The sequence below is a fragment of the Chroicocephalus ridibundus genome, chromosome 3 (assembly GCF_963924245.1).
Source record: "Chroicocephalus ridibundus chromosome 3, bChrRid1.1, whole genome shotgun sequence".
NCBI classification, from domain to species: Eukaryota; Metazoa; Chordata; class Aves; order Charadriiformes; family Laridae; genus Chroicocephalus; species Chroicocephalus ridibundus.
The window spans coordinates 63018222-63285839 of record NC_086286.1 but is presented as its reverse complement, the minus strand read 5'-3'; the positions used below and the strand labels follow the sequence as shown (position 1 = coordinate 63285839).

Genomic DNA, 267618 nt, shown 5'->3' with positions numbered 1-267618 from the left:
TATGAAATGCAGCATCTCCCATCACAGTTCTATGTTTAATGTTCTTTCTCACTAAACAAAACAGAAGACAGTCATCTATATATAGATATATAACTATATACCTAGATCTCTCTCCACGCATATTTTTATAATAATACACTCGGTAAATATGACAGAGGAAACCACAATGTGTACCACAGACAATCTAAGAACAATGAACGGTGCTAAAACTTAAGTTTAAGTACTTAAATACAAGATGAAAAAGGCTCTGAGGAGACCTTATAGCAGCCTTCCAGTACCTAAAGGGGGCCTACAGGAAGGATGGGGAGTGTAATGATAGGACACGGGGTAACGGCTTCAAACTGAAAGAGGGGAGATTTAGATTGGATATCAGGAAGAAATTCTTTACTGTGAACGTGGTGAGGCACTGGCACAGGTTGCCCAGGGAAGCTGTGGAGGCCCCATCCCTGGAGGTGTTCAAGGCCAGGCCTGATGGGGCTTTGAGCAACCTGGTCTAATGGGAGGTGTCCCTGCCCATGGCAGGGGGCTTGGAACTACATGATCTTTAAGGTCCCTTCCAACCCGAACCACTCTGTGATTCTCTGTAATTCTGTGTAAGCCCATGGGTTCATTTTTCAGTCTCTGTACTTCAGACATACTGTATGTATAGACACCTACATCAGATGGCATTGCAACATTAGAATAACCTGGAATGCATTTATCAGTAATAAATAACTAACACCTTTCCGGGCACATAATGGTATCAGTACCCCCCTCCTGCCCTGGGGTTGGTTGACTTGGTTGCGGTTGTCGGAGGCACAGAGTTTAAACAGCGTTCAGGCAACATCAGGGAATTTCGCATTGCTATTCTGTGTGCGCAATAACACTGAGTTGTGTCTGTGTGCAGACAAGAGACAAGCGCATAAAATGCCTACTTGTTTTAATCTTTATAAATGTATGACACTTTAGCATGCAGCCGTGACTGCCAAAAGTGCATCTCTCCTCATGAAGCACATCTCGCCCCATGACAGGTTTTGTAAAAGTTGTAACTGCACATGTCACTGAAAGCATGAGCCAAAACATCAAAGGTATTTTCAAATTTCAGAGGAGAATATCTCCTAATGGAAATTTTCCTTTTTAAAAAGGCTTTTCTTTTTTTTTCCCAAATATTTTTAGCCAAATATTTAATTAATTGTATTCAGAAGGTGACCACAAAGTTGTGCTGTGAGATTTTTCAGTTGTCAACCAGGTGGATGTTCAGTGATTAGGGAGGTGGATTTGTGCCTTTCTCTGCTCTTTGCATGCGCTTTTGTGTGCAGAGATCGTTTAATGCTGTGACCGCACAAATGGCGTATTTTCCCTGGCTGCAAACACCTGGCGGGAGGAGGATGTCCAGACGGTTTTCCTTCCAGAAACACTGCTGTCGCTGCATGGACCTTAACGAAACCTCAGTCTCGTAACTGCAGGTACTTACGTGGTGGTATGAATGAAAATCAACCCGATTCGCTTAAAATGTAATTATTAACAGGGATGAGTGTTGTCAGATATCGTTAATAAGGGAGGTAATTTAGGGAGAGATTATGTACAAGCATTTACCGAACTCATATTTTATCATCCCACTTGCTTAACTACTGTAGGTAATAGTGTTCACATAGCAGCTGACTGTGAGATTTCTACCTGATTAAGGTGTTCGGAAGTGAAGAGAAGGAAAACCAAACATTCCTGAAAAAATGAGGAATCAGTACAACATAACAGATTGGTAAAATATAAATGAAAAGCAAACACAGTATCCTGACTGAAGCCGAGCTGTAACCTAACTATCAGTTTAATGTACAGCTACCTATATTTTTGCTGATCTAAGATTTTTTCTCTTTTTTTACTACCATGTAGTAATCTTAAACTGTGTGTGTCAGTTAGATGCTCTTGAATGCTCTCAGTTCTACAATGTAAAGCTTCTACTTTGTAGTTGACATGCTGTAACCTCCCCTGTATATATTTATTTATTTGTGAGGTTAAATATGTCAAATATATTTAGCTCTATAATGACTGTTCCTGTTACTTTAAGCTTCTACTTCATCATAGAAAAAGAGGGAAAGAGTAATTTCTTATATATGTTTTTTCCAAACACCTTGTGAAATGATTTACTGTAGTTCTATCTTTGACAAGTATGAGGAAACATGTCAGTGTAATTTTTAATACTAGTCAGTGGAATGTAGTGTAAGAGGTTTGAAGATGGACTAAAGCGGAAAGAAACATTTTCAAGTAAACATTCGTGATGTTAGTGTTCCAAATAATTAAAGTCTTTTAATAGTGAATGTTTGATTTTTATTTTTTTTTCTTTTTTAGTGTTTAATGGCAAAAATTGCAGTGGAATTCTGGAAAATAATCTTGTGTTTATTAAGTATGTGAGACGGGTACATGCCTAGCCAAAATGTTGGAAATAATTGTGCCAGACTAAGTCCATCTCATCAGAGGAATGCATTTTGCAGAATTTGCTTTTTCCTTTTGTGATTTACTCAGTGCCACATCCAGCGAATGATCTGAAAGTTATGCAAGTTCGTTTATTTACGGTAGCAGTCCTGTCACAGAAATGAAAGGAAAATCAAGGCAACAGGCAATATGCTGGGATGATCTTTTAGAAGTAATGCAAATGAGTGATCTAAAACTCAGGAGTTATTTCTATTCGTGTGCTTCTTTTCAGCCGAATGTAGTCCCTCATTATCAATAACTTGATTTAACTTGTAATCATACTTTGACCAATCGTTGTTGAAATATTTTAGTCAGCCAATCACTTGATTACTACACACTAATGCATAAATGTCACATGTAACACACTAACGGCCTACCTTTACATGTTTACCTTGAAAGAACACGGAAACCTGCTGAAATGTGTCAGATCCGCTCCCCTGTATTCAAGTCTCATTACAGAAAATGCACAGAATATGACGATTTAGTGGTACTATTTTTTAGAAGGCAATCAAAAACCCCCATGTGACAAGTGGCATGTGTTAATGAGGATGCTGGGTGTGCCTGCGGACAGTGGACACTACCCTTGAGCTTTATGCCTTGAAAGGTATGGGAGGACCCTCCGAGGGAAGGAGCCCAGGTTTTTTTTCCAAGTAGGATCTTGGCAGATGTCAAACTTGTAAGGAGTGATTTGCAGCATTTGGGGGTGGATTTATTTTTCTCCTCGTTTCATCACTTTTTAAATATCAAGAACAATTTTATTTTAAACCTTTACTGTTAACAGCTTCCTACTGTAACCCATTGAGTTACATAAAATGCCACTTCATTTTATTACTTTTGAAAGGCTGATCTATAATCAGACACATCTCTGTAACCACAGGGCCGGCTACCGAGTTACAGGGCAGCAGTGTGTCATTAATGGAGCCATGATAAAAAGTTGTTATACATTTAGTGTATGTAAAGACAATAAAACCATATATAGGTCAGCAAATTAGGCAAAGGGCTTAGACGTTAAAGTCAGGGAAACCAATCATGCAAACCAGTTTGTGGAGCAGATGTTTAATGCCCGGTGCTGCAGCTGCTGCTATGCTAAGGAGACTTTCCCCTTCACCCTTCACTTAGCCAGTCTTTGGCTACTTGGTCCATTTAATTTTCAGATCTCCTGATCCCATCACGGCACTCCCATCCTCAGGACTATCATTTGCTGCAGTGACAGGGAAAGGGAAAAAGAAAGAAGAGAAAGGGAAACTGAAAGGGAAAGATGAGAAAGGGTAGTTGTCAAGGCCTGCTCTGCATCTTCTTAGACTTTGCACGTGGTTTCTTGCCCCTTCCCCAGGATATGTCACCCTGACCAGTGATGGAGGCAGGCCACTGGAGTAGGTGGAACACACCACCATGGCTATTTTTGCACCTGTCAATTAAAACTAATATTTTTCACCCTCCAGCTTTAAGCTGAAGATCTGCCATGGTTCTTCAAGGCAGCAGCTCCAGTATTTCCATGCATGGAGGCTAACCTAGCAATAATATCTCTGTAGTCCAGGAAGAACTTAATGCCTCCCGTGATGAGAAATTAGTCTGATAAGGTTCAAGCACCACACCAGAAATAGCTAAATAAATCTCATTGAAACCTTTTTTGGAAAGATAGCCCTTCCTCAGATACATCTGCTTGCTCAAAGCCAATGCCGCTCTTGGTCTTAGATTAAGCCCAGATTTGGCACTCAGGAGGAGTGCACATTGTGGTGATGTCTGTATGGATTGTATAACTATAGCCATCTGATAGCAGTTTGAATGAATACAGTTTTCTCAAGGAGTGTTGAATGACCTACCCTACAAAATAAATGCCAGCTTGAGTCTTTAGCATGTACCAGCTAGCTTAAACTAGGCACTTTCTCTCCAGACTATTCTAGTAAGGGTTCTCAAAAAGCGTGGCTTTAGATAGGCAAGACTTCTAAAAAATCTTGACCGTATTCCATAAGTGAAGTGTAGGAGAAAGAGCAAATGCTGATAACTCTGGTCTGATGTTTCCTTCCATTGCCAGGTTTTTCCCACCCTGGGAGCCCACAGAAGCAGGTAGCGGGAGGGGAGCGCATCCCGCTCTGCCCAAAGGGCAGAAGGCTCCCGCTGTCCCCGTCGTGCTGCGTTTCACAGCGCTCTAGTTCCAAGTGCAGTAAATGCAACAGTATTGCACATTTACAAAATTCCACCATGGTTTTCTTTTCCACTCGCCTGGCACAACTGCTAGTGCTTTTCCAGCAGAGGGCAGTGGCATATCGCTAGTTGTAAAGCTGCTAAAATCAAGTTAAAAATGCAACAAGATTCTTCCACGTGTAAGCACCAGCGCAGAGATAAGTAGGAGAGTTCATATCAGGTTTGTCTATTATTTAGCAATCTGTTACATCACCGGATAAAGCAAACACTCTGCACTCGGGGAAGTGAGGGGAGAGAGAGCTGTCTGCCTGGATTTGGGCATATTTAGTGGAAGGAGCAATACAGAGTCTCTCTGTATTTTCTCTTGCTGGTTGCTACGTTTTCTCCTTTTTTTGCTCTGAGGGGATGCAATGGAATTAGGAACGGCTACGCTGCTGCTGGCTGAGCAAACAGAGCCAGCTCACCATTTCAGGCTTGCACACTAGCTTATTCCAGCACTGGGCAAATGATTTCATCTGCTGGGCTGCCATCTTGTGACTCAGAAATTCACTGTGTGCATAACTGTCCAGGGAGGGGAAAAAAAAACCAGCAGCCCTCTGTTAACAGTGGCGCACAGGCCCACACCTCCCTAACGCTTCTTCCCTCAACAGCGTAGGGACAAATCTGCTGTCAGCTGGGTCCTCTGCTCCACATACTTTTTCTCCATGGCACATAGTAGCAGGTCAGCTCAACGAAGATGCAGAACCCGCTGGCTACATGCTCGACGGTACAGCTGCCCCCAAGGCCATTCTGTCGCGGGGCACGACTGATCAGAAAGCTTCTCCATTGGAAAATGGCACTGTGTTGAAATTAAAATGTCTCATCTGCAATTCTGGCAAGATCTCCAGGGAAAAAAAGTCTGAAACGGTTTGAATTCCCCCATCTCTGCTTTCCCAGGAGTCTCACTGGCACGTCCCTCTCACCCCACACCTGCCACCAGTACAGCTGGCACCAAGCTAAGGGGAGAGGTGTGGTCTGGGGCAGATGGGGTGGGGAAGGCAGGGAAGGGCATGACCTGCTTTAGCCTCCTACTTTTTTTGGGGAGAGCCCATAGGCATGGGTTCCCCGGCCATGGGAAGAAGGAGCAATGGGAAGGGAGGCTCAGGAACTGTCAGGATTTGGTGTACAGAGCAGGACACAACACTAGTATGACAGACATCGTGACACCATCACTGCTCCCAAACACTAGTGATGATGCTGTTGCACAAGTTCAGAGTCACGGCACAGCTGCTTTACTGGCACATTGCCTCTCGGTGAAGTGACACAAGCGCGGCTGTGCGCAAGGCAGGAGCCAGCGTGAGTTCCCCACCGTTTCTCTGTGCTCCCTACAACCAGCGCTCGCTTCCCAGGACAGGAGACGTGCCAGTGAGCCTCTCAGTCTGGCTGCAAATGTCTGCTTGCTCAGACCTGGCCATTTTCTAGAATTACACAAGGTACGGGGTGAGCTGGGCATTATGCAGATGCTGACAGCACTACGGAGCTGCAATCTAAAGCTGAGGACAGTGAGCCTGCTCAAGAAAGGAGGGCAAATGTGACAAACCAGCACCAGAAAAGCTTTGCAGGTGCACTGGAGGACAGGTACTGAAATACTGTGGTTTTCCATGCTGGGTGCAATTCTAAGAGCTCTCAGAGGATTTTTGTGCGTGTTTGCAACAACTTGGTGTGGGACAGGTCCAGGCTGAGCTTTCCAGAGAGGGCAGCTCGGGGGGATGCTCCAGCAGCCGTAGCTGAACCTTGACCCACAGGTGGCTTCTTCCTGGTTCTTTGGTGTAGCCTAGAGATAGTGGTAACAGTGGAGCAAGATCTGAAGGACTCGGGCTGGTGCCTCTTACGAGTTAGCAGGATGTATTTGGAGCCAGAGCTAAAAAAGGATTTAGGCAGCCTAGGCCTTAAAACGGTCATCCAAACCAGCCCCCATCTCCCTGCCTCCCTGCTCTGGTTAGGTGGTGGCTCTTACTGGAGACGGGGAACTCACATTTATTTTAGCTACATCAGATGGAAGAGAAGCTGGGGTCAAGACTGCCAGCTCCTAGTAGGTGGCTGTGAGGATTAGACTGTAGAGGTGCTTCGCTGGGTTTTCAAAGGAAAGATGAGCCCGTTCAAGCCCCACACTGCCTGTCTCAGGGTCTTTGTACCAGCTTCAGCTGGAGGCACGGTGAAGTGAGTCGGTTGAGGTGCTTCTGGGGTGGCTGAGCAGACCTAAGAGAAAAGCCGAATGCACATTTCATTGCAGGAAAAGATCAACCCAAAAAAGATGAGCACAGACAGAAGCAGCCTGTCCCCGAGAGTGTGACTGTCAGATACTGTTGCTGGGTAACAGCCAGATAACTTTAACACATCCCATTCTTTTATTCTCGTTTATTTTTAATGCCTCCCAAAGATGGGTCTTTTTCACTTTGCCTGTTGTTTTCACCCAAACTGGTATGTGCTCTGGTCCAGCAAATAAGCAATCCTCTGACCGTATTTTATCTTACTGTATACGATGTTTCCTAGATTCAAGCAAAGAGATTCTTTCATTGCAATCAGGCTGGACGTGAATTTGAGACCAGTGTAAGGTTAGTCTATAAATGCCTCCTGAACAAGGCAAAGGTGAAGGATATGTCCTAGTGAAGCACCGGAAGACTTTCAGGACAGAGGAGACCCTCCAACACTGGAGGTGTCTAAGAACAGGCTGAACCTGGGCTTCCTAAACCCACTCATCAGCATGAACAGCACTATCAGATGACACACAGAGACAACCTCCTGCCCTGTGATCCTCTTTAATTTCATGTAACTATTTTTACTAATACACTACACAGCTTGAGGAGGAAGGTGCTCCCACAATAAATTCATGCCAGTACCCTACGTCCACAGTTTATCTTCTTCTCCCCCTCTAATTTCTCAGCTGTAAACCCTTTGCCTATAACAGATGCCTGATCCACCAAACAGCTTCCCCCACCCCCTCCCCAAACAAGGACCCCACACCCAGCACACTTCCACTCTACCATTAATCACCCCAGTTACCAATCTCCCCCCCTGAGGCAACAGCCCCCACCCCTTCACTTACTGAAGCCTCTGCTGTAGATTTAAAGCAGAGATGGCCACAACAGAGACGGCTCCCAGCTCTTGAGCCCTGGCACAGTGCTGTGGTGCAGCCGGTCAGCAGTAACCTGCTGCGTGCAGGCAACATGTGCTGGAGGAGCAGGCACAGGTGCAGGCACGGTCTCCACCGCCACCACCTTTCAGCCTTGGTCTCTTTTAGAGGTGGGTTGGAAACCTCTGGGTTAGGCATATGTATCTCAGGGTTGCTTTTGACACAGATAAGATTGCCTTAAAGAGGGAGGAAAATTAGACACCCTCTTGAGAACTTTCCTGGTTCCATTTTCATTTTCTATTATTATTTTACTCAGATTAAAAGCCTTATAGGAGTGTTGCAATCTCCCATGGGCTTGTGTGGGACTGGTGCCTTTTATGGCCCAGGTCAAATCTTTGCCAGGGGTTCATGTATTTGTTTCACGCCTTAACCTTTATGCTAAATTCACGCGGTTGCCTGTGTGAGCTGCTACTATGAGCATGGTGACCTGCACCATCTTTGACTCTGCCAGCTAAAACTGACAGGCCCTTAATCTCCCAGTTAAAAGAAATCCGTCCAGTACTGAAGATGCTGCAAAGGACATGTCAGTGTTTTCTTTCAGCGAGGCTGAAAAAAGAACATGAGACAGAAGCTTCAGGGATAACAGCAACATGAAGAAGTTTGACTCAAATCGTTGACATCTGCCAGGGACGGCAAGCATTATCTTCTCAAATATTTGGGTGCGCAGCCGCAAGGGCTGCTGCGGTGCTCCCTGTTCAAGCAGCCATTTCGGCAGGTACGCAGCAGGCAGTGGGATGGGAAGGATGAAAGTAAGAATGCATATTGGTACCACATGTGGAGGGAGGAATATCCCGATGCACATACACACAGCCCAGCCGGGTCTGAAAAACAGGCCATGTGTTTCTCCTCTTCTTTTTTTCCTAAACTGCTGCATACACAATCCAGTGCAAAAGCAAAACACAAGCTGCGATTGTTCCAAAGTCCAGGATGCAGAAACTAACAGATAGTTTTCCAGGATATTTGCAAGTAAACTGATCAACCCAGTTCCACATTTAGGCATTTAATTAAATGGCTCAATTTTTGTTATTTTTCATACCACAGGAAAAAAAAATTCTCCCTTTGGCAGAGAGTCCTTCCTCCTTAGATCTCAATCTCTGCCTAACAGGGTTTCTATGTGCACAAACCTTGAATTGTCTTGGCACATACAAATCACGAGGTTTTGGCTGCTTGGTGATAGGAGCTGCGGTGGCTTATTCCCATAAACCAGACATTTCAATGTGTGTAGAGCAGCTCTATGGTTGTGATTGGCATGTGGCTACTTTCAACCAGCTTGTTTCCCCCATGGCTGGCACAATGCCAAGAGAAGCATTTTAATATTAAGGTGGTTGTGGAAAAGCAGCAGATGCAATAGCTGAGGAACAAAAAAAAAATATTGCTTTATGAAGTGTTTTGGCTCTTTTACCCGTTCTAAATAATTACCGATGACTAAGTCCCTGAGTTCAGAAAACACAGGTTGTTTGTCTAGCACAACTTCATTTGTCCGGTTTGGGATGGATAGGGTCCACTGAACCAACATCCACATGTAAGATAGGCAGCTCTTGCAGAAATCATTTCCTTTATATCAGATAAAATAGGACCAGTTTGCTTTAACTCTTTCGCCATATACTTGTGATTTATTTATTCAGCCACACTATTGAAGGAAGAGGAGGAGCATCAGCTTCACTCAGGCTGAACCAAGCCCTCCTTCTTTCTCTCCACACTTGGAGGGCTTAGCCTAAGCCTAGTATTCTGCATAGCCTCCCTATATATTTTGGGGGTTTCTGGGATGGATGTCCTTTCAGTGGACCATTACTGCAGTGGTTCTCTAGGCCTTGCTCATGTATTGTAATAAAAATGCACAAACAACCTCTATTGGTTATTCACTTTTCCATTTTGTCAGGATCTATTTAGCTGCATAGCAATACCTTTTAAATTCAGGTAGTTATGTGATGTATATTCTCACTGTAGAGGTAGCAGAAACTTAAAGCCACAGAGCTGGTGCTTGACCACATGTAATCTACTTGGCTGGCCTCCCACATCCAGAAAGTTTGGCATCATTTCTCAAGCACTCAGCTTTCCCTTTACATAAGTCTTGAGCCTCAGACATACAATCAAGTTATTGCCATTTTAGAAGTTTGCCCAATCCTTCTGAGTCATTGGGACTGCCAAGGTGAAGGTTCTTCATCCGCCTCTAGCTGCTGCCAGTCCTCACTCAGCTGATCCACGTAGAATTGCTGTAACAGAACTACGTGCCCAAGACCTGAATGCACTGATTTATTGAGTGTGATGTGCTACTGATGTCTTCTTGTTGTGCCTAAGAAGCAGGGTGTAACTAGTCATATAAAAAATGATAAATGATTGCTTGTCTTTGCAATGATTTTGATCATAAGAATAAATTATTTCAGAGTAGATGAATGAGGCAATTCTATTTGTAGCCTTTATAGCTATATGATTTCTATATGTAAGTGAAATTATCATTTTTAAAAGGCAGGAACATCAAGTTACAAGCCCGTTCGTTACCACATATGTAGTTTTTTAAAATATCCATACTTTTTTTTAGTAGCATGCATTATAACATTTGGGGAATAGAAAGTAAAATAAATTCTCTATCATACTGGATTAACCATACTTTTGCCAGTAGAAGGAATGCTGCTTACAAGTTTATGGCAGTGGAGCTTTAGATGAAAACAGATTTCAAAGTCCTGAGCAAGAGAAAGGGAATTGCCTCTGGTCAGTCACTGCATGAGAGTGAATGAACAGTGCATCTTGCACTTCTGTGCCTGAGAGGGCAAAAACCCTTTTGCACACACGCTTACCAAAATGTAAATTGACTGTCTTCGCTTGCCCTTGTAAATCTGTCAATTGCAAGAAGCCGGCAGATAGCTTAAACCAAAAGCAAATTTATAGTTAAGGCTCAGGAATGAGTCGAAGATAAAAATCAAGACAAAGGGCGGCCTTAAATTGTGTCATTTGTCTCCTGCAGACATGAGGCTCTGGGGTAGAAGCTGTCCTGAGTCTGGCCCACGAGACTGTCCCCAGGATGGGTGGTGGGTGACTCCTGTGACACTGTGCCCTCTGGGTTGCTCTGCTGGAAGAGCACCAGACTTACTACGAGGGGTCCAGGTTTGAGTGTAGTCATGGTGGGAGAATTTGTATTTACTGCTCAGTGAGGGGCTTCGCACCTGGTCTGAGCCCCAAGGAAGGGACTTGCCAGTGCACCCACCTGTGCCGCCCTTCCCCCGGAAAGCAGGTCAAGCATTCAGCCTGTAGCCTGACATGTGGACACCATGTGCATCCTTACTGGGGATCTGGGAGAGCTCCCGCACTCTGTACTGAGACCAAACAGAGCCCGACATGAGACAGACATCAAAGCATTATGAGGGCAATGGAGCAGTAATAAATCCTGAGTCCTGTGAGCCCAGTTCGCTGTGCTCAGTGGGAGTCTTTCTAGAGCACCAAAGGATAAGAAGCATTTCCCCCACCAGGAAACTGCATTACAGAGCAAGACACCGTCTCGCCTTTCCCTCTCATTCCTGGGCCTTTTCATCTTGTGGTCGCTATGCCACTGAAACAAGACCTTCCTCCTGACAGCAGTGTCAAGCGAAGCTCAGTTTCTGCAAGTTCATTAATCCAACTGTCATCTTGTCCTCAAACTCCCCGTGGATCTCCTGGTGAGCACTCCGACACTCGGAGCACACCGACGCTCGGAGGTAGACACATGGGCAGGAAGGAGATAGTGCTTTCAAGGCGCCCCGCTGGCACCCTGAGAGCCTCGTGCTCTTTATCTCCACCCCAGGCTCCCTCTGTGACCCTCAGCGGTGCTGAGGTTTTCACTATCTGTTTTCCTTTGGCAGCAGCTTGCAGATAACTAACTCTGGCTAATGGGGCGCTATTCTTAGCCGGTGGCCCGGTGGCAGGTGCAGCCGTGGGCACAGAGCCGCGCGTGGGAAGGTGGCAGAGCCACAGCGAAACCATCCCGTCGCACAGCCCCGGAGCTTCAGGCAAGTTGGGAGTGCTCAGGGATGGGCGGATGATTAAAAATAAAAGAAATCAGGCCGAGGGTACTGAACCGTTAGACAAAATCCCTTCTAGAAATGTAGAGGAGTAATCAGCGATAAGTGGCGTTGGAGTAAGTGGTGGTAGGCCCCATGGAAACCTTTTCCACCAGAAGCCATGCTGGTGGTTGTAGCTGCAGCCCTGCCTGTGCTTGTTGTGCTCCTGAAGCCACAGCAGCACCAGAAATGTGAAAGTTTCACCTTTCTTTGAGCTGTTTCGTCTCTGTGAGAAGTGCTGCCACACATGCTTGGCTCAGTAAACCCAGTCCAACTTCCGTCTGGAGCAGTTCAAGAAAAGACAGCAGAAAGGAAGCCGGAAAAGGCAACTGTCACTGAGATTCACCAGTGACACTGAAGAGCCACAGACTCATAAGCAAAGGTGTTCCTATGAAATCTGTCACATGCCAAATGTTAAACTCCTGTCTGGTATAATTAGCTTCAAATTCAGTAAAGACATGGATACACTGATGCATAAGCTGTAAGGCAACAAAGACATTCAAAAGAAGTAAGAGAAAAATGTTGTAAAAGTTTCAAATATTTTTGCTGGAATATGTTTACAGTTCATATATTTTTAATTCTTCGGCATATTCTTTCATTTTTAAAATAAACTCCACATATACAAAAAACCTGCAGACATTGACAGACGTTTTCTTTTTATTTATTTATGCTTTCAAAAAGAAAACTATTGTAGGAAATAGGTCAAAATGAAGGGGTTTTTTTGGTCAGAAACCACTTTTAATTCCACATTGGTTTCAGATCTGCACTTCAATGTGTTCAGAGGAGTCCCTCTATGCCTAAACAGTGACACCTGACTGCAAGCAGCGCTGAGGACAACACATTTTTCCCATTCTGCAAGAACTTCTAGGATTTTTTTAGCTTAATACAGGGAAAATCCACTGAAATGAGAATTCCCAGCAGAGGATCAAGTAACAAAAGGCACCAGTATAGGTTGTTTCTGAATTCATTCAATGCAGAGGTCCAACAACTAAGGACATTGCAAGCTACATTCTATGGCTGAACTAAAAATAATTTTACTGCCCTTTGAGTGGGCAAATGAGGCTGCAGCAGTCAAAGAGCTGCCTCTACCTCCTACCACCCCCTCGGGCAGCCTCCTGAATTATCTTATCTATTTTACAGGGTTTCATATGGCTCTGCATGCATGAACTTTGTCACGCCTAGTATCTACAGAATGACCGAGTTACATGTTGTACACGCAAAACTTAACTCCCAACATGCCTGCAAAACATCTGCCTGCGTCCAACTTGGCCTAGTGCTGAGGTCCCAGGAGGTGTCACCTGGCTCCTGTGGCGGCGTGACCTCTGAGCCACTCTTCGAGCTTGTCACCCCCAAAATACCCTTTGGCTTGTAGGCCATTCTTTGAGGCACTGCGCTTTGGTGTGGAGGGGGGCAAGCCAACCCCTGGCTTCTACCTGCTGTTGGATAACTGTTGGGCTCAGCAAAATTGCAATGTCCTCAAGAAAAAGAAGAAAAAAAGAAAAGGAATAAAGAATGAGAAACAGAGGCAGCAGAAATCACAGACTCACATAATGGTAGTGGTTGGAAGGGACCTTCAGAGAACACCTAGTCCAATTCCCCCTGCCAAAGCAGGTTCACCTCGAGCAGGTCGCACAGGAACACATCCAGGTTTTGAATATCTCCAGGGAAGGAGACTCCACAACTTCTCTGGGGAGCGTGTTCCAGTGCTCTGCCACCCTCAAAGAAAAGAAGTTTTTCCTCATGTTGAGACGGAGTTTCCTGTGTTCCAGCTTGTGCCTGTTGCCACTTGTCCTGTCACCAGGCACCGCTGAAAAGTGTCTGGCCCCATCCTCTTGACACCCACCCTTTAGATATTTGTAAGCATTGATGAGAAATGCCTGATCAGTTGTAGCTGAAAGGTCCCCCAGCTGTGGAGCACCTGGCTGTGAATAGAAGGGTCCCACAGCTACCTCAGTGTCAGTTTTGACTCTTTTTGGTATTCTTTAAGAATATGAGGCAAAGAAGATTTAGACATCTTTGTGATGATTATTGTTCACATGCAACAATCTTTGTCACTTCACTATTTTTCTACATTTACATGGTGTCTGTGTCTTTTTAGCATACCGAGTAGACTGGTCTGTGAAGAAGATGGGCATGTAGGTATCAGAAAGTGTTTAGTCTTTTCCCTCCCCTGGCCAGTGCCCGTGAGAACATCATGCAAACATGCAGCACGATCATGCAGAGGTGCAGCACAAAGCTGTTGTGCTCCTCACCTCCCACCTGAACTCTTTATTCCTCCAAGCCATTGAGTTCACCTTCTCCCAGGTTTGCAGTCTTTGAAAAGTATGAGAAAATAATTGCCCCTTCTCTTTCTAGAGCCCAAGAAAAAAATCCCTAGCAAACCGGCATTCGCTATAGGCTGACTCAACAGCAAAACCAATAACTCAGTGAACATTGGCACATTACACTAAAGGTAAGCCATAAGAGTAAGAAAAGGTTTGCTAGATTGTACGTGCTGCTTCTGGTTCTGTATCTGCCTGGTGGATGGAGAATCCAATCTCTAGTATAATGAAACCAGCACACTCTACAATGCTAAACTGATCAGAAAAAAATCCTCCTGAAAAGAATAAAAAGTTTGTAATCAATTTCGATGTGGTCCATGGATTTAATTTCTTTTCTTTCTGGTCATTCGGTCAAAGGAGGTTCTAACTATTTTGATGTGAGATCCTGAGAAAAGACATTTGCGAATTCCAGCATCAAAAATTTCTAGGAATATTTTTACAAGACGCAATCAATCAACTTCTCCAGATAAGCAGGGAGTAATTTAGTTACTACATCTGCTACCATCAAACTTGCCGAATTATTATGCTAAAGCTTTCTTACCTTAAATAATGTTTACTGTCTTTTGGCACTGTTTGAAAAATACACAAAAACACTTGAGAAACTACCATTATACCAAACTCCTATCAAATTCTCAAAATATTCGGAAAAAAATAGCAATAATTTTCTTTAAATACCACAAGATTAACTAAAAATACCATTAGGGTCTCTTATAATTGTGTTCTGCTTCTCTGAACAATTAGATACACTTCTGTTTTTAAGTACTTCTCTGCAAACATGAGGGTTAGAAATGAATACTTTACTTTTTAAATGCAATTAAGGCAAGCAAGCAAACAACCCCAGCTTCAGTTGGCATAAATCAGCAGAGTCTCGTTGGTGGAATTACAATCTGTGCCGAATTGTTTCAGTTAATCATTGCAGGTTCTTGCCATACATCTTTTTTGTCGCTCCATTTATCTCACATGCTGCTTCTTTCCCAGGCCTGTAATAAATTCTAAGAAATTAAGATATAAATGCTTCCAAAGCAACATGTTTACCCTAGGACAATCTGAATCCTTTGCTTTTAACCACAACTGATGCAGCTACAGGCTAGAAAATTTGTCAGTGCAAGAGGTCGTCTCTTAGTATCCGTAGGTACTTCTAGTAAGCTTTCTCAAAGCTTAAACAGTTAACTCGGGCTCACTCTGATATTGCAACACACCACAACCAATTGCAGCATCACAACAGTGCCGCATGACATCAGGTTAGGTCAGAATCAGCCCCACAGGCTCCAGTGACCTGATATGCACCTGCAAGGGGCAACGAACACAGTCGTAGGAGTGCCAACATCTCCATTTCTACCCCTCTGCTAGGCCTACCTTGGTTTTGGTTGTCTTACTCCTCTTCCTCCTTTGCTTCTCTGGGTCACTTGGGAGGGCTGTGGGGGGGTAGATACAGTGCTGGACCCCAGCCTGGGAGAGCTGCAGTCCCTTTGGTGTTTACCTGTACGGACCTGCTGGTCTTTAGCAGGCACTGTGGGCTCTGTGTGCTGTTGTATCACTGGAAACCAAAGCTATTCCTTCTTCTCTCAGAAAAAAATGGCCCTGGCATGGTGGGTAGCCAAAGACCCCAGACTGGAAGAAATGAAGGTAAACAAAATCTATGGATTTCTGTGGCTTTGGCACTCAGCTTTTGCCCTTTTGGGGGAGATGGTTCTGGTTTTCCTTTCTATATCACCATCAGTGAGACAGGATTGAGCCTAAGTGGTGTAAGAGGACTCCTCACAAAGCTCATATTCTCAGCTTATTTATTCTGTAACCTGAATTTTCTCATAGCATTTTATAGCCACAAATAATGCAAATGTTCAACTGTCTCGGTGCACAGTTGCCAAAGTAGCAGAGCAGTGTTAAGTGAAAGGCCTATTTTACATTAGCCATAATCCCTTTTAAACTGAGTGCTTCAATTTGTAATTTCCTACCCTATACTGCTGGTGTTTACTTTTGTTTAACTTTATGTTGAAAATATCTTATTTCAGATATTTCAGCACAGTAATGATTCTATATAGGTTTAAAAATTCCAATTACAATATAATTTTAAAGAGTCCAATACTTTTTATGGGCTGTCTCACTGAACCTTTTTTTTTTTCCTCCTTCTTTTATTCTTTCATAAAAAGCAAATTCCAGTTGTGAGTTCATGAGCTGTAATAGAAAGGAAATAGATATCAAATCTTTGTTCTGGGCTCAATAAACTACAAGTGCAATCTAGAGTTTATGAAGGGGAATTCTTTCCATAGATTTTTTTTTTCTACTTCATCAGACAGAAACAATTTTCTGATTTATTCTTCCTCCCTTTCCAGAGGTTCTGTTTCAGCAATAGACCAGGTTCCACTCCCTGCCACACAAGGATTGCAAAATGCTTGCAACTCCTGAGCTTATGATTTACTTAAGATAATGCTTTTCAAACATGTGCAGCACATTCCTGTATAGAACTTATGACAGCATCTAGGAGAAGAGCAAGGAGAAATAAAAATCAAGAAACAGGAGAAAATACAGCCCTTACTTCATAGTGTTGTCTGATCAAGAGGGCACAGCACAGTAAACAGTATCTGTTCCACTGCATCTCTTCAGATGCAGAGAGTGGTCTAGGGAAAACAGAACATTCTCTGTCTCGGAGGCTGAGTATCGCTCCTTCATGCCACCTTCCATCCCACGCTGTGCATGGACTGCAGCAGAGGGAAAGGGACAGCTAGGACGTGTCTAGAGGAGAGGATGTGGTCCTCAAGTGACCAGTCCCCCCCGTGCCCCTGCTTTTTCCACTGTCAGTGCTGGTGCACAAAGGCCACTGCCGGATGGTTTTTGGTGTATGACGATTGACAGCGTCAGACTGAAAGGCCTTGAACAAGGCACCGGTGACGCTGCTTTTTGCTTCTGTCCTCCAGAGAACCTTGATCCTTCTGAAAATGGCACAGAAGGGAACCTCTGAAAGCACCAGTGGAATATTAAAAACGCAAGTGCAATACTGCGTCAGTGCAGGAACACTTAGGAGTACTAGGAGAAAAAAAGAAAAAAAAAAAGAAAACATGTTAAAATTTTCTATGACATTTACATAAATAGAATATAATAGTCCATGCTTGATTTAGGCAGGGTAGTATTAAAATTCATTTCTTGTCCAAAACATAATATTTTATATGTGTCACACAGGATCAGAAATGAACTCTCAAGAGATTTAAAACGTAATTGTTTATGTCTTTCCTGAAACAGAAGCATTCAAGTATTTACATATGCTTATATTCCTGAATCCTATCACCTTTGCAATGTCATCCGAGTTTCCTCTGCTTTTTTGATTGCATGGTGAGAATGACACAATTTATATGTATTGTCCTGTAAGTCTGTCTTTTGTCAATATTACAGTACTAATTGTTCAAACATTTTAAGATAAAACTGATCGTCACAGAGAGGATAAGAAAGCAGAAAACATTTAAAGTGGGCTCATGAAGTCTGCATCTCTTCACAATTTTTCAATCAAAATTTCCAACCACAACGAAACGCCATATGGGTTTAGACTGAAAATTCATCCAGCTTAGTACTTTGTCTGGCCAACAGAGGCTACCTGCAGGTTCTTTGGGAAAAAAGTATAAAAAACAATTCATGTCTGAAGTGATTGCCGGTAGCTAATTTTTGAGCCCATTGACTGGATTTGTCATTTTTCCCCCCCTATGCAGTACTTTACATTACATTTCATCTCTCGCTTTATTCCCCTGTCACCCAATACTGTGATATCACACTCCAGCTTCTCACTGTCATCCTTCCAGTTGAGTATCCCAAATCCCCTTCAGACTTCATCACCTCTCTATTTTCCTCACAAATCAAATATGGGTATATTTAACAGTACAGCCTGCAGTAATGCATCTCTCATGGGGCTCCATTAGTAACCTCAGACCATTGCTGAAAGTTTTCATTCTTTATCTTTTAGCAGCGATCTACCCCAAAGGAGCGTCTTTTCTAGTTGTAGGGAATTTTAAGTATTTTTTAAGTTTTTTTAAGGCTTCTGGCTAATGATCTTACTGAAAGCTTGTAGAAAGTCCAGATGTACTACATGGATCTACCTATATTACTTACAATATATGTACTTACAATATATTAACAGCTCTGGGAGGCATAACTGCCTTCGATAACATCCATATTACCTGTTCCTTCCTGTAATGTATTATCCTGTACCTGTTTATTCTACTCTTTATTAGTTTTTTCACTAATAAAGAGTAGTATTCTGATTTCCCAGAATGAAAAATTAGACTTACAGGTCTACATTTTCCAAGACCAGTCTTTCAGTGACTGAAGTTACTTTTTTCAGCTTTCATATCTTCGGTATTAACAAAGGTTTAAACTATGTGTTATTGCCACAGGCAATAGTTTAGCAATTTTATGTCTGAGGTTCTTCAGAACTCATGGCACCAGCATCATCTAGTCCTGAGGATGTGTAAAGTTTGTCTTACTTCACCCAAAAGTCTAAAATGTAAATACCTGCAAGAAATTCTGTTATGGTTTACATGATAGCCCGACCTGAAAAATATGTGGTTTTTTTCTGTTATAACAAAGTCTTTCTTGTGTTTTATGTGCAAGGCAGTGTACTGTCTTGCCAGCAAAAAGGAAAATACATCGTGTCTTTTTCTGGGATCCTCCCTTTCTTCAGGCTGTGCCTCAATACACAGATGGCACAGCCCAGCCGGCAGCCGGCCACGAGTGGTGCACAGGGACAGTTCACCTCTGGGCCCCTCGCTCTGTCCCACCAGCCTTCTCTCAGTGGCTAGCACCTCATGGGATCAGGAGAGGAATAGTTTAATGTCTTTCTCTATTCATCTAATTGCTTTTTGTTTGGGGCTACAAAGTACACAGGACAATGCCAGTCATTACACACCTAAAAATCTGTATACAATCTATACATACTACCTCTCCATCCACCGCATTAACCAGAACTTCAGTAAAGTCTGTGTCCATCAAGGTCTGTAACTGGTGCTGCTCTGTAGGTATCCTGCAGCTAATTGCGTAATGAAGGAGTCTTGTTCCATAATAGCTAATCAGAAAAAAAAGCAATTTAAGCATGCTCAGTGGAGTACTTAAGGTAAAAGAATCATAGAATCATAGAATCATAGAATGGTCATCAAGAATGATGATGTTTGAAGAGCGGGTGAAAAAAACCCTCATTTTTAAATGAGAAAGGGTAAGGGAGGGTTCTACTGGAGCGGAGCCATGCATTCTGATGAAAAAAATTGCAACTTCTTGGCAGTTAGGCCTGGATTCCCACTTACCATGGTCATGACTCCTAAAAAGCAAGAGAAAGTAATAACCTCATAGATATGAATTTAAGTGAGGTTAGATGAGTCACTAGAAAATATCACGAGGGAGCACTCCTGGAGTGATAACTCTGAATTAGATGGATTAACAAGGTCTTTCCATCTCCAACTTCCATCTCTTAACTAAGATTTTCCATAGGTTAAGAGTGTTAATTCAGAATTTCCTCCCACATGCACACTCTTCTTTAGAAAATCTAATATTGGCTATGTCAGGACGATACATGTAGGTTTTCCTGAGCCTTTGTCCTCATTCATGTTTATCCCATCCCTCTTCCTTAAAGGTGTACAGACCAGTCTGTAGCTTGACTGTAGATGTGAACAATGCACAGTTTTGAACAACGCAAGGGAGCTCATTCTGGACTTTTCTCAGTTCTTTTCAGTATTTTCCCCAACTTCCTTAGCATTCCCAGCCCAAGTTTATCTGGCTTTATTTTTAATTGTCCTGCAAACCCCCTTACTTAGGGAGAAGAAATAGTTCACAGCTGGTATGTTCCTTACCGTCTTTGCCAATCAAAACATACAGCTTGCCATTTACTGGCAACATGATTATCATGATTCAAGCCACTTGGCTCTTCTGTTAGGTCCCTCTGGCGTGTCAAGGAAAATTCACACCAGTGAAGAAGAAAACCATCAAGTCATTAAATATTTATTTGACTATTTAAATCTTTGGCTGCAGAGAAGTGTCTAGGGAGAGTTCCATATTTAACAAGGGGGCTTGTTGAAACAACGCCTGCAGACAAAACTCTTGCGATTTGCTGACACATTTGCTGAACACCTCTCTGTAAAAGAAAGGTGGAACTCTATATTATGAGAGACACTAAAATATAAAAAAAATCCTTTTTCTTTTGGGATTGCAAGGTGATGCTGGTGGAACAGGAAATCAAATTGCCAATGATACCACATGTGGTGATGAGGAACTTACTCTCCCTTAGTCAGACAGACTCTGGGTAATAAGCTGGAAGTCAAATGCAATGATCCAGAGCCCGACTTGAAGTAGAGTCTGACTTGTCATGTCTCACACATTGAGCATTTTCAGACTTAGAGAATCCATGCTCTTTGGGATCTTCGGCCTTGAACTGAGCCTTGCCCATTTTCAGAGAAACTCTGTTTGGAGCATGGGCTCAGCAGCCAAAAGGCCACTTGGCCACAAAGTTGAAAGAGCTGTAGTACATACTAAGAGCTCAACCTGTCACAGGTCCTGCCGGGTCCTTCCTCATCCCTCCTCCTTCATGTAACTGCTATGAGCCAAGGCAGTGTGTGCCCTCTTATGGCACTGTCTCCTGCCATGAAACAGAAGAGACCTTACCAGTTTATAAATGAGTTAAAAATGAGAAAGATAAAATCAAGAGCATCTACTAGATGTGCAGAGCAAAGAAAACGGTTTTTTCCTTCTTTCAAATGAAAGCCATTGTATCATATGAATTATTACAACATTAAATAGAGAACTTGGAGAAAATGAAAACCCAGACAGGAAATACAGTGGAGGAATATTTTTTGATCCTTCCAAAAGATTTCATTTTGAATGAGGGCAGGCAAACACACAAGGGCAGGCAAAAACCATAAATTTTACAGTTGTATTTGTTTAGCAAACCAAATGGGCAAAACTCCCCAAAATAATATGTTCCTAAGGCAAGATCAAGTAAATCAGTCTAATGCTTGGAAAAGGAGGCAGTTTATTCAGAATTGGGAAGGTCTTCCTAGGAAGCCTTCACTGGCTTGTTTAGATGAGAAAGAATAATATTGTGATGACATAAAAGTCTCTCTTTTTTCCTATTTTACCCAAGTAAGTTCGAAGGGAAAGTTTGTTTCTTATATAACTGAATGTTACAAATTTGTCTATACAAATCTGAATTGACATGAATGACAAACAGAGTTCCCTTCCTGTGAAGTTCAAGATTCAAATCCCTTTTCCTAATGAGTGTCTTCTTATTAATGGCAAGAAAATAAGTCTAATAGGAGAGAGCCTTTTGCGGAAATAATCAATACCCATTGGTTATGGTGCTAAGTTATTCTTAGAAAATCAATCCTGATTTTCTAAGAAAATAGACCAGGTGTCAGTCGCTAGCACCACTGAATTCTTGGTCTCACAGCTGAAATTGCCCACAGGAATTGTCAGTTTTATGCTAAACTGACTGGTCAAATTAAAAAAATGCACAGTATTCAAGAGCTTGTTACCACACGCTTAATCATATTCATAATGCCAGGCTGGCACAGCTGTGTACCAATGCAAATAATGCCTTTCAAAAAGTAAGTTAAAATCTTTAAAAATTGAGAACTCAACAGCAGGAAAAAAATTATTTATTTTATTTCATTCTTGGCAAAAGTCTAGCCTTTAGGAGGCCAACAAATAAGTAAGTTTAAGTAAGTTAAATAAGCTTTCAGGATGTCCTTAGTTTCTTCATCGTTAAGGGCATAACAAATAAAAATTGGAAATATTCCCTGCTGCCCTAAAACATCCCATCGATCACAGACTTGTGTTTGTGTTGACATCTTTTTCTTTTCCCTCCAAAGAAAAGAAGTTGGCTAAACAGAGCATCTGCCCAAAGCCAGTCTTTTCCCCAAAGGAATCTGGTGCTTATTGAAGTGAAATGAAACTACCAGTTTCCAACAAATATTTGTGAAAGTGGAATAGGAATAAAAAAACCCTTTAGCATAAAAAGTAATTGCTTGATCAATTTAAACACTTGCCCTCTTCCTTCTCCAAAGTGGCAATAATTATAACTTTAAGTCTTTCTACTTACTACCTAACAATTCAGACTACAGATATAGATATACTTACTACATGTTCAATATATGTCATAAAAAAAACTCCATCTCTGAAACAACTTTTCAAAGACTGAGGGACCCAACTTGCAGAAAATGAGGAACATACACAGGAAGGAGACAGATTTGTTTCATTCTGGTTATCCATTGCCCATGAAAGAGAAGTAAACTCAATTGGGGAAGGGAAAGGAAGGCTTAGGATAGAATGTACAATAGCATCTAGCTGACTTGAAGAACTAAATCCTGCTACGGGACTTAGGATCCTAAACCTCACTCCATTCTTCCATAATGTGTTTTTAGGGTTAATAAAAAATATAATGTAAAAAAATTTAGAGGAAAAGGAATCAGGAATGCATCCCAAAGCCTCCATCTTTGTGCAGGAAAACACTAGAGAGTCAGCTAAAAACCTTTTCCAGCGGCTTCTTTTGAGAAAAGGGAGGATGTATTTGCAAGGCAGCACTGAACACAAGCGAGACATGCAGAGGGACAGAGGCTCTGCCTGTCATTTTGCATTTTCCTAGCTTTTGCCACTTACCACCAGAGCCTCTGAAGTGTCTGCCCCTGGGCAGTGCAAGGATCCCGAAGCGTTGATCATATTGGGCTTCCCAGCACCCGCCTCACCCCCAGGCCTCCAAGGGTCCACTGATGGGTGATCCTGGCCATGAGGCCCAGCGTGCCCCACTCAAGATATGCCGGCAGGGAAACACAGAGGGGTCCTCTCCGGCTTTATACACAGTCTGGGGTTAAAGCACACGGGGAGCGTGAGGCTGTGCTGCAAGGCCCTTTTGGCTTGGACAAAGTGAAGATCATTTCACTTCAGCTGAATTCAGGTCCCATTTGAGCCATCCTCACCGGGACTATGTTGCCCCAGATTTGAGGGTTCTGTATCTGATCCTGGGCCTTCCTCACCCAACTCATCAAAGTGTTTCACATGCCATTACTTCCCTTTTTTTTTTTTTTTCTCAAATCTGTTCCATTGTACACTCCACTCATAACCATTGGTTTAGATCCAGCACACAGAGCTGACGATGGAGGGGGATGAGGAGGGACAGAAATGTTTGCTACTGCTGCTGACAGCAGTCTGGTCTATGCTTTCTTTTCCTCTGCCCCACCAGTGCTGCCTCCCTTCCTGCCGGCCTTGCCCTGGAAATCCATCCCAATGGAGGGACTGTCAGGGAGCTGAGATAAGATGCAGGCTCTCACTTAAGAACTGAGTGAACATTTTATTTTTTAAACTTTTGCCTGCAGACCTGGTAAAGGCTGATGTACAGAGGATTCGGTGAAGTTTGTTTATTGTGTACAGTGAGAGCAACAAGCACTACCCAAGCTTCACTTTCTTTCTGGCCAAAATATTGAAAACAAAGGAATTTTCAGACACTGATAAGGTTACTGAGAAGTTCCCCCCACATTTCAGCACGTCTTGATAAAAATCTCATCATTGCTAGGGCCAAGTCTTTGGACAACATTGTGTTCCCTTTTTCATTTTCTGTCAAAGAAAGGGGCCACCCCACTGCTCTGGGACCTGAGGATGCACACTGTGGCGTTCACAGACAAAGGATGTTAGGCTTGCTGAAGAGAGGTCCACAGTAGTGGACAAAAATCGTTTCAGCCACAAACGAACTGTGTTATCCACAACTAGACATCTATAATTTTTGTCTTTTCAAGGCCGTATACATTCGTTATACAGGGAGTACTGTCACTTCTCCTGTGGTTTGACCAAGAGGAGATTGGCACAGTGATCACATAGCTGAAGGAAGTCTGCAGGTGCTGAGTTGTAGCCTGCACTTCAGAGCTGCTCTGGCATTTGAATACTCTGTGCCTGTCTCCCTGGGGCACGCACCATGACCATTATCCCTGTCAGGGAGCACATCCAGACAGCGCTCTCTGGCCAGCCAAGCCTCCAAGGCAAAAGTAGGAGTGCGTTAGTACCATTATAACTGTCCCATTACGTAGTTTCATACCCTGATCATTAATTCTGTTTGAGTAAAGGTTTGCTGAGCTATCTATGCAACATATGACCTTGCCAGAGTCAGCTGAGCTGAGATTTCTGACCTTATGATCAGGAACAGGTGAAAAGTGGCTGCCTTTATGGCTGTGCTTTAAACCAGGTTTGCTCTTCTATCTGGATGTCTCCCTCAGTTCAAAATTTAACACTGAGCATAGCTGCCTGTACATTAATTTCTTTAAGAGTAGAAGTAGTAGAAGAGGTGGTACCTCTTCTAAGCTCCTAGGATGCTCAGTGGCTTTGCTTGGTTCAGTCAGCAACTTGAAAGACCTCTTACAACTGCAAATAGTCTCATTATGTGACCGTTTTTGGGCAGAAGTTGAAATACAAGAAATTCTACCAAAACGTAAGAAAATTCTTTTTTTATTGTGTGGCTGACAGAACACTGGAAGATGTTGCCTAGAGAAGTTGTGGCAACTCCATCCTTGCAAATGCTCAAAACCCAACTGGACATGGCCCTGAAGTCCCTGCTCCAGCTGCCCCTGCTCTGCACAGGGAGGTTGAACTAGATGATCTCCAGAGCTGCCTTCCCACCTCAGCCATTACGGGATTCTTTTTTACGTAAGCCCTTTCATGCACATAGGACACAAGAAAATCTTGTGATAACCTTTTGCAATCTACAATGGTCATAAGAGTCCTAGTGAAGGCTTTACCTCATGCTTAGTGCTGGATCTGAAGCCTCAGTCACAGTTAGACACCAGAAGTAGCTTCTCAAGGAACAGGGAGGGAGGGCTGTGTTGCAGCGCTCTAACAAAACCATGAAAAACTCTGATGTAATGATTTTGAAGTCTCTACTACAACAGAATGCAAAGCATATGTTGAAGAAGTTTTAAATTAAAAAAAACAAACATATGGATATTTACCACTTCAAAAAAAGGTTGATTTGTTTTTTCCAAACTAAAAATGTTTTTCCTGCTGCCATCAGTGAAGAATGCATTAATGAAAACAAATTTCCCATGGACCTTTCACGCCATCTGAAAGTAAGAAGAGAAATTGCTGTTCCTATTCAGATTTTGGTTTCCGTGACGCAAGCTGTCACTGGCAATGATGTTATACTGCCACTTCCACAGCGTATATTTATCCAGCACTCACATATCCTGACTGAGTTGTAAAATATGATTAATTCCTTCTGCATCCCACACAAAATATCAGGGTCACTCGCATTACAAGAACACAATGACAATTCCTTGCACATTGTTTGTACTTCTATAGATGAAATGTAAATCCCCATCTCAACTCCCAAAACATCCACCAATGTATTGCATAGTAATTTCATACACTTAAAACAATATTTACACTATTCCAGAGCATGTTCTGTAATGCTTGTCTTTCAACGAACTGAAATTGCGTACAGTATATTTTTAACACTAAGCAAGGATGTTCACCATCACAATGAATAGCAGTAAATTAACCCCACATACTGCCTTAAGATGAGGAAAATATTTGGTAAACAATGTATTACTGAAGTCAAGTGAAACAGCTTTCAAAGAGACATTTGTAAGTCATTTGTATAACTTCTTGCTCATTATTAGCAGTAGCTTAAAAGCTGAGAAAATCTGTTGAAATATATTCTTTGATAAATAATCACCGTATACCACAGCTGTAATTTTCCTCCCTTGCCTACTGTTTTTAATGGCTCCGGGAAAATAATTCCCTTCTATTTATTTGCATCCTCATCTGTGAACAAGAATTGCTGATGTTATCAGGATAGGCTTTGGAATGAAGCTCATTAAATATTGTTCGCCTAACCCTGCAGTCCCTAAATGACTAAAGTTTCTTTTAAAATTAATATGAGGTTTCTCTGTGGGCAGACTTAGCATTATTATTGTACTGCACTATCCTTCATTGTTCCAGACACCATTAAGCACCGTGCAAAACACACGGTGAAAAAATGTAGAACATGAGAAGCAAGTCCCTAAAAGCTACAAAAGTATTTAAAACTGGTGATGCTTCACTCTACAACTCTAATAATCATGATAATGATAGGTACTTGATGAAAGTGTTGGTGTATAATGTTTATTGCTAGGTTTAGCACACATGTAATCAAGAGTCATTTTTTTCCTTCTTGAGGGAAATGAATGCAAAAACAAAAGTGAACAAAAAAAACCCAAAACACGCTAAAAATACTATTATCTTAGCTACAGACAGAAATAGTCCTTTGCCTCACCAGAGTACAAAAGGTGACATGAATGGGTCAGGCCCTGCACAATGCGCTTAGAAGTATAAAGTGTGGAAGGGTGAAGGACACATAAATATCTTTCCCAGGAGCGCTCAGCCTGCAGCATGTCTGCTCCAGCGGAGCGGGGACAAAACTTTCAGTAGGATTCCAATGATAAGATGCAGACGTTTATCAAATAGCCCATGCAATTCCTTAGGTAGGATAACCTATAAGACCTGATAGTCCGGATGTTTCAGGGTGTAATGTAGCCACCATCTGGGGGACAGCCCAAGGGAGCCCATGTACCCTGATCTATTCCTAGAGCTGGGAATCCCTGCCCCATCCAGTGCTGACCCTTGCAGCCACCTGGCCTCACAGGGAGGGGGGTCTGGTGGCCATAAAGGCACCACACACCCCTCCTGCCCTCTCGGCAACATGGGATACCGGAGCTGTGAATACCCCAAGAGGGAGAGCACAGAGCCCACACCTGAGATTTTCCCAGTAGTTTTAACACCTTCCTTGGACTATGCCACATGGCCTTCAGACACAGTCTAATAAGGAAATGCCAGTGTCCCCCTGCTGCCCTTCACCTTCTGCACCACTGCCAGCTGGGGAAGCCCAGCTCAGGTTGCAGCGTCACGGTCCCTGCAAGAAAAGGGGTTTTGTTCTGTGTCCTTTCCCCTGGGATTGAGGTTTAAACTGTTTGGATGCTATTTAGTCCTAGAGAATCTGGGACGTTTCAGAGAGCCTTAAGTCAAGTGCTAAGCACTGCATAATGAGAAACCAGAATTATTTATGAGAAGAACAACTTGAGTTTATTTTATTTGATGATGCTTTTATACAATGGCATGTTTTCATGTTTTAAATAATGATATATATCTTAAATAATGAAATTACAGGACCTTTTTGTTCAATACACAATCCTAGAACTTCTGTTCTAAAATGTGTACGGGTTGAAAATGTCCAGAATGGGCTCTTCAGTCCTGGGCATTTCATTAAAAAGTAGTTTTAAACTAAAGGAATTTATCCCTCCATTTATATATTATATTTCCATGTATGATTACTTTACACAACTCTGGAAATTTTGGATGCTGGACTTCGAGTTTCACAGGATTGCTGGACTTCTGAGTCACAGTCTTAACTGACTGAGGTATCACAATGTCACAAAATATCATATCATAATTTGGCTTGGTTTATATTAACATTTTCTCTCCAACATAAATGTCTAAAGAATCAATAAACATAGGACTCTGTGCCCTTTTTCATTGGAAAATCTTCCATTTTAAGAATATCACCTATTTAAATTACTAGTGGTCATATGAACCTCCAATATATATAAAAATCTTCCAGTGCTTTATGTATGAAATCTTATCTGGTAACCAATGTTGTTTTGTCTGCACTGCCCATGTCCTTTGTATTCTACTGATTCATTAGTATTAATTGGATAACAAAAACAAGGGCGTGGGGGGTTCTAGAAACTGCGTTTGCCACAGCATATGGCTGATTCAATTGGTCTAGTACTCAGCCAAAAATCTCAGAAATCTACACTGAATTAATCCTTAAACTAAAGTCAAGGAAGATACAGAAACTTTCTGATTAATCATCTGAGCTTCCACTTAGTTCAAAACTACCACAGATGCTGCTTTATAGTAGATGCCATGATGGATTTCAGACCATGTTGAAAAGTAATAAAAGTTTTATTCTGAAAATGTCCTACTGACAAAAACAGTCCAAGGTACAAGAGAAGAAATTCAGCATTCAATATTTTTCCAAGTAAAAGCTTTCAGGGATTGATCCAGAGTTGGTGAAAGCATTTGATGTCCTTCCACTGACTGCAGAGAAGTTTGGATCAGCTTTTCAGAGTGGTGCAGGGGTCATCGGAGCTAAAATTTCTTTCAACAGAAAAATAACAGACTAAGGAATTAGAAGCCTACGATAATTCAATGTTGCAGGGATTCAGGGATTTTCTAATTATTTGAAAAGGAAAATGCTATTAATAAATATTTATTTCTGCATCGTACTTTCACTTCATATTACTTTCCTGTAATTCTTTTCACTTGAAAATTTCCAACTGCTTGAAAAACATTAATCAAAGTTAATAGAATAAACAAAACAGAATCTCACTGTCTGAATCCAAGCCAAATATCTGATTTGCAAATTGATTGCAAAAATGGGGAGAAAGAGTTGTAACTAATTTTCTTCCAAGTTCTTGAACTGATGCCTAACACATTTTGGACGTCAACATTACAGTTTTGAACAGTTTCAGTTTTATGGTTACATAAGTATATTAAAAAAGAGGAAAATGCACTCTCTGCTGAAAACGCTGTACATAGATTGAAAAATGGCATAGAAAGCTGCCAAATAATAAAGTCTTGGACCTTTTCTGCTTGGCAAGCTCACACATAATGTAAATTGATTTTTATCTGTTTGGAACAATTCTAGCTATTGTCACTTTTAACAGTGACTTTAGTGCACGGATCAATTTGCCAATACCAAAAGCCACTTGTGTATTGTTTGTGCATAGGACACCTATTTGGCCTCACTTTTAAAAATCTCCTGCTAACAAGACATTAAAGAAAGTCACCTGTGTTATGCAGGTGCTCTACAACTGGACCTGATGGGAAACAGAAGTGAATTTCAGGGTCTATGACACCAGGACAGTCAGCAATGCCAGGGTCCCCCAGGCGCTCTGCCATGGAGACAGGTACCTGCAAGCCCATGAACTTTCGTCCTAGATGGAAAATCCACATTTGGAAAAAAAACAACCCTCTCTTTTTGGCCAGCTATTGAAAATAATGGCTGGCCACAAGATCAAGTTCTCTAAGTTTCTCTCTAGAGGAATGAAGGTTTAGCAGAAGCAGTGGAAAGGACGAGGCCTAAAGACCCAGGAAAACACATTTGATCAATTCCTTCAAGCTTACAAAATATTACAGTAGATCTTCACCTGTCCACACACTTAGTCTGGTACATCGTAATCTGGGATATGATTTCTAATGTGTGGTTTGAGGAAAATGGTTTTGATAAGTAATGGCACGTGATTCAGTGGGTTGGGTTTTTTTGCAGTGATTGCCGTTGGAAAGATACCACTTATTTGGAGGAACAGATTCAAATTTTTGTTAGGAAAATTCTAACACTTCCAAGATAATGAATCCCCATCTCTCTCTTTTCTTCCCAGAAATTACGAAACTGGTAAGGAGTGATATCAAAATTATTGATCAGCCAGCAACAACAGAATCAAATGACCCAGCTGCAGAAGCCATATGGGACATATAAAGGTGATATAATAATGTTTAATAACCAAGTGCCACTGCAGTTTCCCTCCAAAAAACTTTCTGATTCAGCTGGCTTATTGGAAAAGAAGGCAAAAAGAACGAAGCACAGGTTTCCCAAAAAACCCTCCCATTGCCAATGGAAACCTGGCTGCTGGGAGCTTCTCCTTGCTGAACCTCTCTGGATGTGCTTTATCAAAGAGTACTTCTGGCCACCAGGACTCATTGTGTAACTTCAGAGTGTAAATTCACAGGTAAGAAATTGCCAGCTTGCTTTTTTGAGGCAAGACCTGCTAACAGAGAGCCTTTGAAGGAGAGCAGAGGGGTCTCCTCAGTGTTTGATACAAAGCATATACTTCTGGAAAGGCTCTTCTCAATAAACAACAGCCCATACAATCTAAACCCTCCCTTCATTAGCAGTAGATTTTCAGATGTTCTTGCTGCAGGAAAAAAAAAAAGAACAAAAAGATAATCTATCTTATATTTGGATTGCAGTGATGGTCTAAACCTTGCATTCATCGAATTTGATTCTTTCTACACTCACTGCAAAGTATCTCTTCCAATGTCATCGGAGTTACTGCAGACTTTAAAAAATGTAAATGCTAAAAGAAGCCATCTCAGTCTACTGGCACGGTGCTTCAGAAAGATAATTATGTGTTTTAAGATGTTTATTGCAGGAGGGGAATATGTATGAAAAATTGTTCAGCAATGTAATCTCCTGAGTTATTTCCACGACATTATTGTTGGATGTCTCTCACTGAGCACTGTAAAAAACAAAAGGAAATGGAAATTGCCCTGAGAAAACATCCCAAAGATGCTTAGAAAATACCTCTGGATTATAGGTCTGTCAAAGGCAAGTGAAATGTAAGTAACGGGTGATTCTTCATTCTTGCTGGAGATGTAAATGTGCGGTACTGAATCAAAGGAAGGAAAGTAGAAATGTATTTTCTATTGCCTCATCTGTAATAAGTTAGACTGGCAGCCTAGATCGTCAAATAACTCAACATGACCAGAATTTATGCAATGGGCAGTTAAAGTGGATCTTGAACATTTACTGCAGTGAGTAATGAGTTTCAAGCTGGAACAAAACAAACTTCTCAAGCAATTTCTCTTATTCACCTGTCAGAATTCCCATTCCCTTTTCCCTACTCCAGGCAAGCTTTCCAAGAGATTCCTTGTATAAATGTAGATGCTAGTGGTAGAATTCTATCTGTCAAATGCAATGAAAGTTATGCCCTTTACTTCAAAGTAATTGGGGTTTTCCTCTGGCACTGGGGTTCGTACTGCTGGCGCTTGCATTCTTGTGTTGCTCTGAGGTTGCTCTTACTTCTTTCTTGTGTCAAGAGGAAATACTTACATAACAAAATTATTTCACTTTTATTGAAAATGCATCCTGCATTATTGTTTGCTAAAGTATCCAGTTGATGAAGTTAATGTGCACTGGTAAACAGAGCTGGAGAAAACCACAAACAATGCCAGAGTAGCATTTTGACCTGGTGCAGGACATACACAGGAGGTCACCACGAAGAAGTTCCGACTTACAGTGCTGAACTGAATGGGACAAGGTAATACCATGTGCGCACAGGGCAATTATTTGTGACTGGCTGATTCCAGCTGACTGCAAAGTGCCTCTCTCAAGCTCTCCATCAAGGCTGAGTACCTGACTACTATTGCTGAAAAATACAATGCAATAGGTGGATGGTGAAGAGCAGCACGGTTTAGAAGAATAAGCACAGAGATGGGAGATGAAAATTGCTAATTCCCATTTGGCCTTGGAGGAGGTTTTGGCAGATTTCTTCAGTCCAGGCCTTGATTTCTGCATTTGCAATTCGGAGGTAACAGTTTCCATCTATTCTATTCCCCCCGTTGTCACAAGGAATATTTGATGTTTGTATCACACTTTTGAAGGCATACTCGTTTTATTTATGCTTTTCTTTTTTTCATAAAGCTTATGCTCCATCACACTGAGCAGTCTAGAATTTTTGAGCACCTTCTTGCCATAGGACCAAATATGTAAAGAAGACATCAGACAGTCCTCTGGAATCTGCCCAAATTTGGTCATAATACCAGGTCTCACACACCAACTGCACTATGTGGGAGGCAGCCTGGAGGGGATGGAGCATGCTGCACTCCAAAGCCACACAGAGTGAATGGACCCCTTCTCCCAGGGTGTCCCCACTTCTATGGCTAGGAGAATGTCATGGGAACTGCATAAAGAGATTGGTACCTTGGTCTTGTACAGGCCTTATAAAGAGGTGACGATCACAACACACTTTATAGGAATCTTCTAAATACACTTACCTGTGTGCATGTGTGACTGTGCATATATGGCAAGAGAGAGGATGGATCAGTCTTTCTGAAGCACTCATTTTCTTAAGCCTAACAGAAGAAGATCTACCAGGAAATGTATAGTCATGCATTCAGATTGTGTCTTCATGAGCTACACACACACTCTACAACAGAGGCTGAACAAACGTAGCTACTCACTAATTCACCATTGCTAAGCTCATCTGTGGAAAATTATGTCTGCACATATTATTACATTCTAACGTAACTGTAACAGGGCAGATATTAGGGGAGTTGAACTGAAGCTGAATGGTCCATCTCAGTTGTACATTCCCTAAATTTTGAGTGCTTGAGTTTGCAGTCATAGTGTTTCTTTAATGAAGAGTTCTCATTTGAAATAAATTATTTGCTTAGATAACATTATCTAGATGATTCATAGCAACAGACCCATCATCCATATTTGTACTCGACATGTTGCCGCAAGTGCTAGTTACAGGCAGCACTCATTGCCTTACACTCTCACTTAAAGGTCAAAACAGAAGGAAGAGCATTATAATGGTCTTGCTGGCTGAAGTCAGATTTTATACTTTGCAGCTTCATTAGATGACATTACATCACAGGATACAGACAAGCAAAGCCTGAATCGATCTTACTTGACTGAATTCTAAATGAATGGAAAATGACTGCATGGTTTGCCAAGGAGCAGCAATAATGGCATGACAAATCTATGATTTTTAAGAAGATTTATGTCTTTATAGCACTTCTTTTCAGTTTATGTGTTTCAGCTGTGGTCATGGAATTTGAAAAACGAAGACCCTTTTGCAAGATGATTTTGCAAGAAAATTGAAAAAATATATTGATTTCTCAGTGTGTAATTTTAGAGTTTTTTCATTTCACTTAAAGACTCATGCCTTATCTCAAGCACAGAAACCTCATGGTATTTTGGAAGCTTATTTTATTGCATTGATAATTATCAGTTATCAAAATGCTTTCTCCATCACCCTCTTGACAGAGGAGCAGAAAAATATTGGGCATATACGTTGTACAAATGTACCTGGAAAAGATGAATCCCTTAATGAGTTAATGAGGAATCTGGTCTTGAGTATACCTTTACTTCAGTATAATTTTGAGTAGTTCATTTCACCTTTAATTCTGATTTTACCCTTCCCCAGAAAACCTCATAAGAAGGATATTCTCGCAAAAAATATCTCCAGAAAGCTTCAAAAGCCAGCTTATTCATAGAATCGTAGAATGGTTAGAGTCGGAAGGGACCTTAGAGATCATCTAGTTCCAACCCCCTGCCATGGGCAGGGACACCTCAAAGTCCCATCCAACCTGGCCGTGAACATCTCTAGGGATGGGGCATCCACAGCTTCTCTCGGCAACCTGTTCCCGTGTCTCACCAGCCTCAGAGTAAAGAATTTCTTCCTATATCTAATCTAAATCTGCCCTACTTTAATTTAAAACTGTTATCCTTTATCCTATGGCTACAGTACCTGATACAGAGTCCAACCCTATCTTTCCTGTAGTCCCCCTCTAGGTACTGGAAGGCTGCTATAAGGTCCCTGTGAAGACTTCCCCTCTCCAGGCTGAACAACCCCAACTCTCTCAGCCTGTCTTCATAGCCCTCTCATCCTCTTCAGAGGATATAGAGAAGATATGACATCTCAGTTTACAGTGATCACCATAACAATTTGAATTTCTGAAGAAGTTTGTCTAATAGTGAATACACTGTACTTTTTCACGAGTACTTCAATGTGTGATGAACAGACAATTTTATTCTCTTCCACTTCCTGCCATGTTATTTCAGGCAGACGTTGATAACACAAAGTAAGAACAGTGTCCTGAAAACAGTTTTATTAAACACACTAACTGTGAGGTTCACTTGCAAAGACTCGTAGAAACACACAGGTCTGGCTAGTAAAGGGCAGAATAACCCTCCCTTTTGACAAAACTCATTCTCAGATAAAATTCCATATTATTCTCTCAAGATAAAGGATAGCTTATTTTGGAATTCAGGAAGCAACATTTCTCAAACATTTGGCATGGCCAAGGATGATTTGGGAAAAATCAGGCATTAAGGAACTCTTCCATTGAGAAAATGAAAGTGCTTGCACGTGCTGTGATTTAAAGTTCTACATTTTCTTTGCTGATCTCTCTTAAAATAAAATATTTTGACCAGACTGGGTGAAAAGAATGAACAAGATATCCTCTTGTCGGGCCCTGTGGGTATGTTTTGAGTGGTGTAAGAGCTGTTAATAGAAGGTTAATGCTATCTCTTATATTAAACTTTCCTCCTTTTTCCATCTGAGATTACTCCATCTCCAAAACAGATTACACAACTATCCAGACAAGTCTAACCTTGTGACATGGTTGTATGATTAAAGCAGAATCTGAGCCCACAAATCTGGAGACGAATTACAAAATTTGTGTCCAAGGAAAAATGAAGGGGTACCACGACCAGAAAGAGCAATGCCTGCTCTGGAGCTGAAGAATGTAGAGCACGCCAGGAGGAAGGTGTCCAAGAATTACACTGCTCTGGGCATTTTCAGGAGAGAGCCTGAAGAGGAGAAAGGAATATTTATAGGGCAGTGAAAAAGAAATGAGAGTCCTACAGAAGTAAGAAGAAAGGGTTTGAAGTTATTAAGAAACAAAAGAAGAAGAGAAAGAGCTCAAAACCTTTGAACTGCTATAGAAAGTATCATTTTTTAAATATGGAACAGTAGAAGTTTAATATTAGTAGGGGTTAACACCAGAATGATGGAGTAAGCTCTGCTTACAGAGTAATTTTGATTACGAAACAGGTTATAAATTTCAGCCTGATTATAATAATGATTTTGGCCCTCCATTTCAGCACTCTTCTGGTAGCATAATTCAATAGCTTCAGTTACCAGAACCTATTTCTGTGGCATTTTGTGTCTGTTTGTCAATATGCATTTGCAGCAAAGAAACTTTGAAAGGTTTGGGAGTTGGATTTGATTCAAGCAACCATCCAAACATCTTAAAGCTTATCCAATCTTTCTGCCTCTTTCATTTCTTGAAATAGAGAAAAAGCCATTGGAAATTTCAGAAACACAACACTTCTCTGAGATTTCTGCGACGTCTGATTCTGCTCTTAAATGAAAAACTGGAGGAAAAAAAATCCATGTCAAATACTTTAGAAATTTATAAAAGTTTGTTTCTTTACTTTTTCTGTAATCAGTTCAAGTGAATGAACCCATTTTCAGTGTTGAAGACACAAGCAGATGTGGGCACAGTCACCTGAAAAGACCCTGAAAACTTGAAGAAAGAAAATGAGATAAAGAACATTTAGAAAGCAGGGGGGAAAAAAGAGCTTTTTCTATAGTAGCTGTACTTCGATCATAAAAGAGATCCTGGTTTCTGGTCTCTAATAGCAGGTCAAAACCACTATGGCCGCATTACATAAAATCGTATCTGTTATGAACTCACTCATCGAAACAGAGTGATTATTCAGCCTGGTACTTTGATATAGCGCTCACTTCAGCCTCAGTATCATTTGTCCTCTGGCAAGTAGCCTGAAACTGGCAAAAAAAAGTCCCGCAAGGCAACATGCAACCTGCATCATTTTATGCAACAGAAATTCGGTGGTGTACCAATGCCGGACCTGGATCCAAACCAGGTGCTATTAAGGAGAAAGACGATTTGGGTATAAAATACAGAGGAGATTGCAAAAATGGAAAAACAAAGAAGTGTTTTCAAACTCTCTAATCAATTCCTTCAGCAATTCCTTTTTCCTCCTATTTCTCCTCAAATCCTCCTATATCTCTCTCAAATAACATACTGTCTTTTTTAGGAGAAGTCAACAAGTCTGGAAAAGAAGTACAAAGCTGTGGCACTGCATAGTAACTTAGGCCATTTTCAAAGGTGATACAAATTGAAATCAAGAGAAAACCTGAAGATAGCAAAGAAAAGACTTTTTAAAAGAAATAAGAGAGATCTGATTTTTAACAACTCTTTCGCTTTCAAACAGAACTGCCTTTTCTTTGTAATAGAAGCAGAGGTATATAGGCTCCTGTATTGGGACTCTGCTAGAGCACTAGGATGCCATACATGCGGGATCATCCTAGTGTTCCCAGTAAATCAGCTGAACAGCTTACAGGAGGGGAAGGAGGGAAGGATAAAGTCCCAAGACCTAGCAGTTGGGGGATTCCATTTTCCCCACAGAGAATATTTTCCAACTTTCCTCATATAAAGAAGACAAAATACATACGAACAAAGCTTAGTCTCATATTAAGTCATGAATGTAATATTTTTCCCCTTGGCTTTGCAAATTGGAGCTTCATCAAGCCTTAAAAAACATTTGAATGCTAAGGTACCAATGCATGCCATCAGTAAATTAGCTTTATCACAGATTAAGTCCAAGTCATGACAGCCACTTTTTTACTTGGATTAAGGTTTAGTGGCTAACCAATTGCAGTTCAGTTTCATAAACAGGGAAGGTAATTTTTCATGAGAAATCCCTAACATTGTTTTCTTACTATATTTTGGAGATGTGTGCTTCTCTTGTTCAAACATTACGTGCAACAGGAGAGACTGGATGATGAATTAGAGAAGATGGTATTAAAATATACATTTAAAAGTTCTGGAAATAAATCCTGCGATACTTGGCTACAGGAGTCTGCCAGCAGTAGTGGTACAATGCATCAATCCACAGAGCACGTATCTGTGCTGAGTTGTGTCATGCCCTTCTGATGAGAAGGTGCTACCAGTGAAGTGAGATGCATTTCAGCATCACTAATGATTACGGGATCAGATCCATATTTATGAGATCAGACATTCCTCAGTCTTGCTGGTGATGAGACGCGGAGGAATAACCCCATGCACCAGTACAGGTTGGGGGCTGACCTGCTGGAGAGCAGCTCAGCTGAAAGAGACCTGGGAGTCCTGGTGGACAACAGGATGACCACTGTGCCCTTGTGGCCAAAAAGGCCAATGGCATCCTGGTGTGCATCAGGAAGAGTGTGGCCAGCAGGTAGAGGGAGGTCATCCTCCCCCTCTACTCTGCCCTGGTGAGGCCGCACCTGGAGTACTGTGTCCACTTCTGGGCTCCCTGGGTCAAGAAGGACAGGGAACTGCTGGAGAGGGTGCAGCAAAGGGCTACTAAGATGATGAGGGGATTGGAACACCTCCCTTATGAAGAAAGACTGAGGGATTTGGGTCTCTTCAGTCTGGAAAAAAGACGTCTGAGGGGGGATCTTATCAACACTTATAAATACTTAAAGGGTGGGTGTGAGGAGGATGGGGCCAGGCTCTTCAGTGATGCCCGGCCACAGGGCAAGAGGTAATGGGCACAAACTTGAGCATAGGAAGTTCCACCTAAACATGAGGAGGAACTTCTTTCCTTTGAGGGTGGCAGAGCACTGGAACAGGCTGCCCAGAGAGGTGGTGGAGTCTCCAACTCTGGAGACATTCAAAACCCGCCTGGACGCGTTCCTGTGCAACCTGCTCTACGTGACCCTGCTGTGGCAGGGGGGTTGGACTAGATGATCCGCAGAGGTGCCATCCAACCCTACGATTCTAAGTGCGGAGATCTTGCTAGTCTACCACCCAGCAACCACCCCTGGGGAAGACAAGACGGGTTTGGAAAAAACAGCAACAGAAGTGTAATGGCCCCTGTGTCTGAGAGTTGTGGTGTTACTCTGGGTGTATGGTCATGAGTTCACTGATTTATGTATTACATATCAAAATAAAAAAATAAAAAAAACAACAGCAGGAATGAAGCAGGGCTTTTTCCTGTTTTTTTCCTCCTCTTCTCTGGCAACAAAGAGACTCTGCATCATGAAGACTGTTCTGCTAAACTTTTTCCTGATAGACAAGACTCTGGCCAGCACTTTTTCCCATCCACAAGTGATTCTTCTGTGTTCTCTATCCTTACTCAGAACGTCCTTCCTTCTCTCTGAGTATACCTCAAAATCCTGATTACCAGGCATCCCCTTTCTCTCCTCTGTATAGACACCAGATGGGACTTTGGACGTCATCGTGCTGACATCCAAGTATCCCGCTGATCTCCTTTCTTCCTGTCCAGCCCCTCTATCACCTATCCCCAGGTCATTTTTTTTTTTTTAATGTTTTGTGTAATAAACTTTTTTAATGTCTGGGACTGGGAGAAAAAAAATCCTCAGCTGTCTCTCTGTAACAAATAGAGCTGCCCTCTAATGCCCTACAGGGGATTAACCATGTATCCCTCCAGCGAGTTCCTGCAAAATCATGGGAAACAAGGGATGGGGTGAAGAAAGAGCCTGCACCTCATCCTCTGTTGCTCTGTAGTCTGTATCTTCTCATAAAATTGTGTGTCCTTTCCTTGTGCAGGATACACCACTCTTGTCTCTGAACAAAAAGCTGCAGTACAAGCCAGCACGAGGCAAGAATCCTTGCGGAGTACTCAAATATCTGGTATTACTGTATGAGTATTTGTCATACCTGAGTTAGTTTTTTAATGACTTCATTTCTGAATCCATAGTGATGTCAAAACAGAGAGGCAGTCATTGGGAATTTTCATCTAAAACTTCACTTTTTTTTGAAGACAGTGTTTCCCTTGACAGCGACCAGGATTCCTGCCAGCATAAACACAGGCTTTTTTTTTTCATTGGACTGTCTGTGCATGATTCAGTGAAATGGATGCAGTAGTCCAGAGAGAGGTTTAAAACAACAGCTATTGTGCTTCTGGCATTTTCCTCATCTTTCAAAAGGACCAATCTCGGGCTTTGAATTTTTTCACTTTTTTTAAATGATTATATTCTAGGAAATGGCTTGATTGCAAATTCTATGTGGAGAATAGCACAGAAATGTCTTGCTGATTATTGAAAGAATTTTTGAAGTTACAATTCCTTCAATTCTACAGGAAAAAATAAATATTAAGGTCAAACAAATGTCAGCCTTAAAGCTGGAGGGCTTAAGGTACTTACTGTTCTGTATATCTCAAAATTTTCTGATGATTCTGCTACAACAGTAAGAGTCACAGAAGTCAATTTAGTAGGAGAATGTTCACACGACGCATAAGGAGAGCAAAGTCCACATAGCAATGGTCAATACTGATTCATTTGGTGATTATTGCATCTTTCCTGCTCAGGTAAAAAAAAAAAATACACTGCAAATTCAAAAAATCTGCAATGTAACAGAACTAACCACATTATCTGGTATGAATATGGTCAGGGACTTTGTTACTGAGCAAAATGCAGTAAATATAAACCAAAAGAATTGCTGAGGGAATGTAGCTGGAAAATAAAACCAACAGGGCTGCTGGAGAGAGCACTTAGGAATCTGTTGATTGAACCATAACCTGTTCCATATAGGGTGAAAATTGGTTTATTCTTCCCAAGCTTTGTAGAGTTTACAAAGATGATCAGAGGGCTGGTGCACCTCTCCTATGAGGACAGGCTGAGAGAGTTGGGGTTGTTCAGCCTCGAGAAGAGAAGGCTCCGAGGAGACCTTATTGAGGCCTTTCAGTACCTAAAAGGCATCTACAAGAAAGCTGAAGAGGGACTCCATTGCAGGGGTGTGTAATGATAGGATGAGGGATAATGGTTTTAAACTGAAAGAGGGGAGATTTAGACTCGATATTAGGAAGAAATTCTTTACTGTGAGGGTGGTGAGACACTGGAACAGGTTGCCCAGGGAGGCTGTGGATGCCCCATCCCTGGAAGTGTTCCAGGCCAGGCTGGATGGGGCTCTGAACAGCCTGGTCTAGTGGGAGGTGTCCCTGCCCATGGCAGGGGGCTTGGAACTAGGTGATCTTTAAGGTCCCTTCCAACTCTAACCATTCTATGATTCTATGATTCTTTAATTTGTATTGCAGTAAACAACAACATGTATGTATTTCTTTTAGCTAGCCTGTTTAGTTGATCAAAGGCTTTTCTGGATCTCATTAAATTATGAACAAGACACCCATGATGCTTGAGGACTTATGTTAACTAGCTTGACAGAACCTTTGCATGACCTTTGAGATTTTAAAGTATTTTTTAAAAATGTAGGAGTCTTTCTTTGGACTTGTCAGAAGTAATTAATGTATTTTGCACTTTTACATGTCTGCTTTTAAAAATTGCCAGACAAATATCAGTTATGAAATACCAGTTTGTGCATCTGGTACTTCAGTAGTTCTTCATATAAGTAGATAAGATTAGTTCCTTTTTATAGTGTGCTATAAACAAGTATGGATATAAACATACATATATACACACATATAAATGAAACTGAGCTTGCTCAGTTTCATTTACTGACAATCCATAAAAGTCCAGACCAAGACTTGCCAATATACACTTAACGGGTTGTGGACTTCAGAGACAATCAATAAGGTAGTTAAACTGCACAAGGTTAATTTGGGGGAGTTTTCTTCATACTGGAAACAACAGCCCATGTTACGATGATCATCTGACCCCAGCATATCCAGGTTGTAAAAGGTTTTCCCACTGCTGGACAGAGCTGTCCTCCTAAAATAATTTCCTCAACGTGAGGAAAAACTTCTTTACTTTGAGGGTAGCAGAGCACTGGAACAGGCTGCCCAGAGAGGTGGTGGAGTCTCCTTCTCTGGAGACCTGCCTAGATGCATTCCTGTGCAACCTGCTCCCAGTGAACCCACTTTCACAGAGGGGTTGGACTAGATGATCTCCAAAGATCCCTTCCAACCCCTACCATTCTGTGATTCTGTGATTCTGTAAAATAGAGAATATTTTAAAGATTATTATAATAGATAACAAATTTATCACATGCCTTCCTAAACCGTCCAAGGGTCTAATCATCTGCGTTGATGGAGCCCATATCTGATTTCAAGACTAAATGTTTCTGTCTTCAGAGCCCTCTCATGGATCTAAGCCACATTTACGCAATCTCGTATCACACTGCTTTGTATGTTTAACAATACACACTGAAAGCATCTTCCCTTTGACATATATAGTCTTCATGTAAGTAACTGTAATGTGTTATTAGGGTCATCTCTCAGTCGCCTTTTCAATATGTGGATGAGTCTGAAGAAATATTTACACCATGCAAAAGGGCACAGTGCAGAGACCCCGAACCAATGACCATTATGGGCACCTGCATGGCATGCGTGCTTGATGGAGGTAACAGCATAAGCTCACAGAAATCTAGCCACATCTTTGCACCTCAGCTCATTAGTCCAAATGAAAGCATGCAGTAAGTTATCTCTATGGGGTCTGCATTTGGAGATCTAGATGTAACAGCTAAGTAAGCAGTACAATCGCGCAAGTTCCTTTGCTTTACTACTGGAATCCAGCCTTGGTCTTCCAGCACCCTATCATTTTTCAGCTTTCTACAATACCTCTACAACATTTTTTTTAAATTGTGAATGTCTTGAACTGAATACAATAATCTCCATATAACCTACCATTTGACCAGAAACTGATTCTGGGAGAGAGACTCACATACTGATGCTTCTCTCAGGCTATTTGTAAGACTAGAGGAGAGTACTAGACCACGGCAGGACCCTGTACGTGACCACTGTCCGAGCATCTCAGAGGGACACAACGTGACAGAGCACCAAAGAGGAGCAGGACACAGTGGTATTTATAAATGTTTACAAGAAAAGATTGATAAGGGGAAAGATATAGAGCTTTACATATTAGTATAACCTTTTGCTCCACATACTTTGAACTCTTAATGTTTTGTTTGGAAGGTGATGTTTGTGTGTCACTGACAGTTAATGGTGACAGTGATTCCCAAAGGAAAATCATCCACCTCCCAAACTCGGATGAGTTTTCCATCAATAGGGTTCCAAAGCTGCTAAACACTTTGTCATAATAATTCTTCTTTTCCACTTTCCATGCAAAGAAATATGTTGTCACCCGTGGCCTCAACTCCGTGATGGAATGAAGTCAAGAACAGGCTGGATATTTACAAACACAGATCCAGAGCCTGGAACCCGGTCACCCTCTTCTGCATTTCATTTTTCTGCCCACAAAACAGAGAAAGAATTTTCCAACCGATCGTGATCTGTAAGGGTAAGATCCACTATGGAGTGTTAGTTATTCAGAACCACAATAAAAAAAGTGACGGAGCTATGACAGATTTGATACATGGGTCCACAGTGTTAGATGGTCCCAGGCAGATATAGCTCAGGTCTCATTTGAATAGCCATAATTTAATTGTGGCTTAATAAATCTAGAGGAGATAATAATTTTTTTTCATTTACTTGAGAAACTTTGTAAATTGAAACAAATCACTTCATCCTGTTAAACCATTTCACAGTGAATATGCGCAAAGGGGAGCAGAGCCTATTTCAAAGCATTCAGCAGTCAGCCAAAGTGACATCTCTCTGACAGGTGGCACATTCCTCCTTGCAAGTTTCAGAAATTTAACACAGTGCATAGACTCTTGTTCAATAGTTATGTAATGTTCACAGCTCCTAAGGGGAAGACTAGGATACCGCACAGAAGGAAATGTTCTTGTACACATACGATAAGCCAATATGCAGATTCTGTCAATATAAATGAGTTGGTGTCTGTTTCCTAGTCTATTGTAGGAAAGAAAAATTATGCACAAAGCCTCTTCTCTGTCCTTTCTAGCCTCCCCCTTTTCAGCCAGTCAGCAAGGCAATACCATACACAGGGACTTGGAGTCATTACTTATTTATGGCAATTGTTCGTGTATTAAGCAGTCGGAATGCTTAAACAGTAAGGTTGCTTCCTTCCACAACATGTTTACAGTCAGACTTAAATGGATCGTAAAAGCAAAGGATGAAAAAAAAGTAGTAAGCTTACATAATTTCCCAATAAATTCTCAAAGGCATTTAAGCATCTAACTCCCAGTGAAATAAGTGCTTTCCGCTACCGATAGAGACCGAAGCTTTGGCACAGGTGCCAGAATCCACACGTACCTTTTTGGTCCATCAGACTAGCTCTCTTTTTAGTGTTTTAGTCAATGGCAATAGACAGGAGGAATTCTGAAGAGTTTGAATGAATCAAAGAAGGATGCTGTTTAATATTAAGTTCAGCAATTCCTGCTGGAGAAAAGCAAGTTAAGAATGAATAGATGGAAACACTGTGCGCCCACCAAATGTTTTCTCCAGATGATAAAACGCTGTCCTTGAGCTCCAGTTTGTTTCCTGTTTCTGACTTCAGCATGGACACTGAGTGAGTCCCTTCAGTTCTGCACTAATTTCATCTTCCACCTTTCAGTTTTCTTAGTGTGAATTTCATGTTGGCTGAAGTATCAAGCTGCTAAATAAATATCAAAATAGTATTTACCAACAAATAGTGAGAAATAATTAAGAAAACCATTCTGTGTGTAAAAAGAGGAAATACTCTGATATCTGCAATGTGACAATGGCTCCTGAAAAGCTTTTTTCTTTTTTTTTTTCCCGAAATCAGAGAAAAACAGAAGGAGCTCAGCCTGTTGTTTGGGCTACTGAAGTCACATTCAGAATATAGGATAAAATTGATCATTAAAATATAGCATTTTAAAAGGAAGAAAAACAGCACTGGATAATCAGAAGTACTTAACATATTAGGTTCAAAATTAGAAGATCTTTGGTATGTTCTCATAGTCTTTATTCAGGCAAGCCAACTATTTGAACTGAATTTGTCTGCTTGGAATTATGTTTGATTTCACAAAGGTAAAATGCCTCCAAGACATAGAGGCATATGGGATTCAGAGGATTGCAGCTGGTGACTTCAGGGTCATTATTTTTAACCTTTGGGACAGTTTCTGCCTGGAGCAGACACGGATCCAGTGTTTCACAGAAAATGCTGGCACTTCATGCACAGTGGCACCGGCTTGAGGCTGGCAAACCTACTCAGAAGCCTGTGCGCCCTTCTTTGCCCAATAAATTAGCAGGTTTTATTTCCAGAAAAAATATAAATTTCACAAATAGCTGATGAATATTCTTAAGTCAGAAAAGCCTGCAATGTGGAAAGGACTTTAAGATGCATAGGAAAGTCCCCTGCTTCCCATGAGGCTGGCAGCAAGGAGTCCTCTCTGGGGCTGAGCTGTGGCTGCCCAGTTGCTATTTGACCAAGGCAGTCAGGGAGGGTCTGTTGGCTTCCTGCATCCATCAGCTGGTCATGTTTGTGCTGGATTCATCGTCACTCTGCTGGTGTTTGGCTCTGACTGCTCTGTGTTGCTTGGGCAGACACATTGGGTCAACGCATTGCTTCTTGCTGACAGTGCCTGATTTGGTGCAGTCAAGGAGGAATAGCTGGAGCACCGCCTGGGGTTATTGCAGCTACGGCTCCAAACCTACAGTCAACATGAAATGGGGCATAACTGCTCAGAACTTGCGGCTGACCTGCAGAATAAGTCACCAGGCATCACCTGGCCTCTGACAGCAGGCAAGTCAGAGGAACCACACTGGAAAGGACAGCAGCCTACTCCAGGCCCTTGTGCCTTTTCTCAGTCGTGTTACATGTTTTACATATATATGGGCACCACAGCGCTGTCTCTCAGTAAATGAAGATACACAGATAGCCCAATCCAGCCTGGAGATCACTGACCAGGCCAGCAGGCCAGCTGGTGTGTCTGGGATCATCCAGGGCTCCAACTGCACAGATTCCAGCTGCAACAAAAAAATAACTACATTGAATTCAGAAAGAATGATTCAAAATAACAAGTTCTTAGGCAGAAACAGGAAAGCCTGAGATTTCCAGTGATCAGATTAGGTGGATAAATAAGAGAATCACAGAAAATAGAGCTGGCTGGGTCACCTAGTTCATCCAACTTACAGCCCAGGACATCCAGCACAGAACTGTTGATGTTGGTCTCATAATGAGTTGGAATTAACTCTGTGCAGGGCAGGCAGATGAGCAGAGAGCCAGACTTGGAAGAGTTAAACCTCAGGAACAGCCAGGCACTCAGAAGATTTACTGTAGGTGGAATTTCATTAGAGAGAGAAACTCATGGCTAGAATAAGCTGCCAAAGGAAACAATAGAAGCTACTACCTTACTTTAAAGACTTAAGAAAATATTTAAAAGAAATAAATATTTGGTAGTACATCTGCCATCTCAAAGGATACCTAGCTTCCTTTCATCCCTACAGTGTTCTCCATTCCAGCTGCAGGATATTTTTCCTCATTGCACTTCTAATTCTTTTTTTTTTTTTTTTTTGGCTTAAAAGCAGCATCTGCTACATTTTAACTTGGTTCTTTATGCACACCCAAGCTACCATTAGTCCCAGTCCCAGAAAAATGGATATAGAAGGAGATTTACTCTGCCTTTTGGCCTCTCCTCAGCTAAAGGATGAAGACAATCGCTGTGTCACCCCCCAGGCTATACCCCAGCAGGCTCAGAGCTGCTCTACTCATTGCCTAGCAGCTATGGACTATGGGGCACCTCGACATCTGCTCCAGGCTGGAGAATATGCTGACAATTAGCCATCCCTCTCTGCTTACCGTTTGACCTGGGACACTGGATTTTGGCTAACTTGTTCTGCTGACAGGCAGTGCATAAAGCATTTTATGGGACCATGAAGGAAGACCCTCTAAATCGTTAACCTCAGCTGCGACAGCAAAAAAGAGTTAAAAAAATTTAAGTTCTGAATTTGGAAGCTATGATTAATTTCTGTGCGGGGAAGGAGAATTATACGTGTATTAGTTTCACCATGTGAGGAACATATTTTTGCCATTACCTAAGTAATGAAGCTCCAAGGACCAGAAAAAGGAACTTGGAAGCCCTATTTTTCCCATTTTGATCCAACAGCAGCGGGGGTCGGAGCCTCCTATGTCAGCTTGTTATAATGAAGAGTTACTAAGAGGTTTTTCTACTTGTCAGTTTTCTGACAACTCTTGAATGTGGTAAAGGTGGGCTAAGAGATGATTAGTCACCACCTGCCTCTAACAAACAAGTTCCCTTGAGTAACTCATGTGAAATGTTTAACTATGAATAAACTCATCTAAAGCACCAGCTCTCCCAAAGGCAGATGGTAATCAGGCTCTGTTTCTCTCCCCAGGAGGTGTCTTGAGCACTGTCCCACGGAGCAGCTCCACAACAACATGGAGCCTCTGGATTCCAGTGGGGAGAAAGCCAGGGGAAGAAGCACATAGAGCAGTTTATGCTCAGTGCATAACAAGCATTTTGCATTTTGCTCCATGTCCCATTAGGCGTATTTCAATACAAGGACACTGGGTGTAAGCACCTGGACAGCATTCCTTGGCCCTGAGCTGCTTCTCCCAGCAAGGGGAGCACGTGCATCCCGACTGCCGTAAGACAGCCACAGCTGGGACACTGCCCTCGGCTGTCCTTCAGTGCTATACCATGCTTCTTGAATGGTGCAAGGAGCTTCAAATGTCCTTCCTGCATGTTTTTGTGCTAGGTGTGTTTCATATATACATATTATGAATAGGAAAAGCAAAAATAATAATACGTATTATTTTATTACTCACTGATTCCCTTTAATTCCTCCTCTCTTCTACCATTTTAATTGAGTTCCCAGCCTTGTCCTTTCAGTCCAATACACTACTTACCTTCTTTCTCCCATACGCTTTGTTTAGACTCTCCGGTCCCACTGTATGTGTCATTTCGGCCAAATTCATAGACCACCTGCACATGTACTCATGCACACACACACAAGTATGGAAAGGCATAACAAAAAGAAACCTTATGTTCTGAAGAAGTCAATGCATGTCTTTAGACTTCACACTTTTCTGGCAGAAAACGGTTCCCTAATTTGTTATAATACTTGTCTAATAGTAGCAGGTAGTCCAAAAGCCAACCCACACAAAACACCGCAGTCTGGGCTGCTGGTACCTAAACTAATCCTTATGCATATTGTGCCTTGGGCTGTATTCAAAACTGAGTTTGGCAGCATCCCTTTATCATTTAATTTGGAGTGTCTCATTCCTTTTCTCTGCTGGACTTGTCTTCTAACCCATTTCATAAATGTACTGGGCACCAAGGGAAAGTTGGCAACGCTCATTCAAAAGATCAGCTTGAAGAGAGAGCTGAAGATGATAACTGATGTCTATGTAAGATGATGAAGAAAAGGCTTGAAGAGCAAAGATGGTGATAAATGAAGGAGTAAGTGAAATTAGCTGTAGAACTCAGAGTTTAGTTGCAGTGGTTGAGACATCGAAAGCTTGATCCCCCACCTTGCACAGTGATGGCGTGACAGCTTCCATCCTCATTCATCTAAAGGACTGAGGTAAACATTACTCTTCCCCCCTTCACTGGGAGGCAGGTTCCCTGCTCTCTTCTGTCAGGGGCCTACGTTCCCTTCCACATCACCCTGAAGTGTGATTGCAGGCAGTTGGTTACGTTTCTCCTTACCTGTTGAAAAATAGATTTTGTGTAGTGCTTTCCTCTCTAAGGAGCTGTGGGATGAGCTAGCAGGCTGCTAGACAAACACACCGATCTGTACTTGAGAGATCTAAATGGAGGGAGAGGCAATAATGTAATTCAACTGTTAAACCAATGACTGTACATGTAACATTAGCTGAGACATTTTCCCAGGTGAGAGAAACAACTACCCAAACATAGGTACCACTAAAAGAATTCAGATAGTCAGGTAAAAGCAACACAAGTCTCTGGAAAGCGGGCAGACCAGAAACAGCGTTGGAATTGTAATACAGACTCATATACAGGTGAGTCACAGAGCGTTTTAGACCTTTTGAGAGTAAGATACATTTTAGCAAGGCAGATCAACCCATTGAGTGTATATTTGTTCATCTGACACTGGGAATGGATGGATCTGCCCCCTGTCACTCTGAATTTTGGTTCTCTCCCATTCAGTTCTCCCATCTTTTCCTATATGATGATGAAGAGAAAACCACCTTCAAGGTGTTCACTTCACAGTTTTCAAGGATCATATGGATTCATTTAGACAAAAAAGCCAGGTGATTTACAGGGGACAAGCAAGTATCAAAGACACTCGTTGCACCAATGCCAATTCCTTTTGAAGCACAAAATCCCACATCTCTTGTTCTAACTTTCCACATCTGCTCCAGGCTGGAAGAGTGTTTTCAGATCATAAAGGAGAGTGAATCAGTTAAAGGAGAGCAACTTGCATCCTTTGGCAAAGACTACAGGTGCAGGGTGGGTGGAAGCAGGGGGAAGGGGCAGAAAGAGCCATACACATTTCTCCATCAAGCCTGCAGAGAAACCTTTTTTATGCTAGCCCAAGACTACCTGGAACACTTCCCCATGAAATACAGTTTGCCATCCATTTTCTAGGGAGCACACTTCTTTGATTCCCACAGAAGTGCATGCTAAAAACTTGATGGTATAATTTTGCCTTCACATAAGAGATCAACTCTCTACATAAAGAATATTTTCAGTATTTTCTGTATTCAGGTGTACTATGGAATGGGGTTCCTGTCTACTAAACTGGGCTTTGCTGTCTGTGTTTAAATTCTGCAGGATGATTTATTTGTGAACAATCCATGTTGCATCCATTTTATGACTCTTTGGGGCAATTATTCATCTAAAAGGCTTTGGTTCCAGTTTTGCCCCCAGATAAGCAGACACTGCTGCCATTGAACTCTAAGGGCACATGAAAATCACACAATCTTGACACCCACTTCCCTGTAATCCATTACCCGTCATCCGATACAGGACAGTCAAACAATTGTTGAGTCCACTCAGAGATTAATCTGCTCTTGTTTAACAGGCAAAATATCCTGGGTATCTTTTTCTGAGACTGGACTTTGTATTTTCTAATACAGAAAAAAGATAATACGTTCTGTTCATAGAAGGCTGATCAAAGAAGAAATCTTCCTTGAAGATTCCAAGAAATCTTCTTTCCACTGATTAAAACTTTTTAATTTGCTGATTTGCTGAAAGATTCACTGATATGTCAGATAACATTCAGGGTCACAGGAAGGGTCTACAGAACCATCTTTGAAAAGATGCGTTAAATAAAACAATTAGGTACTTTCTGTGCTGGTGGGTGGGAATAATTTGTGCTTCTGCAAGTAAGAATATCTTGCAGAGTGAATGAGGAGCCCAAATAGGGGAAGGAAGAAGTAAATAAAGAAAAATCTCAGCTACACTGAATCCACAAAAGCTGTGCAGTTTATGGAATCATGACGATTGTTACAGAGCTGACAATTATATTCACATTTCCAATGACGCTTTCAACTATAAAGCCCTAACCTCATTCCTGATGTCAGCGAACTCATTCTGACAGAAGGTAAAGAATTTGATCAACACAAATATAAGCTATCACTTTGTCCTTCTCTACCAATACTCCCAAGAAAAAGGAAAAAAACAACAAAACAAAACAACCCAACAACCTGCATAACATCTTTGCTCTCCTCCGTCGCTAAAAGTGAAAACTTTTTGGAAGATGTAACAAGTCTGCAGGAAACCTTGAAAAAGAAATAAAATTCAGAATTTCTCTAATTCTTTAATTAGGTAATTAATTGAACTAGCTGAAGAGGAAGAATAGGTTAAAAGAGTGGATTTTGTTGAAGGTAAAGGAAGCAAAAACCCTTGCTCTAAAGTAATTATAGTTTGCAGGTCTGAAGTCACCTTCATTTTGATGTTTCTGATCTGAATTGGTACAGCTCAGCTAGTTGACTAAAACCAAGACTACCACAAGCAGAGCTAAAAATCTATTATTATTGTTGTTGATTAATTACTGTTGGTTTTAAAAATAGTTAATGTTTTTTCTCTGTTTCTTTACAGTTAGAATATCCAAAGGGATTTCATGTTTCCATTAGAAATTTGATTTTCTTCAAATGCTTAAAAATACTTAAAAAGTATTGCAGAAACTTAAAAGTAGCCTCTAGATGAGTCCAGGTGTCACAGCTAATATTTGTGAGACTAATCCAAAGCCACAGACTTCAGGAATTTTTGCATCAGGCATTTTTGCATCTGTCCTTTTACAAAGGACAGATCAGGATACTAGAACTCTAACCTAATCTGAAAGCTAGAGCTCAATGAATATAACTGGCCCTACACAGCCTTATATCCACACTTGTATTTTGATACTCAAAATAAAATAATAGCAATAAATGTACTAGAATTCAAAGGCCTCTCTATTCTTCAGCACCCCAATGAGCTGTATGCAGTACATAAAGGTAATGAATCCCTTGATGCTAGACTGTTTAAATAACATACATAGCAATGCTATTCACCTCAATACTTCTAAAAATTACCAGAAAACTGCTCAAAGGTGACAAACATGTAAATGAGCTCATTTTCTTTCTTTTTGCCGAAATTGTCTGTGAAGCTGATTCAAAGCAGTGTTCTCCTCCACAGGGCCAGTTTGCACAACAAAGTGTTCCAAATTACATGTCGTGCAACTCCTAAAGTATCTGTGTTCCCAAAAAGAAAGCTCCTTTTTGCCTTTTCGGTTTGTTTGCAGGGATGTTCAGGATGATGAGGGAAAGATTTCTTGTTCCTGGACTAGGACTAACTGGACCCACGAAACAAGCTGATACATCTGTGCTATGATAAGACATTTCCATGGTATTTCTTTCACTAAAGAAACAGGAGGATGAAGAAAAAAATATTTTCATTAAAACATCAGAGTGTTCAAACCAAGCCAGGTAAGTAGTGATGGACCAATCGGCAAGTTCTTGGTGGGTTTTGGGAGAGCTTTAAAATCAGCACAATTTATTATTGTGGACATAGCCTATGCAATCATAGAAAGAGAGGCATTGTCAGCTGAAAAGCCAATTTAATGACCCAGAGGACAGACCCTTTATAGGTGAGTGGCTGGCTGGAGGGAACTGGGGAAAGGAGATTACTGGAGAGGTCTGCTCTTCCTTCCTTGCTATAGCAGTTTCATGGATCAATGGAAAACCTGTTTCCAGTTTTGCCAATTTGTCATTTGTCAACCTAAATAAACAGACCATTTAAAGAAACGTCATTGCATCGCGGGAGCCCAGGACTAATTCTGTTCTGCCAGCTCTTGCCAATGCCAAGATTAACACCTGCGGTAGGAAAAGTAACATAACTGCTAATGCTGCGTGTTGGCACTCTCACCATCCCAGAACAGGCTCTCACTTGGTATAGCCAAGTGCTCTCTCTTTCCCTCCATCTCCTTCTCCCCAGGAAGGAGAGATTTTTAAAGATTCGGAGGTAGATAAAGACCTTCAGCTAGTGGAAACCAGTGTGGCTTCTCTGTCTTTTTACACAAGCTAAGGAACTGGTGCCAAGAGCAAAGAGTTATTTTCTGTAGGGAAGCAGGAGAATATAAATTTAATTCTCACACTCTGTTCCACTGAAGCTGGCATGAGCAGCCACTGCTGAGTGACTGCTGTTTACGTGTCCCACTTCCAGCTGGTTTTATGAGCATATGTTATATCTACAGATCTGTGTAGGGAGCGGAAACAAAGACACTATGGAGCGATCTGTCTTCATCGACTGGAGAAATGCTTAAAAAAAGCTCTTTTTACACATGGAACCAGAACTGCACCAGTGCTGAGGAATGAGTTTTACAGGCAAATCTGGGGACCAAGGGGGCAAGACTAGCAGTGAAACCAGAGCAATTCTTCTCAGGGGGGTGGAGGAGAGAAGGGACGTCCTAACTCTGCTTTGTCAGGAGACCAGGTCCTTCCATGGAAATCTCCTCTCCATCACTTCACTACGGGCAGAAAGGACCAGAAGGCATGGAGGAGACCTTGAAACTGCAGGATCTGCCAAGGTGGAGACCTGCTAGACCCTGCGGCTTGCTGCGGGAGCTTGCTGCCCCCAAAGCCCACACAAGCATCAGAGCTCGGACAGTGCCTTTATGTGACCTCCCCAAGGAGATACAGATGGGCCAGGGAGAAAAAGCACTTTCACAGTCTCTGTGGTTGTGAGCAGCCATCAAAGAGGAAGGTATTCTGCCTCTTCCCGAGGTCAAAGCTTGTCTGCAGAAAAAGTCTCAGCCAGACCCTCATGAGTCATATTAACTGTTTTAATTTCCCAAGCATTTTGTTACACTTACCAGTAACAGGATCACTTAAAATTTCAAAATTATTCATGCAGAAAAGAAACCTTTTGTTTTCAGTGCTATTTGTCAGCAACCGGTTACCCTTTACTGTGAGCGTTTGATTTATATTACGACAGCATGAAGCACTCGATGGAAAATAGGTAACTTACTCAGGATTGTTCATTTCAGATACAAGAGATCCTGCATACCTTGATATTTCCAGATCAGAAGTTTACATATTTCTTTGGTTCCTGTTCCCCAAAATCAGCTTTACATGGACACAGACATAAATCTTAAAGCAGAAAATGGTATTTATGTTGAGTTCAAACAGCTGAAGACCACCACTGCGAAGCTTTACTAGAATAAGGACTTAGTCCTGCTATCTGATATCCAGCAGATTCTAGGAAGGAGCTTAGCTGAACTTATTACACCAATGACCGGCTTTAACATTTTTAAGCAGGCACATAAAGCACATTTTCACCCCTTCTTCTCCCCTGCCCCTACCAGTGCAAATACTTTCAAGATTTTCTCACCCAGAGATAATTCAGGATTTTGAGGAGAGATAGTGAAATGATTCGTTGGGCAAAAACTCAAATGTAAATGTCTTACTTTAGGACAGATTTACAAATACAGCCAGGGAACAGTATTCAAATTCCCAAACCAGTGCAGGAAAAGAGTGCAAGGGAAGGCAAAGAGGTAGTTGCCGTTTTCTGACCTTGCTTTCCACTTGGGGTTAAAAAACCTCAATGCTTCCAAAAGACACAGAACTCCCACACACTATTCAGACGATTAACGTAAGAACAGTTCTGACATATGCAGAGAAAACTTGCCAGATTTATCTTCTGTACCTTTTAGTAATTGCTTCCAGTTATGTAGCATGGCTGCAGTATCTGGAAAATTAAGTCAGAAGTAGCTATCAATTCAACAAAATTCTTCTCTAGTTAAAACAGTTTGTTACAGAATCTTCTTGCATCAACATTCGTATGTCCTTTAAAATCAACGCAGATTAATAAAAACCCTGATCTAGGGCTTGCTCCAAAGACCTTTGAAATCCCATAGTCAGGCCCTTACAGTCTGAAATGCTTTCCCATACTCAGCATCTTTTCTTTCTTCTTAGGAACAACTCCAACTTTTCTGTCTACACCTGCAATTATCTGAAATAAAAGTTCAACATGGAAAACTCATCTAGAGGAGAAGTATGTGTTTAAAATATCTAACTCAGGTCATTCAAACACCAAAATTTATATTCTTAAATATAATTATATAGTCACAGGGGGCGACACTTTTAAGCTACTTTTAGGCATTTACAGACCAAAAGATCTTTTAGAAAACCCACCTGGCGTCCAAATGCCTCTAAAAATGGACTCTGGCATCTACTTTACAGTGAGCATGGAGGTGATGCTTTTGCCAAGCAGGTGGAGTAACCAAGGGCTCGATTTTCTAGTGCCCATAACTGTCTCTTTCCAATGAAATGCACCTGAGCCAGAGGTTCACAGAGACAGAAACCAGCTATCAACCTCTGATACATCATTGTTAGGCTGTATCTCAGGAGAGCTTGACTCTGAAAGATGATACATCTGTTAAACATCTTGGCATATCTGAAAATCTAGCTGAGATTGTATTCCTTGTATCAGCTTCTAGGAACTCATCTTGAGCTTCTTTTAACCCAGTCTGAGCAGCCCTCTGAATATAGCTCATCTTCAATGAGATATGCTCAGATTTTCAGGAATCTGATGGCAAGATGTGGACCAAAGAAAAATAACACAGCCTGCATTTCTCAATAATTACTAAAAAGGAAAAAAAAATACTTTGGAACTCTTTAGCGTTCATGTACTTCTTATCTTTTCTTCCTTTTTCACATACAACTTGCATGTAAAAATGTCATCTGACATTCTCACACGCTTCAGGATATGAATCGTCTGTTGATAGACTTGGAAAGAAAGTTCCTCTAACAACGGTTATATGTAAATATCCTCTGCTGGGTTTCTTGTGCTGGTATTATTAAAAACAGATGAACGGGAAATTCAAATTGTAACTGCTCAGCAGTGGTAATTTGTGACCAAGGAATAATCTGGCATGGAGGGCTAGAAGGTCCAACTGCAGAATGGGTTAAGCTGGCTGGAAGCAGGAATGCCAGAGCCAGAATGACTTCATGTAGGGGAGTGAGGTTTCCCTTGGTGCTGAGATCAGAAACAGCCACAGCATTGTCTTGCAGCACTCCTGGAGTACCGAGGGACCACCTTTGGGCAGCAGAGCTGGGCTGGGCGATGGACCCAACACCGGCCTGAGGCACCTGATGCTGATGCTCTCAGGATTGGTGGTGGTGCAAGTGTGTATAAGGTACTGGCTGGTGACCCATCTTTTCAGACTCCTTGTAGATCTACTTATAGTGGTAGGACACTGTCCAATGCATTGTTCATCAAATCTTTATATCTAAGCACAAACTTGTGATTAATTTGCCTCAAGGGCAAAAATAAAACTTCCCTTGTAGTTGGACACAAGACTTACCCAGTTTAACAACTCACATCTTGCTAGTCACCTGATGGTCCTCTGACCCAGCAACGCCCTTCTCTGCACTGCCTTACATACTCTGATGAAAAACTAGTGTTACTTAATCTTTGCATACCTACCTATATTGAAACCATACTCCGTTCCAAGTATTTTTATGGTGCTTAGTTGAGGCATGCAACTGGGAAAAAACTTTCTTCATGAAAAATATGGGGAACTCATTAGGTTTTGACCATCAACCCATTCGATTTTCCACACATAAACCACTATATTGCTCATTTCTCCAGAACAGAACTTGATTTGAGAGCCCTTACCTTGACCACAAGCAACTTGTAGAGGACAGGTGAAATCCTGGTTCTGCAACCTAAGCAAAAACTTACACTGTATCAGGGAGGCCAAAATGTTACCTATTACTTCAGCTTCCATAGTGGCACCAGTCAACAAGTCTTTCTTTTTGCTCTCTAGTGGGGTTTTTTACCCCAGTTTTCAGGAATGTTTATGCCTTTAACGTTCAGGGCAGAAAATGATACCTAAATACAAGAGAGTGAACTAAGGGGAATTTACACTGAAGTGAAGACTCTGTACTCTTTCCCAATGTCACCGCTCTCAAACCCATTCCAGGATGAATTAAATGCAACCTAATTACACATTTCTAGTCTGTGGGAAAGGCCAGGAACCACAGAGGTACATATCAAAGAGACTGCACAAGCATCGTAAAGGGAGTTGTCTAGTATCAGTCAGTAGGAAGCACTGAGCAAGCCTGCTGGTAGGATTTAGGATATCTGAATGTGGCCCTTAGTAACATTAAGCTGGAAGTTGCCTACTTGGCTTTCAAAGGCCCTTAGTAACATTAAGCTGGAAGTTGCCTACTTGGCTTTCAAAGGCCCTTAGTAACATTAAGCTGGAAGTTGCCTACTTGGCTTTCAAAGGGAGTAAACACGGGAGACTTAGACTCTAGAAAATTCACAGATCAGCTTGCTCATCTGAATTTTGTGACACAAACAGGTCCTTAGTCTTTGAGAGCTGGGACTAGTGAAACCTCAGTTACTCCCATAGTCACTCCCATCATCTGTCTGTGCTAGAGTAAGAGGACTCAATCGTCATAATATATTACATTACTGCAAGATTTTCATCTTGCTATCAAACTTGCTACCAAAACTAGATGTACACAGATTGCTTTTGTTTGTCTGTCATTAAAGGGAGCTGGGAGAGACTAAAATGAGCAAAGTGTATGTATTTAGACAACATAAGCTAAAAACTCAGACCTGCAGTAACTCAGTTTCTTGCAGTTTTCTGCCCAGGTTCTTGGGTATGGTGACACATTTTATTAAGACAGGGAAACCCACTACAGTGTGCTGGTAATTTACATAAGTGTCCAGGATATACATTAATGTAATAAAAAAATTAATAACAGTTTATTTAATTTGTTGGACCTTAAAGAGTCATTTAAAGAAAGGACACGTCACATCTGCTCTCTAGCTGTGCAGAAGAGCCAGCAAGGAGGTGGATCTGTCCCCAGTGGGACTACTGTAGTGTAGTGCACACACATTTTGGTGACAACAAAAACACAGGTAGGTTGGTGTAGTGTTAAAGAGATTTTTTAAACACAGATGTATAAATCCACAAATTCATAATTCAGAAGTGATCCAAGCAAAGTGTCTCAAACATTTGAAGAAGACCATCCCCTGAGCATTTTCCGTATGTGAAAGGATAATTTTGTTTGAATTCTTTGTATGGAAGGAAACATCTTAAGTCTATCATCACTTGTAACTATCTGCTGGTGGTTCTGTTGCCTCTGTTGCCATGACCATATCTTTGTTGCAGAGTTGAACCATTTGCCATTGAACCATTTGCCTTGCAGTTAATGCCTTTTGGCTAGCCTGGCTGGAGTGAGAGCACACTGTGAAATAACACCTGTACTACACGCAGCGATTGGCTTGCCATGCAGAGAGACTGGATTAGCAGCTGGGGAGCTGAGCTAATAAACTGTAGCTAATGGTCCCTTGTGAACCCACTAATTTGAGTTCAAAATGCCACCCTGATGAATTAAGGGGCTTGTGTGTAGAAGGGATTTGTGATGGTAGCAACACACAGGTTATAACAGCAAATATCCCTCTTGCTGATATTATGACCTTTGAAGTTCTGATAAAACATGAAATTAATAAATAATATAAAGTTATAAAGTTATAAAATGATCTAAACTGGAGATGATGTGATACACTTCTCTGAGTGTCACTCAGAGCCCAGGAGAAGGAAGGAGGAAGTATCTTTACACCATTGTTAAACCTCTCCAGATGTGCAGCCAGCTTGGGAAAGAAAGGGGGCACAGCAGCCACTGTCAGTTGAGGCACAGCCCTATCTGCACCAACCTGTCTGTCCCAAACACCACAGACCCATGGTGACAGCCACCGCCTCCTTCTTATGTGCCTCAGACACGAGAAGCCTGAAGATGAGAGCCACAGGATTACCCTTCTGGCCTTTTCCCGCCCTAGAAACCCTACACTTACGCATAAGCACAAAGAGGCTTTTCCAAAAGCCTATTTCAACATCTAAGTCTCCTTGTACATAGCAAAGCCAATTTTTAATACTGTTCTCTGTAACTGGGGCCAGAAATATTTCTGTCTTCCAGGACCAGAAGTGAATGCCAGAAGACACTAAGAGTTGCACCTCTGGGATGCCTTGACAGTCCAAGTTTCGCTTTACGTTAAACCAGCAGACCAAGTCCCATAGGACTGTTCAAGCCTACGCAGCACAATAATATGCAGTATACAGAGCCCTGAACCGATGCCAACTGAGTCCACAACAGAAGCGGAGCAGGGTAGTTGTGGCAGCCAGCCCCGATCCCCCGTCGACAACGCAGAGCTGCGCTGGCACAGCAGCTTCCAGACCCAACCCCACTGCTTTGGGCCAGGATCGGGATGCGAAGGATGCAAAAGACGCAAAGGATTCCAGCTCAAGCCCGCTGTTTGGGCCACTTTTGGATCACTATGCCTGTAACGTTTCTGAAGATTCCTGAATAGATTGGTTTTTCTCCAGACACAATATCTTGCTGACCTGGTATTGCGACTGTGTTGCTTGCAATTAGACGATACGGTGCAAAACTACAGGTTTTATAGAATTAAGCCGTGTAGGGAATGCATTTATGATCTTGAGTGAGGCCTAAGTTTTTTTTCTAGATTGCGACTAAAGCACAAAACAGTTTAAGAGCAGGAAAAAGGCCAGCTATGTTGCTATGTCTACTCTTCTTTCACTTAAATGTCTATTTCACCATATCCCTCCCCTCATCTTTTGTCCAGAAATAAACACAGGTGACTCTTAAGGTTATTTATGCTCCTTGCTCCGATTTTCTTTCTTAGTAATTTATTCCAAAAGTCAACTGAAATTTTTTAATTATAACATTCTCAACATTTTGAAGCGTTTCATAAATTTTAAGTGTGGCCACAGTAGTGGAAGTTTCACCTGAAAAAGGAAAGCAAGATCTGATATCAAACCCTCAGAGTACATTTTTCAATTTGACTTGCTTGCTTTTGTTCTCCAACATATGAACCTTTTTGTAATGAATATTGGCTATGATAAGCCTATAGTTTTTTTTAAAACCACATGACTGTTCAGAGGGAAAAATACCAATTTGACAGTGAAAAACCTTATGTAGACACCAGCCTCACATTTGTCATTACAGGCACAGTCTTGGGTTAGTGCTCATGTTTCCAAGAGTAAAATGTAGCTGCCACTAACACTTTCTCATGGAACTGTATATTGTTAAATCAATGTAACTTAGAGGCAGCTTCCTCTAAAGGGAATGAAAGATTAGGATTTGCAGATCTCTTGACTTTCCATGCCTTCAGGTCTAATCTCTTAAGGTAAAGTTGGCTCTTGTGTTCTCAATAAAGCTAATGCAAATATTTTCAGTGATATTTTTTATTTCCAGAATTGCCATTCTGCCAAACCTAGAATGTTTTGTTAATCAAAAAAGGTTTCCTATAGCCTACCACAGAAGAATGCAGAATAGCTGAAAGTGTTATTTATAAGGTCTTCACCTTACCAGGAGCAGCTGTTGTTTTCCCATATGCCAGGTTAATGCCAGGTTCATCTGTTGACTTTTTTCTCTCTCCTGATTCTTCTCTGTTTGTTATTGCCAAAAGACTCTGAAATTCCCATTTTCATTCCACCACATATGGACCAAAACCAAATCTCAAAACCTCAGAAATACTCACCAAAAGAAACTGCTGTTTTCTGGCCAGGGCTAATCAACAATCCTAACTACAAATACTCTTAGCACAATAACCCAATACAAAAGAAGAGGAAACCTCACAATGAGTGTAAACATTCTGACGCTTGCAAACCAGTCCCAAATGCATTTTCAAATACATTCCTTCATCATTGCTCGGGATGCTGCCTAATGAGTTGACAGTAAGCCAGTGACAGTCTAGCACAGCAAAAGTTTAGTGCTTCCTTTTTTGGACATTCAAGTATTCCCTATTGTTTTGAAACTATTAGTAACGCTGCTTCTTTGCTTTTGCCATCCAACAAGCCCTTCTCCAGCAGTGACTCATTCAGGTTCTGGCACTGTGTAGGATAAGGGAGAAGCGTTAATAGAAAACGCTTGGTGACATAGATAGGAGGAGAAGGGGAGGAAAGATGCAAAACAGAGTTCTGGCTCTGTCACATTTTCTCTAATTTGTGGAGTCTTCTACTGACTTTGGAAGCTATAGATGCTGGGGGTCACCACACTGCATTCCCTGCATATGCGTAATGCTGAAATCCCAGAGAGCATAAGTTAGTGAACACCACCTTATTTCATGCGGTTCCTATTAAAAAGAGCGTTTATTTCAATGGTCTGTGTTACTTTTGTTCTCCATGATGCATGTTGGATTACTTCACTGTCTCCTATAACATGAAGCTTCATAGTTACGGAACGCTGGGGCTGCTGAGCAGCACTGCTTTTCCAGGGATGGACCAGCTAGTTACTTGCCTGGAGTGATTTCACCTGACTGGGATGGGCAAGAACGCTACTGTTCTGACAAGATATGACCTTTGCACCTCATAGCACCTACACTTTGCATAAAGTCCTCTCACATGAAAGGCAAGACGGAAACTCCCACTGCCTTTATCTCTGACAGTCTTTCACTCTCTAAATTTTATTTTTTTAGAGCTCCATAGGGTAACTGGAGTCTTTGTCCTCTGCAATTTCAGAGCCTTCGGCAACGTAGATGGGCATGACTAAGAACACAAACTGCCTTCAGGAGTTTAGCTTCTGATCTTTTCATATTTTCTCCATGTAATGAAACAATTCAGCCCATTGTCTTCGGTTCCCACTTCAGTTTCACGTAGGACTAACACTTCCTTGTTAAAGAGAGACATCTAATCTGTAAGTTGAAAGAGTCCCCAAAATACTGGTAGGACGGAATTTTTCAGATAATGTGGACATGATTTTCCTTCTTGATGTAGTGCCGACATTTTAATGGTGTCCTGTAGCTATTGGAGTAATACAACCCTGACATTAACAATCTAAAATTGATGCAAGAGGAGAGTCAGGTTCTGTATATTTTATTAGCTCTTAAAACTAAAACAGTAAAAGTAGTTTTGAAAAGAGACAGAGAGGTGAAGAGGTCTGAATAAAACAGAGAGAAGAACAAGCTCAGTTTATTTCTCGTGTATTTCTTGACTATATATCACCCTGAACTCCTATGAAAAGCATGCTTTTCTGTACTATTGTAGTTTTTCTTTTTTCTGCTCTGCAGTCTTTGGGACACTCGCTAAAAGCATGCCAAAGGCGGGGTGGGGGTGGTGGAAGAGTGGCGGTTTAGACATTTTAAATCTATTAAATAAAATAACACTTTTGAAATACTAAAAAACATATGGAAATGTGTTTTCCCCCATATGGGAATTCAGCTGTTCCCAGGAACAGCCTGGGTGTCAGGAGACCAGAGCAACATATGAGGAATGTATTAAACAAATGATGGAGGGAGGATCGAATAGCTTGGGGAGCTGGAAAAATATTACATAACTTTTCATCTTCAGTCTACCCCGGACTGACAGTACAAATGAAAATCATTAGACTCTGAAGATGGTTTGGTGGTCCATGTGGAATCACTTGGTGGTTTCTCTGGAGTTACTAATAGACGTCTTTCTACATCACAGAAACTTCCATACATTTATCACCCTTTTCAGCGATCTTAGTGGAAGCCAAGAATAAGGGTTTAAGAGAGAAAAACATTTAAGCATATGCTTAAAATTAAGCACCTGCTCAAGTACTTTACTAGATGAGAGGCTTAAAAACTGCACTGCTAATACACGTGGTAAAAATATGAAGAGCAGAAAGGAAAGCTGGATTGTTCATGTGGTACCTGTTCTGGAAAAGATTTTATTTTCATTAAATAGCTTTTAGCAACATCACGTTGTATTTAAAAAAAAAAAAAAAGAATCAAGGCTATATTCCAAAGACTATCAGTAATGGACTATCAGAAAGGACCAAGAGTATCAGTATCCCATGCTCTCTCACCAGATGCTGACCATGCTGAGTTTCCTCATGTGCTTGCATTTCAATGTAGATTGAATTAACAGATCCCACCATATTTTCCATTTCTCTGCGGTGGGCAATGTTACAAATACTGAAGCAACTTCCAGGTACGTCAGTAGAAGTACACAGCAGAGTACCAAAAGATCTCCCTGGAGTCCTACCAGCCAATATAGTTGTGTTAACACAGTGCAGGCACATCTACATTTCTTCTAGTTTTGAAGACAGATGCAATATCACAGATTGCTGTGCTAAGTGCCGCACTGCATGGGACAGATATTACCTTCCTTTACCCGCAGTGCAGGGAATGGAGCTGCTTAGGGAGTGGCTGTGCAGGGCCTCACCATAAGTGACAGAAGCAGAGTGCTCATCCACCCCATTCTATGACACAATTTTCATTTATTTATCACATATATTGGAATGCACCAATCCAACTTCAGCAGGGGAACGCTGAGCAACATCAGCCGAACTTGCTTCTAGTGCAGAATTTACACTAACGCCAAGCTGAAAGAAAAAAAAATCTAACAACAAATCAAACTAAGAAGAGCTATCCTTGTCTCACCCAAAGACTGCACTTTATTAGACGTCTAAAATAAAGCTGAAGGGAAATAATTCATTGGACCATGATTATTTTTTGACTGCATTGGAACTGCATCAGGAGTATTTGAAAAAGTGTAAAAAATGTTCTGTAGTAAAATGGGTTTAATTTTGTCAATAGATGTAAAATTCTTACTAGCAATGTTAATTGTGGCAGACCATTCTTTCACCTACACTCTCTTCTTTCTACAAATTAACTAGAAAATGAGAAGATGCATTTGCTTCTACCTGACTACTAAGTTCATGTACTACATTGCTAAATACACTAGCGATAAGAAAATATTTCATTATCTTTCCTTACTTTCACTGACAAAAGGATTTAAGAATCACAGGTGCTATCACATTTTGTCAGCCTGAAATGCATGGAAATATTTAAGCACGTCTTGATCGACTGTTTTCCTCTGTGCCAGCTGTCAGAAATTACATTAAGAGAAAAAAATCTCTGCTATAATTTTTAAATTCTTTAGGAATGGTAAAAATTGAGAAGATAAAACATGAGAACATATTTATATTTCATTCATAATGAAATTTATGACCTAATGGATTACAAACATTCCTTACATTACAAAGTAAGGAATTGACAGCAACTTCTTTAGCCATAAAATGGGATTCTTACTTAAAATTACATCATGATAAAACAGAAAAAAACCCACAAGGATTTGTTCAGGCATATATATCATGGCTCACCTTCCTGACTTTACCCTACCTAAAAAAGTTATCCTACTCCAATTCAGCCAAATTCTCAAACATGAAAGAAGGTGAAAGCATGGTCTTGCATCTTGTCTTGAAGAACAGGTTTGAAAGGTAGTTGCAGACAGGGTTAAGGTCAGCACACAGTCCTCGGGGGTCCCATTCCAGCTCTGGAAGCTGGAGCATGCTTGGGTGGGTGCATGCTCTTCTGTCTCTTTTCTATCCCAGCACAACGCCTTCAGCCCAACACCCTTCAACTTTTTCCTCTTGCACTTTGTTTCCTGACCACTTCCATGACCAGTACCATGGTCCACTCACCAGGTTTCTGGATGCAGTCCTCTTCCCAAACCTGAGACAAGCCCGGCCCCAGAATAAGACTTTCCCTCTGGTCCCCGTCTAATCTCCACCTTTCCACACCCTCCCTTCCTGGCTTTCCCTCCCAAGTTCTTTGCCAAGCTCGTGTGTCCCCACCCCAATGTCCCCAGTGACATTCCTCTCTCCTTAGGTGAGCTTCCCACTTCCCCTGCCTCCAACTACTCATTTCATTACTTTCCGTGTCCTTATCTGCTCCTTTCCTCTCTACTTAAATCACACGGCTCCCTCCTGTCCTATTGCCCGGGTTGATCACAGCAGGGGAATATGGGGGCAAAGGGCAAATGCTCGGGGTTTTGCATCCCACCCTCCTTGGCGCGGTGCAGTGGGAAGCCGCCTTCGCAAGGAAAGCCCGGCTCCTTTTCTCGACTACAGGCGAGACCTTTCCCAGCTGCTCTCTGCAGCCGCCGTGTGATCAGCCACAGGCTCTGAGAGGCTCAGACCTGCTCGCTGCCACTGCAGTTTTCAAAGCTCTTGCTTGAATTTTAGAAGCCTGTAATGAGCAGGTATATAGATTTTTTTTCTTCCCCCAAATCTTGTAACTTCACTGATTTTCATGGGGGTTTAACTTGGCATTGGGAAAGGGGATATCCCAGCCTTCTACCAAATTTCAGCTTGCTGTTTCAGAGAAGAAAAGCACCAAAGCAATCAAAAGGATACAATTATTTTTAACATAGGCAAAATGGGGTTTATTTCTTGTATTGCAGGAATACCTCAACTACTTTGAAAGAGATTTTCCTTCAAATTCATAGGACAGCACTTGGCATGGACAACTTAACCCCAGCTGTTACTGTGACAGGCTTGGAGCTACTGACAAGAGAGTTGTGTAGCAGTAGGTGATGCTACTGATAACCCATGGCTATTCCAGTCTGTCTGGTTATAATTTCTGCTTGAAAAATGTTGCCTGAGTCTAGGGGAGCTCCACCAACCTGTCTGCCGATACATGGTTTCATGTGTCCAAGTGTCCAAGCACGTACACAGCTCCAGTCCTGCTCACTTGCAGTTTATCAAGGAGATACCTAGAATGGAAATTGTAAGAGGATCACCCTCATCTTCCACAAACACTGCAACACAGGCTTTATAAATTTAATTACAAAGCCTGTGGAGGGACGAGGATGATCAGCTGAATATGGGATGTTGCGAGTTTAGAGTAGCATGAATAAAAGTGTAAGAATGTTAAAACCCACCTGGATTATCAACCTCAATTCTCTTGATTTACTGGAATTACTCCCAATTTACTCCTGTGTAGTGAGGTGGAAATGAGAGCTGTGCAGCAAGAGCCTTCCCTTGGCAGCATGAGCTTCTCTTGAGCCTGGCAAGAGACCCAGGAATTTGCAGCACCGCCCTCTCTACTATGGGTATTCTGCATGTATGATCGATAGGTCTTCCCTCTCCAAGGGTCAAAAGATGGCATGGACCACACTAGTAGCAGCCTCATTTTTGCTGGGATTGTTGAGTACAGGGAGGTATATATGCCAACTCCTGCCTTTTCCGCTCCCCCTCTATTTTATGTTAATCTTTGCTGAATTGAACCGGCAGAACTTCCTGAAACTGGACTAGAGTTTTCAGGACAAAGATGGTGAAAACAATAAGGAAAAGATTTTAATCTACCAACAGGAGTTAAGAGCACTTTAAGTGACATCATCAGATACCTACCCTCTCTTTCCTTGCTCCAGGTCTTTCCTAAGGGGACAAAGAGGCAGGGCAAGTCCCGAGTTAATCTTTTATGAAATGTCTTCCAGCAATCTGGCATTTGCTTCAGGGACAACAATCCTGAAGGAGTGAGGAAAAGGGAGCACAGACACAGAGACCCTGGACCCCACAGCCCCCTGGGCAAACCAAAGCCCTGGCAGACCCCAACAGCTCCAACAGGGAAAAGGTGCATTCCCAAAGAGGGAGAAATACTACCCTTTGGGCTCTTTTGTTCCAGTCATGTCTTTCTGGCCTTACAGAAATACAGGATGGACTTTGAGAAATTACAGACCATTCAGGAAGGAGTTAAACACCAAATACAAGAGTGCTCCTGCTTTCACCCAGGACACTGTGATTTTATTGCACTCTTCTATGAAAGTTGACAGACTGTATGCCAAGGACTTTTTAATTTTTTTATTTATTTTTTTTTTACTTTCTCACACGCAGAAATTCTCCTCAAAACCTCTTACTTTTAAGCTAAGTGCCAAAAAATGCTCCAGTGCCAGCCAGTGACTCATCTTTTAAAAGCCTGGCTTTTGGAAGGTGGTTTTCATTTCAGGAACTTGGGATTGCTTCCTGGATACTAAACATTGTGGGATCAATAATTAGACTAGAAAAATGTCAAAAAAGAAGGAGTTTAAATATTTAAACATCAGACATCTTTGGGGGTTCTGTTAACTAGAGATACGTGGGAGTTCCAAGAGAAGGAAAAAACAGGAAGGCCAAGAGTTTGGCTGATGACTCAAAATGGCCAACATCCACTTTAGTTTTTTTATATATATACTGAAACATAGTTTAAATCATTTTAATCTCTTTTGAATAATGGAACCAGACACATGCATCACATTGCCTTGGAAAGAGTAAAAACACTATTTTTTTTTTTTTTTACGTGGGTGCAAATGGAAAGCATATGATGACATTCCATCTCTTCCTCCCCTGTGCTATTCTTCACCCATTTCTCAACACACAACACAGACATACGGCCTTTATTAGTGCTGTAGTTACAAGTCATCATTTTGCCATCATGCAAGCCAAACTTTTGAAGTGCTCTTTTGCTTCTAGGGATTTCCTTGTTTACACACCACATAAAAAATTACTTGCACCATGATAAAGGCGTGTGGGAGCACAGAAGCCTGTATACAGGTGAGGGCATCTGTCAACAGGCAAGGAGGAGGAAAGGTGCAGATCTGCTTTGAAGCCAAGCATGGAGTGTTTCTGTTTGGATGCAACACTGTTTATCAGCCCCAGCAGGACAGCGCTGGGCAACTCAACAGCACATTTCTAGAGGGAATAAACAAAGTGGTAGAAGAAAATTTAGAAAGCAGAGGGAAAAAAATGAGATATTTATTAAGTCACATGAATTACCTCTTCCTATGTTTATGCAAGCTCTACAGCATAGTATTCAGGGTAACTGTCATTTTTTATTATTTTGCTGAGGTCATTTATTCTTTATATACCAAGGTTAGCAATTATGACTTGTGTGGTGCGACTCTCAAAAGCTGCTTATAAACACAATTCATATCTTATGCATAGGACAACCTGACAGGGTGCAGGTGCCCTTGTCCATGGGTGTTCTGGGTGAAATATATATAGCAATCTGGTTATTCGGGGACTGGTAATATCCTGGACTGACATTGCAATCTGTTAAGAAGCAGTTTTGAACAAGTCTGATGACATGGTATAGATTTTCCCGGAGTATGAAGGGCTATCAGAATTCTCTCTCACCTAACCTGCTCTTCTGTATCAAAGAGAAACTAGCACCAAATGTTCAAAGTAAGGCCAAGAGTCCTTGATTTAGCTAGTTTCAGCACTAACTGTCCCTGGAGACTATTATTCCTAACCACTCAGCTAACGCATATGTATGTTTAGCAATTAGACAAGCACACCACAACTTTGGGCCCTTTTATTCCATTGGTGTGTTTTGGAGAAACTGCTAATGGAACCATAGCTTATTTTTTCTCCTCACACAAATCAGCCACAAAACTGAAATTTCTCCTATCCTGTCAAAAAAACCAACCAATGAAACACTATATCCATTTAGCTATGATCCAGCTTTAATTCCCAGAAATGAAGATTTTCAAACCATGTTACTAAGTGTCATAATGCAAACATCCCATGCTAACTTTTTTTTTTTCCAGTGTGTTGACAGCTGCAGGTTAGGAAACTTTATTCTTGTTCAGTTAAAATGTGTAAAAACATAGACCAGACAGTTGTCTTTAAAAATCCCTGTGTGCCACACTGCAACCACAGCCAGCAATAAGTATCGCCTATTGCCATGGTGCTGGAGGCAGATTTTTATCTGCACTGGTGAGACAGTTCATCCGCTGTCAGGCTTCAGACCTCCACTTAATTTCCTGCTCAATCACCCTTGCTTGCAGAGTCCAGTCTCTCAGGATGCGCAGGTCCCAGTTTTGCTATCAGGAGCAGGAGAGCTGCTTAGATTCCTACACTAGGTGGCATGGAAGGACTAAGTTTCGCCACCCCCACCACCGTCTGATGGCAAGCGTTGCTGCTGTTCTGTGTCTTACAATCTCTTTTGCCTGCGTTCTGCAGAAATGCTTATTTTTTAATTTAATCACCTGACAGAATTTTTTCGGGATAAATGCCAAAGCTCTTCTTAGAGGGTTTCCCCTGTGACTTTTCCATTCCAACTGAGTGGCGAGCTCTTCAATGTCCTTGGTGACTTTCCCTCTTGACTTTCCGACTTTGACTTTCAAACATTGACTTTTAGCAGCCAGATATTATAAGCTCAAACTCTGTACCTTACCCAGTTAAGTCTCAGGATTCCCATTCGTCCTCCTCATTTCCCCATTACTCTACATTCACAAATGACAAGAAACAGCACAGACATCTTTGAACTGTTACAATTCACAGAGCAGGAACTTGGAAGCCTGTGTCTGAAAATGCTTCCAGCTCCTCAGTATCACAGCACTTTAGATGTCTGAAATAGTCAGACCTCTTGAAGAGGTCAATTTGCTTCTTACCTTGCTCAACTACTAAGCTGATTACTGCAAATTGTTGACCCTATAAATCAACTAGGCTGGATCCATTGGGAAGGGCAGCGTTGCTCAACACTGCGCTTGCCCTAACAGGGCAGCATGTGCACTGCTACAGCCCTGCTGCAGCCCTCCTAGTCCTTACTCCTACCCCACGGCAGATACAGATGTGTAACGAAGGCCATCTCAGTCAAGTGAGGATGTCCCTCTGGCCCTAAACCATTTGGATGAGAAAACTCAGAGCATAGTCATTACCTTGTACTATTGCATCTCCATTGTCACCACACAGCACCTGATTTCTACCTGGCAGTTTCCAATACTGTATGCATGCAACGCCATTCCCATTACCTCACTGTTCTCCTGACATGATACTTAACAGCTTTCCAGCAAATAAACCCTGCCCATGCACACCCCCCACAAGGCCATATATGTAATCTGCTTTCCTCTGCCTGGAGGAACAACAGGGGTTGGATTATCTTTTGAGGTGCTTTCCACCCCTGTTTTCTATGATTCCCTGGGGACAGGCTTATCTCTGAGGTAACATCTTGCAGGACTCCAGGGTTACGCTGGTTAACATGTTAAGGCCAGAAACAGGGAAGGGGATGTTTAGAATTAATGGCAGAGGTCTGACTTTTCAAAGTGAAAGATTTTCTCATCATGTGAGAGGGGCCGAGTCATTCAGGTTTTGTCAGATGGAGGTTCAGCAGAAGAGATGTCCCAAGACCTTTTACTGTATTTTTTAATCTAATCCTGCAGTCCCAGCTATTTAACTCTGTCTTGTCCTACTTCATGCTCCCTTGTTCTTACTGAGGTGATTTTCCTTCCCTCTTCCTCCCTGCTGTTACTGAGCTGCCACCTTCTCCCTTCCCTTCTGCCTGGCCCAACCCTCCAAGGCCCTTGCCAGGGTACAAGGAGAACGAGAGAGACCACTTGTACCAGGAGTAGAAAAAGAAAACGTAAAAACACCTGGAAGTGTGAAGGAAGGCTAGAGTCAGGCATAAAGCTCAAGAGTATGTTTTAACCTAGTTTTGGTTCAAGATGTCTAGCGAATATACTCTATGGCCGTTTTAAATGCCTGTATTTCATTGCTTGCTATACAGTGATAAGCACCACTAGTAAATTTCAGTTTCCATGGTATCTACAGAATTATACTTTCTGGAGGAAAAGAATTTCTATGAGATGCTATAGACTACGGCACTGTCACCACTTGGCACAGGGGAGCCCACTGTGCAACACGAAAGGGAGAAAGCAGTGCTACCGCACAGCTCCCTCCTGGCTGTGTACCACCCGGTTTCAAACCAGTGTGAAAGAATTCCGAGAAACTTCAAGGAAGACCTGGGAACAAACAAAATGAAATTGTGCCTCTTGGGCAAGACGTGCTGTCCTCAGTTCCACCAGTGCAGGTGTAAACAAGAGCTAAAAATTACACACAGGGCACAAGCAAACACATGACAATGTGAAACACTATAAAGTTTTAATTGCCACTTATTTGGTTAAGCCCTTCATAGCTCTCTGCTGGTGAGTCTTGAGCAATGTGGTCATTTCATCCTCGGGCTCATAAAGATTTACTGCACGCCTTCACGTGTTCTCCCTATATAGCTCCGTTTTATTTCACTGGCAAAATACGGCCAGCTGGAGTTGCAGTTCTGATTAACTGCATGCTCGAGATGCAGAATGCAGTCCCCAGAATACATCATATTCATGGTAATATTCTGACTGTAAAAAAGGCTTGACTTTTTAAGTTGCTCCAGAGATTCAGATAAATGTAATGTGTCAGAAATAGGGACCACCTACACATCAGATCACACTTACAAGGATAATGTATGCAGGCGTATAAAATTGCCAAGGAACACAAAGCCACCCAGAAAGGGGTACTTCCCCAGGCTACTGACTGGTTTATTCCACATTTCACTGACTTTATAAGGCAGCCGAGTGACATTTGGTTTCAGCAGAGCCACCTGAGGGGATGAAATTGCACTGTACTTGGACAGGCAGCACCAGGGACATTATGATTTTAAAATATCTTGCCAAAAGACAAAGCCATGAGCAAACAGCATTGCAAATCAGAATCTTCTCACTTCAAAATCATAAACAAAACGAATGAATATAAGCTTCCTAGGAGAGACACTGAAACATCTCCATTAACTTTTAAGATTCCAGTTCTTAAGATTGCCAAAGTATTTTTAGGGGAAGGGAACGAAATATTTTTCTGATATTCTAAAAAAAAACAACAAAACAGCACACAAACAAAGAAAAGGGGAAGAAAAGAGGGAAGAAAAGAAGGAAGAAAAGAGGGAAGAAAAGAAGGAAGAAAAGCAGTTCTGTGACTCAGAGATGCAACTCAAATAAAAATCTAAACACTGCCACAAGTGGGATCACTGAAGCTCAACGCAAGACTCCAGGTCTTGGAAATTGCCAGAGGATCTTGGAAAAATCCATTGCTTGTAGACAAAGAACTGCAAAATGAAAAGAATGTCGAAAAGAAAATTCGAGGATAAAACAAAATGAAGGACTTAAAGCTAAATCTTTACTATTTCTACAGTCAGAGCAGTAAATATTGATTGATATACAGCTTGGTATTGTAAAATTATATATTTCAAGCTTCCTGCTCTTGTCCACACATCTGAGGAGAAGGAGACAGGAAAAGTCTTCATCAATGTGCTAATGCCGGGTAATTTTTCATCTTTCTCAATAAATCTGAACGCTGTTCTTGTTTGGTTTCCCAGGGTTCATCTGAAGAGCCCTCAAACAAAAGCAGCCAGCTTTGCTTAATTCAGATATGATCCTGTAGCAAGTCTTTGGAAGAAACAGCAGGAATGAAAGAGGTGTAGTGGCACCCCCAGCTCCCACCTCAGACACATATGTCCGTCACCATGGACTGTTCTGTCCAGATGCTCTGTCTTGTCAGACAAGATATATATAAATTTATACCCCACGGTCAGAGTGGTGATTGAAACCTTGGGTAGTACAAGGATGTCATGCTTAAGCGCCGCACACACCACTGTGTGCCTGCACTTCCCAGGTGAGTGTCCCAGCTACCCGGGAACTGTTGGCACTCTTCCTCTCAACACCTGCGAGAGGAGGGCTTGCAAGGAGCTGCCCGAGGCACATGGGTGCCCAGAGCCTCAGACACAGTGCTGGGGAGCACAGGGTGCCCACTCAAAGCTCTGGTGCATCCTTTAGAGGCACATCTAAATCGAGCTCTTACATCTGGCAGATGAATGTCCCACAAATCCCTGTCCGGTAACTCTAAACTTTCCTGGATCTCCTTAGATGCTCCATTTGAAACCAGTCTCCTTGGAATAAAATACTTGTAGCAGGCGCTGAAGCAGAAGACAAATGTGAAAATGATTCACACGTCTGGGAAGTGGATGTTTGGCTTCTAGAGCATGTTGCAGTGAATGTAAAATGCTGCACACATGGAGTGGGTGTTGCATCAGAAGAGACCAAGGAGCAATGCAGGCGATCGCAACTTCCAGGCGATTAGTGAAAACATTGTGCTGTGTGGCACATGCTCCCAGATTTCTTCAGAGATGGAAACTGAACTAATTCTCCTAAGGCTTGATGCGTACTCCAGGCCACTGGGTAATATATCCTCCCACAGCAGCTTTTGTGAGTCTAGCGTTTATTTCTTTGGTCTGCAAGGGCCCAAATCAAATCTTTTGAACACATTACGTGTTCTGGGATTTTGCCTCACCAAGAAACCAAATTTTTTAAACTTTTTTTGAAGTTTTTTTTTGTCTCAGAATGAGGGCGTGAGTTGGCATCTGAGCCAAAAAAATCAGTTAAATGCACAGCTCCTCTGGTGGCAGATTGTTTCCTGTAGGAGGTCTCTGGTTGCTCTTCACATCTCATGGGTGTTACAGAAGTAGTTCTCAGGGAACTGTAAAAAAGGAGAAAGGAAGGTTGTTTGGCATATTCAGAATAGAGTGTTCATGTAATCAGAAGAAAATATTGCATTCAGTTCTGTGAATGGTACACAGATACTATGGGCAATTGGAGCCTTATACATTTATATAACTCGTAATTACTTAATTCAATTATTCAAAGAAAATTACTTCACACCCCCACAAAATACCCTATGTCTTACTAAGGAGACAGATATGCCTGGTTTTACACTCAAGTAATGTCACCTCCAGCAGAAGCTCATTTATTAAAATACCAGAATACTGCCGTATGATGCCTATCGTAACACCCACCTCCCACACACGCAGGGCAGTGTGCGTCTTGTAACAAAGGAGGCATTCATAGCTATTATCTTGAAAGGTAGTAGGGGCGATAAATGCATTAAAGGGACCAGAGAAATGTTCACTTCACCAAAGAAAAGCTAAAATAGCTTAGGGGTGCTTTTACTGGAAGTCGCGGCGCCTCCACACTTCTATCCCAGGACCAGCTTCCCCTCGTGTTGTCAAAAACTTTATTGTAGCTTTGAACTTCACCTGAGCTTTACAGCTACCAAGAACCCTGAAACCAAACACTTCACCCCGTGCTCCCAAAAGGTCCAAAACTAAATTTGGATCTCAGCTTTTGGCTAGGGCCCTTTGGCTAAGCTGCTTTGCAGCTATGTCTGGACTTGTTACCACCAGGGCATCTGCTGCCGCTTCAAGCTCTGTCACAGGCAGGAGCAGGAGCAGGGCTCCCGAGAGCCCCTTCCGTTTGGGTTCGACAAATCTGGTGACTGGATTCACTGCTCCCTTGCAGCAGGGTGCTAGCTGCAACTCATTTTGTTTTTATTATCACTACAACAGCTCTCAGTCTATTAATATGCCTTTTGTGCAAAAACCAGTCTGGCACTTTCAAGAAGGGAAAGGTGGTAATGAAGAGACTCTGAAGCTCCAAACTATTAGAAAAAAAATACTGAGAGCTATAAATTCTTGGGACAGAATTAAGGAAAAAATTGAAAAAGCAAAACCCAACCTCAGTGCTGCCAGGTCACTCAGTGCAAAGTGAGTTCTCTGATCTATTCCTTCGCCATTGCTTTTATTGAATATTTTAGAAAGATAACAAATTTCCAGGGAGGCAGCCTTGCAAATGACACTTTAAATTAGAGGTCGGCCCTCTGCGTTGGCCACGTGAAGCTGGCAACAACCTGTTTGTCCAGTCGGCAGCTCAAGGTGTTCAGCAGGTTTAACTGCAAAGGTGACAGCTTTGCTTTCTTAGCTCCGATTGTGTTACTCAGAGCAACCCGCCACATCTCTGGTGTCGAAACTCGCAAAGCCCCCTGAGACCCAGCCCAGGCAGAAGCTGCTTCCAAACCGGAACAGCCAGATTTGGGGGTTTTTATATTAGCCACAGGAAGGAGATCAGCAGTCATGAGGTTCACGTAGGTCAGACCTTCTCCTTTCCTCGGTTGCGTTTGACTCGTGAAGCACAGCAGATGCACGCGTCGCCTCAATGCTGTGTCCCAACCAGTGCACGCAGGAGGCAGGAAAACTTAGCGCATGCTATATAAAGCAGCAGAAACACATACATTGTGTAACGAATGTATGTTGAAAGGAGATAAAGACACAGCCCGATTTCTTTCCCTTTTTTGTTTGCCCGTGTCCTCATTCCCCTCCGCCTGCCCGCCTTACTGTCTGGGGGAGGTTTCACATTGCATTAGCGTTACCGCCCGTGCCTCGGCCGGCCATCGCAGAGGCTTCGCCACCGCGCCACCGCCACTGGCCGCCTGGCAGCTGGTGTGGGGACAGCCTCCGACAGGGACCTCTCTGCAGCGACAGACCCTGAGGCCGAGGGGTGGGGAAGGGTCTAGAGGGAGATGTGCTGGGGAGCAGAGCGGCGACACGGCATCGTCACAGCTTTGCCCATCACTAGCTGCCGCTTCCAGCTGCTGTAGGTAGGGTAGCTTCAGTAGCTCTCAAAGCCTACTGCTTTAACACTGATGATCCCCAGCTAGACCTCGACTCTCAGCAGCGAAAAGAAATCTTTTCTTTTCTTTTTTTTCTTCGCCTCCCCCCCCCCAGGGAACTCCACGATACTGTGCAATGCCTCTGGTATCTAACCTCATTAAAGGAGCTCATCTAACTCCACTGTACTGAGGAAACTCTCACCTCCCTCAAAGGCAATGACTCAAGATACTAATCAGTGCAACAAGGATGTCTGAGGGTTTTTCCATCCACTACTTCAGTCTGGGCTATGCTTTTCCTTCCCCCATTACTGCAGCCACAAACACTGTGCTCGTGTTGCAGAGGAAGGCATCCAGCTACTTCTTGTGCAGACTGCCTCGGGTATATTTAAATTTAAGCCACTGCCAAATAATTAAAATTGGCCCTGAGCACACCCAGAAGAGGCTGTTTTTTCTGCCTTTCCATGATCTTCCCTCTTTACTGCTTTCTGTTACTGTTGTCTTTGGTTTCTGTCATCATTTTGCCTTTGCAGCCTTTTGGGGTTAAAGGAAGGCACTCCTTCTGAAGAAGAGCCTTAAAAGAGACATGGCTCCTACATCTGGCCCTGAAACACAGTCACAGCTGCTGACCATCATGGCTTTGTCCCTGATTGTTGAAGAGATGAGATAGGATAGGATATGTCTTAATAAGGCCTGACCTAACAACATCACGTGGGTTAAAGTCACTCTGTTCTCATCTCTGGAGATAAAGTTGGGAAGTTCGGACCTTCTTGAAGTCATGAGCAATGAAGGGACTGACAGCAGCCACACACAGAGTATGGGGATTTTCTGAAAAACCGAGGACACCCCCACTCCCACTTACTTTCCCTCACAGTGCCTGTCCCGGTCCTTCAGGCCAGTACAGCAAATCTTCATCAGGACTTACTGATAATAACACTGAGCCACCTACAAAAGGTTATTATTAAAAGTCATTCATTACATTAATTTGCAACCCTCATTTAACGTCAGCAGACCTTTATCTTTCAGCCTGGGGGGTTATGCTAGCTCCTGCAAGCCAAAGCCCAATCATAACAAGTGTCTCAAGTTGTAATTACAGGGTGATTTCCAATGATAGCAACTGCCTATTTTGCCTCCATACATTTTCAAGGCCAAAGGTTGCCTCCCTATTTCAATTCCTGTGTGTCTACACAGGGGGGGAAAAAAATCATTTAATAAATAGATACATTATTGGAAAGAAAATATATTATGAATAAATAAACAAGACTGCCTATGTCTGTGCCTGACGCAGGAGGAGAGGAGACGGGGGTGGTTGAGGTGGGAGCAGAGCATGCTCTCGGCAGGCAGACGAGGCCAACGCTTGAGCAACTGGCTGCTCTCTCTTTCATTAGGAGGGGAAAGGAGCGGCGCAAGAAACAAGGAGATTTCATTCCTCGTTTCTTTGAGGCTGCTAAGTTGAAATCAGTTCAGATTCCTCCCACATTTCTCCTCCTCCACCACCACGGTGCGTTAAACCTACTTGACTCAAAAAATGACGCCTGCTACTCCCTCAGCTCCATCCTGCCCCTTTCAGCTGAGTGAGAAGCCAGCTCAGCAAGCCACTTAGGCAGGTGCTTAACGTTAAATACGGAGTTAAGTGCTTGGCTGGGTCAGGGCCCTCCTAGTTTGGAAAAACATGCTTTTACAAGGGGCGTTTTAAGAGATTTAGGATGCTGTCTTGACCAAGTTTCTTCATAATACCCTAACACAAATCTAGAATCTCTCAAAGTACTGTTGTTAGGTTCTTTTTTTTCACTCCCCAAAATATATCACGGTGAAATTATATTTCAAGAAGCAAGCAAAGGAACCAAGGTATATTTATTTTCTAATTCACACAATAATTAATGATAAGCAACAGAATGAAATCCTAGAGTAATGGAAGGAGGGAGAGTTATGAATATAAGCACTGCTAAAACTCTTTCGATGTATGTTTTCTGGTCAGGATAAACAGTTATGTTTAACTTAAGCCAAGTTTCAGGAATGCAGTAATTTCCATTGAAAATAACGTTGTGTTTCACATTATTTTTTTATGGTTATGCAAGTATTTGATAAATATGCTGTCAATGGACTACAAGAAAGACAATATTTTACCTAGAGAAGGTGTGCTGAGCCTAAGACACAACAAGGGATAATGAATTGTTATTTCAGAGAGTAATTAATTTTATTGGCTCTATGCTAAGAATTATTATTTTCTCTACAACCTGTCACATATAATCCTGTATTCATACCAATTACAAGATAACATTTTTTTAATCCAAGCTGTATGAAAAAAAATAAAGGAAGAGTAAAGCCTAGAAAGTGGAAATAATTGCAAGCAATTTTTGTTAAGTTAACTATAGGCATAAGGAATTTGGTCAGATGTTAGAAACACATCCGAGAAGATGATCCCAGCCTATTTAAAGGTTGTGGAATGTATCTCTCCCTTCAACAACGCAACTGTTGACAAGCTGCCAAAACTCTGAATTGCAAATCCTCCAACCATGAATAAATCAAAGGAAATTCCAAGATATAACTAAGGCAGCTTAAATGACTTATTTTGCTATAGTAACTGCAAATTCTCCATGAAGATATATGGGATCTGCCACAATGAGTCAAACGTATTTAAGCCACCCTCGGTGGGTATTATGACTCTGCTGGTAAAGACACGTTGTATATAATCCAAGCATGTCTGCGAGGATCTGATCTGGTTCCTGCCGAAGACCGAATTTTGCGGTAGACCCACTAAGCTATTAAGAATGAAATGGCCAGTAGGCTGCGCTGTTGATCTGGGAACACCATGTGCTTTAATTTCAGGGGGTATTTATGTGGCTGGGTAAAATCTTTTCCTCCTAGGCAAGGGACTTCAGGGGAGTGCACTCCAGGAAGTGCCTTACTTTGAGTAGCATACGTCTTAAGCAGGCTTCAGCAAGTCAACCTGCCTGCTACCATCCCAGGCCCTGCTTTGGCCTGAGCAGTCGGCAGTTTGGGCCACGTAGAGTGCTTCCATTAGGACAGCTGGCTGGCACAAGCCAAGTGTTTCTTGCACTCTGACTGTTCTATTTACAAAGAAGATGCAAAGCTGTTTCCCTTAATGGGGAAGAAACAATCAGGAGAGTCCTGTAGCCCAGAAGAACTGGGATTTGCCCAGTCCCAGAGGCACAATGCTTCGCTGTGAAGGAAGCCAAGCCCAAATAAACTCTTCCCCCATCCTGTGGGATGCTGGGGTGGGTGGACTGCCAATCCCTCGTAAACTCACTGAATAACGGTAGGTTCAAAACCACCTCTGTAGATGACTGTGTCAGATCTGGTCAAGAATTTTATTACTCTCAGAGTTTCTTGGCTCCTTCCTGGGGAAACTTCCAACCATTTTCTAAAGTAGTTGGCTGCTGACAGCAAATATTGATTGCCTACTTCTGCCTCAAGCAAAGGCTTACACACATCAAAACCAAAACAAAACAAAGCAAAACCATGATCCATGGATAATCCCATGAGATACGGCTGCACAAGGGCTGCTCTTGTCTTACATGGATCCTTTTCTGTAACACAAACATCACCTCTCCTGTGCCAATGCTCTTTAACCTACCTGCGTGTTATGCTGTTCTTTATGTGAAGGGAAATCCTTAAGTGACTGCATTGAGTTTGCTGTCGGTGGGGATATTTTAACCAGGATGCTGAGGGAAGCTGAAGGACAGGGTGATGTTTGGCCACTTCCTATTTCAAAGGGAGACATTTTCTGTTCTTTGAATTCCGTAGCTTTCTTATAAATGGTCATTTATGCAATCTAATCTACTGGATCAATTTTTCTTTTGCAGTTGTCATAGATCTCTTTTATAAAATAAGCAAAATGTTTGCATGGATTAGGTAAAAATCCATATAACCCATGATATCTCTGATAGCTAAAATTTAAAATTAATCTGTAAACCTGGACTTCAAAACCAGACTCAGTTGATGGCAGATTTTTTCTTTTTCCACTCTTCGCTAGAACTCTATTGCAATATAGAATTTATTATGTCGTCTGCTTTCTGAGACAGAGCCACTTTATCACAGCAAACCATTTGCCTACAAACTATTTGCTTGATCTGTTCACGTAGAAGTCTTCCTTTCTGGCATTTATGACATAATTCAACAGCAAAGAAATCCGCTGTCCCAGCTATCCAGAGATTATTGTTCAAACTTCAGAAGTCTATTTTCCAAATTTCCATTATTTCCTCAGATCTGAACAATTGCACAGCTCCACATCACATTCTGCACCTGAAACAAATACAAGGCTTATTTCGGGTCCCTTATTCTCTAGCATTGCTCTACACAACCCTTCTCACTACAGTCATGTCATATGTGAGCCAGCACCCATGTTCCCATGCAATTTCCGGGCGTTACTGCATTTCAATCCTCAAATTTTCACTCTCATTCTAGAGTGTCTCATGTCTTCCTTCTTTGTCCATTTTTTTGGGGTACAGTTCCATCACATGGCTGAATGGCCTCCACTAAGTTTTTGGGATATTCTGTTGCTAACAGCCTCAACCCTATGGAAGTCCTTTCATGACCTTTTTTTTTCTCTCACTGCACCCAACTGATCCACTTGCCTCAAGTTTCTGTATAGCTGCCAATTTCCACAGGTTTACCAAGCAAATATAGCACTTTTCAGAAGTCTTCAAAAATATCACAGCCCAGTTTTACATCCTCCTTTCCCTCATGTTTATTCAGCAGAAAGTTGCCCTTGCCAAACTTGTGATGACGGGCTGCCATCCGACCAAGGGCTCCTTCTGCTTCCACTGGGCTACTGCAGGGATTTATCAGTGCATTACACGTACCCCTGGCACCTCCTCTCACCCTCTTCTCACTGCCTTTGCTCTTTAGTTCAATTTGCTCTCTAGTTCAATACTTAACAGTTGTCCAGAGTCTGTTTATCCTGCAAATCCATGCTAAAATGGAAGTGTGCTCTCTCTCATGCACATGTGCATGCATTCCCTTGCGCTTTCTGAAGGCTGCAAAGGTTAGTCCCTTGGAAGAGGATTTCCTGGGACGACAAGGGTCTCACTCCCCAGAGGAGATCAGTAGTTCTCATAATTGTTTTAAGTCAAGTATATCTAGTGTGCACATCAGTCTCACCTTGTTTGGAGCTGCTGTAGCAAAGTCTGGCTGAGCCACCTTGTGAGCCACACAACAGAGTCAGCTGCAACACCAAATCCTTGCATGTCTTGAGCCCTTTGGGGTAAGCAAGAGTCCAGACACTCTACCTGCCTCGGGGGTCAGTAAACAAATTCTTGAGAAGTAGGTCCTCCACCTAGTACTGTTTCCTGAGGAGCGAGACCCACAGGAAAAACACCTGATCCTGCATTCCAGACAGAGCTCCCAGAATTTCACTTTCTCTGAATTTTAGGTGAGAGGCAAACCTTCCGGTTTATATATTAACTCTTCAAGAACACAAATGCAGTATGTAACCAAACATCCGAAATGAGTAGGTAGCCTTTTTTTTTAAAAAAAGCTTTAATTGAATTCCAAGGACAGACATCGTCACTGAACAGCTGTTGTCCCTAGCTCCTTGGCTCATCCACTCCCTTGGGCATCCTTGGTAATTCATGTGCATTCAACAGTGCTGGGATTTCCCTGTCTTAAGGATTTCCTGCTGAAGGCTGTTCCTCAGCTGTATAAGCTGATTGGGGTTTAAAATGATTCAAGAGGGTACCTTCTCCGTCCTCTGTCAGATCAGTTTCTGATTCACCCTGTCTGATGACGACAGCACTTTGCCAGGTGACTGCATTGCCAAACTAAGTTATGCGGTGATGAACCAGTTTGACTTGACAGGAGAGAGCTTATTGCTCAGAATGAGTGCATTGCAATGGTATCGCTAATTATCATTGCAAGCCCTGTGCCAGGTCCTCCTAGGAACGTTAGTCCGAGTCAGAGGGTGAAAGGTAGCAGCAACAAAAAGATCAGCCCTCTGATAAAACGGAGTTTTCCATATCACACAAATGTGCAAGATCCATAACCCATAAACTGTTCTTAGACAGATTCCCCAAATCATCACGTCCGCCATAGGCACCAGCTGCCTGCAGCGTAACAAAATATTACAGCACTTATTCTCTTGTATGTCCTGACTAATACACCTCACTTGGCTCACTCAAGTGCACTGGATATTAATGTGCCCCAAGCACAACGCAGAGAAGGATCCAGCAAAATAAAGGTTCAGTACCATGAAAGCAACCTATTCTCACATGATATCTAGAAGCACTTAATAAGAGAGCAAAGACTTATACCTGTTACCACAACACTGGTTCTAAATTAATGCATCTTCTCACTCAGAACACAGAAAAATAAGGACAGCATTTCCTGGTTTACTCATATTCCACTTATCTCACTTTATACTTGAAATCTGAATTCTTCCCCTAGTTGAGTTAAAATCTTAAATTAAACATTCTAAACAAAGGCTTGGATGTCTACTTTTTGACATCTCTATCAGGAATGTTCAATAAACCCAAAGCTTCCAAAAAGCAATTCACTCCAAATTCAAAGTTGATTTCAACTATTTTGCCTGACCCCATTCACAGTAGCCGCCAGCCCGTCACGTACAGCTCTTTGTTAGAATATATCTTTGAAAGTTTGTATTTTTTACTTTGGTCTCCACGTAGACCTGCTGTGATTTCATTGTTCTTGTGAGGGACTGATAGCTGAATGGGAAATCATAAGAAGATCATGTAATAAGAAATAGAACCTCGTGTAAGAAGAGATCCTTCCTAGATTTGGGGGTTTGCTTTTTGTTTGGGTTGGGGTTTTTTTTTTTTCTGATTTGTTTATTATCATCTCGCCCTGTTTTGGTTATCAGCTTGGACTTTAAAATGACCAGCGTCCCATCCCCGACTCTCGGGAAACCTGTTTTCAGAGCCTTCCTCTGGCTCGGGCATTTGCAGCCTGGAGCTCAGTCCCCCCCAGGCCTCCCTGAATGGCCGCCAAATTTCTGTGCTGATGGGAACCAACACCTCAAAGCTTGCAGTTTTTCCCTGTACCTTATTGTCAGCTGTCAGTAAACTGTCACTAGGCTGGTGATGAAGGACAACCATGAAAAATTGTACCACTGAGACAACAGGAAAATGTTTAAAAAACTTAAGCTTGCCACAACACTGTGAGTTCGCAGCGCTGAGGGTTATGATAGCAACTGTCATCACAATCTTATATTTGGTGAGGATGAAACAAATAGATTTTTAAATACAGCTGTATATGGTTTGTTGAAGCTATGTATAATCTAAGGACAGATATATTCGGTCCACAAAAGTACGGAGCTGGTTTTGGTTGCCATTAATACCTTTTGTACCCACCAGGAAACCTCAGAAAGTGAAAGCAAAATTCAGCTCCAGGCAGCTTTTTTTATCCATCAAAATCATGGAAAATTAAAACCCAAATTCTCTGTTGAATTAAATCACGTTAGCTTTGTTATAGGACCTGCACCAGCAGAGATGAGGCGCTCTGGAGGTCTGCTCCCAAGCCCTCCCCATGTGCTAGGGACAGGCTCACGTCTCCCCCAGGGGCCGGGAAGATTGCTCCGTGAGGAAATTTGGCCTCCAGCATACGGCAGAGAGTTATCTAACCCGGGAGCGTGGAAACAGCTGCTGGGTTTCCTGTGCTATAGAAATAGGGTTACCCATTACACTGCCACAAGTGTTGTGCTTGGAAGGATGCACTGTCTGAAACAAAATCTTGGCCAAAGAGGCAGACAAAAGCTGTGACTGAAAGAGCTTACAAGTCAAGGCACAGACCATACGATGATTTTAAATATGTTTAGTCAATGGGGCCTCTCTGGGTGTGTAAAGTTAAGCACATACCTCCAGCTTTGTAGGACCAACCCCCTCCCCTGAATTTTCTCTCTGTGGGAGTTTGGTACAGACACACAGTTTTTCCATCCTCTCGGTCTTTTCTTCTTATGGAGAATTTGCACACAAAACCTCCCACAGCTCTTCCTGAGGTAGGAAGCCTTTGGAGGGTATGCTGGAGAGCTCAGTTTTTCCTTCACAACGAGCAAGGCAAGTACAATTAATGCACAGAAAGTAAAGCCTTTCCCCCCAGGAGCTGGGAGCTCCTTTTCTGGCACTCCCAGCTCTTAGCGAGCACCAAGCATTAGTCATGAACATGAACTCCCCAACCCCCGGCCCAACTGGGGTGCATTTAATGCTACATAGCACAGCCCTTATTCATGTTAATAAACACCCGCTCACTTAAGTAATCCCATTGATGTCATCAGCATGAGCAAGAATTGCAAAATCTAGCTGCTTTTAAGTAGCTCTGTGTGTTATAGGGTTGTTTCTAGCGCAGGTATAGATTTTTATCCGTTCAGCTTACACGATCTGTCTCATCATCCAGCTGAGCTCCGGGTTCCCCACCAAGGTGACAGATTCTTGTTCATCCCAGAGCCCGTGCAGTCTCCTGAGCTTCCTTCTGCCTTCTCAGAGGATTTTTGTGGATACAAAGCAACAGCCTTAGCAGCAACCCTCTCCTTAGCATCAGTCCCTGGTATCACTTTCAAAATTACTGACAGCCAACCCTCCTCTATCATTAGGATCCCAGACGCCAGCAGAAACCAGGTGCAAAAGAAGGAAATAACATTTCCAACTCAGATATGCAATCTGAATTCCTAAAGTGCAAAGGATTGCACGTATGCTATAATGCAAACCCTGGGAGGTAATGTTTGCCTGTAGTTTGACTTTTCACTAAGATAACGAGGGAGTAAGCATACCTCTGAGTTATGAGCTGAGCCGGTTCCCCCTCTTCAGCTGGGCCAGCCTGCTCATGTGTCGGAGTAGCTCATATCTGGGCAATAGCTTAAGCTCCAGTGAGAAAGACTGGAGCTGATATGGTGGTTGATGGGCATTTTGTGCAGGCTATAGCCACGTACAATGATTCCAAACGCATTTCCACTGAGAGAAGCAGGTGACTTGACTAAGCTTGGCGGATCGAACAAGGTGAGATGGTGTGGGAACAGATAACCATGCAGTTGATACAATAGCCTTTTTCTAAGTACAAAAAAAAGCCTGCCAAGAAGAGGGCGGTGGTTCAAGCTGTGGTTTAGGCACATAGTTTTCCAGGTGGAGGACATGAACAAGGCCTTGGGCAGCTCTTGTACATCCTGCTGGAAGAGGGCACAGCATAAAGCAGATGTCTCACAAGTTCTCAAAGGAGCTTGACCCACCTCTGAGGAGCTATGGCAAGGCTGAGCCACATGACAGCCCTGGACTGTGCAAACAGCCCCACACTGGAGGACCCTTGGCAGCAGCATGAAGGGATAGCCAGGGCTGGAAGGATACGTGCAGCAGGGCACCATCTTCCAGTGGGGTGTTCACTGTTTGCTCATCGTCTGGTGTCCACCACTGGGTGAAGGAGATTGATTTGTAGCCTACCCTATCAACTGGTGTTTGCACCTGGACCGCTCGCACTGGGTGGATTGTGACACTGTTCAAGGATACGCGACCATTTTCCTCTACAGGACTTGAATGCATAAGGCCTATTATTTCCTTTGATACCAGGACTAACTAGGCTTTGCCCAGCAGAGACCCTCAGAGGATCTGTCTTACCTGTGGCAAGAGGAGATTTTTACGTGGGAAGGAAGAGGATCTTGCTGACTTAAACTCTGACAAAGTTCTTGACATCCTATGTGGTAAACAGAGAGTGAAGGGCTGGAGGAGTTAGGAGAGAGAAACAACAGGAAAAGGGTGAGACGGACACAAGGCTCTGGCAAAAAGAAAATGATACCCAGGGCTCAAGAGCCAAGCTTAAGAAACTTCTGGGACTCTGCTAAAAGCATGCCTATGCTGTGGGTGCACAAGACAGCGATGGGCGCACAGGTGTGGAGCTCTTTATGCAGTTGCAGAGAGTCCTTGACATGCAACAACACCAGCAGCATGCAGGCGAAGAGCTGGTGGCCCTGCTAATGGTGCCAAAATGCCCCAAGTCTGCCCACACCCCCTGAGGTTCACCAGCTCCGGTCCTCCCCTGTTTACCCGTTGCCTTGCTACAGGCAGTCGAAGATCTTGGCAGAAGTTGGCCCTTGATGGTTCCCCTCCCCATGTCGGTTGTCATCTTCTTGGCAGTTGGGTTGGCTTGTGTGTGTACAGGCATATGTATGCACGCCCTCCTCGTGGATATGCGCAGGGTGCGGTCATAAAGCATCCATAGGGTTTATTCCTAGGCAAGGACATACTTCTACCAGCCTGTATTTACGTAGCACTTGGAGAATAAACTAATGGCCAGCCCTCTGTGTGTTAAGAAACACCCTGAAACCAGGAGAGAAACAAGGCAGCACTAGGAATCGTGTTTTAATAAGCCACAAGAAGAAAATAGCTTGTGTAAGGTATGAACTAGCTGCATGAGCAGAGTGAGTCGACCCATGACATCGAAGGGCTTTGAAACAGACAGTTCTTGCTGGAAAAAATGGTTCGCTAATATGCACGCGTAAATTTTTCACAACGAGGTGGAAACATCAGAAATAACAATATTGGCATCTGCCTGAGGACAGTTGCTACCTTCTTATAACTTTTTTTTTTTTTTTTTTGCATCTGGTTCCATTTATGACTCATACTTCCCAAACAAGCCATATGTTGCTGCAGAAGGCCTTTAACTTTGCTTGATTCGTATTGAGCTGTATTCCTGGCTGTCAGCCAAGTAAATGTAATAAAACCACTTTTTCCATCAAAAAATAAAAATGAAATCCCATTTGCAGTGAGATTTAATTAGCAGCCAGTAAGTCATTCTGGTGTTGAAAGCATGCACACTCATGTTTTGTTATAGCCTGATTTGCACCTTCAAACTCCATTGTAGCATTTTATTCGTTATAATACAGAAAGGTTTCCTCTTCCACCCACCCCACCCCCCACCCCAGCCTTCATTTCACTGCAGATCCTGTAGCATTTGAATGATGGTAAATTTTTGAAAAATGTTACACCCCCAGAGTTCTTCTCTCTGGATGTCACATTTTGCATCACCTATTTAGAACATTGTGACATTGATGATTTTAACACCCCGAACACCGAGCTGACAACAGTAATTTCTGCTGAAATAGGCAGTCTATCAAGAAACTTGTGTATAAAATCAGGAGCTGGCATCTCATTAAAGCCCGCAGAATACAGATGACTAAATCATCGTCACTGCTGATGTTTCTGAAACTAACAGGCCAATGGGGAAAGGGGGGAGAGGGGGAGAATCTATCCTACCTATTTAAATCAGTCAGAGACTTTCTCCAACTTTCTTTTTCGATTCTGTTCTATTCTTCACTGCCCTTTTTAATTTAATGAAATTCTCAGGCAATGCACATTGTGACAACATATTTTTGGCTCCTGTCTCATATTCCCCCGGGGAGGGGTAATGTTTGACACTGTTGGCATTATCTTGAATACCTTAATTTTAAGAAAAACAGCAAACCGAACCGTTGGAGGGTTTAGCTTGTCCCCTTTCCTGGAAAATCAGACTGCAGGAGCCAGGAAACTTTGCGAGCTCCAGCATACAGAATTTCCAAGTACTTTCCGGGAGCTCGCGGGGCACCGACCGGCCAGAGCAGCCTCGAGCGACGCGTCTCCAAGGAATGGCCACCCTGGAGCCCCTCCGGCAGCCCCCCTGCCCTTCCGTGCCCTGCTGGGCTGAACCCCCCAGCCAGCACGGCCCCATCAGTGGCTTTCCTGGCACCGGCCGAGGCAGCGGACGGCTGCGCAGCGGCAGCTGGAGAGCAAGCCCAGCCAAAGTTTAGGCTGCTTAAAAGCGGCGTTAACTCTCCGTTGGATTTCTGCATGGAAATCCAGCGGGTTAGCGCAGGGCAGCGCTCTAGACGGTGGCTGATCCTTTGCTCTCACAGCCTGGCAGGGATCCAGCTCTGCGGAGAGCCAGCAAAAACGTTTCATGGGATCCCGCAGCGCAGGGGCAACACCGCAGGGGTGTTATTCCCCTCAGCTTCTTCCCGCTGCCTGTATTAATTGATGGAGCAGGCAGCAGGGCCGGGCTTATATCACCCAGCCCCCTTCACCCCCCACCCTGAGGGATGAGCTGGATCTGAATCCCTTCTGCTCGCAGTAGGACCAGAGGAAATACAGATGGAAAAAACTATTAGACTATTTAGCTCATCTTCTGCCAGAGAAAGACTGTTCCCTGCAGCACACCATGCCTTTGCCTTTTTTTTTTTCCCAAAGTTAAAGGCCCCCCTCTCTACTGAGTGCCCAAAGAAAACTTCTGAAAGATTTAAGATGAGTCCAAGATGCCCCTCTGTACCAGTCCCATGAGTTAAAATGTCATTTAGAAATATGAAATGGAGAGGAAAAACTTTGTCACAAAACTGGTCAAAGCCTCTGCTTTATCATTTTCATTTTTCCGGGCAGTAAAAAGGATCAGGCTATTTCAGCCATGAATGTTTGGTCTTTGTTTCATTCATTTGTTTTTTTCCTTCTTTCTTTCTGCCTAAATATGGTTGTTGTGGAGGGAAGAAAGATTGTGAGAAATAGCAAATGGAAGTGAAGTGCCAGACGTCATTAAGTTAGTCATTAAGAAGTTTTTAAGGGGCAGATTTTCACATGTGCCCAGAATCCAGCAGTTTCTGCCGAGAGCAAGTGTTCAGCACTTCTGAAAACTGACCACTTCATCTAAGTACTTCAGCCAAAGAGCCCAGCTCTTCAGAAAACCTGGCTTATGAAATAGTCACCCTTTTGCAATAGCTCTTTGGAGACCAGGAGTCTATATCTACTTAGGAAGAATAAGCACAATGCTCCTCCCCGCCCCCGAGCCTTCATTTGCCTTGCAGACTACGCAATGCCACTGTTTACAGAGGGCCAAGACTAATATGCCCAGAGGATTCAGGGCATTTACACCAGCACCGAGGACATTCAGGGACCAGCTCCTTCCACTGCCCAGAGCTGCCCGCCACGGCTCCCCCCTGTCCCGGCAGAGCACGGCCGAACCAGGCAAAGACCTTCACTTCTCTAGGAGCAGATGGGAAGGAAAGAAGTTGAAACGGCAAAATGCCAAGCACTCTGACATCCCTGCAACTTTAGGAGCAAGATTTCTCATCACCTCATGGAAACAAGCCTTCGGAGACTGCATCTCCTGCTGTTAAAATGAATGTGGAAACTCCATTAGTTTCTATGGCATGGTGTCAGCCTCTTCTTATATTCTGGCAGGGGAGAGGGAAAGGAAATGCTGTTCTCCAGTACGGAGCCGGATCTGCCTCCACTGGCTTTCTCCACCTTGCTGGGTGTTCACGGGGCCGTGGACGCCGCCATGCATATTCATCCTGGCTGCTTTGCTTAGCAATACTCCTGTCAGTTAAGAGATGTCACCCATCAGGAAAGAATGTGAAAAGGCAGTTTATGTGGTAATATTGTTTTTGTTTTTGATTAAGCCTGCTGCTGATCAAGCTCCCCTTGTCATGTCAGCTACAGAATGAATATTCATACAATGCAGAAAAGCAGGGAAACTCACTGGAGCAGAAATTTTTACTGGTTTTCAAAAAACCGCTGTTTTCTTCTGCCGCTGCTCCCACCAGCCTGCAGTCCAGCCTGCAAGCGGCCAAGACCTTGCAGGCTATCTGTATGCCTGAACAGACCTCAGAGGTGCCAGGCTCCCAGAGTCCCTTGGCTGCCCTACAGCAGAGGTGCGCTGGCACCACTGGAGCTAGCTTGATGTACGTTGGCTGAGGAGCTTGCCTGTAGGAGATGATTTTACAACATACAGCAATGCAAAGCGCGATAGGAGGCCATCCCCGCTTCACAAAGCTGCAAGAAAAATGCCACCGAGGCACCATGTGCAGCCGGAATGGAGAGCCAGCAGTGCCTGAATGCCAGTTCATCCTTTATGGGGATTCCAGTGCTTCATAGTCCTTGCAGGGGTCTGCTCCCAAGGATGAGTTTAATCCAGCTCTGCCTCCACAGTGGTCCTGCTCAAGATTATCTTGCATAAAATTATAGAGACGTTTATCTTTTGCTTAAATTCAACCACATGCCTAATAAACCCCTACGCATATGAACCACATGCACAGGGCACCTCCGTACTCACAAATTAAAGAAACTCTTAAAAAGAGTCTTCCTCACCAAGAACAACCATTTGGACAAGACTTAAGTACACAAAACAAATCAGCTTATTACAGCTCATGTAGGCATCACATAGGGGCAAAAGCCAAGTGTTTCACAGCGAAAGCTGTTTCCTGTGTTCCTGGTGCCGTCAGTGGTACCGAACCCAGTTGAAAGCAGGCATATTAGAGACAGCGCAAACACACGTGACGGATGCAGCTTGTGCAAAGCCCCCAAGAATAGTCAAACTATCCAGCACTTTCAGCTTAAATTGAGCCTACAGTAAGCATATGTTCAGGGTCTGTGTTTAGCGTATGTAATCTGTGTATGAGAAAAGGGCACAGGGACATCGTCACAGGCATAAACTCAATTAGTACACAGACTGCTGATTTTTTCATGCAGGCAATTTAACTGAAAAAAACCCTCCAAAATAGTGGCTAGACTAAAATATATGACGTGTTATGCAGGCTTTGCATTGAATATCCTGGATTTACTTTAAGGACATTCTTTAGAGGATATTGATTGTGATTTTCAGGGGTGGCTAAATGCCTTAAAAGGATAACTCCCATTGACTTGTTCCACTGTGGAATGGAATAAATCAATAAGGCTTGTTCTCCCTGAGCTATTTAGGGCAAAACCCAATAAAAGATTCAGGCATTGCAGCACCTAACTTTTGGGGCTTGGTCCTCATTCTGAAGCCCAGAACTGTACATCTGTCATCTGTCCCCCTCCTTTGGACATGGGTGGGACAATCACCTCAGAAAGGAGCAGGATATGAAGTAGGGAGCATGTTTGAAACCATGCTCTCCAAGCTGTCTAGAAAGCTGCAGGCAGGGAACTGCTTGTGCTCAGTCCCTCTCCTTCAAAATCTCTGTCACACCACTCTATTCACTGGCTTTCCAGTTAGCTCTCTCCCTGCCGAGCAGGGCACATCCAAACAGCTTTTCTTCTTGGGGGCAATAGGCTATAAGCCTGATGATCCAATGAATCTTGAAATTTTTGCTTAATAGTAGCAGAACTTCAGCAGGAAAGAAAAGGCTCTTCTGCTCCTCGTGGGGTACTTAGGGCACTCCCCTAGGAGACCAGAGATGTTGATCTAGCCAGTTTCAACACAGATTTGGGTTTTTTTTTAGATACCCAGGAAAGGGGACCAAGTCATTAGGCTAATCTGTAAGAGGTGTTGACAGCACTTGCCAGAAGTACAATTCAACAGGGAGCCCCATTTCATCATATGTCAGGTATTTTCAAAAACCCGCTCAGCAGGGCAGGTCCCTTGGAGGATCTAGGCCAAGAAATACGTAGTTTCTGGTGTCCAGGTCAGTTTGGGAGGGGAAGAGGTACAAAGCAGTTCTGAGCAGAGAAGTTCAGCTCCTGCCCAAAAGCAGGAAACAGCCTCAAACAAGGAGGCACCTTGTACACGTAGGTGCTGCTGGGGTTAAGCGGGAGCTGGCTGCAGCGTTCTTGGATTGAAATTCTTGCACTTGAGTCGCTTGACTCCATTTGGGCCTGTTATATCTAATGATGTCCTTTATTGGTGCTAATTCTTATCCACTGCTGGCAATGTGTCCTGCAGCAGGCAAGTCCGCATAAAGGTATTTAACATGCGACGGAGTAACTACCCTGAGTCAGAATCTAAAGCTTCATAAGAAGATTGTGCAGGCAGTTATATGAGACCAATATGATCTCTGTTTCGCTGACGCAAATAAATCCTGAAGTGACTCTGGTGACAGTATTCCATGAGAAGGGAATAAAGAGAGCTTGCCAGAGCATCTGTATTTCCCTTGTGCTTCACAGAAAAGACATATGGGTCTTCATAGAAAATTATAACCTCCTTGAACAATATAATAGGTAATTATATTCCTGACTTAGAAATTCTATAGCATACTGCATCTAAAAAATCCTCATTCGGTTCTGCACTTTAGAAGAGTGCCCTGTTAAATCTCTTCTTTTCATCCCTTTTAAAAACACACAACTTTTTCATTAGAGACCGCCAAGTTACTCTTCTTGGTCCCATCAGAACTACATGCCCCCACCGCACCAAGTCATTTTGGAGGAACCCCCTCCCCGTCACCCTCAGAGGGACTGTCAGCACACACGGGGGCCGCCAAGCCTTGCCCGGAGACCAACAGCCCCGGCTGGGAGCGGTGCAGCTGCCTTCCCCCAGCGCTGAGCCCGACCGGGGAGGGTGTTATCTCGGTACCGTGGGGCACAAAGGCAGCCCCGCACCTTCCTCACCACTGAGGGCTCGGAGCCAGCTGCAGCCGGGAGAGAGCAGGCAGAGGGCTCATGAAATTGTCTGTCCCCCAGTCCTGGTTTGCTCTACCAGCTCTGTTGGTTCCGAAAATTGCCCACGCCCGGGAAAACTTCTGTTGGCCGTGTTTGCTTTCCTCCTCCACACCCCTCACACAGCGTGCAAAGTGGTCATCATTGATGCCTAGGCTTTCTATGAGGCTATGATTTGTTCAAAGCACTTTATAAACATTAACTCATTAAGAAAATACAATTAAGATTATAAGTACCTGAAACCTCTTTAGGGTTGCTCCATTGTAACCCAAAAATATCACAAGTAATCTCAGTGATACTTGCTCAATGATTATTAAAAAAAAAAAATGCCCGAAGGCTGAAAAGGTAGATGGTAAATTGCAGCTGCAAATTAATTAAAATAATCAAACAAGCCAGAGGTAACTCCCACAGTAAGGTGGCTGCTTATACAGGCTATGTTAACAGAGCATTTACCACCGGGGCTTGCCTGGTTCCCTTTTAAAAAAATATCTGTGATTACCTGATTAGCTGATCATTGTGCAGAGCATTTTGTTCACAATCCAGCCATGCAGCCAAGGAGGAGAAGAGAGAGGCTTTTATCAGACAAGGCTTGTTTATTTAGAATGTAAAACTGACTTCTCCTTTTTTTAGGGAAGCATGATCCAACAAGCTGCTCACCTCCAGCTACACACACTGCTTCTCCTCTCTCCAGTCTGAGATGAGCAAGTTTTCTGGCATGCGCTTATCTTGGCAAGGTTACCCTCATGATCTGGAATAAAGGTAGGAACACTGCAATGGATGTGAGAAACCAACCTTTAATGGTTAGAAGGGGTCACCGTCCATTATGGTATTACATGGGTCATACGCCATCGTGCTAGAATGGCAACGACAACGTACTAGCTGTGGTTCTGTCCCCACATGGTATTATTGGAGAAATAAACTGGTTTAAGTTGATAGTATCTGAGGAGGCCAAAATACGATCCACATTTTTCACTGCCGCTCACAATCTTAAGGGCACTCCTTCTGTGGGAAACCAGCGCTTGGGAATAAAAGGTTCTAACAATATACTGGAACTCCAGTAAACCTGGAAAATTCAAAGAACACATGAAAACTAGACACCTGGTGCATGTAACTGTATATTTATTTCTTTTTAAAGAACACTCCTTAAATGTATTGTAAGTCAATATACAAACTTGGTTTCACAGATTTATAATCCACTAAATAGCACAAAATATAATCCAGGTCGTTGGTTTCTTTCGTGTGTGTGTGTGTGTGTGTGTGTGTGTGTGTTTGAGTGTGTCTGTGTGCACACGCGTGCACACACTCATGCTGCTGGTGGTAGTGGTAACCCACCACACGCGTTCAAACGCAAGCCCGGGCTCCTCCTGACTTTCCTCTGGAGCAAGCCTCATCCAGATGGAGACCCTGCTCTGGAAGACTGTGACTTTCTCGACCATGAATCCCGCTCCTTGAAGAGGCCGGGGTGGCGGTGCTCTCTGCCTCTCCGCACGGCCATGCTCCTCCCCCGAAGCTGACCCTGAAGCTCCTATGAAGCTCCTCCATCATCCTCCCCTGAAGCTGACCCGGGTACCGCAGCAGGCAGTGACCAGCCGTGGTGTTCAAGTACAAGGAGACACCTTTCATTTCCTGCTCCAAAGCCCTTTCTGACACTCCAGGGCACGTTCGCATGACACCTATGCCCCAAGGTCATCCCTCGCGAGCAGGGGACTGCCGGGGCTCAGCGGGGCGAGCCAGCGGGCCGGCTCCTCGCCCAGCCCCGTGTGGCCGTAGGGGCCTGGCCACCCTGCTGCTGGAGGCTGGACTCTGCCCGCTGGTGGCCAGCGGTGCCCCGGCTCCGCACCCGGCAGCACAGCAAACCTCTCCTGTCCCGCTGAGTGACACAGACGGCACCAGTGATGCACTTGCACATATTTACATGGGGTGGAATGTTTTCCCATCGCTTTTTAAAGGAGTATATAGATCAACATGTTCACATAAGACCAAATACTTTTAATATATTTATAACTGTTTTATAAAGCTTTGAAAAAACTCACAATAGCACATTGTTTTACTTTAATGCTTTACGGTACTATCAGTTTAAAATCACAATCAGCACTTAAGTTATAGTCAATCCGGCAAACAAGAGACAAAAAAAAATTACAAGAGTTAAGAACTGACTGATACATCCTTTATCTTTTCTTTTTAACTAATGCATAAGTGCAGAATAAGATAAGATACTCTAGTTTAAATATCTTGTTTTACAATATACATTTTGTTCTAATTACGCAACAGTAAATCCCATGCTTCACATAGAAAAGCAATCCACAACATTAAGAAAAAAATTTACAATTTATGAAACAAAGTAAATAAATATTAGTATTACAGAATCAGAGCTGTACATAAAAGCTGTTCAGTTTTAATCATATAAAAATATGTTTTAGTGCAACCTCACATATATTGATGCTGTTTTGCTTTACATCATTTAGATCCAAGTGTCCAAAAAAGGAAAGAAATTACATTTATTACAAAGCAGATACACAAATTCTAAAATATGTACAAATTACTGCTAAAAAAATGCTTATAAGAATATAAGCAAAGTAAAGAAAAGGCACAAACATCTGTACAATTTAAAAGTACCAGACCCAATAAGAATTTCAAATTTAGTTTTGGTCAGGCTCAAGATGACTTGTTATTTTATCTAATTCTTTTGATATAACAAAAGTATATATAATAGCAAACTACTGTAACTTAGAACAGGCATGCTGTAAAGTTGAATACTTCTATCTCTAGAAAAAAAAAAAAAAGTGGGGTAAATGTATGAGTGAAAGTCTCCATGCATCTCAGATCAATGTGGCTTGCTCTTCTCAGATGACGGATCTTTTCTTTCCTGTGTGCTTGATGGGGGCTCGCTCCTGCTGTGAAAGCCCAACTGCCGGACGTCCACAAAGCTCTTGCTGTAAAAGGTGGGATGGGCTAACGCAGTCTGTGATGTACCAAAACTGTCCTGTTCACCACCGTGCAAGTCAGGATGGGTGGCTGAGGCACAGGTCTGGCCCGGCTCAGATCCACTAAAGTGTTTAATGCTAAAATGTGCACTTTCTAAGGGTTTCTGGTGAGGCTCAGAAGGCCTCTGCAGCTGCTCCGCCCCGTGCAGAACGGCTTCTTCTGTGGCGATTCGCAGAGAGGCTATGGCTTTTGTACAAGTCTGTATGTTCTCCTCCTGCTCCCTCTCGGTAGCTACGACACTGTCCTCCGATGTGCTCTGCGTCAGCAGCAGCAAGGGAGAGGAGGGCGCGCTGGAGGGAGCGGTGGGGTGCAAGCTGTGCGGAGAGGTACGCTTCTCATGGTGCTTGGAAATACCATACGATTCTTTTGTAAGGATTTCCGCAGTTCCTCTTTGCTTCTCCTCAGAGCCCTCCCTCTGCAGGGCCAGAGCGGACGGAGGATGTAAACCTGAAAGGGCCACCGGTACTGAATGGACCATCTGGATACCCCCGATAGGCATCATGGGGATGGGCGCTCGGATCTGTTGCTGGGAGTGTAGTGGAAGATGACTGAAGACGTAGTCGCTCGGACCTTCAGGGAACGGGCTAGGCCCGCGGTGCTCCATACCTCCTTTTTCTCCATATACGTTGAAGTAAGGCCCCTGAGACAACCCCCTTCTCTGTAACCAGAAAAAAAAACAAAAGAAATGTCAGCGCTGCTACTAGCAAAATTCTTGTCCGGCTGCCAAACCACCTATCTGCTTTTCTGTCTAACCCAACCTCCCATTCGCACAGCACCTTTCATCCAGATGGATCCCAAAGCGTTTGGAAAACTCCACTAATTGCTTATCCAAACAACATAGGAGGTTTTGCTTAGCTCAGCCCTACAGGGCTCATGCCCCCGAGGTGAAAGGCAGCAGCTAGTTAAGAGCGTTCAGCAACACAATGCAGCAATTTAGGTCAGGAAGTGAAGAGTATTATATTCAACTGAAACTGCAGAGAGAATTTGGGGTAGAGTTTCATTCCCCAGGAGAAATTTGGCCAGGAGATCCATCTTACCCTCTCTTTTGGCAAACTGTGCGAACTGTGCTGGTATTGCCAGTCCACGCTGGGTATCAAGACTTTGTTGCGGAGAAATACACATCCGAAGGCTCCCTGCTTGCCACCACTGCTTGGCAGTATGGGAAAAATCTGACTGCATGTACGTATTTTCTGCCTGCCGTCCCAACTGCTCTGGAGCCCCAGAGAAGGCACTTGCTCCTCCTACCCTCCACCATGAGCTTTACCCAGTCCTTGATGAAAGGGGACGGGTATTTCCATGGAAGTTCAAGTGCCTCTGTGCAATGAAGACCCAAATTTTTATAGTCATTAAGACAATGGAGCACCACTCTGGCCTATCTGTAGTGTAAACAGTAAATAATAACAAAAGCACAGGCATTAGCTGTGAGTGAAAGTGATGATTCTGTCACAGGGAGACTCACCCACTCATAATGGGATTGAGAAGAATGAGGGATTTTGTAACGGCTAATAAAAACCAATCTCGCAATATTGACATTTTCAGTGCCTTCCCATTAGTTCCTGCCTTGGAAGAATGAATAGCTCCATCTCCACTCAGTATTAAATATGCCCCAGGCTTTTGGGTTTCTCTTTTTTTCATTCTTAACTTTTAAAATTTGTTTTCCATCTGATGATTAAGTATCATTTATTGCTGACCAGAGGAATAACGATGACAGAAGTGCAGGATGACATTTTCATAATTGTGTGTGGGATTTGGCCACACAACTCTCAGGGACTCCCGTAGGAAATTAAACGAACGAAAATGCTCATCTCTGCTCTGCAAATTGACCAAACACCTATCAATTGCCCCAGAGCTGTACTGCTACCACAGCCTTGGCGCGGCAGCCCGAGGACTGCGCTGTGAAATGCCAATGCATTAAAGCGGCAGCACTTCACTGCTGGGAAATCCTAGCTCTCAGGGCATTAAGCAACCTCTTGATCCCATCCCAGAGAACCAGTTTAGGGGGCAATTAAAGATTCAGTTTCTGTGCTACCCAGGGGCTCAATCTCACTGCGCTCAGATGCTTTGTCCTGTTCGATATAAATCAAAGTCGAGACAGGAAGGGTGACCCATAATCATCAGGCTCGAACTTAAGGGATGTTATTATTCAGAGCCTGATCTATGTTGGGAATTTTCCTATTCAGAAAGTGAGACACTTGAGTCTCATAAAAGAGAAACTGTCATAAGAAAGCACAGTGACAGCAAGTTATACCGCTGAATGGGGAAAAATTTACAGAATAAACTGCAGTTGCTAAGCCACAAGACATAGTTCACCTATCCTGTCAGTCCTTCCTATCGCTAACCTCACCTCTGCACAGCTGCTTGCCCCCTTGTTTTTTCCATCTTTGGTCTGTCAACCCGTTTCTCAGTCATACTGTCCTCTTGCTCTTGGATGTTTCCTAAGCTATGACATTTATCACTATTGCACCTGACGTGAACTTGGGCTATGGGAAATAGAGCAAAAGCAACCAAAAAAAAGGAGTAAAACTCATCAAAGAACAAACCTAGTCATACACAGATCTCTAATTGAGAAAGACATTGGCTTCATGTTGTACCTTGCCACAGTTTCAAAAGGGAATAGAGCAGCACTCTGTCCTTGTCGGATAGAGGTGGCTAACATGGTAGAAACTGCTACACGCTTCACGATCAGCAGTATCATCCAATATATGTCTCATATGCGTAATTTTTACATAGACAGTGACAATGTGTGCGTGTCCACTGGATGCCTTCCAAGCCTGGGTGAGCACATATTGGATTATCTTTCTCTAGCTCTGGCAGATGAGTTTGGAAACAGCCAACATAAATGGTTACAGGCATTAATAACTGTTCATGCCTCTCTCCCAGCTTTTATTTCCTTTACCAATATCTAGCATTTTCATACCTACAAGCAGACACACAGATACATCTTTTTACGGGGAAAGACTGAATATCAGAGGAGCTGTTAACAAACATCCCGAAAATGCAAAGACTTTGCTCTGTTGACAGGGTAAGTATTATATCCCATCACTGAGCACAGAGCAGAAAGTCACACTGACTGTGGTGCAGTCAGAATGGGTTGCAGCCAGTGCAGTGAGATGAGCTCCTCTCTTTTTCAGGTGATGGGAATCCAGTTCATTTCCTATTAATTCTCGTTTGTTGCAGTTGAGTGTATTTCCCTCCAGCTCCAGGTGACATATAGTTTCCCACCCAACAATACTCTGTAGGAACTTTTCATTAAACTCTCAGACCTGGTCATAAAGCTAGACTGCCACACCACATCCCTGAGCAAAGCCACATCCTGCTTCACAGGTCCCTCAGAATGCCTAAGGCATGAGATAGGGCTTACCCTATATCTCATACATCACCCAAAACAGGCTAGGGGGGATTAAGAGGAAGATTGTATTTCAAAGCCAAGCACCCTTCACAGACATCCTCCTGACAGCCTCAGACCACAGCTTGCAAAAAAGATGGCGGGTGGAAAACAATCTCTTTGATTACCATATCGTAATGTACTTGAGGCTTTTTAAAGTTAAAAATCAGAAAATGTTGAACTCTATTGCGAAATTCAATAACAGAGCTTATTACCGATGTGCTTTCTGAAAGACATGATGCTTATTAAAGTGACTATAAATCTGTGTGGACTTCAGTCAGGATCCGCTCGACTTGCAGTCCTGCTGAGAATGCACCAGGGCAGCCCACGTACACCAGTATTTACAGTTTACCTGGACTTCAGAAGTGTTACGCTGGCTTTCTGTTCAGGAACACATTTCACCCAAGATGATAAAGTATTGAGTGCTTGGGAAGGGATTGAATATCCATATGTCTGGGACGATCAAAGGATCTTAAGTCCTATTGACTTTCAAGTGGATATAGAAGTGCCTAACTCCCTTCAGCCCTTCTGGATATATCGACACAGGCTTCAGACCTCAAAATGAACGAGAGGCACAACAAAACAGCAACATGAGCAAAACCCACTACCTCCTACAAGCTAAAACAGTTGCTAGGGACAAGTTTGTAATGCTCACAGCAAGATATATTCACGGTCTCATTGTGTCTAGCCCTGGGACTGGAAGAAGAGGCAAAAGCTCTGGTCCACGCTAGGAAGTAGCAGGGTGCACTAGGAGTGGGGACAAGCAGGAACAGGGTGAAACTGCTGGTCCTTGATCCCACATTCACAATATAAGTGGGGTTGTGGGGTTGGAGGGGAAGGTTGCTTTGGACTATGTGGTCTCTTCTTGCTCACTTGAACGCCCAACTCACAGTTTAAATGCACTTGCTACACTCCTGGTGCACATTGTCTGGTTTAATTTAATCTGAAAACAATCCAGGTCACTTATTCCGTGACTGCTCTGCAATGTGAGTGGATCAGTTAGCCTGATCCAAACTAAAGCGCTAACAGAGATGCACTCAGGGTGCACAAAAGCAGCCTTCCCATCTCTCCTCTTTCTCTCAGGACTGGCATAAAATGACTGGGTAGAAGAATAAGAGCCCTTCAATAACAGCACCAGCCTCCTCAGAAAGGACAGAGACCTCTGGCATTGACTGAAGAGGAGATCCCGAATGTATTCAGAGAGCAATGGGGATCTGCCTTTAAATTTAAAGATGGGCACTTAACTTTCCAAAGCCAAATGTGCACCAGCACCAACCAGAGCCTTAGGCTACTTTGGAGAGAGTATCCTGCTGCAAGAGTGTATCCTGTTATTAACTGCCAAAGGAAAAAAAAAAGTGTATTTTTCTGTACGATTGCTTTCTATGTGGTGCTTCCAGTGCCAGAGCACTTTACAAGCTCTTTGCACAGGACCACAAAAGTGCATGACGTCCAAGGGGAAGTAACATGAAGGGGAACTAGACCACCACTGGCCAAAGAGACTAGAGCAAATACATCAATTTCAGTGGAGAAGAAAGAAAACTGGCCTCTTCTGGGAACTGCAGGCAGCAGACGCACAAAACCACTCTTATTCCTGCAAGGACTGTGAACCCAATGCAGCTCTGAAAGAGGAAGCGGGATTGTAAACTGGCATCTGCATCACTGATGCAGTTGCTAACCATGTTCTGATTTGCTGGATTTCACTTCTCTGAAAGTGAAAAACAGCCTTTATTCCTTTTTCTTCTCTGACAGCTTTCATTTATAGCAAGCTCAGGTGTTATTTGTCTTCCCACACACTGAGTATAATAACTTGTGTTTCACCTAAACTCAGCTACTGTTTGGCTGAAGTATGCCTTCCAGAAAGGCATCAAGAGGTGAGGAATCCATCTTTCCTTCCTTGCAGTCCTTGCAGTTGAGATGGGCAATCATCCTCACTTGTCATTTCCTCATTTAAATTTGCCTGGGCTCTGCTTCCAGTGATGCCTGTGTTCAGGTTCCAGCGACTGTACTGAGGTCTGGGCTTCTCTCTCAAAACACTCAACGTGCCACTGAGTTGCCAATGCTTTCTGTAGGACAAACGATCTTTTACATTGGGTTTTTCACTGCCACATGCCTGATCCTACCTCAAAAATAAGGTAAGTGTTAAGAGCCCATCTGGCACGGTGGACTTTCCAAAAGAAGGAGCTAAGGGTGCTAAAAGAGTCCTCATAATGTGCTAAACGCCTTGCTCGAAGGTGTGCATAACACACAAGGCAAACATTACAGCAAGAACTGTCAGATGGCCAAGGGTGACTGTTACACACCCTTTTGCCAGCATCCTCACACATCCAAAATCTCTACTACAGGATGCCAGTGGAAGTATCTCACGCAGGACATTAGGGACTGGGGCTCCCTGCACAATGTCAGCTGTGGCATCTCGTATAATCCCTTCCACTTGATACTAAGACATCGTGACTGTTAAACTGGTGGCTCTTTATCTTCTTGTTGTGCTTCCTTACTTTGTCAGTAGAACCCCTGGCGGGATTTGTATCCTCTCTCAGCTACACAGTGATGGGCCCTATGAAAGTGCAGCAGGGTTTCAGCATGCCCTTCCTCAGGGACCGCTTAGCCAGCCACCCCTCTCTGCTGCTCTCCCCGACAACTTACCAGGGCATAGTCTAAGCTGGAGAAGTACTGCATTGCTCTCTCCTACACACATTGCAGCTTTCCCTTATCCCCCTGACTTTTGGATCTGCCAAGCTGGCGGCATCTCGGCTCTGTTTGGTCCATCCCTGCTTCAGCCACCTTTGCCCAGCTGCATCCCTCACTCCATTCCCAGGCGCAAGGAGCACACCAGCTCGACAGAGCAATTCACCCCAGAGCTCTGGAAATGCTGATTTTATGAGCTCAGGGTTCAATTCTTCTCTGCAGAGAAGCACCACAAAGACTTCCCAAAGAGCCGAGAAGACTGGCGATGAGGAAGCGGGGAGGAGAGCCCTGCTGGGAGGAGGGCAGGGATTCAGGAACCGGGAGGCAGTGGGAGTCTGTCACAGCTTGCCCTGCTTGAACCCACACATATGGGCTGATAAAGCAGGCAATGAGAGGGCAGCAGCAACATCAAACATGGCAAGGGAAGCATACTAAATAAATAAATAAAAGCGATAAATAAAAAAAATTCCTTAACTCTAAAGACCAAATTTATTCATGGAGGGAGTGCTTTGTGAATGCTAGGGCCTGCCAAAAGTGCCAAGTCGGCAGTTTCTGAGAGCTGATTTACTGAAAGGGAACAGCAGAGACAGCAGCTGTGCAAGTTTTGCATATTTCCATTTCCACCCAGACGGTTGCATCCCTGCCGAAACAGCCAGTCGTGATGGCACTTTCTGCGGGGCAGACAGCTGCCTGCTCCTGTCACACGAACACATCCTTTAAACTCCAGCCACAAATCCTGATTTCGATGGGCACCCTGCTTTTCTGAGAGGTTCCATTTATTGTAGCGTTTTTATTCCATTAAACAATACTTTGGTGATGGGCACCGTACTGCAATATGAGGGCCTTAAGCCCTGATCTGGGCTCGATCCCATCTGACAGTCTGGGATGTAAAACGTTTTACAGTGCAGAAAGAAGCCCCACGTGCCATGTAAGCTTCCTGGGACATTTTAAAATAATATAATAAAATATATATATAAAATAAATATAATAAAGATGGAGGCAGTTAATGTAAGCTAGCCTAATTTCATTGAAGTTAATGGAGCTACTCAGGCTTGTACCAAGTGAAGATTTGACCCTTAGGCTGATTCTGTTGCATCTAACTGAATCAACATCCCGTCTTGGTCCCTGCCTATTCCAGATTTCTTGCATTTGTTCCAGGACTTCCCGCCATGGTTCAAAGCTTATGCCTTCTTCTTCTACAAAGCTGCAAAGTTTTTTAAAATCCTATGGACAGATTAGGTAAGAACACTGTTTTTGACAACAGGAGTGAAAATATTCTTTCATACTTACTGAATGCCCCACTGGAATAGATTCAGACTGTAAATATTGACCCATGGACAATGCTGGATTATGGTATAAGCCCCTCCGGGGAGATGCTGCTCTAACAGAGGCCATATATCTCCTCTCTCGCCTAGGAGACAAATCTCTTCGAACAGACACATCTTTCCCTGGTGACATTGGTCTCCTTGGCGATAGGTGACGTCTTGGTGACATGTCCCGTCTTGGTGATAACTCTCTCCTCAGCACAGCCTCCTTCCGTGGGGAAAGATGCCTCATGGGTGAAATATCTCTTCGAGGTGACAGGTGCCTTCTGGGTGACAAATCGCCTTTTGGCATTAAATACCTCTTTGGTGAGTTATCTCTATAGGGTGAAGAATCATAGCCGGGTGACGACTGTTGACTGGAAGGTGAGAGGTCCCTTGGAGACGAACTGGGGTCTAAGGAAAGCACATAATCCTCATCCATGCAACTAGGTATGTCCAACTTGTCTTTATCAGGCTCTGAATCGGTACTCTTACTCTGGAAAAACCTCTGATATTCTGTCATCTGTGAGTCTTCACAGGAGTCGCTTGGTGTTATAAGCTGAGTAACCTGAATGCTAGGTAAGGTGACCAAGTAACTGATGAGGGAGGAGTGTCCCACGGAAAGAGAGCCCTCAGGGGAAGCCCCCTGTGATGCCCCAGCCGAGTTCACCGACAGGGAGGAGAACCGAGGGGGCTGCGGGCTGGTACTTCTTGATCTGGTTTTTGGTGTCGAGTCTCCCTGAGTATCATCAAAATCATCCTCATCTTCATCGTCATCGTCGTTGTCATCGCCATCCTCGCCGTCTGACTCCTCCGCGTCAGAAAACTGGTGCTCTGCTGACAGGCCTGCCAGGTTGCTACTCTTCTCTGCCTCCTGCTGCATGTCCTCCATGTTTTCTGAAACAGCCACAGCAAGCCAAAATGGTGAGCACACACCCCACCTCTTACGCCTTCCGCCACATTCATTCCCCACCCAGCACACCCACCGCCATCGCTGGATGCTCTTCATCTGGGATGGCTGCATAAAGCCACTCTTCATAGACTCAAACCACAATTTTCCATAGCAATACCTTAAAGCTCTATCCTTGAAAGGAAGTATAAAAAGCAAATTCACCCTACCCCACCTTGCAACTTTGCTAAATGCTGCCATCTCTCACATCTAAATTGAAAACATGGGGAACTTTGTATGAGACAGATGACAACAGGTCATTCTTTTATTTCTAGCTCCTCCTCAAGTATCTTAATAAAAAGTGTAACGCAGACAAATGGATCGGATTTATTTTTCATACTTCCTGTTTATTAAAAAGATGCCTCTTAATTAAAAAATGCCCCAAATACTCTTAATATATTTTCCCATGCCAGCCACTGTGCTAAAGTGCAATGAGTCATTTGCATACTCCAGAGGCCATTCCAACTGAATTAAATCATTCTGGCATACCTGCTTCTTCAGTTTCAGCATCATCTACGGATGTCATTGATACTCCAAGCTCCAGGCATTTTTTCATGTGTGCTTTAGACTTCATATGTTTTGTCAGATTTCCTACGGATCAGAGATTAATCTAATTAACGGACAACAGCAAAGATCACTCTCCAAGTCAGGTTTTGGTGTATCTTAAATCCGTTATCCTGCAGATGGGGGTTTTAGTTTAAAAACAACCACAACAGACAGGGCTGACTCATCCAGCCCATTGCCCTCAGAGCCTATTTTAATAAGAGTAGGTTTTTATATCTTCCAAATAAAAAAAGAAAAATTTCAAATAAACTTAAACTCAGGGCCTGAGAGGTATATAGGCATCTCTCCAATTTTCCACATGACATTTAGGCACACCAGCAAGCTAAAAAACTCACTTTTGAATGTTATCTATCCCTGGATTCGGTGTTCGTGACATGTACAGACTGTTTGGACATCAAAGTAAGTCCAATGCACATCAGCCGTTCAGGGCTCACACTCCTAGTTTCACAGCGGCACTTCAAGCTGAGGGCTCTCCCAGGTACAACGTGGAGGTTCCAAATGTCAGTGTGTTTGAAACATATTGAAGCAAAAGTACCCCACAAAAAAGACATTTATGGGAGACTTCTCTATGCAAGTTCACTGTCTTGCTGCAGTCTCTGAACTGAGAAGAGCTGTACGTACAGTGTTCACCTGGGATGTGGGAAATCCAGGTTCAGCTCCCTGATTTGGAGTACGGATCTGTACCAGACACAGCAGGGATTTGAAATCAGATCTCCCATTCCCCTGAGGGAGCAATCTAACACTAGACTGACTTTCTGGAGTGCCTGTCTTGGTCTGTTTTTTCACAGATAAGAAAACTGGGTTGAGACTGGCCCCAAGAGACATTTCATGGCAAAGAATCTCGAGCACAAAGCACAAGCTAGAGAAATGAGAATATCGCTCTAATCCATTAACCACTTCAATCACATTTGTAACATGCAACGGGGAAAGCATGGCACAAGCAAACCCAACCCACTACCAAGACATGGTGCTTCTTAGCTCAAGGAAAGCACTCTGTGAATGTACCTATGCTGCTTCTGGGACTCCAACCGGCATCTCCAGATGGTGCATGTGGCACATGCAACCTCGGGGCAGGAACACCGTACCACTCTGTTGGATAGTGGAGGTGTGCTTAGAAGCTCACAAGCCAGGCTCTTCTCCTCTGACTATCAGTGCCAGCTAGTTCAAATAATTCCTTTCTCAGTAAGAGTTTCTCATTGTGCCTGTGCACTGCATGACAAGTGTAACCTGGCCACAGATGCCTCTGGATGGCTAAACGCTCAGGGTGTACACTGAAAACCTAAGTACCTCTGAAGGTCTGTCTTTTACTGTTCTCAGAAAAAAGCAACAATAGATATGAGGCTGACAACTGTTCATAAGCAGTAAAACACCAGTAAAACACTTCTTGTACTTCGAAGGCTCTTCCTACTCATGCCCTTCTTGTGCAATAGCATACCACCTCCTCCCTGTTTCTTCTCTGCCAGAAATGCCAGCCTCAGCAAGCAATTTCGCATTTCTTTCCAGGCCATCCCTTCTGCCTGGAATGTCCTCTCTGAACACAGCTGCAAAACCACAATCCTTCTTCAAGTCCCTCCTCAAGACCCGTTCCTCCAGCAATGTCAAATGTAAACAATGATCCACGAACAGCTCACCAGATTGTCTACTGGGACTACAAAGAGCAGCTCCTTGTCTTTGTCTCTACACCCCCATGAAAGTTCTCATCTTAAATTAGGCTGACGGGTCTAATACCATCCATCAGCTATTCCCATCTTTGGCAGAGGAAGAACTGCTGGAGTCATGGAAACTATTACAGTTCTCAATCCTCAAAACAGCCATGAAGCTGCACTGAGATCTTGGGAGAAATTTCCTTCAGCTTCCTCTCTCCCCCTTCAAGTAAGTTCAGCGCACTGGGACCAGAATCCATTTCCCTTGTCTGCCAAAGGGAAGCTAAGAAACTGAGAATGTAAGGCTCATTTGGACTGTGCTACAAAGAAATGCTACCAAAGAAAAAGATTTTTCTCTTTTAAGGAGATAGTTGCAATGCAAATCCGAATTCCAAAGAATATCATTATCTGTGGCCTCAGGGTGACAAATGGAAGCTTTTTTCTGTGCTGATAAATACATGTGAACACAAGCTATCAGATCTCTATTCATAATTAATGCCACAGTGGATGGAGTGGCCCATCTGGGAGACGTACATTATTTATAAACTTGAAACTGACCCACTGTAAAGCCTGTGAAGACATGTTTTCCTCAGCAGCTGATGCTCTGCTTCTACATTATGTCATAACAAGTGTACTCTCCTGGTAGCATTTAAGGGTTGCTGCAATTAAAATTTGCACCATGTAACAATTTTGGCAGAAAGTATTATTTGTAAGGGCAGTTCTTATGCTACTACATTTTCTCTGCAGACAGATGGACCAGCCGAGAGCCTATAGCTCTTAATGAAGCTACCCAAGGAGTCTCGGAGTCTCACAGAATCCCTGGATCAATTAAACAGAAGAGAAAAACCTCTCTCATGAGGTCCCATATACATAAATGCAATAGTTTTATTCTGATCAAAATTCTCTCCTTGATTGTAAAGGGTGCTTGGATCCCAGACAGAAAAATAGCTCACGATTTGTTTGGGAAGTGGCAAGAGATCAGCAAAAAGGGTCAAGTACCTTTAGTTTTGAAGGCAAAATTGCACAACTTGCATACATAAGGCCGGACATCAGTATGAGTGCGGATATGTTTTTTGAGCATGCTTGGCTTTTTGCAGCGAATTCCACATTCTTCACAAATGTACTTTCCTCGGCCACGACCTCTGACATAGACATAATCCTCATTTGATTTATACCTGTTGGAAGAGAGCAAGCATTTCAATCATACAGACTCTAGGTCACGTGCACAAACCTCTATGCATCTGATCCTGTATATATCTCATCACAACAAATCCACAGAAGTCCATAGGAACTACTGAATTTTCCGTCTGGAACTCACAAAGTATTTGCCTTTCAGGGAATGCACTGTTCTCTATGTGTTTTAACAATATGAGACCAAAGGGTTGCAATACAAGAACAGTATAAACATATAGATAGACACTATAGATACTATAGACACAGCGCAACTCCAAATACAAGTCTGCAGGTTGGATTTATTTCAGCTAACTGTGGTCTTGCACAACGCAGGCATCTACCACCACTGAAAACGGCATCATTTTGCGGCACAGTTCATTTAACCATTTTAGTGTATTTTTCCCTTGGGATCAGATAAATCACATCCTGGAAATGCTCGTTTCTCCCCATTAAGCATAAAGAGAATGTAGATGACTAGCAAGGATGTACGCATTTACACTACAGATGCCTGAAGTTCCCAAAGATGGATCCCTCCCTCAGGGACACCAAGTTGAGTTCACTCAGGTACGTGCTGCCTTAGAAATAAAATGGGAAACTTCCAACCTGCATACATAGCAGAAAGCTGTCAAAGGAATTTTTCTTAGCACAGGCATAAACTCCATGCTATTTTTGCTGATTACATTGTGTGCAGTTCGATAATAAATAAGATATGCAAATCTACGTAAAGCTGTACATTGCCTATGATATCATGATAAATTGTTAATACTGAAATCTAAAGGGGCCCAGGGGATCTGCTCAGGCTGTTCTGAGGTTTGAAGAGTACTGGGCATTCTCTAGAAGGAGAATTTCATCCTCATTCACCCAAAGTAAAATCCAGAATTGCAAGAACTGAGAAATAATATTTTTTTCTGCCCTCTGTCCTCCGTTGCCCTCTTCCTAGGCAGCACAAAGTACTTTCAGTCACCCTGCGGATGCACAGCCCACAAAATATACTGACAGTCAGCACTTTAAATAAATAAGGGGCTGTGTGAAAGATTCTGTTAATGTGATGATAACTCTACAAGAAGCAAGTGGCAATTTTTGGGTTACAGAGCTGAAACATGTTTCAAGTGTGCTTTTCTTAGATGCACACTTCTTCTATATGTCCAGCTATATCACTGGCAATACAAATACTGAAGCTAATATCTTAGAAACACACAACACACTGTCCTGTTCTCATGTCCATCTTGTTATCTATTAAACACATCAGCTCCTCTTTCAAACGTTGATGCCTAAATTCAGTTTTTTTCACCTTTCCAATGAAGTCGTCCCTCTCCCTTTTCCTTCATTGTCCCACGGGCAAAACTGGCATAGTCTAATGTCATTTAATATTTAGGAGTCTCTCTAGCAGGTTTTTTTGTATAACGTTTCTGGGATTCTGCTTTTCTGTCTGCCTCACTTCCCAGGTTCTCCTTCATACACACATGCCAATGACTCCTAGTCATCTCTCTAGCCACTATTTCATCAACTACCTCCAGGCTTTCTTCCACAGACAGAAAAAATGTCCAGTATTGTTTGAAAGATTGCCATTTTATCTTCTTTTCATCTCTCCTTACAGTCTGATTTTGCTGGGATGGAGTCTACCCTATCACCCCTGATTGATACTTGTAAGATGAATGCTGTGCTATAACATGTGTTTTTCTGTTGCTACCACGTCTACTGTTCCTCTGCCTGACCTCATTCCCCCGGCTTCTGTCACCTGTCAGACCCCATTGGGCACAAAGACAATTAGACAAGATCTGTCTCTTCATCATTCATATGGATTGTTCTTGGCCATAACTGACCTTGACTCTCTAAGTATACTTCACCATAAAAATGACTGGAAGAGAAATGACACAGGCAAATTTGACATTTAAAGAAGGCTTGGTCCAAAAACTGAAACACCAGAAGACTGAGCCTATGGTGATAGTCTTTCTAGCCCCCAGTAATATTAGGTCTTGTTATTAACTCATGTCTCCCTCAAAGCTTTCAGTAATTTTCCCCTTCCCACTACATAACTTTCATATAAGGGCTATGGTCACTGCTGCTCTGAGCTTGATTTGAATGGGACTCTAGAGTTAAAAAGCATTAACAAGCCTCAGAGTCCTGCTATTTCTATCCAAAATATTATTTTATTGGGGATTTTCAATTAGAGTCTATTACCCATAGATATAAAAGAGCAAACATAAGCAAACTGTGAACTCTTGCTGTCAGCTGATAATGTCATTAAGCCAGATGTCAGACGAGTGGGCATGTTTGCCCTGTCCCGCCTTTTCACTTCATGCCATTGCTAACTGACTGACTGTACTGCAGCGAGTACTGCACTTCAAATTGCTGCTTTTCTTCGAGGAACATTGCTTCATATCCTATCAGGGTTTTGCAGTCACAGATGATGGAAAGCAGATTTTGTGATTCGGATCATTTCACTCGAATCAAGCCACCTGCCAGAGGTAATAATGATGGCTGTTAGCGTCTTCCTTCAAAACCCCCTCTGCCGCGACGCTTACGAACTGCTCTTGACGGGCTTTGGTGCAGCAAGGTGGTGATGTGCTGTGACACCTGCTCTTTGCCTCAGCCCCGTTCATTCTGGTCCTTCAGCTTCTCACTCATCCCCGGCCCCGTCTATTTGCTTTTTGCCCACCCGCCATAGGAGCGCTCCTCCGCTCCCCTGGCACGAGGCAGCTGCACAACCGCGCTTCCCTGCCCAGCGGACAGGCGCTCCCACAAACCGAACTCTGACAGCCACAGATCTTTCTCAGCTATGGATTCTCGATTGCCTTCTTGGCACTTAACAGAAGAAAAGTAATCGAGAAGCCCAGGCAAATCCACCTCCCAGGACAACCAAAAACCAAAATGAAAATAGCCTGCTGAAACAAGGTATCACCACACACGCTTGCCTGGCCAGGGGAGAAAATGTGAAACAAAGATGACAGACATTTGCTGCATAGTTCAGTGCACCACTTGCACGTGCTGAGATGACACGGAGATGAGCTTGGTGAGAGCAGAGCAGAACAGAGTACGACAGAACAGCTCTACAAAGAGCAAGCAAGACGGAAACCCACCCTTGTTAAAAACCAGCTTTCAGAATCACAAACAAAAAACTGAAGAGGAGGACAAATTCAATAGTCAGGACAGAAAACAATGAAAGACACAGTTATAATATGTAAGTAATATTAAATTATTAAAATATTAAAAAATAAAAATAAAAGTCATTTTAAAAATAGCCAAACTAATGAACGAATGAATCTACCCTTCCAGAAATAATTCCTATGGAATAAATGATAAAATTATGATTTATAAGGAAAGAGAGGACTCATTAATACTACATCGTCTCATTCACTGTAGCTTTGCAGATTATATGCTCCTATTGGGGAATTCCCAGTCTATTGCACAGATTATTTGTCCCCCCCCCAACTCCAGAAATGAACATGCACATTAAGGTTTCTTACTTTTTGTTCTACTCAAAGGATAGCCAAGTACTAAAACATAGCCAAGTACTACTAGGAGACTTTTCTAGGTGACTTGTGAATTATATGCCTTTACACAAATAGTTTTATAGACCTTATTGGAGTACAGGGAAACTTACGATCGTGCAAGTAACATACAAAGTTTCTTAAACAAGGTGTTAGATGGTTGAGGCGTTTTATAGAGGTATCTGTTGCAGCTCACACTGATCTGAATCCCCCTGTAAGTTGCTTTTCTCAACACACTTTTATTCTTCTGACCTCCCATTCACATAGCTTACATCAGTGCAGACTGTCTTCAGCTGGGTGATCCAAATTCAGAAATGATACATAGTGGGAAGCAGGCAAATGTTATACTTCAAAGTGTGTGTGAGTTGAAGCAACGCCTTAAACTTCTTGTAAGCTTAGGCTCACCCCTGAATTTGGGTCGCTCTTGTGCAGCCAGCCTACCGGCTTGGGTATCAGGACAATGTACAACTACAGAGAACAGCCAGGATCAAAGTGTCTGGGCCAGCATACCAGTAACTATCTCCAAAATAATATTTTCGGTCTTTCAGGCAAGAGGTAGGATCTGCTCCTTCAGTGTTGCGGACTACAGAGAAATGCCAATGTTCATTTCATGGAGACTATCCAAGTGGAGCCAAAACTCATAATGTTAATGAAGGACAACTGAGATTTTAAAGGGTACAAACTGACAGCAGAAGGAAATGGACGTACCAATTTCTCACATCTCCATCCTGACCTATTTAGTTCCCTCAATAAAGCAGTTGCTGTGAGACCATCTGAGTTTGGTAAGACTGAAAAACACAGCTTATTCAGCCACCTGACTATTCACTACTAACAACTGTCAAATTGCTTGCATCATGTCAGAATTCTGTAAAAGAGATAAAACAATATCTTCCATTTTAGAGTGTACTGCAGAGGCAAACAAGTGTCCATTTCATTTGCTTTTTATAACAAGCCTTATTAGCCTCAAAACAATGCTAATGGGCTTTCAGGTCGCCTTTTTCTGCTCTCTTTGTTAGTTGTTTCTCTTATTACTTGAGTGATAGATGGCCATAGTAAAACTAAACATTATTTTTTCAACCATACATGACAGATCTATGGATTAGGCTTAGATACCATAGACTTTGTTGTCATCTTACATTTTACCTCCAAAAACCAACTCCAGTAAATAATAAAAAATTGCAAGAATAAGAGTACGCATGCCTAGCTAACACATTCAAGTGAGTGGAGGTACACAGTCTAAAAATGGAAAGATATCCTCATGGAAGCCCTTAAATACAAAGAAACGGTATCGAAAATATCAAAATAGTAACTGTTTACCCATTTCTTGGACCTAAGGAATGCAAGTAACAATTCCGAGCGAGTGCTCTCACACAGATAGAAAATATAATTGTCCTAATAGCAAAGTAGAGCCAACAGTAAGTACACAGGTACCCTACAGTTTGTTTTAAGACTGACATACACACAAAAAAGAAGAGGGTTGGGAGCTACAAGACATGGCAGGAATACAGGAGACTGTTCACATCCTAATTCATTCATATTCATTTTTAAATCTCTTTAAAATGACAAGCTGAGCTTGAAATTTCCAGTTGCATTTTCTTACCCTCCTTCAAAGATTTTAATTCGTATCGGCTCAGTTTGTTTGGATGCAATGTCTTTATCTCCATGAATGTCTCCTTTTACTCTTTCTTTTATAATATTCCCCACTACTTTCTTTTCAAGCTTGCTGCCAAACAAGAAGAATGGCTCGTGTTTCATCTGTAGAACAAAGTCAAGGAAGGGTGTTACTGCTGGAGCACACAATAAACGCACACTTCATTTCAAGTACTTTTAACATTCCAGGTCAAAGTCAAACTCTTGTTTTGGTGCACCTCTATATGATGAATTAATTTGCCCCATTTAACTTGAAAGAGAATAAGAGAGGGGGCAGCATGGACAAATTTTTACGAGAGTCTCCACAGAAAAGACAGCACCATATCTTTCCTCAGAAAACAAATCATGGAAAATAGAGATGGAAAAGCCTTAGAAGGTAATTTATTGCCATTACAGAATTTTCCCTGGCATCATTATCTAATGCTTAGTCCATGAGGAAGAGTCAGTATGTAAAAGACATTAAATGGATCTGAAGATCGTTACTCAATTTTAACTTAATCTTTACTTATGAGCTTGCATGGATGTTTGTGTCTGATACTGTTTGAATCAGGACATGGCAAAAACAAAGGACAAAATAAAAGGAGTTTATGTATCAGGCTCTGGTACATACGAAGGGAGGGCTTTAAAAGCCTAATTTTTTACACCTGATTTTGAAAATGGAGACAGAGACAGCAGAAGTAGCAGAGCTTGCAGAAGGGTAAATTGAGGCTCAAAAGTTGTCATGGGAAGATCTCGTGCCTGATTTCCCAATGGGAATGTTGTTTTTTTAAAAAAAATACTTAACTTACATTTCACAATTTACTAGTATTTTCACTAATAAAGATAAATTACTTTAATTTTATTAAAACGTCTCATTTACCTGAGCAAACTGCTTCCATGCATTTGATGATGTCAGTTTACCAGCTCCAGGTCTATGCATAGCAGCCAGAGTGTAGATTTCCGTGGTGTTTTTTTGCTTGGACCTTAAAAGTGCTAAAGTGGTCTTTGTACTAAGCCCAGATGGGTTTGGGTTACAGGAACTTATACACCATGAAGCATAAACAGAAGATTTGAGCGTTGGTTGCTGAATGTAATTGGGTTTTGTATAGTTTAAGAAACACCAGCTCACAGTAGTAGTAGTGCGCAGACTTGGGAACTGAAGGATCTGCTGAAAATCTGCCACGTCTGTCAGGAGAATGGTTGAGCCTGTGAATTTCCCACTGGCATTGGATGACATCTGGACCAACATCCCAAGAGGCAACTTTTGATGTTTCAGCTGGTCTTCTGGCTGAATTTCTCCTGGTGGCAATGAAGATCTCTGTGGACTCATGCTCATATCTGAGGCTGTTTCATCAACATCCAGTTCCTCTGGCGATTCTCTTCCTTCAGAAGGGCCACTGGACTTCTGCCCCGGTGACGTGGAATCAAAACTGGAAAGTTTCTCCCTGCTCAGCGGGAAAGCATCAGCTGTTGCCATGCTGACAGGTGGTAAATCTTGAGATGACGAGGACGACAGTGGTGAAGAGGATGACATGGATGGCAGACTTTCTTTTGGCTCAGTAGCACAGCTCTGCCTTACTAGTTGAGGCTTCTGCATTCTTGGAAAATCTTTCTTTATATCCGAGTTAGTTAACTCAACTGCACTTAGCTCCTCAACTATCTGCCCATACATTTTTTCTTCTTTGACTCGTTTCTGCTGCTTGGTCTCCATGAAGAGTTCCAAGCTGCTGGCAGGTGACAGCATTCGTTTGCTTCCTCCCAAGGTAGAAACCATGTCAGAACTGGAAGGCAAGCACAGGGGAATTGGTGGCTCCAGTCCAAGTGGTAGTGTCTGAGGCACCTTCCACAAAGGATATTTTTCTAGCCCTCCATGCTGACCCAACATCTGAGCTATGTTAAATCCAATTCCTTGCATGGCTGCATTAGTTGCCAATGTTCTTTGTGAAACAGTTTCATCAACTTTACAAATTACAATCGCAGGACTGTTACTCTGTCCGAGGATCTGGGAAATGCTTGTGTACATGACGCTACCATAAGATGGCACATGGGTTTGAATCCTGACAGGAACAACTGTTCCTGGCAAAGACTGTACAGATCCATCACCTGGGGAGTCAAAATCTGTCTGAAGATGCTGCTCAGAGGAGGTATCTGTTGGTTTAATGCTATGGTCTGACTGGTACTTAGCAAGAGTATTTTTTGAATACTGCCCAGATGTTCCTGAGTAATGCTGGTATGCTTGCTCTTTAGCGTGCACATAATCAGCTGGTTTCTTTCCAATAAGCTCTGGCGCATGTTCCAGGTGATAACTTGGAGGAACCTCTGTTTGGAAAGGCTGTTTGACGTAAGATTTCTGCAGCTGTTGCACAAAATGATGCTGGAAGTGTAGAGGCTCTGTGCATGACTGCCACAAGACAGGCTGCTGAGATGGTGGTAAGTGAACCATGCAGACAGCTGGATATGGGAACTGAAACAAGGTGCTATGAAGAGTGGGAAATGGGACTTTTTCCTGATGTGCAAATAGCTGCTGCTGCTCTGATGGATGTTTGTTAGGAATATAAGGTGCTTGTTGGATCAAGGGAGTCCGTAACATTTCCGGGCTGTCTGCAAGAAGAGCCTGTTGCTGGGCAATGTGGGATGAGCTATTACTAAGCTGAGCACAAGAGCCAATAGCCTGTTTTCCAGAGTCATCTACCTGAATGGGCTGAAGTACAGAGGAAGGGGAGTGATGCCAAGCAAGCTGGGAGGAGCGAAGACCAGCCTGTGCATGTTCCATCTGCTCTTGCTTTATACTTTGTTCTGTGCTCTGATCAGTCTGAGAAATCTCTGGAAAACCACTGAAGGAAGCCTGGCGAACCAAGAAGCATTTCTTCCTTTCTCGGGATGGAGACAGTGCCGTAGTAGGTGTCCCAGCCGAAGAGGCATGAGACAGGTTCCCATAATCAAAGGACTTACTTCGGATCTCTGGGATTTCAGCAGCATGAGGACAGGGCATCTGTTCAGATGAGCAGCGTCTCATTTCCCTCTGATGGTGATGCCCAGGGACGGAAAGTGAGTAAGCACCAGCTGGAACTGTTAAAAACTCAGACTGTTTTCCAAACTCATCTTGTTTGGGAGGCGTGATGAACTTCATATTCTCTTCTCTTTCGAAGGACATTGAAAAACTCGAGCTGTGGGACAAATTACTTTCCTGGCTAGGGCTGCGAGAGAGGCTTGTACCTGTGGACTCAAAGCTGGATTCTCCAGAGGAGTGCTCCATGTCAGCCAGTCGTAAACGCTTCTTTTTGGGTGGTAGCTTTTCAGCTGGAAGTTGAGAAAGGGTTTCACTTCTCTGGGGCCACTGGAATTCTTCAGTGGGTCTCTCCTGCTCTTTGTTCTGCACTTCTTTATCTTTCTCAGGCTTATCTGGCTCCTCTGTGACACGAATTTCAGGTACCTGTATGTTGTGCTGGCGAACCAACCTGGGCTGCACATGATACGGCTGAGGCTGCTGGGATGGAGACGGCTTACTGGTGTCAGCATTTTCCGTTTGCGGAGCTCGGTCTGGGCTCATTGGAGACTCACAAATCTCACTCTCACATGTTTCGGATGGTGAATAGATCTTTTCCTGCTGGCATGCAATATGTTCTGTAGATTCAGACCTTTCAAATGAGTTTGGCCTGCTCAACGAATTTGTGTGCTGAATGACAGAGATGACATTTCCAGGAGGCTTTCTAGCTAGTGGTTCTGCAGTCTTTTCTTGCTCTGCAGTTAAGGAGGAGTCTTCCAGAGAAGCTGCCGGGCTTCCAGACTGCAAGTAAGGCCTGCAGATTTCAAAACGCTCCGCATGGCAATGAGCAGCATTCTCCAGGCCTTGAAGGGCAAATCCACTCCTTGGCACTTCCTGAATTTGGGATTTCGGATCAAAGTCCAAAGGCTGAATTCCCCCAGTGGTGCCAGTCGTACTGCTGCAAAGCATGGGACTGTCTTCCTCATCTCCAACACTCTCCTCTTTCCTGCGTTTTCTGTTTTCAAAAGTTGTTCCAAGCATGGACGGCACCGGCTGAGACTGTCCGAGTGGATCAACAAAATACTCTCCCGCCTTGTTCATCCCACATAAGGATGGTGAGTCCCTGTAGTTCTGCTTCTGAGCTTCAAATTCTTCCCACTTCCTGTAGTGCTTTCCACTGGCATCATAGTCATAAAAGGTCTTGTCTCCTTTCTTCTCTTTTAAGGATGCTCCTTTGTCACCTGCTGTCTGTCTGCTGGAAGCAATAATGATATTTTTCCCTGGTCTTCCATGATAGTCCGAATCTGAGTGCCCCTCCTGCACAGAGGGCAGTTCAAAGGCAGCCTGTCTTCTCAACATTCTTTGGTGGGATATTCCCACTGTCCCAGGATAAAACACATCATCTGAGCCAGTCATCTTCTCATCAAATGAATGGCTTCCTCTCAGGGACGGGGGAATACTTAGGCTGTTTGCAGAAGAGGTTGGCATGGAGTTACTTCTGATAAGAGGAGAAGAATCTACTGGGGGCTCTAGAAGGACGGGCACGTCGCCCTGCTGACTGACTTGGTACAGGTTGGATTCACTTTTGATGGATGAAGTGGTGGTTTGGGATTGTCTGGATTCTGTATTGCTGCCTGGATAAACTTGTGTAGATTTAATAGTGCTCAAATTACTGGAGTCAATGAGTTCTTCTTTATTTGGAGTCAGCTGAGAAATATGTTCCTCAAGCATCTTGACATCTAATCTGTTATTTAAAAGAGGTAATGGTTCTGCTTTGCCCTTTCTACCCATTAAACTGTGTTCCTGATTTGTTGTGGCTACTGTTAGTGCTGTCCTTTGATTAATCCTATAGAACTTCCCAAAGATGATCTCTTCATAAGACTTTGCATTAGTATTTGGTGGGCTAATTTGCTGCTCGGCACTTTCTGAGCGGGAAAAATAACCAGAGTCAGTGCTTCCTTTACTGTGTGGGCTCAGGAGGTTTAACGACTGCTCAGAATCTTGCCCTTTTTTCTCTGACAGTCTTAGTGCAAGTCGCTGTTTAACTGTGTGAGAGTCATCAGACTTGGTACTTAAGGATGGGTTTTGCAATATGTCAGAGCCAATATATGGTGAACTCTCACTGGGTAACTGAATTCCACTTTTAGGGATTATCAAAATGGGCACTTTCATCGGCCCCACCAAGGACTCTTCCATGGAGGAGTGAAAACTGCTCCTGCTAGCGATGTCCAGTGGGAGCTGTGGGACAGGGCTCAGTTTGTCAGACCCTTCCACTAGGAGTGAGGTCTCCTCATCAGTGTCCGTGCTCTGCTCGCCATCTGAATGTATTTCAGCTTCCACGTCGATATAACTGGCATCTAGGTCCAATTTGGAGACTGCTGACTCTGTGAAAGGTACCAGTCCTGCTTTAATTGCATGGGCATGTGACTTCCTGTGCTTGTAAAGGTTGCTCTTCGTCTTGAAGGAGAAACCACAAGGAACACAAGGGTATGGTCGCTCCCCAGTATGAGACCTAATATGTTTTTTAAGTACACTAGGTTTGGCACAAGCCCGATTACAGTAAGGACAAATGTACTTGCCAGGCTTTTTGGGTTTGTGCTCCTTTTTGTGAGCATCTTCTGATTGTTCTAAAGACTTCTGTGAATATTGGCTGTATGCGGGGTTCAAACTTGAAATCTTCTTCCTGGAGAAACCTCCACTATGGCTATGCATATGAAAAGGAAACAAGTCCTCTGAGGCAACTGATTGCAAGTGGCTAGGAAACTGCCACGGAGGGCCTTCCAAGCTCTGATGTGGCTTTATGTTGTGCAAGAAGCCTTGTGGCAATGAATGCTGTGGGAAAGAAAGTGAATGTTGACATGAGTAAGGACTTGGACGATGCTGTGGATATTGCTTCTCCGTGACTTGCTGTGCAGCTTCATTCGATGATACCAGTTTCCCAGAACTAAAAAGTTGTGCTGATGCTGTGTTTCCAATTTGCTCGTGATCTATTTGTGGTTGCCTCTGTACTTCTTGATTGCCAAAAGTGCTCATCTTAATAACAGCTGAATGTTCTTGCCTCCATCTACTTGGTACTTTAGCAGTTTCTCCAGACCTTGAGGTAGCTTTTTGCCCTATAGCTGTGTCCCCAGAGTCCATTTTGTTACACAAGGTCTTAAGTGCTAGTTCACTTGAAAGCTGTGCAGACACATGGAGTGTGTCCAAAGCTGTGCTTTTTAAAGTTTTGTTGCTCCCATTTTTCCAGGGCTGTTGCAAGTTCACAGACTTTTCTTTCTCTTTGGAACTTTCCACACAGTAGTCTATAGGCATTAGATTTGTGTCTGTACACTAATGTGAGTATTATACACTTCTGCTCATGGCAGGAACTTTCCTAAACAGTTTATTATACATTTGCAAAGACTTGTTATAGCATTTGGACAATTTCCATTGTTATTAAATACTGAGATGCAGAATGACCCGGGGATATTTGTGATCTACTAGAGCAAAGTTCTCTTCATCTCTTCCATGGTGACACAGGTATCTGTAAGGAAAAAGCAAAAAACAAAGAAACCACATGCACCAATTAATATAGCCATGCAAAATAACATCGATGCAGTCAGCTGCACTTCCATTGAGCCTTTCATGAAAAATACCGAGGTACTCCAGTAAAGGTAACTACATTTCACAAATCCCCTTTTGTCAGGAGACACAGTAAAGACTGTCTCCAGAGACTGTACACAAGCACAATCACTACTCAATAAAAGCCCTAGGAAGAGAAAACAAGGATCTACACTTTCCAAATTGAATAGTAGCTTTGGAAGGATTTCCGGGGACAGTTTAAAGGCTTGATTCTCAGAAAGTCCAATACCTACTTTCAAAGCTCTTTCAGCAAATCACTGCTGAAAATAGAGTCCTAACACCGTGGGTGGCAACTACCTTATCCAGTATTACTCACCTACAGCTCAGACATGCACTTTTGTCACCTGGTCTTCCTCTAGAGTCAGAGGAGGTGATCAGTACTCCCAGAGGAGAAATCTTTCTGTATCGTGATGGGTGCTTCAGACACAGAGGACGTCTATGCACATGGCCCTCCACTCTGGAGATGCCTGTTTCTCACTGTTGGCTAGGCAGAAATCCTAAATGACTACTTGGAGCATATACCAAAATTTAAGATGGCTAACGTGACGTACTTCTGGTTTTACAAGAAGGTGTTGATCACCCTTTTAAACTACTTTTAAACAGTCAAAAGACGGACGTCAAATAAGCATTCTGAACACAACACTATCGGTTCCTTTCCACACCTTCCAATCACTATATTAAATTTTAGCGAGTGTCTTGCTAGAGGGAAAACACGTATTAGAGAAATGAGCTATAACTGTGTTTATGTGACTTTAGCATTTTAGATTTCTCTGTCGAGACATTTCCATCCAGCTATGCACACACTTTTTATGCTTAAACGCAATAGGTTTCCACAGTTCTATTATAAAGAAGAAAAGCTCAGAGGTATGATTTTCATAGACAAGTAGAGCATTTGAATTTGAAGAATAATGTAGGCTTCCTGCTTCCGTATTATCCAAACACAGGATATTTTCGGGATGAAACTGTGAGAACTATAAAGGCAGTCACAATTTTACAACAGCAAGGAAAAGGTTAAAAAATTAAGTATTAGAGATACTGGAATATTTTTCATTCTTACAATGGAAAAACTGAATTTGGCTTGAGGAAACATAAGCAAAGTGGAGGAAAACACGCAGGGAATGGGAATATAAAACAATTACCTGCATCTTCTAGGTAGCTAATAGGCATGACTATCTTCAAATTTCCTGTAGAAAAAAAAACACAGTCATAACAAATTCTTGATATTAAGTGTAGACACTGAAGACAGTTTTCTCTTCTTTACAGTAGAGGCCTGAAAATTTCATTTATCCATCCACTGGGAAAATGTCATGTTGTGACTTAGAGGTCCGAGCAACCACATTTGAAGAATAATGAGTGAGAGTCTTTTTAAAGTATTTATGTTTCTAGTTTGTAGATGAATAACTGCAAGTCTAAACTAATGCAATCTCACCTTTCTGAATCAGTAAAAAGAGAGCTGCCAATGTCCCTCTTCATTCCTACGCCTTTGCTAAGCCTGGATTATCCCTGAATCCCATTGGCAAATCCCTTTTCAATGCCTCTTTCCAGCTAATGCTTTTAGGCTCCCAGCCTCTCATTAAATGTTTCAGGGACCAGAAAGAAATCCCGGTCAGGGTGTCACCACTAAGGTACAAGAAAATGTAGTGAAACGCAAGTAGGTTTCCAAATCACTTAACATCGGTGGGATACTGCTCATGAATATATGGCTGCCTTCTCAAAGAAGAAACCTACAGACCAAATACCAAATGGCTAAAAGACTTCTGTGACTGCCCTGATTTGCCACCTGTCTGACCATCACCAGACGCAGGCTGCTCTTGGTATTGCAGAAACGACTGGCACAGAGAACACCCCTGACAAAGGGAGCCAGAACATCACCTCCCTGCCCTAAAGAGCATTTCTCCCATTAAAGGAGGACCCTCCCTTCCATTTTTCAGCCAATCTTATCTTGAAAACAGATTTTGGTTTTTGGTTCATTAAAAAGGCTGTTTGTTCAACTGTGATAACAAAAGCAACAATTATGGCTTTCCTTTATGGTTTTTATTCAGGACAACATTCAGAGCATCTCTAAAGAACAGATCTTTAGAAATAGCTGGGCTATTATCTTCAGAGTATGGGATATAGGCTACTATAATGATCCTCAATTAGAAACTGCCACGAAAACAGCTAGAGCACTCATGCTTTCTCCATTGAATAAAACCAACAGATGATAAAATCGTAAAGTCTATAAAAGAAAAGAATCATCAAAACTTGAAAAATAATTTTAAATTCTTTGTAATTAACAACACTTTCAAAGAACAAATGGACGTTAGTAAAGCCCCATGACTTGACGCAAATAGAATCTCTACTGTGCCACCTGTTATCAACTCTTTATTTACTAGTACAAATAACATCAGTAGTTAGGACAGCGATAGCTAACGGACTGTTGCTTTAGTCAAATATGGATAACGTATTTTTAAATTGTAACTATAGAGAAATCCCATCTAGAACAAAATAACAGCAAACCAGAATATTTTAGGTCATAATGTCATTCAGCTTTGATGTGCTAATGGTTTTTTAAATAACTCTCCTGTCTGATTCTCTAAAAGAAAAAAGAAAAAGTAATCCAAGTAAAACTTCTCTTTAATTTTCCTAATCCGCTTCCTCAAATAAAAAGTGTCCTTACAAATGGAAAAAGAAATCCTCGTGTGCGATTTACAATATATCAGAAGTGGTTACTACGGAGCAGTTCTGCAGTGCCTTATGAGGAAATACCAGGTAAGTGGCAAAACATTTTCAGCAGCTGAGCTAAACTGAACCTTGGGTCAGTAATGATGCCAGTGTATGAGCATGGATGTAAAGGAAAATGCGTGTCTTGAGAAGCAGAAACAGGGATGAGAGGGAATGTTCCTCACTGACAGAGCATAAAGTTATTCGCCTTTTTCAAAGAAAAATACTTTTCTCCTCATTAGGCAATTTTGCAAATGGTGAAGAAGAAACTTCTACAAGATGGGAGTATCCTTGCTGTTCCATACTCCCTCTACCGAGAGCACCTCTAGAGAAGTCTGCCAGACACAGAAATGTGACAGTAACGGTTTTACTTGAGCAAAAGATGATGCTAATATGCTTCCAACAGTTTTCTGTTCTGGACTGAGACCTCCATTACAGAGTTCAAGCCACTCTGCGGTCCTGCTATTTTTGGAATGTTCTATATAATTTTTCAACCTACACTATGAAACAGGTATAGGCTAATTACAGGGATTATTGATGGCTTAAGTTTGGTCAGAGTCACTCTCCTGGGGAAAATAAATCCCTTTCCAGAAGCAACATAATCATTTCTGGTTTGGTTTGAGCTGCCATCCATCCTGTGTCAAAGATGGCTTTAGTATTATTTCTTTCGGTTTCTGGGTTTTTTTTGGTTTTTTCCCCTCTCTAATGGGAGACTGGCCTAACTGGAGAAATCTAAGACACTGCAAAGCTAGTTTGCATTCTCTCTGTTTTTTTCCAGCCAAGCCTCTACCTCATCCGCCTGCATCCGCAGCCTTGCTTAAGCCAACAACAGACTTCCATTTTTCAACTGATTGTTTCTCCCTTAGAAAACACTGTAAATATACTTTTCAACATTGGTCTTCATCACAGATATACTACTCAATAAACAGAAACTCCCTATATTTCAAGTACTACATATTTCAAACTAAGGAACTAAGGATGATAAAAACGAGTGTTTTCTTTAATACCTTTGGCATGGTTCAGCTCCGCTGGGGTGACTAAGAGGAGCCCACCTACACGGATCAGAAGCCGCACGGGAGTTGCGCTGAGCACATCGTTTGACAGGAGCTGCAAAGTCCTGCCTGGCCGGGGGCCAAACCAGGTTTCCCAGTAGGAATGCGGCCCAGGAGCCAGCTCCCCCAGCCACACTAACTGCACTATCTACCCATTTCAAACCCGGACATTTTACTTCTGTGAAAACTTTGAATACGAGAAGATTACTGGGAAACTGGGAGCCGTATTTATGTCAGATGCACCTACTAAATCAAGACTTTTAAAACTTTCTAGAAAGGAGTATTATCCTGTCTCTCCTTTTCCTAAGGTGCCTTTGTGTGCTGCATGCAGGGGACATATATCTGGTTGACTGCAGAGCTCCAAGATTATTCCTTCCTTTCTTTTTTTTTTTTCCCCTCTTTTTTTTCAGACCATTAAAATGGTTACACTCAACAGCTTTAAAATAAAATTTGGCAAAATACAACTTCTACTACTTCTCAATTTGTAGCTCATATTACGGCTCTTGCAAGTGAACAAATTGGAAGCTTATGTCTTCCAGGCTAAATCCTGAGTGCACCATACAGAATAAATATTGACTCTAGCGTAAGGACTAAGGGTCAGATCCAGCCCTGTTTTAAATCTTTTCTGTCCAGCTCTGCCAGCACAAAGCCAGCCTAAAACCACAGTAACTGGCCCCTGAAGAATTCATATCTATAGGGCAAGCGTTAGCACAGACAAGCTGCAGTGGCTCCTATGAAATCCTTACACTCATGCACTGTGCTCTGCCAAGACCCTTATGAGGCAAGTCTAGTTTACGTCTGGGATAAGCCCAGCAGCCAAGCAGCTTTACAAGAAAGAGAGGCCACCTCTGAGCTCTTCCCCACCTGCAACCAAGAAAATTGCCTTGGCCTTTTGGGAAGAAAGCACACCTTTGGCTTGCTGTCCTACCCCACGTTTCCCTCTGCCCCACTAAGGATATTCCCCAAAGAGCTGTTTGGTGTTGACATCCCAGTGAAAAATAAAGACTGGGAACCCTAATAAAACATGGATTTACAGCTTCTTCTACCTAGGCAAAGTCATAGGTGGGCAAAGTCTGAAGAAGAGCTCTCAAGCAGCAGTCAGTGTGCACCTCTGAACTGAAGGATATAACTGGCGTGAAGACAGACAAGCGTTTGTTCATCCTTCTGCACAAGGTTACACATTCATTCATGGGCTGCGGATGTTATGTAGCAACATAACAAAAGGAATGCAGTCCTTGGGTTATATGGTTTTGAGATTTTACACAAATGAAAAAAAAGATAACCAACTGCAAGCTTTTTTATACTACTTGACACCACACTTGCGGTCTTTGAACTGTACTTCCTAAAAAGACAAGCAAGAAGAAACACTTCTTAAATTTCTAATTTCTGTAAAAAGGCTTCCCGTTCTTGATCAGAGAGATTCTCTTTGCATTTCCAACAGCCCCTGGTTAGGGGGTCCCATCTGACTGTGGTTTTGAAGCTGGCCTTCTACCTGTCTATTTGAACACCTCTAGGAATGACTGTAAATTCCTATGTCAACCACTGGCACTTGGCAAAGTCTTGAATTACTGGGGAATGCAAGGATGCCTGTGCTTTTGCTGCAGTTTGGCAGGAGTTTAAGATATCCTTTTACATACGCAATTCCAAGAAGGCAGCCCTTTTAAAACAGGCTAGGTGTATTTATTTTAATCTAACACTTTCTATATTGTAATTGCTATTGTTACCTCTTCACATTTGAAGATACTACTCTAATTTTTTTCATTTAATTCCACCACAGATGTTCTGCCTGGCCTCCGGATTTCAGTGCTTTACTAAATGTACTGCCATTCTCCAAAACCAGCCAGAGAATCAGTTTTGAAAATACCCTGAAACATTTAGAATAACACACATGTTTTTTAAATTTGGGCAGCTGAACCAATCATTACAATGTATTTTTTTAAATGTCATTTAAAAGTACTAACCAATACAAAAACAAATACTGCTCAAGAAGCACACATAGTACATAGTGCATTTACTATTAAATGATCAAAGGAACTGTACTAAGCTTACTTGAGGAGAAGCTACAGGGCAGGACCTGTTCTCCATTAACACTTGCGCTGACATGGATTCCCCAAGCAGCCAGGAACGGAGGGGACTGACTGAGAGGATCCAGTTACAGACGCATCAAGGGTAGACTCCAAGCTCGCCGTGACCAAACACCAACTTCAGGCTCTTACTCTCAGGTTTCTATGAACGCACGTATGCGTCCCTGGTAGTTGCTGTTTTCAAGGAACAAGGTCTGTGCACATAAAACTAGAAGCGGTATAAAGCCTGGCATCCTGATTTGTGCGATTATTATTTCAGTGCTCGCACTAAATCTGGCTCGTACTTTGAGAACTATTCTAGAATCGCAGCCGTTGAGAGATGGTATATAACAGCACATTTTAGTTAACTGTAGTAGTATTGGTTATTTCATTCATTTTAAGGCTTTACCAGACTCGCCTTAATCTTCTTAATTCAGATAATTCAAACTATTATCTGAGACCATTATCTGAGTATGTTGAAGAAGGTAACTGGAACCTCTTTGCTTAAAAGCACACTGAAGCCAACGAAGAAAACAAATAAATAAACAAATCTGTTGTACTCTAACACCATTAACCTTAACTGTAGGAACTTATACCTGTCTCAGACATTTCATAGAAATGTCAATGGGTATATGCCGTGAAGAAGAACAAGGCTGTCCTTCCCTCCTCTGAATGTGATCCTACCGAATCACAGGTCAGGCACACTCTATCACTTCTGCGGTGATTTTACAGAGAAATCAGGTACAAAATAAGAGTTTCTCATTTGATTTCAAGGAGCTTTGAACAGATACAAGGTTTGACACAAAGCAACTAAAAGGAGACAAATCATTCCAACAGCAAGTAAAAGTAAGAGCCAAATTTCGCTCTACATTATCCTGGTATAAATCTGAGGCAGTAAGTCACAAACCCAAGGACATAATTCCAGATTTATTCCTCATAAAAACAAACAGAATCAGACATCACTTAGGTTTAGGCTCTTGCATCCTACATACTAAGTATCTGAAGTTATTTTTTACAAGGTGAAAATAAATTAATCCAACACTTCCAAGACGTCTACAGAGAAATTTATAACATATATTGCAATAAATGTCCGATTACCCGGTAGTAAGAAAACATGGGCAATTCTTTAAGAGATGCTGGTTTGCATCAGAAAAGCTTAGAGCACAGATGCAGCAAAACACTCAGTTTTTGCTAGGTTAAGTATCTCAAATATAATTTTAAATTGCCACTCTCCATAGAAAAATAGCACCCCCAAAAACACTTAAATTCAAGTTGAGTGCATTTTAAGAAGCCATAGAAGGAGCATTGCTCACTTCAAGCACATCACTATTTCCTGTTTCAGCATCATACACAATGTACACATTACTACCGGATGGAAAAAATGTATAAAAAAAGCTTTCACGTTGCCAAAGTCCAACTGAACACAGACTTATTTCCACAGGATGGCTATAAAAAAAAAGGGGGGAGAAAAAGCTACAGAGGAGCCAAATTCATCTGAAACATTTCCTTTATAGGTAAAAGTTTGCAAACAAATCACACTTCTCCTTGAATTGAACAAAAACCTGCTATCAAAGAGATGCCAAAACAGCCAACAGGACAAACAATCTTGTCAGCCAATTAGCAGCTAATTGATTTCTCTGATCCCACTGCTTTTAACGGATCAGGTAAATATTTTGTTTCTGATCGCCTACCCTTGCTGTGCACATAAGAGTCTGTCAGAGGTGCTCAGGCATGTCAGATAATACAAAATCTACCTGTTCTAAATGACCGTCTTCCGACGCGGACATCCTCAATCTACCTCTATAGGGATTATTCAGATATGAAACTAAATAAGAGAATTATATAAACTGCTAATCTCATGCTGTTACTTATTTCCTAGGGGAACAGGTTAAAATACGAAAACGGATGAGTAAAATACCAATCATTTCCCATGTGGACTTTAAAATGTGATGGCAGAGCAACGGCAGATCAGACAGACAGCTCTTCCAGTGTTATCAAAATTTCAGAAGGCAACAAAAATATCACAGTCGTTTTGCTTCCTCCCCCCATTTTCTTTTGAATCATAGTACACAGTGATTTAGGAGAGTGAGAGCAGCTCCCATGCAGAGAACAGTCAGAAAGAGATGTCCACCACTAAGGCCCTCTTTAAACACTATTTTGATGGCTGAAGTTAGGTTTATATGATGCCTAATCCCATTGGTCCTAACCTGCAGAAGAATGAGTTTCTCTCAAGGGTGAGTTAAGCAGTAAGTAAACACTATTTACTAAATTCACATTAAAAATGTACAGTAGTACCCAAAGCAGTACTGAGATACAAATGAGCTCTTAATTCTTGGGCTGCTGTCTTTGTCAGCAGAAACTCAACTCTATCTCACTTTCTTCTGAGCCACAGCAATTGAACACAAGGATATGGACGTACTGGAACGTGTCCAGAGAAGGGCCACGAGGATGATCAGAGGGCTGGAACACCTCTCCTATGGGGACAGACTGAGAGAGTTGGAGTTGTTCAGTCTGGAGAACAGAAGGCTCCGAGGAGACCTTATAGTGGCCTACCAGTATCTTAAGGCGGCCTACACGAAAGCTGGTGAGGGACTTTTTAGGATGTCGGGTAATGGTAGGACCAGAGGCAATGGATTAAAACTAGAGATGGGTCGATTCAGACTGGACATTAGGAAGAAGTTCTTCACCATGAGGGTGGTGAGACACTGGAACAGGCTGCCCAGAGAGGTGGTGGAAGCCCCATCCCTGGAAGTGTTCAAGGCCAGGCTGGATGGGGCTTTGAGTAATCTGGTCTAGTGGGAGGTGTCCCTGCCCATGGCAGGGGGGTTGGAATTAGATTATCTTTAAGGTCCCTTCCAACCCTAACAATTCTATGATTCTATGATTCTATACTGTGCTAAACCGATAAAGTGTGAAATAGCTTCTGATCACCATTTGTAGGTGTGATTACCTTTTTTTTCATGCCTGCAGTGTAGAAACGAAATGCAGCTTTGGCCCTGCTCTTGGTGCCAAACTATGATCGTGTAAACTAATAGGCATTATGTAGCTCCCCAAATGCTAAATACCTACAATCTGTGAAAAGCAAAGGCTCAGATATTAACCAAGGATGCTATGTGATGCCATTGGGATTGCAAGGAAAGTTTTGCATTTGTCAGAACTGGTGAAAATTACTGAGACTAAAGAATTTTTTCTCAATTCAACACAAAGAAAAGTGTTAATCAGAAAGGGAGATTTCACACCTTAGAAAGGACAGATTAACTAAACTATGAATTTAGCAGCACTTGTGACAGATAAAGTGTATGCAAAGACCAAGATTCCCATGTGGATGCGGTTTGTAGTCATTTCTAGATTTATAAAACACCATCCACAGTAAGAAGGGTAAGAACAGTGTCACTGGAGAGTTCAAGCTGCTAAAGTTGTCAGATACAACAATTTTCCTAACTGAAACGACATGCAAAGTCTGAAATGCCTCTTCATTTTCACACAAGAACTGCAACCATGGGCAGCAGCTGGGGAGCGCAGACCTGTGTTGGTAAGTCCCTGCTAAAATACCATACAGCTTTTCCCCAAGTTTTCCTAGGTAAAAAAATAATCAAAATTTGTGTAAATACTGCATCATGTTGAAAGACTCCGTAATTACTATTCTGTTGCCAAATGGAAAAACAAGGCAAAGATCAGGCCTTTGCCTAGCATTTTCATCTTAGAGGGAAAATCTCACTGAATTTTCTGGGAAGTGAGGTGCTTTTAGTTTAAAAGTTACGCAATCCTAATTATGCAACCATGGCAGATTTTGTGAACAGATATGCCTCCTTTCACAGCGTGTCAGAAGAAGCCGCTTGCATTTCACATGAAAATATCAGTGTCTTTCAAACACTTTCTTGAATGAGCAAATGCACTGCCTCCGACAGACGCCCTCTCCCTGGGAAGGATTACATAGGAAGACATTTATAGTATCTGAGCTTGCGTTTGTTTTTCACTCACACCAATTATTATACAAGCTTATTTTAAAACCTGTCATTGTTTACTAAGCCCTGTGGTCACCACATGTCAAAACAAAAACAGACGCATGCTAAACATCAGTAGCATGTTCTTACCATTTTTTTTTCCATTTTTTTGCACCTAAAGTGGAATGGGCCTTTGCGGCAGTTTTATTTCAATCCATTCTGAATATTTTGTTCAAGTTCAGCTGAGATCAACTGTTAAGCCCCAAATCCTATATATCACATTGATGTCACTACAGTCACTCCTCTGCAGCCAAAATGTTTCATTTTGACTAGTGACTCAATACAGGTATTTTGCCATAGCAAACGTAGTCATTTAGCATTGCCTGAAGACTCTGACCACTACAACGCTAATATAAGATACATTAATTAGACTGCACGTTTAAGGATGCTGCTTTCTTTGCAACCCTCAGGATGCCTAGCAGGGGAAAAAAGAAAAAAAAAAAGCGCTCTTTAAAATTATTCTGGCCGTATTTTACGGTACTTTCCTTCTTTTTATTGCATGAAGCACCAGAAGTCAGTATGTATAATACCCAATTGCATTAGAACACCTCTTAAAAATTTCAGTAAAATAGTATGCACTTTCTGCTGTGTTTTTTAGGTATACATGAAATTCCACCCTTTGCTACAAAACACAAATCAACTGTGTTTATTAACATGAACTCCACTCTTTTGAACAAACACTTCTAAAAAGATGAAGGTCTACCAAGATGCCTGAATCCGCATATAAAACCTCTCTTCTTTCACAGGGCTGTGCTGATATTTGAGGGACAGGCCAAGCTGACGGCTCGGTTACAGATTCTCAACAAGCACAAAATAATAAAACCCAAAACATTTCTTGGAAAGGCACTGCTCAGGTTTCATGATGACTATCTATCAGACAAGGTTAGAGCAGGGTGCAGTACCACAGGGCACTCCTAGTACAAATAGCACCTTAAAGTTTCATACATGTATCCCACATCACACTGACTTTTGAAACTGCTCCAAGGAAACCTGCAATGTCAAGCCATTATCATGTACTTAATAAGTGACACAATGGGACACCAAATCGCTCCTACCCAGGAAAAGTCTAAGTAAGGACAGCAAAAATCTTAGTTTCAGCTGCCAGGCAGGAGCTCAGCAGGCTCTAAGAGAACATTTTCAGGGCTGATGGTCCATCAAAAGGGAAAGCAACCACTGCTCAGCTCTAAAAACCTCCAGGGTTCTCCTTCTTCTGCATCATGCTTGGCCCACTCCACCAAATTTAGCTTTTTTTTCATTGGCAAAAGTGGAAGTGAAATCAGCTAAAGACGTGGTCCAAAAGTCTCTTGGGTGCTCGTGATACACCAATGACTCTTGTACACCACAAATGAAAGAAGGTCTCAATCACCAACATACCATCACAGAAGGGTTTGGGTTGGAAAGGACCCTTAAAGATCATCTAGTTCAAGTCCCAAACACTCCCTAGTCCAACCCCCCGCACCCCCTTCGCAGACAGGAAAATAAACGCATGGAGTATACACACAAGCATGCGGGGCTCCATGTTTGCTCAGCTACGCTGAAACTAATTAATTACTAAACATTCCTTGGGATAGCTCCTAACAATCTGAAAAACTGCCTTGTAAACCAAAAGCAGATCGGCTATTTTCCTTAAGACTGAAGCGCCACGTTTTAGCACTCAGACCTAACCTAAGACAATTAATCAACTTGCTTATTCAATTGAACTCTTCCCCCTACTTCTCTCTTCCTACCCCCCTCCCCTTCCAGGATTTGAGGACACCCTGTTCGCCCGGAGACAGTGAATCACTGCAAGCCAGCAGGCCCACTCGGTTCCTCAAAAGACACAAAAGGTGTAAAAATAGCTCCTACTAATGAAGCAAGTACAGCGTCAGCAGCCAGATGAGCGTGGGTGATCAGATAAGGGTCTGTTGTTGCAAAGGGCAAATTATTAAGAGAACGCTTCTCCCTCTCTCTCCCTCTCTCTCTTTTTACTAAGCTTTGTTCTTCCTTCACTGAAACCAGCCCTCTGCAACGCGTGATAAATGACACCTGACAAGACTGACTCCTCCTGTAATTGCAAGTTTCATACCGGCGCAGGAAGCAGTGCCTCACTACCAGCTGAAGGTACAGTGGAGGTGTCACTAAAAAAAATAAAAATAAGGAGAGGCAAAAATAAAGCCTAAAAATAGCCAGGACTACCCACTGAGTATGACTGTGTGGGTATATTTAGCTGGTCTAACACCAACTTTTCTTGTTAAAAACACAATCTTACCTTTATGTAAAAGAGTTTCCTGTTTCTAAACATAACTTGAGAAACTTGAGAACATGAAGGGGGAAAATTCAGATTTTGAAATTGTCCCTTTTTCACCGAGATTACCGAAAGATTAAATGTGAAAAGACCGGGTAGATCGTCTACGTGGGTTGTGTATCCTGACATCCCGTCACGAATAGACAAGAGTTTGCTCTTAAGGCATCCTAATATGGATTGGACTAGGAAATAGATTCAGAAGCAAAAACAGAGCAAACTCCTCCGGGGACCAGAGATGAGACTCTGGGAGCTGACGGAAGGGGGACACGTCCTATGCCAGCTCCACTGCCTGAGCCAGCGCTGCCCCCGGGAGAAGGCCGTGCCCCACCAGAAGCAGATACATAGCCCGAAAGACTGACCAGACGCAGTTGCACTTTCACAGCCCTGTTCTGCAAGTCTCATCTACTCTGAGGCGAGTTTACGTCAGTTTACCAGCACAAAGGAGCTTTTCGGAAGGGTGTAACTATAACTTAGGCCCATTGAAAGCACTCAATGCTGCCTAATAAAGTGGCACGAGTATAAATGACCATCTGATATGTATGAGCAATATCAAGAAGCGCTTCCAACCGCACATTTGAATCTCTGATTCCCAAACACCTGTATTTACAGGAAGTAATGAATGTGCCTTTCAAGTGCTGGTGTTGTACCTGTGCCTGTCAGCTGGCACACATGCGCCGCTGAGCAGAGATCCCCGCTCCGACACCACGCACCATTTACCTGCTCCACTCGGCGGCAGCCAAAGCGTTGCCTCACGCCCAGGAACAGGAGGGCTCGCACCACCGGCACTTGCTAGCCATGCTCACGGTGCCAGGCCAACCACACGCTGAGCCCACTGCTCACCCCACCTTACTGTGCCAGGAGTCCTGAAACTTTTAGGGATTTAATTGCAATCGGATGAACCACAAAGATGCTCGGCAGAGATGTTCAGAGATGCTCAGCAACGTCTCTTTCCAGGGTGACTCTGTGCTTCTGCACAGCCTGAGTTTTGCTCCCCCTAACCCAAAGGGAAGGCAAGCCCGGTCCCAAGGAGCCTCTTAAGAGTGTCTGCAACTGTTTAAAGTACGTTACTGCAATACTACTACTGGAAGTAATGCACGTGCCAACTTTCTAGTGCTCTGCGTGAGCTGTGCAAGGAAATGGTCTTTTCTACAATTATGGTTTTTCTATTTAATATCATGACTCCTTTGGCGGATGCTTACATGAGGGTTTTGTTTCATTATTATGCAGCCTTCCTGTGTGGCTCCACATACCTCACAACAGTCGTTCTGGGGCCAGGCTTAAACAAAAATGCACAGGTTTATACCAGACCTTTTCTCTCATTTACAATAGGAAAAAAAGCCCACTGTAAGTCATTGACGACTTCATACGGAAGATTTAATGAAAATTATTATTCTGACATCACAATTTTTATTTTGTTCTGATTTTAAAATTAAAAAAAAAAAGTAATTGAAGTTAATAAGATTGTATTTTTAACATTATATCCAGTGGGAAATTGAGAGCCTGCTCTTCTCTCAATATGCTGTGATTAATTCCCATTGATACAACCATTCTTTGTTCAGCATCATAGTTTTGTCTTTTCATCCAATGCCTTCACAGTAAATTTAATAGTCACTGATTTTTTACTAGAATAGATAAACATTGTGATGTAAGACAAATCAGCTGATGATATTATTCTTCAGACAATTTAATTTTCATCTGAAATGAAGAGTAAATGTTATTATATTAGAGGAAATATGAATGTAAAAATAATTATTAGTAGGTTTAAATACTGAAGACCATACTCTGGCAGTACATTTACATAAACTTAATAGGAGATGGGACCACATACCCCAAACCACTCTTAAGTAATAAAGCCAAAAGCATAGTGATCAGAACCACAGCCTATATCCCCACTCAGATTTGGAGCAGAAATTTTAAGTAACAGCTATATATTACCTATCTTTTTAAGACTTTACCTATTTAAAGAAAAATGTACAAAGGAGAAGATGAAATTTAAAAAACAGCAGGAAAGCTTATTAGACAAATGAAAAATTACCTTCACTGTACACTTAAGAAAATACTTGTTATTACACGGTATTTTCCAAAGTTGTGTAGAATAGACTGGTGCTTTTTCCCCAAAGTTCTGCCCCTCCCGGGGCCGGCGGCAGAGCCCAGCAGTTGCCCCTGGCTCGATGGGGCTGCGGGAACCGGCAGCGCTGCTGCACCGGCCCCGGGGGGCTGCCATGGTGAGGTGCCACCACAGCCCCCCTGCACCCAGACAGGCCTCTGGCTTTCAGTGTCCCCACAAGAGTCAGCTTTAACCGTGCACAAATTCAGCTTGGAAACAGGGAAGGGGCTGAGTGGAAAATAATGTGAGGGAAAGAAATGTCAACTTCTGGGTCAGATCCACCCCTTGGTGGGGGTTTGCTGTGCAGTGGCACCAACGGCAGTCGGGGTGGGAAGAGGAAGCCACGGGTCATCCTGGCGCAGGGCATGGGTCTGTGTTGCCACATCCAACCCAGCCCTGTTCAATGCCACCTCCCTCCTTCCCCAGGGGCTCCAGGGCTGCCCACACGCCTTCTCCTTCCCTTCTCTGCTGCCCAAACCATGATGAGGATCTGCTGGACTGGTACAAACCCCACAGTGTGTTCAACGCTATGAAACCTTTCATTGTTCAGTGTCACACACCACACGCAGTCACGACATAGGTAAGATAATGAGCAGAAGTAAACCAAAATGGGGTGGTAGCTCTTCTTTTCGGCAAGTTCCCGCTATGGGCTTTCTCCATTGGCCAATATTTAAACTGTGAGCGTTGCAAAGTTGTTTTCCTGAGTGTAAGTCAGTCCCTAACTTGTGCCTCCACAAGCACGTGGCACGTGTGAGGTGAGAGCTGGGACTTGGGGGTGTCTGCACCTCAAGAAAATGGAGGACCTCAAGGAAATGGAGCACCTCTCTTACGAGGAAAGGCTGAGAGCCCTGGGTCTGTTTAGCCTGGAGAAGACACAGGGGACCTCATTGATGCTTGTAAATATCTAAAGGGTGGGTGTCAAGAGGATGGTGCCAGACTTTTTTCAGTGGTGCCCGGCGACAGGACAAGGGGCAACGGGCACAAGATGGAACACAGGAAATTCCCATTTCAACATGAGGAAAACCTTCTTTACTTTGAGGGTAACAGAACACTGGACCCCATCTGACCAAAGGGATGTTCCATGTCATACTATTATTAGAGCACTGGAACAGGCTGCCCAGAGAGGTGGTGGAGTCTCTGTCTCTGGAGACATTCAAAACCCGCCTGGACGCGTTCCTGTGCAACCTGCTGTAGGTGACCCTGCTCTGGCCAGGGGGGTTGGACTAGATGATCTCCAGAGGTCCCTTCCAACCCCTACCAGTCTGTGATTCTGTGATTCAGGCAGGACAGCGCTTCCACGACAGCGACTCCCACAAAACAACAGCCAACACACAGTGATGGTACCACCCATTTCGTGCCCTGGCTTGGGTCACCCCACGGCAGGGCCCACGGAGGCGGCGGGCGCTGGGACAGCAGAGGACAGCAGGGGAGAGAGGCTGCAACGGGAGCCACGGGAGGTGGTAAGAAGAGCTGGCGTTAAGTGACGAGGGGCTGCGCTATCTCACATCTTCCTACATCCTGCCGCAGGTGGCTTTTCCTGCCGCAGCCTTCCCCCTCCCGCCCCTGCGCGGTGTCACTTTCACCGGCGTGCACTCCCTTCCCTCCCACTCACCAACCCCTAGCGCACGCCATGATTTATGTCACCTCTCCAATCTGGCCCGGCATCGCTGCGGGTGCGAGCAATAGCGGCAGTCTACAGAAGGTTCGGATTAATGCTTTATTGGCAATTACAGCAGGCAAGCGTCTCAGCTCGGCACGTAGTTTTTCCCTCGTGAAGACCTGCAGGAGGTGGGAGCAGGTTGCCACGGGCCGGGGGGCGCCTGCTGCGCGCTGACATATGTCCTCGCTGCTGGGCGAAAGGGCAGGTCCAATTAGGTGTCTTGTATTATTAACGCTCTGCTCCTTCATCTGTTGATCACGTATCCCAGGTAGGCACTGCTCTACCCAGGAAAGCTCGAGCGGAAATCTGGTGGAGGAGATGGGACATCTTCCTTTCGCAGACCCGAGCAAGGGGCAGAACAGCCAAGAAGTTGAACGGATCACTGTAACCAGGATCCTCAAGCTAAAAGATGAGAAATACGAGATATCTGCCCTGCTGGCAGTAATAATTACAATGTATTATTAACAAAACTCAGGTTTCATCATTAACTTGACTTGGGTTTCAAGACCTGATCTCACCCTAATCATCCTCCAAATTACACCCAGTGTTTCCCTCAGAGCTGAACCGGTACCAGCAAGGAAGGCTGCTGGTAACTATTATGTTGAAGAGAAAGCACAGGTAAAAATGAGCTATAAATACCACAATCAAACAGGTGCAAAAAACTACAGACAGATCTTAAGTTGCCCGAACCAAGGGCCATCTCACCACTCGGATCTGATCCTGCCAGAAAGATGGAGCCTGTAACTTCAAAGCAGCGGAGAGGAAAGGGCTTGCTGTCAGCGCAGGCTGTGTACGGCACAGCTGACGTGACCCCGCTTCTGCAAAGGATTGACTCCTCTCCCCTCAAAGGTGTCGGTAAAGTCACAGCTCCTCTCTTGGATCTCAAAACATGAGGAAGGCCACCTACATGTTTGCTATAATGAAATAGCCAACTGTTTCAGTCACGACCCAACTGCTGCCACAAAAGACCCGTGTTTGATTTTGTTCCTCTACCAAGCTCATCATCAGAGACACTAAGATCTTCAAAAGCTTTTTCTCAGCCGCTACGTATGAGATGAAAATGTCATTTTAATTGTGGATCAGTGAGGTCTGCTTGAGTAAAATAACCCAATCACTTGGATGCAACTGCGTAACAAACACCGCTCTTCTAGCAGGGAGCCTAATTGCTCTGCCAGCACCAACAAAGAGCTGCCGGTTCATTAGAGCAAGCTGGAGGAGCTGCTGTTTGCATCTTCACAAGCTGGGAGTATTTGATTGCAGAACCGCTACGGATGTTTGATCCAAAACTCAGCCTCTGATTTCTGATGAGCAAAACTTAAAAGCAAGGAAGCTCTCAGTCTGATATTTTTCTTCATAGCTTTCTTCAGGGTAACAATTTATTTTTCTCCTTGATCTGTTCAAGGATGTCAAATCTAATCTTAAGATAGGATTTGGACTTTTATATGCTATATAAACCTGCTTAGCAAAAAAAAAAAGTAGCAAGAATAGATCTGGTATGAACCAAATAAGTTTCACATGACATCTGGAAGACGCTGGCAGTTACATTGCTGCCCTGCAGCCTGACTGCACCAGGACCTCACCAGAAAGTGCAAAGGGCAGAGGAAGGACAGAAAAAGGCCAGCGGAGGCCAAAGACAGCCACGCGTCCTGCTGGCTGCTCACAGCAGGTTTGGATGGCAGGGAGACCAGGCAGATGGCAGAGGAAGCATACTTCCATCTTGTCCAATGGGGAAACGATTTCCTGAATCACACTAAAGGGGAACGTGGCAGCTAGTCATAGAATCATAGAATCATAGAATGGTTCGGGTTGGAAGGGACCTTAAAGATCATCTAGTTCCAACCCCCCTGCCATGGGCAGGGACACCTCCCACTAGACCAGGCTGCTAAAAGTCTCATCCAGCCTGGCCTTGAACACTTCTAGGGATGGGGCATCCACAACCTCCCTGGCAGCCTGTTCCAGTGTCTCACCACCCTCACAGTCAAGAATTTCTTCCTAATATCTAATCCAAATCTCCCTTCTTTCAGTTTAAAGCTGTTACCCCACATCCTATGGCTTTACTCCCTGATAAAGAGTCCCTCCCCATCTTTCCTGTAGCCCCCTTCACGTACTGGAAGGCTGCTATAAGGTCTCCCCAGAGCCTTCTCTTCTCCAGGCTGAACAACCCCAACTCTCCCAGCCTGTCCTCATTGTAGAGGTGCTCCAGCCCCTTCATCGTCTTTGTGGCCCTGATCATCTTAGTCCCACCAAGATGTCCAGGAGCTCCTTTGCCTGTCGCAGCAGCCCCCAGGAGCAGTTCTGCGCCCCTCCTGGGAGCCCATGCCGCTGTGCTCAGGTTTGCCTGTCCACCCCCTCCTTCCCTCACCGTACGGGTTGGATAAACCCTTGTATTCCTTTACACTTTAAGAACGTGTATTTATGTTTCGTTTTCCTTCGCAACCATCTTTAGGCAGCACACATTCTCACTGGAAAACATAACTCAGACAGATACCTGCCTCAGCAAGTCTTATTTTCTCCAACTCAAACTCCACACGTGAATACATCCGCATACGGGCTCAGACATATCTGCATAAAGAGGTCCATTTGCCAGAGGTCCATTTGCTAATGACTGCTTGGCAGTCAGAAGGACACCACAAGTGCATCCAGTTGTTTTTCATTTTTTAAAGAAAGGGTTAATTACACCTCTAGGAACAAAGCGTTGCCGGGGTTGCTTATAAAATGCACCACCCATGGATTCAAATCCAAATCTTAACATTGACATGAAAATTAAAGGTGCAATGAAGAATAACTCCCCCCCCACACTTTTTATGCAGTTTGAGTCAGCTTTTGGGAAAGTTAATAGAAATATTCCATCAGTGAAATGGAAAGTGGATCAAACCAGTACATCACAAGCCTTCAAGACAGTGGAAAAATCCACATGGGATGCTCTCAGGAAAATCACTCAAATGCAGTGCTACCCAGTGTGCTGAGGGCTTGGGTAGGTCAGCTCTTTGCATAGCCAGGACCACGCTCTGCTTTTCACCCAAGGTGCTCGTCAGGATTGGAATCCAAAACCACCTTCTCTGACAGGTCATGAATTAAATAACTACAGCTGGTTTCCAGGATCTCTTTCCTTCTGCTAGCAATCTCACGTTAGAAACAACAAAAGTCCTGACACTGTAGATTAGTTCTAGAGGTATCTTTTTAATCACAAAGCTGCTGCAAGATATTTCTTCTCCGGTAGCAGTAACAATGAGCTCAAGAAGCTCAGAGCACCTGCCAGCATTAAAAGAAGAGCACATCTAAAACCACAGGTCCCAGCTGTTAAAATGCTGCTTGTAACAGGAATTTCATCTATGTTAACGCTTTGCTAGAGCAGTCCAGTTAATAACAGTAATATCAAACAACAAGGAAAAAGTAAAGTTTTGTTAACTGACACTTTTATGTCCCAGTAGCGTTAATGCACCCATGAACAGGTCTGGATTTATAGCAAAGGAAAGACTAAGTGCATGACTACCCCACAGAAAGTTTCTATTTCAAAAAGTGTCTGCATTGCCTGAAAATCAAGATCACACCACTGAAATTCCCACCCGTTCAATACTTTCTGTTTCCTCCTTGGTTTTCTTTTTCTCTCTACGGTGAACTGAGCTGCTCAAGGATTATTTTTCTGTGATTTTCAGCAAAAGTAGATACAGAAGAACTGTGGACAAGCACTGAGGGCATCGAGCCCACAAGAGACTTAGCCTTTGTCCCCCTTGAGAAATGGATACGATGCCAGCTTGAGTGGACTCTGAATCCTAGTTTTAATTAGAGAGAAGGTGAAATCAGGCAAACCTACCTCTTGCTCAAATACTATTCTTTCCTCAGTATCCCTCTGTTCTCCAGAAAAATGGTCTTCTCCCTGTTGGTGACCATTTATGCAGACACGAGATGCAAACTCTTTCCCCCTGTGTCCTCACAATCTGCATGTTGTCTACCTCTCTATTGACAGCTTCCAATAAAAGCTTCCTTTAATAGAGTTGTCCTGACTCACAGGTGGGGGGGGAGGGAAGCTGACCTCGCTGCAGCATCAAGAGTCTCTGACGCATTTTGGGAGGCTGTGGTTTCAGGTCTGAAAGAATTCAGCCTTGTTTTCAACTAAGTTTTACAAGTTTAACTTTCAAAATATCACCCTATAGCTCCATGTCTGCTTGCCACTCGATGTTGTTTAGTGGTTCAACTTGCATTATTCAGGGCTTCAGCCATACGCTTGGCAAATTAGCAGTACTCACCAGCAGAAGAGAGTTTCTCAGAAACGCAGCCACCCAGGCTCCGGCTGGCTCCACCTCTTGTCCGCCCACTCCTAGTTTCAGACATTTCACATTCCAAAACTGGAAGTGTCTATGCAACATAAGGTCACGTTATTGCACAACGCGCTCCACTCCTTCTAAGAGTCACTGCATCCTCAAAAGTACCTCAACTCTAACAGCAAGAGAGCTGTTTACAGTGAATTTCTATCTGAGTGGGAGTATTTTCTCCAAGAATCTTACAATAAGGACATGAGGTGTATGACTCTTCCCTACATTTGGTAAAATTGTTACCGAGATGGCATTTATTTAATACTTCCACATCAGCATTCCTTCCCCTTTAAGCTGCCTTTTGAAAAATTGAGAATTAATTTTTACACTTCCCCAAAGTATTTCTGTGCTGGATAATTTTAGGACACACTAAACAGAACAATTTCTCCCTATCTTAAATTTAGAACTGAGGCCATTTGTAGCTTTTGCAATGCAACTGTGAAATACAACTGATTGATTGTCACCAACGTAGACTTTGCCAATCCTTTTTTCTTGCCAAATGGTCTGAATAATTGCTATGATCCCTCCTTTACTTAGTCTTTAAATTCTAACAGGTGAATGAAAATTCCAGGTTCCATTATAACTGAAGAACACCTTCTCTTTTAGTATAGGGGATTGAAAGTGAGGTGGGCTTTATTTTTTGCCCCAAAGGACAGTAACACAGGTGGAAACGGTGGGGTCGCGTTATCTTTAAAACTGTGTTCAGCTTTTCAGGTACAATTAAGCATTTGCTGTTAGAATGGAAAGCCTGTTTGGTGTTCCCTTGAATGCCAGTGAGTTACAATGGTATCTCCTCAAGGCAATTTTTGACATATTTAAATAAAGAATAAAATACCAGACCTTATGTGCCACCTCTTCTTTCAATTCAGATCTGTCGCCTTTGTCCTCAGCACCACGGGGGCAGCTGAGCAGCGGGGAAGCGGAAGGGCCCGGGGCTGGGAGGGCTCCCAGCACCTTCTGGTGAGAATGGGGATGCTGGCCAGGCTAACGGCTAAGGTAGCTCTCAAAAAGCCCTCCTGATTTCACAGCCAAGTGAATTCTTTATAAGCTGTCACTCCTGTCCTCCCAGAAGCGAGAAGGTTCAGATCCAGCAGTCAGCATTCAGAAATCTGATTCAGGCTACCCAGTGAAAACTACGATGGCCAAAACAAACCAGTGACAGAGTAAGAGGGAGAGGGAAAGAGGGAGAATCCTATGAGAGGGGCAGAACGAGAAACAGAGGAGGGCTTTTGCACTTATCTGTTTCCTTAGATGCACTGGCACCGTGCTCTGCTGTAAGCAAGGCTAGCCCAGGATTTTCACTCTGAGTCATTCATTTGGAAGATATGACATGATTGAGAGTCAACTGCCCTTCGTCCCGTGGAAGAGATACTTAAAATGGAGCTAATGGTTTAAAGTTACTTAGCTCCTGGTCGGTCTCTGAGCAAGCAAAAGGTTAGACTGTAATATTTAACCACAACTCCCGTGCCTTTCTGAGAAGCGCAGAGGAGGCTGCCTAAGGAAAAGTCAGACATCTGCCATGCTGCTTCCTGTGTGCATGAGGTGAAGAAATCTGCGCCAGCCTTTGGCCTCGTGCAGATAAGTGAGCTTCCTCCAGTGCAGTGGCTGTCACGCAGAGTGCTTTCTGGTACGGCCCATTTCCTTCTGAGGGACATGTTTCCCTCAGGGACAGCATGGGATAGTGCTCTGGGCATGCCACCAGCCACGATCATCAGATCTGCCAGCTGGCCACCATGCAGTATAGTCAAAGGTTTGGTGCTTTAAGTAGAACTGGTTGCACGTCTAAATAAGAACAGGATGAAGAACTGATGAGGGACAGCAAGACAAAGAAAAAGATTCATAAAAGTCTGGAGACACAGTACTGTAAGGAGAACACAGCATCTGCTACAAATCTTGGTGAACTATTCAAACTGCTTTACTTTAAAAAGTAAAAGTGGTATGTGCATTCATTCTTTTTTAACGTTCATCCATAAGAGGTCACTGTGTGACACAACGAACACCTTGGTGTCAGCAGCGTTCCTCTCCCTTCCCATATGCTCAGCACCAGGTGTCCAGTCACCTACAGTAATGTCCCAGCCGTTACCCAGCTGCCTTTCGTAGGGACAGTTAGGGCAGGCAGTAAAGCAAGACACGTGTGGGAGTCCTTCACTTTCATCGCGTGACCTTAGCCAATTTTACAGTCACTTAAATGTACTTACTTTTTATTCCCCATTAATCTCAAATGGAATCCAAGAGTTTTATGAGCCCCATAGATGTTTTAAATAACCAGTAGAAAAATACACAAAAATTTGGGAAACTGCATTTGAATAGCGAAGATGTAAGCTCACAAACGGCCGGGGCTCCTCTGGTTTCCCAGGGTTTGGTGCCTCTATTTTAGAATCTGTTTCGCTATGACATTGTTTCTTCAGTAGTTTCTTCACACTTTCTCAAGGGTGACTACAATACAGTGTGGGACACGGAGGACTCTCGAGGTGACTTGCCCACAGGAACTTCTTAAGCATAAAGTTTTTGTACTGCCATTCGCATGAGACGAGAGGGAAAAATAGGCAGATGCAACTTAATGGCAACTGAAACCATTTTAGCTTATTTCAGCTAATTGAAGATCTTCATGGAGTAAGGTGACTTAAAGGGAAGTATTTCATTCAGAGATTTCCATGGGAAAACAAAAACAACAACAAAAAAAAAAATAGCAATAGGGAGATTTTCCAGTGGAAAACTTGTTCTTGGGGAAATTCCACTTTCAATTGACAAATTGTTTTTATGGGAAATTCCTAAGCAGCTGTAGGCACAGCCCTCATGCTGAGAAGTTTAAAAGCAGCTCATGTCAGACCCAGTGCCCTCAGATTTCCCACATCAGATAAACTGCAAGAGCAGAGCCCTCATCTTTCCCTTGCTCCCATGCATACCCTGCAGCACACAAGCGGTCCCACCGCCGGCACGACAATATATTGACTGCAGCGGCGGTACGCACGTGGTTACAGACGGGATGCTCGAAGGATTAATCTTTTAATGTCCCAAATCAAGATTAATTACAGGCTTTTATATATAAGCTGTCCCTAATGCTCTGATACTGGTAAAGCTGTCATTGACTTCAGCAACAGGTTTACCTGCACTGGGGACTGCAGGCTTGGGAGAGCCTTCAGTGAAGCTCCTCGCAGTAGTCTGCACCAGTCTGCTGGTACGGTAGACTGCACCAGAACTTGGGGCTGACTTTTGTGTGGTTATGAGAATGATCACAAATCATGGATGTAACTCCGTTGTTATTAATTGTTTTACACTGGCTTAAACCTGTCAGTAACTACACACTCCACAGCTAACACTACAGAGAGTAAGACAAACATTTATAGTGAGCTTGCTAAGGGTCTTCTAAATTTGCAGGAGAAGCACCAAGCGTCTCCTTTACAGAGTGATATTAGAAAAGGGTAAACCATTAATTATAACACATCTTCTTTCTATCAACGACTTTAGCATGAATCATCATACTGTGTAAGCAGGCTAAAAATCATGTTTATCACAGGGCTCAAAGTATCTCAGAAAGTCAGAGGAAGAAAAAAGCTATTAGAACAGGCAGGCTTGTACAACCCCTCACAGTCCAGCAAGGCACCGAGCACCTAAATCATTCACCTAAACATTTGCAGTGATTTACAGTATTTCTGTACCAGTATTTCTGTGTATTTCCACGTTAATGCATTTTTAACACAAAATAAAATGTAGATCCCTGTGAGTAAAAAAGTTAATTCTACTGACAGCACGGGACTGGTCTTCACAACTTACTGTCAAGAGTAGACCTTGCCTCTTTCCCAACCACCTCCTGTCCCACGTAGCCCACCCAGCAGTAGAGGGGACCCAGCATTCCCCACATTGAGCCAAGATGGAGCACAGCAGAGCCGTGGCAGGAGCAGGGAGCCCCAAGGTGCCATTGAGGAGGCTGTCGGCAGCTGGCCGCCTGCCAGGCGCTGCGGGCTACAAGGTGAAGGAGTGGACAAAGGCCACCGCTCAGCTGCTACAGTGACCTTCAGCTACGCTGACCTGCAGCGGGAACACAAGCCCTTGGCCACGCTCACGTTTCTAAACCGCATGCTCTCTCGGCTATCGGCAACACTGCGTAGGCACGTACACCGAGTTTGCACACAGGTATGGCCCGTGCCCCTGAGGCACAGGAGGGCGACGTGGTCGCCCCTACCCCTAAACCGCAAAGCGGCCAGGCAGTGAGAGCAGGGTTACTGCTGCTCTGCACCCGGGCAGCACAGCAACCACACGTGCTCACCAAGGCGCGCCGACTGGCTGTGAAAATCACACACGCTGAGATCAAATTGCAAGTGACATGAGTTTCACAGATCGGTAAAAGAAATCCTGCGTCCCTCCACCCAAAGGAGTTATTCTTTTGGGGCATCACAGTAATAAAATACAATCGTGATGAAAATCTTATTGATACAAGCTTTGCTATTGAAGTGACAAGAAAGGCATTTATTTTCAGAGTCAGACACTCGAAGGAATAACCCCGCGGGCTAGATAGTGTAAGTTGTCTATTCCAGTATATAACAGAGATAGCTCTACCACATGTGATAAGAGAAGAGGGCCCAGGCTCTTCTCCATATTCTCTGCATACCTGTTAGTATCACACAGCTGCTCTCAAGTCTACAGTTTCCTGTGCAGTACAAACTGCATACCACTTCCCCTACAGAAAAAAAAAAAGAAAAAAAGCCTTGCTTGTTCTTAATTGACGATGGAAATACTGTCATATTTTCCACTAGCCAAGCTTGAAACCATTACTGAACGAACCTTCATTAATTTTTCCACAACATTTTGCAGAAATGTCAGGAAACAGCTGCACCAGAAATGATTAACTGTCCTTATCACCAGGGCTTTATTGGCCAATTCAATTATATAGGCTTCAAATCATATAGGTTTTCTTCTTTCAAAACTCTACATTCAGTGATGTTTTTTGTTATTCTTTAGCTGACTGTCTCAATACACTGCTTTCTCTTCAAAAGTATCCACTTACACAGGTTCAGAGGCGCACAGACATTTTACGACCGGTGGAAGAATTTGTACAGTTTGGAGCTGCATACTTCTAGGAAAAGATTGCTTCCTGCAGATTGCTCAGCTGTGTCTTTCTTGGATCAAATTCAATGAAATTCACAACTTGCAGTCAAATTGTATTTGCCAGTCAGACTGAATTCATTACACTGACATAAACTCTTCTTGCTGCATTTTCTTACTCCTTTCCTCTCCCGTCCTACTCTTTTCTTTCCCCTTTTCTCTCCCCACACTCTCTCTCTCACCCTTTCTTTGAGCTATACCATGTGCCAAAGCTTATCATACAATGCCCTCTACGTTTTCTGGCAAAACCAAGTGGAACAGTATACATCATCATTCCAAACATGCAACCACGGAGATGCTAGAAGACTTGGTACAGGAGTGCAGCCATCTGGAGATAACTGCTAGCGTGGAGCTGAGATTCCCAGCTGGCTGAAACTTTGCAGTCTCGGAACTTTTTAGCGAAGCGTCAGCGAGCAAGAGACTCCACTCACACGGATTTGCACAGAGCACTGGATATTATGTAGTTTTTCAAAAACGTAAATTCTTCAAATTTCTGATAAGTACACGGCAACAAAAAGCAAGGTTCACAGGATTACTTTTAAAGACCGACAAAAGAGGTTGTAGCGAGGTGGGGGTCGGTCTCTTCTCCCAAGTAACAGGTGATAGAAGAAGAGGAAATGGCCTCAAGTTGCACCAGGGGAGGTTTAGACTGGGTATTAGGAAAATTTCTACACCAAAAGGGTTGTCAAGCATTGGAACAGGCTGCTCAGGGAAGTGGTGGAATCGCCATCCCTGGAGGTATTTAAAGGATGGGCAGACGTGGTGCCGAGGGACATGGTTTAGTGGTGGGTTTTTTCAGCATTGGATTGATGGTTGGACTTGAACTGAAAGGTCCCTTCCAACCTAGGCAATTCTATGATTCTATGATTCTAAATGCTACAGTTTCTTGTTTCTATTTTGAAATATTTAATTTAGCTCTACTACAGCATGGCATGTTACAATAATTCTGCATATATGTCACTGGCGGATTTAAAATTGCAATTGTTCACTCTATGTCTTCATTGAAGCTTTAAGTCTTGAATATGTAACCTTACGATATTTTGAGACAGAGGGAAATGTAGATGCAAATAGGTATATACATGTATTGGAAGTTACATAAAATGAATCCCATCAAGCGTGGTTCGGTGTTGATACCGTTACCACATCTTACCCTTAACAAAAGGTAGGTTACTCACAGGAATGATACACATAAACCTCCACATAAATAGAGGTTTATCCAGGTACTACAGAGAGAGAACCCTTCCTGCTGCCTGTAATTCAAAGCGATTTGCATTTCTTGCTTTTTAAACAGGTCCCTTCCACAGCAGCATGCGCTCCAGCACAGAATCCCTGTGCAGCACTGCTCAGTAGGAGCCGGCCACTGATGGCCTCACCCTGCGCTAGGTCAGGGTGCACTGAGCATCCTCGGTGCCTTCAGCAGCTGTACCTACAGAACCTGGCCCAGAATGCCTCACACAGGCCAGCATCGCTCTTTAATCGGTGCAGTGCTGGCTACAAAAAAGAAAGGTCTGTTTTTAAATTACTCTACCGAGATACTTGCTTAGATAGCAGAAATTGCAGTACACTATAGTCTACTTAAAATACGCATAAATATATATGGGTTCTAGTTACAAGATATGAAATACTGCCAAAAGTATCAAGTTTTTTTAAGGATTCAATTTTATAATACGCCATGCCGAATTTCTCCTTCACGATACCCTTATCTGTCTCTGTTCTAGTTTGAAAGCAGTAGCTTGCGGTGCCAGAGGATTTCAAGGACCGCGTCCTTCCAATATATGGCATGTAAATGCGCTGCCGGCTATCACATAGCTGTCTGCCGCTGCATGGGAGATGCCCCAAGCACATCTTGTGTATGGGGAAAACACGAAGTTAAACTGTTAGATTTCACTAAATATGTCCTGATTTTTATTTCTGGGGGCTGGTGGGGGGGAGATGCGAAATAAACAGAATCAGAAGATAAATGCTGCACGGCGAGTGCACCTCCTCGCCCGCAAAAGGCTGTCGCCGCTTCCCGAGGGGACAAGGGCTGGCAGGGGGCAGCTGCGGCAGGCGGAGGCTTTTTTCTTCCACATCCATCTCCACCGGCACCGGCCCCCGGCGACCGCTGCTGCCGCCGCCGCCCCGCAGGCGCGCCCCCGCGCAGCCGGCAGCCCCGCTGGTGCCCGGGCGCTGCGGGCAGCGCCGCTCGGGCACGGCGGCGTTTCGTGCCCCGGGAACTGGGAGACCTGGTAGTCGCAGCGCCCATTTCTGCCTCCTCTGGATGTTTTCGAGTCTCCTTCTTCCCCCCCCCCCCCCGCCCCCGCCCGCCATCCTCCTCCAGGCTGGCGGAGAATTAGCAAATGACTGTCATCCCGCCACCCTGCTCGGCCACCTCCTGGAGGTGGAAGAAGAAACATGTTTTCTCCCCCTCTCTGACTAATAGCGGGACAAGAAATGAGTGCTCTTGCTTCCCCCCCACTTCCGCCCCGAGTTTGCACATCTTGAGCTCAAACTGCCACGAAGACACAGCCGCCTCCTGTTCACACCGTCAGCAGGATCTAGGGGCAATGTCATAACAAAAAGAGAGACCTTGAACTTGCTTCACCCTTTGCATAGTCATTTCGATTTGGGCAAAGTGGATAACAGCTCCTTTAGCACTAGGGTAGTGGCATTTTATGCTCGCTCGGCATTCACTTCACCCAGGTATAAATAGCAAAAGGTTTCAGGCGGTAGAGAATCGGGACCAGTATCTTCAAAGGATTCTGGGCTCACGCAAAGCAGCTAGTCCTCCGCACCACAGCTTGTGCAACCTCGCTCTGCTGCAAGAATCATTCCCTGCAGGGCGCCTGGGACTGCTGGTTTGGCAGCATTGCATGCTCCCGTCTCCAGAGAAAATGTGCCTTCCTATCACCCCATATCTAGCAGTGGAATCAGACTGCAAGCTTTCACCTGTAAAGTAGACACTAGTAGGGTTCAGTTTCTTAATGGGAGCCTTTTATTAGCTCACACAGCATATTTACTACCCTACCAGTATTAAGTGCTTGCTTTAATATCCTTAGCACACAAGGTAGCGACACATATTATCATAGTTACAATAACACTGGTCTGAACTACGTTAATTGAGAGCATCAATTCTAAAATTCAGTTGTTCCAAACAAAAAAGTAAAGTGTACCATTACTTGGCTGACACATTATCACGGAGAGTTCTCAGCGTACGAAAAGAGCCACAGCAATAAGGGCCCAATGCACAGAAGTACCATTAAGTTGCACGCTAATGAAACCTGAAAAATTTATGCTAAAACCCCATTTCAGAGGATGGCCGCCACACTCTTGTGTACCAAAGTTCTCAGTTTTCCACTTAAATCCTGCCTGGTGAGTCAGAACGTGGCTAGGTTTCTGTACTGCAGAAGTATTCCATTACTCCTGCTTATAAATTTCACACACTGTTAATGCTTCCCAAACTGGCAACAGAGCTCAGGGGTGCATGAGGACGACAGTTTGTTTTCCTGTTGAACTTTCAACATAAATTCCACAGGACCTCTGGCAGGGATGATGCCTTCTTTTTCCCCGACATGTTTGTTGGTAACACCCCTGCCGACAGCCATCAGCTTGCACCCCTCTCACCCACCCAGCTCTGAGCCCGGGCTGCACGGAAAGATCTCGGTTAGCTCGCGGAGACTGCAGAGGGAAAAGAGTACAACGCAGACACACACAGCTTCCACTGCAGGGGCCTGGAGATGGATCCATAAGAAGAGACGTCCCATATAGCACCACCCTGGCCTGCAGAATATGTGGGATCAGTTCCAGGTTTGAGCAAAGGTTCAAGGGATAGCCCATCTCGATTTAACCCCCTCCATTCTTTCTGTCAATTCATATGTAGAATGAAACATCGGTCCAACACCATTTACATAGCTCTGAAAAACCTGGGGGTTTTATCTCAAAATATATTCTGCGTTTTCTTTGAATGCCTTCTCCTGCGGGAGGGAATCTCCAGTGTACTCTTTACATGTCTAGCACTTATGGTTGCAGATAAATATTGGATAATTAAGAAAAAAATAGAAGGCCAATAAGAAGGATCAAACTTTTTCTTAACTTTTCACTATTTCAAGCCAGTCTCATTAGATTCTGAGGGCTAACAATTCTCTGTGCATCAAGGATGTGCCCGTACAGAGAAGATTAGAGAAGAGGAGCTTCTCAGTGCCTCAGGTCTCCTACAGCAACAAAAGTAACTCTGTCTGTACTGCACCCAGGCACAGTTTTTGAGACAAAGTGAAACCTGTCCAACCAGGGACTCCCAACCCAAATAAACATGGAACTGCAATGAGTAGCTGAAAATGGACCTTTTCTTGACAAGATAAACTGGCTTCTGAACCATCTGATGCCATAGTAAGACTGCTGTTGGGGATCCACTAACTTTAAGGTAGTTTGGGTGTCATTATACTACAGTGTCAGCACTTTCATAACTGCAGTTTCTATGTGCCAGAAGTGTTCAAGTCCAGAGGAAAAAAATAAACCTTGACAGTATTGTCAATGGTGCACTTGAAATAGCAAGACAGTCAAGCAGAAATCACCAACTTATACTTTAGGACAATTTAAAAATGTAAAAAAGAACCACTTCAGATCTCAAAACCCCATTTCTTCTTGTATTTTTACAAGTACATTTTTTGGTTTATTTGGTTCAAAAAGTGTGCTTTCTGGATGCTTGGTGCAAGAACTGCATAGAGAAGGGAAAGCAGCAAACCAAATATGTGGAAAAGCAAAGGCAGCACTTCCAAATGAACAAAAACATGACCTGTCCCCAAAGAGAAATGCCTCTGATTTCAGCAAGAGCTGACTTCAGTTGTAACGAAAGGACATGCAATCAGCATTTAAAAGTGAGTGACTTCCACGTGAAGCCTTCTGAGAATGAAAAACGATTCACTAGGGCCCGCTCCCTCAGGTCACTCAAACCCATCCTTTCTTTGCTCTCCTACCTGGCTGCCGCCGTCAAAGGTGCAAGTGAGTAATGGTTCCAGTCAAGGCAATTTGGTTCACCACTCCAGTGAATATGGCTGTTGACTCTCTCCTCCACCTATTTGGAAAACCAATATGAAAGATTTTTAAGGATTGTGGCCGATTCAGCCTGCTGTTTGATTTTATAACCTAAATGACATTACGGTGTTGGCTACATCAATACGTGTAAGAACTTCAGAGATTCAGTCACAGTTCTTCTTGCTACTCAGGACTTTTTCCCTCAGAGCAATGGGGCACCAGCATTCAGTAGCTGTCCTGTGGTTTCCAACTTGCTGTGGGGCTAGAATACACACCAACTAATATATTCTGAGGTGAAAACAATAGACAAAGAAGACCAAAAGGTGCATACAATGATGTATTTTCAAACATGATGTATACAACTAGCAGTGTAAACACACAAAGCACAGAAGTGCTTTTATAGTCTATTTACCTTTAGGGCTTTCAGTTCCAGGTTTTCATCCTAATTTCTGCCTAATTTTGAAAAGATCATGCCCAAATCAGAATTTAAGAACACATATTTTCTAATTAAATGCAAATGCTTTCCTGTTATTAAATCAGAGCAGTGCAATTGTTTTTCATTCTGCTTCTTTCCTGTCTAGCGCTGTGCTTTAAAAGTGAGATCACCTCTAAAAATTCCCTTACCAAATGATGCTAGTCTGTTTTAGAAAATAAATTATTAGTACACTGTGAAAATCATTCATAAACTCTGTATGTCTCTTTACACGTGATGGTACTCTGGGAAAGACCACAAAAAGGCACTTTCTGTACACAAAAGACCTGCTGTAGGCATGTATGCAGGCTTGTATGTATGTCTGTGCGTCCGAGGCACAGAGCACCAGGAGATGCGTTCGTTAATGTGTTAGATGCGTTAGGCAGCTACAGGCTGCCCCATTTACACCTGCAGGGAGGGGGTTATTGAATACATAGAGGCTACCCTTAATCAGGGCATACAGGCAATGCACCGTGAACTGGAGACTCATATCTAATTTGCACATAATGGAGCTGACTGAAATGCCCACCTCATTAATACTGAGACAAGAAACCTTCAGTGATCTTCTAGTGACCACACACTCCAACGGGCCTGGCTATTCTGATTTTGTTGAGGACCGTTGTGAACACACAGACAACCACAGCATGAATTTTGCCCAGGGCACTTTCTTTCAGGCTTCCCTGTGTCCTTGAACGCCCACACGTGAGATGCCACCCCAGGTGACGTGACAGGGATGGGGGATGAGTGTGGGCATCCCAGGGTGGATATGCTCCTGGACAGGGCAGCACCCCAGGGGAGCACAGGGTCCCCACAAGAAGTGCAGCTCATCTCACCCCTTCTCCTGCTGTCTGTCCTGGCTGTGATGCTGAGCCCTGGCTGGCCACCATCTCAGGGCAGTCGGGTCACTGCAGCAGGAGAAGGTACCTGCTCCTCAAGGGTTTACAAATGTCATGGCAGAGGAGCATGCTAGAGGACCTGGACAGGAAAATCTCAAACGTAGCACACTGGACTTGCAGATCCTTGCCCATGGCCTGACCATAGTGGCACTGAAGCCAACAGCAAACCCCCCTCTGCTTCCAGCAAGTGGTACGGCTGCCCACGCTGCCCCCCACACAGGGCAAAGCCTCTCCAGCATGGGGTGGGCGACGTGTGGCACCTCCACCTCTAGCAGAGTGGGGATGTGAACTGGTGTAAACGGGGTGCCAAAAGGTGAAGGGCAAAGCAGGCCTGGAACCAGTTAGCAATAAAACGCATATGCTTATGCTTTTTTTTTCCCCTGTAATGTTTGCTATCAGCTACAAAAACAAATAGCAAATGGTAATGTGTTACTGACCGGCAATGTCAACAGTGGTCTATATAGGCATCTGAGTATATAAAATAACATATGCTCTGGCTCCAGACCCTGAAACTTTATCACATCAATATAAAACTTTCTAGGAAATGATCTGGATGTGGAGCCAGGAACCACTTTTGAACCTTTGAACAGACAGGGCCCAATACGGTTTTAATCTGTGGGTGAAACCTTGGCACAGCTGGACTCAAGGGCAAAACTCTGTTTTTAGCAGGGCCAGTATTTCACTCGCTATTTTTACAACTGGCCTGAGAAAAGTTCCAGTCAAAAAACAATGCAAAGCAATAAAGAAGTCATGAGTCCTTATTCCCCCATCCTTCAGCAGGACCTAGGGGTGCTCTGGATTGTAGCATCCTCTCCCTGGAGTGGCATGGATACCTTCCAGCCCCCACACAGGTCACCCTCTGCTCTTACAGGCCTAACTGGCTTCAGTGGCGCTGGCTACACATGCGCAGTTATTTTTAATTAATGTGCATTGTGAATCGGTTTATCTAATCCACAACCCAAAACCAAGGTTCTTTATTCCCATTTACACTAAATCCTCTGAACAGTGCCCTGGCAGGAGCAGAGGGGACTTTCATGAAAAGAGAATGAAGCTGTAAGTGAAAGATGTCATTTATGAAGCAAAATCACACTGCTGCTGCTCCGGCTTCATAAAGAGTATTTAAACTGAAATCCATGAGGAACACTACATGCCATTTTCCCTAATTTCTTTTTTAGCTCTTAACTAATGGGAGCCAGCGTCTTCCCTCACACTGTGGTAACCTCACTGTCTTCAGCAGCGTTCCTCAAAGGATACTTCAGCCTCTGATCCAAGTGTGAAAGGCTCCCCCTGATTCCATTGAAGGCTGGATCAGTTTGTAAGTCTTTAAGAAGCCTAATCGTTACTTACAGTTAGGCAAAATATTATCCAGAGCAAGATCTGGTTAAGGACAGCAAGATTTTGCCTAGGCAGCACTACTGCATCTCCTTACTAACCTGCCACCTTACAGCAGCGCTGGCGCTGGCGAACAGGACGTGGTCTGAGGGAACGGCCAACCTGCGGAGTCTCTTAACAACCCCAGATAATGTGTGTGCCATCAAACAGGATTTTACTGCCCAATTAAAGCTCCCAGAGGCATTGTTGAGATACTAAACCCAGGAACTTTTAATTTGCTTTTATCACCGCGTTAGTAGAATTTGTGCAATCCTTGGTTCTTTGGCAGCAAAAGTAAACGAGCGCGCCTTCGACGACTGCCCACCAAAGACAGAGCGCGGTGCGACCACCGCTGCTGAGCCTTTGCTGGTATTCGGTCGTATCTGGTCATGACTCTCCTCACCTCCTGCAGTTGTTTGCCAGCCATGGAGACTAAGATGAAAAAAGCACATGAGAAGGGAAACGGGAGGATGAGAAGCACGGCATGTCTTACTGCTTGGAAGAGGTTTTTTCTTCAATTTGAACTTTGTATCTTGGACACTTGGGGATTAACCTTTTACGGGGGACCTGGAAACACGCAGGCAGAAGTGCTCTGATAATGACTCTTACACCATCTGCTTTCGAAAGACTGCTGGCTTCTCCCTTGGCAACTCCCCTAATCATTTTGTAATTGTAAATCTACACCATCAGTGGTGAAATAAAAATGGAGCTGTAGGCATCGGCATCATCTGACCATAAAGATTAATTCATTTCATGGATCAACAAGAAGGAGGACTTTGTTTTGCCTTATATATCTGTTACACCAACACTGTAAGGTCAGTTGGGGGTAGGGGGGTAACAGGGAGGTTCCTGTGCACTTTACGAGGTAATAAAATATCAGAAATCTCATGTGTATTTTAATCAGAAACCGAAGTTTAAAGAAAGCAACTGGATAATACATATTTTTTTATTGCAGACTATTCAAAGGTTCTGAAATAGCACAATAAATGGACAAAATTGCCTCAAGAGTAAAAAAGGCAAATAAAGCCAGGCCCGTGTTAGTCCTTAACTGGCTTGTAGCAGATAGCGTTCCAGCATGGACCCTACCATGGTTTGGGAATTTACCTAAAGCCTCAGTTTGACCAGGTCTGTAAGAAAGCCAGGTGCCATTCAAATTGCAGCCAGGTTCCAGGATTGTACAGGATAGTGTCTATCAAAGAAGAGCCAGGCAACGCCGGTAGAAAAATGTGCACATTTCTGTAGCGTACCACCCAAGGGCTTGAATTCATGGCTGGTAACGCAAAGCAGTGAGGCTATATGCAAATCTCCCACTTCTCCATGGGTTCAAAACCCCCTTTATAGATGTTTTCTTACTAAATACAATGAATTGACCATGCAAGCTTCTGCACTGTAGTATGTAGAGACTGTGAACCTGTGTGGATTTTCTAATGCTCTCTTTGTCCCCTTTCTCCTTTTCAAACACAGAAAGTCTGGAGAACTCTGTGAATTACAGTCTGTAATGGGAGAAGTAAGAAGTCTAAAATTTGCTTGATTGCAGCTATGATGCATTAAGCTCCAGGCATCAATCTCAATCTCAGTACTTTTTCTCTCAATGGGCAATATTTTACAGTTATCGCTCTCTAAACAAAGCACAATTTATTATACACACAATTTGATAGCTACAGCAGCCAAGACTAGAAGCAAAAATGTCTTCCTACTTGAGGAGGGTAAAAGCAATGTCATACTTTAAATTGACTTCATGTGATCAATGGCAGAACACAATCATCTGAGAAATGACGTTCATGTCCTGATCAAATGCAATCATACCGTATGCAATTGAATTTGGAAAAAGTGGAAGAAAATTATTCCCATTACTTTACTGGTGTTCTTAATGCGTTCACACAAATCATCTGTGAATAGATGAATTAAAATACTTACAGTGTCTCTACCTTTGCCCTCTTAATTCCAGGTCATTCTGGCAGCTCTCGATACTGCAGAAATACACTTTCCTACAAGCAGTTTTGATGAAATTAATGGATCAAATCTTGATCTACCTCCAAAGTTAAAGGGATATAATTTATTTTTTGAATCAAATGTCTCTATGCTGTAAACATCTTCGTCTTTATTACTAAAGCAGAAAGACATTTGAAGCCTAATTTATTTTTCAATACTGCTTTTCCCAACCCCTCCACATTTTTCTCAATAGGAGTGTGATAGTCCATTTAAATTTTGTTTATTGACAGCTTTTCTTCATTTTGGTATCCTGCATGCTAGCACCATGTTGCAGATCCACACACAAAGAGCACCAAGAAATCTCTGTAAAATTTTAATTTGTTGAAATGTATACATGCATGAATTTATATGCATACATACACGTGTGTATGTACCTAAATATATGTCTGTATGTATGCATATGTGTGTATGTATTCATACAATATAAATAAAAATAGCCATATTTACTAACACGCGTGTATGTTAGCAGAGCTGGTTTTATTGTCTCTCAGGCTCTGCAGAAAGTTAGCAATCAGAACAAAATTTACCTAAATGATGTATCATGACAAATAAATGACTTTTGGAACATCACCTATGAACTTTTTTTGTTTACTTTACGCATAGTTGATTCACTTTATTAAAATCAAGCACATCATTTCTTCCTTAGATCCTCCCTACATTATCTCCTCTATCCCTAGAGCCCACTCTGCGCAGGATCTTATTTTGCTGCCACCGCTGGAACTATGATTTTGGGTTACTTTTTTTTCACTTCAGCCAGGAGCTAAATTAGCAAGAGCACATCCCCCTAAGTATAGGTCCATAACCTCACTGCAAATAACAGTTTAGACACTGCCAGCTGAGATCAGTGCCCTCGCTAACCAGGCTTGATGCTTTTAGACAATGGTCAGGCTGACAATTGACACAGTGGTCATATACCCACGTTGCTCAACTCTTTTGCCCAGCCTGCTGCTGCCAAGAGAAGAGGGCTGTTTGTGCAGGCGGCTGGCAGCAAGATGTGAGTGCATCTGGCGATCCTCCAAGAGTGGGCAGAGAAGGCGAAAACATCAGGCCTCAGCCGAGCCCAAGATAGGATTCCAGGTAAAGCTCACGCTCTACGCAATCCAAACAGGCTTCAGCAAAATCATCATGAGGAACCTCCTACACCGAAGGAGGCTCTCCTTCCTTCTTTGAATGACTACCCTGCTGTGACACCCTTCATTGGGAAAAACCAAACCAGCCAGGCACACAGTGAAGAAACTGAGGCAGAGCCACTCGTAGCCACCAAGCAGGCAGGCTGCAGTGTGGCAGGTGTCCTACAAGCCCATGACAATGACTTGAGCTGTCAAAATCATCTCCATCTCCATGGAAAGACCATCGCAAGTTCAAGCCCATGGCAGAGCGATGGCAGCAGCACTGGACAATCTGAGTGTGTTCATCTACCGATGAACACTAACTTGCCCCTGAGAAAATGGCAACAAGTCAGACGTGCAGGACACAAGGAGTGAAGTGTGATGCCTGGGAACAACAGAAATTTGTCAGCAGGGAAAATAATCTAAGGACTTGGGGTCTGTTTACATAGTTTTGGTTGTTGTTACCCGCAAAATCTAAGCCAACGTTCTCTATAAAATAAAGCTAAGACCTCAGTGAGGCTGGTGCTAAGTCAAAGCACAGACTTCATTCAAGGCGCTCTGGATTTACACCAGGCAAGCTGAGCTCGGTCCCTGACACTATGCTCCTGGTTGCAAAAACAACTTGTACAGCACAGGATACACTACTGTCGTTTCAGGTCGGCAGCCACAATGAAGCACAATCACTGGCAGCTGACTGTCTTAAAAATCCGAATGGGCCACCAAAACACCTCTGACCGCACACTTTGTTAGCACTTCTGCTGGACGCTGTGTGAGCTCTTTACAAGGAGATGAGTGGTCTACCTCACCGTCCCTTGTTACTGCCACATCTAGAAAGGGACTGTTCAAAGTGCCCTCCTTCCCAGTACCTCCACGCTGGTCCTCCAGGTCTAAAGACAGACAAGAGGAAGGCAGCCGTGGAGTCTTTGGTCCTCCTCGGTGAGGCACGATCCCTCTGCACTGATGTCACTCTGCTCTTGGTGTGTGCTCAGTAAGTCAGTAATTTGTCATGAGCGTGGGCCCTACCCATACATGGCAGGCTGGAGGAGGAATGACCTCAAACTCCGCTTCTAATCCAGGGGGCGTTGCCGAAGCACAGCGTTTGAGTTTGATGCATGAAGCGCAGAGATATTTTCAGCTCCTGAATCACACTTTTGGCTCCACAGCTAACTTGAACTTCTCCTTAGTTTTGTTTGCAATTTTTCACCTTCTGCAATCACCATTGACTCTCAGAAAATGAGCTGGTACGTTAAAGGAAAAAAACACCCAAATGGTCATCAATATGAAGATTTTTTTAAAATCACTTTTATTTTAACAACTTCTATTTTATTCTCTTGCATGTGTGGAGGAGTGGAGTTAAACAAATTACTAAGAGATAAGTGGTGCATCACCAATGTCTGGTTTCTTTATTTCATGTTCTAAATATATGCTATTAAACGCTGCCAGTGAATGTTTTCTAATGATTTTGGTGTCCAACACAAGAATGAAACAGTCTGAAAAATAAGGCAGTGCAACAGCAAGCAGTTAGCCTGGATACAGCTACAGGAGAGCTTTTAGCTATATATTGTATAGCTGAAGCAAAACCATTTTGCTATACTTGTCCCGTGAAATCATATTTATTTGACCACAATTCACAACCATAATTTGTAACTGGCAGTAATGAGAAAGCAAACCCTCATTTTACAATAGAAAGGCAATAAGTTTTAATTGGCATATCCTGCCGATTACAACTGCATCACCTCTCCGTCACTGCGGCCTGAGTCTAGTCTCACCGAATTCAACAGGAAAGCTCCAGCAGACAAATTATGCAAGCTCAGTCACAGCTAAGCAAGTCGTTTAAGCATATGCTTAATTCCATCTCTAATCAGTAAAGCCAATTCAGCAAAGCAAAGCATGTGCTCAAGCCAAAAGTGAATACGTAGCGTGCATCTTTCTGAATATGGGTTTTTCACAGGCTGAGGATGTTGCACAAAACTTCCCTTGATTTCCTTCAGAGCTCATCATGCTGGAAGACGGTAGAATTCAGCTGTTAATCAAACTGCAAATTAAGCATCTAAGGTACTAGCATTTTTGACTCATCCATAGATTGGTTAAGCAAAAACAAATTAAAAAAAAGCCATGGGACGTGTCCTTGGAGTGGACACAGCTATACAGACATGCTACCCATGGATTGCAGGGGACCAGAGAGGCGGAAGGAGATAACACAGAAAAGATGAGGTGAGAAGCTAGCATAGGAAATCCCATACGTCCAGAATTGCTGATGAGCGCCTCTGAGCCTTTTCAGAGAGTGAACTGGGAGCTTTCTTATCCACTGGAAGAAGAGCAGAAAATAATGGGCATTTTAACTCCTCGGTTTCAATTTCCCTCCCGTGGGAATGAGGGAAGAGTAGGGACAACATACACACCGCTTCAGTAAGGAATGCAGCTCTTTCCTTGATGCACTGACGTAGCTGGGCAGCCTCTAAAGTCATCTGAAACCTTTTCCTTTCCTTTAAATTTCCTTTAGTCTTAGCAAACAACATTAATCTAACAGAGACAACGTCCAGGCAAGCACGGATCCCCGGGAGCATTCCTCGACTGCAGACGAGTGGGAAAGGAAAAGCCTGTTGCGAACAGCGGGGTTGGAACCGGTCACGGGGAACTGACGCTCGGCAGCCGGCTGCACCGCGCGCCTGCCTCTGCCCCAGATGGAGGGGCCTTATCTACCTTCGCGTTTCGTCTCAGAGATCAGGAATCAATCAATCACAAACGCCGCGGGGCTGCCCTAAATTAGCTTCGGCTACCCCGGGCTGCTTCTTCCCAAGCGGGTTCCCCCCGGCTGACGGCTGGGGGGGACGTGGGGAGGGGAGCGCTGCAGGCCAGGCTCTACCTGTTCTCCAGCTCCTCCCGGCTGCGGGGGACAGGGGACAACCCTCTGATCCCTGCTCTGTCTGAGATTACAATCTGTCCCTGCCCCAGAGGCGCTGCGAGCTGTGGAGTAGAACTGTTAGCAGAAATCCAACAACTCCGGCAAAATAACGCATTATGCAAACATCTCCTCTCTTCCCAGATGACACAACAGGGAGCACCAAGCACAAACAAAAACCGACCAAACAAAGCGCAGAGGCATTGTGGAAAAAAAATAAAATCGTTTAGCAAAGAGCTTCTCTGCTCTCCTTACAGCCATTAGGCCAGCGATAATGCTGAAATGGCTGGCCAGCCCTGGAAATTGGATAAACTGAGACACAGAAGAGACAATTGAAAGCAAGGAGACAGACGGCAAAAATAAGCGAGACAACAGATGGAAAGCAGAAACGCAATGTCTAAACTGCAGCTGTAATTCTGCTAGTAACAAGCACGTTTAAGCGTAGATCGGCTGGCGTTCCAGTTTTGGGGAGGGCAGGAGTTTTCTTTTTTTTTTTTTTATAAAAAGAAAAACAACTTGTTAGCAAAACTGCCGTGGGTTCTCCCCAGATAGCTTGTGGGACAGGAAAATTATTTCTCTGCATACCTAGGAGGGAAATGGTGCTTCTAAGAAAGGCGAAAATTCTGACACCCTCTGGTGTCCTGGTTGCCCTACTACTGCTGGGGGTGGAGAGGGGGTCACATCATTAAAATCTATATCCAGAAGTGCCAGAGCTGCGTTTGAGATGCTGCTGGCCAGGGGTCAGCCACAGGAATTGTTCCGAGCTCTCCTGTGGCAGCGCCGCTTCCTTAGCCTTGCTCCTTTACTAGCACGGCTGTTACAATTAGGCAGGAGAAGGGTAGTTATTGTTCTAGCAACATTCTATAGACTAATTTATCAGGTTTTTTAGCAGGGTTTTAGTACAGTTTTGATAACACGCTAGTATAGGAAAGAAGGATTTCCACATTGGCCAAAGAAACGGTTGTGGCAAGACTACCTATTTTTAACACGGTTTATTCCTAGCACTATTTCAGACACAGCATTTTCTCTCCCATCTGTTGACACAGTTGTTTTGTTTCTTTAAAGACACAGTTGTCTGTCTCTTGGGGGAAAAAAAAAACCAAAACAAAACAAAAACCAAACCACAACCCACCTTCAATAGTTGCAGAGAAAAACATGAGACTGAAACCCAATCAAACAGTGATCTGGTCAAAAGGTAATGCTGGCAAAGCCTTACGACTGAAATATAGAGCAATTCTTCAGATGCCTCTTAAAATTTACATCAGGTTTGGGCCTCTGTGGTATTGTAAGTGCAATTGTGGATTTTTAAAATTCCAATCTTGTATCTCAACAACTAACTAAGATGGTTTATTGATCTAAGGAGTCTGACTGCGAACCTGCCACGGGAGCGACACACTGGTGTGCTCAGGAGGAATGCTGCCACAAAAGCACCGAGCAAGATGCAAATGCTTTCTTTAATAAAGGAAGGAAAATGTAATGAGAGCACCAAGTGGAAAAAAAACAAACCCCAAGGTCTGATAAAAATTAAACTGGTGTACCAGGACAAAACATTAAGCAATCTTTCTGACACTTGGGTTGCCAGGCTGTTTTCTCTGATTTTTGGTGATAATTTTTTTTCCTCATTGGACTGATGGAGTTCATGGTTATGATCTCCCAGGCAATCTGAAAACCTTGTCTCCTCTCAAAGAGCATTTCGGGCAGCCTGAGAGTTTGCAGGTGGAAGCAAATAAAACTGAAGCATGGCTGAGGTGGGACCTTTGCAGATCACTAAAGCAACCTCAGTTCTTGTAGGACAGCCTATGTGCTGGGAAAGTTGCAATATGAAAACCTGATATATTAAAGGTCAAGACTCCAATACAGAGCAGACTCATCTGTATTGTGTTTTAATTTCTTTTTACGCTGAGAGGTGCCTGGGGACCTGAAGAGGTGACAGAAAGATAAATCACGCGTGACAAACTGGAACAGAAGACAAGGCTGTATCCAGAATAGGCGAGCTCTGCCGGTGCAGCTGTCCCAGCAAACTGTACTGACAGCGTGTTCCCAGCACAGCCCTCATTCGTACCAGCAAAATCATGTTATTTGCTGGCACAGCTTTTTCCTGAGGTGCCTCTTCCCTCATCCAGCAAGCGAAAAGTGTTTCAGTAAAAGTAAAGGTTTGTCCTAAGTGTATCCACAGTGAGAGCTTTTGTGTCAGCCAGGGATCAAGTCAAGGACTAGGCCTCTTTACGCTTTTGGCCAAGACAGCTATTACAGCAAAGAGCTGTAGAAAAGGCATGTTCCTCCTTTGGCTGGAGTGAGAAGTCCTTTGTAAAAGGCTTCAATGCTGGCCTCTGACACTTAACGCGAATCTTACGTTCTCATTTGCTTTTGCAGAAATCCAGAGATAAAATATCTCACCACCCCTGCCCCGATTGGAATAATTACAGCATTTCCACAAGCAAAAGAGGTCTCCAGCATGCCTGCAATTGACCCCAGCTGTGGCTCCACCACTGTTCTGGAGGAGAGGGCTCACCCTCCCTGCTGAGTGCCCTTCCCTGGGGCCCTGGGAAGGAGGAAGCAGCCACGGGCTCCGTGCCACTGACTCCTGCAGGCACAGCCTTCTCCCTGGATGGAGAAGGGAGGACCACGATGTACAGCAACACAGGAAAAATTATGCCAAACCAAGTGCCTGGGATTAGGTGTGCAGCTTTAAGAAAGCAACCAAATTCACTAAGATGATGAAAAATACAGCTGATTTAAGATGCCTTTTAAAGGAATTTGTGGATCTGCTTTCAGGAGCTGTATGAAAAGATATTTTCCAGTTGTGCTATATGGTATGACCTAGTGGTCACAATCACCCAAGTGATTGACGATTTTAACACTGCCGTCTATGAATTTCATTGGAGAATGGACAGTGATTTTAACATGCCCTTGAGGAAATTAAGATCAGCGAGGCATCTGGCAGCATATTGATACACGGCTTTCAGCCCGTTAAAAGGGCTTACCTGCTTACCTGCCTTTGGTTTGGCAATGTCTAGAGCTGTGGTCCTTGGCCACCTAGTATTATCTCCTTTCTTTATAAGGCATGCAGTACGTATTTCTGGAAGGTTGGACCTAATCCAGGCTACTATGGTTTCCATGGACAGGAAGCTTGAAGGTTTGGAATTAAAACGGCAGGAGGCTGAAAAGAAAATTGAGGACCTGGAAATAACAACCGATGGTCCTGACGCAATCATCACCAAGAACACTGCAGCTCTGAAAAATTTAATCAACAGCCTGGAGAATAATCTCAAATAAAGGGCTAGGTTTTGGAGGACAGTGGAAAGCTCCTGCAAGTACAGTTACCAGACAGCTTCTGGTACTCTTTTGCATATGAATTTCAATCGGTTCTCCACAGCATCACGTAGGAAAACACACAATACAAAAGCTTGTAGCTATCTATCTGATCTACCCCAGGATGTCTCATTGAAAGGAAGATTGCTGCTGGCGAAGACCTATGACAGAAGCCTTCTTCCTCTAGCTGTGGAAGCTGAAGGTGGTCCTATCCCCACTTGTTTCTGTCTGGATGGACGTTTCCTACCTCAGTCAGTGTGAGCCCTCCACTGACCTTCAGCCAAAGGCAACCCAGATGGCTTTGCCTGGAGTAAGAAACAGAGCACTTCCACAGCTCTTTCAACAAGTACAGTGGTGGTGTGGTAATTTCAAGCTAGTAAGCAATCATGATCCATGGGCAGAGTGTCATCTTCAACCTCTGTGGCCCCTTGCAAAGGCAACACCTGTCCACCATCTGAGATTTGAAGCATAGGTAAAGAGTTATAGAAAAGGCAAGATGGAAAGTTTCAGTTTCTGTGTCACTACAGTACTAGCTAAAGAAATAAGTTTACCAGCAACCCTACTGAACTTAAAAGCCCTAAGTAACAATTATCCATGATGCGGTACTTGACAGAAGACTCATTACTTTAGGGCAGACACACAAGTTTTGTCCTGAATTTTCAGGACTCGTGCATGTTGTTGTAGGCAAAGTACCACCCTGATATCCTTTTGTGATGGCCAAGACAACAGAGTCAGAATAAAATAAAAAGACTCCAAAACAGTGTACTAAACCAATCCCTCTCTAAACTACCTTTATTTACTATCGCCAGAAAGGTCACTCAAAAGCACTGTATTTTAAAGAAGAGAATTATTGACCTTTGAAACATAAATGGCAATGCAGGTGAGCAGAGCCTCCACTGAATTTATTCATGTCTGTGTCCAAGAGTCAGGTGCCAGATCACATGGATACCCTACCACTGAATGACAGAAAGAGGCCTTACAGCTGATATTCATCAATGATCTGGATGAGGGGATAGAGTGCACCCTCAGCAAGTTTGCGGATGACACAAAGCTGGGAGGGGTGACTGACACACCAGAAGGCTGTGCCACCATACAGAGAGACCTGGACAGGTTGGAGATTTGGACAGAGAGGAACCTTATGAAATTCAACAAGGGCAAGTGTAGGGTGCTGCACCTGGGGAGGAATAACCCCATGCACCAGTACAGGTTGGGGGCTGACCTGCTGGAGAGCAGCTCAGCTGAAAGAGACCTAGGAGTCCTGGTGGACAACAGGATGACCATGAGCCAGCAATGTGCCCTTGTGGCCAAGAAGGCCAATGGCATCCTGGGGTGCATCAGGAAGAGTGTGGCCAGCAGGTCAAGGGAGGTCATCCTCCCCCTCTACTCTGCCCTGGTGAGGCCGCATCTGGAGTACTGTGTCCAGTTCTGGGCTCCACGGTTCAAGAAGGACAGGGAACTGCTGGAGAGGGTGCAGCAAAGGGCTACCAAGATGATTAGGGGATTGGAACACCTCCCTTATGAAGAAAGGCTGAGGGATTTGGGTCTCTTCAGTCTGGAAAAAAGACGTCTGAGGGGGGATCTTATCAACACTTATAAATGCTTAAAGGATGGGTGTCAGGAGGATGGGGCCAGGCTCTTTTCAGTAGTGCCCAGTGACAGGACAAGAGGTAATGGGCACAAACTTGAGCATAGGAAGTTCCACCTAAACATGAGGAGGAACTTCTTTTCTTTGAGGGTGGCAGAGCACTGGAACAGGCTGCCCAGAGAGGTGGTGGAGTCTCCCTCTCTGGAGACATTCAAAACCTGCCTGGACACGTTCCTGTACAACTTACTCTAAGGTGACCCTGCTGTGGCAGGGGGGTTGGACTAGATGATCTCCAGAGGTCCCTTCCAACCCTATGGTTCTATGATTCTACGATTCTATGATGTAGAGACTGACATGGATTAGCTAAACCTGGTTTCTGAGGGTGTTTCCTATTAATGTGGAGTATCTTCAAGGCCTGGTTGGTTGCCCCAGGAACCAGACAAATGGAAAAATTGGTTTTAAGCTGCCTTTGCTCTCTCTGTTGTGTTCAGCAGAGCTTTAGTGCAGCTGCAGGCAAAAAACTGAGGACGGCAAGGTGGCAATTTCACCGAGACTTGTCCCCTTAAAACCTCAAGGATTTGATTCTACTTTAGGGCTTCTGCTCAAAAATTAATAAAAAACAGGAAAATGGTGAGAGGCCACACTGACTGTAGAAAGTCCAACTGGGGAAAACCTGCCCTAGGAAAGGAGCCAAGAAAGTGCACGGGACCTAAAAACAATTGCAGATAACACAGTCAATATGCCAGACAGCAAAAATGTTTCTGTCAGGAAAACATAGTGCCACTGCTAAGAAACATAAGAAATCAAGTTAAAGGCTTTTCATGAGGAATAAAAAGCACAGCAAACAATAGTGATCATTCAGAAGCTCAGACACAATTAAAGACTAAGAAAGGCGGTAAGTTAGAAAAAAAAAAAAGGACAAAAAAGACCCCTACTGAATTCTACATCTCCAAAAAGTTATTCAAATTCGTACTTGAGTATTTCTAGAGATGAGTACCACCGATTCTGATTCAGGAAGTTACAACAGATATATTAAAATTCAGTCAATTATATCCCAAACTGTTATCGTGCTGTTCCAGAACCTCTGTGACCAGCAGAAACCACTTAAGTGATAAAAGAGCAAGCACTCAAAGAAAACAAGGTATTTTTCCATCAATCAGGACTACTTCACAGGAGACAAGCAGAATTAGGAGACCCCAGGAAAAGGCTCCAGGCGGGCTCACTATGCCAGATCTACCCAGCGTGCCTGCAGCACACAGTAAAGCACTTCTCACCGCTTCTCTAAGGATTGCTTACTAATATGCCAATCCTACAGTAGTTTCAAATGGGATTTAAAGGGGATAAGTAAATGGAGTCAAAATTACCTTTGCTGGGGCTACTCTTTTCCTTTCATTCTGACAAGTGAAAGAAATCCTTAACTTGAAGGGCAGATCTAGGTTTCGGCATCTACGTTCCAGTGTTTTTCATATCATTTCATTACGACTAGTCCTGGCAACAAGCAGTAAAGTCCCCAGTGGGTTTGCAGATCATCACAGCAACATGATTAGGAAGCTTGATCCAAGTATCGTAAAAGTCAACGGAACTTGGATTGAGCCCAAAGAGAAATGATTTTCCCTGCTATGGATGGTTACCTATACATTACGCTGCTTCTATCGATAAAAATGAATCTTTCTTCATGCACTGATTTTAATTACTTAACAACAGAGCCTGCTTTTGAACAATATAGTGTCATGAAAGAAATCATAACCTGGAATAGGGAAAACATGTCTTCTGTGCCGTGGGATCAATTAAAAATTCCACTGACTACAGTAACTATTGAGTAAGACTATCAGACTACTACTTAAAGGTATGCACATACATATGTACACTCTCATGCACTGGTTTACTGAGCTGTAGGTCCTCCAAACCCTTCCCTGGGAACTAGCACTACGGTGAACCTTTGTAGGAGGAGAGATGTAGTTCATATGGTCATGAGGACACAGAGTGTACCTCAGCTCCTGCATAATATTATTCTCTAAAATTTTATACATTTCCCATCTTTAAAATATGGAGACATTTCTGTGGAAAAAAAAGTTTCATTCTAAGGAAGAAAAAAATATGTTTTAAGAATAGTCTAAATATTTGTAAGATATTTTAATTTTAACACAGATTTCAAGAGATTATTCATAATGACAATCACACTATTGAATTGATGTAATAAGTATTTGTCATTTTACATCTGCTATAACATGCAGAAATATTGGTAATATTTCTAGGATACATGCTGTTCTTAGTGCAGAGGGCTTTTTTGTCAATAGGGCTGTAATAATTCCCATACCAACTGGAAAAACAAGTCAATCTTAAAAGAGTAGTACTTGAAGAGAACAAAAATCACAGAAACATTTGGGTTGGAAGCCACCTCTAAATGGGTCATCCTAGATCACCTGTAATAGACACTTATCTAGTCTAGCCATGACTGACTCGGCAACCTCCCATGGCAGTTTGCTCCACTGACCTAAATGTTGCGCAGTAGTAACCCCTTTCCAATATCGAACGGCCTAGCAAAGTATTCCCTGATGCAGCTTAACCACAGTATTTCCCCCCCTTTTCTCTTCAATAACATGTGAAAATACTTTGCCCTGTTCTTTCCAGCCCTTTTGCATATATACATACGGTTAAAGCTCTGACTTACACTTGCTCCAGACTCAATGCACCTAGATTTCTTGTCTCAAATACTCTTTCACCTTGACTTTGGGTTTTTCTGTCTTCTTGGAGAGTCCTGTGGGTTGAGGTTACCTTTTGGCTCTTGATTTTGTGGCCTGAAGAGAATTTGAAATGTTTGCACCAAGTCTAGTTAGGAATTTATATTATGAGGCCATTAGGCATTGCTGGGAGTGAAGCCACGTCACCAGCAAGATTCCCTGAGCGTTTACACAGAGCATCTGAAGGCTGTCGAGGCCACACTAAGTTTCCAGTAGCAGGAACTTAAAAGCTGCTTCTGATATGCCTGCTCAGGCTGCAGTCATGGCAAGGGCACCATATACTTTGATTTTTAAATAACACCCTTCACCTGATACATGTTAATGATGGTGACACCCCTGTGCTCCCAACACAGAGGAGGTCCAGGAGCACAAGAGAAGCTGGTGGCCTCCTCACGCTTACAGAGAGAGTCTGACTGAGCTGCCTGGAGTCACACAGTGTACGTGCAAGGCATGTCCTACCAAACACCCACCCATCCTAACTCTGCCAGTGCCTAACACTGACCCTTCTGAGTGATTTCTGAGCAACCCATAAAGACAGACTTGGGTGGTCAGCTTCTCCACCTGCGACAGAACACCTGCGCCAGTTTGAATACCTGAGGATTCGCAAATATTTCCCCAGTCGTGGATTTAGAATACAATTTCATTCGATGTATCATTGTATCATAATGCACGTCCACTGAAGTAGAATCTGGGACTTCAAAATCAATTTGCCTGTAACATAAAACAAGTCCATTTTCCCAATGAAAATGTATGCCTAAAGAAAGTGGTAAAGAAGGGGCTCTCACATATGAAGAGGAGACTCTTTTTTTCCTCGGCTTTGACAAAAAAATTGGCAGAGGGTGTCCAAACAGCTCGCTCCACAGTTGCTTCAAATAGCTGCAATATAATACTCATCTGACTTGTTTTCAGAATCAATATGAGGGAGTTTGGGTTTTCTAGTTTTTCACTGTTTCGACAAAGAGAGGACACCGCTGCCGGGACTGCCTCTGCCTATTGCCAGCCCGAGAAGCTGAAAACACGCTTAACAATAGCACGGCACAAGCGATTTCTATATTAAAGAGATAGCTGTAAAGCCTGATACAAACAGACAAGCGTTACGTTTTCCAATATGCAGCTCAGAAGACCGGCTTATTGACCGTAAAATGAGTTATATAACCCAGCGTGTATTATGTCATCTGGGAGCTTGGTTAGGCCACTACCTTTTTTTCTATATACATATAGGTATCTATTATGTTTGTCCCCAGAAAACTGTCAAGTTACATTCCTTATGTAATGCTGCTGCGGTGCGAACCTGAAGCATAATGGCTGTGCTCGTCATAGGGTTATTATGAATTCTGAGAGGAAGAGCTGTCAATAATTTCATATGTTCCATATAAGGTGAAACATCACCTTTGTTGTAAAGGGAATCCCAGTTACATCTTTTTGAAACAGTAGCACAACTCTTCTCGATTTCCTTGGTTTAGGGGTGGTAATCACAGGCCTCCCTCCAGCAAGGCATGCAAGCCCGTGTCTCAGCGGGCGCGTGGGACAAGGAGACAGGGTGCTGCCACCTGCATCGCTGGATCAGGCCTCAGCGTACAACCCTCTGCATCCTTGACCCAAAGAAGATGATACAGAATACTGCAGTGCTCACGGCCAAATAAATTCCATGTTTTCTGCATAAATGAAAAACCTATACACAGTAACTTTTTGTGATTGTTCAGTCTTGCTTTTCTTTTTTTGTTGTTTTTTGTTGCCCGTTCAGTGCAGCCTATTAAAGACTGTGTAAAGAAACGGCCTTCAGCAGGGATTTATATTCCAATCACATAATCTCAATTTCTTCCAGAAAAAAAGAGCTATTGAACTGATTCTTCAGTTTTCAGGTAAGTCAGGTCCAACTTTTAGATGTTGCCCTTATGTTGTAATTATGTATTGCCAATGAATTCCTATTTAATGTATTCCAAGGTAAATATCTGTGCAATTAGGTTCCAAATATGTTACACCAATGACGGTACAAATAGGTAAGTCTCTGATGCCTCTCTAACGTCCATTTATATGGAAGGGGTTTTGGCCATCTTTTTTGAAATACCCCTGACCTAAGGGTCTGTTAAAGGCCTCACCGCTGGTGACTGGGAGAGAGACTTTTGTTGCTACAAGTTCTTATAGGAAAAAAGCAAAGGCGTTCCTTTCCTGGGATTTCAGTTTGGCCCTTACCATCAGCACTCGATTGAGTTGCAAAGTGTACACTGAATTCTGTTCAAAACCCTGACTGGTCTTCATCCCAGTTTATTGCAGTTGTTTGCCTACTGGCTGCATTTGTATCCCCAAGCGCCACTGAGGCTCTGCTCGCTGCAGGCTGACGGATCAGTGCAAGATCACAGACCCCTGAAATGCTGCCGGCCGCTGTCTGTGTGCCTGCTCACTTGCTCGTTCCCCTAAAGCCCGTGGGCTACTTCACGCAGCCAGGGCTCGAGGCCCAGGCATCAGGATCAGACCCCTCTGCTGTCTCAAAGAGAACTTTTGATGTCTAACATCATTCACATGTAAGGCCCACCGAGGCTGAAACGAGACCCCCAGAAACAACATGGAAGGAAGGTAAGTCGATTTCAGTGCATTATCAGCGGTTTTTCTTTTCTAACAAACTAGGAAAAAAGAAGAAATACTAAATTTAAGGCTTCTGCTCCAATCCTCATCACCTACAAACCAGACACGGTAAGACAGCCCCGTTTCCCAAGCTCACTAATACAATGCACTTCCATTTCTCAGGCTCCAACCCACAGCCCACCGCGCTGCGGAGCCTCCCCCCGACCCCGGTCCCTGCGGGGTGACCTCCGCTTCCCGCCAACTCACACGGGTTTGCAGCTAGAGGTGGGAGAAAGGCTGCAAAGAAAGAGCAAACCTTCTCTTGACCATGGTGCCCCTACACATGCCCACCACTCTTCCAGAGCCTCCTCTTTTGGGCTCAGCCCCCACCTCTGCTGATCCCCCCCTCAAGCCTTTTTTCTGGGACCAGCACAGGCTCCGCTCCCTGCCTGAGATGCTGAGGAGTGACAGCCAAGAGTCTGTTCCTGCACAATCCACCCCAAGCCATAACTCTAAGTGTATCTTCCAATTCTACTCACGTATTTATAGCCCCCTGCACGGGGACATGTAATTCTTTCAAAAATATTACAGGAAAATGCTGCAAGTGATTGTCATAAAAAAAACCTCAATCATAAGTTCATTAAAAATTAACAAATAGAAAGCATTAGTGTTGTCCTGCCAACTAGGGGTGTGGGGGGGTGTCTCATATTATTAAATTGAGAAGGGCAGCAATGGAAAACCTTTTTAGATTGGTGTTTCCATTCTTTCCTCTTTTGCGTGGTTCAAAAGTCCTGCATAATTAATACTGTAGTACTTAATAAATGCTTATGAACCTACTACCTCTGCTCTTTCCGTTTAATTAGGTGATTGACTTCAGGCGTACTATAAATTATAATGACAATTTAATTACTTTTTTAATGTGCACACTTAAAAGATTTATAAACAGGAATAGAGTAGTACAGTGCACTGAAAACTAGAAATACTGTGAACTGGAGAACAGCACAAAGTGATCCCATCTAAAGCATTTCTCCAGTGTCTGAGCACCTGCAATGTCCGGGAGAGATGGTATTCACAGGGGCTGGCACAACCACAGAGAATTGTGTATTCCTATCCAAATGCCCACCTACGCCCCTTTTAACTTTTTCTTCTAGCACTTGCGTATCTCACTCGGCTTCATGGCAGGATCCTAAAGCCGTTCCACGGAGAAGTCAGGCTAGGGATTTTCACATCTCTTTGATAAAGTGTTCATAAAAAGAGGAAGTCCCTTTTCCTTCTTTTAAATAAATGGTAAAACTGCCTCATTTCATCGTAACACAGTCATTGTTGAAATTTGCGGGGGGGCCAAAATCTCCCAGGGTACTCCAGCTGGCCCAGGCAAATCGTCAAAGACCACGGATTTCATCACCTCAAGAACGGACCCTTCCTACTCAGGAGACAGAACTGTCTCTCTGAGAATATTTCACGCCATCAGCAGCACATACTGCAAGAATCGAAGTTAGCTCTTCTGATACTGTTGTTATGCCATCTACGACTTATTCCCCTGTCACTTACAGGAATGCAAATTATAACTGAATTCACAAAGCTAAGAGAATTGCATATATAACAAATCGGATAAAAATCAGACCCTGGTTTTCACTTCAAACCAGTGCTCAGAAAAGTACAACTGATAAACTAAAAATAATCTTTTTACATTTAAATACTTTAAGACATGAAGAGAAGAGTTAACCTACCTAAACATCCAGACATTTTCAACCCCTAGTTGGTCATTGAAAACAAAGAAATCATCACTATTTTCTACAAGTTACCTGTCACCAACATAGAGAGACGACAGCATTTGTTTTAAATCACACTGTATGCTATATTGGTGAAACTTTCTCATGTAAAAAAGTCATTAAAATTTGGGCTAGAGGAGACACTTTCCCATCTGGGAGCTGAATCTGGTTTGGTGTGACTATTCCTGTCTGTTAATTTAGCAGTATAAAGTATAACTGTACATTCTTGGCATACTTACTGGGGATGCTGGCATCTCTGTAACCAGAACTGCTTTCAGAGAGGGGAAAAAAAAAAAAAGGCTGGGCACTTTGCAGCGTGCTAGAAAAATGACGGGCAATTCAGTGTTTTAAGCATCATTTATCAACAGTGTTGAATAGTCAAAAGGGAAATAAATTTAAATATATCACCAAGGCACAGTGTTGTGATAATTGTCTTCTGGTTTTCCTTTTTAATACAGAAAAAAAAAATATAAAAATGCCAGACGCTCGTCTCATTCACGCCCGCTGAAGCTGAGCGGGAAGCAGATCAGTCTCACAGCTTCCTCGCGTGTCTGTCCACCTCGGCCGGCACAGAGCAGGACCAGGAGAGGTCTTCGGTAAAAGAGAAAACACCGTGAGGCCGAGCGGCGCGGTGAATCGCAGGGGAGCCGCTTTGTCTGCAGCTTCCGTTCTCGGAGGAGCTGCGCGGGGCTGAAACAATGGCTCTCCTATGGAGCTGCATCTCGTCTACCTCCTCTACAGCCGGTGATGGATGATGGGTCAAGAGGGCAGCAGACTTTGGGTGCACAACCCTTAAATACTTTATCAAAGATGGCAAAAGGCCATGTACTACAATAACACAGCAAATACTTCCTTTTGCTGTAGAGCAGACAAATTCCTTCCTCTCTGCTGGCTAAATCTGAAGCTTTTGGTTCACGGCTCAGAGCGTGTGCAAGTTCTATATTCACAAAACACACACGTAAAAAAAGCGGCATTTTTATTCCTGAGACCATTCAATTGTAAACATTCTCACAGAAATGAAAAGTCAGCCCTAGCTGTGCTGAAATCCTATGCAGTCATAAATATGTAATTCTAGGGATTTATGGGGTTTATAGACAATAAAAGGAGGCACGTTTCACTCATTTTAAAAACTGAAACTGCATAGTAAGAATTGAACAAAATTGTGAAACTGTGTAACTCATCCAAACTTTTCATACTGAAAGGGTCTCCTGAAAGAAAAACATACTGATTTGATACAAGTTAAAAGTTCCATAAAAAATAGAAATTTTGCCCCTGGTTTAAATGAAGATTAATAAAAGTAACAGGCCTTGTGATATAACGAGATACTTCAATACTAACAGTTTAACAGTATTGTGGTGCTACCCAGTGAATTATAATTTAACAAGCCATACGAGATGAGCTGGAATACCTTCACAATCAAAATACCTTTATGCAAAATAAAACTGAAGCAACATTTAAAATGTTCTGAAATAAGATCTCTTACTGTATAAGCGTTGTCAAGGGTTTGTCCCAGTTTAGAGCAGCAGTAAAGTATTTCAGAACCTTCTGCCGTTTAAATGTTCTTCCAACCAGTTTTGTCCTCTGTTCCTCCTTAGCTGCTTCCCTCTCTGTTTATCCTCCTAGATGGATGTCTTTAAAACATGATCTAACTGCTCTGAATTTGACAGTATAACCTAATGCTCTCACAGGACACAGAAAGCTGTGGCCTCATGTTTGGTTTCTAAAGGCAGCAGCAGAAAGGAACCTCCTAAGAAACCTCCAAATCAGCTGTGACCGTTTCAGCTCCTGTACCATCCGACCAGAGCATCAGCAACAGAAGACGACCACTAAGCTGCCCACCCACACGGCCCCCGAAGCCGAGGTAACGCTCTACTAACGGAATCATTGATTAATGTCAACACCACCTAATACTGGCTCAGAACTTTCCCAGTTTGGAGACTGCGAGGAGTCGATCGCGACTGGTTTTGGGGCAGGGCAGTGGGGGCAGCGAGGCAGCAAGCTGTGCCGTCCCCTGGTCCCTGGCAGCGACGCGGGAAACCTGCACCTCCCACCTTGGGGCATGTTAAGGCAGAAGAAACGGGCCATTCCCCGCCCGAAGTTCTTACAGCATTTTATGCTACAGCAGTGGATTTGCATAATTTCAATCAAATGGCGTATTACAAATCTCACCATAGATTCTGAACGTCAGCGCTTCAGAACTGAGCAAAGTAAATGGTGCTTCTGCTCAGAAAATGGAAGGTCTCGGGGTGGAGGTATCTCAACTTTCTCACAGCCCTATGGAACAGATTACAAGCAGGCCTGTCATCTCTAATTCAACCAAGTGTAAATTTCAGATTAAAAAATAAGTGGTTTTAATTAATAGCCATAATGTGTACTGAAGAGCTTCTCAAGCAATAAACGCTTTTGCACAGCCTCTATCACCCAGAAAGCAAATCTGCACACAGGTAACTCGCCCTCTGAGTTTTTTCAATCCTTTTTTAGAGTGTGAAGCTAAGGTTGGTGTCAAACTGCACCGTATTTTCAATGCGTTTTCCATCTGAACTGGGAAGCACTTAAGGAGCCACAGTGATGTCCCAGAGAAAAACATTTTGAATCTAACTTTTCTGCTACACCCACCTGCAGCTCGTGGCCCAGCACTCTGCTACCTTCTGTTCATCCAGGTAAGGAGAAGCTGACAGCCGGGGGAGGGAAGAGATTGGGAGCCATATGGAGCTACAGTCAATTTTCGGTATGTATTTGTGAATAGACACAAAAGAGATAAATGCTGGCATGCATAAATTTATATTTTATCGGTATCTATTCTGGTACTTACTGTCAGAGTAAGTTATTCAAAAAAGGCTTTTAAAGGCAAACACCGGTTTAAAGAAAACCCCAAATCTCTGAGAGGCTCATTCCAATCCTGACTTATTCCTTTCCACGGCAAGTCCAGGATCCCGACGGCGTGAAGCAGGAGGCAGAAGCCCACTCGCTGGGTTTATCTCCCAAAGCCAAAAGGGAAACCGGTGCAAATAACCAAGAACTCAAGAGAAAGTTTCTCCAGGCCACTGCCCAAAACAAGGGCCCCGGGAACGGGGCCACTCGAGCAGGGGTGGGCAACTGGCCCAGGGCACAGAAGTGCCGAGGGTCCACGTCCGAGCTGCTCATGCAGAGGGCAAACAGAGCTGAAGGTTTTGCATGCAGTATCTGGTAATGACAAAGGCTATCAAAATGACAAGGATTCGCTCGTTTTGCTGCCTGTCATTGCTGCACCTACGAATGTTCAGTTTCACTTCTCAGACTTATTCAAATTATCCAGCCCTCATGGGTCTGAGAACCTGAGCTGCAAGTCTCAACACGGAAGGGGATTTATTAAAAGACTGCTGGTGCATCTGACCATGACAAAATGCTTAAATAAAAAAAAAAAAAGTAATGAAACACACTGAACATTTCTGAACCCCAGATTATGTTTGGTCTGGATCCAGCGGACATGTTTGATTTCCACTGACTCCCCTATCACAGACTGTTATCTCCCCAGACTGTGACCTAAGGCCACCACACCACAAGAGCAGGAGGACAGCGGAGCAAAAGTATTTGTGAGAGTCACTTATTCCATTAGTCAGAAACTGAAAATTAAAAGAGCCACTTCAAAAGCTGACAGAATGCAAAAGCTCATCACTTCCTTCCAGAGAAGGTCAAAAGACCTTATCTGCAAGTATTGATCAGAACATGTGCTGTGGCAGAAAACTTCTGGACTCTATTCATGGCTCTTAAATAGCTCTGTGTCTGGACTCGGGCAAATGGTTTGAATTTTCTATGCTCTTTCAAAATAGTAATAAAGACACATACCCACCTCAGAGAATAGAGGCTTCATCAATGTTTCTAACTCACTCTCAGCTTCTTAAGTAGACAATCCTGCAAAAATGCAGAGTACCGTTATTTAGATTTTATTTCCTTTGAAAAAAATTAATGCTCTCTATTTTTTGGTGGGTTTTTTTGCCAGGTAGGAACAACTGTGGATGCAAAATCAGTGTCCCTGTCTGCAGGCTAGTCTCAGGCTCCTGCCTTGTGCATAGGTGTATATCATGTTCCTACATCTTCCACAATACATACCACGAGTCTACGAACGGGTCAGTAGGACACAAGCCACGCAATGCACATCTAAATCTGAATGCAGAACAAACAAAAAAAACGTAGGTATTTTTAAGATCAAAACTCTTTCCTAAGAACCTAATTTCTTCCCGGTCACACAGTCTGGGTGTGACATGTAAGAAACGGCTTTCTGAGGCACTGCGGTGTCTTCTGAATCACTGCCATTACCCGAGAAAACCCCAGGAAGTGGTTTGGATGAGAAGCTGGACCCGACTTGCGTAGGTATCAGCTGATGTCAGAGTACACACAGCACAAAGCTCTAACAATACGGACATTGTGAAACCAGGAATAACCTTCTCTTATCTCCTGCAGTTTGGGAAATCATTTCTAACCTGGTGACTACAGAGCTTAGGAACAAGTCAAACAGTTAATTATTCACTGCGCGCTTCATAATTAATCTCCGTTTCAGGCCAAATCTTTGTATGCCCATAATAACATGAAGATCTCCAGTGAGGGAAACAACAGCATGAGCTTTTGGACCTCCTTCTGCAAAGCAATTCATTTTTCCATAAACAGTTACTATTAAGCAAGGACAAAGCAACAAACCAGACAGCCATCTGTGTAAACCAATTTAAAAGGATGGTGACCTCATAAAATTTTTCAAACTAATGCTCTCCATTTAACTTCTGCCACCCCATCCTGCCCCGGCAGATGCTGGGTTCGAGCAGGTCCTCGGGCGAGCGCCGTGCTTCCTCTTTAGGGAAAGCTGGGACTTTAAAGCCACAGCAATTTCAAACCTGTGAAAAGAGCATGTCAATGAAAATACCTCAGCATATATGGAAGCAGGACAACCTCATCGGCAGTCCACGCACCTCAGAGGGTGCTGCCACAAAGGTCTGCGCTACGTTTGCCAGCTGAGCTTCCTGGAGGCATGAGATCAAGCGAGCACAAAGGTTCAGGCCACCGACGATAACGCAGTCCCTGCTGAAGTGTGTTCTTTCTTCTGACCCGGAGAGAAGCCAGCACAAGCACAGACGGCAACCACATCAGAAAGGACGACAAACCTGATAGCCTTAGAGCAAAACTCACGAATCCAGGTGTAGCGCAGCTATCCTGTACACACCCGAGACGGCCACAGCATCCACAGAGCCCTCTGCCTCTTCAGACTTGATTCTAATGAACTTTCAGGCAAAATAAAATACCAAGTAGAACACCCACAAATAGGTGCAAGTAATAAACACCCACGGCCGTGTCCTGCACCAGGTCACTTGCAGAACTGCCCTTCATTCCGTTGACTGAAGTCAGTCAGAGCCACACAAGAGCTGAGAGCAGGGTGTATCAGGAAGACGGTGGTGGTACCAGACCACTGGTAGCTCAACAGAAGGAAGTACACAAACTTGTTTACAAAGGCATGTGGACTGCAAACATTTCAGTATCAAAGAAGGTATCAAAAAAATATATATTCTCTTCCCATTTCCAAACATCAGAACAATATAACAGAATAGTAACTATATTTAAGCGGTGGAAGGAAGCATTCACTTCTCCATTATATAAAGATGATGTTTCTAATCCACGTAGCGCAGACATGGTAAAAATTACCTCCCACAAAGCCAAGGCTTGTTACATTGACTCTTCTTCTCTTTAGCCTGCATTTTCAAATATTCATTACTTTACTGTTCCCCTTCTGCAACGCCTGATATTCGTGTGCCTGGTAGTTGTGTTTGCTTTAAAATAATGGCTGTGAGGCGAAGGTAACTTGCCCTTCTGACCTGGCGCGTAATTGTACAAGTGTTTGTGCAGTAATAACCCATCATACACATAAAGTGACATTTCTCTAATTGGCATTTGCTGAACGCAAGGGCACCCTCTGCAAATACGGTGGCTTTTTTATTGGCAACCTCTTTAATTACCTCACTCTTCCTAACACAGAATCTCCTTTCTATCATTAGAGAAGAACAAACTGCTCCTCACCACAGCTACAGTAATACTATATATTTCATATTACGTATCAGTGAATACTATTAAAGATTAGCCTTAAAAGACAGAGTAGTATTAACAGCTATCCTGGGAATTTGTTACAGAAAAGGGAACAAAACTGACCTTTGAGTCCATGTTTCAGTGCCTTTTCGATACGCTTCAGAACAAAAGTTCAAGCTGCGTCTCATTTCAGTTTGTCACACCTTGTTGCGTGTAGAAGTGAGGAGAGAAATTCAAGGGAAGCCGGGCTGGTGTGGCTTTCCCTTGCCTTCAGTTCTGCTGTGTCAAGTGATGCTGGCACATGCAGCGTATTTCCCTGCTTCCTTTGGTTTTGTCTTTCCTTGGTCACTGCTTTGAGTTCCTACCCAGCCATCCAACAGCTCTCCACTTCACGTAAAAGCTCAAAAATGGCTTAGAAAACATTTAAATCTGAGCTATCTTGGCAAGCAGTTAATCCTTGAAGCAAATGCTACTTACACAATGGAGTACCCGCGTTTCCTAGCCCGCCGTGGAGATGTCGTGCCTCATCTCGTGAGGCTGTAAGGAATGCACAACGCTTTGTAACATACCTCGGACTTTCCGTTTCTACTATACAAGGACCTCGTTATCAGTTTTTATAGGGAGGGAAAAATGGGAAAGGAAATTCCTGGAAGAGATTACAATTGTCAAACAAGCTTTTGATATCTTTTAAACAGCTGAAGCATTAATTTTTTGGCGGCGCTGTCAAAAGTCTATGAGGGCTTCCTGGCTGCAGTGGAAGAAATAGTACATTTAGTTCAACTACAAGCTGTACTTTTTTAAAAATCCATATGAAAACAGACTCATTATTCATTTTTCTGTTAATACATGTTTTTGCCCTGCAGTTTCAATAGTATTTTTTGTAAGACCTTGCAGTCTTAAGAAAGAGCTGCAACTTAGAGCTAACGCTTTAATAAACTCTTGTTTATATTATAGTCAAACCAGAACAAACAAAATAAAATAAAGCTAGAAATGACATTTTTATAGGAAGTCAAGAAAAAGATTCATGTGTCTGAATATTTTAGTTACAGTACAGCAGGCATGTTTATTATTTCCTGTAAAGCCAAATTTTAGCTTTAAAGAACTGGAAGAAGGCTAGTCTGGGAATAGAGCATGGATATGACTTGGGCCTCTAAAGAGTAGCTAGATATAAATACCATACAATTTTAATGCAAAACTCCCATCAAGTATCCTGGAAATTTTACAATGGAGCAATGGCAAGATAAGGCCATGAAAATCTGTTTGGAGTCCTCAAAATACCACCATGTTTGATTGCTGCAAATGCCTCCCTTTGCGGTAAAAAGTGCCAAAAACTTTAAGAAAAGTTTGCAGTGAGACAGGCAAGAAAAAGACCTTTTTTAAAAGTGATCAGAGAATCCCAGAAATTAGATCAAAAAGGAAATGGCCAAAGTCTATTAGATCATCTTGTACCCAAATAAGAAAAATCTATGTAGTACATTTTACAGTGTTTTGTCCAGGTCACTTTTGAGTTATTCAAACTCATCAGCTCTTCTGGTTTCCATCAGGGGAACAGACCTTCACTATAATGATTTTTTTTTCCTGATAGTTAACTTAATACTCCTTTTGCTCATTTGCACCATTTTACTCCTTTATACATCTTTCAGACTATTATTCCCTTCTACGTGATCTTGGCTTTGATGCTTTTACCACTGTGATATCTAATTTAATAGCAATCAAGGTAGAAAATGCTAAACTAAAAAGAGCAACTGATCTCCCGATTTACAACCTTGCTCCCTCTGTAACCAGCAGCAAGTTTCTGGTGGAATGAGACCTGAGCTCCTGGTCGAGAGTCAAGAGGGTGAAAAATCACCATCGTTCACATTTAAAGCCAGGCTGTATCTCATCAGCACATGACCCTGAGCTTTACAGAGGATGGAGATCTACTAGCAAAGCAACCTCAAAGGTTCCTATTCTCTTTACTCAATGTGATGCTCCATGATTTAGTTATGCTAAGAAAATATGGTTACCATTACTTCTCTCTGCACATTAGTGAAAGAGGGTTTAAAGAGTTTTGTGTCTCCTACTTGCCATAACCCCATTTCTTTCTCATTCCCAAATTACAGATTTCCAGATTAGGATTTCTGGCTGGCCTTTGTATATGGAAATGGAATTCCCTGAAGAGAAGGAAGGAGTTTCACACTGCAGATTGATACCCTACCTCCCAAGCAAGGGACAGCAAATGTCAGGACCTCACGGACTGACTTCGTATCTCCTCTGTCCCTGAACAAAGATTGCAGCACGCAGAGCAATCCCCAAATGTACATTCACATCACTGCCTAAAAGTATAAGTATGTGTACAAGAAGAAAAGCTGCAGAGAATCCATCCTTGAGTATGTTGGAATCAGTTTGTGAAAACAAAATGACTACCTGATAAGGAATTTAATTTTTTAACTTAGTTGCTACTATTTCTAACTAGTAGTGTAGCAATTGGCAATTGTGCTTGAGAAAAAGAAAGGCTGGATGAGTTTCTGGAAAGCTCCCCAATGCTAAAGGCCTGTCTGCAAAGGGACAAAGTCATGACATGAAACTACAGACACTTGGCAAACTCCTCAGCAATCTTGAATTAGTGCCTTGTACTGCACTCATGTCATTAGCTATTGCGGTATCATGTAAATCCTTCACGACAGTGATATTTTTGAAGTACGGCTGTACTGTCAGGTGTCCTGACATTATCAAGGCTCCTGGGGATGTCAGTGTGCGGCGTTTCTTTCTCGCCTCCTTTACACCAAGTTTCCAAGCCAACCTGAACACCCTGCGGAGGGCCAGGATCTGCCTTGGGAAAATTTTAACCTGGGTTGGAAGGGAGCTTCTTCCCTCGCGCTCTCCTTGGGGTACGGGACCTCTTTACCCAGGATGACCCTGTCCCTTACCCACTCCTGTCTCAGGGTTCACGTACGGCTTTGCATCTGAAAATAGGAGGCTGGTCGGGAGCGCTGGTGGCTGCGAGCAGATGGACGGGGACTCTGCGCTGAGTCACTGGCGGCACACCACTTGTTGAGATGTTTGAGGTCCTGCAGGAAAAATGCTCACTTTGTGGCACTAAAGAGAAATACTGCCAAGAGCAAAAATCCCTGCAGGAATTACCACACCGTGCATGTACAGGAATAAAGGCAGGAGACGAAGAAAAGACTTTGCCACAGTTTACAGGAGTTGGTGCCAGGCCACTGACATAAAGGAGGTACCTTCCCGTCTGCCACAGTACACAGGCTTCCCCTGCAACATCTTCCTCCTCTCTTTTTCCCCATGTGTGAACAAATGGGTGGGTTCCTCTCAAACTAACTCGACGCCAGGGCCATATTTACGAATCTGTTCACTCACTGACAGCCTGGTCCTGGATCTCGAACAGTCTTATGGAAGTCGCGGCCGCTTGCAGGAAGGACTGAGCTGATGAGGACGGGCTGCAAAACCGAGGCCATCAGGCACAGAGCATGCTGGAAGAGCTGAAGTGTTATCTGACTCCATTCATTCACATTATTGTACACAATAACATCAAAAAGATAGAAGGCTCTTCGTTTGTCTTATCAATTGGATTAAAAAAATGAAATACCACAAAAATGAAATACCAATACCTTTTTTCACTTTCCCAACTTTTTTTTATGCTGTATTTTCCTTATACTATTTCACTGCATTGCTTTTCTTCTTCTTCGCTCTGTATTACTCCACTCACTACAAACATCAACAACGTTTATGAGTAACTCCTCATTTTTCCCTGCAGCAAAATAACATCTAAATGAGGCGATGGCTAGCCCATATTTCCTCCATGACACCTGAAGAAACAAAACAAACCAATGAAACCTTCCAAGCCCTTCCTCACACAAGCTGACCAAAATCAGAGTTTCCTAGTATCTAGGAACTGGTTCAACGATTTCAATGGGACTTTATGGAAAAACAAAGATCACCTTGAGAGATCAAGTACTTATGACACTAATAAGATGATTTTGAACTAACATAATCAAAAGATACTGTGTGCTCTGAAGTAGCGAAATCACTACTTTGCCTCATATTTCAGAATATGTTTCCAATGTATAGCCAGCTCACAGTAGCAACATATCTCTACTTGCGTTAATGATTTCGTTAATGACTGAGCAGCACTGCCTGCTCCATACAGTCACTCTTCAAACAAAATAACGCTGTCAGAAGGGAGGGCCATGGGCAAGGTGAGCTTTGTATTACCTTTGCTGTTCTTCCCATCCCGGGGCACCTCTTTATTCTCAAGAATATTTAAGCACTGAGAATACTTTGTCAAAAAGATACAAAACTATTAAATACCGATTCACTGTTATGACCCTCAACAAATATCCAACACTACAGCAGCTGATCAGAGCATGCAGTCACAGATTTAACAGGCAGGAGAGAAATGAATTGTATTTAATCTTTAAAAAATTTCAAAATTAAGCCCCTGATATTCCCGTGTCAGATTCAGTCTGCGTTTTCGCCTCCCGAGTACAGTAATTACAGTCCTGTGCCCACTGGGAACTAGTTCCACACTGAAACACCAACACGCTTTGCTGGAGGAGGGAGAGGTTTGCTGATGGAGTTATTACAAGATGCAGCAGCGGATGCTTTGACTTCCAGTGAATGTGCAGTATCCCTTGCTCACAAGACCTAATTATTTTAACTACCAAGATGAAGAAACATCTGGTTTGCCATTGTCCAGGGCGACTGATGAGATTTTAAAGGTGGCCATTGAATAGGCAAAGGCTCTTCCGGAAAAACAAGGCCTTAGCCACCGCGGTCATTGTTCCTCAATTCAAGCTGTGCAAGCAGAAGTTGTTGCCTGCACTTAGTCACTTAGGTCAACAGGGCATAGGCACATGGACCCAGGCATCCACCTGGCATGACCTCGCTGCCGGGTCGGCACCTAAATTAGTTTGTCCCCAACACGACACCCCTGTCACAGCACACAGGGAGGTACCTGCACACGTTGCCACATGCCAGTTTGGACTTCATCCCTCTGCCTTGCAGACAGCCCCAGTGCCAAGCATGACGAAACGGCGTGCAACTTGCTGATGCTTTTTCCTCGCAAACACCGACCCTTTCTGCAATGTTTTGAATGCCTGTGGAGTCTTTCTGGAATGCTGGTGATGCTGAGCTCCCGCATGAACACTGTAAATGAAAGCTACCCTAAAATACTATCACTACTCTAAAATAAAATCCTCCAAAAAATGGGGGAAAGGCAGGTCAATATTAGCCAAAAGATACGAATGTGTAGCTGGGCATAATGATTCCTAGAAAGCTGTGGCAAATATTACCTATAGCAACATCAATCAGTTAGCAAGCTTTACATTTTATAACTGCAGTAGCCCAGGAAAATTCACTGAATTTTAATGCAAATGACTGAAGATTCATCAAGCTTTTTGTGGTTAACCTTTCACAGATTTTGAATTATATAACCAGTTTGTCATGAATCACAGTTGTATTGAAGTGACTGAAAAAAAAAGAAAAAAAAAGAAAAAAGATATAGAAACAAAGGAAGAGTATACTTGTAAATCACAGTTCAATGAAAACCTCCTCATTCCCTCCTCTTCCTTGATTTTCCAGGCCTCTTTTTAATTGCCGCTTCTCTTCCTACTACTTCTGTCGCGTGCAATTCTTAACCAGCACTCAACTAGCCAGAGAGGAGATGAGGAAACCTGCTTCAGACCCAGGGCGGCTGTTGTACCAGGCACCTGTCTGCAAGGAACGGAAAGGTATACATAACCTGTATCCCTCGGAGCGCGGGCATCCACGCTACGACAGCACATGCCTTGCCACCGAAGGCAGCTGTGTGCCAGCACTGTGTCAACAAATGCGCAGACGTGGGGTAACCGGCTCCTGCAGGAAGCCTGGTTTCATTCATTAACTGCGACCTCTGGGCTAGTACATGCGGAGGAGGAGACACACAGGCGAGTTCAAACGCCGCTCCTTGTTTCCCTCTGCAAATTTTCAAATCTCAAAATCCTGCACAAAAGCCCCATTCTGCTGCCACCTGAGTGAAAAAAAAACAACGGTAGGCACTCAGATATGTAAGGCCGGCGTGAGAGTTTGCACGCCCAGTCCGTGCGGAGGGCCACCTGCCAACAGGAAGAAGTGGCGAGGAGGAATTTGGATCCAGCTGCTATCCTCCCTCAGCCAAACAATGTTGTGCGATAAACAGCATTAAGGACTTTTTTTTAATCATCAATCACACCGAGAGCATCCACGTCTGTCATTTTTACTCCCTGGTTGCCAGGAGAAGGGCTCGAGACACTCCTGAGCTCGAGTTCACAGGGAGCTGATCTCCTGTTTCCTATCACAGCTGTATCGGGGGGACTGAGCCCGGGAGAGCCAGGAAGAACAGCGGGGCGAAAGAAGAAATGACAAAGTGCCTCGCCATAGGGCTGACTCAATCGCTGCTAAATCCATCCCAGGTAACACTCACAGAAATCTCGTAGCTGCCTCGCAGTCCCATTTCGCATGTCAGCTTCTGACAGGAAGGCAGAGTGGAAGAAGAAAGAGGGGATAACTCAGTATCTGCAGTCCTTATTTTCGTAATACGAAGTGCCGAACACCAGGAAATGAATTACGACCGCATGCTCAGTGGGTCACTGTGGCAGGTGCAACTTAACCTTAAAAGCACGTAGCCTACTGCACCTTCAGATTTAGCCCAGAGAGCACCTGGGTTAAGCACTCCAACAAATCCGCTCACTGCTCATGGGCAGTAACAAAAAGGGTTAAGAAAACAACCAGGCTGCGGCTGAAAATTCCACAGCACTTCCCTCCACAGCGCTGCAAACTGCGCGTCTCCCTGGGTAAAAGGGACCGACGAACTGCCCTCAAGATCAGCCAGTCAAACACATTGAAACACCACCGTCAACCGGCGGACACGTACGGCTGGAGAGCTCAGGAGTTAGTCAGAGCATCACGGTCGCTCGTCGTTCCTCCGGCGCGGCCGCTACCCCGGCATCCGGGGCAGCCTACCTTTCGGCTGCGCGGCAGAGCCGGATTCACCGCCTTGTAGCCAAGGAACCCCCCTCCTCCTTCCTCCCCGCCTCGGCCCCTGGTGAACACCCGGGATCTGGGTACTACCTGCGTTTATCAGCAGAGCCATCCCAGGTCTTCAGTCATTCAAGGAATTTAACAGCCTGGAAATTCCTGTTGTCCATTATTTGAGGTCACAGATAAAAGCTAAACAGCAGCCGTGACTCCCATCAATCATAAGTCACTCACTGATAGAGTGTATGGTAGGAGACCTACTGATGTAAGCTAGTCACCAGAGAAAATACCCACTGATGACGCATATCCAGGCACAAAAATAGTTACAGGGCCCCCAAAGGGATTATTCAACAGCCTACATTTAGATATTCTTACAAGAGACCCGCAGTCAATTTGCTGCTATTAGATGGCTGGGGAACGTTGAAGTTTAAGTTTCCTCAGCAGACATAACCACAAATAGCTGGTTTAAATAAGCTACTGCAATTACAAGCTGTTTTGTAAATTTTAACACTGCATTATAGGGATTAAGTCTAAACAGAACCACGGGCTATAAAATGCTGTATAGCCTTTGCTTTTACTATTTACCAATTCCTTCCGTATATTAGCCAGCGATGAAAAGAACAATTTAAAATTAATTCACAAATGCTCAAACTAAGTCCCTTCTGCTACCCAAGAGCAATGTTTGTTCTAAATGAAAGTATTGACACATGTGAGGCGGGGTGGGATTTTTTGGTGATGCTTCAATGCTACCCAGATCAACTTTGTAAAACACTTTTGGCTTAATTTTTACCCCACCTTGGCATCTGCCTCTCTACTACTCAAAGAAACACCTGAATAGTTAATGTTTCTTGCACCAACCAAAACCACCAACCAAACATGCAAAACCATGCACCATGCACCTGCTTTGGGCAGGGGCTAGAAAGGTGACCCCCAGAGATCCCTTCTAACCTATAGCACTCTATGATTCTGTGCAACTGGATTCTGTTGGGGCATTGATATCAAATTAAAAACATAATCCTCTAAATTAGCCAATCAACGAGTAATCCCACAATAACTCCTGCCTCTTCAACAGTTTCAGGATCCCTCTCATGCCTAAGTAATCAAACTTACTAAGATGTAACGAAGCCTGCCATCACTGCTGATGGGGCAATACTGACTTTGCATTTATGGCAATATTAAAACCTCTGTTTTTTTAATTAACTTGTTTTAACTTCCAAGCCCCCTTTTCAGAAGAGATTTTGGTGCTTGGGAGTCTAAAAGTTAATGACTTTCTATTGCATATTTAAAATCTAAATATAGGAAAGTATTTTGTGACTCCGATGCCTACTTCATTGACATACTTTTGGAAAGCATTACCTAGCCAAACAAACACTCAAGGATTTATAGTGTTTACCCGGCAAAGCAGGAGAAAGAAACATCCCAGGCTACAAACTTCTACCTCACTTTCTTCATCTGTGATAACATTATTAAAAATAACACTGAAAATTATTTTTAGCACAACTGTTTCTCAAAGCCCTCATGTTTCTCTCATGCATCTATATGCTGGAGTCCACATGGCCTAATTTAACAGCCCTAAGAAGAAATATTCATTGGTGCCCTCTAGCTGATTATCCTAACAAATTTTCTGCAGACACCTAGTACCTGTCTTTTCTCCTCCTGTCATTCCCAGGACATTTGCTGGTGCCCACTCAATGCAACCTTCTGGAATAAAACAATTCACTCCCTACAGAAGATGTGGGAGTCAAAACATTCAAATCCCCTAGTGCTCGCAATTGTAGGAACTCTTACAATAACACAAGAGTCGTGAAAAATAGGAGAGGTGTAAATGTGCAAGATACCATGTCACCAAGAACCTGTGAAGTACCTGAATATACTCTTAGCAAGTTTGCAAATTCCATGGGAAAATATCAACCTGCAGTGCTTCCCACGAAACACACAAAGCCCCTCACCCCTTCAGAAGTGGGTATTTCAGTGTGTCCCCCCCTCCCCAACTCATCGGGAGCTTTTAAACAGTTTATAAACCATATATTACGTTTTGCTTAGTCAGTGATGGATCAGACAGTTTCACAACTCACAGCCTTTTTGCCAGCATGCAAGCCGGAGCGAGCAGAGAGCACTTGCCTCTTCTTTTGTATCGACATCTGTGGAAGGGACGTTCTCCCCTCCCCTCTACCCCGGCCCCTCTCCGCCAAGGCTGTATTGGGTACGACCGAGGTACACGGCCCCGTCACCCCACCGTTGCATGGCTGTGGTGGGGACATCCCTAGAGCACTGCTGCATCTTCAAAGCTGCAAAAGCCAGGAGGCAGCGATGCTAACGCATACCCTGGACGCCATCTCTAGTGTAACAGGTGAGGAAAACGAAACGGTGTCCAAATCCCGACCGGGAGATCCCCCCCCGCCTGGAAGGAAATCCCTGCTAAGGAAGAGCTGTCCCCGGAGACGCTGTGCCCGTGGTGTCCCCGGCACCAAGGGAGGAGCAGCACGAGGTGACCGCCAAGCGCAGGCTGCCAGGACAGCTCTTTGGCAACTCCTCCAGCGGGTGCATCTGCTCTGAGTCACACCAGCGGCCACCGGCCACTGAAAGGACACGAGGGGTGGGGAGGCTGTGTGGAAAGCAGGGTTAAAGCTCTGTTCTCTTCCTCCTTGCAGGAGGCAGAGGCTGGCCGGAGCTGGCTGCCTCTGTGCATTTAGTTAAAGCCATAGAGATGTCCATAGCACCGCATCAACCCGTAATCAGAGTAAACACAGGAGGGAGACAAGGATCTGAAGCTCAACATAAATACTGTGAGGCTGACTAATTTTGAGGGCTACATTCATAATTCTCAAAAGGTCTGTGTATAACTTGATTGGGAAGAAGAAAGCTGCAGCGTACGCCCTCTTATTTCTGTGTCTGAACAGCAGCTGTAAAGCAGTAACTGCTCAACTGTTTGGGAAGCACCAGGCTGCTCCTGCAACATCCACCTGTGCTTGGAAAATTAACTTCCCGCGTACCATTTGCCTGTTGAAACACAGAAGGGGTTAACCACAGCAGCCAGGCATTTTGGAAGAGTCCTGGGGCTCCCTTTCTCTAGCACCTTATTACAACAGTACAGCCAACGTTCCTTTCACACACACACCCCAGGAGAAGGACACCACAGACTCGGTCAATGCTCATTAAGGGGATGCAATCCAAATCTCTACATCATTAAAAGACCAAGCGGTTGTTTGAACAAGGAATAGTCAAAACAGGCATTTTACTCCATTTGGAAAGTGAAATTTTTAGCATAGCTCACTTTTCTTCTTCCCTTTTCTTTTTTTTTTTTTTTTACAACCAGCTGTCGGTTCTGTCAGTTCTCATACAAGAGACATAGCACAAAACTGGCTTGTGCGACTATTTCTGGAAGCCAACAGACTTTTCAAAAGCCTGCTTTCTTGAAACATAAAGGAACCCAGCAAACCCTCGTACAGAATAGGTACGGATGGGGGAATGTGGCAGACGGGCAGTGAAGGTGGTGTCTATGGGGTAAAAGGAGATGTGGAAAAATAAGGATGTGGTAGTAGCAGCTTTTACCGTTCCTAGTAGTAAAATAGTATTGCTTTTCAATATAGAGAAAAAATAATGAAAACAGATAAAGGACAGAACAGGAATCATGATGGTAACTAAATGTACCCATCTCAGTAAGTATAAATTATGAGTGCAGAGATGTCCTGTTATAACAAAGCTTCATGATAGTTTTAAAAATGCTGTATTTGAAGTAGGAAACTGATTAATTATCTCGTATTGACCCATGAGTATCCAATTAGGAATATACATTAATGTGGTGTAGGAGTATTGTTTATGAAAAGTAAGGAGACTATAAGCTTTGCAAACAGACAGTAAGAGAACACCCCAAATTAGCAAATTATTTTTTAGAAGTTTCTACAACTTTTGAAACGAGGGGTAATATTGGAAGAGATGTCTCGTTCACTGAGGACGGAATAGCATGGAGCATTTAGTCACCGTGTCATACAACATTAGATAAACCAGGACACTGATGTCAGAAATATAAAAATAGTCATGCTATTCTCATTCTGCCTGCACATCAATCTCTTACGGCTTTTCTCCCAATGCTGGCATTGGCAAAACAGGTAATATTGATTATACTTGAAAAGAAAAATTAAACTATTATAGAAGTAGAGGCTTCTGAGACTACGTAATGATTTTCTCTATTTGGAAGTAGGAAACTGATACTTCCCTTTGCATGCAAACGCCCCTAAAGAAATCTAAGACAAGCAACGATGGTGGTGATGGGAGTTGTGCTTAATTTAGGTATTTAACATGAAAATCAACATTTTTATTTTTGGAAACAAGTATACTTAAATTTCAAATTATCACTACTTATTATATAGTCTAAACTGGTTACATTTGGTAGCATAGTTAACAGTACATTACAGGGTTTATGCCAAAATTTTAAAGCAAATCAAACCAAGAAACTAAGGAAAGCTGTTGCCTGAGCACCTGGAACCAGGTTTTGCTGAAATGAGAAACTAGCATTTGATAGCAATGGCCTCTCCTGCAGCTGGAGCAAAAGGATCTGAGGGTTCTTCATTTCACTGTACTCAGTTTGGGTCTGTTAAATAATTAGCTCATTTACAGTTGAGTAACTGTAAGTTGAGGAAAGGGTACTTTCCTATTCCAAATACTAATTAAAAAATACTTTTGAGATCTGTTCTTTACCAAAATTCTTTAAAAGTATTTTTAGAATACGGTGACGAAAAATAACAGCAGTCTCAGTGGTCTGTTCACATCATATGTAAACCACTGGACTTGAAGGGACCAAATAAAGTTAACCACCAAAACATGACAGGTTTATTCTGTATATTATTCTACAGTGACTGTGTTGGTGGCTAAGGAAAGAGGAACTGATGTCATCTATCTTGACTTCTGTAAGGTCTTTGACACAGTTCCACGCAACATCCCTGTCTCTCTACATTGGAGAGATACAGATTTGATCAATGGACTATTCAATGGATAAGGAACTGGCTGGATGACTGTATCCAAAGAGTTGCAGTGAACGTCTCAATGTCCAAATGGAGATCAGTATCAAGTGGTGTCCAACAGGGGTCCATATTGGGACTGATACTGCTCAGTATCTTTCTTAATGACGTCGTGGGATTAAGTGCACCTTCAGCAAGTATGTGGATGACACCAAGCTGAGTGGTGCAGTTCATACACTTGAGGGAAGGGACACCATAAAGAGGGATCTTGACTGGCTTGAGAAGTGGGCCCGTGTGAACCTCATGAAATTCAATAAGGCCAAGTGCAGGGTCCTGCACCTGGGTCAGGGCAACTCCTGTTATCAATACAGATTGGGGGATAAAAGGATTGAAAGCAGCCCTGTGGAAAGGGATTTGGGGATATTAGTAGATGAAAAATCGGATATGACCCAGCCATCAGTGCTCGCATCCCACAAGGCTAACCACATCCTGGGCTGCATCAAAAGAAGCGTGGCCAGCAGGTTGAGGGAGGTGGTTCTGCCCCTCTACTCTGCTCTGGCGGGACCCAACCTGGAGTACTGCGTCCAGCTCTGGAGCCCTCAGCACAGGAAAGACATGGACCTGTTGGAGCAGGTCCAGAGGAGGGCCATGAGAATGATCAGCAGGCTGGAACACCTCTTCTATGAAGAACTGCCGAAGGAGCTGGGATTGTTCAGCCTAGAGAAGAGAAGGCTCCGGGGAGACCTTATTCCAGCCTTTCAATATATAAAAGGGGCTTATAGGCTTACAAGAAAGATGGAAAGAGACTTTTTACCAAGACCTGTAGTAACAGGACAAGGGGCAACAGTTTTGAACTGAAAGATGGTAGGTTTAGATTTGACATAAGGAAGACATTCTTTACAATGAGGATGGTGAGACACTGGAACAAGCTGCCCTGTGAAGTTGTGGATGCCCCGTCACTGGAAGTGTTCAAGGTCAGGTTTGACAGGGCTTTGAACAACCTGATTTAGTGAAAGATGTCCCTGCCCATGGCAGGGAGGTTGGACTAGATGATCTTTAAAAGTCCCTTCCAACCCAAACCATTCTGTGATTCTATGATTCCAGTGCGCAGCAACTAGGGAATACCTAGGAGTTACTGTAAAGCTTTTTATTTCTTTGCAAACAATAAAAACAATGACTGCAAACAAACAATTCTGAAATCACATTCATTTCAGTTCGAAGCTTGTCTCAGTTTGATTGTGACTCAGTTTGATCTTTGATTGTTCACAGGTGCTGCCAATAAAAAAAAAACAGCCCCGATTCTGAATGTGTACACATTTCTAACTCCATCTGGAAAGGGAAACACAGAGAGTGACTTCGGGTCACCAAAAGCGGGAAGCGGAAGAGGGTAGCCTGGGAAACACCACTGTGCTTCACCATCATCTTCTTAGATCATCATTCCTGATTATGGTGATAGTATAACATAGTAGTCAAGTGTGAAGGACCTCACACGTACAAGATCTGATCTGCACATTGAGGATGCAGTTTCATGCTCTGGCGAGGTCAGCCCAATGGCAAGCTGCCACCCAAGAGGGGGAGATGCCACTTTGCTTCTCTTCCCCCCATGCCGGCCATGTGGTCCTGCCAGCTCCTGTGCCCATGGGGAGCCAATCCAAGGCGCTAACACATCAGAAACCCCTGGCTGCCCAACAGCTCGCTGCCCATCCAGCTGCCCAAACCAGCCCAGCATGAGCACAGGCAGGCGGCCATGGAGAATGGGAAGTCAGAGCAGCCCCTCCGCGATGTGAAACCACAGCCGGGACAGTGGCAAACTCTTCCTCAAATCCTGACCATCCACTTACTCTAAGTTTCAGCAGTGCTGGAGAGCCTGGGCTGAAGAGAGAAAAGCCGACCTCTCAAAGTTGAGAGGTGTTTCAGATGTTGATGCCAACAGCTTCAGCAAGGACCATCAGGCAGCCAGCAGGGCCATGGCAGAAGCACAGGGGGAGGAGAGGGGAAGGTCCAAACCACCCCATGCAAAGGAGAGAGCCCCACCTCGGCCGCTGGCAGCCTGCCAGCCAGCCCCCGCTGCCAGGGCTCGCTGAAAGGGGAACTTGCCCCCGGAAGGTGAATTTGTGTTGATTTGCTTATTAGGCCCGTCCAAAACCAAATACGTCCAATGTTTCAAAAATGCCCATTTCTGACATTTTTCAAAACCATTGTCCATTTTTTTTCCTTCTTGCCAAACTACGTGGTTTAAATCTGTGAGTGGTTTCCTCTAAAAGAAGTGGCTGCTTCTCCTCTTGCAAGATTTTTTTCTTATTAGTCAACAATTAGGGAAAGAAAGCAAGGATCAAACTTGGAATGTATTCTTCAAAAATCAAATTTATTGATAAAAGCACAATTATCAAATCACAGTGCTAGACCTTTTCTTTTTGTAAAAAAACCACACCACAACACAGATACAATATGAAATCTTGCAGAGACTCTCCAGAGATTTCTCCTCAAATGACAGTTTCTCTCGTCAGTTATGTTCAAATTCCTCTCTTCCTGGGACTCCTTCAAACCACCAGCTATAACTGTTATCTCTGGAATATGTTAAACCAAGAAGAAAGCATTACCTTGCCTATTTGGCCTAAGAAGAGGGGGATTTCTCTCTTTGCTCTTATGGGAATGCCTACTGAAATGAAAGCTTCTGGGTTGCTCATGCTTACACACTCATAAATTTGACTTTTCTCTTACTGATGCCTCCTGTTCTTACGAAAAGTTCAAAAGTTCAGTTAGCCACAATCTGATGTCTTAGCTTGCTGCACCAGCCTCTGGGTTAGTTAATCAAGAAATTAGAGGACTACAGCACATGGCAGTACATAAACCACATTCAGTATTATGAACTCCTGTTAATAAGCTTAAACAAAAATGCCAGCATACATTTATTTACGATTTTAATTATTTATAGTATACATAAGCAGCCTATCTGTAAGAAGTTAGACCTAATCTCTAACAGACTTCCTGCTGTCGTGCTGCCAGTCTCTCAGTGCAACTGTGGCCATTCTTAATTAAATAAATAATTTACCCTGGAAGATTTCATTGAGTGCCAGCCACAAGCACCAGGGCTGGGTGAAAATAAATCACTGCCGGCGGCATGCCAGCACTCCTTCCTAGAATCTACGGAAAACGGTGATTTCCCTACAGCGAACATTTTGCATAACCCTTCTGCGCAGTTTAATTGATCTCTGCTATAGCACAGTAGTAAAACCCTCTCCATTTCTACGTAATTTAAGAGAGTACTTCATGTTCTGTTGATTTCATTCTCTCTGTATTTGGCTGACTTTTTGCATCAGTTGTGCAGCTTCTTGTATAGAATCATCCGCCTCTTTTTTTTTTTTTTTAATTTAGGCCTAAAGTCCTCCTCATTATCACTTCTTGTTATGTCACTGATCCAAATCCATCCTTCAAAGACAGCATGAGTGTTTGAGTCTACTATCATCCCCTGCTTTGATTTCCACCATACTCCTATCAGTGTTACCAACCAAACTCAAGTTTCTTCCTCCTCTACCAATCTACTCTTATCAGTAGACACAAAAGGAGCTTTTAATGTTTAACATTTACTGCACTACACTGCTACTTAGGCCTTTTCATAACTGCAGAAAAAATGAGGAAAATTCCCACTTTGTGCTGTGATATCGATCTATTTCAAAATCCATTGCAAGATCCCACAATAAATATTATGGTGTGACTTCAATACCTGACAGCAGTGTAAACATCAGCAAATTTTCATGGGCAATCACAGGCATCTCAATTATCTGAATACTGTCTCAGTTATCAAAAGGGCAGCCTGACCTACTGTATGGTCAATGTCTTTCTATGTGCTAGTAAAGAAAACCTACGCAGAAAAAGGAAAGTCCTTGGATGCTCCTTTACAGACAACTTCTCCTTACATTTTTGCATCCGAAATGCAAGATGTGAAGTGATCGCCCCCCATGCAGAAGAGCTCAGACGGTTTGGGAGGCCGGGCTCACCACCGCCTGCCCCCCGCCCCAGAACCAAAAGGTGAGCTCTGGTCTTCCCACCAGGTCAGGGTTTAGTCACTGTTCCCCAGTCTTCCAAAAAATCTGGGTTTTGTTGCAAAGTTTGGTGATGAGCACGTATCACTTCCAATGTAAAAACATGCCAACAGTTAAAGAAAAAGCTGACCACCTTGATGGGGCTTCCCCACTGAGGAAATAACAAAGGAAACGCATTCTTCTCTGCATACGATTTACCCTTAAGGCACATGACCTCCCAAGTGCTACCAGCATTTCACAGCTCTCAAAACTCTGCTCGGCCACCTACCACTTTTTGGCCAACTGGTTGACCCAGAAAAGCAGAAGAGAAACAATGGCTGCTGCAGGGAGGAAGCGGCGAGCGCAGCTTGCGAACCGGCACACCTCCGCACATGGAGAAGTTGCTCGCTGGGTACAACGAGTGTGGGCTATGGCTTGCCCTGGAGCGAGCGATGCGATGGGGGTCAGTCGGACCACGGAGGTCACGACAAGAAAGGAGAAGGAAGAAAGAGCACACCAAGGGAAAGAGCTTTCCACTTCTACTGCTGTTAAATCCCCTAAATTTCATTCCTCCTCCTGGTTCCCCAGTTTCCAAAAATAACCCATACAAAGGCAAGAACTGCAGAGGCAGGGAGCCTTAAAAGATCTGCAGCTTGAAAATACAAAAAGGTGGCAAGGGAATTGAAAAAAAAGACACGTTCTTTTTGGAAAAGAACAGTGACATCTTTTAGCGTGGAGGCATACCAGCAGGGATGTAGGTCGGTAGCTGGAACCAGCATCCGTGGGGTCTCAGGTACTGGGGTCTGGCGCAGGCGGCTGCAGCAGCAACCAGAGGGGACAAGGGGCTGTTGGGGGTCTCCCCGGGAGGCTGGGGAAGGCTTGGGCTGGCCTTGGATGTTCCCTCCATCACATGCTGCAGCTCAGCAAATGGTGTCTGTTTAGGCAGCCACACATTTCGCATGTCTGGTATCAGAAGACACTCGACATTTTCCCTTAAAAGTAAAGGCGCCTTGATGTGAAAAACATCTCTTAATGACTAAGAAGAGAGTCAGCAGCGAGCATTTGCACCCAAAGAATTCAGTTCCTCCCACATCAAAGCAACCTCTTGGAAAACTGATTATAAACAAATTAACAAACAACTAGTGTGTCTATCAAAAATAATTGTTTTACTGCTGGAAAAGAATTAAAGACTCACAGGGCCTGAAAAAAACACTGAGGGTTAAATTGGATTCCCAATTGCTGGACTGGACACCAAGGTGAGGGAAGGGAATAAACCTCCTCCTGTTGTGCAGAAATGGCTGCCCAGCTCACGTGACATCTGTGGAAAGGGGTGATTTTTCTTTAACATCTAAGAAGTAAATTCAGGTACAGGTTGAGAGATTTGGGGTTACACAAACATCAGCCATGGTATTCCCACCTCAAACTGGCTTTGATTTCGGGTGATTCAGCCTTGTATTACAGCACCCCAAAGCCACATTCAATTTTTTTGCTTCTGTTTTTTCAGCACTGATCAAAATAAGCAAGTATCAGCACATCTCTGCATAACTACAGGGCGATACAGGAATGTCCCTACTCACCCCGCCAAAGGTGGCGAGACTGTGTTCACCAACATTTCTCTTCACCACATGCTTTCTCTACAGTAGGAAAAACTATTAGGGTCTCCAGGTAAGCTCAGGTCCCCACATTTTTACCGTAAAAGCATTCATCTTTATCGTAAATACTACCACATACTGCAGAGTATTTCAGACACAACTGCCCAGTGAGAACCATTCCCCTCCTTGCACAAAACCCACTATTCCAACACACGTTTCTCCTCCCCTGCAGACATTCAGACCTTCTCTCCTAGACAACAAATTCCACTCAATTTCAATAATAGCCTTCTCACAAGTCTCAAGAAAATTGGTGGCTGGCTCTGAGGAGGAAAGTCGGCCCGATGCCCCGAGCTCAGCCCTGGGGGGTTGCATGGCCACCACGGTGGCAGCAGGGACGCGCAGCCCCAGCCCGGCCGGGCAGCCTGCAGCCTCCCGCCTGCTGCCAGCGACCTGAACGAGCTGGGTGAGAAGTCCTGGGGGGGTGAAAGGGGCACGGGAGTAACACGTACTGGTACTGCTGCCCACAAAAGAAGCGATTTCAGAGAAAGGGTATTTCTCACCTTTGTGGTTTTGGAGGAAAGTTTAAAAATATAACGCAAGTACAGCCCAAGTGTTTAGAAAACAGGAAGCACAAATGGCAGAAATGATTTGGAGGTTTGGGGCTTCAGGCAGGGTTTAAAATCTCATAATTCCAGATCCTTTTCTTCTCTTTCATGCTTAAGTAACCATTTGCAATTGGCACAGCTAGCGGTGCCCATGACTTATTCCACAACAATCTTCTTCAGCCTCCTATCATGATGAAAGTCACCGCAATCTGAGAAAACATCCCCTGGCAAACGATGGCACTTAGTGGGCCAAGCCATGCCTCCTTCAGAGAAGCAGCAAAGCCGTTGAGGGAGAAGCATTTTTAGGAGCGAAGTTTAGGAGAGTGGGAAGGAGACAGCTTCACACAGCCTTAGCTGCTTCTCCCAGCGGAGAAGAGATTGAGAAGGAAAAACACCACAAGCCTCCCATCTTCTTTGGCTTGCCACGAAAGAGGGGTGTATTTTTCAGCAGGATCTGGTGAGTCTGACACTGAACTTAGCTCAAGTGACATGAAATGTTAATATTTAGGAACAAGGTAGGTGGAGAGGAGGAGGAAAGAAGACATTCGCTATTTGATATAGAATTCATTCAAAACCTTCTTTTCACAGCCAGAACTAAATTTTCCATTCAGCTGTTTATTTCTGGTAGCCTAGATAGCTTGAACAAGTAGAAGAGGAGGGATCTGGAGGGAGCCCTTATTCCTGCTTGCATGGCAACAGCCCTTCCTCAGATACCTTCAGAGGGAACCGGACACGTTTTTCTGACTGCCAGTCTTCAAATGCAGGATGGGCAATTTTCCTTCCTATTCATACTGGCTCTAGGCTTCCAGCCAAGGTGCACAGAAGAGATCTGTCCCCAACCATCCACTCTGGTCCCTGCAGCAGCCTCCCAATGTGGCCCCGCTGCTCCCCACCAGCCCCCCAAAACCTCCACATGGAAAATGGCACAAGATCTTGATGCTACAAACTTAGCAGCTACTATTTAAAATTGGCTGGACCAGCGTATGAAATTAATCTGTATGTTTTCTGTGTTTTTTCTGTTCATGTCAATCTGACATGACAGTCCCCCTCCCTCATCACTCTGATATCCTCTCCCACTTCATGTATTTTAATTTTCTTCCTCTTTTTTTTTTTTTGGCTACATTACATCTGAAAAACAACTTTTCCCTCACAGGCACCACAGCATCATCTCTTTCCTGTGTTGTGCTCTTCCCAGCCCCCTGTTGTTTCTCTCCTTGCCCTTCTGCCTTTGCTCTGTTTCCTCACTCTTCCTGTCCTTGATTTCTCTCCTCCTTCTCTTCTTTCTTTGATGTTCCTCTTGGTACTTTCTCTTCATCCTTCCTGCCGAGCTGAACGAGATGCTCCACTGGGAAGATGCTTACAAACAGCAGCTAGCCTGTTCAGAGGGTTATGCCAGGTCGGGACACCTACACGGGAACCCTTCACCTCCCTTACTATGCTTTTGGCTGGAGTGATTCCTCCTCTTCATTCAGGGTTGTATGCACAGTCCCTTTGTCAAAAGTTGGGAAAAGGAAGGTGTCACATAATTAGGGAAGCATACGCTAGTATTTAATGAGCTACATCTATTTTGTTGTTTTGGGGGGCTGTGCAGAAACTAGAAACCACAACCACAAATTTGGGAGAGTGTCAAATGCAGCATTAGCAAGTGGCTCAGGCTTCCCAGTGCTGCTCTCCCTCAGAAAGTGACTGTTTAAAAATGAAACCACCTTATTTTGCAGTTCTGCTGCCTCAAGGGTGAAATCCACCCCTTTGTACGATGCCAAGACAGGGTCATTTCATCATTTCAATTCTATTTATTCCCTTAGAAAAGATTTACCCATGTTGTGCTGGTCTCCTGAACAGGGAAATCTCCCCCAAGTAGAATCTCAAAGACGGGGTTCCCACTTCAATGAAAGCAAGCCTTGTTTTTAGGGAAAAAAATATTCCTGTTGCTAGTCAGAAAAAAGAAAAAAAAAAAAAGGGATACAGATAAGAGAGAGACAAATTTTATTCCTCCTGGCACAGCAAGAGGAGAGTGGTTGACCAACTTCCAATTGCAAAGCTATATTCTCTCCCCAGTTACACAGAGAAACCTCACTGAAACCTATAGGCCAGATCCACTGATATGTTCTGGCTGCTTTGCCTGTTTTAGCAATGCAAAGCAGCTGTAAATCCAGTTTAACTTGCCAGTTTCTGTCAGCTTTACCATGCCAGATTAGCACTGCTGTTAGCCTCAGAAATACCAACATCTGGAGGTTCCCTCACCCCCCAGTCAGACTTTAAACCTTGGAAGTCCGCAATTCATCCACCCGTCAGCACAGCTGGCAGGACCAGCCTTAGGTAGCTCTTCACCCTGAGCAAAACACGTTCGTCAGAATCCCCCATCCTACATTCACGCAGCCAATCGAGCAGATCAAACAAAACTCACGTAATGATCAGCTCTGGGTTATTCCCTGGCCGATTGCCCAGCTGCTCCCGAGGGTGACTCCTGACCCTGTCTGGGAGCAGGTGCCTTCCCAGTGCGGGTCTGCAAACCCAAGCTGGCTGGCAAAACAAAATACACCATTTCCTCATACTTTTATATTTCTTTGGATGTCAGGAAACAGAGCTCAGTCTTGTTTCCTGCTCCTCAGCCAGGGGAGGCGGGGGAAACTGGAGGTGGATGTAGAGAACGGCAGAAAGAGGGCAGATCAAAAAGATCAAGGAAAATAATAATAATAAAAAACCAAACGCTGCTTCACTCTGCTCTGTAAAGCAGTACTTCTTGGAAAAAAATACCGCCCCCCCCCCCCCAAGTCTTTCTCTCCAGGGATATACAACAGTCTCAGGAATTAATAGCATTTTCTTGCAACATTCAAGTGCTGCTGCACTTAGACTCTTATAAAAAAAACCCCCAAAACCAAACAAGAAAACAGCCTCCTCATTTGCTTTTCGCCTGAGAAAAACACATTTAAACAAGAACCTGAGAGAACTGGGGGGACGGGGCGGGGGGGGACGGGGTGCGTGTATTCATGTCAGTTATGATTTTCTAAGAACAAAGGCTTTACTTTACATATCAATAAATAAACAGGAAACATTCGGCATGTTTGGTTTTTTTCCCCAGCTTGCTCCCAACCCCTCACTCCAAATGCATTAATACATACACCTTAAGCACAACCGGGCTCTTCGTGTTGCCATGGAACTGAAACCTTTGCAGTTTAGATGGCAATGTACGCCAGGAAGCATACTGTTCTTACACTTCCTATAACAGAAGCAAAATCACTGCATAGCATTAACTCCCTTAGTATTTAAGGCATTCGGTGTCTTTCTTGTCTGCTCATCTTCACACAGAGTTTGCTTTTTCTATCTTGCCACATGCAAATGAAAAACATTTGACATAGCTATTCTCGTCTTCATGAAGTCAATAGCTCACATGCTGAGCACATTATAGAAGGTCCACAAGATTACAGACTTTCCCTTTTTAATAAGAGGCTGTTTGCAGCCATACAGCAGCTAAGACAAGGTCTGGAGAAAGCGTATGTATATGAAGCGTATGTGGATACAGCAAAGTATTATATATCAAAGTAGCATTTAAGCGGATTTTTGAAACCTAGTTAACATATTTATTGCTAATGCTCTTGACACTCCTCCTGAATATTCTCTTGCACCCATTTGTCTGGACAATCAAATTACAGTATAAAGCTCCTGCAGCAGGCACCAAATCTTCCCATACCTTTTTTACATAACCCAGGCTGGTGGGCTTTCAATGGTGAGCGCAGCTTGGGGCACTTCCATTAGAGAAAAACTTAGTACAACTCTGTGCCATCTAAAGGTTCAGCCTACAGTGATTATCTTCAGCAGATCTGAGCTTTTTGCCAAGGCTTCGGAAAATGGCTGTATACACCTTGCAAATACATACATTTTTATGTTCATATCAAAACCGGGGTACACAAATATCCACGTTCATTATAAAAAGATTACCATAATAAATACACAAACAAACAAATAACCATTCGTGTACATAAACATTGGATCTGTACCTGCAGAAACAGCTGGAAGCCAGTCCCTGGTCTGAAGCCAGCTTGAGGCTTTTTTGTCCAAAGTTAAATATTTGCATAGTATTAAGCTTAAAATTACAGCATTTGCTGAAGAAACTTGCTGACTTGTGTATACGGAAAAACAAGAGGGAATTTAGCTTCCCTGCACACAGGGGCAGATTCTTGGGATGCCTTCTCCATCCCATGAATTCCTGGACAGCAGAGAGACAGACAGACAGACTACCAACCAGGGAATTCCCTGCTCGCTTTCCGGAGGATTTTGCGCGCGGGCTGGACAGAAAGGCAATAACCCAGGTAGTTATTTTATGAAGAAGGCGTTTGTTTCTTAGGTGCCTGCCCCTCGACCACCTGGTAACACTCCTTCCTTTTAGCATTGTCCCCGGCACAGAAAAGATCCATTCACCCAGCACCTCCATCCCAGCAGGTTTGCCCGGTCCCTGTGCCGCAAGCCACGTCCTCCCAGCCAGCAGCTCTGGGTGGCCGTGTCAGCCTGCTGGGCTCCCAGGGATGTGCTCGCTGCCCTGGGGACGTGGGCTGGCGACTGCTCATAGAAGGGCTCTCTAGGGCTGGGTTTGGCCCCCCGGCGTCCCCCAGCTTGCCAGCAGAAGACACAAAAGCACCGCTATCTGTCTGTCTGCCTGGGCCAGAGTAAAACTGCTGGTTCCCCATTCATGGATTCACGCTAGACCCCACGAGTGCCTGCGGCATCACGTCCCCTCTCTTTCCCTCTGCCGAGGGAAGAGCCATGCTGGCACAACACCCTCCCTCTCCTCCTTTCACCGGCAGCAAGCACCCGACAGTCACACGTCCCCACGGCTGCATCCATTACCTCGGGTTTACGTAAGGCTCTCACCATCGGTTTTCTAGTTACAGGAAAATGTATATTGTGCTGCGATGAAAGGCCAGTGCAATGTCAAGAGCATTAAAAGGACTCCAGGGACTGATTAGAGTCAAAAGGGAAAGGATTTATGACGGTTAATAAAGTTAAATCTGCCAGAGTCCTGCTTATTCTTTCCAATTGCAGGTAACCAAATCTTATAGGAAAAGTTATTAAAATGTTGCACATTATTACTGTCCCCTTTGAAAGAAAACGCACATTTTGCCGTGAAGCACCTGGCCAGGAGAGAGCCTGGCTCACCGCGGCACCTATGGTGACCCAGAGGAGGAGAGGAAGAGGGGACACATCACCTGCCCACGCCTTGGGCCACCAGCAAGGACCTCGGTACCAACAGGTATCTTCAGCACATGTGTCACCAGAACGGTCCCCAGTGGGTCTGCAGCCCGCTCGGCTGCTCGGTGGCTGGGATGGGGTTGGGAATTCCACCCGCCATTGAGCACCACCACACTGCGCCTCGGCAAGGGACAGGGGCAGACGGGGAAGGACAGCTTCCCCCTCTGTCAGCACGGCACGTCCACGTGGGAGAAGGACGGAGCAAAGAAGGAAGCTCTTGCCTCTCATTCCCAGCCTGGTGGCACGTGTGCACCTTCTGCTGAAGAACACAGCCTTAACTGGACTCCGTAGGACTGCTCTGAAATTTGTTTTAAATGCTTTATAGTCTAACATGCACAAAAGTTGATAGAATTTTACAGGATTTAGCACGTTGAGGTAATGACACCAGGAGAGGGCAAAGGAAAACAGAGGGCCAAATTTTTTAAAAAACTGTTGGGAATTTTGTATCCGTATCTAAATCACATGCACTTTATTGGGTCTCAACTTTTCATTTTTCTAGCACTTAATAATCACAAATACGTTATATATGCCCTTTCCATTGTGTCATTCTTTCACTATATTACATCAAATTTAATTTCCTGTGGCAGTGTGTAATCTTTTCAGCTGTGACTGTCTCAGAAGCTTTTCTGTAATAAGCAGAGCCTCGTCCTCCAGCAGGCCAATCTTTTATGAGCTGTGCTCCTGCAGATTCGTTTCCTGAAATGTTTGCAATGCTATATGAGAACTGGCAAAAGAGGAAAACCAAAATAACACCCAAAAGGAAAAACAAACATGAAAACCTTCACTTCCTTCTGACTCCTGCACTCACCGGTCAAAGGAAATTTCATTTCTATTTGGGTAGATGGAAAATGCGTGAAGGTTATTACCACGTATCAGAAGAAGCCTCACAAGGTGCGAGACACGGCCTCCCTTGCTCTACAGCTCATTAAAGGCACGTCAGCAAGACGGCTGCTCGCTCTTTGTGCCCAGGGAACGCGGGGATCTGCAAGCGGTCACCACTCCGGCAACCGCCTCTCCCCGCCACCTGCCCTCAGCTCTCTGAGAGGTCGCCTCCACCGGCGAAAAGACGTGTTCCACAAAAAAAGTGAAAATGTCAACCAAGACGCATTCACGCCTTTCATGACGAGATACCTGTGAGGGCAGGAAGGCAGACCAGCTGGCCCGCTGGGTCCTTTCCAGACCTCTGCCCCTGCAGAACGTAAAACTCATCTTCTTCAAACCAGCTTTCCATTACCAGTGCTCCCACACACACACACACACACCAAAACAACTTATTTACAAAAACATATACCAACAAACAATTCTGAACGTTTAAAAATTAATCGACTCAGAAGAAACAAAAGCAACAGAGATTATTATTCCTATGTCCCTCCTGAAAAGGCGCTTACATACGGATGACAGAGGAGATGCCTGAAGAAATGCATAGAAAAAGTCTGTAAAGGGTCGTCTTAATGGTCTTTGGCCAGCAGGGATTACTGAGGGTGGCTACACGGGCGTGATAGAAGCCCTGCCAGCACAAGCAGGATCAATGCTCTCTCACTTCAGCGGGAGATGTCACCTCTGGGAGCTTCTCTTCCCACCGACCCAGAGTCCAGCCAGATTTGGAAACCTCTTCACCATGCAGCACACAAGGCACCCGAGCTGGGAACTGCTCTCCCACAACATGCTAAATTGATCGATGGAGCATGACCTTCCTCTCCCCACTCCCTGTAAGACTTTTACTTTGCTTTCCCTCTCCCACATCACTGATGTAGCAGCAAATCATTCCCGTTTCTGACAAACAGTGTCTTCAAAATTATATATAAAATACAGCGCATTAAACCCAGACATATACTTTTGGAGCAAACAGTCATCTCTCCTCATCACTTAGTAACTTTTGAAGCTAGACAAGCATTTTCAATAATGGATTCCTCTTTTAGGTTATTTTAGCAATCCATTTCCTTTCAATTCTGTTTTATGCTTATATCTTTAATACTTAATCTCTAAAACGTGGCTGATCAGTAAAAAAAATCCCATGCAGGGAACATTACTTAAACAAAAGTCTCAGGTGCTACGCGCAGTGCAATTCAACTCCCATCAGCACGAAGAAACGTTTTTCGACCAGCTTCAGCGGGTGTTGCATCTGGGCCATAAATCAGATGAAGATGCTCCATGCTAACAGGTAAGCGTCGTGCTACTGAACTGCTTCACAACATGAAACAACGATGTAACCACTCTCATAAAACCAGTTTGCTCATGGTTTTATAGCACCTGAGTGTATGTTAACAATTTCAAGCCAGAGGAGTAGAAAAGAAAAACATGCCAGCTATCAGTGACCTCACATTTTTGGCCTTGTAGGCCATAAATTAAATAGCCTCCTTTCACGAGATTTGAGTCTCAGTCTCCAATTCCTTATACAGGGTGACGAAAAAGGCTCAATATATGGATTTAATTCCTATTGAAATCTTGGTCAAAGATGGTGGGTGATGTAAAGCTAAACATCAAGGGAATAACTGCCATCATCTGGCTGAGTCTGGTAAAATGGAGTTAATTTACACTGCTTTAGGAATCCACTGGTGTGTGAAATTAAATTAATTTAGATTGACCAGAAATTGAAAATGGAATGAAAAAGAAAAGCACTTAAAGACCTTTCCCAAATGCAAAAATAGTACTGCTTTAAGTGCAGCGATACAGTTATATCTGTAAATAAATACATTTTCAAGTTAAAACAGTTCACTGTTCTGCATGCAGACCAGGCCTATCAGATAAAACATCTGCTGGAACAGCTCAGTGTAACTGATTGTACATGTGGCTTAACATTTACTTCAATGACTTTTAGCACCTTCATGTTATTGTTTCTGCGTTGTTCCAACAAGCAACAGTTAATGTAAGACGCAGACGTTCACATACCGTATACTTAGGAATAACTGGTTCCCAGAGATGTGGCAGTGATAACATTGTCATCGTACGATTCAAAGTAGCTCGCTGTAGATCACATATCAGAAGAGAGTCCCACCTGTAAACATAACAAATCCAGACATTAAGTTCGTTGTATTCAGAGGTTTACATCAAGCTCTGCATTTGCGTGTTTCCACGTACTCCTCCTCGGCATTAACAGGGTCTGTGCTCTTCGCAGGCTTATAGAAAACATTTTGCTGTTCACAATGGCACGTGAAAGTGTCCTGATGTAGCCAAACGGTTTTGGCCCACTGCTCCAGACCAGACTTCAGGCATGCTATCAAAGCAATGAAAACTAGTTTTCAATGTTAATGCAGAAGCTGTAACTGTCTGCCGGACAGATACAGAATTTCAGATTCCCCATTTGTCGGGTCCTTGACAAGCACGTAGTTCTTTTCCCCAGCGCACTGCCAGTTTGGCTCTACCTTCCTTTTTTTCTTTTTTTTTTTCTTTCTTTTTTTTTTAACATTGAAAATCACTGGTTTAGAAGACACAACGTTGGAGCTCCCTCATGAATTATTCTCTTGAAAACAAGGGGTCTCGGGAAAGCATTTCTTTCCTGTTGGTGACTACAGGCACCTTACTTATAATCATTTGATCATTTCAAATCACTTAATGGCTGAGTCTGTTTTAAAATATTTTGATATATGTTGTAGACAACCAATGCAGATAGGGAAAATGAGCTTGTCTCCAATGACAGGACATGTGGCAGCAAACAAACAAACTTTCTAATTTAAGAGCTGAAAAAGTTTTTTCTTATTAAAACTAATGGTAAAATCACAACTGATTGAAACAAATGTAGGTTCAGGCAACGTAAAAGTCTACAGCATTAAATAAAGAAAACTCACTTGGACTGTGTATCCCCATAAATATGTATTTGAAACAAAAATTAAGAAACTCTTGCTTGTTAATTGCATTGACTCATCCTGTGATGCGTGAGGATGTGGACAAAGCTATAAAACACAGCTATTGATACAAAAAGCAGATTAGTTGGGTTGTCTTCATTTTGAAAATGCGAATAATATGACTTACAGGACACAGAAATATACCCAGACACACACATGTACAGACACCCACAGCGATGGCAAGTCACATCAGAGATAAAGCTGGGGTCATATCTTTTTAAATCAAGCCTCCCCAAAGAGAAGCTGAGCTTCCTCCTGCTCTACAAGCTGCATCTCATCCTAGGGTCAGAGGTAGTCCCTGTTATTTACAACAAAATATTTTAAAGAAATGATGTTTTTAGATTTTAGCCACAGTTTACATGTTTTAAATTACTCTAATGCTTCTTTGACTCTTCATACCTCCAAAGTGGCTTAGAGGCCCTTGCCTTTATTATGCTTCACTGGCCAGCCACAACATCACGCAGTTCACTAGCACCAGTCTTCATTTGCTGCCACCTAAGCAAGTCAGTGTCTCCTATACTCTGTATTTGGTCTTCCGTAACAAGCATAAAAGTATGTAAATATTAAGTTACAAAGAACATACTCCACGGTCCAAAACCAAAAAAAGAAAATGTTGGTAAAGGGTGCACTTCCCATAGGTATGATGCTAACATGTAATATCTAATGTTCGCCTGCTCGGAAACAGTATAAACACAAGTTGGCAAACAGAATCGGCACAGAGTAGTGGGCACATATATTTCAGGATATACATACTTAAATGCCAGGCACGGAGGTGAGTTGCTGAGCCCCAGCATGCGATCCAGCAGCAGAGAGGAAGACGGCAGAGCAGTGACTGCTAACGGTGCCCAGAGGCAGCCCTGGCCGGCGGAAGGTGAGATGCTCTGCCGTGCCCCATCGCCGGGATTTCAGCAGCTCTCGCCTTCACTGGGGAGAGCCCCATCCCTCCTGGCAGCTCCTCTAGCTCCGTGTCGGGGCTGGGGGGTTCCTACTGCAATCCAGTGGCTGAGGCTGAGACACCACCACAACCACTCGCCCCCCTCCACCCTGTAACCCCAGCAGTGGCTCCCTCCCTTCACTCACAGCCACCTCTGGCAGCTCAAGCAACACTTAGCACTCACGGAGGTCTGACGTGTGCAAATCCAGGTTGGGGCGTTGGGGTAAGTAAGCGCGCGCATTGGCTGACATGGGAAGGACCAAGCAAACGCCCTCCGGCAGGGATGCAGCACCGGATGGGCTGCGGACCCGACACGAGCCGAACCGGCTGGCTGCGGGCACTCACGGTACAGCTGAAACACCTGCTTCAGAGCACAAACATGTGAAAACCACTCAGCTGCCTGGGGAGTTCTGCCAGAAGGCACAGGCAGAGGGCTCACCAGTCTCTCGTTTTCAGAAATGCCAAAAGATAACCAGGTATCTGCATTCCCAGATACGGATAGGTACAGGAGAATAAGAAACCATTGTCTGGATTTGGTGGACAGTTTCATCTTGCACTTAGAATTTTTAAAGAACATACATCCCTATCTCTTCACATCCAGGCTTGATGTTGTAGAGGAGTTTCCCTGAAACAGACATTTTTCTGAGTGTGAGATTTTCCATTCTATTGAACTGCTTAAATTTTGCTTCCTAGTAACTCTGTTTTATCTACAAAAGCAATTCTTTCTCAACTCCTCGAAGGCTTAAGAAGAATCTCCCTTCCCAGAGAAATCACTTCTAGCATCCTTGCCACAAAAGGATGCTGCTGGAAATGGCCAGCTGTCTTCAACAGGAAAATACAGTAAGACATGCAACTCATTCTTTTTCTCATTGCAGATTTATTTGGAGTCATTTAATCAACCTGTCCCTAATGACTGCACCTAATCATTTACCTTGTATCACTTCATTTACCTTTTAAAAAACGAACAGAATTTTTCTGGCGAATAGTTTATCTTAACATTTTTATTTTATTTTGTTTTGTTGCTGCCTGTTAACTGTGCCCTCAGAAAACAAGTATTCTAAAACAAAAGTTCCTAAATCACCACATGAATCAAAAAGAATGACCAGAAAGTAGCTCCATCTTGAAGAGAAATCTATCATAACACATGGTAGCAAGCGAAATGCAGTCTTTCATCTCTACTGAATCAGTTCAAACCAAATTCAGGTTGGTCACCATCATCCGCTACCATTGACTTCCTGCTGTTTACTGTCCTATAGGAAATGAGTTTGTAATTCTACGTTTGATTCCCTTGCGCTCAGTTTCCTTCACTGAGTCTTTATCCTCTTCTTTGGCCAGGTCAAAGCCATGGTCCAGATTTTCAAGGCCACAAGAGATGCCCCATCTCCAGCGCTTATTGCCTTTCTGCTCGCAGTTGTGATGGGGGGATCTTGGAGACCATGGAGGAGAAAGCCAAAACTGCTCAAAACAAACCACCTCCGGCACAGCAGGAGGGACTAAGGAGTGGCTGCTAAGAGTCGACTGAACAACTTGTGAATGTCACAACTTTCAAGATCTTTCACGAAGATCTTTCTGGCAGAGACTCCTAGTGCCTTCCCTTTGGTGAGAAAGAAACACCAAAGTCCTGAAAATACACATAGAAATTGCGAGTCCTGGAAGAGTGTCTTTAAAGCAAAGGCAAAGACTGTCTAGGTGAAGCAGAAGCATGGAAGCCTTTGTGAAATCTGAAAATGGAAATTATATGGGAGGTATTTAAGTACATGGTTCTGGCAATTATGGAAATAGCTAGAGTTGACAGGAATACGCTGGGGACCTGGCACTTAAAATCTTGGTGGGAGAAAGATTGGGAACTAAACATACAAATCGATATAGTCTCTACAGAAAGAGCGAATTGTAAGAAAACACACACAGTTCTTGTCCAAACTGTTTATCTTCTATGGCTAGACAGTGCCATCAATTAAGAGCTTCATTTTCACAAGCAATGTTTTAAGGAAATGCAAACATTAGGCACAATTAGAAAAATTAATGGAAGCTGAAATGTAATTTTTGCTGCCAACTTAATTGCACATAAGCGTGCCATCGCTTCTCAAAATTGAGTCTATCAGGCTTAAGACAATCCTAAAATTGTATTTACACGTACTAAACTACAGGTAAGTTACCCTCTCACACCAAAGAACTCCTTTCTTAAACAAAGTACAGCACTGAAGAAACAAATATGCAATCTTTTACATTATAAGCATCATATTAATGCACACAGCATATTCACACCAACAGAGCTGAAGAGCCCTTACAAACACAGGTATTTAGAAAGTGCCGATAAAACCACCGCTGTGCTCTAGGACTTAGCAAGATCTTGACAATTCTTTCTCCACCTTCAAGAAATACTATTTGCTCATTTGAAAAATGAACAAGGACTTATAAAATGGACAAAGTATCTAAACCAAGTGTTTAGATTGATTAGATATAGGCATTGAATTGTTTACTAAAATCAAGTCTAAGTATTAAGCCTAAAAAACTCCCCAGATACATGTATTTTATTACAAATTTTGAAAAAACTACGGCTTCTAATTTCAAAAAGACATACCTGTGAATAACCCTTCAAAAAACAGTTTTTAAAATGAAAGAAAAAATGTAATTAATGATCTGAAAAACCATTCTTCTCCTTTCCTCTGAATAAATTTAAAGAATTAAGAAAAAAAATTACAGTTTCAAGTATTACTTTCCTGGCATCTGCCCTTCTGTTTCAGAACTTCACCATTATTTCCATGAAGGTTGAGAAAGCTGGTATTTAGTTCTCTCTGGCATCAGAAGCTACATTACAGACGCGACAGCTCCTGTATACTTTACTATGCAGCACAAAAAATGGATGGATGAATCAACTGCCTATAAAGCACATCAGACCGACATCCAGGCAGACTGAAGCCCTCTTCTCCGCACAGAACAAGCATGGCGCACAACGACAGTACAAGGTTCCTCTCAAACCATGTCTTCCCACACACTCCAGCTATACTCTGGAATGAACAAGAGCAGGAGTTTGTCGGTAAACCGGGAATTACGTTGCTGATAAGGGCAATTCAGTTTTGCGCTTGTAGCGTCCGAACACAAATAAGCCACATCAACAAGTGGGAGGGGAAGCGGGAAGAGAATGAGAGAAAGAAAACACAGCTGCAAACAGGGGGTAAATTGCAGCAGGAGGTTCCACGGTGATGCACACCCATCTGCCATCCGACGGCATCAGGGGATTTAGAAACAGCCGATCAGAGGCACCCCCTGGCATGACGCTGCACAGAAGGAGTGAGCAACATGCCAGAGCTGTACGAAAAATAACACGTGAAAATCCCAAAACAATATTTTTTCTTTGACTTTCTTTGATAGCCTGCACAGAGGGCATTTAAAATAAAAAAAACCACCACTATTGGATTATGTCTGGTGTGATACACTCCACCAACATCACCTTATTAATCAAGCGTATTGTCCTTTTCCACACTATGACTTTCTTTGACCTTTCTCTTTTTTTGACTTTTTTTTAATTCTGCCCCTCATTTTCATGAATTCTAGGGATCACAAAATATATTGAGAGTGACAGACAGCAAACATTACTGGAGGCTGTTGCACTTGGATGCGATGTGGGTGCTCATCTGGAGGCTGGTACACGAGCTCGGAGTTAGAAGGTCACTCAAATACCCATCCCTCCAAAGATCAACACTGTCAAAAAACACCCTCCGAAATTAAAATCTAACACCAAGAGTATTTCACAATAATTTCTATTCCAGCAGCAGTAATGAAACTTTCATTTCAAAGAACAAAAGTCATTAAACAGAGCATGTTGTCAAATGTGACAGTAGATGCCGGGGCTATGAAAGCACGGGGAAAAAACACCCCGTTCCCCAACATCACAAGTGCAGGTGAGAGACATGCAGCAAAAGACAGACGGAGAGTCAGTCTAAAAAAGCACAAAGAGATTTGATCACTAATCAGAGACAGAAACCCATCTGAGAGTCACAACTGTCTCTGCAGGCTCTGAAAGACAGAATTAAATTGGCTTAGTACTATATTCAAAAATGAATTTAATTAGCTGACATTAAGCAGGATAAGTTTGCGGTACCATGTCGCTCTGACAAGCTGTCTCCAGAAGGGTAAGTGGAAGGTAAAATCTTATTTTTCAGGATGAGATTACGGCCACGCACTGAGACAGGAGGTAATGGTGCATCTGCTGAGGGCAGCTTAAAGTTGGTGCTGGGCATTTCATCTCGCACTATAAAAGGACGGTATGTGATAGATGAGCCAGAAGTGCGAGTTTCAGATTCTGCACATTTATTCATACGGCTGTGCAGCTTCGTCTCTTTGTGGTGTTGCTACTTACGTGAAGAAGAGAGCCTCGGTATAACCTCCGCTAGGAGTTTTTTTCTCCAGCTTCTCTCAGGCAGGGCTGTCCCCTGGAAAGACTGCAATACCCTCGGTGCAATTTATTTATTTTTGTTTGTATGAGACCATGTTGGTCCTCAGTCGGAAAAACGAGGTTTTTGCAGGAGGCGGTTTCAGGGCTAACCTGGGGGGCTGCCAGGCCTGCCATCTGCTGTGCACCTATCGTGTCTTTTATGGGGTGACCCACAGCACCCCTGCTCTGCTCCCACCATCTACCGAGACTTCTGCCACCTTCTCCACGTGGCATACAGCCTACGCGCCACAGCACAGCCTGCAAGCAGGGTGGCAGTGGTTGACAGAGAGTAAAGTAGACAGAAACTATGGCCATAATCTAGAGGCAGATAGTGACTACAGAAGAATAGATGGTAAAATCCATAGGAAATCCAAATTAAGTATTTCCCTGAGGAAGACGTGGAGGAAATGGAATAACACATTTCAAAGCAAGCGTCCCGTGCGCATGAGACTTAACAACCCTCACCTTCTCATGCCTCCTTCTACTTAATGATAGATTTAGTTCTGGGGAAAGGCATCTCGCTGTCAGTGCTAGAAATCCTGCTTATTTGCAAAGCAGGTGCATGCAACCCCGATCACGACCAGGGAAGCTATTGCTCACATCACTTATATTAATGTCTCAGCTCTGTCACACCAGAACCAAGCCAGGCTTACCAGGCAAGACAAAGAGGCTTTGGCCATCCCATTAGCAAGTCACTAGGGAGGTGTTCCTCCATCACACGAGACAACTGCTCAGCAATATAAGCTCTCTGTTTAGGCTGGGAGTGCCCTTCTTCCAACTCTGACTCTTCTCACCAGGACTGTGTTTAGGCTGCGTGACCTCGCGTAGCAGTTCACAGATTTTAAGAGCAAGCACAACACACTGCATGCCCTTCTCTGGCACCCCATTAATCACACGACTTTAATGACTTCTTCTTCTGATAAACCACCCTGCGTACCTAAACGTCCCCCCCAGCAGCTCCATCTAAAGCAATAAATTAAACCCGCCCTTTCCCATACCCTGCCACTGCGTAATCCACTGGCAGAGATAAAGCCACTGAGAACATCAGCTGGCAGTTAGGGGTGAAAACCTTTGATTCTATGATTCTAAAACCAGCAGGGAACAAGAGACACCGGTATTACTAGCCTTGACTCTCTCAGTCTATGTTCTCTCCTACTTCTAGAGAACAATTGTATTTCTTTTCAGCTATACCGAGAACCACAGATACAAGATACTACGTATTAGTGGTATGTATCTAAACCACCTATTACTATATGTAACTACAGATAAGAACTGCTTTCCACTAAACAAACGTAGCTACAAATAGAGAACATATGATTTTGTAGTATTAATTCCTAATTATTTCACTCTCTTCCAGGAAACTCAAGTCTGCAGCTGAGCACGACTAAAGACACAAGATCTTTATGATAAGAAAAGCAAAACAATGGCCTGACATGACCTAACGAAAGCACAGGATACTACCCCCCCAGGGTAGAGATCTCCTTATTCCAAAACTTCCTTTCAAGTGCTCTGAATACGTTACTTGACAAAGAAACAAGAAATTCACTTTTGCAAGGCAGTAACATTTTTTAAAATAGCAGCATCTGACATAATTCTATAAATCTTTCCCCAAATCAATGTGCTTTATATCAGACGGAACCTTTAAACTTCAGAATAAAACAAATTTAGGTCTGATTCGCAACACAAAGATACATGTAATAAACTTTAAATATGTCAAAAGCTTCACTGGAAAAAGGTTTGCTGAAGGTTTAACGTGGAGCTAAGGGCTCACGCAGTATCGCAAGATCGACCTCTGTGCTGCTAAGCAATGTACGGTGCTGGGAGTGCTACCAGCTTGTAGGGCTTGAGAAACAGACTGAGCTCTCAGCTGCCACGGATTTCATATCTGACCACGGAGGACATCTCACAATCTGTCTGTCTTTGAACCCTGTGATAGCATTTCTTTCCTCTCTTCATCTATCAGATACTTACATTGTAAATTCAGTGTGTCTGAAGACGTAAAGACAAGGAAGCCTACGTCTTCATAGAAGCCTTTGGATGTTACCACAGGGAAAATAATAGTCATCATCATAAAAAAATCACTTATATCACCCAATTCCATTTTACCATTTTCACACAGCTTCCTATCTGGAAAGTATTCTCACAGGAATAAATTCTGCCTTCCTCCCAAGATCTCTTTTGTAGCCTTGTTTCCTACGTAAAAAAAAGCCTACAACGCAAACTGCATGTAATGTCACGCCTGTGTCTGTCTGTCTTCTCCTAATAATTTCTCTAAAGACATTTAACAAAGAGGTGGCAATCTCAGAATTATTCCGTTGCCAGAAGCTCCTTCCGATTCCCACTTGTGCTTAAAGAGACAAGTCAGAGTCCGCATTAAGGGAAAAACCTTCCATGTTGGCTCGTAAGACAGTGCAGAATCCGCAGATAAAACAGGTAAAACCCAAAACTGTGCTGAAAGCTGAAGTTCACAACTACAGGTGCACCCCTATAGCTAAATAAAAGTGAGAAAGGAAGGAAGTCTGAGCACTGCAGCACACTGTTTGATAGCTTGCCTTCTGTGTGGTTTTGGAGCATTCCATCTGCCTCCTCCCGAGAAGACAAGCCTGCCGTCAGGAGAGCTGCCTTCACAGCACGGATGCGACCTGGCCGTCAGTCCAAGGGCCCGTCCTTTGCCTCCTTTTACAAAGCAGCCCAAACACAGCCAGGGACTGCATCCAAAGACAGGCACTTAGAGAAATCTGGTGTTCGTGATTTCTGCTGCATACTGAAAAATTGGAGGTGTTTTCCAGTGCATCTGGGGGTCCAGCACTGAAGGAGCAGAGAACCAGGGGAGTGGGAAGGTTTGCAAATACACACATGCACCCTTGCCTCACCATGACGCCCCGCTGACCTTCTGTCCCACCACTCTTCCATCTTTGACCCAAGCATGAACGTCAGTGACGTAAGTCAAGAAGTATAAAAGCACCGACTGGGCGATATCCCCAGTAGAGCTGCTTCTGGAATTGAGCTTTGCTTCCCAAGCTTTGCTTTTCAGAGTGAGTGCCCGGCCCTCCCCACGGCCCCTGCCGGCTTCCATGTCCCTCCACAGCGGGCACTCCCACATAGTCTCTTCTGAGTCTCAGGGAAGTGGTTGAGGCACCTTCCCTGGAGGTATTTAAAAGATGGGTAGACATAGTGCTTAGAGATATAGTTTAGATTAGTGATAGTTTTTGTCAGAGTTAGGCTGGTGGTTGGACTTGATGATCTGAAAGGTCCCTTCCAACCTAGGCAATTCTATGATTCTATGATTTATATTATTGCCACAAAAATCTACTACTGCAGACATCAGGTTTTGTAGCCTATACCCAGTACCCATCATATGTTTAAAAACAGTAACCTGTGCATACTTCTAAACTTTAGAGCCTTTACATTCAGGCGACAAATCAATAAACAACACATAGAGTTTATTTTGTAGAAATATGTATCACCCAGAAAGTTTTGAAGATGCTCACTGCTTTACAGTTCTCTACCCACAAATGTTCAGGACTGAAATTCAGTAGCAGAAAGGTCAATGACACCTCTAGGCTTCTTTGAAAGTTTCAGGTAAATATTTTAGACAACATACTACACAACCAGAACTCCATGGCTATATTAATTATATCTTCCTTTTAGGGGTCTGCCTTATGTCTTTTTTATCCACGTCTTTTTTATTCATGGAAATACATGAATGCTTTATCCCAGTACCTTCCGCCCATATTCCAGCAGCACCACAACAGGAGTCATACAAACTGCTTGTCTAACACAACTATTTTTATGTAATGTCCTGACAAACAGAGGAAATCAGTGTTGCTCTTCGACCCAAGCATTTAAATTCAGGAGCTAGTTATTCCCTCGCTGAAGTCCAAAATCTGTCAGTGACTCTCTGTGAGATTATCCCTAGCAAATCTTGCCCTCGAAATCTTTCTATATTGTGAGAAACCTTCCATATCAGGACTTTCCTCAGTGTGATTCACCTCCACTACCTAATCCCAGAAAGAGATCTCTGTAAGACTGGAAATCTGTGAACGGACATCGATGGGATCCTTTTGGGCCACACAGGAACCTGTTAAGGAACGGCTCCTGCCAAATGCTCCCCCATCAGGGACCTTCCATTTCCAAGGTAATGGTTTCAAGAGAGGTACCATTCAACTGAATCCTTGGAAATACTAAATCACTGAAGAGAGTACTGGGATAAGTCTAGGCTTTAGGTATTGGAAACAGAAGTCCTGGTAAGATGAGCTGTTTAGCAGATAATTAACCACATGCAGTGAAGGCTTTTGTGTTCTTCATACTGGGGAACAACCAAACAAGACTGGTGACCTCCCAACACAGATGCTCCTCTAATATTGAGCACAAATCCGTACAGGGGATTAATGAGGAATGGAGACAGGTGTCAGCACTGAATTTCTCATGAACAGAGTTCTATGGCCCTAGCGATCCAACCATCCTGAGATGGACAGTTTGAGTTTGTAATCTGTATCTCACTGGGAAGAGGCTACAAAGCTCCCATCGCCTGAGTGTCTCCCATGGAGTTTTCGAGGGAAGACACGGTGCAGTATGTAAAAAATCCTGAAGCCCTCCATGAGAAGCTACTGCTTTGAAAACAGTGGGAGAAAAGCCTCAAAGCTGTAACAGACGTAAATACACACACACATGTGCATGCACACCGGAGTACTCATTTCAGTTGCAAAGAAAACCCTGCAAACCTGAAACGATAGGATATTTTCTCTCTAGTTCTGTCACAGTTGGATGATTTACCAAAATGTAACAAAACTAAAATAAACAAGACAGATGAACTTCATTGCTGCCTGTTGGAAAAGCAGTGTGTCTGCTAAAAATACGTTTGTGCTACCGCCGCTGCAAGACAGAAAAGTGGGATGAGCAGCAGGTGAATTATAATCAGCATCACTGGAATTATAATCTTATTTTGCTGTAAAAATTTTTTTTTAAAAAAAGAAAAATTGCAGTATTTTGTTACACATCACATATTTGTGTCACAAATTATATTAAAACAGATATAGACATTGATGATACTTCAAATATACTATCTGTAAAATGAAAAATACGAAGAAAAAACTTTTAAAGTAAGTTATTACTTATTCCCACACTTGGTAAGAAAACAGTATTATATCAATTCATTTATTTTATACTATCACAAACATCTTCTTTTGAATGTTGTTTCTTTCCACTACTGGTTTGTAGCATCCGGCTTCCACTTTTGCAGCTTAGGCAACTCAGAGTTTCATCTGTTGGTGGGAGGGAAAAGATTTGAGCGGCTAAGAAGTAAGTGCAACTACAAGAAATGTCTTGTAGTTGAAAGACAGATGACAGCAGGATGGAGCACGTAACCAGAATATTTTAGAAGTCTAAAATTCTTCTTCCTATTGATATAATATGGACAACAGATGGGTTTTTAAATGCAGCTCTTGGTACAACTTAGCATGTGAGAAGGAAAATAATTTGGAGTTCACGGGAACAGGAGCAGATTGTTCTGCGGATCCAGTTGGTGTCATTCTACAGCCTTAAACTCTCCCGCAAAGTACTGTAAGCAGAACAGCAGGAGTCCCAAAATTCCCCACGCTGGCTCCAGCTCAATAAGCCATTTCTATTCACAAAGTATATAAGCATATACTTAACTTCAGGAGCATGTGTAGGACCCAGTGATTTCACTACAACTTAGGAATCTGCCCGAAATTCAAGTTTCACTTAGGGGTTTTGCTAAGCAAGCACCAGATACACCTGGCAGGTATTGAGGGGCTTCTTTTTTCATTGGGTCTGTATGTTACGTTTTGCCCCTGCTGTAGCATTTTCTTCATTTGCTAAGCAGTGCGCCCACCAAACTGGCCGAGATGAGAGTAAGCTGCATGTAGGAGGCATCCAGGCAACAAATGTTGCCGGGCAGAGGGCAAGACAAGCAGAAAGGACTGCAAACAGGCAGGACATCCTCCCTCCCAAGTACACCAGAAGTGTCACTGGCAACACAGAAGAAAAGACGACAAGCAGTATTGAGTGCAGAAGTTTAATTACTTATTTTTTTCATGTTTAAGTCTTAAAGAGGCAAACGGGGCTGGGGGCGGAGGGTGGAACCCTGGTGGTCTGCCTTCTCTTGCTGGTGAGGTCCAAGCCTGACCACCGCAACGCAGTTAGCCAGGAGCAGCCAGGCACCATGGTCCCCTGGCACGGCCCGCTTGCAGCCACCGGAGTACGCATCCAAAAGACTACGAGCTCTGTGCATGTAGCAATGATGATTAATATTTTCTCAGAAACATTCATTATTGAGATGTGTGGGTTGCTACCAAGTGGACGGGGTAAAGGTTACATGTAGAGTGCAAAACCAGTCCAACCCACGGTTCTCCTGAGCACTTCCACCGCCACCTCCGATTCCCCCACAGACATTTGCAGAGCTCAGTCGCAACGTCCCGGATCATGTGGGAAACCAGAGCAGCTATGCTCTCTTCAGACACAGAGGGATGGGTATCACCTGGCATAAATCGGGGTGGCTTTCGGGCTGTCAAGCTGATTCACGCCTCCCAAAGGTTTAGGGCAGGCGAGGCTGGGAGCATCCCTGAGGGCTCTCCGCTGGTTTAGGAAGTGCTGATGTGTCCTATAGACCCCAAAACATTTTGTAGTGTTCCCAACAGCTATCTTAAGCAAGACTTTGCTCAGGCCAGTTACCCTTTGAATTCCCAGGTACTTCAACACGCAAATTTCACAAAGTTGCAAAAATCCAGAGTAAAACCGGCAGGTTCTGCATTGCCCACATGCACCCGCCCAGCAGCAGAAGTATCTTTTCCCTCCACTCCGCAAAGCTGCTACTCACTAACGTTCATTGCAATGCAATGTCTTACATTACAAACTTCCACCTTGAATTTTACCAATTTGTTTGGGAAGAAAATTTACCCTTTTGTTTTCTAAACACGGCATTTAACATCTGGATCCAGGTCTACACATGCTGCCCTCTTCTAACGCCTTAGCTGCTGACTGCACCTTAATCGGGCTATTTTCACCCTTAAGTAAAGGAGTCAGAACTGGACTCCAAAGCAGCGTGTAGCCTGACTTCTGCGATGACTGTGAGCAAGAGTGCAACTATTCATCGTTGAGAATGGTCACTTAAACACAGACACACAAACCGAAAAATGAAGGTTCAAATCCTGCAGTCAGTTTTATCATAAAACTCTTACTGGCTCCCTATGGATCAACAGCAGAATACAGCATCTGCCAACAGCCCGTTAAGATCAGGAAGTGAAACAAACATAAAGAGAATTCTGCACAGCAACAGTATTTTTGTGCCTAACTCGTATTTATGAATATAATTCACATGAAAATCAGTGTTAAGGTGTTGTGACTCTCACCCCAAACTCACGAACTGTGTAGCAGAACCAGGAATTGAGCCTACGGGTAGTAAGTCCCCACCGAGCCAGCTAGTCACTAGACCGTATTTCCTTAGGTAGAGAATTACAGTAAGTACCGTCAAGTCAGCTGTGTACTGTCGAGCTTGTGTGATCACACATCATAGACAGTAAGACATGCCACCATAAACTACAAGGTATATTCCACGCATATGGCACTGTCATTTCTAGTTTCGATGCAAAGTGTTCTAATTCCGAGTGCATTTAAATGCATGAATTAAAAGCAGTTTCACAGGTGAAATAAAATATACATATACATTGAAGCAGGGAGTGTTATTCTAGTTTTCAAAATAGCTTTAAGAAACGGTTACAAAAAATTGTCATTTCGAATCCATAAGAATGATACATCAGCAGAAATGAAAAATTTCCTTTCTCACTAATGCAACCAGGCACCTTACTGCAGTATGCCAGCAAAACTGACTGGCTGCAGAAGGAATTGAACTGGCAGAACCACAGCAGAAAGGATTTTAATCTACAAACGCTGCACTGTGGAAAGCAACTGCTCAAGCAAGCATGCTCCATGCAGATAAACCAAATCTTTCATGCCGCACTTAGAAAAACAAATTCCATTCACAAAGGAAAGTCTCGCTACAAACATTCCCAAAGTTTGGGCAGGTTCAAAGCCAGAGTCATCTGAGGTAAAGAAAGACAGCAGACATATTTTTGGATGGTGAAACAAGTTCTGTAAGACACAGAAGTGTGTTGTATTGGTGCATCCACAGAAAAATGAACCACGGCAACAGCACTACAGTGTTGAACTCACCTCGGTAAGAGTGATGGTAAGATTACCCCCATGGCTGATCTTGTCTATGACTGTACAAAAGTTTTCTTCTTATCCCCATAAACAACGAAACCATCGTGCCTTGTGATCTGCTCTCCCAAAGCAGCAGCACGTTCACATGGGACAGGCCACGGGGTAGCAGGACCGCAACAAGCGCAACTACAGGAGCCAGGCAGACACTCTCCACACTAAAATCCATTCCTGAGACCACACACCCGCTCAGGTTATGTGCTATACAAAACCTGGTGTTTCCTAGGGGTTGATTTCGCACACACACACACAACAGCTCTGGGGAGACTGCACAATGTCTGTGTTTCAGCAAGGCAACCTGGAGAAAGCATGGCCATTGCACAGCTCCGGAGATCATACCAAGGCACATGATGTAACCAGAGTTAAGAGGAAGTAAGCCTGCAATAATGAGAAGATTTTATTAAAACTCTCCTGTTTTAATCTATTTAGACTAAAACTTTCTTTTTATCGGTTCAACTGTACATTTGGGGTTTTTTTCCTTGAAAAAATGCTTCAATCTGCTAAGAGAAGTCTTCTTGCAGATGGACTGGTAATGAAATACAAATAGAATGCTAAATATGAAGAAAGTAACGCACAGCGTATTTTTTTTCTTTACTTATTTAATCTTAATTTGCACCTAGTTATTTTCATGCTGAGCATCTCATGTAGTTAAATAATTAGTGTAAATTAAATTTTACCTCTTTTTAACTGGCAAAAACGGTGAAACTGAGTTGGTAATTATTTCAAGTCTTGCTGCAATATGGGAACAACTCAATAACCTGACAAGACTTAAGGGTTTGAATGGACAAGGTACACGGGCTTTTAACAAAAGCAAGGAAAATGGAACAACTGTGTACAGCAACTTGGAGGGCAAGGAATCCTTCTCTACAGAGCCTTATGACCAGAACTATTAACCTCTGAAGATCTAGTCAAGGACCTCGGGATGTGAGAGGTTACTCCTGAGCAAGCGGCTGCCTGGACACACGCAGATACACCCCCTCCCTGCCCATGCATCAGTTGTCACTCGTGGCAGTTACTTTCTTTCGCCTGGCAGCCACATACTCGCCCAACTCTGCTCACTCAGATCGCACTGATCTCAATAGAAACTCCACCAGAAATCAAGGCCAGCCCACACCTCCCACGGCAGAGGGTGAACAACCCTCGCGCCGAGCCCAGCAGTGCCCATCTGACGTGGCTTCTGCCGCGGCCAGCACAGCCCCAGCTCGCACCCCGGCAGCCATCAGCCCACCTCTGCTGGCAAAGGCTCTCACCAGACAAGATAAAGCAGCCACAACAACCCCCTCTGCAGTGATGCCCATCCCACAGATTCTGCCGAAATGTGGGGTGAGAGCTCCCATGCGTCCCACAGTGCTCCATCCTACCCTCCCAGCCTTACAAATCTCAGCTCCTGACGAAACCGTGAGGACTTCTCATCCAAAAGAGTATGGGAAATTCAAGTAAAGGACACTCAAACCCTCCTAATTAACCACATCAGTAAACTGCAACCATGCTAATATCGATAGCGTGCACAAAACTTGCAACACTTTAATATGATGCCCCACATAATATTCATTTGTATTAAGAAAATCATGGCGCTGCAGAAAGCACATTACTATTAGCCAGCCAACAACCACTACGGAGTCAAAAGTAATGAGTACTGGAGTCAATAGAAATGGAAAGCATTTGGTGAACTCTATATTTTGTTACAATCATGCAGATTCAGGGAAAGGTCTTTCTCCACCTACAAGATCTTTGTGTCCTTATATGCCACTACCTAGATCCCCAGCTCTAAGCTTCTGCCATTGTAAGGGTAACACATGACTACATAAAACTACATCAGTTCAGCATGATAAATGAAAATTCTCCTGAAGACTGAAATTTAAGTTTTCCTAAAAAGCAAGTTCTGAAGGATGTTGCACTGACAGCCCAAGAGAAATCCTGCATTTGTTTGGAAAATAAGGACGTAATGAAAGCAACACGGCCCACTTCCTTATAGTGCCTTTTCGACATCCCTTGGCCATGACCTGAATGGCTTCGGGTGTGAGAAAATACATGTTTCCGTCTGTGCTTGTTCATCTCTTCTTCTCCGTGCCGAGATTATCAGCAATGGTGCGAGCTACAGAGGCAGCTCACAAGGTAACTGTTTCTCATTATAACATCTCAGCTCTTGTCTGTACTAACGCATAATCAGCCCCTGTGTACGTGTGCACGTCTGGCAGTACGTAAGAGGAGACCATAAATATCAGCACTCATTTTTAAATATTTGTTGTTAAAAACCAATACAATCTCAAAATACAGTAGTTAATAACCCTACGGCACAGCTATTTCACCTATAGATGAAAGGAAGGAAAAATACAGAATTGCTTGGTCAAAATGAGAAGGAGCAGAACAGTTTGATGGGGAATTCATAAGCACTAAACCAATCCTTTCCTAAAAAGTCATTATTTCCACTGCTTTCCTAAAGACCTGTTAATCTCATGCCTTTATTTCCTAATATTATTATTTAATTTTTGTATCCACGCCACCAAAGCAAAAGGTCATCCCAGGCTTAACAACTCAGCATGACTTTGAAGATCAGAACTGAGTAACAGCAGAGAAAATTGTCAAGGAAATATTATTAAAGGAAGATTTAACTTAAAATCAATTGCTTTTATTCTAATGCGTTCATATAACTACTTGCCTTCCCCTTTTGCATAAACTGGTTGCAAAGTCTCTTGAGAGAGAGGACTATTTAGTATATACTTGCCTAATGACCCTATAGGGGCATATTTAAGAGAAGAAAAGAGATTTATATAACACTTTATAGGGGCAATCGCAGCTCATCAACTTATTTTCTTTTACATGTGAAATCAGTCCCATTTAAGAGACTTTTCCCATGTATTATTCTACAGTCCTTTTCCAGAGGAACAACAAGAGGCGGGGGTGGGGGGGGCGGTGAAGGCGGTCAAGAGGGGTGGAATTTGGCATGCATGTATACAAAACCCTCCAAGGACTGCACATGCCTGAGCAAATTCACTCTTCTGCCTGTTAAACATTCCCATCCCAAGACTTTGTTTCAAGACACATCCTCATAAGGAATAGCCTGGACCTCGTCTGTACGGCTGAGAGTACTAACACACAGTATTTAATTTCAAAACCCGGGCATATCCTATTCCGCTAAAGGTTGAGTGCTGCTATTTCTTTGCCTTTCTTGCTTCTCCCTGCTTGCAAGCATCTCGCCAGGCACGATTCGGGTTACGTAACTCCAGCTGGTTAAAAACAGCAGTTATTTAGCTAGGTAGCGCGACAGATTCATGAGGTAAATCCACAACTTGCTTCTTGCAGAGCCCAGACAAAAGCTGCTCCTCAAATAATATGCCTATGCAACATTAAACAAATGAATAAGCAACCGCACCGGCAGTGTTTACATTCAAAGTTAATTAAATCTTTCAAATTCCGGAGACTACTCTAGACTGCTCAGTGCCTCTTCTCACACCACAATATGCAAACTCGTTTCATTTTTTATGCAAATTCGTTTTATTTTTTCAAAGACTGATCCGTTTCCCCCCCCGCAACCATTAGAGAATAACAGTTGAACATTGAACCAATCAATTTCACTCGCAAGAACCCTGTATCGCTTTAATGTTTTGGCTGACACTGATGAGACAAAATCCTCCTTCCCGAGTTAGCTGCAAAATGCTTGTGTTTCTTCAATAACCATTCTTACTCATATCCCTGTTTTGGTTACGAAGTGTAAAAGCAGCAGCCGGAGAGGGTTAAACAGGTTTCCCATCAATGCTCTGCAAGAAGCAAGCCTCCGCATTCCAGCAACGCAAAGAAATCTGTTCAGGCCCTGTATATTCAGCATTATCCAGCACTATCGGGACCGTATTCCAGGATCCCTGAATGCCCACCTGGCAGTGTGTCCTCTATATTACGCAAGTGATGTAGTCTCCCCAAGGAAAATCATCACCTGACCATCCTGGTCTTTGCAGCTGAGCTGTATCCAGTGACATGCTCCGTGGAGCAAAGCATGGCCACATAACTGTGTTCTCTTCTCAGTCACTTCTCCAGGGGAGGGGGAAAAAAATAAAATAAAATAAAAAATTAAACGGCTCGTATTTCTGGCATCACCACCACGGCAGAGCAGTAGGGAGGCGAGGGGGCAGCAGCCATGGGGGCCCTGTGCGAGCACCGGCTGGATGCCGAGCCCAGACCTGAAACTAGGTCTCAGCCTGCTCGACTGCAGGGGAAGGCAGGGAAAAAAAAAAAAAAAAAAAAAAAAAGAGAGAGAAAAAAAAAAGGCAGCACTTTCTCAGAGCAGGAAGAAGGGGAGGCCATGAGCGTTTCCTGTTGTGCAGCTGAAACAAGCAAAGACGTCATTACATTTACACTCCCTCAGGGTGTCAGCAGATTGAGGGCCAAAGTTCAGTCATTTCCAATGCACTGCAAGGAGGGAGGTTTTGGAGGAGAAACCAGCAGTGGCTTTATCGCTAACAGCGTTCTCTGCACTTGCATAGCAAAACAGCTAAGCAGCGTGTTACCAGGCTCAGCTGCAAAGTATCGTATGTGACTAGAAACAATATTTGCTCAGGAGCCATGCTGCTCTTATTTTTCTTGTACAGCTTGTATAAGAATATTACTGCAATATAGAAATGCACTAAGCTCCCGCTACAGCCCATACTTCTGCAAGGATCTGGAAACCAAGCCTTACATATTTTTGGATCCCATGGAGTAAAACATGTTTTGTGAATGCATTTGGGGCAAAACTGGAGTGTAAAACGACAGATATGGCTGACAACCCAGCAAAGCGAACACAGACGCTTCTTTTAAATTTTGCCCCTGCCTTTCTGAAGCAGATAAAGGCCCAGCTTCAGGAAAAGGGTGAAGGCAGAGGAGTTGTGCAGTGGCATGTGGGAGTTCAGCATTCGGTGACTGATTGTCCCACAGGTTGTCCATCTGACCCTGGGTAAATCATCAGTATACTTGCCTGGCAAGCGCAGGGAGAACCTGGATTGCAGTCCTACCACCATTACTACTTTCTTAAGTTAAACATTAGAAAGACCTTTTTTAATGGAAAGCATTGATAAGAATCCAAACGGAACCATCCAAGGAGGCTTCAGAGTCTCCACCACTGGAGGTTTTAAACAGTAGTCTGAACAAACGTCCATAAGAAATGGTGTGGGTAGACCTGATCCCTGGAAGTGTTCATAGACCAGGCTGGATGAGGCTTTGAGCAACCTGGTCTAGTGGGAGGCGTTGGAAGTAGATGTTCTTTAAGATCCCTTCCAACGCAAACCATTCTGTGATCCTCTCCTGGGGCAGGGGGAAGGACAGGCTTACGGTACACTCTCACTCGTGACACACATTCTAGACCCATTTTTGTTAGCATCTGAACAGCATGTCAAAATACAGTGATAAATCCAGTCATTCCACAATAAGCATGTCCCAGCAACAACCTCTAGTGTCCAGGACAGTAGACTTTTCCTCTGTACAGTGAATGAGACAGATTGGGTAGCAGTGCTCCACTTGATAGAAGCCGATTTTCAAATAGACAAGTTAATTCAACGAACCTTGACGAAAAAGGTTACAAGGAGTTTGGAAAATGCTTTTCCGGATCCTCATCTCATATTACCATCACTAGCTGAGGAGAAGTATTTTTACCATGTTTTCTGCAATAACCGCCTTGTGGTCACACCAGGAACTGAAACCAGTCTTTCAGCCCTAGTAATTCAGACTATTACAGCTGAAACTAGGGAACCACCAGTCTGTATCTTGGAGTGATAATAAGTTGTACCTTTCATGGGACATACGCAAGGCTTAGCAAAACTGCTCATTTTACTAAAAGAAGGTCAGAGATAATTTTTTTAATTATTTATAAACTGAACACTTCGGATATACTGTTAAAAACATATTCTTCTACAAGGATATGAACTGGTTTGGTTGTTTTCTACCCTTTCCTTTACAGGTAAATTTTTCAAAGACAGCTTATCTTGAAGATTCCCTGCCTAGTCAGCATGAAGAAACCTCTACTGCTTCTTGTTCTGACATTAGCTTGAAGACTTAATCTGAAGGTTGACAGTCTGGCATTAATCATCAGGACTCTTTCCAATAAAAAAAAAGTGGACACATAAGTCTTTGGTGTTGGCAATGACTTGGAGTACACAATACACAATCTGAGGAAGAAAATCTGATTTTAACTCTGCATCAAATCAAAAAGCATTAACTTTACAAAGACAGTTTGGATTAGTTCAATCAGAGTGAAGTCCCTTTAAGGGGACTTTAGGAGGAAGGACCAGAATCTGACCCTTAAAAATGTGGGTGCTGGATCAGAATCCAGCCCATATCATACACCGCAATGGGTAGTGACATTCTCCTGAGAGAAGGAAAAAGGGGATGAAACCTTCAAAGTACTGTAAGAACGCTTCCACTGTGCACATCCTAAACAACACATAAGAGAAATATTAAATCTTGTGAAATCTGACCATAAAGTACCACACTCACTCAGAACAAGTTTGGTCAACTATTTCTAGCCCCACATCCAAGAATGAAAGAAATGCACCCAAAGTTTGTACTTTTGACGGTACCGAGACAATTGCCGCATGGCACGACCGCGGGACGCAGCCAGGCTGGGTAACCATCCAGCACCGGCACACGGTATCGCAATAGGCATTTTTCATACACGTATGGCTGCCCATTGCAATCCAGCGTCTGTTAAAGAACGCAGAATATAATAAAGAGGAGCAGTGTTTTCACACACCCATCCATGTCCTGAGAGTTAATCTTCAGGTAATTACATCTCACTGTTCAGTTAGCTGAAAAATGGTATTAAACCATCTCTACCATGGTTTGAGGTGAGAAAGTGCCGTATGCTCTCTGCAGTATACTCTGCATCCAAATACGACCCTAATATTTTTAAGAGCTGTATCTGTTATGCTGGGTTTTTTCACCTAAAGTTCGAAACTTTAGATGAAGGTACAGATGCAACGGGACAGATGCAAACTGTGAACTGGCCTCACTGCCAGTGCCCTTGCTATGCTGATGAAAACACGTGCTTTTCCACCCAAAATAGAAGTTGGCTGCAGTAAGTACAAATACATTTGAAAAACAACTCCTAAGCAAAGTTGGCTACCTACAAAATATTTACAGATTCCCACAAACTCAGTTACACTTTTACCCTTTACAACCCATCTGTGTAATACTTAGAACGAAGCCAGTACATGGTATCACTTGGGAATTTAAACTACATACAGGGCTTTTGTAATTCTCTCACTTTCATTTGAAGGAACGTTTGAGAAGTGCAAGTGGAAAAGCCATCACCTTGAGATTTTTCGTTGAACTATCTCATCACTAAGGGAACTCTCTCAAGCAACCCTATAAACGGATAATTAAAATATCCTGTGCCACTTTTATGAGGACAACAAGGCCAATAAAGGTCCAAGCTGCCAAACACCTGACAGCAGATATTATTTATCTTCAAAATATATATGGCAGAAAACTGAAGTGGGTGGGCTTGTTTTTCACTGTGAACCTGCTACCCTGCCTAAATATGGCTGTACATGGGATGTGGCGTGAGGGACTGCCCACTGCTGAAGGACACAATCCAACCACCAGTTAAGTGGTGGCAATCAGAAATTCCTGAAGTATCCCCCATTTTCTGTCTTCTCATCTATCGCTCTCAGCTGCCCCGTGCCGTGCCCTCCTGCCCCAGGAGGACTCTGCCACCAGCACCAGTCTCTCCTCCCACGTACCTCAGGGGGTCTCCAGACACGAGGACACTCAGCCACCTCTTTAGAAGCTACTGGAAAAACACTACTGCGATTATGTGGAAAGGATCTGGTTTAGGATGAAAACATAAACCTTAAATTTCAAGTGAGATTAACCCATCCATTGCAGGTGTGGGCAAGTGTCCATAGACATAGTATGAGAGCATATATGCATGTGTACACATATGTACACACATACTCATGTATGTGCGTGTGTATATGCATAAAATAATATATCTGTACATGTGCATATATAATAATATATATATACACACATAGAAAAGAAAAGTTAACATATGAAAGTGATTTGGCTAAGAGGAACCAAAACCCTGGGACTGTAACTATCTTTTATAAGTAACAACTTAGGGAGATCCTTCGGACAAAACACATTAAGTCCTGGAAGCTAAGTCGGGGAAAAGGCAAGCCTTTATTGTGGGGCTTGCTCGAGTATTTTTATTTTCTTTCAAATGTCTAACAAAGACAAAGTAGAGCTGAAACCCATGTTTAAGAACCTGCAGTTTTCAACAATAGGTAACCCAATTTCAAGAAACCAAAAGCAATTGCTAAAATATTTATTGAAATTGCTTTCATGGAAACAATGAGAAAACACTATAAAAATGTTAAAAATATTAAATCAACTTGACTGCTTCTGTATCTCATGAATTCAACAAGATCCTAGGCAACAATAATATTTAGAATAAATATTTTTCTTATGGGAATAGCATTTTCACTCAAACTGACCAGATGATAGCAATTAAAAAAAACAAAGATTAGATACAGAAAACACATCTACTGATTTAAAAATGAAACTGTACTCCAGTGAGTACAAAGCTTGTCTAAGAAGACATTTACTTTTCCTTTCAAAGATCTTCTTCCATCGGCTTTTTTCCCTTACAGTATTGGGAACTAATTTCAATCCAAATGACGAAAATCTGTTCACTAAAACTTCAGAAAGCACACACTACTCAGTGTAAAATACTGCACACATACACAAGCATAAAGATTGATATATCAAAGGCAAATTCAATACCAAGTTCTGCACTTAAGCTATATGCCCACTTTAAAAAAAAAAAAAGGGGGGGGGGGAAGACAAACAGCGAAATAAATAAATAGAAGTCGGTGATACAAAAATACAGTAACTTTCTACGTAATATACCATCTGTTCCACCAGAAAACCATGCTGCAGCAAGCCACAGGGGCTACAGCTATGAAAAGCCCTTGTAGAAGAGCCAAGCGCTGCAATGAGCAGTTTCAGAAGCTGTGGAAAGTCGTACCAGCCACCCCAGTAAGGTGGCGGCTCAGTGGCAGCTCACTGTCCCCCTGTCCCGCAGGCTGGGGGGTACCCCGGCTGCCATCACATCCTCAAGAGAGTTCCCCAGATCTTGCAAGCCCAGGGTCAGAAGTTCACAGCCTACCAGTAAAGCCGGGCAGCGCTGAGGAGCAAGGGTGAGTTGTTTGAGGTTGTGGTGTTTTGCCATGGCTTTTTACGGGAAAGTTTGGTCTCCAGAGTTACAGACACAGTAAACTGGATTTCCCCAACTCCTCCACAGACCACACCTCCGCGGATGCTACTCCCTGCTCTTCTACTACCAATCTGGTATCTGCACACAAAAATAGCTTCCGGAACATGGGAATGAGCACCCTGGTACGCCTGCTACCCTAGAGGCTCATTAAAAAGCGGAGCCGCTGTTGCATGCCAGATGCTTGCTCACTGCTGTGTGCCTTACAGCAAGCCAAGCGTGAGTCTTACAGCCACTTGGGCAAAGAGGCAGGCAGGAGAGTCCCAGATCAAAGAAGTACTAAGGGGTGCTCTGTTATGGTTAGGAAGGCCAATTAAGGTGTGCAACCCTCTCCTTCCAGCTGGCAAAGCCTCAGGTACTTGGGATTATGTAGTAAGAATTTACTTCTGCCGCTTCTATTATTATTCATTAGGTGTATGTTAAAAAGGTATCCTACCTTTTCCAGCCTTTGGTTGCAATATCACACCAAATACAGGCTTTAGGGCAAGGCCTGAGTTCTTTAAACCATGCTTGTAAGGGCTTTGCTTTTGCTCTCCATCACCATCTCCGGAACAAACGATGGAATTGCAGAACCCTGGGCAATTAGGAGACCATACCTGGACTGGAGGGAATTCATGAGCCAACACATTATCATAGCTCTCATTAATAAAATAATAAACTGTGCAATTACAGTGGGTTGTACACATACCTCAGGGTATGCAGCAAGGCACAAATTTAGAAATGGAATGTTTCCAACAACCAACAACAACTTAAACAGGCAAGGATCCTTATCAAACAATTAGGTTACTCAAGAACTACTCCAATAACTGGCCCTTTTTGCCCAAGGTTACGCATTCTAAAATCACGTCATAAGCTTTGGTTGATCTGGGCTTTTTCCTCTTTGTTCTTTTTATTTTGTTTGTAGTATTTAAAAAAAGAAAATAGCTCATTTCCCCTCTAATCAACCCATCAGGTGCAAGAGTCTTTCAAAATTACATCTGAAAACGGGAAAGTGCAAAGAGAAACCCAGTTATCAGTGATAAGGCACTTCAGTTTGGTGCTACTGAGCTTCAGCTGGAGAACTAGATACATAGGACAGGTAGGTTACACTAGAATGAAATATTACACTAGAACCTTGCAAACCTATTGTAAGTATTGTTTTCCTGTGTCTTTTTTACGCTGAACTGCACCAGAAGCAGGAAAAAAAAACTCTGAAATTACACCACTTGAAACAAGAAGGTATCAGACCTCATTTAAAAAAAAAAAAATAAAAAAAATACCAAAATGACATCATGCACAAACTGAAATGAAATGCAAGTTTCTCACATCTTAACCATCAGTTCCAAACTCAGATAATGGGATTTCACAGGGGAAAGAAGCATACCATGCAGCTAAGGTACAGTCCAGGCTGCAAGCTCACAAACTCTGCTGGAACTACAATGGCCTCAGGAACCCAGCAAGTTCCTTTCTCAGATGGGTTATAACGAAAAAAAAAAAAAAAAAAAAAGATAAAACCGCAGCTCTAAGCCACTGTCAGTTCCAACACTTGTACCCAAGACTTCACACATTTTATATTCAAATCACAATGAAAGCACCTTGGGGTAGATAATATATCTTTACTCTTTCTTTCCAAATTACCTTATACCATCTGGCAATGTAACAATCATTTCTGTTGAGAGCGCCTTTTGTTTTATATCTTCTCTCCCTGAAGTATCCAGAGGCTGTTTCCATGTAGACGGTTTTTCCAATATTCTGACCTAGTGTTACCATACCCAATGAAGACCAAACCTCACATCCTGGGGGTTTCCATTTATAGTCCGAGACAGCCACAAGGAGCACTATTTCAGCAGTACAACTCCTATCTACAGCTGATGGCAAAATCCCAGCCTCATGAAAAAAAAAAATAAAAATCCGTAACAACTTGCCATTCCACACTTTTACTGAAGTCAGGATTTGATCCAAAATGACGGAGTTTTCATTTTATTCACAAGAGACGAGGCAGTTCGCACGGTAACACAAGCTGTGGCGAGCACAGCTTGGTGTCATCTTCTCAGCTCTGAGGCACCAATTAGAAAATTGTGAGATGAGGGCAAGATGGTTTTGTGCTTGACACCAGAGAAAGTGAAGGTCAAGCAACAAGATAACAAGTCTTGCCTCAATGAAAGTGGTTTTTATGACATCTTTCCTTTACATAATCTATTTACACAGGTAGTCTGTTCATGGGTTGATTTTTCTGGTCACATTTCTACAGCCATGAGACCTGGCACCACTAGTTCAGCCATGACGCTGAAGTGTGTGTCCTGCCAGAGCGGTGAGGGTTAATGAGCACCACGCACAGGTTGACCACCATGAACCACCAATAACAGGGCCTCAGAAACCATCCTTGAACCTTCTGACTAGCCTAAGAGTGATACGATTATGTCCTTCAGAAAGAAGAGGATGTAAAAGGAATTCAAACTGCTTCAACTTAGAAGGCAAACATCTTCAGGGTCCAACAAGACACGACCTTGACTGAATCAGGCACAGGCAATAAAATGGACCGCACTCGGTGACTGACTCTGCTGGCATCAACGTTATCAGCAATGTACCAGGAACAGCGAGTAACACCTTAGAAAGATCACCTGGGCAGGTTCTGATACCCATTGCACCACACTGAAACCACAGCAGTTCATCATAGAGAACTAATATGATTTTTTTTTTTTACCTGTTTAATAAATATATGCATCTATATACACGCTTGTGAAATAAATGCTAATACTCACACATAAACACTGCAAATGATTTTATTTATTTAAAATATTTTCTTTGATATTTAAATAATAGCAGAACTTGAACCTGCGTTGAATCTAGGACAAATCTTCCTCTCAGTGACAAACAAGCCAGACCTGCAACCATGAGCTCTCATGAAGTTATTTCAGGTATACTGTATTGTGGAGGAAGGAGACAGAACATGACTGGAGGCAAAAGCTATGATCACATAAATGTATATGCATGCTTAAATATTTTTTTCACGCAATATAGCAAAACCCTTCAATTTTCTGGTGTAATCTGTATATTTTTATGGGGAAACATCAAAGCACGAGCCAAAAAATGCATTTTTGGCTGCGATAAAAACACAGGTGCAATCCCATCATCTGGATGTGACACTGAATTATGTAACGAAATTGGTAAGCATGGCGCTCTATTTTCTAGTGTGTGAGCCTGTAAATAGTCCCAAAACCTATTTATTACACTCTTCGCTTGCCAGACAACCCACTTGACTGAGAAAGAGCTAGTCAAAATTGGTTTCATTTATTCCCCTGCTTGCTAGTTAAGTGGGCTGAACTATTGACCAGGATCAAATGATACTGCAACTAAATTAAATCAAAACAGTGCGTAAGCAAATGTAAAGAGAAATACCTGCAAGCATTGAGCAAGATAAGAAGGCATTGTATTCTCTGTGTAAATTATCTGTGGAGCTGTCAAACAACAGAAGTTAGAGGATGCCACCACTGAATCCAAGCGGGTACCTTCTATCGCATCTTGCTTACTCATCAAGATGTGCTTGTACGACTTGCGACTGTACAGGGATTTTAAAGGCTGTAGTACTAAAATTCTTTAGATTGAGGACTTAATGTTAGAGGGAGACTTGATCTGATAAAAATAACTTCTTGTAGGCAATTATAATCCACTGTCAGTCACAAACTTTCCCTTCCCATCTTATCTTCCCCTCTAGGCCTCATTCTCAGCCAGCATACATCCGAAAATGTGTATTTAGCATCCTCGTTTTCTTCTTTAATTACTAAGGCTGTGAGAGAGAGAGAAAGAAAACTAAAAGGTTTCTCTCATAGTCACTCCATTTGTGGAAAATATGCTGCACTGAAGCTTTGGAGAGGTGTGCGTAAAGGAACTCCATCATCCCATGTGTCTTTCTCTTTCCTGCCATGCAGAGGGTGATCTGGGGAGCAAGGGAAGGAAAGTCAGGGTATATCTACTGAAAGCTACTTTGCTGCTACTACAGAAAAACAAGCAAAGGCCCTAGACACATCACTACAGAGCATCACATAGAGGACACAGACCAAAAGTAAAGCAGAGATTCTTCTTGTACACTTATCTTACAAGTGAATGTGCCAGACCAACCTGCCATCATGGCAGGCTCAGGTTTATCAGCTCTAGATGCTGAAATCTGTATAACCCAGAAGCAAAACAAGCATTACCAAGATGGTGTATAAATGCACCTTGTCCTTGCTCCAGAAGAGGAGCTTTGGAGGATCTGATATGCTTCCACTTCCTTGTCTATGACTTTCTCAGCTCTCTGACAAGCCTGCTCACAAGAGCAACATACAGACTGATGAATTTTTCTCCACAAAGAGATCGCTAATTTAATGGAATCACTGAACAGCTACATGGTAACAGTTTTCAACTATTAGTGAGCTGAGCTAAAAACAAAGCAGAGAAAATGAAGGTACTATATGTAATCCTTTTGACTCCTGAAATTTTGCAGACCAAAGTCCTGTCAGTAACAAATCAGACCAAAGGAAGGTGCTGTGGGAACCTTCATACCATTATGTATCAGTTCCAATTTACAACTTTACTCCTTTACAAAAACATAGCTGACTCTAAACTGCCCTACCGATTACTCCAAATTATGTAGTAGTTTTACTAATGCATGGCTGACTATGAAGTTGTTCACCAATAATTAACTTTAGCCACTACAATAGATTAGGTCAAAGATGAGTGCAATTTCTGTATTTTTTTGTTTAGTAATTAAATAAATCAGAGATTAAAAAACTAAAAAAGATGTGAACAATATGTAACAACGTGTATCAAACATGACAGGTAACTTACTGGAGTAACTTTATTGCCTTCTCCACCCCAACGTTTTGCCACCACACCAGCCTACTGCAGAGGGAGCAACACTAGTTTGGCATCACTCTAGCTCTAAAACAAACACCTTCCTGTGAGTTTGTACTTCACTAACATCACGTTAACATCACTAACATCATTTACTACTCAAGCATATTATATAAATGACTGATACCCTTACACTTACCACAAATTTCTTCAGATGTATTAGTAACATCTTGCTAAGCCTGCAGTGAAATTCAACTGTGCCTCACAAAATTAAATACGTGTAGCTTTATCCACTATTTAAGTCTTAAGAAAACAAAGATTCCAGCCAAGCGGCACTGTGAAAATATCCACCAACTTTTAAAGGAATTTTGCTAGAATTGTAGGACCAATCACAAAATAATGGAACAGGCTGCTAGTTCATTTGACACAATTTTCGTAAGAATGTTGGAAGTAATTATATTCACATGGCTTTGCAGAGATTTTGAAACAAAATCTCTTTAAGATCCTAGCACCACAGCCTCTCCTGGCGACCAAAACAGACTGTCATGTCAAAATTAGTCTACCTTGCTACAGAAGACCATGAATTGTACTCGACTCTCTCTTCTACAACATTAACAAAATAGTTTTAGAAATTCAAATCTCAAGATGACTCAGTGTTCACAGGTGTCACAGAGGACTCGGTTAAACACTGACAGCACGCACAGATGTCAGTTAACCAGGAGCCTGCATTACTCTCTAGAGCATCTCTTTTTCGCTGCTAATGCTTGTACAGAGAGAAATAAAATCACTCTCAAACCCCGCATACATTGACAAGAGTTAGAGCAAATAAAGATAACTGAACTATTTTAGCTGTCTTTGAAAGACAAAGAAGGAACGTGAAACTCCACATACTTCTAGGAGTTTTGTGAACAGACTACACTTGAACTACAGTCAGCGATGAAGACTGCTAATAGATGCCAGCAACTTAGTCTCTGTTGAATACTGACTTTGGTCTAAACTAAATAGTTTTTGCTCTAACTAAATAGTGTCATGTCTTGTTGTCAAGGAAGGGTAACCCCAGTTATAATTCCATGCTCTTCGTTCTTGACACACTACATGTGTTTTGTTTTAATGCAACCACAAATACAAAATACGTAACTACAGAGATTGGGCCATTTATCTTATTTAAACAAAAAAAACCCTACCAATATGCAAGAAAACCCCACTGTCTAATAAGACTAAGTCTGATCATCCTCATCCTGCCCCATTAGATTTTTTTAAACATACAGCTCCTTTCTGCTCAAGCACAGATGTTACTCTATGGGAAAACTGCTCATTAAATAATATTATTTCAACAAAACTAAGCATTCTGCTCTACTAAATTCTCTGAGATTATATCGTGTCCTACAACAGGTAATTGAATATTTCAGCTTTTAAAATTGCTTATTAGAAAACACCTAGCATTAGTCCATATTCATAAAACAGTTGCTAAGGAGTGCACCCAAGCTCTGCCAGTCCTCCACCAAGCCCAGCGGAGGAAAATTCCAGGCACACCACTAGGGTTTGGGGAAGATTAAGTCAGCCCAGTCAGGTCAGCAGCAATACTAACCTCTGTAGTCAAAAGAGTCTAAACTTTGCTGTAAATTGCAGAAAATAATGTGGAGGGGGTTCTGCTTTTTTTTTTTCCATGAACATTTTCTTATGGAGAGGGTCAAACCCTACTTTACTGCATTACATTTAAAATGTCACCTGACACTGTAATTTCAATTCCCTTTAGCTCCTCTAGTTTTCACTTTTCTATTAAATTGAACTACACATGCAAATTACCTAACTGCTTTCCTTTGTACGGAATATCCGATAAACCACCATCTAAAAAAGAAGCTCTGTAGCAATCAAACCTTGAGTTCCTCCTGTATGACACAACAGCAATCAAAGTGTGCCTTTCAAAAAATACTGCACATGCTTTTTTTCCTCCCTTTGGCAGCTTACATAAAGCAGAGATTTTAGCAACAGCTGCAATAGTTTATTACAACTTACCTAAGTTGCAATTAAGTGAACTTGCATTTTTAAGAACAGAGATATTTGTTACTTTTTTTTGTGTGCAGGCTGAGATTTGTTGTATATTACAGTTGCATTTTTCAGACTCTGTAAGTATATTAGGACAGAACTGTCAATCACAAGAAAAAAACCAAAACAATAAAATAATTTTCTGTTAAACACAAATTGAGGTGCAACAAAAACTCATGTGTGCATGAAGTGGCCATAAACCCATTACCAACAACATTATTACATTACTTATGGTTTCTATGTAATTTTTAGAAAGGACTTTTCTGTTGAGACCAAGTCTACACTAACAGAGGTAGAATGTACATAAACAAACTCAGAAAAATTGATATAATCACTATACAAACTAGTCATATCAGTGTAACCATGTACCAGGGGAATTTATATCAGATAATTACATCCACATTGGTACCCTGTATTACTTTAAGAATATTACCATCCAAGGGGCACGTTTTTTGGTAGGTACGCTCTGAGATGCCCCATCCAGAGAAAGTGGAGAAAAAAACCCCAAACAAGTATAGGTCTTTGCCTACTCATATATAAATCTATGAAAAAGTAAAAGGCAATATTCTGTTTCAAGAAACAGTAAAAAAGGCATGCCCAGGGCAGAACAAGGAAACACAGAAACACGGGCAATGTTGTGACCATAAACAGTTGTGGTCCACGCTCCGCTGCTATTACCCTGGCATACAGAGAAGAGAGAGCGACCGCTTTGCGGATGTACAAAATGTGCCTGAAAGACAAATGAAAATAAAAACTCAGAATATCCACAAAATTTCCTCAGAGCAACAAGAAACTCTTATGTTTAGACCATATTAATGATGGTGAGAAATTAATCACAAGACAATAAAAAAAAAAAAGCAAGAGACTTTTAATTTGACAGGCAAAGTTGCATATGATACTTGTACGTCTTCTGATTATTTCACCCCGGGGATTTGGAAACACCGCATCAGACTGTTTCCCATACCCGTACCCTCTCACCCCTTTTCCATGCTCATTGCTTTGGGAGAGAGATTTCTGGGGACAAATCTTACCAGGGGGAATCTACTACAAATAAGTGGTTAGGGCAAGTCAATTGTTTAATTTCTGAAGAAAAGTTTAGACTGCTAAAATAAGAGGTATGCGGTGCCTCCCACTTGCTATTTCGGTAAAAAAAACCACGAATCAGATGGTTCCAGAGATTAACATATTCTTTAAGTGCACTGATGATTTCTTAAGGTCCAAGTAGGGTCTCGCTAGTTGGTTATCATGGAAAAACTTCTAATGCTTCTATTTACAATTGACTTTTGCTCTCAGGCTGTCAGACCAGCAATTTTACAAGTCCTAATTTCACTTGAGAATGAAAAATATGGCCCAAATGAATTGCTTTTTAATATTTCCTGCTGAAATAGAACAGTTGTTGCAAAGTCTTATAAAAAAATATTTAAGCCCCAAAAAGAGAAACAAAACTGTACAAAGCTGCTATTTCCTATTAAGATGGCACAGCCAGCTTGAAATTTTCATTCTTCTGTGATAACTCTGTCCTATTTTAATTAAAGGTAGCATCCAAAATTACTGAATGAAACATGTGAAAAATACTATTCTCCATTTTCCATCTAGCTTACGCTTCCCCTTGCTGTTTCTTCACTTCTTCAAGAACTGCTAGATAGTTCCTTCTACTGAAGGAAAAAAACCTCGCAGTTAAATTACAGAAGAAAACCAAATAACTTCAAAAATAGTTATTTTAATCTGTAACATACCAATTCAGAGACACTGTTTAAGAAATCTGTTAAGAAAAAAATAACCTGCCTCTTTAAATAAAAGAATTTTAGAAGCAGTTTCCTCATAACTTATCGGACCTTTTTCAAATAATGAAGGTATGCAGCCTCTACACTCAACACTTCTGTGGAGCTCCCAAGAGTATTAGTAATTAACTCTTGCTGAAGACTTTAAGCCAACAGATCTAATAATAATTATGCATTCCTCCTTCTAGGAGGACCAATAATTTAAAACCACATACTGTGAGGTTCACCTCTTCTCAATGACTGAGGTAAGACAGATAAAATATTTTCCTCTCCTTACCCTGTGTGAAGGCCATTGACATGAAGAACCAACTTTTGCTGGGCCTGGTTTATGTTAGGACCTAGGACTGGCAGAGAAAGTTAGTACTCAGCTCTGGCAATTTACCTGGAATTCTTATGCAGAATCAAGTAAGGAAGACATGGAAGTAGCACTTGCTGAGCTCTACTTACAGAGCTGGATGGATCACTATCAGTATAACCGATCACAGCTTATTACAAAGCCCCACCATACTCAAATTTGGGAGACAGCTCGCTGTATTTCGTAATACAAGTCACATAACTGTGACTTGTACACTCTACAGTAATACTCTCAAATGACAAGCATTTTTCTCTTTGGTGGGTAAGTATTGCAATATTTCGCTAGGTAAACCACTTCTGCTAGACACAAAGCTGCTACATTCCCACTACCTTACCCAATATGGTTAAATTTCAAAAGTAGTAACTGCCCCTGCTGATGACTCAAAAACGATGAGGACAAGGACCTGCAAAACGGTACTCATTACTTTCACTTTTGTTTAAATCCAACTCACCTTAATTCTTTTAAAAACAAGCACCTAAATAAATGAATAAGCAAAGAAGTTTGGCAAAATGCTCAACAATAAAAGCCTTGCTTTGAAAACCTCCAGTTTAGCTAAAAACATGCAGACCAGTGTCATAAGTTTATTCATGCAACTGAGTCCAGCCAATGGCATTAGAAATAGTTAAAAAGTCAAAAAAGAATGGCCTTGTAGGGTGCCACCACATAAACTAAACATGATATACTGCCAAACACTCAAGCAGACACATGTACCATTATTCAGCAAGGACCACATGAATGCATATGGCTCTCTGTTTTGTCTTCATAGTAACAAGAAGGTTTGTAAACAGATCTCACATATGAGGCAATCTAGTCACTTGAGAATCTAAAAATCTGCCTTTGTAAAGAAGTGTTCTGCACTGTTGCCACACAATTGGACTTAGATACACAATTAAAAGTCCTCTACATTTGCGCTTTGGGACAAGTGCTGCGCTGTTTTATTCCGATCCCTAGCAGCGATGTTTTAACATGCTACCTCAGCCAGGATGTATATGCCTGCTATGCCAAATAGCCATTGGAAAATAACGTCAACACAATAGCCTACAAAACATTAAAAATTTGGACTGTTCCATCAACAAAAGTAATGATACCCTGACTTTGTAGCATACCACTGCTGCCTTTGCACAGCTGAAAACCACAGTAACCTTACATGTATTTACAGATGACAGTAACAACTTTTTAAAACTCATATGGAAAAAACCCTCTCAGCCTAATCTACAAGACTAACATTTTTTTTTTAAATGAGGCAAAGCAAAAAAAATCATGAAGAAAGTTTCAGATAATTCGTACCTGCAGTTTCAGAAGTATCTCCTGCCTGGAAGGATAAGGAAAGATTTAACATCTAACCGTAAATAAATACAACTCCCAGGTTACAGGGCATCTATCTCAATATGTCCACATGCTGCAAACCTAAGAGGCAAAGACTCTCCTATCTTTAAAAACAGATGCACATTTTTAGCACGTCTGCGTATCATTTTCACTATCAAAATACTGAGGATTCTGCACTGCGTCCTCATAACCTGAGAGGCAAATCCCTCTGGTAGTCAGTGGTAATTCACAACAACAACAAAAGAATTTAAAAACTGGGCCCGCTGTACCTTGTCAGACCAGTAGTTCTTTCTATTTAGTAATTACTGTAATTACTCGGTGTCCCCAGAACTAATGACGACCGGAGCCCCCTTGTGCTGGGAGCTGCAGGCACAGCTCGGCGCAGCAGAGACACAGACCTGGCGATTAATGGTCTACTTTTTCCCACCACAACCACTTGATTCGCTTCTTTCATAGTTCTTTAATAATTCACACTTTAGATCTATTCGCGAGGGGGGAGGAGGGAATAGATCTAACACCTCTGACTAAGTAGGCGTAAAATGTTTTCTGTATTATTTAATAACATACAAAACCAGACAGGCTTTGTATTAAAGCGAACTTCATTTCAAAACGCGAGAAGGGAAACTGTCTACCAAAATATTCCTGCTGAAACTCATTAGTATTTCTATTAGTTTAATTCAAAAGCATATTCAAGAATTATTGTATTAAAAAAAAAAAACACTCTGAGCAGAAGTTTAATTTCTGCAATTACCATCCGAAAGAGGGGAAGAAAGAAAAAAAAAAAAATACAAAAAACAAACTCAAAATAACGTCTGACCATTACTGCCAACTAATAAGAAAAACAGAGAACCCTTTTTCTGGGAAATTAAGCTCGGAGGACGTTTATCGTTGTCCTGGGGCAAGCCGCGGCCGCCTGCCCGCGGAGACAAGGCGGGCTGGCCGCCGGCCGGACCGAGACCCGTGGGCCCGGCGGCCTGAGGCGGCGGCTGCGCCTCCCGCCGGCTTCCCCCCCCCCCCGCCACCCGACAGCTCCGCGGGGCAACACCTGGAGCAGCGACGGCGTCTCCCTCCCCTCCGCGGCCGGGAGGGGAAGGCCGTGCCGCCTGCCAACCCCCCCTCCTCGGGGGGAGGCCGGGGCGGGCTGAAGGGGCACGACCCGGGCTAAACCGGGGCTTCCCCACCCTCGGCGATGCCGCGGGAAAGCGGCGGGACGCAACGTCCCTGCCCGCCGCGCCGCCGGCCTGAGGTGCCGCTTACATAATCCCCGCCGGCTGCACGCGCGCCCCGCGTTACATAAGGGACCGTGCCCCCACCAGCCCCCACGGCAGCCCCGCCGCCGGCCGGGCGGGCGGAGGGAAGGGAGGGCGGGAGGGCCGCGGCGGCCCCGGCCGAGCCCCTCGTTAACCCCCTTCCTGTGGCGTTTACACGTCATGGAACATTCCCGGAACGGGCCAACGTCCCACCCACTTCAGGGAACAGTCACCGCGGCGCGGCGCAGCGCGCACACACGCACCCCCGGCCCGGCGCGGCGGCGGGTCTTCCCGTACACACGCACACCAGACCCCCGTGGGGGCAAGCCGGCGGCCGGAGACACCACCAACACCAACCACCCCCCCGCCTCATCCCCCCCGGCGCCCTGCCCGCCGCCGCGCCGGGTGGCCCCGGGCGCCCCCCCCCCGCCCCCGCCTCTCTTGTTCTCCCCCCGCAGGGCACCGGAGGCCGCGGAGAGAGCCTGGTCGGGGCGGCCCCCCCGCGGGCGCCTCTCCCCGGCGGTGACCATGCCCATTGCCCGCCGCGGGAGGGGATTACGCAAGGCAGCCTGCTCCTCATCTGCATACACTTACAGGCTGGGTATTCCCCACATTTCCTAACGGCGTGTCACCGACAAAGGCCTGTCCCCGGCCCCGGCCCCCTCTTGCGCCGGCTCAGCAGGGCGCCCGGCCGGGAGAAGGGCCGCCGGCCGTGATGCCCCAGGGGATGGTGCCGGTGACTGCCGGCGGCCAGCCGCCGCCGCGGAGGTGACTTACCGGTCCGGCGGTTTTACAGCCCCGCCGGCTTCCCCCGCTGGCGCCCTCCCGCCGCCTGCCCTCCATTTACCCCTGCAGCCCCAAGGGCCGGCGGCGGCACTCGGAGCGCCGGCTTCAGACACCCCCACCACCCCTCCCGGTTCGGCAAGCGCCCTCTCCGCCGCGGCCCGACCGCCAGCCCCGCACCCGAGCCCCGCCGCCGGCGTGCCCCCCGCCGCCGGCAGCCGCCCCCCGCCGGCGGCGCGGCTGTCAGCTGGTGCCGGTGACAGGGGACGAGCGGCGGGCAGGCGGCGGGCAGGGAGGAGGGGGCTGCCCGCAGCAGCCGCTGCTGCTCACCTGGAAAGTCACCGAGGAGGAGGAAAGAAGAAGGGAGGGAAGGGAGCCCTCCCGGTGCCCTTGTTGTTGTTGTTGCTGCTGCTGATCCCGCCGGGCGCTCTTGTCGCTCCTTTGCTAAGGGCTTGCCTGGAGCGAGGTGGCTCGCGGTGCTTCTTTAGATATAACGACAGACAGACAGAGATATTCCAGCGGCCGAGGGGCGCCCGTTTCACGCACTGATCTTAAGGCAGGTCATTTCTCTCCCTCTTTTTTTTTTTTGGGGGGGGGTAGTGTGGGGGGGGGAAGGCTCATCACCATCACCCTGACAGTAGCGGAGGGGCTGGTGTTGCACGGGGGAGAGAGAGAGGCGGAGGCCCGGGAGCCGCAGCCCGCCCCGGCGGCGGCGGGAGGGAGGGAGGGAGGGGAGGGAAGAGAAGGGAGGGCGGGCGGGATCGCCGGGCGCTGCAGGCGGATCCGCCGGGGCTATTCCTGGCACCACTTCCCAGAACCAGAAGTTACGGGGCGGTGAAGCGGGGAGGGAGGGAGCGAGCGCGGGGAGCGCGCGCCACCGCCCGTGACGTCACCGGGTTCCCCCCGCGCCGCGCCGCGCCGGCGGGGGGAAGCGCAGCGGGGGCGCGACCGGCAGTGCCCGGACGCGGGGTGATGGGCGCTGCCCGCCCCGGCCTCCCGGTGCGTGTGTGAGGCGGCGAGGGAGGGAGGGAGGGAGGGAGGGAGGAGGCAGGGCTTCGGGAGGGCGAAGCCGCAGCCTCTCCCCGCCGGCGGCGGCGACCGACGTTCCCCCTTCCCCCGCCCGCCGAGGGAACTCCCAGGAGAGCCGGTCCCGACTCGCCGCGGCCGGAGAGTTTCCTCCCAGGACGCGGAATCCTCCCCTCCGCTCCCTCCACTTCCTCTGCTTCCCTCCGCTCCCTCGCTCCTGCCCGGTCAGGGTCACGTTATCTGCCGGGGAGAACAATACACCGGCCGCGGCTTCCCTGTCGCCGGGCCGCCCACCCCGGCTTCGCAACCTGCCCCCCGCCGCCGCCTCCGCAACCGGGGACACGGCTCTGCCCGCTACCCCCCCCGCTCATCACCCGACGCGCCGCCTTTTCACAGGGGCACGGCAGGGGAGCGACGAGGGCGCTCCAGCCGCTCCCCCACGCTCTGCCGCGGACAACACGCGTTTATTTCAACAGCCGCTCGCCGCCGGCGAAGCGCCTTCCCCGGCAGCGGCCGGTGCCGGCCAGGGTCCAGGACCCCGCCGTCGCCCTCCTGGCTGGGGGCGGCCGCGGCCACCTCACGCCGGCTAACGGCCGCCCGGGGCTCGCGCCCCCGCTTCCCCCCGCCGCTGACGGCACCGCCCCGCAGCCAATGAGCGCCCGTAACGTCCGGCGGCGGGGCGGAGCCCGGCCCCGTCTCCCGCAGCCGCCGCCGCCACCCGGAGCCGGCCCTGGGGCAGGGGCGCCGCGGGGGGAACACCCACTTCCCGGGAGCGCCCCGCCGCTCATCCCGGCACCCGGCTTAACCGGCACCCGCCCCAGGTCCCGCACCGGCACCCGCCACCGGCGGCTCTGAGATAGTTACAGCCGGGGCGAGGCCGCGGCTGCGGAACAACGTTTGTCGCCCTGAGGTTTGTTTGAGGCCGCTGGCACCCGGCGGGTTCCCTCGCTCGGGAGTCCCTTCTCCGTCTTGCCCGGTTTGGCTTCGCTGTGGCACAGGGGCGTGGGGGGGGGGGCGGAGGGCGGGTCTTCGTTTAATTATCTAAGAAAAATAATTTTATTTGGGGGAAGCCATCCAACCCCGTCTGAAGGCTAGTGTAAAGGGATCTCGATGCGATGCCACCTCACCGCGCTGTCACCGTGACGTCGGAGGTCGTACAAACACCTGAGGTTATTGCCTTGGCTCACATCAGGGAAAAAATCTCAGCCTCATGGGTGAAAAGGGAAGAATGCGCACATAAATCCTGAAAGCAGCAGTTCTTATGGCAGATGCCAGGGCAAATAAAACCATTATTTCTTAATTTTAGTAGTTGAGTAGTTAGCTTTTAGGGACTAATAACAATTCAGTGTGTGTGGGTGGCATATTAATAAATATCCCGTCCGCCTAAATGTGGTCCCTGGTCCCTGTTGACTTTGGTGGCCTCTGAGTCAGGTTCCCTGTGCTCAATCCAGGAGGTGCAGGAGAGTCTCAGGATTTCTTGGGACTCGCCTCAAGCGATATGGGCGCCAGCATCTCGCGTCATCATCATTTTAGGACAACCAATGACTTCAGTTACATAAAAGGCTTCTCCTGCCAGCATGTTTGGTGCTAAGGGAACTGAACCATAGCTAACGGAGAGTTGCTTGCTCCTTGAGAAGCCTGTGAGCACGTCTGTCTTTGTTTTCCTGGTTTTTAGTGTAAGTGATACTGTCATTCCTGACACCAAGCATTGTTTGACTGGAATTATTCTGTCTGAGTAAACACATCGACCTTGGGCTTGTGATCTTTGTTTGATGTCATGTCAGAGTAAGTCAATGGGAGATGGGAGTGCTTAGGGTTTGTTTCAAATTGAGGTTTTCCCATCCAGCCGCCTTCCACAGCAACTGCATTTACCTCTGCCCCAAAATGACGGCTGCCAGTATCTTCCCCTCTGGGAAGCCGCAGCCTCCTGACCAGCATGCTTGATTTCTTGCTGTATGCCCAGCATCATCTGCTTCTCTCCTGCCTCTCACAAGATTTCAGAAGTTCATCTTTCTTGTCAAAGAGCCCAGCCCACAGGAGCTACTGCAACAACGTTCAGTGTTCAAAATGATTTTAAGTAAAGTGTTTATTGACAACTATTCTCAAAGCAAGGTAAAATTGTTCTCTCCGTAATGCTTTTCAAAATAAGTGTCTTTTTCCAATTACGTTCGTTATCTCAACGAGTTTTACTTTGTGTCCTTTCCCACGTTCTCTTTCAGCAGCATCTGAGCCATTTCTTTTGCCGTGGCTCTGCAAGGTACCTGCTGGAGTTACGACTCTGGGGCACCTCAGTGGTCCCAGGGAAGAGACTGAAGCTGCACATGCGCTCGGAGAGCTCGACTGTCGTACCTAATTAGTTTGGCTCAAGCCCCGGAGCAGGTTTTGACAGGCTGTACAACTTGCAGCTGCGAGAGTCCCTAGCTTGGAGGACACCTTCCCCCAGCCAAAGAGGCAGGGAGATCTTCGCACAGTTCCTTCAGCCTACTTCCCCTCTGAGCACCGTTGTTGGGGAATGGGTGTAACTGGGTGCAAACTTGCCTTCACCCCTGACCGATGCCCCTTTCCCCTCCCACGGGGAGCCGGAGGCAGGAGCACTGTCCCGCAGAGGGACTGCAGCTGGGCTGCCCGGGTAGTTTTCCTCACAAACTCCTGCCAGTAACTCCACAGAGAGGCAGCAGACATCTGAATCACTTTCTCTCGCCTACTTGTGACAACAACACAACTTAATAATGATGTCCTTGCATCATACCATGCTATCATTTCCCTCTAGATTATTTTTTTTTTAACATTTACATCCAGCATTTAATAAAACTGTCACTCTAACTAACCCGAGAAGAGAACTAAGGGAGCTTTCAGGTGTGAGATTTACAGCTGTTATTTAAGTACAGATTTTGCAGATTCATCAGAAAAGAAGTAATTCTCACTGCTTGGAAAGCACCTTGGACATCACAGCTGCCGCTAGTAGCAAGCGCAATACAGAATGATGATAGTCAGCAATGATGTTCACAGTTTATTAAACACCATAAATTATTCTGAAAACTTGGTTTGATCTCAGAACATACAGAATCCATCAGTTTTTGTAAACCTTACTGCTCCCAAAGTAGATAATAGAAAGCCTTACATAATTTTCCTATAACAGTTGAGTTGAAATATTAAGTAACCATTCCTAAAATAGCTAACAGTTTTAAAGCAATTCATTATTTCTTTCTTGGGGAAAAATTACTTGGTCCCTAACCTGTACCCACAAGCTCTTAAGTGTTTCTTCACAAAGTTGTTACAGATAGAGCTACCCCAAAAGAATATTCCTTTATGTAAAGGGATTGATACTATCTATTGATTTCAGCGTGAGTAGTGTAAAGCAAAATGCGTCCAATTTTCTGAAAGTCTCAGACTGAAAATTAAAATTCAGGGTATTATTTTGCTGCTTAGCATCCTCTTTCTTAAGTTTGCTCAGGTGAGAAAATCCATGGGAAACTGCCCGAGACTGGATTTCCTCATAAATAAACCAATACTAATAGTTTCCTATCAATGTTGTTTAAATAGCACCACGCTTATTTGTAGGACCTTCCTTTCGATTTCCTTCACTCCTTTTTCCGACTGCCTGAACCGCAATGTCCCCTGCTGCCCTTGCCTCTTCCGCCCCCACCGCTGCCTTTCCTAACTCCCTACTAAAATTCAGTGCTCCTTGCGCTTAGTAGTAAAACTGCAAGATCCTCGGGGCTGGCTTTCCAGTGCTGGGAAAGGGGTATACTCCATCTTCTGTCCTCCTCCTCTTTGGAGGACCTGCACTTTCTCCCCTTGTGAGTGAGAGCAGAGCCCTGAGCTGGATGTTGGGGCGATGAACAGCCGGCAAGGGTGGGGGTCCTTGCTGCCAGCCCCTCCCCAGGGACTCCTGAGAGCCTGAGGGGACACCCCCTGCGGCTCTGGGGCTGGGAAGGAGGGCGAGAAGGGCGTCCAAGCCAGATCAGAAGGCTTGGCGAGAGTCCTGAAAGGGCTGCATTTGTCTCCTGCTTTACTTTGGATGCCGAATGCATCACAAAAGCATAGAGCAGTATTGATTTGGGTAACTGAGGGGGATTTTTATTTTGAGAGATACCTACCTTCTCCTGACCATCTCGAGCTCCTCTTCTCAGAGGTAACTAGCAGCTACCTATTTGTACGCATTGCTTTCATTTTGCTTGAGTGCTGTCTTATCTTATGAGAAAAGAAAAAAAGGCATCGCAAGTTCACCCTCCCAACACCTCTCCCTGTGCTTTCCCTGGATCTGGGCTGCCGTATCTTGTTTGTCTGCTCTCCTACGTAAACAAGGGTAATCTTTCCTCATAGGGGAGTGTGCCCGTGACTCCTCCACAGAACACAAAGAAGTCACAGTGAAGCACTTCTTTATGCACGCTGGCTTCAAGCTCACGCAGTATCAAATGGTGCGAAGGAGCAAGAAGCCAAGGTGGTTAGCTTCAGCAAGCCTGTGCGTAAATAACTCTGGCAGAGGGCCCAAAGGAAGGGGAGCACTATTTGCCTGGTAATGAACAAATGGCTCTATTTCCTGAAGGAAAAATATTTTTCTGCTATATTGAGCTTTCCCTCCGAAAAAAAAAAAAGTGATTTTCTCCGCATAAAGTATTTCCAGATGCAGGACTAACATGCTGTGTGTATCAACAGCTTGATAATAACATGTCATCACTTGACCTTGGAACTGGGGGGAAAAAATGAAAAAGGCAGAATTTTCTGAAATTATGCCCTTTCATGGGAACATTTTTAAAGCCCATGAATTCTGGGAAAAGACTTTTAAATAAAATTTGATTATTTTTACTCATTTCCATTTTTTTCACAGCTAATTAGCAAGCTGAATAGGCAAGTCTACAATGCTGACCAGAAACTGAGCCAAGCGATTAAGCGCACTTCTCATATGAGATAAATGACTCCTGTAAGTGCTGCAGTCAGGTTCTCTTTCATCATAATTTTTAATATCACAACCCAAATAAGTTTTTTAAAGACTCTTAGGCATTTTGAACAAATATTCTGCCTTGCTAATAAGTGAGCCTTGTTATCAGGCACTGGTTATTTCTCTCTAAATAAAAAGTAATAGCTCCTATGTATTTTGTATACTGTACTCAGTTCTCCCCCCGCACACCTTGCCACACTTTTTCTAGGAACAGCCGAAGTAAGAGCCTGTCAAAGACGTGGTGTGATTTAGCAGCTTCTGAGTTATATATAACCTGAACAATTAAGCAACTTAATTTTCTAAAAGCTTACCTATTTATATTCCTATTAGACCTGATAGCCCTCCATTTAGTGTTCTTCTCAAATAGGCAACTTTCAATTTTGCATCATCTTCCAATTCAAAGAAACCTCGAGTGCTTCATGCGTAGAGAATTTAATGTATGGGCTGAGCGCTCTTAGTCGTGAGTAGTGAAAACTTGAAAACAGAGTAAAGGAGAATATCTTGGCGTCTCAAAATGGCAGAGGGCTCTTTGGAGAAGAAAAATGACATTAAGGAAGTTGCAGCTACCTAAAATGTGGCCATATTATCCTATTTCCTCTAGTCTTCTGGCACATGCCATGGGAACCTTTCTAACCGCATTGGTTGCCCTCCTGGTTTTGCATCTCAGGAATCTTCCCACAGGCCAGCGCCCCGAGCATCCTGGAAATACCTTCCTTCACAAGTGATCCAGAGGAAAGTGTGCCACCTACTGAAGGACCTTAGCCACTTTCTGTACAACTTGGACTTTCTTAAGTTCTTTCCCATTCCTGAACTTTCCAGGCCTTCACACTACCGATTTGAATTAGGAATTAGTCTTTGGTTTATGAAAGTTTGTGAACTCAGCAATTGGAAGGTCATGAAGATGGACCATGAGCAAATGTAATCCAGGCTAGTTCCATCTAATTCAAGTGTAAGCAACGTAATTTGAGATAAAAATAAGTCCTCTGTCTGAAAGCAAGGATAAGTATTTCCCCTATATCGCCACTTTTGCCAGAAGTGGCATAAATATCAAGAATTATCGCTGTAACGGTAAGAAAAGATTAGATTTGGGGATAATCGGTACAACACATGGATGTGTTGGCAATACTGACATACACAGTATTTGCAGTTTAGGTATTAGTTGGGCTTTTCTAACAAAGGAGTGAACAACTTCCTTTACTGCCAGATAGTAGTTACCTTTGATAGTGCACTCTTCTTCTTAATTGTTTGGTTGAACAAGCTCAAAGGAAACTTTACACAGTCGTTGTCACAACTTGTTTGACACACCTAGAGAGTGGCCTTTGGTTACCTGTGTCTCATGCCACTGAGTTATTCATGCATAGTAATGCATCATTTTTGCTATCGAAAAAGTTGAAACAGATGTCAGTGTTGTTTCAACTGTTGTATTCGTGGGTTATAAATAAATATTTTAACAAGACCGATTGCTTTTATTGAAATTTGTGGAACTGGGTAACTGAAAAACTTTCAGTTTTGGGGCTCATTAGAGCTGTTCACTTTGGAGTCAGTAATTTAAATTCTGCTCATGTAGATAATCAAAACATCTAAAATTGTGATTCACTGAAATGAACAGATAATATATGTCTCGAAAGCATATCACACTTCTGTATGTGACCTATTCGTTCCTAAGAAATATTGTTCTCAAAAATTCTCATGAAGCATTTCCTCAAAACTTCATCTGGAAAGTAAAGAAATAAAATAATACATTTTAGAATAAACATCTTAATGTATTTACAGTTTGAAAAGGTGTCTAATAAAAGGTTGCAGTATTTCTGCCAGTTTTGTCATGGTCTTAACTGTTGTACAGTACCTTAAAATCTCTGTAATACCTGAAACTGCACCATTCAAGGTTTCACATATGTAGGAGACAGAAGGGAAATAAAATTCATTGTCGTCAAGCACAAAACAGGGAGAGATCTAACTCTAGACTCGCCATCATAGTCACGGGGCCTATACTAGCTGTCACCAAGAAAAAAAGAGTTCTGGAAGTCATTGGGGGCAGTTCTGCAAAACTATCCATTCAGTCTTCAGCAGTGGCCAAGAAGACAGAGCAATTACTGGGAGTTTTTCAGAAACGAGAGGGATAAAAATGCTATAGAACCGTATAGGTCTAGGGTGGCACATACCAAATGCGCTTCTGGTCATTTTCTGCCCACCGTGCTCCCGGTGGGACCGCTCAGCTGGCTAAATTCTTGGGCGGTGGCTGCTGCAGTGGAAGCCCTTTGGGAGCAGGTTTTTCTGAGCTGCGAACCGCTCCTCGAGCTCCCTGCCACGCAACTCCTGAGGCACGGCTCTCTCAGAGGCAGGAAAGGTTTTTTGAGTTACGAAGAGTGGCCATCCCTTTGGTAGTATCTATTAAATTATTAATCGTGACGAGAGGGTGAGCCAGAAGTGAACACTCACTTTGATATTCTCAGAAATTAAAAATTAATAGAGTGCCGTCCCTCATTCCCTCCCTCTCTCCAAGAAAACTACCAGATAGCAGATTTCAAACAGGCAAAAAGAACCACTTCTTGACACAGGACACAGTTAAAGCATGGACCTGGGGCAGAAGAATGCAGTGGGGTACCATAGTATGAGTGTCTTCAGAACAAGATTTGCCTCATTAGCTGTGAGATAGTCCATAATCAGCTCTTAAAGAAATGGCCCATATGCACACAGGTGCTCAGGGGGTCACTCCCTAAACCACTTGCTGACTGGCAGAAGGGGGTGTATCACAGAAAAGATAAAGGAGCAAAAAGAGGAAATTCTTTCTCTAGGTGATGTAGCGGGCTACACTTGGAGGACAATAAATTACATGGAGCTTTCATCTGGCTGCAGTAGTTGCAGCTCTTACCTTCCTACCAATTTATGGGGTTTTTTTTCCAGTCACAATTAGCCTCTTTTTCTGCAAACGTGTGACTACTTTTGGTGATTTTCAGTTTCAGTTTCAAAGCATTCAATGAAAATTTCAGTTCATCCTTGGACTGTTTTTCTTCTTCATAATGAGAGGCATTGCAGAGCATGGTATATTTTCTGCTTTGAAAACAGAAATACATTAAAAGATCTCCAGCAGGATACTGATTTGTTGCGATGTAACCAATTCTAATAGTTAAAAGATCAATATAAACTCTATTTGCTGAATACCCCAATTTTATAAATGTGAAATACCCAGACAGCAAACTTTGTATTAACTGATTTTTTGAACTTCTAATATTTTTGAGCCATTGTCAGCCCAATTAGGTGTTCAGCATATGTTTTGCATTTCAGAATCCATATACCATTCATCTGTAATAAAGAGATATGAAAGGGATGTGAGTCATTAGTCATATTCAGGAAACATGTTTCTGAAAAATTAATACATGACCAGTTGCCAGTAAGTAGCAATCTGCTACATATACGAATGAAGTATGTTATAAAGCTACATATTTTAATGATAGTCTTTAAATGTTAAAATTGTAAACTGTAATGGAAACAACATTTCTCTAATGGAATATTTAATATCACTTAAGACCCACTAAGGACTGCCCAATAATTCTTGCATCAATGGGAGCTGGGTAAAATTGCATAGAGTCAGCATAGTCCAGTAAAGTCTGAAGTCAAGCTGGTGTGTAAAGGTATACTTACTGTTAAGTGCAGGAATAAACCTAGTGATTTCAGTCATGTTCTCCTGGGATTAGAGTTAAACAAGTCTTTAATTGTCCTAGACTTTACAATCCCATGGCCTCCATCCTTTCTCATAGACAGTGACATTTCTTACACACCTCTAGGAGGAGAAGTATGATTTGACCCAAATCAGTACACTAATACAAACACTTTTCCATGCATTAGTATGCATGTACATGGTTTTCTTACTTTTTGAGAATTATTGGATTTTTCCAGGGTAGACACTGCTGAATTCCAACAGGTTTCATTCATTGAAAGGAAGTTCTTTACAATGAGGGTGGTGAAACACTGGCACAGGTTGCCCAGAGAAGTGGTGGAGGCCCCATCCCTGGAGACATTCAAGGCCAGGCTTGATGAGGCTCTGAGCAACCTGATCTAGTTGAAGATGCCCCTGCTTACTGCAGGGGGGTTGGACTAGATGACCTTTAAAGGTCCCTTCCAACCCAACACATTCTATGATTCTATGATTGGATGTTGTTCGTTAACAGTTTTAGTTGCGGTCTGAGTATAATTATGAGGACTCACTGGAGATGGGAAAAGGAGGAAAAAAAAGGAGTCAGATTGTCTTTTTTGGTCAATAAGGACATTGACAGACTCTTTAAAAAGCATTTTTACCCTAAAGCTAAAATTTTAATTGCTAGTGTAATACCAATATTTTATTAAGGAGCTAGCAAGAAGCCTGTTCAGCTGGGGAAAGCCAGTTGGTGGATATCAACGTGTATAAGTAGAGACTCATTTCTGGGCTTACAGCATGGCCATCCATGTTCCTGGCTCAAGGTCCCTGGGCTGTAGAAATGACTAAATGAACAAATTAAAGTCTGTGGCATCTTCATTTAAACTGTAATTACAATTCAACAATCCAGAAATTTCTGAAACTTCAGAGAAGTTGGCAGCAGCTAATCCTGTGTGCTGTGAGCAATGGGCACGGAAGCCTCATTCACAGCCATTAAAGGCCATCTTTTTGTCTTATTTTCTCTGCCCTAGGTAAGTATAAAGGTCTGTTAAATAGTTTAGGCAAAATGCTTTTCTTTCAAAAAATCAAAATTGCATCTTTGGTTTCAGAGCAAGAAAACTGGCTAAAGACGGTTCATGACTGTAGGCAACAGATGTTCCTGAAGTATAAATTTACATGGATTTCAGTCAAAAGAGTAAAATGTAAAAAATATTCTATCAGCCAGATATAGCAAGAAAGTGGGAGACCTTGGAAGGGGGTGAAATCACTGGATCCATGAAGTCGGATACAGCTTCAGACATACTAAAGGAAATAGGAGTAGAACAGTCTATTAGAGGAGATAATGTACATTTCAAACTAGGTGGCTGTGTTGACAGTAAGCCAGCCTGACAGATTTGCTAGTCCTCGTCAATGCTAGCCCTCCAGTACCATCCCAGCAGGACTTCAGACATTGCATAGGCGTTACCCATTTACTTGAATATAACAAGTTATTGCCTGCATACTCTGTGCCATTCAAGCTACCACAACTGAAGAAGAACATCTGTGGAAAGCACAACAAATATCTAAGTCCTGAGAAAACAGAAAATTTCAAGTTTGGCTTCCATGAAATGCTATTAGTGCAATCAAGAATAAAACCTTCTTCTGAGTAAAGAAATAGTTGGCCCAACAAATCAGGTAGCTGGTGCCCTGAACTTGTCTACAGTTTGGGATCTTTAATTATGCTGTCTCGGACTGACTAGCTGACATACAGTGCAGTACTTAACAAGCTTTTTATTTCCCTTATCTGTCTCTCCAAGAAATGGTGCACAAGTAGATTTTCCCTCCATATCATAAGTTCTGATGCCAGAACAGGCTGGTATGGAAATCTGAATCCAAATTCATTTAAAGATATTTGGACTTTTAAATTTGGTTCTTCTTCCTTTTCAACCAGACTCGTACAACGCAGAAGACAGCAAAGCTACAGCCGTGCTAGTCAATGAACCAGGCTAGGGCCTGTTCTCTGTCCCTCAGGTCTTGCATCTTTAATGCCTTCCCAAAACAGAGAGGCGTCCCACAGAGTGCCTGGCAGGAAGAGCCCTGAGGCCATTCCCCAGGCTGTGCTCAGGTGTACCTGGCAGGCTGCTATTTGGCACAAGCCAAAACCCTGCCAGGAAACATGTCCACTGCTGAACAACTTACATGGCTGCATGCAGAGGTGTGGTGGTTTTGCATGGGGTAAGTGTTGATTTTCTTCATAGTAGCTAGTACGGGTCTATGTTTTGGATTTGTGCTGGAAACAGCGTTGATAATACAAGGATGTTTTCGTTATTGCTGAGCAGTGCTTACACCGGGTCAAGGCCTTTGCTGCTTCTCACACCGCCCCACCAGCAAGTAGGCTAGGGGTGCACAAAAAGTTGGGAGGAGACACAGTCAGGACAGCTGACCCCAACTGACCAAAGGGATATTCCACACCATACCATTAGAGCACTGGAACAGGCTGCCCAGAGAGGTGGTGGAGTCTCCATCTCTGGAGACATTCAAAACCCACCTGGACGCGTTCCTGTGCAACCTGCTCTAGGTGGCCCTGCTCTGGTGGTGGGGTTGGACTAAATGATCTCCAGAGGTCCCTTCCAACCCCTGCCGTTCTGTGATTCTGTGATATGACGTCATGCTCAGCATATACAGATGGGGGAAGAAGAAGGAAGGGGGGAATGTTTGGAGTTATGGTGTTTGTCTTCCCAAGTAAAGGTTTTGTGTGATGGAGCCCTGCTTTCCTGGAGATGGCTGAACACCTGCCTGCCGATGGGAAGCCATGAATGAATTCCTTATTTTGCTTCGCTTGCGTGCACAGCTTATTAAACTGTCTTTATCTCAACCCACGAGTTTTCTCACTTTTACTCTTCCGGTTCTCTCCCCCATTCCGCCGTGGCGGGAGCGAGTGAGCGGCTGCGTGGTGCTTAGTTGCCAGCTGGGGTTAAACCATGACAAGAGGGATAAAACCATGCCCTGGCCCTGCGTTACACATTAAGACAGAAGTAGCCTAAGAGAATGAAAAGATACACAACTGGAAAGTCAAGGGATCGCTGGCAATATGCAAAGAGGGAAATGAAGTGCATATTGGCAGGGGGTGAAAAAATAAAATTGTGCTGGATGGGAAGAGAAGAAATACTGAGAAGGAAATAATCTCAATTCAGGAAGCACTTAATAATGTGTTTTAAGTTAAAGCATATGCTTCAATATTTTCTTACCGACAGTCTGTGTGCCTCAAGTTAGGCATATATTTGGGCAGCTTGCTGAGCTGGGGCTCTGCAGTGGAGTTTCACAAGCTGCTTAAAGTGATATAAATCCATGGGTTCACTGAGAGAGATGAGCTTCCCCTTCCCCATGTCCTTAGCCCCGTTGTTCCACCACCTCTCCTCTGCTGGCATTAGTACTTGGTGTGAGCTCCACTGTCTGTGGCACCAGCAACGCGCTTGCACTGGGTGCTGGAGGACGAGGCAAAACTGGCTTTTTCAGCATCTGCAACTGAACTGGACACAAGCTGAAGACACTTGTCAAACCGCACTCTGTGTGTCCTCACCTACTCTACTCCTTCTCCTTTAGCAAAGCTAAACAGGGATTTCAAACTTCTCTCGCATGGGCTGCCTGAGCCTTCGCAACCTTTTTCTGAGGTACTTAAATAAGCACCATATCTCTGCGCAGACATGGTGTAAGAAACAGATCCATCTACGTGCCTGGAAATAAATTAAAAAATATTAATTTGCATTTTCAGAACAAACATTTCTAAAAATTGTGGAATTTATTTTTTTTTCCCAAAGAAGTGCCTGACAGATGGTTTGAGTGAGGAGTGGTGAGGCACTCAAACACTACCAATTTCCTAGTGTTCTGACAGCTATTTACAGTTTCTGTTGCACACATTAAACATTGAGAGCACTTCACCTTCATAAACTTCAACTTTACCTTTTAACGTATAAGAAAAAAACCTTTCAGATGTCCCATATTGACACCACTGTAATGATATTGCTTGAATTATTGGTCTCCATCATTCAATGTACAGTGCATATATAGACTAGTTCATTACTCAGGAAGAGACAATAAAATAGCACCAACCATTTAAAACCTATTAATCTGGAGAGCACCATTAGCATAAGCAATACTTTATTATTATCAAATCAAATCCATTATAAGTATCCTGAGTATCCAGTCAGGTTAGTAATAAACTGACTAAAGCTATCTACACGAATGACTGTACTGCTTGATGGAGTACATTTTGCATTAGTATACAGTAATCTGACTTTTAGTGTGCTGTACTGTTATTTATAACTCCGATAAACTGACTTTTATAACATGTAACACAGCTAAACATTTTGTGAAAGAATAGTTAGAATATTTTCATAGGTTTTTTAGGATCGCTTTTTTTTTTCTTTTCAGAGGCTATAAGATATCTTCAAACATATCAGGGTTCCATCAGTCAGATAATCCCTGATCACTGTGAAACTTAATGCCATATTTTTGCCTTCATGTTTTACAGGATTTGGGTTAAAGAAAACAGCAATGGAGACCAAACATAAAATATTTGAAAAAGTGGGATGCTGAATGGATATTCCAGGTGGCGAGGCTCTCGTGTTGCCATTGCTCCCACGGCGTCAGAGCCCTGCTAGAGCTGACTGAACATGGGTGTGCTAGTCTGTTGGGACAGAACGGGATTCAGACTGCTCCTCAAAGAAGACTTTAGATGCTTAAAAGGGACAGAATAATGTGAGAGATTTACTAAGGAGAATTTTAAGAAGAAAGGTAGGGGTTTTAACTATTTAACAGAAACACATGTTTTTATCTTTCTAAGGACACAGATGTGGGTATTTTTGTCACTTAAATGACTATTTTAAAAGCCTGCTATTTCTTGTAAGTGCCACATATGCCAAGTAAGTATATATGTCTATGTAATGCATGCTAAAATGTAGGATACAGCTAAAAGTCAACTCCAGGCTCCCCTGAAGATTTTGCTGGTGGAAGCTGTCTCTTTATTGTGGCTACTCTTGCTGTAGCGTGCAACTGCTTCTAAAAAGATTATTCTCCCAAGCCTCCTGTATAAGCGAGAAATCAGGCCTTTTCTACAGATGGGAAGCTGAAGCTAAAGATTATGACTTCACTTTGTGCTGGCAGGCAAGACAATCAGGAGGAGCAGACCTCCCTGGTGCTTTCTGCAACCTTTTCTTATTGCGTGGATGCAATTTCCTCCTTTTTGGTGCATTTCCATCACACATGGATGGGGTTTGTATATAGGATGGCAAATGAAATCAAGAACTTGATTCTATTTATCAGAAGTCGGATGTGAAAAAATTGCCATCATTGTCAGCAATTGCCTCCCAGATATAGATATATAGATAGATAGATAGATATAGATATATAAATAAAATTCTTTCCCAGTGTCTTCCTAGGGCAGTACAACTAGGCTTTCACAGGAACAAAGATGGAATATGTTGCTTGATACCCAGAGAGGGGAGATTTCTATCATTTCCTGGACTTCCCTCATGCAATTTGCAAAGAATGTGGTAGGATCAGCATCAAGTTTAACTGGCCCCCAGTGTCAGATGTCTTACTCCATGGGATGGATTAGAGGCAAGGAACCAGAACAAACACCCGAGGCCCCAGGACATCAGGAATCCACTGGGATCAACTAAGTCGCAGCATGGCCGGGCTGGCATGGAAAGGAAGGGACTGTGCCGCTTTCGTTTGCCAACCACTCCCATTTTTCTGATATCTGCCACATCTTAGTACTCAGTGCAAGTATTTTCTTAAGGCTGTTGTAATTTTCCCCTGAAGTAAGAGGATATATGACAGGGTCCTTTCCGATAAACTGACAGGGTAATAACTAACGTACACGAATCAGGTTAGTTGACAGTAAATATACATGGGATGTGTTGTTTGAAGGACGTGAATAGTGGTTGCTGTTGTTCAGCCTGAAATAACTGCTTTCCTGAATGCAATGGGAAATCCTGCCAAGAAAAGTAGACTATCACAGCTGAACGTAGCTCAGTGTCATAAGACTGACAATAAGATATGCCTACTACGTTAAGCTGGCCTCTTACAGCTTTTTTCCAAGGTTCAGCCATAACAATCATTCTTCTGAAAGTCAGATTGTTGTGTGTAATTTTCCTATGTAGGATGACTCAGTTGCTTAAAAGTCTTTGAAATTCAAGAAGGAAAGAATCTAATGGAACCAGAAGCAAAATCTACTGCATTTTAAATCTCAGGGCATCTCTCAGGCTCACTTTTTTCCCCTTATGTGTGGGTAAATAAATTTAATTTGAGGATAAGAGATGTAGCTTTCTCCTACAAAATGAATAGATTAAATAAAAGCGAATCCTCTTCTGATTGTCCTTTGAGGAAATAGTTTTTCTTGGTTAAACTGAATGGATTTACATTCTGATCTTTTTTGCTACATTTTTACTACAGTCAAATCAGTTTGTGCATATATAGTGACAGAGGCATGCCAATTTAATTTAGTCTTTCACATTTTAGTCCTCTTTTTAAGCAAATGGACATTCAGTGATCAACTGAATGACGTTATTTAAATACACTTTATGATCTACGCAGCAAAGGTAAATACATTCCCTGGTCCCCCTCGGTGAGGTTGCCCTGGGGCTGAGCAGAAATCCTGTCAGCTATGGCTCACAGCGTGGTCCTGCACTTCTTTCCATCCTGAAAGGGAGGGGGCAAGTTGAAGAGACAGTGGGAGCATTGGTCCTTCTCCAGATTTACTTTGACCAGGATCTCGACTCCTGTGACTTACTCCGGCGTGCATCTCCAGGCTCAAACTCCGAGGGAAGAGGAGATGCTCTGCGGGGAGCCAGTGCCAATGGCCTGGCGACAGAGCTGCCCCTGGAGCAGCCATGACCAGGGTGTGCTCCCGGCCCCATCTGCTTTCTCTCTGCATGGCCACTCTGCAGGCAGCCTGCAGACAGACGGCCGACGGTCTGCACAGATCTATTTGTCATCTCCTGGCAGGCAGCGCACGATCTCAAGGCCTGCTCCGGCCACGCTTGCAGCCAGGCACGCAGGACCATGGCTGAGGAAGTGGGAGTCTAGGCTGGAGCAGATCTAGCCAGCTGGTCATGGGCCTGACCTGCTGGTGAGGAAACATCTCGCAGGAGAACTTTGCTGCAACCAGAGCAGGAACCTTCTGGCTTCTGAACAGACAGAGATTTTGCTCTTGGTTGCTTTCAACAGTCCCGATGGGGCATATTTTCCAGTTAGTCCAGTCTATATTTTCATGAGAAGGAAAACTTTCTCTGGACAAGGAGGTTTTTGTTACCAAGGGAGGAGATAGTGTCAAGTATCAGTTCCACCAGCCGTGTCTGGGGACTCCTCTTAACCAAGGAAGAACATTATAATTAATGGAAACGCAAATCTTTGCTTACATGGCTTAATGCAAATGACCATTGTGACTAACATAACCTATATCTTCAACCAAGGCAGCCTTTGTTTTGCATAAAAAAGTAATGTGAAATGTAGATAGAAAAAGGTAGCTTCCTTGTATCTCTGTGGCACTAGCAAGATTTTTATTTCTTACTGAACTTTTGTTTAAGCCCTGCCAGTCAAGGTTTAGTCATACACGCTGGGAATTTTCTGGTACTGCTGGTGAATTATGTTGTCTGGCAAGCAATAATTGTCTAATTTTCAATAACAACATTCATCCCAATGTTTGGTTTAGTTCCAGTGGTACCCCTTTGAAATCTTCCTCATGAGCTTCAGTTTTAAAATCTAATATTCTTATCTTAATAGTTCTGCAAAATGCAAATGCTGGCAAAAAAAAAATAAGAAGAAAGAGTCAGTTTTCTGACTAAAAGCCTTTAAAAAATTTAATTTTTGATTGTGTCCATAGAAAAGACAAATGGACTTGGGAAGGAGATGCAGTAATTCTTCCTGAATAAATACCCTCCAGTAGCAATTTTCCCTATGAGGAACTGAATCTGGAAGAAATGTCTCAGAGTACGTGGAACTCGAGAGGTATCAAATCGGATCCCTGAATTTCTCTTGAATGTTTACGCTAACCTGACTGGTTAGCTCCTGCTTAGCTCCTTCGGACTACAGCCGTAAGTGCTGGAGACCTCCTGAAATCTCTGGCCATACTGCATTGCTCTTGAGTCTCACATACTAAGGCACATGGAAGACATGGAGGTGATTCGAGACAGCCAGAATGGCTTCACCAGGGGCAAGTCCTGCCTGACCAACCTAGTGGCTTTCTACAACGGAGTGACTGCATCAGTGGACAAGGGGAGAGCTATGGATATCATCTATCTGGACTTCTGTAAGGCCTTTGACAGGGTCCCCCACAACATCCTTCTCTCTCAGTTGGAAAGATACGGATTTGATGGGTGGACTGTTCAGTGGATAAGGAACTGGTTGGATGGTCACATTCAGAGGGTGGTGGTCAATGCCTCAATGTCCAGATGAAGAGGGGTGACAAGTGGTGTGCCTCAGGGATTCGTACTGGGACCGGTGCTGTTCAACATCTTCATCAATGACATAGACAGTGGGATCAAGTGCACCCTCAGCAAGTTTGCCAATGACACTAAGCTGAGTGGTGCAGTCGATGTGCCAGAGGGACAGGATGTCATCCAGAGGGACCTGGACAAGTTAGAGAGGTGGGCCCGAGCAAACCTTATGAAGTTCAACAAGGCCAAGTGCAAGGTCCCACACTTGGGTCGGGACAACCCTCATTATCAATACAGGCTGGGGGATGATGTGATAGAGAGCAGCCCTGCAGAAAAAGACTTGGGGGTACTGATGGATGAAAAGCTGGACATGAGCCAACAATGCCTGCTTGCAGCCCAGAAGGCCTGGAGAAGAGAAGGCTCCAGGGAGACCTTATAGCGGCCTTCCAGTACCTGAAGGTAGCCTAGAAGAAAGCTGGGGAGGGGCTGTTTGTAAGGGCATGTAGCGATAGGACAAGGGGCAATGGCTTTAAAGTAGAGCAGGGTAGGTTTAGATTAGACATGAGGAAGAAGTTCTTTGCAATGAGGGTGGTGAAACACTGGAACAGGTTGCCCAGAGAGGTGGTGGAGGCCCCATCCCTGGAGACATTCAAGGCCAGGCTTGACGAGGCTCTGAGCAACCTGATCTAGTTGAAGATGTCCCTGCTTACTGCAGGGGGGTTGGACTAGATGACCTTTAAAGGTCCCTTCCAACGTAAGAGATTCTATGATTCTGTGATACTGAGACACAAATGAGCTTTTACTATGTTCTCTGTAGAGCTATTTTTTAAAGGCTGTTTTCTCTGCTAACAATCTTTCATGTGCTCAGAAAAGTCACATGTGCCCATCCAGGGGGAAAATGAGTTAGCTGCGGCTATGCAAGTAAAAAAGGAATATTGAATTCAGGAAAATGCATTTTTAATAGTCTTGAAATTATTTGCAAATAGTTGTTCTAATTGAATACTTTTGACTGCAAGGTGCTTTTGGGAAGCAGGGAGGGTTGTATTCACAGCACTGCAACAGGAATAGTGGAGGTTTTCTCTGCATCCCCTTTTTTAGTTAATAAATTAAGGGTTAAAATGCTTACCCAAGATATTAGCCACACAAGTTCAGTTCTTTGCCTGAGAGAGTAACCTAACTACAAGGGTAAGAAGTCATGGGTATACAGGAATGGGGCAGAGAGTACATTCAAACTATCTCTCCCACTATCTTTACGTGAGCATCTTAATGGCTAAGCTATAGGGTAGTTGAATTTTCTACTGCTGACACTTTTTCCTTCACATAAAACAAGCTGTGGGCAGCCAAGGTCACAATAAGCACTCAGTCCATTTTCAGATATGAAACCCGAACACTAATGTCCAAAATAAAGAGTCACCAAAAATAATTGAAAGAACCCTTCCCCACCCAAACATATCCTCTAGCATGTTGGAGAGAATAAGAAGCGGGAGCTACATTCTAGTCTGTTCCTCTACTGGGAAGAACTGAGCCAAACTGGTGATTGCTTTAACCCCTGGATTACTCAGGGAAAAGAGTTCATCTTCCAGTCGCTTGTGTCCATCCTTTCGTCCGCTTTCCCTCACCCATCTTTCCTACAATATAATGTTATAGATCAGACAAAAAGGTTTTGCACATTTATTTGCATATCTTCTTACAGACCAACAGTTAGATGGTAATTTGCTATGCAGTTGCAGCCACAGACCTCACACTTTGAACACTAGGAACTGGGTGAACCATGCAAAACGGGGTTTACTTGAATATTGTAATCCCCATAAAGAGATGAAATGCAATGCGCTGTCAAAGGTTAGGAAACATTTTAGGAACACCACCCAGTAAACATAAAGGCACTATGTAAGGAAAAAAAAAAATCATTAATTAGACTGCTAGAATATACAACAGAAGAATTTTATTTAACTGAACCACACACAAGTGTTTGTAACAAATCTATATGTAAATGCTGTTGACCAATCAGTACATAATGAATTGCATTACAATCACTGATTTCTACTTATGCACATGTAATTATGCATCTGCCATGGACATTCTTGCCTTGGTCTATCACTGTGCCGTATCTAACGCATTGCCATAGGTCAAAAACATCCAAAGCACCTTGAAGAACATCACTCAGATCAGTCAGCTGCTGTGCGTCAACAATGCTGAGGGACACTGCTGCATCATGCAGAAAACGTGTTCATAGCTACAACATCCATAGACCTTAGCGAGGCTAAAACCTGTGTTTTCTTCATCTCCTGTGTACTTCATCTCCTGCCTTGGGCCTTTTTTATTTGTGGGATACACCTCTGCAGCACCTCTAGTCTGCTGATCTATCTTTGCATTGTGCGTGTGAAGAAGCACACTTTTTTCTGTATTTTCCTGGTTTTGCCTGAAAACTGTGACAAAGGTGTGCAAGTGAGGTGCTTCCTTTCCTAGGTTAGCCTCAAATGCTGCACCAGATGATAAGAATAAAAATGGCTCCTTCTTTCAGAGCAGTGGCCCATTTAGCCCAACACTGTCTCTCCAACTGTGTCAGAAGGAGATACAATTTTGGGAGAGGCAATATTTTCCAGAAATTTACTACCTACTTCGTAAAGTAGTACTTTTAAAATACACTTTAAACTAAAGTTCTAGCTTCACTGACTGTCCCCTAGTTTTACTATTGTGTCATCTTCATGATTTAAATCATACATCCCTTAACCCTCTTCTTTCATAAGCAAAAATTCCCAGTTTTTTTAGTCTCTTATGAGACAGATGCTCTTTCTCCTAACCATTTTAGCTGCTTTCTCCATGTCTTTTTCTGATTCCACCATGTTTTCTTGAGCTGTGGTGATTGGAGCACTACATAGTAGCTACAATGTGGGTGTACTGACATCTTATAAAATGACAATGTGTTTCTTGTCTTATTTTCAATACCCTTCCTGATGATGTACATGTTATTGGCTTTTTTGGCTGCCACCTCACATTGAACTGATGATGTTAAGGAAATGTCAATGGTAACTCCAAGATCTCTTCTCTGAGTTAAAACTTTTCAGATCACATTGTGCAGGCATGGAGTTTAGATTCTTTTTCCGTAGAGTCTGCACTGAAGCTAGTGTGACACCTGCTTGCCTGCTCACACAACTTAGCAAGTTGTTTCTGGTGTTCCTTATTATTAGCATTGCATTTCATTGCCCAAAAAGAAGTCTTGGAGAATTCACTGCATACATCCTACTACATGTCATTGATGAAGGTGTCGAATAAAACTGGTTAAATTATTGAAACCCCAGTAGCTGATCCCGCCCTTAGTAGCGATCATAAAACTCCTTTGTTTGCCCAATCTTTTCAGCAGCTTTCAGTCCATAAAAGAACATCTCCTCCATCCCCGTGGAAAATTACCTTTTTTAATAACCACTGTTGTGGAATCGTGTCAAAGATATTTTGAAAATCGGAAATATTAAGCCCCCTGAATCATAGAATCTTCATGGTTGGAAAGGACCTTTGAGATCATCGAGTCCAACCATACACACACACAAAAAAAAAAAAAAAAACCAACAAAAAAACCTCAATAACCTACAATGTCTGCCTTTCAGAGCATGCTCTGAAGTGCCACATCTAGACGTTTCTTAAACACCTCTAGGGATGGTGACTCAACCACCTCCCTGGGCAGGCTGTTCCAGTGCCTGACCACTCTTTCAGTAAAGGAATTCTTCCTAATATCTAATCTAAACCTCCCCTGCCACAACTTCAGACCATTTCCTCTGGTCCTGTCATTATTCACCTTGGAGAAGAGGCCAACACCCACCTCTCTACAACCTCCTTTCAGGTAGTTGTAGAGGGCAGTGAGGTCTCCCCTCAGCCTCCTCTTCTCCAAGCTAAACATGAATACCCTTTATCCATGTGCTTGACTGCTCTCACAGAACTTCAGCAGGTGATTGAGATGGCCTTTCCTTTTAAAGAAGCCATGCTGACTTCTTCCCAACAGATGATGTCTATCTATGTGATCAAGAATCTCACTCTGTGGGATATACTCTACTATCTAATCAGGAATGGAGTCAGTCATCGGTCTGCAGTTCCTCAGATCTCTTTTAGAGCCTTTTTTGTAGGTGGAAGTTACACTGGCAGTCTGGCACAGTGGCCGTTCCTATAGATTTGTGAGACAACTTGGCTAGCAGTTCTGCAATCTCACATTTGAGTTCCTTCAAAATATTGGTTGAATGCCAACCTGCCCTGGTGACTTACTGATATCTAATTTGTCTGTTTGGTTTAATTCACTTTGAATCACTGTTGCTACAGCTGAAGGAAATGGGAACGGAGACTTGAAATAACTTGCCTTTGTCCCAGCCACTTGGCCAAAGCAGTAGTGATATGTTAAAATGGAAATCTGTGGAAAGAGATTTCTATCTATATACAGTTATCCACAAGTAATATGTATTGTGCTAAAAACATTGGACAGAGTAGTGATAGCAATCATAAAGGTAGTAGCGAGGCACCTTTTGATTTGCACATCTGTCATAGTAATGCCAGCCTACTTATGTGATGATAAAAATGAGCTAAATTAAGAATGATCAGGGAACCCCATTCGCATTATTGAAGCATCATACAGTAAGCGCAAGAGACAGGTGGCATAAGTGCTAAAACAAGATGGAGAGTCTGTGCTGCAGGGAATCAATCTACTGCATTAACGGCTAATGGCACACTCAGTGTTTATCCATTATTTATCACATAAATGAGTATGTACTGTCTAGACTGCAGAGGTGCTTTCATAACAGAGTGGCACTGATTACTGAAAATTAAAAAATGAGAGCTGATCTTAATAAATGAATTGGAAATTAGCAAATGGTAACAAACTCCACATGGTATATCTGCTTAACCTAATAATACTGGCTTTTGTTTTGGTTTTATGAAAATTATTTGATCCATCACTATAATTTTAGAGAATACTGTAAAACATGGAAAAAAGGCAGAGGACTTAGGATGCAATCACTTCCTGCCACTATCACATACATTCATTTGCATGCACACTTTCCCTCTGAGCTGCTTTTTGTTTTGCTTTAATATTCTGCTCATTTATTTCTTTTCCCTTTCAACTTCCTGGCACATTAGTGAAAACTAAGAATATCTGCTCATACTGAGAGAAGAATGATGTTACTCAAAATGTATTGTGTAGCGGTTGTGCCATAGAAACTACGCTCTATGCATTGGTTTTAATGTTTTAATGATGCCAGAACACTGGCCTTGAATAACTAAGTTACAGGAGCTCAGGCTGGATCGTGTATCATTATCAGTGGAATCTGTATCATTAAAATCCAGAAGAAGAAGGGTCAAATTTTCACCTCAGGCCCACTGAAGGTGTTAAAACTGGACACAAATTTAGATGGTTAGTTGAATGAGGAAACTGTTTATAGACGAATTCTAATAAAAGTAGTACAGGGCTATTTAGGCATGCTGATTTATTCATGAAGAACAGAAGAACTATATCAAATAAGTGGAAAAGATGTAGTGCTTAAGTTTTCCCAGTATATTAAATATCTTAAAAAGATGACTTCTACGTTAAGATGATTGAGTTCATAAGGACTGAGGTAGCCATTTAAAAGATATACGAATGCTGAATGTTAGTAAGTTTGGATTCACCTGCATTATATCTTATCTTCATCGCAGACCAGTAATTCCCAAGAGGAAACATATCATATTGCAGTTGATAAGTTTTTAACTAGGCACGTTGGCCCTGAAAGCAAGCAGTGGACTTCTTCCATCTGAACCCATCATAACTTTTCAGTTCTACCATAAACAGCAAGCTGTTGTCCCAAAGTGAATCCCTTACCAGGATAATAGACACACTTGGACAAGTTTTGAGTGGATAGAATTTGGGTAACCTGGTCTAGTGGGAGGTGTCCCTGCCCATGGCAGGGGGATTGGAAGTAGATGATCTTTAAGGTCCCTTCCAACCCAAACCATATAGTGATGGTTCTGTATATAATAGTGACACTATCACTCTATAGTGATAGTTTTCAGTGAGAAGGTGAAAAATACAAAATTTCCTCAGCTTCTATCAGAAACGTCTGAAATTTTAAAAGTCCCTCTTTCCAATCATGGCTGGAAACATTTATGATATCATTTACTCTGATAAGAAAGACATCTCTTATGTTAGGATGCCAACAACAAACAAACAAACAAACAAACAAACAAAACTCTCTCAAACCTTGAACTGCTTAGGTTCAGCAAACATAAAGACAGGACAGTTTTCTGATTAATTTAAACCAGCCAAAATTAAATGGAGTCTTCCAAAGACTTAGATTTGGTTCTGAATCCCAGTGTGCCATCTGGGCTGCTCATAAATGATAAAGCTGCTAGGTCAGAGGCTGCATAAGTACATGCAAGACTTGAAGATGCTTGAAAATAGGCTGTGTTTTTTGAAAAATGTTCATAAACAGGATTTCTTCCACCCCCATTCACATGAATATTTTGGCAAAAAATTGAAGTCTTGTGCATCTTCAATTATCCCTAGCAATTGCCAATTACTAGAGCAACTAGTCAGATTTACCAGCTAATATACTTCAAAAAGGCACCTAAAACCTTTCAAAGGTATCCTAATTATCATATTTACAGTCACCACGATTACTTCCAGCAAAGACATCCTAATTCATAGGGAAGTGATTGTGCCTCTGTACTCGGCACTGGTGAGGCCTCACCTCGAGTACTGTGTTCAGTTCTGGGCCCCTCTGGACAAGAGGGACATTGAAGTGCTGGAGCGTGTCCAGAGGAGAGCTACCAGGCTGGTGAGGGGTCTGGAGACCAGGTCATACGAGGAGAGGCTGAGGGAGCTGGGCATGTTTAGCTTGGAGAAGAGGAGGCTGAGGGGAGACCTCACTGCCCTCTACAACTACCTGAAAGGAGGTTGTCGAGAGGTGGGTGTTGGTCTCTTCTCCAAGGTGAATAATGACAGGACCAGAGGAAATGGTCTGAAGTTGTGGCAGGGGAGGTTTAGATTAGATATTAGGAAGAATTCCTTTACTGAAAGAGTGGTCAGGCACTGGAACAGCCTGCCCAGGGAGGTGGTTGAGTCACCATCCCTAGAGGTATTTAAGAAACGTCTAGATGTGGCACTTCAGGGCATGCTCTGAAGGGCAGAGAGTGTAGGTTGTTTGGTTGGACTCGATGATCTCAAAGGTCCTTTCCAACCATGAAGATTCTATTCTATAATAATTCAGCCTCTTCTTCTGGTTTATTGGATTGCACTTTTTTAGCTAGTAATCATACTGCTAAGCCTTGTAACAACGCTGCTTCACATCTGCTTAAACTGCAGTGTCTTCATGATGCATCTGTGAAGTGTATACGATTGCGTTCCTTCTATAAGCAGAAAACAATGGCAAAGTGACTTGCTGTTTGTCCAGTCAGTTACTGAATGTGAGATTTGGGGGCAGGAGCTGTGGCAGCCAAACTTTTCCCAAGGATATTGAGTACTAGTTTTTCTTTGCAAACACCCATTTATTCCAGTGCGTCCTCTGCAGTGGTTATGTATATTGTGCAACAGTTCTGTCATTCAGGAAAACAAGGATTATGGCTATCTGATTCACGTGCAGAGAAATTCCCATAATGTAGCCATCTCAAAATATTTGGATTTTTATTTTTGTTCCAGCAAGTGGGTAGCGGTAATCATAATACAGAAAAAAAGGTGGTTGCGAGAAAGTTCAAAGTAATTTCAATGTGTTCGTTTATTCACACGTGCACTTGTGGTGATTCATCTAAGAGCTCAAATCTGCAATAGTGTACAGCTGGTTTCTCTCTGAAGGTTGGTCTAGACCTCCTGCTTCTCCCTCACTTTTCTCCTTTAAAGCATATTATCATTCTATCCTCTGCAATTAATCTCAAATGATCATCAGACTATAAAAATATACAAAGCTGAACAAACAGTAGAGAAAGTTATTCAAGGCTGTTTCCCTAAACCAAATTTGCAATTCAGTTTTTGTATCACATCAGTAAGTGTGTTTGTCTCCCTTTTCACTTACATTTTCAGGGTTTTGTTGTGGATATTTTTTTTCAAGCTGATTTAAAAAGAGGCTTTTAGTTATGGAAATACAGACACATGGCAGATTAATAAGTGAGGAAATTACAGGAATAGTTTTCTGTCTACTATATCCACAGTGGCTTTGTGTGTCTAAGAACAAGATTTGAAAGGAGGCTGGAAGAGTGTCAATGAGCGAAGAAGGAAGGGATTTAATCCATCAGCATAGCCATGGACTGAATCAAAAAGGCAGAAAAGGCAGGAAAAAACCAGATAACTCCAGAGACATTAAGATACCTTACCCAAAGATTTCATGTTCTGCTTTTCCAGAATATGGATCAGCTTTGGCCAAACATTTTTGATACACAGAGGAACAAAAAAAAGCATCAGTATCCAGGACAACCATCCTATGGATCCATCTATAGTGCAATATGACAGTGTGGTAGAGACCCCCTGCCACCGTTAGTCCAGAGAAACGTGAGCCTTCAGCAGAAGATTGTATCAAAGGGAAAGACACATACTGAAAAAGACACAGTTTCTACAAGTTGTGTAAAAGACATTTTGAGGATGAGCACTAGAATAAAAAATTAGCTGAAACAACAGCTTCCAGCTGGTGACAGAGAGAGCCTGGTTACTGCTGTATTGTCTGGCAGATACTAAAAAGCCAGAAGCATGGCGTTCTGCTGAGAGTCACTCCTACCAACACAGGAAGAGTTGGCAACGATAAGCATCTCCTGCAGGGGGGCTAGCAGATGACAGTAGGCACCTCCAGGTTTGCTTGGCAGCCCAAACGCAGTACAAGCTTCTGCAAAGTCATCAAAGCCAAACTAGTTAAAAAAACTGGCTATGCCAAATCTTTGAGATGGGTATTTGGTTACTATCGTCCTTGCTAGTCAAGTGCTGTCTCTCTGCTACTGAATGAAATGCCCTCTGTATTCTGGCTGTTGTATTAGATGCGTATTACTGCTCTCCCTTGATCAGTTAAACCTTAATGCAGCTGAACCAGAAAACTATTTCACCCGTTCACAATAGAAGATACTTCACATTTACTCTTATTTTCCAGCGCTGCCCATTAGTCATTACAGAAAAGAATCTGTTTGTTTAAGAAAATACGGTATTTTTTAATATCTCAGGTTTCCTCAGAAGTCCAAGATGTAACTGGGTGAAGTATAATTACATATTTATAATTTTAAAATAAATTAAAAAGTAGTTCTTGCTGAGATGAACTTTCAGCCAGGACACAAGACAGGAATTTTTACTAGTTCAGTTTTATGAATAAGAATTTGGGGTAGAGAAAGGATGCAGACAAATAATTCTACAACTTTTGGTCAGTGATTTAAGGGTAGAGATTTTTTCCAATTCAGTTCATAAACAACAGGTATTAAGTGTCCAGCACAGATTAACAATAACATAGCTCTTTTACTTAGGAGATTTAAGCCACCAGAGAGCTGATTACCAAGATAATCTATAAAGTTGAGGCAAACTTGGTGAGTTATACATTAGTTGTATATGTAGCTCCATTTCCACTACAGCATCACAGAATTGTTCAGGTTGGAAGGCACCTCCTGAGATCATCAAGTTGATCCCCTGTGCTCAAGCAGAGTCAGCTACTGCAGGTTGCCCAGGACCGTGTCCCAGTCTGGCTTTGAGTATCTCCACAGATACTGCACAGAGTCCATAGCCTCTCCAGGAAACCTGTTCCCATGTTCAACCACCATAAAAAAGCATTTTCTTATGTTTAGATGGAATTTCATGTGTTTCAAAGGTACCTAGTAACAACTGTTGAGTCAGGACTATCTTCTATCAATGGGGTCTAAGAGAAGGCTCAGTAAGCAGTTACATGCAGGGTTAAATTTTCTGGCTCTATAATTGTGGAAATGTTGTTCATCTTCTTTTGCACATTTTTAATGAATAAGGAGCTGACTCACACTTCCCCATGGCAAGCAGTTCTGCTTTTTTACTGTTCACTGATATTCCTAAACAATACTGCATATCCAGCCTGATCAAGAAATTGATGGTAGGCAGATGTAGTGTAAGGCATAAGCTCTTAAAACAGGACAGCAAGTAATTTACAACCATACACTGCATGTACCTAAACCATTTCCCAAAGACTACATCCCTCTGTGGGATTGCACGCTACAGCAGAAGAATGTTTGCTCTGGTTTACAGGGGGCCAGCCACATCACCTGTGGGCTGGTAGAATACTCCTGGTCACTGTTGCTCTTCTGCACCTCAGAGGCCTGTTATCTGCCTTCCCTTCCTGCCCTGATTGATGTAATCAGCAGAAAGCATATAAAATTAAGATATAAAATCCTTACCGTGAAAGAGCTTTGTTGCACACAACATATCTGATCCAAATAGGAAGCAAAGTTAATCTGCTTAAACACTTCACTTACATATTCAGAACTCCCAATTTGTATAATAAAGCTTCTTTCTTTGTAAAATCACCACTTTGGGAAATTCTAGCTTAATAGGGAGGCAGGATGCAGCAAATCTTATCTGCTCATTTCTCCTTTATAGCAAGATAGCTCATGGTCTTTGAGGATAAAGCAAAATTTGACTTGCAGAGAGGATAAAAAAGTTTCCAGCTGCCTCAAACTCTGTTCTGCTGATCTCCTGGTCATCTCTGCTCCAGCTCTATTTCCCATTGTTAAATACATATAGACATATATTGTAGAATACCCAGTACTAAATATGCCCAAGTAGTAACTTCACTGTAATTCTTAAACCTAAACTTGAAACTAAATTGGCAATAATCAGTCATCATACAAACAAGTAGCTCCAGAAGGCTTATGAAAGACACTGCTCTTTATACCTGGTATAAATGTGGTCTTTTCATTTTCATTATCTTTTTTTCTCCATCCTTCAATTTTTATCATTTATATCTCTTCAAAGTAAATGAAGAAATAAAAACTTGCCTAAACTTTATTAGTAGTATTAACAATGGGTCCAGTTTACCAAAGATTTTGAGTTGAATCCTCCTGATATGTGGGGCATTTACTACCAAAATGATAGATCATCCGACTGAAGAGCTGTATGTTAAATATTCTAAACATTTCTAAAAACTCTTTTCTTAGGCATAGGCAAGCTTTTTTTCAATAGTTGCCTGTTGACTTTCAACTTGGCAATGTTTCAGTAATTTCACTTATGTCCATTGCGAGAAAGCTTAGTTTTTGCATGTGTGCTTATGTGGGAGTCACACTCCCACACATCCAAGTACACTTACCTTGGCACAGTTTGTATGCTCTGCCTCAAATATTAGAAATTGCAGTATCAGGTGCATCACCATGAAGACATTTTGATGAGGCAGTATTACCAATTTCCTATGAGTTCAAGCATGCATTATTATGCTTATTATTATTGCTTTGGAGGCAACTGCTTGTGGCATAATTTCTTGTAAACAACTCATTTGCATTTAAAGCAATTGCTTAAGAAAAGGCACCTCATAGGTCTCAAAACATCTCTCACTATGTCACCAATATTCACCAATATCTTTGAAATTCACAAAATACAACGCTGTTCAGAAATTCAAATGTTATACCTTTAAAATAGAAAAAACAACAAAAAAACCCCAACCCCCTAAAACGCCACCGCCAAAAAAACCCTCTTAAGCATTCTCATCTTCTAGCCTGCATAGAAAAGATTAAAACTCAGACTCCAAGTTGTTACATTTTATTCTGTCAAAGTGCCAAGTAGCAAAAACATCATGCCATTCATTTTATACTAACAATTGGATGGGAGAACCCACCTTTTTAATTCTGTTTTCTACTCAGTTCTCTGGCAGATTTTTAGGCATCTTGCTTCCCCCCCTGCAGTAGATAGAGTTTATTAACATCTCCCATCCCAGACATACCAGTGATTTGGACTCCCTCTCCTTTCTAAACCCATTTCTCATCGCTACTGAATGACAAGTATGACCCATCTCAAACTCCCACTTTCAAATAAATGCGCAGTATGTGACTTAGGAAAATGCAGTTGAGGCTTTTCACAATTTGCATACACACAAATATTTAAATATAAATATTTAAATATAAGACCTGAAAAATTACAGCATGGAATATCATATTTTACATGTTTAGTCTACCTAAAATGTTTAGTTTACCTAAAATGTAAACATTTTACAAAGTACAGAAAAGTTGCATTCAAACAGCAATATAAAGGGAAAATTAGTAAACTTCTAATTAACATTAAGACCAAATCCAAATGAAAATAAAATACACTGCAACCCTGTTTCAATCACAGTCACAAGAGACTTTGCTGCTTGTCTCTCAGTAGACAGGGAGTATAAAGTCCACAGTAGCACATGAAGGCTAATGGCAGCCTACAATCTAATTAGCCCTTATTATAATACTGTCCAGAGATTCAACAGCTTGACTGAGCTTGAAATGTTAGTTAGTCTGCCTTGAGATTTTCTTGACTGAAAGAAAAAAAACGGGGAACAAGAGTGTTTATACATTCTGCTTCATTTAGATTTTCACCTTGGCTTACAAGGCTGAGTGAAAGTTTTTCTATGTATGAGGTTAGGATTTTCTGTGAGCTTTGCTGAGATTTCTATGGAAGAGTGGAGAGTAGAACTGAAGAGCATACAAATGGGGCTCCAAAAAGCCTGGGTAGTTTTTCTCTTTTTTTAAAAGTTTTGAGGATGCCGTTACTCTGCAGGATGTTTAAATGCATGTAACTAAAAGGCAAACTGAGAATGGCAGTTATCAAGTTATGTCCAGTGAGTGTTAATGTCTGTGGTGCTGTATTAGTGACACAGAGGTGACCCGAGGAGTGAGTTCCTGTACATCACAGGGGGAGGTGCGGTTAGAAAAGTAGGGGACAAAATGCCTAAGGCTTAGACAGCCCCAAACTCTTCCTGTCAGAGGCTGATCAAGAGACACAAGGGTGTGCATGGGTATGTAATCATCAGTTGTGCTGTGGAGCTCCACACAGAGTAACATGCCTTTGAGCAAGTTACTTGGAGAGCTTACAAAGCTCAAGTCCAGCGAGCCTTGCACACTAAGGTGCCTCTACAGTAGCACTATAGTTCAAACGAAGAGTAAATCTGATCATCTGGACTTATATTGAGCTTTGGTTTATAACTTGACATGGTTTCAGAAAGCAAGCTGGATTCCTTTTGAATAAAACCAAACCAGAAGATATTCTCCAGGGGTTCATTTAACACGCTCCAGACAGTAATAAATATTCAGTCCACAGCTCCAGATAAGAAGTAGTCTGAAGTGAAACCTCCTGCGACACATACAGTACAGACATCAGGTCCTCAGCAGCAACTGTGCTGCTCTGCTTGTATTGGGGTACACCACTAACGTTATTTGTCTGCTCTCCTGCCGCGTTGCAGACATTGGTCTGGTCTCCCGTTGTGTTGCAGACCATTACATTTCACCCAGATACCTCTCACACTGAACCTGGAGACTCCAGTGAGACCAAACCCTTTTAGCATGTAAGACTGAAATACATGCCACAGACAACAGCAGGGTCCGATTGCCCAATGTACTTGCTGGGGCTGTGAATCTGGTTAAGAGAAGGTAAAATAACCTAAAGGATCCAGTGGGAAATTCATGCCCTGTGCTTCTAGATGATTCTTTGTTCATGCCTGACATACAACTCCACTGCATAAGCACAGCTCTTAAACTGTGCTAATTTCATCTAGGATAGCTGCTAGCATGCGTTCTCCTAAACCGCCTTTCGCTTTTGTAGAACATGAGCACAGTGGATACCAGATTAAGAGGCACTGGCTCTATGTAATGGAATAAAAGTAGGGAACATATTGCACAGTCATTGATTCTTTTTGCCTTCCAGTAGCATAACTATGATGAAGCACCTTATTGTTCAAATATTTATTTCAGAAGACAGATGTAGTAGGGACATCGTGTTTATCGAAGTGGTTTGTCCATCCACACCCAGACATCACTGCTGGTGGGTTTTTCCCTTTAAAATAACTTTTCCAGATGGTGGAACAATTTAATATTTACCCTGCAATCAAGCACTTTAAAATCCTTTCCTTTTCAGGGCATAGAAGTCCAATCCTCAACTGCTCCTAGCATCAGGGATCCCTTTGGTGACCAAATGTCTGCTGACAGAAACAGTCATTCATTGCCTTTAAACCAAAGGCTGGAATAAATACTGATCCCACAAATCACACCAGAGCTCACCTACCCATGTATCGTCTTTCACTTGATTTTCCTCCCATGACATTTTTTTTTTAGTGTCCCGCTTTTTTTTTTTTTTTTTTTTTATTCTGCCGGACCAAATAAAAAGGATTTGGTCTCAGGGCCTCCTCAGAGCCAGCATGACCAACACGGAGATTCAAGTGGAGATCGAAGTCTTTCCTGTCACCATGACCAGCTGCTTCTG

The 267618-nt window shown here is 43.3% G+C and overlaps 1 protein-coding gene across 6 annotated transcripts; it reads right to left on the bottom strand.

The window, feature by feature from the left end:
* Nucleotides 1-90397: 90397 nt before the first annotated feature.
* Nucleotides 90398-235799, bottom strand: HIVEP2 (HIVEP zinc finger 2). Of its 6 annotated transcripts, XM_063329444.1 has the most exons (12): nucleotides 235559-235799; nucleotides 199072-199177; nucleotides 170550-170611; nucleotides 168890-168994; nucleotides 145949-146046; nucleotides 116847-116891; nucleotides 109984-115609; nucleotides 109075-109229; nucleotides 103810-103985; nucleotides 101093-101194; nucleotides 99641-100551; nucleotides 90398-92938 (listed from the first exon to the last, which is right to left on the bottom strand). In XM_063329444.1, the coding sequence occupies exons 7-12, from the start codon at nucleotides 115396-115398 to the stop codon at nucleotides 92120-92122; spliced, it is 7578 nt and encodes a 2525-aa protein (XP_063185514.1). In that variant the 5' UTR covers nucleotides 115399-115609; nucleotides 116847-116891; nucleotides 145949-146046; nucleotides 168890-168994; nucleotides 170550-170611; nucleotides 199072-199177; nucleotides 235559-235799; the 3' UTR covers nucleotides 90398-92119. The 6 variants fall into 6 exon arrangements, with proteins under 6 accessions (XP_063185514.1, XP_063185515.1, XP_063185512.1 ...); XM_063329445.1 differs by lacking the exon at nucleotides 168890-168994 and having other exon boundaries at nucleotides 170546-170611; XM_063329442.1 differs by lacking the exon at nucleotides 168890-168994.
* Nucleotides 235800-267618: the final 31819 nt, after the last annotated feature.

Bases quoted from the DNA above. Each gene is read 5' to 3' on its own strand.
- HIVEP2 (XM_063329445.1), bottom strand. From the start codon at position 115,398: ATGCCTATAGACTACTGTGTGGAAAGTTCCAAAGAGAAAGAAAAGTCT. The intron at 109,230-109,983 runs GTAAATGAGACG...TTTGTTCTACAG, and splicing joins CATGGAAGCAGTTTGCTCAG to ATGAAACACGAGCCATTCTT. The intron at 92,939-99,640 runs GTAAGTATGAAA...TTCTGGTTACAG, and splicing joins CTATTCCAGTGGGGCATTCA to AGAAGGGGGTTGTCTCAGGG.